General features: G+C 41.7%; 18 protein-coding genes across 28 annotated transcripts in view; 6 read left to right on the top strand and 12 right to left on the bottom strand.

Annotated features, from left to right (window-relative positions):
- The first annotated feature begins 3,880 nt into the window (after positions 1-3,880).
- Positions 3,881-11,922, top strand: LOC108883605 (relaxin-3 receptor 1). The gene is made up of 3 exons (XM_018676944.2): positions 3,881-4,374; positions 4,596-5,039; positions 5,122-11,922. The coding sequence occupies exons 1-3, from the start codon at positions 4,168-4,170 to the stop codon at positions 5,731-5,733; spliced, it is 1,263 nt and encodes a 420-aa protein (XP_018532460.1). The 5' UTR covers positions 3,881-4,167; the 3' UTR covers positions 5,734-11,922.
- Positions 11,923-12,073: 151 nt separating this feature from the next.
- Positions 12,074-22,886, bottom strand: sirt6 (sirtuin 6). Its single transcript, XM_018676946.2, has 8 exons — positions 22,695-22,886; positions 21,097-21,224; positions 17,387-17,569; positions 16,137-16,196; positions 14,941-15,036; positions 14,772-14,852; positions 13,445-13,568; positions 12,074-13,356 (listed from the first exon to the last, which is right to left on the bottom strand). The coding sequence occupies exons 1-8, from the start codon at positions 22,758-22,760 to the stop codon at positions 13,039-13,041; spliced, it is 1,056 nt and encodes a 351-aa protein (XP_018532462.1). The 5' UTR covers positions 22,761-22,886; the 3' UTR covers positions 12,074-13,038.
- A 5,077-nt stretch (positions 22,887-27,963) lies between these two features.
- LOC108883610 (ubiquitin-conjugating enzyme E2 R1) lies at positions 27,964-32,824 on the bottom strand. Its single transcript, XM_018676949.2, has 5 exons — positions 31,989-32,824; positions 31,397-31,483; positions 31,145-31,242; positions 29,905-30,039; positions 27,964-29,798 (listed from the first exon to the last, which is right to left on the bottom strand). Exons 1-5 carry the CDS (start codon positions 32,172-32,174, stop codon positions 29,588-29,590), a joined length of 717 nt encoding a protein of 238 aa, XP_018532465.1. The 5' UTR covers positions 32,175-32,824; the 3' UTR covers positions 27,964-29,587.
- Positions 32,825-33,353: 529 nt separating this feature from the next.
- Positions 33,354-38,518, top strand: cactin. The gene is made up of 10 exons (XM_018676947.2): positions 33,354-33,713; positions 34,137-34,758; positions 34,874-34,969; positions 35,064-35,209; positions 35,401-35,563; positions 36,336-36,450; positions 36,657-36,849; positions 37,032-37,154; positions 37,330-37,706; positions 37,815-38,518. The coding sequence occupies exons 1-10, from the start codon at positions 33,409-33,411 to the stop codon at positions 38,303-38,305; spliced, it is 2,631 nt and encodes an 876-aa protein (XP_018532463.1). The 5' UTR covers positions 33,354-33,408; the 3' UTR covers positions 38,306-38,518.
- A 181-nt stretch (positions 38,519-38,699) lies between these two features.
- Positions 38,700-45,379, bottom strand: sema4e (semaphorin 4e). The gene is made up of 16 exons (XM_018676948.2): positions 45,056-45,379; positions 44,875-44,930; positions 43,515-43,827; positions 43,229-43,374; positions 42,578-42,640; positions 42,397-42,495; positions 42,183-42,282; positions 41,970-42,080; positions 41,705-41,856; positions 41,364-41,542; positions 41,090-41,246; positions 40,695-40,917; positions 40,428-40,543; positions 40,186-40,343; positions 40,045-40,097; positions 38,700-39,908 (listed from the first exon to the last, which is right to left on the bottom strand). The coding sequence occupies exons 3-16, from the start codon at positions 43,621-43,623 to the stop codon at positions 39,250-39,252; spliced, it is 2,325 nt and encodes a 774-aa protein (XP_018532464.1). The 5' UTR covers positions 43,624-43,827; positions 44,875-44,930; positions 45,056-45,379; the 3' UTR covers positions 38,700-39,249.
- A 907-nt stretch (positions 45,380-46,286) lies between these two features.
- Positions 46,287-51,891, bottom strand: stap2a (signal transducing adaptor family member 2a). The gene is made up of 11 exons (XM_018676950.2): positions 51,586-51,891; positions 50,525-50,596; positions 50,306-50,425; positions 50,142-50,198; positions 49,894-50,045; positions 49,658-49,789; positions 49,478-49,547; positions 48,033-48,135; positions 47,853-47,948; positions 47,643-47,771; positions 46,287-47,557 (listed from the first exon to the last, which is right to left on the bottom strand). The coding sequence occupies exons 1-11, from the start codon at positions 51,691-51,693 to the stop codon at positions 47,502-47,504; spliced, it is 1,095 nt and encodes a 364-aa protein (XP_018532466.1). The 5' UTR covers positions 51,694-51,891; the 3' UTR covers positions 46,287-47,501.
- A 202-nt stretch (positions 51,892-52,093) lies between these two features.
- On the bottom strand, positions 52,094-62,566 carry LOC108883613 (endophilin-A2). Of its 2 annotated transcripts, XM_018676951.2 has the most exons (9): positions 62,336-62,566; positions 58,926-58,994; positions 58,536-58,752; positions 58,212-58,345; positions 57,786-57,944; positions 56,463-56,566; positions 55,932-56,065; positions 55,691-55,747; positions 52,094-54,880 (listed from the first exon to the last, which is right to left on the bottom strand). In XM_018676951.2, the coding sequence occupies exons 1-9, from the start codon at positions 62,378-62,380 to the stop codon at positions 54,693-54,695; spliced, it is 1,107 nt and encodes a 368-aa protein (XP_018532467.1). In that variant the 5' UTR covers positions 62,381-62,566; the 3' UTR covers positions 52,094-54,692. The 2 variants fall into 2 exon arrangements, with proteins under 2 accessions (XP_018532467.1, XP_018532468.1); XM_018676952.2 differs by lacking the exon at positions 55,691-55,747 and having other exon boundaries at positions 62,336-62,564.
- A 619-nt stretch (positions 62,567-63,185) lies between these two features.
- Positions 63,186-78,587, bottom strand: LOC108883614 (nuclear receptor ROR-beta). Its single transcript, XM_018676954.2, has 10 exons — positions 78,098-78,587; positions 71,162-71,247; positions 70,902-71,043; positions 69,778-70,317; positions 68,453-68,574; positions 68,072-68,204; positions 67,468-67,575; positions 66,670-66,780; positions 65,927-66,039; positions 63,186-65,834 (listed from the first exon to the last, which is right to left on the bottom strand). The coding sequence occupies exons 1-10, from the start codon at positions 78,102-78,104 to the stop codon at positions 65,673-65,675; spliced, it is 1,524 nt and encodes a 507-aa protein (XP_018532470.1). The 5' UTR covers positions 78,105-78,587; the 3' UTR covers positions 63,186-65,672.
- A 9,379-nt stretch (positions 78,588-87,966) lies between these two features.
- Positions 87,967-90,678, top strand: gpr35b (G-protein coupled receptor 35 b). Its single transcript, XM_018676956.2, has 2 exons — positions 87,967-88,062; positions 89,102-90,678. The coding sequence occupies exon 2, from the start codon at positions 89,108-89,110 to the stop codon at positions 89,957-89,959; it is 852 nt and encodes a 283-aa protein (XP_018532472.1). The 5' UTR covers positions 87,967-88,062; positions 89,102-89,107; the 3' UTR covers positions 89,960-90,678.
- A 1,772-nt stretch (positions 90,679-92,450) lies between these two features.
- On the bottom strand, positions 92,451-119,909 carry LOC108883616 (semaphorin-6B). Its single transcript, XM_018676957.2, has 17 exons — positions 119,245-119,909; positions 105,859-105,982; positions 104,784-104,895; positions 103,674-103,734; positions 103,506-103,568; positions 101,704-101,802; positions 101,526-101,616; positions 101,129-101,248; positions 100,379-100,467; positions 100,090-100,307; positions 99,872-100,003; positions 99,432-99,581; positions 99,137-99,313; positions 98,359-98,499; positions 97,440-97,517; positions 96,732-96,793; positions 92,451-95,325 (listed from the first exon to the last, which is right to left on the bottom strand). The coding sequence occupies exons 2-17, from the start codon at positions 105,977-105,979 to the stop codon at positions 94,340-94,342; spliced, it is 2,700 nt and encodes an 899-aa protein (XP_018532473.1). The 5' UTR covers positions 105,980-105,982; positions 119,245-119,909; the 3' UTR covers positions 92,451-94,339.
- A 1,440-nt stretch (positions 119,910-121,349) lies between these two features.
- On the top strand, positions 121,350-128,378 carry LOC108883618 (alpha/beta hydrolase domain-containing protein 17A). 2 transcript variants are annotated; one of them, XM_051070085.1, is made up of 6 exons: positions 121,350-121,534; positions 122,348-122,433; positions 122,851-123,398; positions 123,655-123,849; positions 125,770-125,949; positions 127,086-128,378. In XM_051070085.1, the coding sequence occupies exons 3-6, from the start codon at positions 122,854-122,856 to the stop codon at positions 127,309-127,311; spliced, it is 1,146 nt and encodes a 381-aa protein (XP_050926042.1). In that variant the 5' UTR covers positions 121,350-121,534; positions 122,348-122,433; positions 122,851-122,853; the 3' UTR covers positions 127,312-128,378. The 2 variants fall into 2 exon arrangements, with proteins under 2 accessions (XP_050926042.1, XP_050926043.1); XM_051070086.1 differs by lacking the exon at positions 123,655-123,849.
- Positions 128,379-130,929: 2,551 nt separating this feature from the next.
- LOC108883617 (GRAM domain-containing protein 2B) lies at positions 130,930-137,897 on the bottom strand. 2 transcript variants are annotated; one of them, XM_018676959.2, is made up of 13 exons: positions 137,686-137,897; positions 136,724-136,870; positions 136,558-136,615; positions 136,357-136,429; positions 135,963-136,066; positions 135,460-135,549; positions 134,635-134,706; positions 134,477-134,539; positions 134,290-134,389; positions 133,992-134,048; positions 133,791-133,884; positions 132,849-132,959; positions 130,930-132,271 (listed from the first exon to the last, which is right to left on the bottom strand). In XM_018676959.2, exons 1-13 carry the CDS (start codon positions 137,751-137,753, stop codon positions 132,256-132,258), a joined length of 1,053 nt encoding a protein of 350 aa, XP_018532475.1. In that variant the 5' UTR covers positions 137,754-137,897; the 3' UTR covers positions 130,930-132,255. The 2 variants fall into 2 exon arrangements, with proteins under 2 accessions (XP_018532475.1, XP_018532474.1); XM_018676958.2 differs by having other exon boundaries at positions 134,477-134,542.
- A 3,475-nt stretch (positions 137,898-141,372) lies between these two features.
- LOC108883619 (receptor-type tyrosine-protein phosphatase S) lies at positions 141,373-207,881 on the bottom strand. 5 transcript variants are annotated; one of them, XM_018676970.2, is made up of 36 exons: positions 207,471-207,881; positions 193,116-193,333; positions 188,764-188,909; positions 186,707-186,848; positions 179,908-180,096; positions 171,928-172,038; positions 167,722-167,736; positions 166,008-166,277; positions 165,097-165,476; positions 163,195-163,396; positions 161,574-161,710; positions 161,199-161,343; positions 158,726-159,043; positions 158,369-158,562; positions 158,191-158,217; positions 157,811-157,928; positions 156,959-157,621; positions 156,099-156,193; positions 154,854-155,107; positions 154,534-154,621; positions 154,080-154,298; positions 153,023-153,180; positions 152,133-152,144; positions 151,819-151,931; positions 149,987-150,084; positions 149,592-149,715; positions 148,967-149,142; positions 148,705-148,824; positions 147,822-147,976; positions 147,018-147,303; positions 146,690-146,868; positions 146,159-146,285; positions 145,928-146,053; positions 145,040-145,194; positions 144,767-144,902; positions 141,373-144,049 (listed from the first exon to the last, which is right to left on the bottom strand). In XM_018676970.2, the coding sequence occupies exons 2-36, from the start codon at positions 193,258-193,260 to the stop codon at positions 143,981-143,983; spliced, it is 5,892 nt and encodes a 1,963-aa protein (XP_018532486.1). In that variant the 5' UTR covers positions 193,261-193,333; positions 207,471-207,881; the 3' UTR covers positions 141,373-143,980. The 5 variants fall into 5 exon arrangements, with proteins under 5 accessions (XP_018532486.1, XP_050926045.1, XP_050926044.1 ...); XM_051070088.1 differs by lacking the exon at positions 152,133-152,144; XM_051070087.1 differs by lacking the exon at positions 152,133-152,144 and having other exon boundaries at positions 188,761-188,909.
- A 3,026-nt stretch (positions 207,882-210,907) lies between these two features.
- Positions 210,908-214,644, bottom strand: fem1a (fem-1 homolog a). Its single transcript, XM_018676973.2, has one exon. The coding sequence runs from the start codon at positions 214,450-214,452 to the stop codon at positions 212,599-212,601; it is 1,854 nt and encodes a 617-aa protein (XP_018532489.1). The 5' UTR covers positions 214,453-214,644; the 3' UTR covers positions 210,908-212,598.
- A 3,323-nt stretch (positions 214,645-217,967) lies between these two features.
- On the bottom strand, positions 217,968-220,696 carry LOC108883621 (C2 calcium-dependent domain-containing protein 4C). The gene is made up of 3 exons (XM_018676975.2): positions 220,277-220,696; positions 218,963-219,725; positions 217,968-218,805 (listed from the first exon to the last, which is right to left on the bottom strand). Exons 2-3 carry the CDS (start codon positions 219,692-219,694, stop codon positions 218,254-218,256), a joined length of 1,284 nt encoding a protein of 427 aa, XP_018532491.1. The 5' UTR covers positions 219,695-219,725; positions 220,277-220,696; the 3' UTR covers positions 217,968-218,253.
- Positions 220,697-245,902: 25,206 nt separating this feature from the next.
- Positions 245,903-249,812, top strand: LOC108883623 (phospholipid hydroperoxide glutathione peroxidase-like). Of its 2 annotated transcripts, XM_018676981.2 has the most exons (7): positions 245,903-246,034; positions 246,950-247,044; positions 247,254-247,398; positions 247,751-247,902; positions 248,757-248,781; positions 248,916-248,975; positions 249,294-249,812. In XM_018676981.2, the coding sequence occupies exons 1-7, from the start codon at positions 245,969-245,971 to the stop codon at positions 249,324-249,326; spliced, it is 576 nt and encodes a 191-aa protein (XP_018532497.1). In that variant the 5' UTR covers positions 245,903-245,968; the 3' UTR covers positions 249,327-249,812. The 2 variants fall into 2 exon arrangements, 1 of the variants encoding a protein (XP_018532497.1); XR_007813044.1 differs by lacking the exon at positions 248,757-248,781 and having other exon boundaries at positions 249,294-249,383.
- A 156-nt stretch (positions 249,813-249,968) lies between these two features.
- LOC108883622 (phosphatidylinositol 4-phosphate 5-kinase type-1 gamma) lies at positions 249,969-265,154 on the top strand. 3 transcript variants are annotated; one of them, XM_018676976.2, is made up of 18 exons: positions 249,969-251,241; positions 254,261-254,289; positions 254,471-254,560; positions 254,699-254,829; positions 254,933-255,050; positions 256,672-256,824; positions 257,403-257,702; positions 258,006-258,214; positions 258,299-258,382; positions 259,020-259,068; positions 259,258-259,342; positions 259,450-259,620; positions 260,599-260,755; positions 260,847-260,915; positions 261,004-261,556; positions 262,283-262,357; positions 263,459-263,545; positions 263,666-265,154. In XM_018676976.2, exons 1-18 carry the CDS (start codon positions 251,148-251,150, stop codon positions 263,666-263,668), a joined length of 2,457 nt encoding a protein of 818 aa, XP_018532492.1. In that variant the 5' UTR covers positions 249,969-251,147; the 3' UTR covers positions 263,669-265,154. The 3 variants fall into 3 exon arrangements, with proteins under 3 accessions (XP_018532492.1, XP_018532493.1, XP_018532495.1); XM_018676977.2 differs by lacking the exon at positions 262,283-262,357; XM_018676979.2 differs by lacking the exons at positions 262,283-262,357; positions 263,666-265,154 and adding an exon at positions 261,795-261,829 and having other exon boundaries at positions 263,459-263,534.
- Positions 265,155-273,199: 8,045 nt separating this feature from the next.
- The window catches only part of LOC108883624 (ephrin type-A receptor 4-A), a 24,498-nt gene continuing 11,892 nt past the window's right edge, over positions 273,200-285,805 (bottom strand). The window contains exons 6-19 of the mRNA XM_018676982.2: positions 283,871-284,026; positions 282,649-283,191; positions 281,000-281,124; positions 280,696-280,855; positions 280,482-280,593; positions 279,573-279,631; positions 279,246-279,359; positions 278,963-279,148; positions 278,821-278,882; positions 278,486-278,695; positions 277,985-278,161; positions 275,913-276,100; positions 275,530-275,715; positions 273,200-274,255 (exon numbers count right to left, since the gene is read on the bottom strand). Coding sequence (XP_018532498.1) covers positions 274,138-274,255; positions 275,530-275,715; positions 275,913-276,100; positions 277,985-278,161; positions 278,486-278,695; positions 278,821-278,882; positions 278,963-279,148; positions 279,246-279,359; positions 279,573-279,631; positions 280,482-280,593; positions 280,696-280,855; positions 281,000-281,124; positions 282,649-283,191; positions 283,871-284,026 — 2,396 coding nt within the window. The 3' untranslated portion in view covers positions 273,200-274,137. The remainder of the gene's footprint in view (positions 274,256-275,529; positions 275,716-275,912; positions 276,101-277,984; positions 278,162-278,485; positions 278,696-278,820; positions 278,883-278,962; positions 279,149-279,245; positions 279,360-279,572; positions 279,632-280,481; positions 280,594-280,695; positions 280,856-280,999; positions 281,125-282,648; positions 283,192-283,870; positions 284,027-285,805) is intronic.

Here is a 285,805-nt window from a genome sequence, read left to right on the forward strand (position 1 = left end):
CAGGCTTGTCTAATTCACAGGATCATCTTCACAGAAGCTCAGCTGTAAATCTCTAACAAAATCCGTATCTCAGAACACAAAGCAAAAAGGGAACAATGTGTAGTCTCTGCCCGTATTCACCAGTGCTCATACTGTACACACAGCGTACCATATTTTATTAGCTCAATGGCTTCCCAGCTGGAGGAACGAGGGCAACATTGAGGTCACATTTATTTTTAAATGGATGATGTTCAAGCAGCCTCTGTAATACAGTGAACTCAGCGCAGGCCAGTCCCACAAGATAATCTTTACATATTCTGTGTTGGCATTTCACTGGAATACAGGGAAAAGTTTGCAGATGAGGATATAACCAACACTGAGGACACTGAGGTCAATTTAGAGGATTTATAATATTATAATCATCTTTACTGATAGAGCACTTTTCAAAAACACAGCTAATTAAAAGCAAAATCAATATAATGACATGAAAAACACCTGTTGAGTTTTCAAAAGTTGATTCTGATGTTTGAGACAAAATCTGACAAGCCAACAAGACTAGGAGTCTGCAGCCATGCTAGCAGCTCTGTGACGCTCTATCTAGGCACAGGCAAAATGAGTGAGAGGGTGACATGCTAACATCAGCTAGCCAACATGCTAACCTGCTGACGATCAAGTATAATGTTTACCATGTTCGTCATCTTATTATTATTATCCTAACAGTGCTAATTGGCCTCAAAGTACAGCTAAAGCTGATGGGTATGTGATTAATTTGAGTCATGATCCAAAGTATTAAACACTAATTTAAATTTTGAACTGCCAGTGATGCTAGAAAAGTAAAGTGACAATTCATGCTGAGCAGGACATGAATATCTGTATCAGATTTGGCAATCCATCCAACGGCTGTCACAACATTTCAAGGTGTAAAGACAGTACACAGATTTTATTTATGTGAGGTAAAGATAATGGAAAGAACTACACCACTTCTGATGATAGCTTTTGTAAATTATTATGATTGCTCCTAATCCCTCTGAATCACTTAACTGTCAGCTTTGTAAGTCAGTCAGTAACTGAGATACAAATTCTTGGCTCACCAAGAATCTTTGGTGGGATCATATTGGCACCAAAGGAAAAATCAGGGGAATCAAAAGTCATCTGGATTCATCCTCTGGGGACCATGATTGTCTGTACCAAGTTTTATGACAATCCATCTGCTAGTTGTTGACATATATTAGTCTGGGCCATAGTGGTGGACTGACTGAACAAACTACATTGTATCCCTACAACAAGGATGTTAATGTGGCTAAAAACTAAAAAACTAAAATCAGAGGAATTTGTACTCTCCGCCAAGGTTCTATATCTGGCACCTGATTATAATGTGTATAATATGAATTAGTAAAATTAGTAGAAAATATGATTCCGCTATTTGAATGAACAGCATATACAAGTTTGTGTTTTGTTAAGTTTGGTTGGTGTCTAGACAGGTTTGGACTTAAAGCCTGAGTATTTTGCAAAACCAAGGTTGTACCATCCTGTCTGTAGAACAGATGGTGTCGTTTAATCTTTGCTGAGTGTTGTTTGTCCAAGCTGCTACATAAACTTAGGAGGTAGACAAAATTTTACAATTTAAGAAAACAGCATGATTTCAGTAAACCTGAACCAAAAATGCAAGTACATCATCCATAATGTGAAAGCGAAATGAATTATTGATCAGTCTGCTTTAAGCACCGGGTTAGGGTGGTGTGACAAAAGGTTATAGATGCAAGTAGGAGTTCAATCAGAATATCAATGATGTAAGAGTGGAGCAGAGACGTTGTGAACTGAGGGTGAAAACAGGTCACAGTGGAAGGCCCCTGTGGGCTTAGTTTGTGGTTTCATTAACTTTTGTCAGATTTTTTTTTTTTTTAACTCTGCAGTCATGAGCTGTGGAATTTACACATTTTCCTGCCTATATGATGATTTCTTTTTATTTTTAAGCTATTTTGTCCACACTTGATTTCTCACTTTGATCATTGTGAGGAGTTTTATTATAAAAACTAATTTGTTCGACTCCAGGTTGAGCTCACTGTGTCACCGCTCTGAGTCAAGGACACAGTGAGAGATAATGATTGGATCTTCGCCTGTCACTGCTGCTATATTCTAGGCATTGCGGCAATGCGGAGGGAAACATCCAAGAGTGTGAATTCACACCGCTTTGTCTGCAAGATGGTCCCTCACACCAAAGAATGATAAAGAGGGAGACCTTGCCCAGCCAAGGATCTGTATCTAATTAACTGACTGTGAGGTTTACAGAGTTAAGTGATTCTGTCTGATTTGAACCGACCATAATAAAACACAAAAGCTATTATCTGACGCGGTGTAGTTCATTCCAGGCCACTCACATTCATATTAATCTCAAACACAATTATCTTTACCTTCGTATGAATAAAATCTGATGAAATAAATAACTTGCTTTATCGAGACTAGGGGCAAAGGGGGGGGGGGGGGGGGGGGGGGGTGTCAGCATGTCAGCTCCTCCATACCCCAAAACAAACTGATAAAATTGAAATTAGACGTCTTTATGCATCTTGGAAAGAATCAGCAGAATTCAAATGAGCATCTTCACAGAGATGCTAAACATATCTGGATTTCCATCTATCTCAAAAAACTGTCAACAAATTAACATTGTTGGAGTCGGGATTCGCTCCTGACTACATATGAACTCAAAAAGAAAATCAGGAATGAGAATAAATTTTCTCCAACTGTCTTGACAGGACTTCAAATGACACCCTGGAGTAACATTTTAGAGGAGGCGATGACTTATTTAATGTCTCTGCAGGAAACTGGTGAGTTGTTTGTTCAGGGAGATGTCTGACAAATTTGTCAATAAATCCCGCATGCAGGTGATAGATTTGTGCAAATTGGTTGGTAAGTTACAGACTGTCCTAGAAAGTCCAGCCCGGCTCTGCCCGTTGAAGCTTGAAAAAAGTGACAGAATTTTTCTCTTTTGCTGGCACATTTCTCCCTCTCTTTCTCTGATGCCCACACAGACGGCCACAGTGGTGCATTATGTGAATACCAACAGTGACCTATAAGAAATGCAAATTAAAAATGCGTGCATCTCTCGCTCTCTTTTCTCTGGCTCCCTCCCAAAGATTGAAAGCTGTTTGAAATCTAATTTATCATTCTTCTGATGTGTATTTCTGATGCGCGTTAGCAAACCCTTGAAGGCTAAAGAAACCTTTCTCGAAATACCATCCTGTATAATTTATAATTTACCTTTACGTCATATGGAGGAATTTTAAAGGTGATATCTGGGCATGACATCTGAGGCTGTGATTAACAGGCTCCATCAAAAAGAAGAAAAAAAGGAAAAAACTACAAACAATGAAATTCAAGGTTATCGCCTAAATACTGCACAAGCAAGATGGTAAAAGACGGCCTACAAGTTTTCATTTCTACATTTCAGCAGTTCTAATTTGAATAAGGCAGAAACACTCCCTGAATACATGTGCTTCTGAGTAGTTATTAAGAACTCTACAAACCATTAATATAAAACAAGGACAACTCAGGAAACACTGAATGTGCAAATCATTTTTTCCCACCGTATAACATAGCACAAAATTTCCTCCCGTTTGTTTACCCATGAATCATCAGGTGCTGCTCACTAGAGAACCTTGAGCAACTGATGGTATCTTTTAATGGAAACAGAAAAGAGAAATGGCCTCATTTGAGTTTTAAACCTTAACTGTCGTGGAGCTTAATTTCTTCTCAGTGTAAAAATAATCACTGTAATAATCTGTAAAGGGTAGTAATATTGTATGTGGGAGCCGTGCATGTGCGCCACCTAGCGGCGGGGGAGAGCCTCGGCGAGTATAAAAGCCTCCAGTCTCCAGATGCTGTCAGCATCACTGAGACCAGGAGAGACGGCTGCATCAAGTCGCTCCAAACTAGGCTGCCACAGATTAATTCATTTTCCCGCTTGGATAATACAATAATATGCAGTTTTAGAAACCACCCGATTAAATTATGTAACTCTGATCTCCTGCTGAGACTTTGATCACTGAGTGCAGGTCGAGGACGATGGTGGATTTTTTACGTCCAGAACCTCGCACCCACACTCTGGAAGTTATTAGCCTGAAATGAAAGAGGACTGAAACCTGCGCTACTCGCTTTAAAAAAGTAACTCGCACCGTTTCTCTCTGCAGCATCATGCAGAGCAACAGCAGCTCCTCCGGACCCCTGACCTCCCTGAGTGTGTGCGGAGGAGAAGAGGACGAGCGCGAAATCTCCAAACTAGTCAGCCCCACGGGATCAGCCTCCAACCTGGCGGCTTTTAACCTTTCACTGAACTGTTGGCTTCACATCCTCTCCAAGGAGTCGTCGCTGGACCTGCACGGAGACAGCGCGAACCTGGCAGTAGGTTTATTTAAGGATTTCTCACAGAGCCACATGGGTAAAATCAATAAATGTAAATGTAAAAAAGGTAATTGCATGAAATGCCTCAGTACGTGCTGTGGGAAAGTGCTTACAGGTGTGTTTATCCTTTCATGCTTGTATTTTGACCATTTGGCAGGTCCAAGATGGATCCTGTTCACCAGAAAACACTAAATGGAGTTGTTATTATGTGCATCTGACAGGTGCGAGTTCTCATTGCAATGGTTTACCTGGTGGTGTGCGTCCTGGGGCTTGTGGGTAACTTTCTGGCACTCTTCCTACTCCACTCCCGCCGCAGAGGCCACCACCACTCCTCCATCGACTGCTTTGTGATGAGCCTGGCGCTGACAGACCTCCAGTTTGTTCTCACCCTGCCCTTCTGGGCTGTGGACACAGTGCTGGACTTCCGCTGGCCCTTCGGCCGGGTCATGTGTAAGATCGTGAGCTCGGTCACCACCCTCAACATGTACGCCAGCGTCTTCTTCCTCACTGCTATGAGCGTGACCCGCTACCGCTCCCTGGTTACCTCCCTGAAGATGGACAGCCCTAGGATCGCCACTGCTCGAGCCAAGTGGGCCAGTCTAGCCATTTGGGTGGTGTCACTGGTGGCTACACTACCTCATGCCCTCTACTCCACCACAGTCCAGGTTCGTAGAGTTGAACCTGAGCTATCAACCTGATTTGATTAGTTTACAGTACATATCTTCTGATGCAGTGTTTTGTTCACAGGTATCTGCTGATGATGAGCTGTGCTTAGTGCGGTTCTCCGACTATGACTCAGGTCACTGGGATCCCCAAGTCCTGCTTGGACTGTATCAAACACAAAAAGTCCTCTTGGGGTTTGTGGTCCCCTTGATTGTTATCAGCGTGTGCTACCTCCTCCTCCTGAGGTTCATCCTGAGCCGGCGCATCGTAGGCACCACAGTCACCGGGGATATCACAGAGAGGTCAGAGTATGAGAGGGGACGCCACCGCCGCCGCTCCAAAGTCACCCGCTCCGTCACCATCGTAGTTCTGTCCTTTTTCATCTGCTGGCTGCCCAACCAAGCCCTCACCCTGTGGGGGGTGTTGATAAAATTTGACATGGTGCCCTTCAGCAAAGCCTTCTACAATGCCCAGGCCTATGCCTTCCCCCTGACTGTGTGTCTGGCTCATGCAAACAGCTGCCTCAACCCTGTGCTCTACTGCCTGATCCGACAGGAGTACAGAGCTGGACTGAAGGAGCTCCTGCTGAGAGTGTCTCACTCTATCCAAAATATTCTCACTCTGGCTCTGAGAGGGAGACGAGTGGAAGAAGCTCCATCCAGACTGGTTATGATACACAAAGACATCAATATGTGATTTACTTTGTTCGAGGAAAAGTCTGACATTTTGGGAAATGTGCTTATCTACTAGCTGAGAGTTGTATGAGTAGATTGATACCACTCTCATGTCTGTACGTTAAAAATGATGCTACATGCAGCAGCTGATTAGCTTAGCTTAGCATCAAGACAGGAAACAGCTAGCCTAGCTTTGTCCTAAGCTCATAAAACCTCATTGGAGTCACTGGTTTTTGTGCGGATTGAACAAACAAGAACACATGAGCTTCAGAGGTACTGAGAGGTTAATTTTGTTATCTTTGGAAAGTGCACTAGCTATTCCCCTGTTTCCAGTCTTTGTGCTAAGCTAAGCTAACTGGCTGCTGGCTGTAGCTTCATATTTACCATACAGACAGGAGAGTGGTATCAATATTTCCAGCTTACTCTCACTGAGAAAGCCAGTAAGTATATTTCCCAAGATATCAAACTGTTCCTCTAATACTAGAGGAAAGGCTCTTTTATGAGTCAACTTGCCATATTTTATTTGGTGCCACTTTTCAACCACATTTCTGTCTGACACTGTCATCACCTCTATCTAAGTCTATTTCACTGTTGCAGATACACATGAACAACTATATTTTAGCTTTATCATGTACTTTCAAGAAAAACTCATCAAATATTCCACTGGAAGCAATCTCACAGGTACTTTCTTGAAAATGACCAAACCCTCCAATCAGTCGGCTCAGAGTTTCGCTATGAGCTGATTTATTCCCCACACAATCAAGGAAAACACAGTGTAAATGTTTTACTAGTTCAACCTGTAAAATGATTTTTGTAATTTTCACCTCAAACACCTAGACATGAAATCGTGAGGACTGTAAGATTGTAATATTTCCATTAGGATTGATGTGTTTACTATATATTTGTGTTATTGATGCTAACTCAGTCAGGACATCAGAGTCTGCCACACTTGTTATATGCAGTAAAACTTAACTCCAGGATATCTGTCTGTCAGCGTAGGCAGTATTTGATAGCTAGCATGAAACTGTTGGCCATTTCCATGTCTCTCTGTGCCTGCTGTGAATTGTTTTGTGAATACACGTATGTGTTGTGACATTAAATAAAACAAAAGGACAAAAGAGTTTAACAGCGTCTCTGGAAAATGAATCTCCCCTGCAGCCACAAAACTGTGAAGATGAGGAAAATGAGTCACCTGCACAAAAGCTGCTCCATGGTTTGCCCTTTTGCAACCTTTAAAGTCTGAACATGGATAACCAGCTTCAGCTGCCCACAGATAGGGGCTGATTTGAGCACACACTCCCACACCCTCCAATGTGTGCCACTGTTAGTAATTACTTCTACAATCAGAATCATGGATATATTCAGCAGGTCTCTGTGTGGGCGGCTCTGGTGCTGTTAAAAAGACAGTGGGTCACCAAGGGAACCTGCATCTTCGGGCTGTGAATGGAAAACAATCAGAAGTGTGATTTGATTTCAGAGCTAGCATTTATCTGAAATTTTGGGCCAGTTCTCCTGTTCAGATTACTGCCCTGCTCTTTGCAGTTCACTGTGTTATCAAAGAAAGCCCTCTGTCCCTGAGGCTGACATCTGTTATCATTTTCTCTGATTTACTGTGGCCCTTCATAATGTGACTGTTCTCATTAAGCTCAAAACAACGAACAGAGCGGCGATGGAGCATCTACTCACATCCTGATGGCATTTTCTATTTTTGGAGTCAGTGAAAAAAAAAAAAACAAGCAACATCTGACAGGTACAAGCATTGCAGTCTTGTGTGTGCCCAGCTATTCATTTTCAAGGACAGGGAGCAATTTCCCAGAGTCCCACTGATGAAAACCACTTGAGGAAATTCATAGCATGCTTTCAGAAAGTAGTCAGGACCCTTCCCTTTTGTCACATTTTATTTTGTTGTTGCATTATACTAGAATAAGTAACATATTTCCCTCATCTGCACTCAATGCCCCATGATGTCAAAGCAAAAACGGTTAAAAGCTTCAAACATTCAACCCTGGGCGGCACAGTGGTGCAGTGGTTAGCACTGTCACCTCACAGCAAGAAGGTTCTGGGTTTGAGACTCGGTTCACTGATTGAGCTGATTGAACAGATTCTCATACTTTTACAAAGAACCTCTATCTTCATCTGAAAGCTCAACTGAATCTCACGGTCAGTCTTAACTTGAGTAGTCCATAGCATGAAGACCAAGAGTTACAGCTGAAAGCTCTTTATTATTTCCATCATAAGGAAATTTCAGCTGCTTTGCACAGTCTTCAACATGAAGAGCTTCCAGATGCATCTTCACAACCATGAGTTTTAGCTGAACTCTCCTACTGAAAGCACAACCGCTTCTAATGGCCTTTAACTTAAAGAGCTTTAAACTGCATCTAACAGCCAATCATAACTAAAGATCAACTTACTAACTTTTTTTCTGGAACATTCAACTACATCTCACGGCTTGTCATGGCTCATCATGACAACTGTGAATTGCTTAAAGCTCTGGCTGAAAGCTCAATGCCTTATCATGGTCTTCACCATAAAGAGTTTTAAACTGCACCATCATGAAGTCCATCACAAAAGCTCTGGTTAAAAGCTTAACTGCACCTCATGAGCTCTCTTTTAGTTTGCACAATGAAGACATGATGAAGAGTTTTTAACCACTTCTCATGGTAGTCAAATTCTCTAGGTGTGTAACATTATATTAGCACCTATAACTTGACAATCAAACCCCTTCTTTCTCAGTTTAATGTGTTTTTTTAATCTTTAGTTTAGATCAGATAAATGTAATCTGAGAGCTGATCTCTGGCTAATAAAAATGGGTAAATTAAATGCACTGGCCTATGATCTTACCATTAAGTTTCAGACAAAAACATTCACCAGCAGCAATTTAAGGTAAACGTTTTGAGTATTTACGCTGCGTTAAAGTGCAAATTGTGCTGCAGCACAAGCAGGAAGAACAAAAACATGTCCCTCTCTGGAGAATAACCTCCGTCAAGAACTGTGGTGATGAATCTGAATGCAGTTGTTAGTGCTTTTTCAGAGCTAGTGAGACAAACGACTCATGGTCATACTAAAATTAAAATGCAACTGGACAAAAGGACATAGATGATGTCATGTTCCTTTTCAAAAAAGGCCAAAGAGGGTCTAAAACTTTAAAAACTAAACTAAAACTTTTGAGATAATTTTAAAAGTCATTGAAACTTTTCCCAAATGAGGATGAAAAGGCTCATCCAGTCTTAACTGACGGCTGCCAATTGTAATGTATTATCAACCACGACAAAGAACGAGCTTATGACAGCAGTAACAGCTCATTTTAGAGCATTGAACATTTTACTTCCCATTTACAAGTAAAATCACAGCTAATTATTTTCCTTTTCACCAGCACTCAATCTTCCCTAACTATAGAATTTGGGTTTCGAGCATAGGGGCTGACGCTCGCCAAAATTGTCCCTAATTGTCACACTAACCTTCTGAACTTTTGGCTATACTCTTTCTGATTTCACAGCAGTTCACCGTGTTTGATGTAAGAGTGAAAAATTATTTTATGAATCTGCTGCTGCCCCCATCTAATCCCTCAAGTTTGGACTTTAAGCGCTGGTTTTCTTCGAATCATCAGGTTATGACAATGTTTTTAGATTATAGAGTGTTTTTAAAGTGGACACTTGAAGTATCTCTTCCATCACTTGAGCTGTTCATGTTCTTATTTCAGCCTTTACTCTCCCTGCTCTACAGTTTCATCACATTACAACTTCAGTTTTCTTCCTCAGAGACTTGCTCAGACTTGCTTATGCTGAATGGAGAACATTTGTAAACAGACTGTAACCAGCCATCCCAATGTCATTTTAAATAGATTGAAGGGAGAGACTCTCTGCTGATTCACTCAATGATTCCCTTGAATGCTTTGGTGTGACAGCCTTGTTGGACCATTAACTCATCCCAGTCTAGGCGGTCTTTGATACAGTTGTTGTTTTCACTTTCCTTAAAAGCGTCCCAGAATCAGCTAGTGAAACACTCTAAAGCAGTGCGAAGCTGCCACCCCGTTGCTTCACAGCGGGGCTTGTGTTAAATGCTTAATGAGCTGCATCTGCTTCCCTGCAGACGTAGCACTTTGAATTACAACTGAGGAGTTTGATTCTGTCTTCATCAGGCCACGAAACCTTTGATGTACAGTCTTCTAGTCTCTTTGTGCCAACTCCAGGCATGCTCTCGTCGACTGGCTCCTTATGGCCATTCTTCCATGCAGCACAGAGTTATGAAGAGCTGCACCGACTGTTGTCCTTCCAGAGAGATCTGCCTCTTCAGCCAACAGGGCTCTGATGTTGATTCTCAGCTGCAGACAGAATCCGTCTGCTCCTATAAAGATGTCCCTTTTATAATGAGGGAGCCTGTACTGGACACTAACATCCCAGACATCATATGATGCTGTTCTTCAGTTCTATGCCTCCTGACTATTCTGACTGAATCTTACACAGAGTACATGGCTCTGAACTGCACCGTCATCTCCTGGACCTGAGAAACTTCCCATCATTTGAAGAGACCAGGATGACATGAATCAAGGAGCTGGATGCAGGTTGAGTGTAAAGCAGCATCTAATGGTTATTCTCGTTAATGATTAATCCACAGAACATTTGAAAACAATGAAAAAAATTAATTACTGCTTTAAGGAAATGGTCACAACCTTCCCTTCTGTTCCTGAGTTAGGGTGTTGAATAATGGCCAGAAAAATGTTGCTGCAGAACATCATGATGTCCCAGTGAAGCTGGCCTTTGACTTTTTGGAAATAAAATGTCATCACCTCATCATTTTATCCTATTAGACATTTGTGTGAAATTTTGCCATAATTAGCATATGAAGTCTTGAGTTATGGCAGCCAAAAAAAAAAGGTTTGTGAGGCCACAGTGACCTTGACCTTAGACCTTTTACCATTCTAATCAGTTCAGCCTTGAGTCCAAGTCGACGTTTGTGCTAAATTTGAAGAAATTCCCTGTGGTCATCCCTGATATATCACGTTCATGAGAATGGGACAGATGAACAGCCTGAATACATAATGCCCATCACAGTATTGTGGGCAAGGAGATCTCATCAAATGTCATGTTGTTTTTTTCAAATCAAATTCATTTACTTTGATGAAAGTGTAATGCAGTAAATGCTAGAAATAGTGAATCTTTGGCATTTTTCTTGAGAAATTAGCAACTGATAATAAGAGCAGTTGCAGATTTGCTGCCTAATCGTTGCAGATGTAGTTGAGTGTCACAGTGAGAGGGGAAATAGCTAACCCAAATCACTTACTGTATATTTTGTCATTTTTAATGTATGCACACATCAAGTATGAGAGGTTACTGTTTTAGACGATTAACAAAAAATGTGGTTATGGCTTTCAATTTAGGATCTGATTAGAGGGGGCAGATATGGATAAAATCCTATGTATGTTAGTAATTTTATGCAACATAGATATTTGAGTACTTCATCACACAAACATCATATAAAAATCCAGAACTGCCACAAATCAAAGAAAGCTTGTTGGGATAGAACAAACCCTACAATGATGCAGGCGGGGAACAGGACTCCCAAAATGGTTTCAAGACAAATGTGAGGGGTAATTAAAGAGAAAAATAAACTTACTTTGTTACTTTGCTTTTCTTCTTGTGAAAGAAGATTATAAAAAATCCCTCAAACAAGTATACTCTGGTTCATTTTAAGGCATCATAAACTATAAAATTTTGGGAAGGCCCAAGAGATAAAATATTTAAGAGATAACTGCCTGTGTATAAATGTTATGTCAAAATCTATGAGAAAGGTAGTTCTGGTATATCTCCAAACACTAGCTATAAAATATTGAAGGTAAGAGGCTGAGTACTTTCTACAGGTAAAGTGAGAACATTAAGCTCATTAGCACTTGAGACAAAGTTAATATATAGACAGAGACAGTAAGAGCAGTAATGAGGACTGTGTGATGACCCATTCACAGAACAGGAAGTTTGACTCTTTGCTTTTATGTCTGGGAAAGACAAAGTGCCTTAATCGGCTGAGGCATATTCAACATCAGACACGTGGCAACATGTTCGCCACAGTAATCATCTCTTTATACAAACACCTGTGGCCCACTTTACAGTCGTAGCAACTGCATGAATGTTCTTGTTTTAAAAAAGAAAACTGAGGAGCAATTTAGTCACAGGATTTAGTTTTTTCTTCCTGATATTTGGGTTAACAGAAGCAACAGGACGAGGCTCCTCTCTCCTCTTCACATTGACAAGGCTTCTTCAGTGAAAGCAGGCTGAATGACCATATTCATTCTTAAAGCAAATGAAATATTGGTTTTCAAATGCAACTCGGCCAGAACATGAATACAGCACATGTACACAAGAGCTATCTACAAGGAACTTATTATTTTTAATTCCAAAATGAATATATAAAAAAACAGTATGATGACTTTCTCTGTCAAAGTACAATGCTTATTTCCTGAGATAAAAACATTTTCCTAGAAACATACGCTGTGATTATGGTCCATTTACAGCCACTCTGCAGCAGGTGGAATTACACATTTCACCAGAGGAAGAGAAATTTTATATTTCTACACTTAGCACTTAGAGAAGCAGTTTGAGGTTTCTGGGGTAAAATTTGCAATTGTAATGGTTGGCAATAAAAAAAAAAAAAATCTCTGCTCTGAATTGAGATTTTTTAACATGATGACGCCTGAGAGAACTGTTTCTTTAGGTAACACACCATAAACATAAAAATCTGGTATAACCTAAATTTTCCCCAGCTGTATTTAGCTACATTAGTCAAGCAGGCTTAGAGATGCTCACTTGATATCCCCCCTTTTGTAAAGCATCGAACCAAGGCGTCTTTTAAGAGAAGGTCTGGGTCTAGGGATGAGATCTGGAGCACATGGTTATAAATAAAGCTGTTAATGAGGAGCAGCAACCTTACACACCTTATTAAAACTTTATTTATAACTGTGTGTTCCAGATCTTACTGTGTTGTCCTAAAGTAAAGGCGGATAATGCATGTCCTCACCACAGCAGGAAGAACATTTATATCACAGGCTGAGTCTTGGTAAAATCCCAGTCAAACACTCACCTCAAGTGGGGAGGTCAAATTGTAAGCCTTCAGCTGAGTTTCATATCACTGCTTATCATGGCTATAAGGGTTAGTGTGAAATCTGTGATTGACAAAACCACTACAGTACTGTAAAAGTCTTTGCTCCATAAGGTATTAACTGAGAAGAAGCGGCGTCGCCATTAAACTGATGGGACTGTGCACCCGCAGTTGTACAGTTTGTTTCTGGACAGGTTTGTGTTGTGAAGTTGTTGCAAGAAAAAAAAAATACCTGAGGCTATTTCTCTTCACTTATCACCTCTGGGGAGTCCACTCTCTCTCTCTTTACTGAAAGCGTCTCCTCCTTAATGCTCCCATCGCCCGTTAGTTCACTTGCCTCTCTTTTCCTCTCCTCCTTAACAAGGTCTTTTTTCACCTTCTCCTTTGCAGTAACTGCATGTGGCGGTTTGACGTCGTTGTTGGACTCGGATGTGGCGGTGGAGCTCTCGCAGACAGTCGGTCCCTCCCACTTTGGGATGTCCAGTCCCAGCAGCTCCATCAGCTGCTTCATGACGTCATCCACGTAACCGTGGATACGCAGGTGTGCATGCTTGTCCTACAAGGCAGAAAATTACAACTGTGAAATGTGCCGTTCCTCGCTTCTGTAAATATATGTGTGGCCGTGTTGCATGTATGAGACTCACGTGCTTGGTGGGCTGCAGGTTGACAATAACCAGTTTCCCTCCTCTGCGCTTGGTGAGGAGCGGAAGGTCTCCGCTGGGTTTGATCTGCATGGATGTGCCAAGTGTCAGTGCCAGGTCTGCTCGTCTGGGTGCCAACAGTAGAGACATAAGTCACATATGTGTTAAAGTGAGTTTATTGTGATGTGATAAGTGGTTAGCTGATGAGCTCCTCCTAACAAATGGAACTACATGTTACATGATTGGTCAGCTTGTGTTTTCTCCTACAAGTTTCCACTGCTGGTCTGAGGAAGCTAGAGCTTCAAAGCTTACTCGGTTTGTCCAATTTGAGATTTTTATGTTTGCCTTGTCATGACACTGTTGTAACCTAAATATCTTTGGGTTTTCTACTGTCAGCTGGAAAAAAAAATCTGACAGAGTCACATTAACCTCTTGCAGATTGTAAAGGGCATTTTTCAACATTGTCTGATGTTTTGTAGACAAAGCAATCGATCTTGAAAATAATTGGCAGATAAATCGATAATGACAACAATTGTTTGTCACTGGCCGAGAGGAAAACATCAGCAACAACCAAACAGTGGAGAGGCTCACAGGATGTCCACATTTTGTGCCTCTCATGTATTACCACAAAAGCACTGAGCATCTGTTTTTCTGAAAAATAATCACTTGGCAATCTTAGAAAAATCCAAAGAGACATTTTTAACCATCTGGATTAGCCAGACTATTAACACATTATCTTTAAGAGAAACATTAATATATACCGAAATAGTTGATAAAATAATGTTTTAATTCTCATGTTTCAAGGGCTATAAATGTCCATTTCATGTAATGTAATATGTAAACACATGTAACAGACATTATGTATCTACTATTATGGTTTACAGAGACGCATACATCCTTTTCATCTTGCTGTTTTACAGACAAATAAAAGCTTTTTGAGGCTGAAGGAGTGAATGGAAATACTGACACAAACAGATGCAAATGGAAATGTTAGAACAGACTGTGCTGCATACATAAAGCCTAAAAAGGTTTTCAAAAAAAGGGCTGATTTGCATGTTGGAATGCTGAATGCAAAAGCACACAGAACACTAAAGGAAATTTATTACATTATTACAACACATTACTTTATATTTTCATGTTTGCAGGACACTTTTGAACTATGACTTGTGCTGCTCTGTGAGAGGAAACAGAAATGCTAAAGGAAGTCAGGATAGACAGGAGTGTGTAGTGTGTGCTTCTAGGTTATCAAGACAGATACTGAACTGAAAGCAAAATGGCCAATAATCTAATGTAAAAAGGAAATAAACTGACGCACTTTCATCTATCTCACCTGCTGGCATCGTCAGCTTTGTTCAGGTCTCTGTCAGGGAGAGCGTCCTCCCAGTCCAGTATGGTGCTGATAAGCTTCCCTCTGTTGTGAGAAAAAAAATACACAAACACACTAAAAAGTTTCTGATGGAAAACTGGAATTTCAAAATGAACAGGTCCACTCTTGTTACCTGCAGGCTCTAAGTCCTCTGGAGCGAACAACATCACAGTAACGTCCTGTCGGTTTTAGCCCCATCACACCGATCACTTTTTCTCTGACATATTGCCTGAAAAACCATAAATCCTGCAGTTTAACCAGAGAAGCAAAACATGAGCAGAAGACAAAGCTGCTCAAAAGCATCCTAGCAAGACCAAGACACATACAAAAACATGATTATATAGACACAGTGGCCATTTCATTAGATAAACCAGAGACTGGCTGATTTTTTTCTAAACACGGACTCGGGAAGATTCTGGAAATGCTCTATAGGGATTTCAGGGACTTGACAGTGACATGTAACCCTCCTGTTCTACTTTATCCCAAAGGTAATATAGTGGGCTTGAGATCTGAAGACTGTGCAGGTCACTTGAACAAAATGAAGTCGCTGCCATGTTCCTGGAATCATTTTGAGATAATGAGCGCTCTGTGAAAGGGTACATTATCCTCCTGGAAGTTTCTATTTGAAAAGGTTGACTGTGGTGCAGCTGGTCAGAAATAAACAGAAGCCTCAGTTCGTATTAAGGCGCCTCACATGTGCAGAGAAAAAAACATCTGACATGCAATTACACCACCAGCTTTTACATTTGACATAAGGCTGACATAAGAATGGATCATGGATTCATCCTGTTGCTAAGCCCACATTTGGGAAAGAAATCAAGACTTACTGGCCTTCACATGCCCACTGCAGCTTCATGTGTGGATCCCAGCATAGTTTCTCTGCTGCTGCAGGGTGTTTGCTTAAGAGTTAAACAACTGTGTTTTTACAAATGCTCTTCTGCACATCTACACTCTTACCTGTGGCCTTGCTGAGGCTTTTCCTCTCTGAACTCTCTTGCTGACAAGATATTTTCAATCACAGAGCTGCCACTGACTGCATTTTTTTGTTGTAAATACCTGTGTAGCTACCTGCAATGTGTGAAAATCTCAGGAGGGCGCTGGTTTCTGAGATGTTAGAAAGAAAAAGAAAAATGAGCTACTGTGCATGCTAATGTGAGATGACCAGCAACTGAACCTCTTGCTGTTTCTATTACCAAACAGGTGTACCTGATAAAAAGGCCTCAAAGTGAAATTCAGTGAAAGACAGTAGGTTGTTGAGATGAGGATTATAAAAAGGGTTTCAAAATCAACACATGGGTGTTTGAAGCGTGTGTGTGTGTGCAAACATACCTGCCACACTTCTCACACTCCTCCACAAACATGTTTCCGTGAAGCTCTGATAACATATCCCTAATAGAGCGAGAGAGAGAAAAGTCCACAAAGGAAACAAGATCACAAAGACGATATTCACTTAGATCAGCTGAACAACTTTTACTCAGTCCTACTTTGCAACGCAGCTTTGCTCTGAAAAATACTCTCAACGCATGTATTCGCTTCTGAGTTCCACCTGGCACATGCGCATATCAGTGCCAGTTTACTTCGCCAGTGTGTCTGCAGTCCCAATGATTTCCTCAGAGAGCTACCACTTCGCTGTCTGGCCTGTTTTTTAAAAAAAAGAAACCTGTCTGATGGAGGGTAGAGGGAGAGCTAAGAAATGGCTTCTGGGGAAAGTAAGTCTTCAAATATGTGTAAAGGCTGGGTCTAAGTAATAAAATGAAAAATTGGATTCTTTGCCTTGGGTTGGTCCAGTGTGACTGGATAATCCAGGGACAGACCAAACATAATATAATCCAGGAACAGACCAAACATTACACTGAGCATTATTTGCTGTTATTCGAGCAATGTTTAAAGAGCAACTTATTTCTGGCACTGTTAAAGCTGTTATCAGGAAGCAACAGCCCTACATTCAAAACAATGAGTCACAACCGTAAAACACACTGGTGTGAAACTGGTTATCCTGCATAACTTACACTGCTGTATATATTTGTGTTTGTAAAATATTAGAAACGATGAACAATAAAACAAACTATGGCAAAGTTGTTTTCTCCACAATAAGGAATTCACTCCATTTTTTGAACAAGATGGGAACCTGTCTTCTGAATAATGACTAGATGTAATGTGAAACTAGTGACTTGTAGTTACAAATCCACATAAAATTTAGTTTTTGTCACCTATACCGAACATTTTAGTTTCTTTAAGCTAATTGTTTTGGGTTTAGATTGTGCAACTTAAATGTAACAGGAGAGAAAAAAAACTCTAAGCTGTGGCAGATGCACAAAGTTAGCTACTTCATGGTGGAGCATTCAGCAGCTAGACACTTCCCTCAGGAACAAAGACCAAAACAGAGCTAAATGAAGGGTGAATATTGGACCTAAAATCATCAGGTGGCCACAAACATGCATTGCTCCTATTGACAACTGGTCATCTGTGAATTAATGTACTGCTCCTACTGACAACTATGATTTGAATTAACCACTGAATGTATAAAATGCTTGATTTGTGTATATCACGCTAAAGGACAGGAAGCAGACCAGGGTTACCTGGGAAAGCCTGATCGGACATGCAGGCCGTCCACATTCTGACTGATGAGATACTTGAGGTATCCAGCCCTCTGCAGTCCCAGCAGGGCCATGTGGGTCAAACTGGGCCGGGCATCTTCAAATGTGGTGTCAAAGTGAGGTGACTCACCCTTTTCTTCTAACGTCCACACCCCCTTTGGACCCCTGAAACAGAATTTAGAGATGAATAGACGGAAAGACTGGATCAAGATTGGACATGCTGTAATGCAGTAAGTGGACTGCATGCATTATGTGTCTACAGCTGGTGTGTGGGTTTGTATTCATGGTTGAGTATTAACAACCTTGCACCAAATGGTTGCTGAAATCTACAAGTCCAACTCCACTGAAAATATTGAACATCAAAAAAATAAATAAGTAAAAAAAAAAAAAAAAAAAAAACACTGTGCAAAGATTCTACATAGAGTCTACATAGAAAATAGGAGCTACAAGTCCTCAGACTGAAATATGTTAAATCTATATGGAAATCATACATGTATCTTCTGGAGTTGCCCAAAGAAAGAGCCATTTTGGGATAAGGTCAACTCAGTAGTGATTTAGGTATTAGGATATACAATTTCCAAGATGTACCGCTTCTTATACCTGGGAAATGTCAATAAAGAGGTACTGAAGGACGATGATTATTTGGTCAGAATTCTACTTACAGATGGTAGGAAAGCAGTTACAAGAAACTGGTTCGATACGGACCCACCCAGACACAGTCAGTGCTTAGATATGGTACAGGAAATATCTGTGATGGTGAATATTACTTATTCTAAAAGGAATATGGAAAGTGGGAAAAATAGATTAAGTTTAGAAATTAAGACTTCAGCAATGTATGATTTTTATTGACAATAATGTAAATTATTGGATAAGGTTTTAATAAGCAAATAGCACTGTAAACTACATTACCAGCTGTAAAATGTAACCCCCATCTTTAGAGTTGTATGTTCTGATGTTATGTTTCTTTTCTTTGTGTATGTATAAAGGTAATAAAAATGAAAGTGATTTAAAAAATAAATACATTAAATGTGTTGTCCAATCTGCCATCATTCTTTTCATACCCACTCAGACAATATCACCAAGGTTTCAATGTAAACATCAGTCCTACTTCTTTAATTAACCCGTCAGTGTTTTGGTGTCCGAATGAAGGATGACCACAGTGCCGCTGTCAGCACTGGCACTGTCTAACACCCTGACAGTTGCCAAGTTACTTTGAGGACACACAAGTTATCTTTATGCATCAAACCAGGGAGTGCATCCTGTGAAACCTCAAACGCAGCTGCAGCAGTCTCATTTCTCTCTTTGTATGTGAACTTGAACAGCCCCATCTCTCACTGCCAATATGATTCACTGCCTGCTCAGCTGACACCAGTTCAAAGACGTACCAGCGTTAACAGAGAGGTGCGTACGTCATTTGTTACACGCTTATTGCCATGAGAAAGATGCTGCAAAACATGAAAGCCAAGAAGGATCTGTAAGGCTGGTAAATTCATTCAAGTTTGGGTGTTGTCAATAATATGAACCTGACGGGCTGAATTTATTACTAGCTGGAGAATGTGTGTGTGTGTGCACGTTTGTGTGTGTGTGTGATAGCAGTGGGAATAAAATCTGCATGAGTAGGACTGATGTTTACGTAGAAACCTTGGTTTTAATGATATTGCCATCCAAGGTTTATCTGACTGACAGGCAGACCAATCAAATATTAATTAGTCAAGTCTCTGCAGATAACATCTCCAGAGTTCACACAGGCGAGCACCTGTCATTCACATCAGATGAACTATGAAAACAATTAATTAATGTCTTACTGGGTAAAATAGTTTAAATTCTCTATTCTATGAGTCTTGGCTCAACCGTTAGAGGCAAAACTGTGTTTGCACAAAAAAAAAAAAAGGAATTCTTGCACAACAACGGAAAAAACAAGCAAAGGAGTCCTAATGTATTTCAGTGTGTGTAATAGTTTTACAAAGAGCTGGATCTGACAAATACTAAGCAAGTATCACCCTCATCTGCTCAAACAGTGGTACTACAAGAGAAACCAAGAGGTCCTTATCATTTTCACCCAAACAGTGGTAGAAAAAAAAATATTTTCAAGCAAAAATAATTGTCAGTTCTGGCCCAGGCTCACTGACAGCGCAGCTACTCTCAGTACAGTATCTCTGTGGTAGTTGTCTACAGAGTTGTCCCTCAGTCACAATTTCATAATAAAAAATAATAATAATTCACCAACAAACTGAGCTGCAATGTGAAATCTGTAAAATAATAACTAATCCTGACGTGACATAGATCAAAGAATAAGAGTTCATTGAACCAATTCAAGACTCCAACAAGCTCTGGTTCCGTTTTTTTTTTTTTTTTTTTTTTTTTGGTTATGTTTGTTAATGTTACAGTATACAGTTTTGGTTTGATCTAATTTCAATGTAATGATAACTACTTTAGGACCTTTAAAAGCATGAACAACAAAGGGACATGCAGCCCTGCATGTAAAGACAGGGCTTTGCAACAAATCTGCCAATATTTTAAGGCATAAGGAATTAGATTTTGCCACAAACCAAATCACTCTTAGACTTAGGCTTAGACTTAGACTTAGACTTGACTTTACTGATCCCTTTGGGATGATTCCCTCAGGGAAATTAAATAAAAAACTGGAGAGCTACTGGAGAGGCAGCTGTCTCCCACAGCGCCAGATAATGACTATTGTGATGACAGATGTATCAAAACTAATGTGACCACTGGAGATCAGGTACAAAGACATGATGTGGAAAGCAGATTAGTGCTCAGGACGGGCAGACACAGTAACTATTTGAGATTCAAGACAGCAAAAAAGAAAAAAGAAAAAAAGAGACGTCCACGTTGTTATTTACATGATTACCAAAAAATCTAAAATAGCACTTTGTAGTCACAGTTCTTTTCTTTTCTCATCTCCTCCTTCCAATTTCTGATAAACTGTTTGTTCTTCCTGCTCAGTGTTTATAGAACTACGGCAGTCTCCACAATGGCTGTAATAATCTAAATTTCCCTGCCTCTGACCTGTCACATTTTGGAGATTGTCCATTTCATCATATTGCCCTGTTGATCTACCAAAACAAAGACAATCAAACACATTTGAAATTTTAGATTCACAGAGAACAAAGAAATTCAATTGCATTATTAGTTTCCTGTGCAGCCAGCGGAGCCTGTGGTCTGACAATCACATCAGGAGATGTGATTATCAGCCTGCCAAGATAAGTGATAACATCCAATAATGGCAAATTCAGAGGCTCATTAGTTCTATTATCAAGCTGTGTCTCACAGTGGTGGCTCTGGGATGTGCTGGAACACGGTAACAAAGAACTGCAGGATGGAAGCTGCTGATGTTCACAGATATTGTTTGTCGTTGTTATTGTACTTGTCAGTGAGAGTGAGGTTCCATCAGTGTATGCAGTTCTGATATATGTCATTTTCTTACTACTTCTATAGGATGACAAGAAGTTTATGCTGTTTGTGAAAAAGGGTGATACAAAATAATAATAATTACTACTGCCTTATGGCTGTCTGGTTCTGCCAACCAGTCAAGCTGCAGGAAATCTCCCTCTGTTCGGAAAAAAACTAATCCAAATCCTGATTATGTCCTGTTCAAGAGAATGTGGTGGATGGACGAACACACAGGCCACCAAAAAACATAATGCCCTGTGGTGACTTTCTTTGTGCCTCACCTGAAGTCGGGGATTCCTGCTGAAGTGCTGATTCCTGCTCCAGAGTGGACAACCAAGTACTGAGACTCTTTAATCAACTGGGCGAGGGTCTCAACCTTCACCTTCAGTTCCTCTGGACTATTAAACGTCTGCCACAGAACAAAATACATGAAGTGTTTGGGAATTGACTAAAAGCTGAATGAGATGCTTTCACACAATGTTCAATCTACATTAGGGATGAGTTACATGGTATCTGAGAAGGAACAGTTACATGATTTTGCCCAAAAGAGTGGACACTGTACATTTCACACAACTTGAAAAATAAACTAAGATCAAAACATTGTATCTTATGACAGATATGAAGCCTGCAAATAAGAAAAGGGTGAATTTTTCAAAAATCCATTCATATGCATGAGGAAACATAATCTCAAAAGGGAATGTATGGTATAGACATTTCAAGAAGATTTAGATTCAAGAACTGGTGTAACTGGTTCAACTGTCCTGTGTGAACTGCTAGGAACTATTTCTGCTAAACACAACATCTTACTACACTACTGCACTACAACTGAAAACCCCATCACGTACAGAAGAGCTATATTAAAAGTCATCACGTCCAAACAAATGTGGAAAGTAAAAAGGTACATTCACTCAAGTGGTGTACAATTTTGATGTACTGGTACACTGCCTGCTACTTTCTATATTGTGCAACTGCATACCTCTGCTATTCAAAGTAAAATATTGTATATATGAGCACTCCAATCATAGTGTGTGTAGTTAGTGATGCAAGTTTATGATGTTTGAGATTAACTGTAATGTCTCTTGTTGTGTATGTATTTGTCTGACAGTCCCTGCAGATACAAAAAGAACCTGAGAAAGACTGATAAACAAAAACTTTTTAAATGACATTCGAAGCATAAACTGAGGGCACTGGTTACATTGCAGATCGTGACTTTATAAACATAAAATGTGTATTAAGCTTTTAATTACTTTAGAGTTTATAAAGCACTTAGACTTAGGGTCATCTGCTTATGTAAAAAAAAAACATTAATACTTACACTCTGGCTAATAAAAAAACTCTGAGATGAGCTACTTACATATTTTTCTGTGTCATGCATCTTCTGGTAGGACTTATTCAAAATACACAACAATAGCTACAGTTTAGCTTGATAAAGACCGTTTTTTCTCTCTCTCTTCCCAGGCTTATTTTGACTCGGTGTTTAAGCATCATCCACTGAGTCATTACCTGTTTTATATCACTGAACAAAATATTGAACAGTTCTCAGTGGAAAGGACAATAGATAACACAACTAATTTTACAGAGTGACAAACAGTTTCAGCAGTAAGTGGTTAAATACCAGACCTCAGCTGTGCACATGGAGATCTTTAGTTTCTCAGATAAATCGTTTACAATCAGACAGAAGAGCACATTTAATGCTTGAATACTCTCTGCTGCTAATACCCTGTTACTAGCTCTCTAGTAAAATCTGTAATAAAGGCCCTCTCTCTGTGAAAAGGTATATTTTAATCTAAAGACCGAGCATGAATCAGATACCCTCGGCTAACCTGCTAGCTAAGGTAGCTGTTAAAGAGCCGAGAACAGAGCAGTTTTTTTTTTTTACCTCGGGAAGTCCGCAGACACCTTTGTCTGCATACGGTGAGAGCCCCGCAGCATAATTCACAGACATGACTGTTGTTGGTCTCGTGTCTTTTTGTGTTTTTGTTTTGAAAGCTGTTCCCTTATTTTCTGTAAAGCGGGTTGTTGTGTTGTTAGGATGACGTCATCCCCGAGCGACGACTCCGTCTTCTTCTTCTTCGTTAGCGTTTAACAGCACTTGTCATCCACGATGTTGTATTACTGCCACCCTCAGTTTCTATTCTCCCTCAGCGTCAGTTCATTTCAAATCCTTTTCTCAAGTCCATCCACCCTTAGGAAAATAAATAACAGTTTCCTCCCTCGTGCACTGTCTCCTCATTCTAAAATGCTTTAAACATTGTTGTCCGCCTCTGGCTGTCATGGCCACCAGGGTACAAGTTTGTGATGACCCAATATCCAGTTTTGTTACATATTTATCAACACATACTGAATTTGATGCTTTTATCAGAAAATGAATGATTGTTGTGTTATGCTCAGCTATGCCACCCCGCTATAAGCACAACAATGCAGTGTGATTAAGCACAAGAACACTAGTTCACATACCAACATAATGACAGTAGAAACCTTACATTTAAAAGTAGTACAAAACGTGAATTTGTTTGTGAATTTTTAAAAATAATGTTAAGTCTTATTATCATTATTGCTTTATAGGTGTGTGTTGTTAACTTCATGTTAGTCCACCATTTCTGAGGGTAAAGGATCTGACAGAAGACAGAATTAGTTTGAATGACTGAGGTGTTTTTTTATTTTATAGAATTCAACATCAAATCAGTCAAGTGCAGAGGATCTGGTGTTGAAGGTTGTTCAGTGTGTTAAGTGGACAGCTGTGGTGCTGAGGCCTCCTCACATGAAAATGATGGTTGAATTGCCTCTCAGGGGCCAGAAATGCCAAAGACCCAGAAAAAGACAAAGGATTAAAGGATTAGTTCAACAGTTTTAGGAAAAACACTAATTTAATTCCTTGCTCGAGAAGATAAACATCTATATGCTACTAATATAAATCTACAACCACTAGCTTAGCTTAGAATAAAGACTTTATACATCTGAAGCTCATACTCATCTTTTTTGTCCACAGTGAACAGCAGCAGCTCAGATGGTGGCATGAAACAAGAGGAGAGGACAAGACATAATGGTTAATCAAGCAAGAAAAACTTTTATTTACAAAATAATTCATATTATATGTAAAGTCAGTGTTTGTCTTTTATTCTAAGTTAATTTCTTTATACATCTGAAGCTCATACTCACTTGTTTTGATCCACAGTGAATAGCAGCAGCTCAGGAGGTGGAGTCAGAGAAGAAAAAGATACATAACATTTAGTAAAACAGACATAATTAATTGGTTCACTGCACAATCCCATACATTAATATTCAAGTTTTTTCAGATATTTTAACATAATTAAAGTCACTTTTGCTGCAAGTCAGAGGCTCATACTCACTTTTTCTGTCCACAGTGAACAGCAGCAGCTCAGGAGGTTAAGAGGGGGGAAAAAAGAAAAACAATGGTTGGTAAAACAGACATAAAATAATTCAATCACTAAATAAGTAATATTGCATTGGTTTACTGTATAATACCATATATTAATATTCAAGTTTTTTCAGATATTTTAACATTATTAAAGTCACTTTTGTTGTAAGTCAGAGGCTCATACTCACTTTTTTTGTCCATAGTGAACAGCAGCAGCTCAGGAGGTGGAGTCAGAGGAGAAAAAGATACATAATATTTAGTAAAACAGACATAAAGTAATTAAATTACTAAATAAGTAATATTGCATTGGTTCACTGCACAATCCCATATATTAATATTCAAGTTTTTTCAGATATTTTAACATAACTAAAGTCACTTTTGCTGCAAGTCAGAGGCTCATACTCACTTTTTTTGTCCACAGTGAACAGCAGCAGCTCAGATGGTGGCATGAAACAAGAGGAGAGTACAAGACATAATGGTTAATCAAGCAAGAAAAACTTTTATTTACAAAATAATTCATATTATATGTAAAATCAGTGTTTGTCTTTTATTCTAAGTTAATTTCTTTATACATCTAAAGCTCATACTCACTTTTTTTGTCCACAGTGAACAGCAGCAGCTCAGGTGGTTAAGAGGGGGGAAAAAAGAAAAACAATGGTTGGTAAAACAGACATAAAATAATTCAATCACTAAATAATATTGCATTGGTTTACTGTATAATACCATACATTAATATTCAAGTTTTTTCAGATATTTTAACATAATTAAAGTCACTTTTGTTGTAAGTCAGAGGCTCATACTCACTTTTTTTGTCCACAGTGAACAGCAGCAGCTCAGATGGTGGCATGAAACAAGAGGAGAGTACAAGACGTAATGGTTAATCAAGCAATAAAAACTTTTATTTACAAAATAATTCATATTATATGTAAAGTCAGTGTTTGTCTTTTATTCTAAGTTAATTTCTTTATATATCTGAAGCTCATACGTACCTTTTTTGGTCCACAGCAGCTCAGGTGGTGAACAAGGACATTGAGTAAGTCCTAGCTGCTCCCATCAGACCTCATCCTCTTTGCAGGGGTCTCCTCCTCGTCCTCGTCGTCCTCCTTGCTCACTTCTCGGCCTCTCTTTGTGGGAGAGCTGGGTCCAGAAGATGGGAGATCATCATCTAACAAAGGAAGAAAATAGTCGATCAGTTCCTCTAATGTGTATGATAAAAATGTCTCCACCGTATCTTCCACCTCCCCAAAGATAGCAGACCAAGGATCTTCTTCAGTCTCCTGCTCAGGGACAACCTGGGAATCAGCAGGAGAAACAGTGGGAGCAAGAGGGGGAGTAACAGGAGGAGAAACAGGGGAAGCAACCGGGAGAGCAACAGCAGGAGTAACAGGAGGAGTAAAGGGAGGAATAACAGGTGGAGTAACAGGAGGAGTAACAGTAGGAGCAACAGGAGGAGTAAGAGGAGGAGTAGTGGGAGGTGTAACAGGGAGAGCAACAGGGGGAGGAACAGGGAGAGCAATGGGGAGAGCAACAGGGGGAGGAACAGGGAGAGCAATGGGGAGAGCAACAGGGGGAGGAACAGGGAGAGCAACAGGGAGAGCAACAGCAGGAGCAACGGCAAGAGGAAGAGGGTGGCCAAGAGCAAGAGGAGGAGCAAAAGCGGGAGCAACAGGGTGAAGAGCAGGGTAAGCAAAGTCATGAGGAGCAGCATAGGCAGGAAAATAAGGAGGAAGAAGAGGAGGGGCTAAAGGAGGAACAAAAAGAGGAATGTGAGGAGGAACATAGAGTGGAGTGTTGGCAGGAGCATAAAGAGGAGCATAGGGGAAATGGTAGGGATTAGGGTTAGGAACAGCGAAGCCAAAAGCAAAAGGGTCAACAACATGAACAGGCCCAGCAAAGACGGCGGCATCCTGTTGTCTCTGACGGGGCAGAGGACGGTCAAGGTAGATGATCTCGTCAACACCTGGAGGAGACAAAAAAAAAAAAAAAAAAGTCACATTCTGCATTTCCATAAAAAAGCTTAAACAGCAGGCTTAAAGGCCTTTCAACAAACTGAACCATGTAAACTGCATGTATACTCCCACACCTAGAAAAGCCTCCTACCACCTTTACATGTAATATCAAATGATACAAACCAAATTTACCTCATACTATATTAAATTATTCCTACTGATGCACTGACATGTAAGCAGCCTTTTAGTACAGCTGATACACACACGTATAGATACATACACATACACATATATATGTAAAGACTGCAGTACTGTATGTAAACTCTTAATCTGCACAGTAATAGCAAAAAAGTTATCAGCACTGCACATGACACAGGACCTGGAATATTTACATCTACGGGAGCTGACCTTGACGTCAGTTCCTGAAAGTTCCATCGTCTCCATGGTGCACAAGAAAAATATCTTTTTGAGCATTATTCGAAAAAAAAAAAATGGCCCAGTCTTTTAAATCTATCTTTTAGTACAAAAATGTGGAAAATGTGATTCCCTCAAACCAAAATAACACTGTTTTCAAATCATGACACCAATGTTAACACATTTCGCATCTGTCCCGGTAAAATCTCTATATTCCTATTATCTTAAACTTATTTTACACTGAGAAAACATCGGCTGTTTGTTTTCATTTTGTTTCCATCAAAATTGTTTCTCACACAGTTCGACCAAATGTCCATGTTTAAATTCAGCATATTACATGAATTCAATTGCAATTTTATACTAAAAAACATTTTTAAACATATTAGGAAGGCAAATGATTACATTTAGTGTGATATTAGAAGATGTCTTACCGTCCAGCAGGTCCCCGTCCCTGGGGGGTCCAGGGGAAGCCATGGTTTCCAACGACGGTTGTCCTCTCTCGGTCCTCAGTTGGTTTTATGCAGGTGTCTTCAGTAGTAGTAGTAGTAGGTGTTTTATGCAGGTGTTTTCAGTAGCAGAAGTTCTCCAGACGAAATTTCTTCAAGTAATGAAGCCTCCAACAGAAAGTGTTTGCGTACGGCCAAATATGAAACAGTCCGAGTGCAAATGGGAATTTTCAGTGTTCGTGCAACTCTTATATACCTCACCTGGGAACACGTCACAATTCTGTTTCCATAACTTTTACTGACGCACGTGCGTAAGATCGTGAGACACATGATATACAGTGAATAAATCAGAAAATGTCTGTGTGATCAGGAAAGTGTATCTTTCATTATCAGACTGTCACAAACCCTTGCAGCACCTGATAACGTCCATTTTTAAATAGAAAAATGAATGTTCAGGAGTTGACTGACAGATTTTCTCTGTGAGCGTCAGAATTGGTCCAGATGTGGAGGTAGCATCTGACAATCATGCTGTATATGGGCCACACTCGGGCCGTTTAATAAAGCAAGCATGTGCCCTAAGTCTGGGATTTATTTTGCTCTCTGTAATTCATGATGGGCTGCATGCAACTTGCAGAGGCAAACGCCTTCCTAAGATGATTAAATGTACATTATGTTTATGAGGTTCCATCTGCTCAGACAACAATATTTTTGGATACTTTTTGGCTGAGGCACACACTCAAGACCTCAACCTCAACAACCGTGTTTGTGGACTGTGTGATTTCATTTTTAGTAAGTGCCTGTAGAATCAGCAGCTGGAATGTGGCTCTGCAGTTTCCAGTCTTTTAGACAGCACTTAGACACTTACTACCTAAGTATTGTTGCTGACCATGTCCATCCCTTCATGGCCACAGTGTACCCATCTTCTGATGGCTGCACTTTGAGACACTTAAAGACAGCGCATCTTTTGTCCAATAAATCTTTATTTTTCAGTTTTAAATAGCCGAAAATAAAAAATAACCACAGGTGAATAAAACAATATGGTGATCATCCATACAGCTACATGTGCATATCAGTTATGGTTCCTGCTGAAGCTGTAAACCAACGCTGAAGACCACCTGCAGAGGAAAATATTTGCTTGTTTGAGTTGTTTCATCATGTGTAATTCATTATCCTGAGAAATTCAGTATGAAGTCCCAATTTAAGTAAATCAAACAATCAATATTGCTGATGCAACAATACACACAGAGGACACCCATACACTCTAAAAATTATATCAAAACCCGTCCACTCTCAGTGAACACAAAGAGATGTAAATAAAACATGATGGCCTCCTTCTTCTTCTTCACTTCACTTTGATAATCCTGACTGATACTGCAACAACACCTTAAGACAGACACTTTTCCTACAGGAGAACTTTTTTTTGCCAATTAAACCTAATAATCTCATCACAAAAAATCATTCTCAAGCAGAGGCTGCAGGCATAATGTCTACCCTAAGAAAGAGACGAAAATAAGAAAGCTTGCAAGAGAGCAAACAAAGACAAAAATACAACAAACAGTCATAAAATATTTTGGGCTTTCTTTTACACTGGTTTCTTTGGCTCCTTCAGGACACTCTGAGAGTAAACCTGTGGAGGAAATACAGATCTGATCAGTAATTAGTTCCGCCCGACCACCCCACCCCCCACCTCCCGAAAAACTCGGTCATCCTACACGACTCTTACGTCTGAGCTACTTCAAATAACATAACCCCACACTCAAAATGACAGAGAAAACACATCCAACAGTAAACTAGAAGAAACACAGCAAAGATCAATTTCATGTTAGCAAAAGTGTTCACATGAGGATTTCGATCCGCTGACTCGGCTCGCCACACGATCCCCTCAGACAAGAGAGTGCTCCATTGTCGCAAGTGCTTGTTATCGCCGAGCTGAGATCAGATCACGGTGTGGGGTAAACTGTCCACCAGTAAAAAGAGACACAAAGCTTTCAAAGTTGTTCTGGCATGCACAGGAACTTTGAAAAACACCGTCCCGTGTCAATTCATGTCCTGCCCTTTTGAAGCGAGACAGACTGTGAAAATGTCAGATTCTATATGTTTGCAGCGCGCTGCTCAACAACAAACAACAGGCTGCTTGAAGTCCTCTTCATTCGTCGGTCACTCAGACCAACTACTGGTGAGCAACATCCAGTTACAATTAGGGAAATAAAGATATGCAAGAGAGAGGCTGAGTAAAGTTTGGAAGCGTTTGCACCAGTGCAAATGTTGCTATTGTTGACAGTGGTATAACTCCAACAATACCTTACACTGTACAGGGGACTGAACAACTCAATAAGGTTACGCGACAGTTGAAGTTATTCTCTCAAAGTAAGGTTTTAGGTGATGATGGAAACTGTTTGCAAAACTGGTGACTTTTGTGCTGGTGCAAATCTTACCAGGACTGACCCTTCCACAACGATGCATCAATTTAAACCTCCGAGAATAATTCAGAGATTTAGGGAAAAACTGCTCTTTTCATTGGTTTGAAAGTGGGAAGCTTCAAAGCATATGTCAGCTAGATTGGAGGCGCCGTCGAAAAACCATGTCACGACTCCTCATTGCCCGAGTCGTCCTCGTCGTAGCAGCAGTCGCCATCTTCACCCTCCACATCGTCATCATCGTAGTAATAGTCATAGAAGAGGTCAGAGCCCTCGTCGGGAGCCGGGACACGCGTACGGACGCAGTACTCGGCCAGCGTGGTGGGGACTTTCACACCGTCGCGCTCAGCTTCCGCTTTGGTGGCCATAACCTGTTTCCTGAGGGAAATATAAAGAACATATACAGTTAGTGACACAACAGTGGTTCTTCAGATAGGGCTTCTTCAGATTTGGTGTACCATCATAATAGTGTTTGACATTTTACCTGATGATTTCTACATATTCCCGGTCCTTGCCCTTGCTGTCCCTCCATTTACGGTACATGACGGAGGCGTCCACATTAGCAGGAGAGAAGGTGTTGGGTTCATTCAGCAGTGAGATCACACTCAGTAAAATGGTGCTGGAGGAAAACACAAAGGTGAGCAGCAAGTGTTAAACACTGTAAAACACTGCCCACTGCCCACAAGAGTTACAGCTCTTTACAATACATTAATAAATACTTATATCTGCTTACAGCTACATAGTGTGTTATAAACAATTCATTACATGCTTATATACTACTTATGGATATCATTTTGCTGTAGTGCAAATACTGAAGCCAAAGCAGAACATACACTCCCTGGCCATTCTATTAGATACACCCATACAATCTAATGCAATCCAGTACAACAGCTCTGCCTATATTCTATGTTTAATACTGAGGTTGTGGTGGTGGTGTTGCACTGGACTGTATTATACTGAAATGTGTTTAAAATATTCTTCCCCCCTCGTGTTTGAACACAGGGTAGATGTAGAATTTAATAATATCTCAGGCAACATTAGGAACTGTTGCACAGTGTTGATGGACAGTGTAACTACGATGGAAAAAGACATTTTTCCCACAGCAGACATTTTGACTGAATGAAATGCAGCCATTGTTAATGTCATTAATCACACCTGTGCTACACCCACAACTACAAGAACTGGAAAAAAATAACTTCACTTGTGTGTTGTTTCTTTCTTTTCAATATAAACTGAAAATTAAATTTCCAATTATTTCTGTGCTTATCTATAAATGAAACAACAAAGCCTCCAATATTAAACTAAACAAGCTTTAAAACAAGACTCCTGCTCTAAACATGACTGCAGCCTAAATCTAATTATTTTCTTCACTATTATAATTAACTGTTTGTGACTGCACATGGTATAAAAGTGGGTTCAGTTATGTCGCAGTTTTGATTGCTATTTTTGTTGTGGTGGCCGCTTCAAGGAAGGAATTAAAAATATTTTACAGTTTAAATTGAGCTGTAATAACTAAATATTATGCAGTCCTACAAATAATGGACAACAATCAAACAACAGAAATGGATTCGGTGTTGGTTTCTGAAGAGACACTGCTGAAGACAAATGTCATGTGATAAGGGTATGGGTCAAGTTAATTATTAAGGCAGCCAAGAGAATACAAAGCAGGGAGGTACCCAGAAAGGAGAGACATGTGAGGAGAGATAATGAGGGAGAGTGCTAACCGGACATTCTGGGTGGGATTCCATCTCTCTGAAGGCAGCTCTCCGCTCTGAGGGTCGTCCACTGGAGGGTGCAATATAGAAATACACACATCTCCATTCTAAAACAGAGGAAATCAACTCCTTTTACTATCTAATGCATCATGCGATCGCTGGAGGATGGCTATTTAAGTTATAGACAATGATAAGAGAACACACAAGCATGGCAAAACTGTTAGATTGAAAGTAAAAATGAGCTAGGCTGTGATACCACACCTCATAGATGTTGGGGTGCCACATCTTGGTGAGGAACCGGAAGGCAGGTGGGGAGTACGGATAGTCTATGGGGAACTTGATCCGTGCCTAGGACACAAAACAGACCTTTACATGTAGCTGTGTACTGTATTGCTACTATCTGATTGTTTTTGATGGTGCCAGCATATGAGTGGTGCCCTTAAGAGTTAACTTTGTGAATGTGAATTATGTTTTTCAGAAATGTATGTATTCTGTCTGCTCAAACCACTGCTTTGGAGCAAGTAAATAAAGCTGTTATGTCACTGCATGGTACAGTATGGCAACTAGACAGTGGAGAAAGGTTCAGCTCAGGTGGCAACAGAGCCAGATGTGGCCTTTTTTGGACTGGATGGTAAACAGGAAGGCTCTGTGTATCCTAGGAGAGTTTATATACCTACCCACAGGATTGCACAATTCCGAGAAACTTTTTCCCTTGAGTTTCTCGTGTTCTCTTAAATTAGCATATTGTGTTTTACTACTTGAAGGCACCACACTGACACTGCTGTCACTGTGTGCTGTATGTTTTAATGCACTGCCAAAGACAGTTTTCAATAAAGTGGTATTCTGTTCTTACCTTAAAATAACCCCCTTCATAATGAGTGTTTGGGGGTCCGAAAATGGCCACTTCCCAATTGTACAGATCAGCCTCATCCACCAGTGTTATTTTGAATCCCTCGACAGGCTCCTCCTGAAGGCTCTTCATCTCCAACATGAGTGCTTTCTGTGAACTGGCTACATGAGAGGGGTCGTGTTGCGCCATACTGCACTAGGTAGCTTTCAAGATTATCTGGAGTCGACAGCTGACGGGGTTTTGTTTACACGAACGCGGCTAGTGTTAGCCTAACTAGCCAAACAACCTACCGACACTGAAAAACAACTTGTGTGTTCTCGATGTTCGGAGACAATGAAACAGGCCAAACCAGCCAGGCTGCGCACAAGCCGAACAAAGGTTGCGTTGATTTGTTCCCAAAACAGATGAATTATTTGCCAATGTCAACAACCAGAAATTGGTGAATTGACCAAACCATTGTGGCTGACCGGCGCCTCCAGCTTTAGTTGATCTACCTGGTAGGGCAGTCACGGATATAAGCCGTAAATCTACTGGTCGCGGTCGGCTAATGTAAGCTAGCTAACAAACTGTACCTGACCGAGCAGCTAAAGACGAGTTTACCGTGTCACCAACAGTTTCTAACTCCTTACGAGAGCCGGAATAGAAGAGAAAGCACAACTAATGGTGTGGTCTAATCAGAAATGTAGTAAATAACGTCCTAACACTAGACTGGGTGAAGAATAATGTTGCTGAAAGGAGTCTCCTCTCCCCTCAAAACAGGCAATGGCGCCCTGTGCCGCTTGGTTTTTGTAGTTCAATTAAACTTGTAAACATTACCTCTTCCCCTGAAAGCAACCAAGAAGCCACACGATGTCGTATACATCGGCTCGGTTGCATTACATCTTATGTAACCAGGGGGGATTAGTTTAGTTGTGACCTTTATATCTTAAATACTTTATTTAAAAGTGAATTCAGAGAACTACATTTGCCAATTAACTGACGTCACGAAGACACGAATGTTTGTGTTTCTGAAAAGCTGCTCTGACCTATTTTCACTATCAAATTATTTTAACACGGGATCACATATAAGCGATCGTAAGTTGATATTGAATGTCTAACATGCTGTAAAAACTGAGGTTAAATTTAAGAGGTATTTATATGTTTTTTTAATCTTCTCAATCTATGCGCTTGGAATATGCGCCACATTGGAAAAAGGTCCTTTAAGGTGGCTTTCTCCTGCCTGTGTACCTATTTTCGAAACCAGACAACCTTTCGTATTTTTTATTAAACGTGTTAGAGGCCGAAGTAGACGTTCACTTGCTTCATTTAACGTTCTGCGAACACATACGTTATATTTATATTGTGAAGACAGCAATCCGTTTTTATCTGTTACCTCTTATTTACGCGACAGAGTGCCGTAAGGACCCCGCGCAGAAAGTTCGTGATGGGTTCGAAATCACGACGTCGGTCCTGCTCTAAGTCCAGAAGCCGGAGCCGGGGTCGGCGGAACAGGTCCAGAGTAAGCAGGTCTCGTTCCCCGGAAGACAGGAGAGGCCGCAGTCGGTCTACGGACGCGAAAAGAACCGCCCGCGGTCGAGCACGGTCCGATAGCAGGGACTCCAGCGATGGCTCCCCTGCCAGACGTCGGCCTCAACACAGGGACCATCCAGGTTCCCGAAGCGGCTCTGAGAGCGACAGAGGACGAGGACCACACCGCCCCAGGAGCAAGTCGAGGAGTGGGTCGTCCAGGTAACTGTTCTCGCTGTCTGGTGCCAGCTGGTTAGTATTGGTGTGCAATGATTTATACGTTTTCCGGCTCTAGTTACGCAGCGATTCATTATTATCATCTGGCTACTATACCAGGTACTTTGAGAATCTACTTGTATGTAATCACCTCCTCATACACACCATACCATTACGCAATCCAGTCAAAGTTATTTTATTTACCTCGGATAATCCACTCACTATCAGTTCTGCTGTTCAGTGAGTCCCTGGTACCTGTGTTTCAAAGGACCAATCGAACAATTAAAACATATATAATAGTGTTATCAGTCGCAGCCAGTCGATAAAGTGTTCTGTTTTCAGTTTACACTTGACAGCCTGTATGTAGTCTCCAATACATGGATGCTCATCAGTGAGCAAAAATGTACTAATTACTATTTTTTGTCTCAGTTCTGATTCAGATGATCCCAAAATGAGGAGGAGGAGAAAGGAAATGGAGAACCAGAGAAGAACATCTCAAGAGAGGAGAAGGGGGAGATCCCAGTCCAACTCTGACTCCCGCAGTGGAAGCAGCGATAGAGAAAGAAGAAGACGGAGAAGTCCCGACAGAAGGAGTCCAGCCAGAGACAGACAGAGAAGGGAGCGGGACAGAGATAGAGAGAGGCGGAAGAGCAGCAGCAGAGAAAGGGAAAGAAAAAGAGCGAGAGACAAAAGCCGAGAGCGGAGGAAGAGGAGTGAAGACAAGGAGCGAGGGAGGAGTGAAAGAAGCAGAGAGAGGGCTGGCAGAGATCGGGGGAGGCAGCGCTCCAGTTCACCTGAGTCGTCTGATAGCTCAGGGTCTGATCACAGGGGCCACGCAGTGAAAGAAAAGGAGGAGAGGAAAAAACAGAGAGAAATGATGAAAGCTCTGGAGACGCCAGAAGAGAAGAGGGCCAGAAGACTGGCCAAGAAGGAAGCAAAGGAGAAGAAAAGGAGAGAGAAGATGGGCTGGAGTGAGGAGTACATGGGGTACACCAATGCAGACAATCCCTTTGGTGACAACAACTTGTTAGGCACATTCAAATGGCAGAAGGTGAGTTGAAGAGCAGTAGCTGTTGATTAACTCAGACACATAAGTGTCCTGTCATAACTTGGCTTAAATATTATATCTCATTCTAGATATTTTTTTGGTGTGTGCGTTTTTTCAGGCGTTGGATAAGAAAGGTATCGGCCATCTTGGAGAAAAGGAGCTTAAAGAAAGGAATAAACGTATCCAGGAGGAGAATCGCAGGGAGCTGCAGAAGGTATGAGCAGAAGGGTAGTTTTTCATTTGGCAGTATAATGTCACAGTTGTGAGGACCAGTCCTTTCATTAATCATTATAACTGCATCTATCTAGGTGAAACAGCTTCGTCTGGAGAGGGAGCGAGAGAAAGCCATGAGAGAGACAGAGCTGGAGATGCTGCAGAGAGAGAAAGAGGCAGAGCATTTCAAAACCTGGGCTGAGCAGGAAGACAACTTCCATTTGCATCAGGCCAAACTCAGGTTAGTTTGCAGCAACAGTTACTGTATTTCCACATAAGCAGCCTCCACTTTTTATGTCAGAGGATTTCTGTAGTGATATCATTTACCGTGTGTGATCAGTTTGTTTGCACAGTTTCAGTTAAGTTCCAGGCTTCTACAATAGTTCCCGAATACATACACTGTCTTAACATCCTTGTGTGCCATGTGTTTAGGTCTAAGATCCGAATTCGTGATGGTCGTGCCAAGCCCATTGACCTTTTGGCAAAGTACATCAGTGCAGAGGATGACGATCTTGCTGTGGAGATGCATGAACCTTACACCTTCCTCAACGGGCTCACAGTCACTGACATGGATGATCTGCTGGAGGACATTAAGGTGTGTTGCTGTGTTACATTCAAGAGTCAATGTTGTGTAGCTGTAGCTTAGAATAGCTCTAATAACAGAGCATTGCTTTCACAGGGGAGATGTAATAACGGAAGTGCATTATAAATATTGCAGTGTCTTTTAACTCTTATATAATACATAATGAATATGAACCTGCAAAAAAGCATCATGTTGAAATGAACAAACTCGACTCGTGATTAGTTTTGAATCACTTCCTTAGCAATTCCTCTGAAATTGTATGAGTTTGGTAATCGCCTCACAATCTGGTCAAGTTGAGGTTTGAAAGAACTTTTCAACATCATTACAGCATCTTTCAAATTATTCTGATGGTACAAGTTTTTATTTGTAAAAAAATGACACTATTTCCACCCATAATCAGCCTGTTTCTTTCAACACAAGCATTTCTGGGTCCCTGAATCAGATCGATCTTTTTTCGTTTAAAGTGCCACTGGGCGGCGCCAAATCTCCAAATTTTCCAAAAATATTGCTTCTGGCATATTTGAGGTGTCACACTGATAGATTTTGTTTAAATTTACTTATTCATTTGGACATGAAATCAATGTTATGTCACTATAAAACAATACAGTAATATACAAACACAATATTGACCTTGAGTGATAACTCCGCTCTAAGTATAAACTCATGAGAGATGTTATGACTCTACCCATAACAGAGGCCATGTTATTAGTTGCTTTACACCATTGTTGTGTAAATGAACTCCATCTGTACGTGATTCACTGTAAGAGCGCTGTTACACTGGTAGGTTTATATGGAATTGGAGCAAGGCAAGAACGTGGACTTCTGGAGAGACATGACGACCATCACTGAGGACGAGATCAGCAAACTGAGAAAACTGGAGGCTTCTGGGAAAGGACCAGGTATGTAATTTTCCCATAATATCATCAAACAGAGGTTTTATACTCAGGTTGTCTTTATCTTCTGCTGTGTTGTTAAATTTGAAGTTGCATGTGTTGTCATGTGGAAACTTCTGTCCTATTTAGCTTCTGTGATGAGTGTAGCAGGAAGCTACGTGCAACCTCATTTATATTTTTTTCTCTTTGATTCAACCACTTTGAAACCTCAGGAGATCGTCGTGAGGGCATCAACACAGCTGTGAGCACTGACGTACAGACTGTGTTCAAAGGAAAAACATACAGCCAGTTGCAGGCGCTGCACCTGAACATTGAGTCAAAGATCCGAGCTGGAGGATCCAATCTTGATATCGGCTACTGGGAGAGTCTGCTGCAGCAAGTCAGGGTCTACATGGCCAGAGCCAGGTACGCATATGGGAACACCTGTTCTTCCTCTGCTCTTGAAGTAGTTTAAATGCGTAATTTGAGAACAACTTTTGCACTTTACCAAATGTAAATCTGTAGCAAGATGGTACAATATACGGATGGTTGAATGCCCAGTAACCCAGCAGTGGACACGAGAGTAAAACTACAATTTTATGTCCCAGGTTGAGAGAGCGACATCAAGATGTGCTGCGTCAGAAGCTGTTCAAGTTGAAACAGGAACAGGGAGTGGAGAGTGAACCTTTGTTCCCCATCATCAAAGAGGAGCCGCAAGATGACGAAGATGAGTAAGTTACCTGGAGACCACACACTGCACACATCCAGAAACTGTATAGACCAGGTGGCCCGGTCAGTTACTGTGACCTGAAGTTCAGATTTCACTTCACACCATGTTAATTCTCACTTCTGCAATTCTTTTGAGGATGTATGAAAGGAAAATAACCCCAAATGTTTTTGTAACAGCAGGGAGAGAGCAGGAGAGCGGACTAAGGAGACCGCAACAGAAGAACCTGGACAGTCATCATCATCATCGTCCTCCACAAAAAGAAAGAACAAAGCAATGGAAGATGAAGAAGAAGAGGCAGGCCCGTCCACAGCAGGAAACCAAGATGAGGATGGCGGAGAAGACGGTGACGGGAAGGACGAGGAGAAGGGTGAGGCGGTGGAGGCTGTGCTGACGGAGGAGGACCTGATCCAGCAGAGCCAGGCGGAGTACGACTCAGGGCGCTACAGTCCTACGCTGCTCATGCCTTCTGAGCTGCCTCTGGACACACACACGATTACCCCAGAGGAGGACATACACAGGCTGCAGCTGGCACGCAGACAGCTACAGGTTACAGGTATGAGACCATGCAAGCAGTAGAACTGTTGAGGAAACCAATTCTTGATGTATAAAATATGTGATGTAGATGTTTCACTGACTGTTGCTTGTTTGACTTCTCTCTCAGGCGACGCTAATGAGAGTGCAGAGGATGCCTTCGTACGTCGAGCCAGAGAGGGCATGGGCAACGACGAGGCGCAGTTCAGCGTGGAGTTCCCAGTCACGGGGAAGATGTACCTGTGGGCAGACAAATATCGTCCCAGGAAACCCCGCTTCTTCAACCGGGTCCACACGGGCTTCGAGTGGAACAAATACAACCAGACGCATTATGACTTCGACAACCCTCCGCCCAAGATAGTTCAGGGATACAAGTTCAACATCTTCTACCCGGACCTGATTGACAAGCGCTCCACCCCGCAGTACTTCCTTGAGCCCAGTCCCGACAACAAGGACTTTGGTATTTTAAGGTTCCACGCAGGTCCGCCGTACGAGGACATTGCCTTCAAGATTGTGAACAGGGAGTGGGAGTACTCGCACCGACACGGCTTCCGCTGTCAGTTCGCCAACGGGATCTTCCAGCTGTGGTTCCACTTCAAGAGGTACCGCTACAGGAGATAGACACCACGCACCAGGATGGACCAAGACCAATCACTGAGTTTTTACTATTCACAGTGTATAGTTTAGGCTGTACAGTCAGTGAGCATTGTTGTATTGCTTCAGCTGCTCTTTCAGAAAATCAGTTTGTTCTGTTCTCTACTGTTGTCTGAAAAAGTAAATTGTAATGTCGTTTGAAAAATACATATTAAAGATTTTCCCCCTTTTTTTACTCTATGCAAGCTGTCACTGGGTAAAACTCACATCTATATCTTCAAAACTGAACTGTCATAATACCTAACAAAAAAAGAACTGCAAGTAACTTCCACATCTGTTCTTCACATTCTTCTCAAGACCAGTCTTGCAGAAAACTAGTAAATCCTGCTGGCTATATTTATGTACACTGAAACAGCAGGCGGACCAAGTAGAAAAGGTTTAATACAACAAAGCAAAATCTAGAGGTTAGACATGAAAATGGCTCAATTTCAGTTATTGTAAATTCCCTGTGAAAATCATACCAGTCTTTACAAGACAGGATTTGCAACAATTAGTAAGAAGCTAAAAACATACTTTTAAATGGACACAATTGTATTAAAACAAAACAAAAGGTAAAGCAGAAATTCCAGCATGTCTCAGTCTTTTGGTGTGTTCAGTCTCAACAGTTTATAGTCTCTGAAAACACAATTTTGATCACTTGGGACGCTCTTATGCTCCTGAGACACTTAAGTTTTCTGTAATTCCATATGGGCTGGGCACCAGAAAGGTGCAGGACACTCAAATCAATTAATCAAATGTACTCCCAACTTTCTGTTTAGGCTGTGAAAGTTGACATTTCAGTTCTCAAATATCACATCTGAACTGCTGACTCCAGTCATTGTGCTTAGAAACAAGAGGGTTTGTGGCATTCCCTTTAATCTTTTTAACTTGAACTGTGCTCAGGGGTAAACTGAGTAATCTGCTTGTCATTTTCAAATTTCTGAGTCATCATCAATGTACTGCAGAGATGGTAGGTTCACAGTCTCCTCCCCTGCAGCACTGATTTCTGCTGCCCTTCCAGAGTGGTTGTTATTACTACCACTGTCTCTTCCAGACACCAGGGGCTTGTCCTCTACTGGTACAGGCCTCTGTACCTCTTGAAAGGTCACACTAGAATTCAGACCCCTCTCCTCATGGGACTCTTGAGATTGTTCACTATTCTTCTTTCCACAGTTCCAGGGAAGAGGTATGTGGCCTTTATAAAAGTTCCAGGCCAGAAGGATGAGAAGAGCAACAACTAAGAGCGCGACTACAGCCTGAAGTCCAGCTACAGAGGGGCCATCCTTCTGGGCTTCTGGGAACAATATATGACGATCCTTGTCTGAGGTTATACTGACCTGGTACTCAGCCACAGTGGTTGTGTACTCTTCAGTTTTGGAGCGCTCCACAGACTGGCAGCGGTACCGACCACCATCGCTGTCTGAAGCGTTGAGTATAAGCAGTCCGTCTTGTAGTAGCTGAAGCCGAGCTGAAGGGTTAAGAGGCTGGTTGTCCCGCTCCCATGTGGTTTTTGCCAAGTTGGAAGGTGCAGGGCAACTGAGCTTCATGTTACCACCGGTCCAGATGGACCGATCAATGGGTTTAACAGGATCTGAAAACAAAACAGAATCTTCACGTTTGCATTTTCAACCCACAGTCAACCTAAATGTCAACCTAAATTCTGATTCTTTTAAGTGAAGGTGGAAGCACTGGTCATACTGCGCTGGCTAAAGTGTTCACTAACTCACCAGCAGCTGGGCAAATTGAGGCATTTCCTTCTTTCACACTTTGGATAAGCTCTCTGAAGCAGAAGAAACAACAACTGAAATTTAGTTTGGACAGACCTGACATCAACACTGCTTGCGCTACATGTTGAGACAGCCGCCTACCTTTGTGAGTCAGAAACAGCAATGCATTTTTTATCAACTTTGTCCCAGCCACAGTATGGGTCTCGGGCTAGAACACAGTCCATACAGGATGAGGACCTGTAACAGCTGGCCAGTGGTATCTGTACTGCTCCGTAGTCTGAGCCTGCATAGATCTGACCCTGTACACATTGAACACACATACATTGAATAATGATTTCAAAGTAATATGCCATTAACTTGACTATGGCAGGGTTTTAAATTACCGTGACATTAGAAGATTTCAGTATCTTGATTTCCTCTGGCAGCTGGAAAAGTTGCATTTCCTCTATGATGAACATCTCTCCATCGTAGTTCACCGCTTTCAGCATGGTGCCTTCCTCTTTTTGTAGAAAACAACAGAGACATGCTATATTTATAAGCTGACACATATGGCTGTATGCATAACACTTACGTTGCTGGGTTATCAAAAGCAGCACAGTTAAATATAGGAAGTTGCAGAGTGCTGCACTGTTGCAACCCTGAACACGCACCTGTGCCTATGAACATCACTTTGTACTTGTTGCCATCTGCAGCCTGCACTTCGTTGACTATGATGCGTGTAAATGCAGATCCCCTTTGCACCAGCAGAGGCTTGTTGTCTATTGGCTGGATAGCCTGGTCCATGAGGGGCTTATCTTTGATAAATTGAAGGGTACGGTCTGGGAGGTCCAGGGTCTTAGTTATACCCGCTTTACGAGCCTCATTGTTTATGCACTGGCGAGAGAAGAGGGGAAGGAAAGAGAGGGAGAACAACGGAGTCAAAGTACAAAAGGAATCAGTTTCCTGCTGAGCCACTCGTAAAAAGAGTTGCTTTCTGAGATTTTGTTTTGTTTCTAACACACACAGACACACACAGACACACACGCTGAATAGTGGGCAGACTCACAGCTCCAGGCCGGGGGACTGGGACATCTCCGCTATACATCACCCACTTAACAAAAGAGGTTTCTACGGGGACTGGAGTCTTGTACTTCCCCTCTGCAAACACTCTGCTGATGTCGGATACCCGGTACGCACACACTGCAGACAGGTCTGATGTGTCCCTGAAACACACAAACACACACAGAAAATGTGAGCCAAGTGTTGTGCCAAAGACCATTAAAGAAAAAGCACCCCCCCCGACACAAACACATTTGTACATTTGTTAATTCACAACGTACGCCTGTGGTGTGAAGATAGCGTAGAACAAACACTCCTTCCAGTGCTGCTGGGGGTCACACCAGAGGTAAGTGTCCTGGATAATGTATGGCAGCTGGGAATCCAGCACTGGGCAGTCCAGTCTGGCCTTCAGGAAGGATGTCCACTTCTTCTGCAAAGTCCTCTGACCTCCAAGATCCCCCTGTGAGCACAGATGGACACCGTAACGCCAGAAAAAACGGGATGCCCCATCAAGGCCAGCCAACAACAGAAAGGGCGGAATAAGAACACGTGAGGAAGTGTTGTTTATATACTTCTGTTGTGTTGGGAAACAGAGCAGCGTGCATGGTAAAGTCTTTATCACCTTGCAGACGCGAGCCACACGGGAGACCACCAGTTTGTTGTAGCAGTCGCACTCCACAGCTGTTTCACTGAAGAACAGGTAAACCTTGTCATCATCTCCCTCCTCACTTTTATCACTCTCTGGCATCTGAACCATGGAAACAAAGCTGGGCTCTGGCATAGAAATAAGAAAAAACATTAACTTTGACTCAGCTACAAACCAAGCCAAGCTGAGAGAGTTCAGTTCAGAGACAGAGACAATCCTAAATAATACTATCACATCTTACCGTTAAGCCAGGAACTCTTGAACTCAGTGCGTATGGAGACAGGAGAGCTGCGCATCAGGACGGGTTCAGAGCCCAGGAAGTTCATTGAAGTGGCTGAGTACAGGTTGTTATCTTATAAAATGAGACAGTGAACATAGAGACGTAAATGAAAAACATTTTGCTTCATTAAACCATCTCTGAAAATGTCTTATCTGTTATTTGACAGCTACTCACCAACCATGATGGAGGCATATCTCTGGAAAGGATCAAATGGACACTTCCCTTTGCCATCATCTTGTTTCTTCTGAAGAGTCAGCTTTCCATCTGTATAGGTCTGCACAGATAGACACACCATTTAATCCTGTGAACGATCTGATGGAAAAATTACAAAGCATTTTTTCCCCATTCAGTTTGTACAGTACGACATGTGGCTCTGAATTCATCTCACCATGTAATCACACTCTGGATCGAATGCATTGGTTCCACACACATACATCCTGTCATCCTCCATCTTATGCAGGATCCTTATATAGTTAAGGCACTCCGTCTGCAAAGGCAATTTAAAAAGCAATGACTACATCTGCTCAACACACAGTCAGTTCTAATTAGCAAAAGTTAAAAGGACCCACCTCAGGATCTTTGCCTTTGTTTTTACATTCATCTTTCTGTTGTTGTGTCACTTCCCATTTCACCTAAAAGAGTGGCAACAGTTTTAGTTACACAATTCTCCACAATTTTTTTTTCTTTTTTTAAGTGTTTTTCTATGGCAGAGATGGTGAATGCGACACTAAAATGTGATGAGGGTCCTTGTTGCCCTGAGCAGAGCCTGTCAGGCAGCACTTTTTCCAGAGCACAGAGCTTCTTGGGATCAGATTAAAACCTGAGGGCAACTGCTGCCTGAGAGGCTTGGTTCAGGGCAAAGAGTCTTGCACGATAAGGATTCAAGGATTCAAGGAGCTTTATTGTCATTCCAACACATGTGAATATGAGGTGAAATGAAATAGGATATTCTGGTCCCGGTGCAAGCCAATTACAGAATAAATAACAAACTAAGTATAAAATAGAATATGCAAATATAAGCTAAGAAGTAATAAATATAGAAAATTCACAGTATAGGAAATAATTCACAGTATAAGCAAGTCTGTCCTTACAAACTTTGCCACTCTCGTCCAAGAAATCTTTGATAAGGAACTTCTAAAGTTGACAAATGATAACAATTAATGGGCGCTGCTCCAAGACAGAACTGGCCTTAGCGGCAGTGTTAACAAAGGCGTTCTTACCGAAGCAAGTTTCTTGGAGATGTCTTTGAGGTCAAGAGCATACACCGCCTCCCTGGCGCCCAGCACTAGCAGATCCAGGTCTTCTCTCAACAACATGGTGGAGTAGTTGGACACACCCTTCTCATGAAACTGGTGAACGTTGACCACTAGAGACAGGATGTGACTGATTCATTTAACAATCACCAGGTATTAAACCTTGTTTCACAATGAGTCTGTCCCAACTCAGACAGAGTGTGAGCTGGCACGCTGTAAGCCAAGGTTACACAAGACAGATAGCCGTACTCACTGTTATAGGGCACAGATCTGCGGGGAACAGAATCCAGTGGTGAGTCTTCTTCCAGCATCAAGGCCAGGGGGAGCAGCCAGAAGACACTGAGGGACAGCAGCGGATGCATGGCTCCTTTGTTCAAGTTAAGAGGAATTTAAGCTTTATTGTTTCCCTAACAGTCAGTCATACAGGGGTAACGACAGCGAGTGGCATCTATGACGTGATGAGGTCTGTGCTGACTGAAGAACCCCGGCCCCTTTACTGGCCCCGCTCAGCAGGCCGTCCATGGTGAGATAGATGGCACAGACCAAAGAAACAAAGACGAGGAGGGCTGAAAGAGACAAGGTTGGACGGATATCACAATCAATTCACCAAACACGTGAGACCTGACAGAGAAAAAGCAAAACACCAAATAAAAAGGGAGGATGGGAGATGTGAGGAGAAATATTAAAGCCGCGTTACAAAACAAAGTGAAAGAAACAACAACAACACCAGAAAGAAAAAAAAAACAGTAGAGGAATGGCCAGAAAGGACAGAGTGAGCTAAAGTCAGCACGGCAGTAATTCTGTCAGTGCCATAGTGATGTTAATGCAGGGCCATGAAAGGCATTCAGCAGGGTGCAGGGATGTCAACCTCAGCTCTCCTGCAGCACCAAACACAAGCACACAATGAGAGATTCACTGAGCGTGCCAAGAGAGAGCAGTGTGGATGAGTGAGGAGACGAGCACCAACCAAGTCTGTTGCTAAAACTCCTACACACTCTGACAGGAAACATGTTGGTTTCAGTCACTGTTACCCCACAACAAAACGTCTGGACTTGCTTCCCGTGTAATTACAGTGCTCTAATAGAATGACAGCTGTTGTTTTAAGTGGTCCTGTCCGGCGGTGTTAGTTACTACAACCTGCTGGGTGGGTGTGTACTGAAGGTGCCTCATTACCAAATAGAGGTGTGCTCTGTTTTACTGATGAGCTGCGGCATGTCAGAGAATGCAGCCCCGATAAGATGGTTCACATATTTGGCCCTGGGGCCGTAGCCAGCTTCACTCAACACCAGTCTACACTCTCACACACACAACACACAACACACACACTGCACCTTGGCTTTCGTATTAATGCGCCAAATGCCTCCTGTAGCAATAACAAGCAAGTTTGGCTTGAAGCTTTAGAGTTGTTAAAGTTAATAACGCGACACTGAGCAAAGTAAGAGTAAGCTAGTGAGTTGTTTTAGTTTATTTACAGGCGAATTTGTTATTTTACTGCATTTAATTAAGGTTTAAGCTCAAATTTACCCCCAAAAAGTTGAGATAAACGTGCTAGCAAAGAGCACAAAGAGCAGCAGATTAACCGTCGACAAACACTATCAAAGTTAATCACTTACCTGTGCACAGACACGCCCAAGACTGCGGAGACCTCCATTAGAAATAGTCCCAACACCTGTTTAACCGCAATTTCTAAATCATCACCACTTCATTAACTCACACGTTGGTAGTAAAACTAAGTCACAGTATATATAAATCTGTGAGGCAGAGCAATAAACCCGACACAGGCGCAGCTAGTACCTGCTAATACATGTGAAACTTGGACTCGCGCTAGCTTGCAACTTCCTTCAGAAACTCTGTAGGTTCATTTCTCTGAACCACAGACCACAGTGGAAAAAAACTCCTCTCTAAAGGCTCAGCAGTCAGTCTGTCTGTGTCGGTCCTCTCAAAGACACAGCGGTCACCCGTTATTGTACAGAGACCCTCAGCACTCACACCCCGCGGTGAAAAGGATCTGAATGGCTGCTGCTGCTGCTCTGGTTGGCTCCGCACGTTTTTTTTTAACCTCCCTCAAACTGCTGCTGAGACGGCGGAGGGCGCTGATCTCTGGTCTGATTGAGTTTTCATTGTGCCCGCATGCTTTTATGTTTCGGCAGAGGGCACAGCTGATAAAAGATGGGCGAGGGAAATGATGAAAGCAGATGGCTGGTGTACAGGGCGTATGTTTTGGTTTTGTACTAGAATAAACATGTTCAAACAGGAGTGATGGAGCAACGTTACTCACTGGTGTGTTGAATAGGACGGATTATTTAACCTATTCTGATATTATCATCATAGCTGTTATAATCATATTGCACCTGCAAACGAATAGCCTATCATATGCATAATATATATTAACCTACTTATTTGCATATAGTGGAGTCAACTTTTCAGATGTTGTAGGTGATTGCAACATAACGTCATGCAAAATGTCTGGTATTTTGCCCTCAGGACAGACTTATGGCACTAAAACAGTCAAATACAATAACACCAAAGCTTGCTTCATCAAAAGTAACCTACTAATAAGGTCGAAATTCAACACTTCAGTTTAACAAAGGGGATGCATTTTGGTCATTTTGCTAACAAGGGCAAAAGCATCTCCCACTCATCCCCCCTCCTATCGTTTACTGACTTTAACCTTTTTTTCTGAGATCATGGAAACTTATTTAAACTGAAGGAATACGGAAAACTAAAAAATACACTCCCCTCCATGCTAAACTGGGGAAAAAAAATAATTTGGACTTAGGTAAACACAGTTTATCTCCTCTATCTGTGGTAAAAATTTAATGGATTATCTTTTTAAAAAAAAAAAAAACATCCACTCATGGTATCGATTTATTCTGATATAATCTAATTTCCTCATTCTCCTGCTGTCACAGGAAGTCATGTTTTCAACTGAAGACTTATTCCTAAGAATTTGTCACACACGCACACAAAAAAGGTCCATTTTTGAGAAAGAAAAAGTTCATGACCAGGAACAATGAAGACCCATGCAAAACAATTTAATGCCCTCAATATCTAACAAACACTATTCTTTGATAGTGATCAATTAGACACATCACATATTGTACAAACATACAAGAAGCTGTTCATTGTAAAAAAAAAACACTTCACGAGTCAGTTGATCACATTTTGACACTAGTACTCAGACACAACAAATCTGCAAGGACTGACTACTTGACAGAAATGTCAGAAGTTACCCATGTAGAAATACAAGTTGTTATTGTTGAAACACCCTCAGATCTGTAACAAATGCTAATTTTGCTATTGAAGGTAAAGAGGTAGGGCGTGGTGTAATACTGTGATAAAGCCAAACGCCTTTGCCAGGTTCAGTCTGCAACATAAAAGGGTTTGTCTATGCCAAAGGTCTGGCACTAGTGTTAATACCCAAGGACTGCAGTGTGCTGATAACAAGGGTTCAGTCGACAGCCATTCCACTAGAGGGCACCCTCACATACAGTAGATTGATTTTCTTGAAGAGGAACAGAAATCGCCTGGAGTTTCCAAGCACTGTTGAGTCATAGCACCGTACAATAGCACATACACAGTAGCAGAGAATAAGGAAACACTTTTAAAATAAGCACCAATGATACAGTTCAAGTTGGCTTTTAAACGAACCACAGCTGTGTCTTTGAATCAACAACATATTCATGGTTGCTTATCAATCACAAATAGCACTCAGAGCAGCAGGCAGAGGTTGTGCGGGTTTCAGCCTCTGGCCAGCTCAACTATGTTCAGATGATTTTTTTTTTCCTCAGTCATGTCACAAGGTGGATGAGGAGAATTACCAAGCTGAAACCTAAGCACGCCTGCTTTATTTTACTTTCAGAGCAGATAAATTGTCTCAGGCGCAGCGGTAACATAAGCAGGTCAGCACACAGACACAGGGCTCAGACAGGAAAACATCAGGCTCAGTTGGTGGTCCAGAATGTGTCAGTGCTTCTCCAGTAGGTTTTAGCTGCCAGTAATACTTATTGTGGTTTGTACTCTGGGCAAAAATAATTTTTTGTAGTATTTTTTTGTTGCTCTGAGGCAGTCTGTAAACAGTTTCATGCATGTGGACAAAGCACTGAAAGAAAGTGGCGGTATTTGTAGTCCCTTGTCTTCCACCTAGAAGGCACAGGATGAGTACATAGCTGCGGTGAGAAGGGGTCTGGCACTGAAGAGTGAGTACGCTGTGACAGGACGTTGTTCCTCTTGAGTTGAGTCACTCCTGACTGGCTCGTCTCTTCTCCAGTTTCATTTTGAGCTCCTCGTTGAGCGCTGCGGAGGGACACAAGACACACTTTGAACTGAAAGAATTGCGGAGGAACTGCTGTAGGTGAGGTCAGCTCCATTATCTACTCACTCTGTGCAAGAGGTGAAGGGGAGAGAATGAGTCGTCTCATTGGGTTGGTAGGCGAGGCCGGCACTGGTGAGGTCAGGATACGACGGTCTGGGGCGGGGGACCTGGACAGGGGACTACTGGACCAACGATCTGCGCCAGAATGAAAGCAGTGGCCATTGTTGTTGGTCTGTCTGTGACTGCCTGTATGTGCTTTGTGTTAAAGAGACAAACCTTGTTTTGGAGGCAGGGCAGGAGCCTTTGGCAGGGGGCTGGTGGGGGCAGTGTGGAGGATCCTTTCTCCATTTTCATCATTGGCAGAAACATATGCTGATGATGACACAAAAAAAACATGGTTGGACTCAGATTAATTATAAGAGAAAAAAAGGGAAGGATAGAAAAAGTCTTTCTCACTGATATTCTCCTCATACGGCTCCTCCAGTAGGAAAGGTTGTAGAGTTCCTGCTGTCTTCTCCACCAGGGCATCGATGACCTCATGAAGTGTAGCACAGGGAATCTGTAAGAGGACATCTGTTGTATTATTGATACATTTACATACAGACATTACTGAGTGTTGTAATCTCAAAATATTCTCGAATTATGTGACTTTTTCAGTCATTGTTCACAAGATCTTCTGTGCTGAATTGTTGCCATGTCCTCACACACCCTGAAAACACTTAGAAAACATAAGAAAATATGAATTTATGTGAGGATACAGCCATATTTAGTTAGTTAGTAAATTTTAATCTGACAGCAAACAAGACAGAGAAATGAGAGATTTGCAGCATCAAATATTTTACTACCCCCATCTGCTCCAGTGTGTGATTTCTGTCTCTTCAAATATTTAACTAATGGTAGGGAGCCATCAATCCAACATACACCAGACTGGTGTCGCGGTCCTGTACTATTAAACACTGATTCTGATGAGTTACACACAGTGTGGTATACAGATTTAAAAAATGTAGAAAGAGCACTGACATCTCATCATCCTGAATTAAAATATTGTAACTGGTGTCAGATGTTACACCCCACCTTTGTGCAGCCCTGTAACACTAAAATACTACTATTAGAATCAAATCCATTGTCACAAAGTTAAAACACACAACGTTTTAACTTTGTGACCCCAGGCTGAGAGGCACCAAGACCAACAATCCTCATGCTAGAAGCCTCTCCCTTCTGATGTTGACCCAGGAGCTTTTAAGAACTTCATTCACAGCACAGGTGCACCTCACTGATGACTGAGGAAAAGGTGAAAAACAACACCTGTATTTACAGCACATCATAATTGGGACAGCTGCTGAAAAAATGTAAGTCACTGCCACTGGCTTTAAGAAAGAGCAGCCAACACACAAGTAGCCATACCAGTGGGTGCCACTCCCACCAGACGCAAAATGGCTACCACCATGAGGTGAACACATACCACAGAACTAAACAAAACAAATGTTACTGTGTGTTTCTACAACAAAAACAGTAACACAGGTGACCAAGTGCAACAGCCACAATCTGAAAAGGGTCTAAACAAGTAGGCCAACTATAACGTTGCTGCCATTCACTGACAGCAACACACAAAGACCCAACAAAAGTGAACTGCCAGTATTTCTGACTGGCACAAAGTTTGTGTTGACAGGAGCTTTGCTTAGGTAAGCATCTTAGAGGGAATACACAGTTGTTTGAAGTTTTGCTTTAATAAAAGTTGTTGTCACATATTTTTGGAGAGGTTTGTTCTTTGGGCCTACTCATTTGCAGTGTTAAAGGTTAACCCAATGTTCCTCCAATAAAAACATCATTTTGTTATTAAATTATAAACTGGGAATAACATAATTATGTTGTAAAATGTAAACTGTATCTGCTATACTTACAGGATTCTCTACATCAATTACATATCCACCTTGGTCCCTCTGAGTCACACGGTAATGTCTGAACACCGACCTGAGCAAAAAAACAAAACAAACAGAGAGTATATACATCTTGCAGTGAAGATGGCATCTGTCTACGATGCTTGCAGCTGTGGTGTCCAGATGTTCAGCAGGTGTTTTTACCCGTTGAGGTCTTGTCGAGTTGTGACAGCCAGCGAGCATCCGTCTCTTCCTGGACGGAGCAACATGTTGCCGCAGTCTGGGTGTCTCTCTAGAAGGACCTCAGCCTCTGTTCGGGACACGGGTCGAAAACACCTGCATGATGCGCGCACACACACAAACACACGTTAGAAATGATAACACATACGTTCACACAGTAAAACAGCTACAGTTCTCTCAACACAGAGGACAACACTCACGGTGGAATCTCTCCTACTAAAGGCACGGAGAGCGGGGAGGGAGGAGCGCGTGTGGGAGTGCGAGTTCGTCGCCTGGACCTTTCTTTGTCCACCACCTCCTTCAGCATCTGCAGCTGGCCCGGCAGCAACGTGAGACAGGACGGTACATTGAGCTGCGATTGGACAGGAGGGCGAAATTTCTTATTAAACAGCACAGGAGAGAAACAGTGGTGGAGGGATGCGGGTGTGCAAAAAAGATGAATACTTACATCTACGACAGAGTAGAGGAAACCTTTCCACAGCTCCCTTGATTCTAAGTTAGGTGCCTGGAAAAGACAACAGCACATTTACACCTTGCAAAACAGAGTTCATTTAAGTGTGTGTGTGTGTGTGTGTGTGTGTGTGTGTGTGTGTGTGTGTGTGTCAGCATTACTGTAAGTTTGGTTTCCCCATCCTTCATGCGCAGGATGAGTCTGGCCGCCTCCAGGTTTCTGTCCCGGCTGCAGTCGTCTTTCAGGGACACAAATCCACTGAGGTCCAGCTTCTCCACATACTGTAACACACACACACACACACACACACACACAAATATGTTTCAGTGTCAACCCACTATGATGCAAAACAAACAGCACGTACACAATCTAAGACTTACATGAGTGTCCTTGGCGTTATTGAAGAAATACAAAGAATTCCCGCAGAGGCAGGTCCACAGTCGCCTGGATGCCTGTCACACATGGAGATAAGCAGATGTGGGTGTGGGTGGAGGGGTTGGGGTGAGGGGGTGTAAAAAGGGGGAGAAAGCTGTGACAACAACTGCGCTGTTTGTCACATCTGTGTAATGGACATTTCCGCTTTTATCACCCTCGCATTTCCTGTCCCAAGAGACTGGCTGAGGGAGTGAGCCTCAGCTGCTGTCAGTCTGAGACCATGGATCACTGAAATATCCTGCACCTGAGCCGCGCTCACATTACATGTCTGAATTGCTTTTAAATGAGCCTAATGAGAGGGGGGGGCTGTGTGGGTGGGGAGGTGTCCCATTCTTCATTTATCACCTTACATATGACTAAAAAACACTGCTCAAAAAAACAAAAACAAAAAGGAAACCCTTGAGTGATATTGTCAGTTTGAATGAGAGTAACTTTGTATTTGAGATATTGGAAATGTACCTCGGAGACCTGGCTGTCAGAACAATATGCCAGAAGAGGAGTGTTTGTACAGAGTCAGCATTGAATCCTGGATGATGAGAATGCTTGGCAGACATACTGTTTGTGACATGCAGTAGACGACTTGTTATAAAGATACACAGGCAGAAACTGCCCATGTGATGTTATTTGAAATGAAATGCAACGCTTTGACAGCAATAAGGTTTCCACGATTTTTACATCGTGGTTCGTTCATAAACTGTTGCAATCGCTCCCTGTCAGTATCTTGGAAGAGCAGACTGAACTGCTCAAAGAAAAAAAAAAAAAGAAGACAAATCTGTGATTCCGCTATGTGGAAAAAATCCCCACCAGCAGTGTAGTCTCGCCTCGCCCATTCTGCCACAATAAGGAAGTTGACAGCTCTCTGGGAATGGACGGGGCGGAGGGGGGGGGGGATCAGCCGGTGTACGGTCCGTATATGCACATACATATAACACGCACACCGACCGCTACTATCTACAACATGCACTGATGACAATCATAGCACTTGATCCGCACCGGGCGAACCTACCTTTTCTTTCGGTCCTCGCTTCTCCAGGTATCCTTCGTAGTAGCAGGGCGGGAGCTGCGCCCGGGGTCCCCCTGGCCCGGAGCGCTGTCTGACGGGTGCAGCCGCCATGAGTGTCGCTGGCTGGGCACCGAGGACAAAGGGGATCTGAGTAATTCGGGGGAGTGACACGCCTTCCCCCCGATGAGATAGTGCTGTGGCTGTAATCCAACAGCTGGCTGGTGTAGCCTGCTGTGTCTGGGGGTTCCTGCAGACGGGTGGTTGTGCAGATTTAAAAAATTGTGTGGTTGGGGGATAAATGTCCAAAAATATCGAGATGTTTACTGAGAAAAAAAGAGCAATTGTGCAAATGTAAATAGATGGGTTTAAATAAGAATCAGGTTGTAAAAAGAGATAATCCTATGCCTCAGACACGTTTTCTGCTTCAGTGTATGTACCTTATGATTAAATTCTTTGAATATAAAAAGATTCAGTGGCAGGGCTGTAATTTTCTGTAGAGACACACTGGGAGCCAAATTACTTTATCATTTATTTTGAAGAAGCAAACATCCACTCCCCTTTACAAAATAACAAAAATATACAATACATATAAGATTACACTTAGTACAGAGGTAAGACATATATCCTAAAGATAATCCAGGATAATCCCACTCTTAGTCTCCCCACAGTGTCACAGTTACAAAAATAAGGCAGCGCCTAAGGACAGAGAAGCTGTAATGACGACACATGCAAAGCGGTTATATTTTAAGACTTAATTTCATTAAGATTGTACAAAATAAAATAAAGCTTTAAAGGCTGATAATACTTCATTTATTAATATTACTGAGTTGGGACATATCTGGGTATGGGTGCAAAGCCAACCATCACAGGATGTAGTGCTTCAATAAATGTCAAATGCCGCAGTCAGACAACTATTTCAGCTGTGACAGCAGCAGCACACAAAAATTGATCTTAGTCCTTTGTTCCACGACATTATTCATCATCAATATTATACAAGCTGCATAATAGCTCAACCTGAGCCCCTGACCCTCCTTTCCCCTCTCAAACTCTGGGCTTTTTGATTTAGTGTAATGAGGCATGAAAACACACACCTGAACCACACAGTTATCATTCAGCACAGCCAAAACCCCTCAGCCCTATACATAACATGAATAACATAGGAGACATGCAAACATAACATTAAGAGGCGCGTACTATGACAACAATGAGATTATTCTATGGCTGGACCAGGAGACTGAGCTCCAGAGGCACCATGGGACTGGGATGGCGCAGATAATGAGGAAGGGGGGTGGGTAGGGGTACTGGGGCAGGTGGTGAATAAAAACTAGTAGGGGGAGGGAGGGTATAATCCACTGCTGTGTGCCCTTCCCTGCTGAAAAGACCTGTCTGTTCCGCTCCCAGTTTAAATAGAGATGGGAGAGATGAGCGGGGTGGGGGCGGTCTAACAAGGGGATCATGACAAGAGGAGAAAGTTGGCATTTTAGTGAACAGCACAAACCCTCACAGTTCATAGTCTGCTTGTAACAGGCTTAAATGAAACCGAAAGCAGCCATTGTAGAAAGACCTTCCTCATTATTAGTAAATTCTGAACACAATAGTTGGGAGCTAGCATTTTCTGTCAGGTCTGGTGCACAGTTTCAGCCTGAAATCTGAGGCAGGTACAAAAACACCCAATACACATCAGATTAATTTCCATGCTCCAAATTATAGGTTAGAGTACTAAAGCCAAGCTTACCCCAGCGCTGGGGGGGAAAACATATCACAGACTGAAAATTCATTGATAAACAGTTAGGTAAAAGCCCACAAAACATTGTGAGTGACACTGCCAGCAGTATCAATAGAGCCTGAGAAAATAGAGGGGCTGAAGGATGTATGCTTATGGCTTTGGTGTAATGCTGCAAATGATCTGGGGTGGGGGAAAATCATGTTTCATTAGTGTGAGCTGAACTTTAATGGAAACAAATGTCTGCTTCTGTCAAGTAAATAAAAGGGAAAACTACATGTTCACAAATAATCATCTCAATTATTAAATCATATTAATTCTTTACACTTTATAGGCTGCATGAAACATACATCTTAAAGCCAAACAGCAGCCTCAGGCAATTTGGGAATTTGTGCAACCTTTCTTTGGCATCAACTCTACAAGACAGGCAGGTGGTGCGCATTGAAAAGCATTTGTAGACAACAATTAGTGTGATACGTGTAGTGTATGTATCAAACCCTACAACCCTTTAGATATAAACTCTTTAACAACTTTCTGGTCTAGAATAAACTTAGTTAATGTTTGTAAAACTGCAATTACAGTTACAAATAGCAGTCTGTCTCTTTATCTACTGACTGGCTCCAAATATCTATTTCAAACCATATCTACCTAAAACCTACAACAGCCTACCCAATATGGATTGGTAAGAGCTTACAGCAGCCATATGACAGTGCCACTCAAACAAATACCTAAGAATCATCTGTAGCACCACCAGATGGCAGCAGAGGATAGATTTAAACATCAGCAAAAGGCAGCCAGCCCTCCATGTTGACTCCGATGAGCCCATGATGACAACAGTACTGAAGCCTGAAGGCACAGAGGTGAAAAGTGGGAGTGTAGTAAACAGTGCTTAGAAAAATGCATGTGTATACATGCATGTGTGCAGTACCAATATGAACAATACATAGCATAAGAAATGTCATATTGTGAATATGAAACAGAATAACATGATAAAGTAGTTGCACTTCTTAGTGTTTGTGGATACTGCCGGGCCTGACAGATGTCTTTCTCTCAATCTTTCTTCATCAGCCTAGGTGATGGAGGTGTAGTGTACAAAGTGCACAGGTGCATAGAGAATGAATATAAAGATATGGTAAATGCACCCCAATGTTACGCCATTGTTTTTCTGATTGAACATCCGTCCATCCTGTTTTTAAAAAAATCCATCAAATCTTGATATAATGAAAAAGCTTTTCTCAAATAACTCCTGCATACAAAAATTAGGTCCCTGTCTTGAGATGTTAACCCTTTAATTACAATTAAAAGATATTTTTTGGTTACTGAAAGATGACAATCCTCTATTGTACCCCCTCTCATCCTCTGCTGTCTCCCCCTTGCCTTGCTGTTTTCAGTGTGGTAGAGGCACCATCACTTCAACATAGTTGTTGGGGAAGTAGCCTGATTTTCCGCGAAGAGCTCCCTCAAACCAGTTCTCATCGATCTGACTGACCAAGGTGATGATGTCACCCTCGTGGAAGCCCAGCTCTCCATCATTCTCTGGCTCAAAGTCATACAGGGCTTTACAGCATGGCTCAGCTGCAGAGAGACAGACAGTGTAGAGAGAGGCAAGGAGAGAGAAAGAACAAATACAGTTATTTTGTAAAGAGAAGACGTGCCAGTTTCCCTTTAACAAGATTAGTATATTTCATTAGAAGCAGCGTGTCACCAGTACGTTTTCCAACAGGACTCTGGAAAAGACCATAAAACCAAAGTCATTAAAACAGGAGAGGTTTATATGTTAGTCATCAGTGTGATAAGGGAGAATGCCTCTGAAGCTCAAGCTCAAAATCAAGGCACTGACATGTCGCACAGCAAAATTATTTCATTCCAATTATAATGACGATGTTAACGTTTTAGGCCTAAAGCTTTTCAAATTTACTTTCTTGTTTTCGACTGGAGATGATATTAGAAAATAAACCATGCAGCATACAATGATTTTTCTTGAGGTTCAGAAGTTTCAGTCAGGGAACAACAGACTGTCAGATACATACAATCCAGCAAAACCATGACTGCAGGTAAAAAAAGTTTTGATTTGGTTGACAACTTTTATCAAAACACTGGTCATTTAAAACAAAAATAGAGGATGGTTTTTGTGGCTGTTTGCATGTGTCTGCAGCCTTGGCCAGACAGAGTACTGTTCACACTCTGACATGCCCCACTATGTTCTAGGAACAGATGGGATTCAGTGGACCCAACAAACACCATTCAGCAGTGTTAGTGAAACAGCTGACCGTCACACAAACATGCATCAACCACTCTGCCACACATCTGTGTAACAGAGTGAGTGAAAATAAAGAAACTTTGTCATTCTGTGTTAAGTGACATGATCTTCATCTGTCCACTCACGCGGCCTGCTCTTGATGGAGCTTCTTTGGAAGGATGGACCTCGATTTTGTACTGGGGCTGGTTAATGTCGCAAAGGGAAAAGACACATCAGTCTTAAGGATGAGGCTGACTTGCACTTTATGCCTTCTTGGGGGTACATACAGTCACACAAGGAGATTCAAGCACACTCACACAGCTCTCACAAAATATACAAAGGTAAATTTACCAGGAGAGTAAGTAAAATATACAAAGGTAAATTTACCAGGAGAGTAAGCTGGAGGGCTTGTTGCTGCAGGTGAGTATCCTCCGTTAGACTGTTCTACTTCTCCAAAGTCAAAGGCTGGTCTGGGTTTGGGTGTGTATTCACGCCTTGGACGGTTCTGAGCATCATTCACCCTGCATACAAAAGAAGAAAAACATCACCTCCAAGCTTACAATTACAAATACCAACAGGTTAAACAAAGAGATATCAATCTGGTTTCTTGTAGGCTATAATCCAATTAGTACATCTACAAGTAAATGCTTGAAAGCAAAACAAATCCACTTATTTTCTGTAACTGAGGATAAACAATTCATAACGAAATTATCTGTTCCTACAAAAACAAAGATAGTTATCTAAATGATAAAACGTTTTGAGCTCTGCATCATTGCAATGATGCTTCACATTCATTACAGTAATCAGCAGGGTAAAGGAAAAGATGGTAAGGCTGAATCATCCCTCGTCACGAACCAGAGGACACAGCCTCAACATACAAAAGGCATGCCATCTTCCACAAATAGTCAAGGCGCTGACCTTTCTCTCAGTTTGTCAGAAAGCTCCTCCAGGATCTGCGTGGCCTGTCTGTGGTACTGCAGCATAGACTCCACAAAAGAAGACAGCTGACTCACCTGCTCCACCTACATGCACACGCACACAAAAACAATTTTAGAATGAGACACAACAACACAGAAACAGTGCATTCCTCAGTGGTTCACCGTTTGCATTCTAATCTCTAATCATTCCTGTTTTGTTTATCATTGTCAGTATTGTTTACCACAATAATCTCAGTGAAAAGTTGAACACACGCGTTATGACATGAAAATGGAAAATACCAAACAAAACAGGTTTAACTGGCTCGCATGGCTGCAAGTCACTATGGACAAAAACCACAAGGCATGTCAGCTGACACCTTCTGTCCTTAAAGACATGGCATGTGTTGTGCTAACTGAGAAGCTGGGGGCAACATGCACGTCAAATTGATACAGTCAGATGCACAACCCAGATCTCAAACACTCACAATAAAGGCAAATTGACAAGAATTTGTGAGTTACTTTGGCCACCACTTTTTACACAGCTCTTACACTGTTCTTGTTTCTTGAGGACATAAAACTCATTCACTGCATCAATGCAACCTTATGGAATATGCCAATTCAACCATCTGCTTCAGCCACAAATGCCTTTAATTAAATCTCAGTAATTGCATCAGATTGTATTAAATGCACTTCTTCTGTCACCAGACTGAAAACATTATGTCACCCGACTCGCAGTCTTGGCACACAGGCGATGGTTTGGCAACCATAAGATTTTCACAGCTCCCCCAAAATCTAAAAAGACTGAAGCTTAGATACATTTTAGTTCCCCAAAGAAAACTAGACAGACTTATCAAACTTCTGCCTTGTGTGAACTCTACTCATCTATCCAACCACCTGTTTAAGTGATGCAGTGTTTCCACTGGCACTGATTGTATCAGATGGCTTATTTATTACTTTAAGCCTATTATGATGTGATTATATTGTACTTAGGAAATGTTTAGGATTAATTGTAGGAAACAAAAGGTTGCTAGATTAATCAGTCGTTAAAATGACAAGTTATTGCACCTCTATTTGAGTGTGTCACAAGCACGCACATCCCAAACAGATTATGTCTCTGTTGTTCAACATACTGCTGTCTGTGTATTTTTCACCTTGTTTTAGTTAGTTCAGTCTCATTACTAACAATCACAGCTTTATCAACAGTTGTCAGTCCAATGAGGGTAAACGTGCATGTTTTTATTAACATTGCAAAATTACAAAAACAAGTCCAGCAGGTTTCATCTGCAATGCAAAGTGAATCAAGTTTAGTCTGCAGGCTACTCACATCTGTTTCCAGCAAGTTGTGCATGGAGCTCTCAGCCATCTCTTTGGACTCGTGGAACTTCTCCAGAGCCTGTCGGATCTCTTCATCTGGGATTTTACCTTGACGTTTCTTTTTATAATCATAGTCCAGACGGCGGCCCTCAAGCTTCTTCAGGTGGTGCTGAGGGGGTTAAAAAGTTTGGAGTGGGATGAGGTGTTGCAGATTATATGGTATTGCATGAATATGAATCAGTACTTTCACTTGTTTAAGATCATTTTGAGAAATTTGCTATGCTGTTGGTGTGATTCCAACATTTGCATGCAGTTCAGCTGTTATGCAACTGGACTGTTAATACTTCAAACTTTTGCAGCAGACACACAGACTGTGGAGCTCATTAGTCAATGTCTGGCCTGTACATGCAGAAGCATACTACCTCTTTGATTCTACCTGAATGTCTTTGATATCCTTCTCGGCGACTGCCTGCAGTGGGTCAATAAAGTTCTGCTTCACATCAATATCCAGAGAGTCCTTGACCTCGGCCATCCTCTTCATTGTATCCCCTATGTCTATTAGAGCCCCACCTGCAGTACACACATGCAAAACATCAGCATTAGGGATGTGTAGGACATTGTAAGGCATGTTATTGATAATTACTGGCTATATAAAGAAGGTGAAAACATGAAAAAATAAGTCACTATGCTATAACTCTCCTCTCTTTCAACTCTTTCAAAACATACACTATTACATACATATCTGTTCCCCCCTTCTTACCAAAGTTGGTGTCCTCGCCCATGTCCCGTCCATACTTAGTCATGCACTCTCCCAGGAGGCCCTCAGGTTGAGGGTAACCCGGACTATTCACCTGTCCTCGGATTTTGGACACAGTGTTGAGCATGGAAAGCTTAGCTCTTGTTGCTGGGTTGGGCTGGAGGTACTCTGATGTTTTATTGATGACCTCCACTACTGCTTTGCTGGTGGTATCTGCTCTCTGGTGATACAAGTTAGGGAGAGGCATTAATTGATACCTGATCCCACACACTGAGTTGTACGCCTTTGACACTATTTATATGACTGAAAGAAACCTAGGTGGTATAATTTCACAGCAGAATATTGTTTCTGAACACATAAGCTAGGGGTATAATCTTAAAATGTCTGACGTACCCTTTCGAGGTCCCTGAAGTCTTCATCCAGCTTGGTTCCCTCTGCTCCTCCAACCTTCTCACTCATCAGCTGTGACCAGAGAACAAACAGAACAGCTGTTTACTGGTCCTCATGGAGGATTATTTATAAGATTACACACATTTGCACCCCATTATGACAAACATGACATTCTATACTTGGTCCATTTGTATTAATAACATTGTGAATATTTTTATCTGTCTCCGTTTTTCCACTGATCCACCTCCAGAGTGAGGTCAACTACAGAACTTAATTTCTGGAGGCTTGCTCATGGACACCTGTGCAGGGCAGGATCTTGTTGTTAAACTTGTTGAACTGAACCATTAAAACCTCCCAGTTGTCTGTCTCCAAACTTGAATGGACATTTAACATTTTCCACCATTTTCTTTTTTCCAGGCATGACTAACACAAGTCTAAGACATGCCCATGTTTTCCAGCAGAGGAGGAACCTACTCAGCTCTGCATGAGGGAATGAGTTCTGCAAACTAGACTTTCCTCTGTGCTGAGAGCCTCAGTGCACAAGGAATTATACTGAAGGGTTTTCCTTTTTTCCACCAGCTCAGCACACACTCTGCAGTTTCCTATGATACAACCACATCCATGGATACTTTTACTAAACACACATGCTAACTTCATCTTGGCCTCACTCACCAATTCATATCCTCACTCACACATGGCACATACATTCTCCATTTCTCATCGAGAGAAACAAACTCTAAAATCCTGCGCAGTTGGCTGGCAGGCCAAACAGAGACTCATTGTCTGTGTGTGTGTGTGTGTGTGTTTTCTCATTTGGTGCAGCTGTCAGAACCACACGGCACATAAAACTCTATGAACAGATGGATCAATCAATCTCTCTAGTTTATATAATACACAGGCCTAGCAAAGTTCTGAAAATGCCTTGAGCACCCACTGCCAACTGGTTCATGGGGTGTGATTCAGCACCCACACATTCCCTAATGATGAAGTCTAATACAGCATTTTAATTGCAGTTAATGAATCTCTTAGTACCAGATGTGAAGTTGTGGTATGTGGATATGTGAAGTCCAAACACAAACATATTTTCAGTGCCCCATCTGGCTTCATAATTGCCAACACAGGTTTTTTTGTCCTACACAACTAAAAAACCTGTCCATTTCAGTCAGACTAGGGTAAGTAAGTTTGGTTCCAGCAATATATCATTTAACTCTAAATTATTTATGCCTTTTGTTACTTAAAATTGTTGAAAGCCATATCTACATGAGGGGTTAAAGATACAGATTCAATACATGATTTGGTACAGGATTCAGATTTGGTAAAAGGTTGTTATGAAGGTGGAGTGAGGGACTTGCCTTTGTGAGCAATACAGATATATAGAGATGATCTGGACTGAAACAAAGACATGCATTGATAAACACTAGGTGAATAATGCAGGCTTTATAGGCATGTGTAGCAACTTAGCTAACCACAGTTTTTCTGTTTAATCATTGATTAAATAAAGTGCATTTTTATGGTGTATGATGTGAGCCCTGGTGAGCAACTAACTACCTGATGATCCTCCTCCACCCTGTTTTCTTTCTTTTAGTAGCCTGAATGACAAGGTGCCACACTTGTTGACCAGGTTTGTGCTAATAGAGTTCAGAATGTTCAGTGTAGGTCCTATATGTTTACAGCTCTACTGTATGTCCCAATAGTTGAGGGATTCACAGTGGGAGTTGTCCAGCCCAGTACCACTGTACCTTCACCCTGTGAAGAGGAATCTAGTTTGGGCAGAGTATTCACATAAGTAGGATTCCATTACCCACAGTAAGGTACACACCCACTGATGCATGTCACTAATGTTAAGCCGAAGCGAGGACCTGCTGCAGTGCAGGTGTCATCAGAACACAGGCCAACAGTTCTGCAGGCCTCATCTTGTTGTGTTTCACATTTGTTGTGGTTAGTTTAACTTTTTACTGCCTGAAGAGCCAACAGATTCATTTCTTTCCTAACAGGTATGAATCTACTTGAAATTTGGAAGCACACAACAAACCTGTCTCAATAAATCCTAATTTTTCAAAATCAACAGATGCAGGGCTGTGATACTGATGCAGTGTGTGTCTGTATATAATCTGGCAGTCAGACATTTGACTGACATGGCATTAAATCACTTCCATTTGTGTAAATATTTTTAATCTCCTATATCCATCTGGTGTCAGTATTAAACATGCTCTGTCTGTCACACTAAAATGATTGAAAGAAAATTGAAGTTAGATTACAAAATAAAAGGAAACACAGAACTTAAAAACAAGAACCACTCTGTTGTAGTTGTTATGATGGTAGGTAACCACCACGCCTGACTGACCTTTTATATATATATATATATATATATACACATACACATATACATATATACATATATACAGTATATTGTGTGTGTGTGTGTGTGTGTGTGTGTGTAAAACACACTTCAGGTAGTGACTTTTCTTTCATAGACTGATATGTAAAGATGTGGAAATATACAAATTTACCTACAAACATTTTGAACATGTTTGTCACGGCATTATCCAGCTAGAGATTATCACAGATACGTTCATTTCATCATTTGGAATCACAGGTGTTACTTACACCATGGAGATAAATCTCGCAATCGTGTGTTGTGTGATATGAACTGTGAACATATTGGCCAATTCGTCTTCAGACAAGTGTTTTGAAACGTTGGGTAATCCTAGAGATAACTAACACGAACACCACTTCAGATCGAAAGTATCAACGCTACCACCTGAATGATGCCTCTAACTTCTGTTACACTAACAGGAAGAAAACAAGACAAAACCAAACTCCTATCATCACATTTAGTACCTCCATTAAAACATGAACACATCCTGTCGATGTCTGACTTCTGCAACTGCAGAAACATCAGCAGGTTACCGTCGATCTTGTACATTAATGTCATTCCCATGTAAGTTATTCAGGGCTGTGCGGTTGGAGAAAAACCTAGAAGCAAACTAAGGACAACTACCATACCTACGACTAACTTAAATTAACCTGAGGGAAATAAGTGCTTAAACACATAAGGACAACACCCTACACTGGAAGCTAGCGGTAAACAGCCAAATTTGACATTAGTTTGGTTGAGGTAAACTGTCTTGCTAACTGTCTAGATTAGCATTAGCTATTCACGCTAAGGGTTAACGTTGACGTTACCTGTTAGCAACAACACATTTGACAGTTGTTGGCGAGTTTAATAACATCATAGTTAGTTGTGTGCGTCCCAACAAGTTTAAGCGTTTCATAGTGTTTAACCAAGAAACGTGTTTTGTCGTTGTTCAGGCATTTTCCAGCTAGCTTGAAGCTAGTGCAATAAAAGTACCGATAACGTTAGCTAGCTAGCTGAGCTACGGGCTAACGTTAAAAAAAAGTAGCGCGTTTACCTGGCTTGCTTTGTAAAATTGCTTCTTAAATCCTGCGACGGACATCTTGCACCGTCAGCGTTACCACCTGGACCTCGACGGAGAAATAGTGTGTGTTTTGAAATAGTTGGTGTGAGTTTGTAGTTTACAACACAAACAGCAGCCGAACAACACGTCTCCAAACTTTGCACCGTGGATGTGAAACTTGCTAGGCAACCACAATTTCCTGGCTTCAGCTTCATGTGGGAGGCTCCATCCTGGTGGATAAAGTGGGTCAAAACACATTCACACACACACACACACATACACACATAAATCATGCATCCAAACATCCTTTTCCTTGGAGACTTACAAAACTGCTGACTCTGTATTGTGAAATGCATCCTTTCACCTCCACACTTAAGTATTTCACTGTATATTGCTATCACAAATTCATTATTATCAACTTATATCTATTATTTTCTCAGTTAAATGTCAGAATGTGCCTGGTAAAAATGGCACACACAATTTCCTGAAGCCAAAGGTGAGGTCCTCAATCTGAGCAAACTCCATCCACTGAGAAAGACTGAGAAGAAGCCAGAAAAAGCTTTTAAATACACCTTAAGACTTCTTGTTTGTTTGTTAAACGTCTGTTTTTATGAAGATGAAGAAAGTTCTTGAAAGCTTTTGATTGATAAATAACTTATTTTCTTATTAATTGTTGCAGATTAATGTTTTTCTTAATAGATTAATAGACTAACTGGGAGTTAAGTCAGTGGCATGAAATGAATACTGTATATACAGTATAATATTAGGGAACACGCAAAAACACATTATGCATATTCATTGACATGACAGCAAAATTCAAGTTTAAATAAGACTCAGTGAAACATTTCAAAAGAAAAAGAAACAATTTATTACATTCTTAAAACCACATATAAGGTATCCCATTGGACAACAATATATATCGAGCTGTGTGACTCAGTTACTCTTGGACTAGTAATATACCTCTTGTACATTTTGTCATACAGGGAAAGAGAAGGGTGACAAACTATTCTTTTTTTGTTTGTACTTTTCCTAGTCTTTCGTCAATTAAAAAAAAATAGATCACCGACTTTACAAGACAAAGGTGGAGACACATAAAGAAAAAGGTGGATAAAAGACTGACAAATAAATGAAAATCACAGCAAAAGAAACATTAAACCCCAATAATGAAATCCTTTTTTTTTTTTTAACTCTAACTGATTTATTTATTTTTTTAAATTCCTATGTCTCATAAATTTAATGTTACAATATTAGGACAAACGGGAAGGGCTTTGACACTTTGTGAGTAACATTCACAAAAATAGAACTTACATCCACAGTGATTATGGTTATGGGTCTCATCTTAGGTGCAAAGGTGTGAGGAGTACAAGGCTAAAAGACGTCACTGGCAATTAAAGGGACGAGAGATCACAGCTAGCTCCCTGAGCGGCAAAAGCAGCAGGTACTCGGACCCTGCTCAAGAACTTCACAGCACCCCAAGTAAGACATTATCATCATCTCAATGCTATTATGACCTTCAGAAAGCGTGTTATTTATGTACATGAAAAATGTAAACAGTTATGTGTGACCTTGTGTGACAGATGTGGTAAAAACAAAACATAAACAAAACAAAAACAATAAAACAGACTGACTGAAAACTACTTAGTCTTACTGGCGATGTGGTCAAACTCAGGGGGGCAGCTGGTAGCTCTGTCTGGCCTTAGACTAGTGTCCAGTGAGAAAGAGGAAAGTATAAGTGCTTGGGTTTGGGACTAGAGGAAAGGGGAACAGCAAATGTACAAAATAATACAGTTGCTCCAACCAGCAGGGAGGGTTTATGATACATATTATGGACCCTGTCGTCATCACGGCCTAAAACCAACTGAAACATTATGAGTGAAAGACAATTCTACTACACATACTCTTCTGACTGCTGGTTAGGAACGGGGCGGGGGGGAGAGACCCTGTGTGTCCCCTTTTATTTTACAGTTCTTGAAGTTATCTTTTGCCTTGCTTTCTCTTTTCTGTAGTGTCCAGTTTGTCCTCTTGTCTCTTAGGCAGGGGGGGTGGGTGGGGGCAGCAACAACACAGACTGAACGCTTTCAGTTTAAATGCAAGAAGACCGGCAATGTTTTTTTTTTCTTTCTCGCCTTTGTTTTGGTGCACTGCCACCCCCTGCCGTGTGTCGCTTCTGCAACATGTGTCCGCCCCATCGCTTGCGTGATAACCGCGCCTAACCCAGCTGAGCTTTTGCTGTTGTGGGCAAGAGGGGGGTTGTTGCCACGGAAACCTGAGAGTACTGTCAAAAAGAGGAAAAATAGTCCAGAAAAAGATTTGAGTCCAAACATCAGCTATCCCCACGCATCCATCCATCTTTTTCTTTTCCACCTCTACATCTTACTGTCCACTTTTCTCTCCCTTTCTCTCTGAACTGAACTGAACACACATTCTAACTCTCTCCATATACTTATATAGTCATCTATTTACATTCTTATTTAAAATATTTGTTTATAAATGTGTATATAAATTAAAGATAATTTCATCTTGTCCTGTCTCTAAGTGGCATTTACAAGGAAAGGGGTGTGTGGGACTGAGGTTTCTCATTGCATTACAAGAGCCTACAAAAAGGCAGCACCGAACACCGTCTAAATGTGTGTGAAACTGGTACTCAGCTGATGAGGGAGGTCAGCCGAAGCCATGAGTCATATCGTATCTGTGTGTTTCTTTATATATCAGAGAAAATGACTCATGATCTTGGTCCCTACGTGATGGTCAGTACAAAGGTATTGTCTTGTATGGATACGAATGTGTTGTACCATACTGAGATGTAATAACATAGAGAGAAATACTGACTGAGAGCTGTATTAATAGTGAGACCTGTTGATCAATACAACTTCATCCTAATACTATATGTAAAACTCTGTCTCATAGTGGCAGGGTTGTACATTCACTGTTGTTGGGTTCTGGCTTGTGCACTGGTGCTTATCGATGAGGTACATTCATAACTGGTTGGGTGATCCACAGTGGATCTGATCTTAAACAAGTGTTAGAGCTTGGAGTTGTTACATGCTAAGTGGGCTGCTGTGCTATTATTTCAGTGCCCATCCGCTTGCTGTTAATGCTACAATATGCAGAGGACCATGCGCATGTGTGGTCTGTAGTGTAAGGTGCTTTGCCTGCTGGGAAAGTGGAGGACTACTTTGGGATCGTGGGAGACGGAGTATTACAAGTCCTGGATTGTCTCTTTAACTGCTGGTTGTTGAGCTTCAACATCTCTATCCTTCTTTGTCTCTCCTTTTTACTTCCCTACCTCTTAATACACTCTCCATCTCTCTTGTTTTGTCTATTTCTCTGTCTAGCTGTCGGTGGAGTCCGGCAGAGACATCTCGCTGCCAAACACTTCCCGGTACAGTGGTGGGAAACTGTAGGCGGTCTCTGGGTGGACCAAACGGAAAAACTCCAGTTTATCGATGTGGAGGTTACAGATTGACTTCATTATGGGCAGCTTGGACACCATCTGTGGAGACAGAGGAGACAGAAAGGTGAATTTATGTGTTTGTGTGCACAGTTGTAATGTGTTTAAGAGTAGCTGTGACTTCTTGTCTTTACTTTGTCCAGTTTCTCCTCAGGAGCACCGCTCTTCTGTAGACTATGCTGCAGAGCCAGGTAGACTTTCTCTTGGAGTTTCTGAACCTTTTGGCCTTCTGTCAGCCAAGGTCGATCTGCAGGAGAGAAAATAACAACTTGTTAACATACAGTTTCCCCGGTTTATTCTCCTTAAGTGGCCTTAGGGTTGGTAAAATCGCCTTACTCCATGCTGTCTGACAGAATTTGTTCTTTTAACAAATTACTGAGGCTCACACCGAGTGAAAATCAAGCCAAAGGTATCATTAAATCAAACAAATATATCAGACGTCTTATGCATCATTTCAACACATTTAGCCTGACATATTTGGTATGTTTGTAAACTTTGTGATCAAAATTTTTAAATTCACATTCTGTGACTATGAAAAATGTATGGCCGCACAGAATGTACTTTACCACTCTAAACCAAGCGATTCAGAAGTGTGAACAAACAAAGGCTGATATGTACTGCTGCTGAAATGACACATGGGGATAAATGACCAATTTTATAATGCAAAATGTTGTTGAACAATCTCCAGTGATAAACAAAAAACTACAAAAAAAAAAAAAAAAAAAATGTTTGTGTAGATTGTTTATGTTGAAAACAGATATCTTGCAGTCGCTCTTGAAATGTCAGCATGGCTTTCTTCACCAAGGACAGAACAGCACTGAGTAAATGAATGTGTGAGCAGATCAAAGCAAATAAATATTGGAAGAAGAATAATCACCAGGGGATAGTAGGACGGCAGCGCTAAACAGAGCCATTTCTTCGTCAGACAGCTGTAGACGGCAGAGTCCTTTTCCAAGATCAAACACTGCGCTAACCAGGTCATCACAACCTGCGCAAACACAAACACAGGACACTGTTTAGTTAATTGTCAAAAACAGCAGCTTAATAGTCCAGTTTAATTAGACAAACCGATGCAGGAAACACCCAAGAGATGATGGTGTGAAAAGCCTGATCCACAGTGACCTACAGATTCCTCAATTAAATGTGCCATTAACGTCTGTCTGTTTTAAGAAATCTGTTGAGAACAGCTCATGGAGAAACACTGCTGTACTGACTGACATAATCCATCATTTAAAATTAACAACTTGGCTCATTTTCACACTGCTTGCTGTTGTGTTTAATAGTGTTTGTTTTCACTTCCTCCATTAGGGTGTATTGTTACACAGCTGGTGGTACTAAAGAGGCAAGACAGTGCTTCAGAAATTGAAAAGCAAGCTGGAGACTTTCAATAATTTCTCCTCAAAGTCAGTTCTAGCTTTAATGAACTGCTGCTGACAAGAATGAGCCAAAATGACTGTCTTATAGAATCATTTTAAGAAGAATTACCACGCTTATGTTATTTAAAATCACGAACTATGTTAGTGAGAGCAGAGGCATCTCTATAAGCTGTCAGTAATTTCATTTCCTACACAGTGATGGTAATGATTACACATTTTCCAGCTTACATAAGGTGTAAGAAACATAATTATCTGAATGTTTCAGAGCTTACACAACTACATTCCCATCTGATCCTCACCAAGTGCTTTGAAGAAGTGGGCCGGAGCAAACTTCCCATTGAAGAAAATGGTGCTGTTGTTGACGTTGAAAGCTCGGCACATACGAATCAGCAGGACCTCCAGACAGCCTGAAAGGGCAGCCACAGATAGAGGCAAAGACATGGAGAGATGGAGAGATGGAGAGATGGAGAAAGAAGAGGAGGGAGGAGGGAGGAACAGACAAGGCCCAAGATACTCCAACATGCACAAAACAAACAACGAAATGTAAATAATTTTGACCCAGATTGGTGCACAGCATATATAAGACATTTTTTGAACCATTTAAAAAAAATTTAAACGTTCAAAACATTTACAAATATATGCATTTTATATCACAGATATATGTTGAGAAGATATGGAAAGTAATTGAAAATTTTGTTTCCAGAATAGTACAGTTTTCCCAGGTGTGTGTAGTTCATTAAAACAAATAAATAGATGATTTTTTTAAAAAAAAGGCAAAGGTAGAAGGTTGGAGACAAAAAAAACAGGAAGGAACTAAAGTTAGTTTCAGACTCTGTTTACTTCGGAAGAATTAACTCTGTTGATGAAGTATTTGAGATTTGAGCTTTTTTTTAAGACACTGACCTGCTTTCAGCAATATAATCTGATCATTCTGGCATAGGTCCATGAAGCCAGCAATGCGCTTGGCAAACTCCACCACATACTGGATGGCGTTGGTAATATGGTGTGCACACTGCTGCCACATCCACTCAGCTGACTGATGAAAGAGTGACACAAAAAAGACATGCGAGTATGACAAGCCCATTCACATCACTAAGCAAACTAAGTTTTTTTTAATTAATATCTGATCATTTTAGTTCTGATAAAATTATCAAATCAAAACAGACCACCTTGTTTAAGCCAGACACCGAGCTTATAAATTATTCTGATCTAATTTGCCAGTGGCAATGCTATAAAAGTTTGTGAACGACAGAGGACTTAACACCTGGGGGGTTCATTATGTACCTTGTTCTGAAAAGCCCGTGTTTCCTCAGGTGCGTACTGTGCCCAGGTGAATCTCTTCATGTCCTCAGCGCTGTACTGGCACGTCTCCAGGTGAGACTTGACAATACTCTGAGTGATGCGCTCTGTGAAAACAAAATAAGCATACACATCACAACACAAACATCAGTGTTGTCTCACTCAGATTATTTGTACTGGTAGCAGGTTTTGTGCTTCGGAGAGACAGAGAGAGAGCAGCAGAGTGTAACAGCAGTGTTGTTTACATATCCACAGATCGTGGTGGTGTGACCTTGAATTAGAAACTAGATGCTTTGTGACATTCTGCTGTTATGTTGAGTGCTACTGGCTCCTCTGCTCATCTCATTTCCACAGCTGTTAGGATCTTCTCCACCTCCTGCACTTATTACATCCAGCAGCCACAATATTTATTCACTGCTTCTTTTAACAGTCCCCTGAGCCTCATTGAAAGCCTCCCTGCAGTTTGCTGCTGCCAGCAACCATAAAGATGTAAAATAAAATACAGATGCATTCTTCCTCAAGGTCTCTAGAGATGCTATCTTTAAAAATGCCATTGCTTCTTTAACTATATAAATACCACTACACCCTCACCCCTTTATCTGCCCCTGTTTTTTTGGGTGAGCTGGGGCTTGTGTGCATCTTCTGCCTGTTTCTTATTGCTTTCTTCCTTCTTCATTTGCACATTTAATCTTATCCTTGTTTTGCTGTTCTATCTGCCACGTATCTGCTATGAAATCTAACTCTTCACTAACTTGTTTATGAAATGATGAGATGTCCTTGTGAAAATGGTATTTGCGCTTATTCCATTTCCTTTAAGCCATCAATGGATAATAGATGGTGGTCAGGTGAAAAAAAAAAAAAATACCACTACCTGTTTTACATTTTTATAGCTATAACTAACAGTATAACATCCTCATGCTGTATTCTCTTTACCAGAAATACTGTTATTTACTCACTGATTTATTAATTATGACCTATTCTGCTTTGTCTTGTTCTCTTGATGTAAACTGCTGTTATAAAAACTCAGCACTTCCACTAAATGTTTCAGTAAAAGGTTCAGTAAAAGGTTTTATGGTTCCTGAGCTGCTCAGACTGAAGTCTAATGTGAATCATTTTAAAGAACAGCTAAGTTTAGAGCTTGTAGCAGGTAATGCAAAACAGGAGCACTATGAAAAAATGTATACAAATAAATGCCTGTCTCTAATAATATCCTGCACCATGTAAAGGCCTTGTTCTCACTGTAGTTGCTAAAGGTACAAAGTGTGAATAAAAAAATGACTTATTTGTGATACTAAATTGTTAGTACTCACCAAGGTCTGTTATTGAGCAGTCATCAGGCAGATGGTCCAGCAGTGCATGTGTGTGTCCCAGCAGTGGATGTGTGTGAGAGTGTGTGTGCAGGAGCTGTATCCCATTGCTGTCACCCCCGTCCAGTATAGTCTGCTGCGGGGAATTCTGATTGGACATGGATGAGGAAGAGGAAGAGGAAGAAGAGGATGATGAGTTGGAGGTATTGCCGGTGCTGGCTCCTCCGCCACCTCCGAGCAGCTCCAGGCTGCAGTACTCGCTGGCCTCCTCGGGGGTCAGAGGCAGGTCGAACAGGTCGGGCAGCGCCGCAATGTCGTCCAGGTCGCTGAGGGTGGAGCTGGAGCCCCCGCTGCTGTAGGACCGGCTCAGACCCTCTTCGCCATCCTCTCCGCTGCCGCTGCAGACTCCATCATCCCTGGGTAAGGATAGAGCTGTGGAACCCCCGCCTCCGGAGCCCACACACTCCTGGGACTTCTGGTGCTTCTGAACTTCAGCGTAGAGGCTGTCACGCTGCTTCTTTGACATACGACCGAACTTCACTGCTGCAGAGAGAAAATATTATATTTCATTATAGTAAACAGACAGACTCATCTTACAAGTAACTACTAGCGGTATGGCTGGGGCATGTTGACACATTTACCTTGAACAAATTAAAATATTCTGTTTTTTGCATGTGTGCAGAGATAATACAGTTCTTCTGTTGCACATCTATAACTGTTACCTCAATCTAATTGTAAGATATTTCTGGCTTATAAAGATTCCTTCTGCCACATTATCCATAAGTACTGTTACTCTCCAGTCCCTGATGACAGTTCGTCATCTCTCCAGTCTACATACTGTATTTGTTTTCTTGCTGCAGCCTACAGAAGAGTGGCAAACCCTGTTGACGACAGCTGGTGTGAAACATTACTGCTGGGGGCTTCAAATTCTCCTGGCATCAGCTTTTAATTAAAGGGACACATGCACTGGGCTGCACTGGAGAAACACATCTACTAAACCTGCCTTATGTAAGTGAAAGGCCCACGTTAAACTAAACTCAGCTGTGGTATGTTTTTAGGTTTACCGCTGAATGTCACGCTTGAAGGAAGTGAGTAGAGAGAGTACAGTGCGTTCTTTGTGTGTTTACCGTCTCTGCTCATGCCCAAAGCCAGACACTTCTGTAGGCGGCAGTGCTGGCAGCGGTTGCGGTTAGTTCGGTCGATCAGGCAGTTCCTCTGGCGGGAACAAGAGTACATGGCATTGTTCTGCTGGCTGCGGCGAAAGAAACCCTAAACACGCACAAACACACACATAAGAAACACTGTAAATGTCTGCACATTTTAAATAACACAGGTTACTTAAAGTGAAGTTTGGTGGCCTTTTTGACTCTCTGTGATTCCTCCTCACCTTGCAGCCTTCGCAGGTAATGACGCCATAGTGGATTCCTGAGGACTTGTCCCCACAGATCTTACAGGGGATGACCTCGATCTGAGCTGCAGGACCAAAGACAACAGTGAAGAAAGAGGTCAGAAAGCTGCTGCCTCGTGTGTCTCAAATTAACATAGAAAGCTGCACTTCAGAACAGAAAGTCAGTGGTCAACATCTGCTCAGTGGTGTTTGACAGCACTGAGTCATACTGTGGACTGTTTCCCAAAATAGTAAACACTGACATAACATTAAATAACATGATGCATTCATTCAGACAGAAGCATTTTTGGTATATTATTACTTGTCTGGCTACTGATTTTATCCAAATAAAACTTTGATTTTCTTTATGAAAAACATTCAGACGTACTGTTCACTGCTAATAGTGGAGGTTAAAATCCTCCTCGATCTGAGACCTGCTCTGAAAAAGCTGATTGTTTTATATTTATCAGTCTTGTTCAGTAAAGAGAAATAGGGACTCTTCTTCTGTTGAATTTGGCAGGGCTGCTTCCACCTCTTTCTCTTGTGGTGTTGCCCGGTAGTCCAATTTGTAACCCTTAATACTTTCATTTATTTGTATTCCTTTGGACATATTGTCAATAAACACATTATCCATTTCCAATAGTATGCTAATGATACATAGCTATACTGTAAGTACCACTTAAACCTGACAAAACAACCAAGTTCCAGGCATAAAAAAATCTGAGATCCCTGGTGAAATACAATCTGCTTTTTTACAGTTAAATCTTGGCAGCTTCTCCATTACTGTAACACAAACCAACCATATTTCAGGCCTGGGTTTTGGCTCTCTCTCTTTTGCTGGCCATTTACGTTGCGCTATGATGTTACCAGCTCTAAACCTTGGCCAGATTTAGGTCCTTTGTATCTTCTGTAGTCCTTGAAAAACCTGACCATGCTTTTATCTTGTCACAGTCAGACTGCTGTATCTGTGTGTACTCAGGATTCAGTAAGAAGGCCATCTCCTGCCTCCAGCTGATACAAAATGCAGCTGCAAGGCTTCTGGCCGACTCTATTTCAGTGAGTTGTTATGTTACACCTATCCCTGCTCCCTTCTCTGGGAGCCCTTGAGCTTCAGATTAATTTAACATTTTACTGATAATGTTATAGGCTTTAGACAACTAGTTACATTTCATGTCAGCCCCCTTTCAGTCTTAGTGCAGTCTGTGATCCTGAGGTCAGTCCTTCTGGTTAAAACAGGTCTCATTATCAGGTCTCTGTAAATCCCATGCTTTAAAAAAGCTCTCTGATCTTAAGCTATTTCTTAGTGTATTTTGTCCTTCCTTTGTATTTTATGATGCTTCATGACCCTTTGGTAAAATATGTAATTAATTGAAAAGCAGCATATTTTATTGTTACTATTATCATTAGAAAGATATTAACACCTTTTAGAAACATTAACAGATTACTACATGAGTCAAATCTGGTACTTTGCACCCGAGTGTGGTATCAAAGAAAACAAAAAACACAGCAAGTGATGTACAGGATGGAACAATGTAGCATCAATTAAGTCATATATATATATACATATATATTCTATTGATGTCAACAACCTTGCAGACAAACTGTCCCACAGTAAGCACACACAGTACAAGAGAAGATAACTTGCCATAAACGGTTTGTACCCTGTGTGTGGCCCCCACGAGGGAACAGAGTACACAAACAGATAGGGAATCACATGACACTCGCACATATGACACATACACAAAGACTCCTTCTTTTGTGACAGAGAAAAATAACAACAGCTATATCATAAGATACTGCTCAGCCTTGGTGTCAGTGCAATCTTTGGACTGAGTTACAGAATCAGAATTTGTACCGCTTGTGTTGGGGCGACATATGGAAAACCACCTAGTGACTGAGGAGGAATTGTTGCACTCTTAGATACTGGAAAACACAACTTTCCACCCCCTTTTCCCTTTTAATGACACAGTCATTAAAGGCTGTCTCTCCTCTTAAACTGTTACTAAAATACTCCAACTGATCAGGGCAGCTGCAGGCATGCAACGGAAAAATATCTCCCTCTTTCCCCCTCCCTTCCTCTCTTTCTCTCAGGTTCCCCTCCACCCCTCCCTCATCTCTCAATTATATAACTCTTGTCTGTGAGCATTCCTCACAACACTCATTCAGCGGGCTCACTCTAGCAACACCGAGACCCCGCCCTCCTCCTGCTCGCTCTTTCCCACTGGCCGATCAGCACCCCAGCCTCCTTGGTATTGGCTGAGTCATCCGTCACTCAGGCGCTGTAGCCTGTCAGCCCATGTGGACATTCTGTCCTACTGACACACTTTCCCACTGCAGGGGGAGAGGGAGGAGGGAGGCAGGCGCGATCCCGTCTCTCCGCAGACCAGTTTTAAGGTGGAGCTGAACAATACTCAGACTTCCCCATAAAACATTTCCCTATGGGCTCGGAACTTGCATTTGAAAATTGGCTGTGTTACATAACAGCAAAATTAACCAAGAGAGGCAATGATAATAAGCCTAGAAAAACCGCACTCACCAGTTCACTTAATATGCAACACAGATCTTGACTGATTTCCCATAAGTCTATTTCTGTATGGAGTGATGTCTACACAACTATCAAGCACTGTGCTGTGTTACTGGTGAGAAAAAAAAACAAAAAAACATTTGATTTGACCGTAACAGCTCCTACTGTACCTGGCTACAGTCCACTCAAAGCAGACTAACTCTGAACTTGAATGTCAGCTATTCAGCCCCCTACCCCTCTGCCCCATCTTTGACATTGAGCTGCTGCTTCAACCCGTTCTATTCTCGTCCTGTGCTGAGAGCCAGAATTACACAGATGCCCAGCCACCCACCCCTGTTGCTACAACCACACATACAGAACATGCCTTCACTCCTCTTCTCTGACTCTCCTTGCAGATATCCAGACACAACCTAGAGACAGTAAACCTAGACTCATCTCCCTAAAGTCCCCTTGTTTAATGTGATTAGCTCATTTATAGCATGGTAAATGAAAAATTACCACAAAGTTAAACCAATTACCTCAATGAAAAGAATTAATAAGTACAGAAGATTAATAGGGATACTATAGATGCCTCAGTGAACCAAAGGAGACAAAAACTAGGGCTGCATCTAACAATTATTACACTTATTGAACACTCTCATCCATTATTCTCTTGACTAATTAATTGTTCGATTAGAAAACAGTAAAAGATGACCAGCTGTCTCCAACCCAAAAGTATTCTGTTTACTACCATAGAAGAAGAAAATCCCTTATGTGTATGTTTGAGAGGCAGAAACCAGTGTATTTTCTGTATTTTTGCCTCTTAAGTGACTTAAATGATTATCAAAAAAATTTTTCTCATTATGTAAGAGGTCAAATGTGCAGGGTGCTAACTGCCCTTGAGCAAGAGATTGACTCTGGGCTCTGTGGTGTCTTTTAATTATTTTTTCATTCAATCACCTAATCAATTAATTGACCAACTGACAAAAAACACCAACGTCACCAATCAACAATGAAAAAAAGCTCACTAACGATGAATTCAACTAACAATGCTGGAGGCAGCAGTAGCCATACTGACGTTAAAAGCAACATTTACCTTTGACCCTGAATATCACTGCTGACCTGTGCTAAAACACCAGTCTGAGGTACCTGACCTTTAGCTCTCTAGGGAGAGACGACATTCCAAGAAGACTGATACCAATACTGCTTTTTGTGAACATGAAGTCTACATGCATCGCTTTCCATTTATCACTCACTGACACACTGACTAGAGGGAGAGACAATAAATGAGGTGAAGTTACGCAAATGACAAACAAAGAAAGGTGTTTGAGTGGTAGGACAGCTACTTTGTGTGGCACACCCATGCCTTCTCACAAAATAAACTGTGAACAGACACTTAAACAGCTCAGCTACAAAACATGTTGGCCCCAGTGTGTTTATCAGCCAGCTAAATGTGTAACTGTCTTATCTCTACCAAAGCCTAATTCAGTAGGGGTGGAGCGGGTAGAGGCAGAAAAAAAAAATCACTGACTTTGTGCTTCCAACAGTTCAGTTCTCTGTATCTAACGTGGAACAAACAGTCAGTACTTCTCCAGCAGGAGCCTGATTGTCAGACAATCAGTGTGTCAGGAGTGTGACGAAGAGAAAAACTTGAATTTTGACCTTCCACATGTTGTTCACAGTCACATACGTTCAGAAATCATCCATGCACGCACACACACACACACACATACACGCACACACGCACACACACACACACACACACACACACACACACGCCACTTCTCCATTTTATAATTGTACAGGTAGTTTTCATACAAGTACAGGTTGTCCATGTTTGCTTGTTATGCAAGAGGTCTCAACATGCAGACTGCTAACTGCCCTCAAGCGACAGATTGACTTGTTTTTTTCATTACCTGCTCATAAGAATGACTGACAGCATGAGAAGACACACTCAATAGGAGGTGGCAGCCCTGTGCTTGAGCTCTATACACAATAGCAATGCTGAAGCACATGTTGTGTCATGCCTCACAGTGGGGTGTAGGCTTACAGTGAGCACCACAGCTATATCACAACAATCTACTGTGGCTGTCTCTGTCGCCTCTTCCTCTTTAGAAATCATGTTCAAGAATGGGAATATTTTTCCATATTATTTGAATTATTTGAATTTACATATTATTTGATTAACTCTATTGTTACCTTATGTGTTTTCACACCCTCTGGTTGAATCCAGGAAGGCAGCTGTCTTACTGTGAATACCTTGTGAAACACTATCCCACTCTGTGACATACACAGCTCTCAGAAAATATTTTCATGTATTCGATAAGGATGGTCCTTCACAGTCCTGACACAGAGCAACAGTACTGAGACTCAACATACACTCAATGCATATAGCTATACAATCTGGCTGTCAGGCTGCTGGTGCATTCAAATCAACAGGCTCTATTTTAAAAGATGCTAATACCAGTGGAAGCCAAGCTGAGGCCCACAGAGGGGGCATTAGAGGAGAGCTAAGAATTTCACAGGGCTCTTCTGACGGGTGTCAGTGCATGACAAGACTGTCATGGTCTTTCGCTGTGTTTACATGTAATCATGTTCACTATCCAGAGCAGCAAAACCAGAGGAAGTGTCAGAGGTCGAGACATTACGTCATGACAGGCCTCTAAAAGTCTGTCCATGTGCCAAAACCACTGAAGTGTCTCAACAATTTGGGTTAAAGTGACTTTAATTGTAAATATGCATGAGCATGTTCAAGCTGGGATAAAAAGTGCTGACATGCTTTTCTAGTGAGGAAACCACAAGCTGGGTGACTAACCTACATTTTCAGTGCGGCAGGCTAAGAAAGGTTTGTTTACATTTGGATATCCTGCCAGAAAGGGAACCTCCCTCCACCAGAGGCCCCCTCTGCTTCTCTCTCCCCTCCCCTCCCCTGTTTAGTGCAAAAATTCATCTAAAAAAAACACAACTACTTGCACCTAATCTCCTGTCCTGCACAGTAAATGCATTGTAATGTTGACCTTGCTCAGACCAAAAACACAGAAATGTAACAGAACAGAACCAAAATGCTGTTAAAATGATAAAGAGCTTGTTTAAAAATCTGTATAAGACAGGCAGAAATCGCTGCAGGTAGATTAGAATCAGTTCATATTTTGAGAGGTTACAGTAGCTGCTGCAGGCTAAGTATTGGGGCGAGATACATGCACAAGAAAAAAGGTCTCTCCAGAATTGAAAAATATATTTTAAATGAATGTAATTTGCATGTTGGCTACATTAGTTTTGAAACTTATTTTTATCATTAAAATGTGAAATTATCCATATTTTGGATTTCACAGGCTGTACACAAACAGCCTGCCTTGTCAATAACATTCATTCACTGCCCAAGTTCAAGCTCAATCTGTGTTTTGGCGGCGACACGTTGTAGGGACCGTCACCGAGCGCCTGTAACCGCACATGGCATTGCACATAAGGCGGCACGACGCTTCCCAGAGCCGCTCCCCCTCCCTCTGCTGCGAATGCTGTATAATGTTGGGTGACATAACTAGGTCAGTGGAACAGCCAGGTCCCTCTCCCTCTGTACACTCACGCAGTCGGCCATGCTGGCACAGTCATCACATCACAACACAACACCACCACTACTACACCAGCACCGCTCAGATTTATCTTATATAACCACTGGTGCGAAGAAGAAGTTTGCAAGCATCTTCAGGATTTAAAAAAAAACTATTATAGAAACTATTATAAAGTTAGATTTACATATATACCAATATAAAGCAGAAAAATAACTACACATTATTCTTTTAAGCGAATGTTGCAAAACGTTTACTGTTGTGGTTTAATTCACCTGATCAGAGACCTGATAAGCTCGGATAACATCTCGATTACATAATTCTAGTTTTGGTTAACAACAACCTCCTCTCACGCCCCTCCCTCTCCTCATTGCATAACTCCAACATGGACCCCTCTAGCAAAAACAAAAAAAATGTACAGAAGCACTCCCAGGTGAGATGTGACTCACATTTCTTCACACACAGACAGATTTGGCTCTGCAGTGAATCATAAAGCAAAATTACGCATGTGCACAGTTGGGATTTTGGACTGATTTCACTGAGCTATAAACAGACTTGAAAGATGAGGAAAAACAAAAAAATATCCGGTAAGATTACCATTACCATGAGCACCATGCCTCTTGCTCTTTACCATTGCACTGTTGAACTTCAGAGTGGAGCATGCAGCCCGGAGGCTCTGTGCAGCGATAATCCAGTCATGAGGGATTAATGCGCACAGGGAGGAAAACAGGCGCACTCAAGCTCCCTGTGCGCACACATGTGGCCGTTCCAGCCCCGTTCAAAAAACCACGACGTGATGTTTCCCCCGTCAAGTTCAACTAAACATGCACGGATGTATTGTGTGAAAAGAAAACAACAACAACTTACCTCTCATTTTGATGTTTTCTTCTTTTATGCGAGGGCGATTGGAAACTCGACTACATGTGGTTACTGTAGGTGACAGGATAGAGGAGAATAAAGCGCTGGAGCCAGAGTACACACTGGCTCTGTCAATATTAACTTCGTCCCGGCTGTAGACAGCTCTCGTAAAGCACGACCAAAAAAAGGAGGAAAAAAAAACTACCCGAAACTCCTCTCCCTTTATCGCTCGGTCAAGTCCGAGCAAAATAAAAGAGTGAAAAAAGTCGCTTTGGATCGCATCGTAGCCGTCCCAGGCGCACTGGCGAATAGATTTGGCTCAACTTTTTTTTTTTTGACAGGATAGTTCCCCCACGGTGTGGACGAGCGGTGTTCGGCAAACCCCCCCTTCTCTGCGCTGTGACTCTCTCCGCCTGCTTTCCTCTCAGTCTACCCTGCTAACCTACTTTCTCCAAGCGTGGACTCTCACATGATCTCACTGCCGACAGCTCCTCTCGCAGCACTCGCGGGCGCGCGCCCGTCGAGAGCGAGTTTAAGGTGGCCGGATAAATGATTGACTGCTGCTCTTACTCCTACTGTGATGATCAGTAATGAGAAATAGCGATTATCGCTTCCAGGAGGTGACAGGAAGGGAATTAGACCCACAACCACTTCTTTAAAACATGCATTAATGCATACTGTTCTCTCTCATTTCCCTTACTTGATAACAGCTTCTGTAACAGTGCAGAATGTGCCTTATAAACCTGAACTGATTCACACTTGTCTGATTAGGTGTTGCCAAAATTAAAACAAGAAGCTATCTAACAGTTTCTGTCTTTACTAGAGAGCTGACACCTTATTCACTTATTGTTCCCCCAATTAAGAGTGCATATTTATGACACTTTTAATAGTCCTTGTGCTGCTAACAAAGAGAAACACCTGCTTTCAAAAAGAAATGAGACAAGAAAAAAGGAAGTTTAATTTTATAGGCAATAAACATTCTATAATACAGAGCTGCTGCAGTGACTTTGTGGACTTGTAAAATATTTATTTGCACTCAAACGAGCTTTGTTCCTCAGTAATGCTCCTCTGTGCTAAGGAGAATAGGCCAGAAAAAATATCCCTGGCTGCTCTCCCAATGATTGCTCACCATCTTTCAATTTATTCTCTGTGGAGCAGAGTTGTTCCAGAGTTTACACCCAGTAACCTCGCAAAGGTTTGATTCACAGCAGTCTGGTTCCTGTTTCGTGTTCACATTTCTGTGCTGGACATGCAGGAACATATCACAGGAACACTGCTGTAATATCTGCAGCTTGTTATATTTAACTTATTGGTATGCATGTACAGTATTAGCATGTTATCCTCAGTGTTTGGCATTTTTTCCCAGCAAATGTATGGTGTTATTATTTATTTAATTTTTTTTTTTTTTTTTTTGCTGATATGAATCATCAATGTCTTTGGATATTTTGTGCTTTTTTTCTAAAGCAAATTCACAGCTCATCTTCTCTGGTTTAATCTATGAATAATAAAAGATTCAGATTCTGATCTAAATGTATGCTTGGGACAGTGTGTGACAGTTGGTGCTTATGAGGAGGTGGTGGTAGGGGTGCTGTAGCGGGTGGCCTTATGATGCAATGTTCTGGCAGCGATGTTATGAAACAGCATGAAGGCAGAGATTACTCAAACTAGGTTAGTGGAGCAGCCGAGCACAGAGCACCTACAGTCACAGATTCTTTTTCTGTTTCTCTCACACACACGTTCACCCACACAGAAAACACACAGGCGCTTGCATTCTTCTGTTTTTTTTCCTCTCCAAACCCTTTTTCCTTTGCCTCTTCCTTGTTTTTAACATGCAATCTTTTTTTGTTTGTTGTCCTTTATGTCAGCCAAAATTAACTCTGTCCTAACACTTTAATGTTTTTGTTCATGCACACATGTTCAAATCATCATTTTTTCTGGCCTTTCCTGTACATTTTTTTTTGTTCCTTGCCGTTTGTGTTCGCTGTTTTCCCCCCTCTCTCTCTCTCACCCTGTACACATCTCCTCTAAAGCCCCTCTGTTCTATGTCTCCCTTGACAACGGCAGTGACATTTTGACCTTAGCTCTTACGTAACCGCTGTGCAACTCGGTTAGGCGGCAGAGGAAGGAGAGAGAGGGAGTGGGAGGAGGAGGAGGTCGTCAGCATGGCTTCGTATATGGCAGACATTTTGTTGCCCGATGATAAAGTAAGAGGTGAAAGAAGAGGCGAGGAAGAGGGGGAGAGCTTAGGGAAGCTGGAAGGCTGCCAGCAGCAGCATAACAGGATGAGGGAGCAGACGGGGGAGGCCAACAGAAACAGTACATAAATGGACGGATATTTACATCACAGGCTGTGTGACAGCAAGCAGAGCTGCAGTACACACAGTCAGGTGAAATAACCAATGTCCACTTTGCCTTGAATCCTCTCAAGTATAGAAAAAGGTTGCCAAAGCAACACAGACATTTAAAGTGACAGATCTGTTGAGCCAGTGATGGACAGAAATTATCTCTCTGCAGAGAGGTGTTATGATTCTTCTAATGATCAGTGTTACATTGTGCGAATGCATCAGCATCATCTAGATGTACAGAACCACTCACGTGCAGTGCATTAGGTTTTAGTACAGTGCAAAGCTGCTTCTCAGCTCATTTTTCCCATCCAACAATGAATCTGCACTTGTCTCTGTCTCTTTTAATGTCAAACAAGCAGGCATTTTGTTGTTGTGCAGGACGTCTTGTTGTTAGGAATAGCATAAGGTTTCTCCTGACTCAGATCAAAGCCAGTGTAGCCTTGTGACTCCCCGGGGTTGAATTTAAAGGCCTCGCTCACATCAAAGAGTCTTTGTAGGGATGAGGGACCGACTGTAACTGATTGGCCGCACATGGTTTCAGTGGGGCCCCATGGCCAATCTCTGTGCCTCAGTAGCATCAACTCCTTACATTCCAGCCTAGCCTCTCACACGGCATGTTGTAAAAATGTTTGCATTCATTCATATGAGAGCAGGGGTGATCTAAAGTACATCTATCACATTCACCGCTTCATGTCCTTTTGTACCCTAACGTTATGTGCATCGCATCCACAAAAAGGCAGAAAGGTGAACCTCCACACATGCACATACGCACACTCATGCACTGGATTATGCCAGTCAGTTTGCTGAGATTATTTCAGGCTCCTTCCATCCACAGAGCTGTAATCCCCCGCTCCCTATTCCCTCGTTCAGTTAATCTCCCTGTTTTCTCCTCTCTGGAGGAACCATTAATCCCTCTCGCCCCCTCCCACCAGCCACGGCTCTGTAATCTGGAGCTGTGAGCTTTGCTGCGTCACTAGGTCAGTGTGTCATATAGAGTACAAACAGTGCTCCCTCCTGTTTCAATCTGCTTACTCTCCTCCACTCAATTCCACTTTACATCCATGTACTATCTCCATATTTTCTATATTTCACTCCCTGTTCTCTTTATCTTCTCAGCTCCTTTTACCTCCCCACACTGTAACACATCTGTTTCTTTTTCGCTCTCAGTTTCTCCTTATCAGTTTAGTGTTTCACAGACTCTACAGCTCTTGAGTTTGATAATTCTGCAGAATAAATAATATATGAGTTCAATCACAGGTCATTAGGTACAGATTGGTCTCAGTGAGTGAATGCAGCTCACATGCCCAGCACAAAAAGCACAAACATGTTCTCTTGCAGTGTCCTTGGCTTAGCTTACACTGAGCTATACAGGTGAAAATGAGATATTGTGAAACTCTAGTGCCATTTATCATATAACATTCGAACATCCTCTGCACAGCCTCTGAATGTGGAACATTTCAAGCAAAACCTGATTGTGATGTATGGAGGAAGAAATATTTGAGAGTCAAAACCTGACCTTTGACCAAAAATGTAAATCATTTTCCTATCATAATATGATATATTTTTAACCTCAACCCAAGCCCTGACCACTGCTTGGTAATGAAATAAGAATTTTCTGGGCATTAAAGTCCCTGACAAGTTATTTTCTCAATGAGTGATGCATGAACTCCTACATAAACGGTTTTCTGCCAAATTAAGAACAGTTTCATGTTTATTCCTTTTTTCCTCTTAGCTCTTCTCACTGGTTTGAAGTGCGTGGGACTCGGTGATGAGTGATGTTGCGTACCTCCTTGCATCAATCAGGACTTAAAAACATTTGAATCAGAAGCTAATGACAGTCTGTGTTTATTTGGTCACTGCCAATCAAATGTGGAAAAAAAACACCTACACAGATGTGACGAAACAGATTAGTTGAAGTTTTTGAGTGTTAAACTGAACAAAAATGTTTATGATAAATAGAAATACTTAATATTTGAAGCTAAGTTTTCAAGTTTGACTCTGAATAAACAAAGCCAAACTAATTGCATATAGACTATGTCAGCTTAAGTGAAATTTGTCTAGTATTTGTGCCTGCTCTCTGCAAACACATTTTACTGACATTGACTCCTCAGAGTTGTACAGTGGAAGCACAGCATTACACATTACACAGACTGTTAATGCACCTGAACATTTAGTGCCTGTTCAAGAACACTCTACAGCAAGTGCTGAACAGCGGAAGATTGGTTCTTCTCTATTTCCCCCCTGAGCACATAGTCACATGATTCAAACTGGCAACCCTCTAATCAAAATCCCACTTCTCTAAATATTCACCACACACACTGTAGTGTGTCTTCTAAACAGGTTGTGTTGCTAAATTCAGGTAGCGTGCCTTCATGGAAATGTTCGTCATGGCTGTTTGAGTTAGTAAGAGATGTGCTGACACACACACACACACACACACACACACACACACACACACACACACACGTATGCACAGAGTTACACCTATGTTTAAATTTCTGCAGTATGTCCAGACTTGTCTTGGCACACAATCAGCAGTGAATCTCTCTGTGTCACTCACTGTCTCCCTTTCCCTTTCCCCCACCCTTCCACATCTCTCCTCCTTTGTTCCTTGCATAGCAGGTTTCAACATCCACACCCACAAACGCTTGAATAGAAGGAGGACTCTGTGGCGCTGACGCATTCGCAAACTTTAATTTAGGTAATACATTTTCAAAACAAAGGACAGTCGTGATTGATTGAAGTGCAAACCTGTTCATGATCATGACAGCACTGGACTTTAAAATGCATCTTCGTCTCGGTGTGGAGAGACAGTGCAGCTTATGGCTGTGTCAACATTAACATAGAAATGCAAATACAAATATGTACAATGCAAAAATGTGGTAAGAATAAAAGGGAGGTTGTCACGGCAACTGGGTTGTGTTTATCTCCGGCGTGAACCAACGTGCTTTGCCATGTGAACCTGACCCAATTACAGGGAGTGTGAATGCGCACACATACGCATGGGGATACATGTGCCACACACACATGGGCGCTGACGATGCCATGATATTTCTATCCGCAGCAAATAAGGCCAGCGAACACAGCCAGGTGGAAAGAGTTATTCCAGTATCCTGCACATTTTCCTCAACTGTGACTCCTCTTCCCTTCCGCCTCGCATGTCTTGGTTCCCTTATCTTTGGCCTGATGACCTACATTTTGTTGTGTGCAGGGCGTCACTGGACCCCTTTACACTCCTTATCTCACCCCTCTTTCATCCACCCATTTTCTTTTATCCTCTGAGAACCCCTCAGATCCTCTATTCTCTTTCATTTGCATGCAACACACAAAGCTTTTTTTGGGGGGGGGTTTAATCCTCTAACTGCCTCAAATGATCTATTAAGTGACAAATGGATTAACAAAATCATATTTGTGAGGAGACATGATGCATCAGCTAAAAATCATTTGCACATTTATCTGTTGTGGTGCACTTCTAATGTAGTTTCCAACCACGTTTATCATATTCACCACCAGATTTTTGGCCTCTTGCTCCCGTGTGGATGCACACAACACAGTGCATCCAAATATCTCACTTCAGATCAGCATTTACTGAGATCAACACTCCACATTTGAGGTTCAAGCATGGGTGAGATTTGGTAACTCTGAATTCAGCTCATATACAGTACCCCCGCCTGGATGACTCATCGCGGCACAGCCAACAGAAACAGAGACATCTAGTGCTGGGGCTGTGGCATGACATGCTGGGCTTATGTAATACTTGGAGTTTGCTCTTTAGCATGCATATTTCATGATTTCCAGTCCATACTGTCAAAAGGCAGCAAGAGCACATGATAAGTCACAAGTTAAGTATCTGATAGGGTTTAAAACTGCAGATGAATGCAGTGATTGTTCTTTATCATCTCTGACACATGCACACACACACACACACACACACACACATAGGTGCACTGGATGAGTTTCTTTCAAAGTGTGTTGCCAAAGCAGTCACACAGTAACAGTGACACACTTTGTGATGGCTGCAATTGACCTGTCCCTCCAAATGCGAAAAGTGCCCTGATCACAGATTGACAACCCCCACAAAACATTATGCAACGCCAAAGCGTTATGTAATCCATCACCACAACAAAAAGCTGGATCACTGAAACTCCGGATGATTAGCAGATCCATATGGCGCAGCTGATTCATCTCATTTGACTGGCAAATTGAGTCAAAGTGCAAGTTGTCTTTGTTCCTCTGATGCGTGTTTTTGCAGATTTTTTTGAAGGGTGCATCACTGTCATCAGGAGTGAGTGAGTGGAAGACCGTGGTTGCTGTGTTTTTCAGATTTCAGGAGTTAATAATAAAAAAGGAGAAGCAGGAGGCCTGTGCAGAAAGTCTGCATTGCGTCACAGTGGGGAGCAAGGGGGAGGAAAAAAAAGGGAGAGAAAAGAAGACAGGAGGGGGAGAGCAGGGGCACAGCGAGGGGAGAGAGGGGTGTGTCTTCACTGACCTAGTTAGAGCGATGGAAACCCCCCCTCCCCTCTTCTCCTCTCCTCTCCTCTCCTCTCTCCTCTCTCTTTCCCTCCCTTCCCATCCCTCCCTCCCTCACCCACCCACCTCCCCGCCTCACTACTGACGTGTAAAGGGCACTTTCAAACAGTACCAGACAGACAGGAATGAATGCGGGTAGGCAGGAAGGAGAGATGGCCAAGCGGTTGGAGAGACAGGCAGTGGGGGGGTGGGAGAGGCTGGGGGGCAGACCAGCAGACAGGCAGACTTCAGTCAAGAAAAATTAGATCAACTTTTACTAGCAGACAAATATATCCACGATGATATACCAGATCTGGGTAGATCTGGGAAATATCTCTGTGAAAACAGGATAAGCCTAAAGGGATTTAAAACAAATTAACGATAACAACAGACTGCATCCGAAATATTGAACCTCTTCATATCCTGTGCAATATTAGATTTATGCCTTTTATTTTCAAGGAATAATGTCTTTGAAGCATAAAGCAGCTTTTAATAAAATCGGAGTGTCTCTAAAAAATGCAATAACTGCAAAAATATGAGCTGTAATTACTAATAAACAGGATCTAATCCAACATTTCCAGTGCTTCTCAGGATTCTTGTTATAGAAATCTCAATTGTGAAGGTCACTGCAGTGCAAGATGTGTCAGGATTAACATGTACACAGACATCAATGAATTAATTACAAGTAATTTACAAGCCACCGCATCTCCAGGATCGCTCAGCTACACCTAACCTTTAGTCTCTCCTCTAATAGGATGATTGTTTCCCCCCTCTGGCTTCAAAGTCCACATTACAGTTCAGGGGTCACGGACTAATGGAGCGAGCTGACTCTTTTTGTCTCGAAAGGGCACGCCAAAACCTTCCTGAAACCAAAGCATATCGACTAAAAATAGATTTAACTCCATAAAACAACAAGTAAAAGGGCAACTTCATACTCCAAACCTTTCTGCTCTGTCATCTGTTTTTTGTGTCGTGTATCTCAACTGTTACGTTTAGCCCGTCCAAAACTTTTTTTCCAGATCAGGTTTTCAGATTTCCATTCTCTCGCTCTCTTTTTTTAAAAATTCTTTAAAGGCCCTCACTTGGTTTCTTTCCTTCCATTCCTTTCCTTCTCTTGCTGGATGAACTCAGAGACCCGCGCTTTGACGTTGAGGCAGCACTTGATGCTTTCTCGTTTGTCTCTTTTACTCCAGCTTTAACCACGATCGCTGATGAAGCACACACAGAGAGGATCATCTCTAAACCTATGGTGTGCATCTTTGTCTCCCCTCAACAAAATGAATCTTTTTGTGCCTCTCAAACAAAACTGTCCCTCTGTCTTAAATATTTAAGGCCAGTGATACAGAGACAACCATTATATGCTCTGTTGCCATGAGCCAGAATCAGTAATGCTTTTTCATTTTCTCAACAACTCAAGTTTTCTTTTCTTTTGTAACCATGACCTCATCTCCCTTAGCTGAAGGCCTGTGTGCTACACACTAGCACTCCTTTGCTTTTTATTGTCAGCACTTGAGTACAATGCAGGACCAATGCTGTACAGGAGATTATGATGCAGACAATAATTCATCTGTGGACTCTCATCAAAATCTGGCCATGGTTCATGATTAGGTGGACAGGCAAGTCCAGTGTTTCATGATCATTTTTTGTGCTTTACTCCAGTAGTAATGTCCTCTGCCCCTGACTCATTCAGATGTTGTCAATCACAATAACCCATTAACTGTAAAAATAGCACAAACTAAATATTACCATCTACTGATTCTGGCATTTTGTTCAATCAATATGCAGGGTTAGTGTCGTGAAACACTCAGAAGCTTAGTCAGCCCAGTGAATACACACCCTTTGTGGCAAACAAATGAATCAGACCCCAGAAGACAAACAAGCGCATAGTTACTGTAAGACATAGTTGCTGTGAGCAAAAACAAAGCAAAACAGGACAACAAGAGAAATGAGAGAAATGCACGCACAAACAGTGTTTCACCAAGTCACCGTGTGGCTCCATCATTGGGCAGCGTCTGGTTTGTGTGTGTGGCAGCCAGACCGGCTTGTGTCCACCCCCCCACCACACACACACACACACACACACACACACACACACACACACCCCACCTCACCCGTCTGTCCGATTGGATAGATCCACTTTGATGAGGACATGTTGACAAAATTGCTCACGAATGTGGAACAGGTTTGGCCAGAGCTGCATGAAGGTAGAGACAGGCCTGCAGATGTCTTAATGACTTCTCAATCTGTTTCAATTATCTGTGTCTTATTGAATCCAGAAACTTATTTACAAAGGTTCTTTCATAAACAGCAGTTTAATCCAGCCGCCTGTGGCTGCTCCACTGTGTCTGTCAAGCTTAGGAGAAATTACAGGCTATTTTCTGCTCGTCAGTTGATGTATGACAATGGAAAATAATGTGTGAGACAAACATTTTCCCAATCAGTGCTGACACACTGACACACATTTTCCAAGCAAAAGCCCATTACCTTCATGTTAGTTTTTGCTAAAATTTGTTGTCTCCACTTTTCAGCCAATAGAGCAAAAACACTGACCCATTTCTCTTCACCAGTTGTCGAAGAGTTGAGAGGTTGTGTTCAAAATCGTGCCTCTTGCACAAGGACAAGATGTATTTTGTAATTTCTTTTTTCTAGCCTGGCATTATCTGTGCAGAGCTCTTGACATTGTGCTTTCACCTCAGTTGAAGTGTGACCATATGTAGTTCTTCTCCCTTGCATTGTTCTTGGAAATTGTCACTTGGTATGTAAATATGTAACTACAATATCACTGAGTAAAAATGGCAAACAAGAAGCCACCTTGCAAGTAGTGCAAAGACAGGTCTGCATCAGTTTCATATAATCCACATGTATATGCAATTATTTCCATCCTATGAATACTGTCACACTATTTGTTAAACAATCTGTTTCGGTGGGTAGAACAGTTAGTGCCACTTGTCTACTGTCCCTGATGACATGTGCAACCACTGAAACTGAAAAAAACAAGGGGACAGGAAATGATGCAAAAATGGTAAAATTTACAAAGTGGCTGGTGTGACATTTAGATGCAGGAACAGGTGTCTTTAAATTAGTTCAGCAAGGTTTACGCACCGGAGTACAGGTCACTAGGTAAGTTTTGGTTTTTATTGGTTCATTTTGACCAGCAACACAAGTGCTTTTCTGCCATCCACTAGTGTGAACTGTTTACATGCATACCTTATCAGGAATTGAAACTTGTTGCATTGTTACCTTTTCTTATTTTACTGTTTTTTAAATGTGTGTGTTGAGAATTGTGTTATTTCCTGTTGTGCAATAACATGACATAGACAAGTATTATCAGTTGTAGTATGATGAATAAACACTTTTTTGCAATCTTGCATGCAGTAATAAAATTACAGAAGTAGTAGACTTTGAACATATAGAAAATAACAAGAGAAGTTCCCATAGTTGTGATCATTGATCTTGATCTCGATCCCCTCATAACAACAATGTCATTTTAAGACATGGGGGAGAAAATCCACCATTCATTAGCTTGTGTGAGGTCTCTAAATTAGCAAACTGAAGGTTTATCTCTGAAGCTACAGTTTGGTTTTAAAGCAACAAATTTCCCCTTTGCATTTCCTCTCTAGACAGTTTCTTGCTGAGCTGCAGAGAGGGTGGGGTGGTAAGGGGGGCTCGAGCTAAATTTGAAAGAGAACGAGGACACTGGATTTTTTCTCCTGTCTCTCACGCTGGAATTGTAGAAATCTCCTCAGGGCAGGTATTAAAGGTCTGCTTAGAGGTCTTGGGGATCACTGCAGCACATGTGAGAAAAACTTGAACTCAGTCTTTTGTGGTTACAGAGGAAGCTGTGTTAACTCCTCGAGTACTTTAGGTAACATGAACTGAATCCATGCCTGTTGGGTCTGATGACTACAAGTTTAAAAGTGTAAATCTGGGGTTCGAGGCTGCATTAGCCGCTACTAGTATTACACACCTTAATCTCCAACTGCACTGTGGGTGGTCAAGTTACATAGCGGGAAATTTGGTGCCGGTTTTGAATGTGGGGAATGATGAAGATGATATCTTTGCTTCTTTTGCATCAATTTTGATACTTTTCAAACTGTCCATCATGAGACAGTCATTTCTGTACTAACATACTTTTCACTCACATGGCCACTTCTTACAGATAAGTATGTGCAACAACATCACCAATGCCAACTGCACAGTGGAAATCAGTCTGGGTCTGGCCTACAGTTCTTTGTTTGTCGTGGGTTTCATTGTCAACTCTGCAGCTTTGTGGGCCTTCATTGCACAACGAGCCTCCTGGACGGACACCCACATCTACATGTTCAACCTGGTGATAGCCGATTCTGCCTTTATCCTCTTCCTCCCCCTTAGGGCCTATGATGCCTTCTTCTGCCTGCCTAAGACTACCTTTTGTACTTTCCTCCTTTACATACATTTCATCAACATGTATGCCAGCATCATGACCACAACAGCCATCAGTGTCCACCGCTACCTGGTTATAAGGTTCCCTCTGCAGGCAAGGTCATGGAGGAAGAAGAAAGAGGCAGCTTTTGCTGTTTGTTTGGTTATTTGGATTCTTCTGGTGACAGTATGTGTCATGTTCCGAAAGGAGAACTACCCTGACAAACTCTGGACGTGTTATGAAAGATGTAAAGATCGCCCACTGAAACCACTTGTTATGGGGATTATGGTCTCCCTCGGCTTCACCACTCCACTGGTGGTCATTGTGTTTTGTTCCAGTCAGATCATCTGTATTCTGTCAAAAGTGGATAACATATCAGAGGAAAAGAAAAGCATTGTTGATATGGTAACAGCAAACATGGTTGTGTTCATTGTCTGCTACACACCAATCAATGTTGGCTTTCTTGTCAACTACTTCAATGTTTTACCTTTAAACTGGCAGTTTGAACAAATACCTGAACATATATATTTACGTATAGCTGAATGGATCGCTGCCACTAACTGCTGCTTTGATTCCATCAGCTATTATTTCTTATTGAAACAGTTTTATTCATAGATCGATGACAAAAAAATCCATTGTGTATCATTTTTTTAGACTTTACAAAATAAAATAAATGATATTGTTAAAGGGGCACTCCACCGATTTTGCAAATGAGGTTCAAATGCCATCAAGTTAATCTCAGAGACTTTCTTTCTGTCACAAACTGGAGATATGTGGTTCAAAAAAAGTGGGCATTTATACTGTGAAGGTCTGATGAAAAATGCAACTGAGTTGAATTATGGGAGTTGTAGGATCCAGTGTTTTTGTAATTTGATACATGCTAAGGACTAAAATTCAGGATATCTCAACCTCTGCTGCTTTTATTTTGGCCAGTTAAAAAAAAGGTAATTATTCCTCCTTTTGTGAGATGCTCAACTTTATGGAAGTGCAACACAAACATGCTGGAGTGCCCCTTTAGATTAGCAGCATGCTACAAGTATCTGGCTGACCGATGCAATGATTATTATTGTGTGTAGGCCTTGTATGATGCTAATGTAAAAATGAAGTTTTCTGCTAGTTCCATGTAACTCCTCAGCACCCAGTTGGTTGACTGTACAGTTAATTTGTTAATGTAGGTATTTATTGTTACTTATGTGAGTATTTGCAGAATGTAGAAATGCCCATCTGGCTCAGCCTAAATCATCAAGTTGCTGTATGAGCTCTTAGGCTGCTTAAGGAAAGTGCATGAATATATCTATGTGTGCTTGGGATATAAATACCTGTTATCTAACTCACTCAACCTTTTGTTGACCTTATTGCTCTCTGTATGATGTTCAAAGCGTTTTATCAAAGCAGAGAACAAGGGGTATTCTCAACTCTGCTCCAGACCTCTCAACAAAACAACAGTCTGTGTCGAGCTTAACTGCACAGACAGACGATGTCCAGTCGATGCACAGGCACCCATGGGAGCCCACTCCCTCACAGAGGCCAGATGAATGAACGCCAGTATCCAGCTCCCTCTTGTGGTGAGAAAAGTAAACGCTTGAAAGATTTTCCTCTGTCTTCCTGCTCTGAAGCTTCCTGTCTGTGAAGCTTCACCCTGCCAATCTGAGGAAAAATATTTCTCATTTACAGAAAATAAACTGCAGTAATGATATACACATTACCTCATGACTACTGGGAAGCATCAGAGTTGCATTTTCCAAATGTGTGTATATGCGTGGGCACGTGTATAATGATATGCATTTATTTCAATGAGTGCATTCAGAACCACACACGACGACATTAGCAGTCAATTGTATAATGCCATTTAATAGCAGTACTCCAAAGATTGATGGTTATTATAACAGCAGTATCTTAGCAACTGCAAAAAAAGAAAGAAAGAAAAAAAAAATCAGCAGGCATCAGTCAAATGAGACGGCTCAGTTCTGGCTGAGATCAGGCCTGCGACTCTACTCTAATAACAGGAAGAAAACAGCTGAACTCAGCAGTCAGCCAAAGTCACGTAAATACTGTACATACATCTTATTCACAGCATCGTCACCGAAAGAAAAAAATAAAACTCACTTTGAACACAGTCCTGTCTCAGAAGAGACTGAACACCCCCCCCCAAACCCCTCTCCCCTCCCAAAAAAACTGATACACTATACCATCAGCATGATTATTTACACTATTCACAAATGATACAGGACAGCTCCTTTTCAGAATGCAAAAAATGTGCTTTTCCTTATTACTGCACAGTAGAATGACAATACACAAACAAACAAAAAAGAATGAGTACATTCATTCACTCAGGATGCTGACAAGTATTTTCAAGGTCCTCCAGTATGGCAGTTGGTTGGCAATGACAGACAAAGAGTCACTAGACTACAGAAGACAAAAATGAGACACACAGTGTTCCCTCACAGCATGTCAGTCCATTTGAAGGTTTGCTTATGAACTACTCATGAATCATTATATTATTACATATCAGCTTTTCTGGAATAAACACAGTTCATTATCATTGTTTAAGTGAATACATTGCAGTATAATCATAAAGGGCATGACAAAGTGTCTGTATTCATTCTTACATATTTACAGTATATAAGTATGGCATGATATATCACAGTAGTTTATAAACAGACCCTCAGACACTGTCTGTAGCATTCGGCATCAGCAGCATCTGACAGAGGGAGCTGGAAAAAAATGATTTCAACAGTACAAGCCAACATCAAAATGATCTTAAAAAAAGTAAAACATTCAGCACGTAAGGTCAAAGGCATACATATCACAAGTGTACCGCAATAACTGAGTTCTCCGACACCACAGTACATGAAACAGGTGCACTGCTGACTGAACTGGTCGTCTTCATGGCACTTTAAAACAAGTTTGTCTCAGTTTTTTTGCTTCAGTAATCAGGCATCAGTAAATCATTCATAAGTTGGGTTTGGCATACAGATGTAATTTTAAGAAAAGACACTGGTAATAATTAGTGTCTCTGTGATTTCAATCTTGGAGCAGGTTCGATATGAAACTTACATGAAAACAGATTTTCCATACATTAATAGTTATAATGACATGACAAATGTTTATTTTTGTTTGCAAGCTAATGCCTGATATTTTTTATTTTTATTTTTTGGAGTTACTGTTTGTCTTACATTATCATTTTTATCTAAATTAAAGTTTACTATGTACAGATAAACCATATATTGCTGCTCACTACAAGATCAGCCACAAACAAGCGTTCACTCTACTGACTTTGACTCAGAGTGAAAATCAGGTCCTCTGGTCGGCTACAACAAACCATATTCTCATTGTTTTCCGCGGTTGTTGTTGTTGCGCTTCATTTCATTTCATTAAGTCGCCTTTCATTTCTGCTTTTGTCTTCTTTATCTTCTCTCTCTCTTTTTATGACTCCCATCTCCTCGCTAACACACTCAAACCATGTTGTGTTGATCTAAATGCCGACCATTTCATAGAACTGGACACTTTGATGTGCTGAATATATGGTCCCATTTGCCTGCAGGGAACATTTCCATTACCCCCGTTGCCTCTGAGTTGAGCCAGAGGTTTCAATCATCACCGCTGTAACTGTCACTTTATTCTGTATCATGTCTGTGGGACCTTGACCCACTGTGGGCTTAAGGGGGAATTTTGCCCAATAAAACCAGACTGTGTTCTGTAATGCAGCATTAATGAATGTGTGTGTGTGTGTGTGTGTGTGGAAAAACCTTAAGGTGACAGTGAAGGACAAGGTGTTCATATATTGCTGTACATTTACTCAAACCTATCTAAAACTCCTCTCTCTCTCTTCCCTCCTTTCTTTCTGTCCTTCAGTCCAGTGTTGTGGTGAAACTCCTCCCGGCATGCTCATGGAATTATTAGTCATTAAAGAGTACATGGTGAGGAGGGAGGCAAACAAACATAGCGATGGACAGCCGAGATGCCGTCATTACAGAGAGCATGCGGTTGGCAGAAATACTGCTGACATTTCAGTCCTGCACTCCTGCCCTCCAAAGATGTGAGTTATGGTCCCATATCCCTGTGAGACAGGTTAGAGGCATTTGGCGCACGCGTCTTTCCTTTCATATACACGGAATACTAAATACCCACCTGTACAAATGCTGTACATGTATGCACCTGCTGTAAGTGTGAAGCAGGGAGAAAGAGAGAGAAATAGAGTCGGAGAGAGGGAGCTGGTGTCGCCTCATCATCCATTAGATTCGTGTTTACAGTCAGAATGACTTCAGTTTCTGTCTGACGAGTCATCTAGAGCTTCATATATTCAGAAAGGTATCCATTTACGGTGCTCAAAATTTGCAATTTCACTTCAAGTACCTAGTTGGCAATCAGACCAACAGGTACTATAGTCGGGAACAGATGGGTGGCAGGCTTGTTAATGTTATCCAAGAGGGAGAAAGCATCCCGCTCCTGCAGCACAGTGCTTGACTGGCTCTGCAGCCTCAGTTAATCTGTACAGAGAAGGCAGCCTCTAAGTGCTGTGTCCATCTCTGTCCACATCCTCTCTGCCCCCCATTCTGCTTTCTTTCTTTCTTTCCTCTCCATCCTCTCTCCTCTCTCTTCCTGATGCTGCTCAGTGGCAGGGGAGAGAGAGAGAGAGAGAGAGAGAGAGGCAACTCTGCAATGCAGACACAGCAACAACCTCAGTCCATCGGACCAATTAGTGCGAGCCAGGATATGAGTGGCAGACCCAGCAGCCAGTCATAAGGGGAGACTCATCAGGGGGTGGAATGGGGAGGGGGGGTGGGTGTGTGTTTGTGTGTGTGGAGGAGAGGGGGGACGGGGGGGCTGCCTGAGAGACTGACAGAGGAGATCAGAGGGACTGAATGACAACGGAAAAAAGATTTAGAGAAGAGAGAGAGGGATAGGCAGAATGAGAGGAAAGAGAGATCTAAGTAAATGAAACAGAGAGCTCCAAACATGGAGAAACTCCCGTCCCCTTCATTTCCTCAACAGTCACTGGCCAGTCTGAGTCCTATCACTGCAGTTCTTCTTACTCATCAGTTGGCTGAGATCCACCAGCTCGCCCAGCTCCCCTCGCTCCAGGGCCCCTCTCAGCAGAGCCCTGCTCAGCCCGGGGGTATGCTGCTGGGACACATATGCCTGGCTGCTGGGAGCAGGGATGGAGGGGGGAGGCAGGGGGACAGGTACCATGCCGTGGCTGCTGAGGATGTATCCTTCCTGGGCCGGCCAACGCAAAGGCAGCGGCTCGCCATACTCAACGGGGGCGCTGGGTGCCGAGACCACCCTCCGACGCTCGGGCGAGTCCTGGGGGGTCATGGGGTATACATATTCTCCTGCAGACTTCCTGAGCGGGGCTTTGGGTGTCCCTTTCCCTCCTTTTTCTTGCTTGCTCAGGCAGACGTAGTGCTGGCGTGGCGTGTCGTTCCCGCGGCCCTCGCCCCCGTGTCTCCCGCCGCCCCCCTGCTGGAACAGTCTGGTGGTCAGGTAGACAGAGGGGGGCATGCGGCAGGGTGAACCCAGACCCACGGAGCCTCCCCCCAGGTACGTCTGGCTGGTGTCCCAACCTCCGGAATTGGAGTCAGACAGTCGCAGGCCTCTGCGTTTCTGCTGGGGCGTGTGCTCCGGGGTGGGGAGGAAACCTGGGTCGAGCTCTCCTGATTTCACCCAGCCATTGGGCATGACGAAGAGGGTCTCCCCGCCCTGAGAGCAGGGGCGCTCCCCGCCTCCCTGCCGTGTTACGCTCAGCACGGAGCCTCCCATCCCGCCGCCGTTACTCAGCAGGCCTCTTTCGCGTCGCTGGATAGAGGACTGGGTGGTGCTGGCGTGGCGGCGGTTGGCGGGCTTGTGGGCCATGATCCAGCACACGGCGAGGCCGGAGAGCGCCGCCCCGATGGTGAACGCAGAGACTGCAGACGCCACAAGCAGGTTAAGAGAGACGAGGCTCTCCGGTTCAATCAGCAAACTCTGCTGCAGAATTCCTGAAGAATAAGAGACACAATTATGAAGATGACATCTAGTAGAACAGTGCAATGGACATCCTCTCTCAATGTCTGTCCACAGGGTACAGTTTAAAATTACTATTATTATTACATATAGTGCTATTCTGCTACTTCTACTCAGTTCTTTTCCCCTCACAAGATATAATATATCATAATAAATCAATAACTACAATAACACTCATAAGTGGTGATCATCATGTTCAGCTGTACACGATTATTTTCTCAGGTGATTATGTTTTAAAGCAGCTTCTCTCCAGCCTGGCCTTGAGGCTCCACAGGCTCCAGGTTCAGAGAGGCCTGCACTTGTCATCAGCACAGCTCAGACCACAGCAGCTGACTCTCCTCTCCTCACACTTTCCATCCCTGCAGCCTGGTCGGAGAGTCTCCCTCCCATTCACAGCATACCATTACCTCAGTGTTTCCACCCAGCTCTAATCACTCCCATCTGCAGACACAGCAGCACATGCCCGTCTCTCTCTGGCCTCTCCTACGCTTTCACCGCTCGGATTAGAGTCTGTCAGGTCCGCAGCCTGGCATCTCTGACTTTCTGCTGTTATCGCTTTCTAAGAGCAGGATGAAAAATCTAGACCTAAACCCGTATATCAGTTTGAAACAAACGAGCACGATGGAGGCTCGGAACTCTTTTCTTTTTGGAAATTCAGATCCGGCTAAATGGATTTTATGACTTTGAAACTGGGCTAAAACAGGCAGGACAGTTCCGAAAGAATCTGCTGGAGAGGAAATGACTCTTTTTTTTTTTGGTTTCCGTTGACTTTGTGAATTTCAGAGGGAGGTTCAAAGAGGCCCTCTGTGTTGCGCTGCCGCAGTGACATCTGAGCCTCTCAACAGAAGTGACATCAGTATTTTCTGCTAAGCTATTTCCAGCTTGCTTACCGGCTACCCTCAGTCATTCCTCTCTCAGATGTTCGGAGAACAAAGCCATCATGCAGGGGGATGCTATATTTCCCATCCTGTTGTATTGTCTACCAGCAGTTACTCCTCTTTCACATCCTCCCTAATTAAACTGTCTCACACAGGGAGCATTTTGACCTGTAGGAAGTGCAGCTGAAACCAAAATCCCACTTCAACTCCCACCTGATTTGGCTCTCACAAAGATGCCAAAACACTTCATATTGATAATATAAGGGTTGAATGGATCTACCTGAGCTGGGGAGGGGAGGATCAAATTCACCTCAGATAATTAAAATGTGCTAGATTACAGAAATGATCACAAATATTCTCCCACTTGGTAGTATTTTTTTTCCAGAACAAAATGTTCAGTGACAAGTAGACAGGTGTAATGAGGGATTGAGCCACTAGGCGGAGCCTCGCCTCAGTCCACTGTACACAGCCAGAAGCATCCATGTCATAGTGCTGCAACCTACCATCACAGTCTCCTAGATGGGAGGTGGTGTTTCCATATTCCACATCTTGTTGAAAAGGCAGCCTGCAGCCACAAAGAGATCACACATTGACACATCAGAGACTTTAGTATGTCACCTCATATAAAAATAGTAGTAAACAAATCATTATGGTGCTCGTAAATCACTATGCACACTCAGCCTGATTGAAAATAACTCATCAGTGCAAAAATAGTTTTCTTAGAATGCTCACTTTTGCTCATGAATACAGACATTTGTTGGTATCGATCAATTAAATTGATATGACACATATTGATGTGTCATCCAGTGTAATGGGATACACTATTGATTTTCTCTCTCTGCTTCATTGCTGGTCAGAGGTCAGGGTCAGCTATACAGGTTGTGATAGGAGCTGGAAGTATGGATACGATACCAAACATTAATGTTTACATTTGATGCAGATGCTGAACACAGACTGACTTCATTTACTGTCTAACTGTGTCATTGTCCACTTACTAGAAAAGTCTGACGTTTAAAAGATGTGTGACTCTGCCACCGTTTTATGGAATCCATTCTCTGCATTTTATGTGATACGATGAAATTCTGATTCCACATTAGTTTAGCTCCCAGACATTTCCATGTACAACATACAGGACTGCGTCTCCACAGAACCAGTGACTTTGCAGACAGCAGGTCTGCAGAGGTAGAAAATAGTATGTGTGTTGTCATCACCTTGTGCCTGGTCTCAGGAAGGAGCAGGTGCTGCCTCTGGTCCAGCCACAGTAAGGATCCCTGGAGGCTAGACAGCTCCTGGACACACACACACACACACACCAATGAAAACAAAAAGTTAAGAATCGCTGAGTTCTGCCCTTATTCTCACAGCAGACATTTTGACCACTTTGACAGGAAACATTCCCTGGGAAACTTTGGAGAAAGTTACCTTTCAAACAAGGGAGCAAAGGGGAAGGAATCTTACTGGCTTGTTGGCTAACAAGGCACATTGCTGAGTATAGTGGACTATTATAATCCTAAAGTATGAATTACTGTTTGTTCCTGTGGACTAATGAGATATATTAGTCATATGCTCTGTAATATTATACTTGTCTTATGCTGAGAATCAGTGAACTGATAAATCTTCATCTGGTATTCATTGTCAAACACAGCAGTCACACATATTGTATAAAGTTGCTACTTGCAAACAGTTTCCTGCGTCTTAGTGTGATATATGGCGGCTCATAATCAGGTTCACAGCGCGGTGTCCTACTTCAGCACATCCTCCCCATGTGTGCAGTAATAAACAAAATTCCTGTTTGGTATTTAGAATGAATCACAGTCTTGAAGTTTCTTGCGTTAAGTTATTTCAGAGAAAAACAAACTCTCCCAAAATAAATATTAAACCAAATGTGTTAGCTACAGTTTGACAAACACACATGTCATCCATCTCCTGCTGACTGAAACTAAAACAGAACTGCAGATTTTATTGGGATGACTACAGTGAAGGGGAGCGAGAAAGCAGAGACAAAACTAAAGTTGGCCGGTAACTACTACCTTGGCTAATGGCCACTGCTAGATTTGAACTGACTTAATTATCTGCAGAAGACACCTTGAGGGAATGGAAATACTCTTAAAGACAAAACATGTCACTCACTTCATGCAGCGAGAGTGCAGGTGGCAGCGAGACGTGGGCACTCGGACCAGGCAGGAGGGGAAGGCCAGCAGCAGAGTGTGGCTGATGCGGTCCAAAGAGAGAGACAAGAGCTGACGGGCCTGAGGAGAGTCCTCGCCACACCTGGAGAGGGGAAGACATGGTGGTGTGAGGATGGGAGGCAGAGGGTAAAGAGCCGGCGGGAGGAGGTCAGTGTTCTCTTTTTGGCCTCAAATAAATCTGCGACAGGGTCAAAGGCCTCATCTGTTGGTACTCCAAGACAGACAGCCCTGCGCCCTAACCCTCACACAACAGTCACAACATCAGCAGACTCGAGCTTTATCCAGTTGAAAAAAAAAAAAAACACTCTTCTGAGTTATCTGCCAGTGGATAAAGCCACTACCACACTACGTGCCACCATTTTACTGTAATACACAGGACAATAATTAAGCAGCAGATAGTGAAATTACTTTGAGATGCAACCTTAAAATCAATCCCTTTAATTATATATGTGAGTATACCTGTTAGAGATATGGTAAAAACAAAAACACAGAATAATCTTGTACTAGAAGCTGCACTTTAAAAAATGTAAAAATCAATTATTTAAAATCGTTATCATAAAAGCTTAATTGAAGACAGTTCCAGGGTGAAAAGTACTGCTGATCTCCAGTTATCAAGTGGAGGCGTGCAACATGAGACCTGATCCACCTGAAGCAATATGCCAAAATGTATAATTCATAAACTGAAGATCAAGGACGAGGATCTCTTGGCTCCTACTCACTTCTCTGGGTTAAATCCCTCCACCTCCTCCAGAAACACACTGCTGTGAGACACAGAATCTCCTGTGGGAACCATTAGGAACTTGAGGATGGTTCCTCTGGTGGAGCCCAGGAACAAGACAGTACGGTTCTTATGGGGACCAGCCTCTGTGTCCACCACCATGGCTGTCAGCTGGTACCTAGATGTAAAGATCAACAGAGTAGGTCAGTAAAGTATATTTCCTATCCTCCCTGTAGGATAGGATTCATGTTCATGCTTGCTATTTTCAAAAAGTTCTACATAGTCGCTCTGCGTACCGCCCCATGGTCTTGACCACCCAGGGTCTGTGTCCCAGTAGTGGAACGGTCTCGTCCATCAGCGGGTGGGTTTTCACGAAGTTCAGCACCTCGTCTGGCAGCGTGGTAGAGGAGCTAAATCTGGATCCCTGCACTGCACATCCCCCTGGTCTGCAGACAGAGAAAGAAACAAAAAGAAAGAGTGAGCGCTGATGAATAGATAGATAGGAAAGAGAGAGATAGAATTCCAGAGAGAGCAAGAAGAAAAGAGCCGGAGGAGTTGTTTTTTTTCTCAGCTGCTGAAGGCTGTATTAGAATATTTGCTGAATAGCAGCGATGTTGAGGTGTGATTGACAGTGGGAGCTTATAGCAGGGGAGTAAGTAGACTATATGTGAGACAGATGCTCAGGATAGCAGCACTGCAGTATTCTCCTGAAGTTCTGCGCTTTGCATTACAGTACCTCGGTTTAGGCACCGCTTCATCCGGTACAGGAGTCCAAATAGACTCCGGGGATTTCTGCTCTTTAAACCGGCCCTCAAACACATGAGCGAGCTGCTGCATGTCGAACACACACACTGCAGAGCCGGGGATGCTACGGGAGACAAGGGAAAGGAGACAGTGATGAGGAATAAATAGCATTTTGGCTTGTGTGTGTGGACGCCGTGCCAGTCTCTGTACCTGTTTGGTGGCGTGGAGAAGAGACCGAGGATGACGTCTCGTCCCTGCATGTGGATGATTTCGCTTGTGGCGTGCAGGAGGTTGAAGTAGAAGTGAGAGTCTCCCGGGACGGAGCAGTTGAGCCGTGCCTTTAGAAACGTGGTCCACTGTTTCTCAAGGACACGCTGAGAGCCCCCCAGGTCTGCCTTACACACACGAGCCACACGGGACACCATCACCTAGAATAAAGCGAGAGAGGTTTAGTAAAACGGAGGGATAGAAGAAGATAGGGGAGGAAGTAAGAGAGCACCTTCTCAAGATGATGAAACTCCATGGCCATCTCTCTGAAGAAGAAATAAATATGAGGCCCCCACTCCATGGCGCTCACAAAGTAAGGCTCTGAAAAACAACATGAGAGAAACAGTGTGAGACAAACACACACACTGTCACGCTACGGAACAGCAGCGACGCAGTGCCCGACGCCAAACGTAATGCTCCGTGGTCCCTGACACAGCTCTGTAATAACAGTCACATCAACATGGACCACCGCTGTCCACCAGCCTCACTCATTAAATATTCATGTCCTGTTTAATATATCATCACGGACAAGAGGATACATATTATTTATCATTTATTCATCCGGCACTGTTCCAGCTTTGACCTGCCCCGGCTTGTTTTCTCCTCCATGGAAAAACAGGCTCTGCTGTTCAGTTGGAGGCTTGTTAAAACCGTGAATCTGTGGAGTCTAACTAACCTCAATACATCACTCTGTCTGAGGGTACTCCACTTAATAACATAAATCTATGAAATATGGGCCCAATCATGTCTGGTTTGGCTGAATGTAGCTTATTATTAAGCCCCCCCCCCCCCAAAAAAAAGATAATCTTATTCACCATCTTCAGCCACTCATGAGAAGACAGCCACCGAGGATCAATTTTCTTTTAGTTAACTATACTGAAGGTAATGGTGATGGTTTTTCTGTTATTTGCTTTCTGATTGTCTGTTGAAAGGTGTCTGGCTCTAGAGGGACATTTTTAATACGTCTTGTTTCTAAAAGTACCTCTGAACCATTTGGAATCGTGTTTCACTGTGCGGAGGGCGGGGCTGTCTCCGAGGCTTCGATAGATCACCGCATCGATGGCCAGGAAGTCTGTCACAGTACCGGTAAAGAGACTTCCATCTGAGAGAGAGAGAGATGTACACAGGGAGAGAGAGAGAGAGAGAGAAAGAAAGAGAGGAAAGAAGAGATTAAGAAGAAGAAGAAGGGTGAGATACAGACGAAGAGATAGCACAAGGTCAGGAAGATTAAAACCAAACAAGCAACGCAGTGAGAGGTCTGACTATAAATCATTTGTAAAGGTAAACACAAGGGCACAGACGTTTCAATGTCTGGAGTCTGATGTCTGCTAGAAAAGTCTGAATTCCTCAGCTTCAGTGTGAAAACTTAAGACCGCTACCTGCAAATAAAGCCACATTGGCATGTCGTGGGTCATATGGGCACCGTGCCATCCCACTGACAGGTTCTCCCACCATTTCTAGAGTGTCTCTCTGCAACAGGAAAAAAACAAATTACATAGATAAACAGGCTGGCAGACACACAGAGAATGACCAGCTGACAGAGAGATAGATACTAACAGTGTAGTTGGCACACAGTGGGTTGAAGGCGTTTGTTCCACATACAAACAGGCCACCATGCTGGCTGAGCAGAACCTTGATGAAATTACGGCACTCTCCCTGTAGAAAAAACAAAAAACACACACACACACTCACTAAAGGAAACTATTAAAGAGGAGGAGATAATCACAAGGTGCAGGGCGTGGTGAAAAAGACGGTTTTGAACTGAAGCTAAGCTCAAAACTACTAGTGAGAGCGAGGAGAAGTATGAAGAATGCAGCTTGAAACAATCCTCCGAGGCAATAACACCCTCAACTGCACTCCATCTGGAAGAACAATGGGACGGGAGCTTTGTAGCAGCCCTCAAAGTGAAAACTGCTGATTGAACTCAAGTTTAAAGCTGCTACCAGTGAATCTGAAACCTGATGACACTGGTATCCCTTTGGTCCCTTTGTGATAGTGTCTTAAAATGCTATCAGATGAAGGTAAAACCAATAAAATCTACCTGTATTAAATTGTTAAGTTATGACTGAGACAGCAGAGTCGTTAGCATAAAACTCTCTTTGTACATTATTTTCTTGTTTGCCAAAATGCTAACAAACAGTGCTCTCACTTGGCATTGGACTGCACACACTAATCCACTATAGTGCTAATAGTATTTCAGTGTGTGTTTGAAGTGCAGAGGCTAATGAGTACTGCCATTACTTCTGTCCAAAATTTTAGTTTAAATGAGACTGAACAGATTTGCCTTTCAAATGTGGATTTTTTTTTCTTGATAATACTGGTAAATAATTTCTTGCTATAATAAGTGAAAAGGTCTACCGTGCTGTGAAAAGGTCTATTCTTAGATTGTCAGAACAGAACAGGATTGGTCTAATAACTGCAGCACTGTATGCCAAATGAATCACGGTGACATCAATAGTCGTTTGCCACAAGCTTTATGATTTGATCTCTTCATCTGAGTTAGAGGACTTGAGCTAATATTGTTCACCTTTCAGTCTTTTGTCCTCCTCCTCTCACTCTCTCATAGCTTCAATCCCCTTTTCTCATTCCAAAATCTCTTCCTCCTTCATCCGCGTTCTTTGCAGCAACACATCTTTTCCTTTTGTTGTCTCGCCGCCTCTTTCTTACAACCTGGTAGCTGTCTTATCCTTCTTATGTGTCTCTTCCCCCATTTTTTCCTACACACATCCCATCCCTACCTTTACCTCCCTTCCTCAAATGATTTCAATTACTGCTTCCTCCCTGAGGCTGTGTCACTCTCTCTGCTCAGTTTGCTCTATAATGTTTCCCATTGCCTCTTTTTCTTTCTCCACCCCTTTTTTTTCATCCCAAATTGGATTTTGCTGGTGGCACTGCTACAGCTATACAATAAAGCTTATATTTTAGGTTTCACCCTGTCAACCAGGCTACCATCCCTTCAAATCTTTCTCTTTTGTAGATTTGATCACATGCCCTTCATATCTCAGAACACTGTCAGCCATCACTTTATATACAAACATAATTGTCGGCTTACCCACAGGCTATGAATGAGATATGTGAGGAAAATTGGCACATTGCAGGTGTGCAGGAAAATGGCTTTTCAAGCTTCGCGGACAGCTTCTGGCCTGGGTAACGTTTCACTGAGCTAGCATGATTACGTGATGTGCTGATTCTGTATCAACAAGATCAAATTTGTGTAAATACCGTACGCAGGTGCACCCACAGGAAATAAGGTTTCTCCAACAGCTGTTGTGTCTGTCCATGCATGTGATAGTCTACATAGCGTTGAAGCATGTATGAGTGGATCTCAAAGTAAGCGTGTAGCGAGCATGCACTTATACCTCATGTTTGCCCTTCATCCGGCACACTCGAATGTCATTCTTATTGGATTCCCATGTCCGTTTCTGGAACAAAAAGAAGGAATAAACCACAGTCAGGAAAGGCTTGCCATGTGTGTCAGTTAACAGTGTGTGTTCGGTTTTGTGTGTGTGCCAGAAAATGAGTCTTACCTTGCTGTAGAACATCTCATCACCTGCCATGTTATCCAGCTCCACTCTGTACAAATCATCTCTAAAAAAGCATGAAAGCACACATCACATCTGTCCCAATATAATACTAAAATATTAGTGAGATATTTAACATCAACAACAACAATACAAACAGTGCATAAGGTGCCAATAATAAGCCATTGCTTTTTCAAGATTGCTCAAAGGGGATGTGGTGAAAAAGCAGACCCTCATGTTTTAAATATATCTTCTTTGTTTATTTCTTTTAACTCATTTCAGAATAAAACTGATTTACAAACTCTTTGTTTTAGGATTTTATCCAACAGCAGATGTCATTTCTCTCATTAGTAATTGAGGACTAACAGAGAAGAGGTTTATTTTAATACTCTTTTGGCAAAAAAAATTACCCATATATGTGAATGTATCATCTGTGTTGGACTAAACAGTGGCCTGCTTCATTTTATGGCTGAATAAAAGTACCGCTGTTGTTGCCTTAAAATTTCTTTTTTTTATTAGCATGCCTGTTAGAATGCCACCTGTTTGTGTTTTTTTGTGACATAAATATGTTCTGGTCAAAGCCACAGCATTAAAACAGTGTCTACATTGTGAAATGTTTCATTCGATTGAGGCGGATTATTGTGAAATATTTATTTGTGTTGTTCATTTAGTAAGTTTATTAGTGCACCAGGCACTGTGGTCTAGGTTTGCAAGCTTCTCTCCTCATGTTTGGGCAGTACCATTAAATGTTACAAGGTCATATTTATTGGGATTTGGATGAGCGTTGTATTTACATCGTTATCTGAAGGAGATTTCATGTAAGCTATAAAAGTGAAAATGTTCCAGATATTTTTGCTGGAAGGCCAGATTTGGCCCACAAACAGTGATTTGCCCAACACTGGTATGAGGCTATTTTTATTTTCCATGTAATGTGAACAAACAGCTTTCACTTGACATTTAGCAAACAAAGATTGAATACAACCTCACTCTAGAACAAACTGAAAATGTCCTCTGCAGAGTGACAGCAGATGGAAGCTGTGGCATCAAATGAAACCGAAAGGATATTAATGTGAACACGTCAGTAACGCACAGTTGGAGGCGGTTGCCGTTGGTTACCTGGCTCCTATGTAGAGCGTGCGGTTGACTTGGAGGACCGTCTGGATGTGCAGCTCCTGTCTCTGAGCTGAACGGTGAGCTCTGCCCAGGAACACCGGATACCTCCTCACCACTGACGTGAATGCACAGACAGACACGAGAGATGAAGTGCTCACTAAAACATCTAGAAATTAAGTCTCTTGCTCAAGGATACTTTGACAGCTGAGGACAGAGGGAACACTTTTTCCATCTATATTTACCCAAAGAACCCTGGCAGGCCATAAAATGGCCTCTGTAACCTTCTCTTTAATAGTGTCTTCACTCATTCTTGATGCTTTTGTTAAGGAAAACAAAGATAATAGGCAGAGACGAATGGTGCGGCAGTTGCAGCAGACTGAAACACTTTTACCCTCTTAGTGTTTTTGCTGCTCTTGATGCATTCAGCTCCGTAATGAGAAAACTGTGTGTAATTATTACTGTTATTATTTCATTGTGGAAAAAAAGGGCATTTCCTGCATCTCCTCCCTACATTTCAGTTAAATGGGAGAGTACGAGGTGAGGAGAGAAAGTGTCAGTATCAGACTATGAGAAAGTTTTGAAGAGGAGGACAACATTCTCCACAGGGAGCCCTCATCATCAGGAGACAGATTGGGAAAATGTCTCATTGTCCTTGACTGCAGGGGAGGGAGAGAGGACGTAGCGATCCATCTCCACCTGTCTCCTCCCCTTCTCTCTTCTACCCCTCAGCCTTCTCACTTGTCTTCTGTATCACCCCATCCAAACTGTCTCTCATTTTTTCAGCTCCCAGCAGCTCTTAACATCTATAACAATCTTTCTTTCTTTATATCTTTCTCTCTCATATTTATTAATGTACTATACTGCCGAAGAGAGATGGAGTGAAGTCTCTCTGAGGCAGAGAACCACACTGCTAGCATGGCTAAAAACCCAGGAAAGCAGCTCCACACCAAGGCTCTGACCCTTGACCTCCAAATTTCCCCATCTACCATGGAGCCATTCATCAATGCTACGCCTACACTCATGCACACACATGCATACACTCATACGCACACACACGTACAGCGGGAAGGACACATACCCTCCACGGGGACATAGCTGAGAGGACTGGGCTCCTCTGGGAATGAGCCATCAGCCAGTTGAAGCAGCAGGAGAAGAAATGTGAGGGGAGGAGCCACGGTCGCCATGGCAGCAGCACACATGCACTGTTAACAAAGAGAGATGGGAGAGAAAATTTTCATTGTTGTGCACTGTATATGTCTATGTGTGTGTTTGTGCACAGGTGAGGGTGCATGTAAGTGTGTGTTGACATTTTGATAGGTTTCTCAGAATAGAGGAATTCCAACAGGTTCCTGTGTGTGTGTGTGTGTGTGTGTGTGTGTGTGTGTGTGTGTGTGTGTGTGTGCATGTGCATGTGAGGACAGGGTCAGCAGTGCAGCAGGGTGACTGCTGCCACCAACCTGGCTTCAGCAGGGAGCTAATGTGTTTCTATTGTCTGCTTTAGTGGTGTAATGGGGATCTATTGTCAGAAATGTCACTCCATTGTCAAACAGTTTGAATTGAAGGGGATTCTCACAGCCATATAACACAACGAGAGACAAAACAGTCACAGGATTACAAAGCCACGTTGGGTGATAATGTTCCTTTCACTAATTGTGTTTCTATACAGACATATGGAGGCTATATTACTGGTAATTAGACACAAAAGAGGAAGGAGCTGGTCTTTATAGATCAGAGTGAGAGCAGAAAAAGGAGAGATGAAGGGAGTGACTCGGGTAAGCTGGACAATGTCTGTCTAAAGGTCAAAAGTCAAAAATGCCCTAAATCATGAGCAAGGAAAAAGGGAGGAAACTGATTTTGGCCTTTAAAAAGCTAAGAGGCCACGAAAGGGTCATAGTGTGTGAGATATGCATACTCACACACACACACAAACAAAACAAGAGTCCACAGTTACTCTAGTAGATCTGTGAAGCTATACTTAGGCAGAGCTAAATGCAAACACCAGTATGTTAATATGCGCACAATGCCAGTGCATGCTGATGTTTAGCAGGTATCATGCTGACCATATTTATGATCTTAGTTTGGGTTAGCATGCTAACATTTGCTAATTAGTGCTAAACACAAACTACAGCTACGGCTGATGGGAACGTTATTCATTTTGAGAGTATTTGGTCATAAACCAAAGAAACAGAAAATTTTGATCTGATGGTAAAGTAAGCAACAAAAAAACTAAGTCACAAGGATTCATCATCTGGGGACAGTGAATGTATACAATTCAATAGAAATTCATCCAGTACCTGTTGAGATATTTGGACTGAAGTGGTGGACCAACCAACAGTCATTGCCATCCACAGGAGCCATATTGCTAGTGGGGCCAAAAACCAACGTAAAGGGGTCAAAATGTCAAAAAAAAGGCCTTATTCTATACAACAGCATCTCTTTCACCTATAAAACCAAAGCAGTGGAATAATACTGCTGCACATAAGTTACTGCCACACATAAGTTGCGGCAGCTGCGCGATCAAACACATGTTTAAATGTTGAAACTTTTCCATGCGTTTACTCAAAACGCCTGTGGCTCAGCTACACAGCTTGCGTGGCCAAATGAACTGTCTTTGATGTGAGAATACTTTGAAAGGGAAGAGGAGATATAAAGTGAAGAAAAGAGAAGACAGGACAAATTAGGAGAGCAAAAGGAGGTGGAGTATTCAGGTTTTTGTGGAACACAAATGAAAAGAATGGTTAGAAATAGAAGAAAAAGATGTGAGCAATATGAATGCTGTTCCCATCAAAGCAGCCTGAGTGCCATGTTTCAGATTTCCCCCCCACCCCCGCTTATTTCTTTTCATCACCGATCTCTCTACCCTCATCATCTACCTCCTCCCTTCATTTCTCTTTCTTTCTATCTCTCAGCTTGTCTGTTCCAGGATAAAAACCCTACGACTGTTGTCAGAGATAGAACACCAGGTTGAAATGTAGATGTTTTTGTTGCTAAGGTGATGACATCTGTTTTTTTGAAGCACACATATGCAACCAGATGTAACACACACACTCATATAAATAACCACATTCACCTGTGTTGCCAACACTTCAGACTGTGTATGAGTTTGAGTGACAAGCTGTTTGAAGACATCAGTGAGGCAATGTGGGTTGCAGACTATTCACTGGGGGCCACTTCAAATGAAATTCTAGCCCAGAGATTGCAGGTTTGACATCTCTAAGCTTTCTCCTCATCAGACACATTGGAAGAGCCTGGAAAGGGGGGGTGGAAGGTTTGTTTCATCTGACTCTCTGTTGGGATTCCCTAGAGTAGAACTGATTGAGTCAGGTTTAGGGTCAACCTCATTTCATTATGGCCATTTCATGAGGAGGATCCAAATTTGATGCTTAAACCTAAAATGAAATTCTGCTTCCTTGTCTGGACTGAGAGGATAGATGGAATTAAATAAAGTGTGTTTATAGTGAGATTAGCCATCATTTGGTTACAGACTAGCTTTGTCACATTAATTGCTTGTCACTGAGTGATGCGGTTTGCTAAAGAATTTAGCTGAGTTTTAACTCAGTCGAATCTGAACACACAGATATGATACTCATATTTTTACATTCAGTGTGACAGACACTTTTTGAGGATATCAGTATCTATATGTGATAAATGGCTATAAAAATCTGCTTAGAAATCAGTGAAAAACTATATGATTAACTATATGAAATTGCATGAGAATTTTTTTTTTCAGTTTCGAAGTAATGTGGCGAGGGTTTTCTGTACATTAATGGGTGTACAACAAAAAAGAACAGCTAATAGCTAATTCAGCATATGTTTAATGTTGCCAAGTATACTACAGCCAAAACAGAAATAAATATAGGCTAAAAAAGGGGGGTTCCAAGTTGTAGCCCACAGCATATCTCTCTCACTATCAAAAAGTTATATAGATACTTAAGTACAACAAAAATAATACCAGGAGCATCAAATACATTAATGTGAACTCTTTAAAAATTATATAAACCATTAACATATTTTTTATATTCCTAAAACACTGATATTTTATCTCTTCATTTACAGATATCTGTGATGAAAACCTGTGTGCAAACAGAAAAATACATTTATATAAAATTGCAACTGTGTAACTTATGCTGAAAATAACAGTATATGACATATGTCTGGTGAATCTGCTGAATGCCTATGAATAAGGACAGAAAAAACAGAGCAATAAAAAAAGGCTGGCTGGACCCCCCCCCCCCCCAAACACACACACACACACACACACACACACACCCCACACACCCCCCCACACCCCACACCCCACACACACACACACAAACTAGAGATGAAACATACTAAAACCCTACGGCCAATCATTGATGAAGCCTCCTCATTAGAGTGCATATTGATTAAGGTTATTGATCCATAAGATAAACCATCAGATCTGGGCCAAGGCCAGCATATTAGAGCTGTGCTACTGGACAGTGCCCTGACAAAGGCAGTATTTTTAACGCTCTGGGCTATAAAAAGAGGTTCAGGGCAGCGCTTTGACGTTTGGTTATCAAGCATTCTAAGTTTTCCCTGCTGAGCCGAGACAGAAGGGAGAGGATGAAAGATAAAAGACACAGATAGCTTGAGTAAAAGACAAAAAAACAGGCAGAGAGATACCGCCTGCTGCAGACTTCTAGCTCATCAAACTATAAAAAAAAACACAGACTGCTGGTGACAGAATGAGCATCAGGAAATCAAGGGATGAAAGACGAGCGAGTGGAGGGAAGAAAGGGTGTTATGCTAGTTGTGTCAGATCATGTTGGTGAAATGGGATTAAATGGTGTGACACTGACACAATTATCATGGGATGCATGTAATGACGACGACAGCCACGCAGTGTAATCTGGCCTCATCAGGCAGCCCATTAGCAAATCACCTGCTAACACTCACATCATTAACCAATCAGCAGGTCATCTGAAGAAGCATAATCACCTGCTCTCACCTCTTATCAGTTTGTCCATATGTTTTATCCTCATTGCCCAAGACTGAGCTCCATTTCATGCAGTCATTTTCTCCATTGGGGTGTTGTTCACCTGCCAAAGCTGATCTGACAGGAATGACAGGGGGTGAGCAGCATGCTGGGAATTTCCAAAAAAACCCCAGTAGGTCAGCAAACAATGTGAATGATTATCTATTTAATATTTACCAATGATATGACATATTTTAATATTTGCATTAAGCATTTCAACGATTAACGCTGCTCAGCAAGATCAATACACTCTCATCCTGCAAAACAGAGACAGAATAAAGAGCACCATCCCTATTCACACTGAGGAGCATTTACTGACCATGAGGAAACACTGAGGCATAAATACAAACGGCCTCAGCAGTCTGTCTGAAGGCACGAACACACAGCCAACCAAACCCTACGCCACCGCTGCGCCACGCAAGCTGCCATTGTCAAAATGCCTGAGCCTTGACCTGTGTTGCACCCAGTTAATTAATCCTTTGATACATTAGTGTGTATGCATGTGTGTGACAGAAAATGGTGCGAGTAAAAATCTAAACCCATCTCTCTGTGGCGTTGACATTTCACTTGTCACTGTATCTGAACTGTGTTTTCTGATGCGTTGCAATGAATCTGTCGTTGTGATTAGGTCTACAGGCGAAATCTCTCTCCCTCTCTCTCTGTCTTTCCCTGTGTCTCTCGCTCTCTGTTTAGCTGCTGCAGCCACTCCACTCTGTGCCTTTGTTACCGTAGCAACCAATAGCAAAGCCAGGCAGAGATGTTCTATTGCAGTAGATGTAAAAGCGAGGAGGGCGGGTTCGCCCTCTAATACATACATACGTGTGAGCATACATGCACACGTACACACACAGACTCACACAGTGATGCATACACTTAGGCAGTAACCCAGATGCGTGTACATTCATTTGAGCGTTCATGAACACATACATGGCCACAGATATAAGGAGGTGGGGGTCCCCTCTCTCTCGGCAAAGAGGGGGATGGGGGATCTGCAAGCATTTTGTCTCCACATTATCCACACCCTGGCAAGACAGTATAGCTCAATTGAAATCAATAGGTCAACAGTGGAAAATATTCTTTGAAAACACAACAATGCGTTTATTGCACATTGACTTGGAAAAGATGCTTACTGCTGAGCCTATTTTCATGGGATTTCCACTTCATCAGTGTAATGTTTCAGCTGAATCCACCAGTCTGAGTGAGCTAGCTGTGTGATCATTGTTCTGTGTTTGTGTAAAACCATTCAGACTCATCACTGGACAGACAAGGTAGGATGTGATGACACAAACTTGATTTTGAACGAAGAGAAGTACACGACAAGATAACTTTCTTTTTGTTAAAATGCTTTTTCCTAATGCAGCACTCAGACTTCCTCTGCTGGATTATTATGACAAGTTGATTTACAACAGAAAAAAAGACGGATCAGGAAAGTCAAAGCGGGATTTAAAAAAAAGATATATATCATCATGAAGACTCGGCTGAAACAAGATCCTTTACACCCTCTTCTCATTTGTAACACGCTTGCTCCTTGAGGACAGTATGCAGGTTAAAGCCCGGAATAAAGCAAGATGGCCTGAGGGTAGAGACAGAGACACAGGCTAAACTGGGAGAAGTGGGTCACCTTCACACTTCAGTACTCCACCCTGCGAGCACTACAGCTTCATTAATAGACTTAAAACTGATTTTCACTGAAAATGGAAAAAAGCGTGAACAAAATGTAACCCTGAGAGATTTCAGAATGTTTTTCATTCCAGATAACATTAATACGGTTGTAAAAGTTCAGATAAACTTTGTATGACTCCACAAAATATATCTCTTGTAGCTTTTCCATCAACACCTCCAAGTTGTTACTCTCAGGTGTCTCAGGCTTTACAACAAAGTTGCCAAGAGTTCCCAAATTAAAGTACTGAATCGATGTGATGCCCAGCTATAGTCTTTGATGTACCACGATGCATTTCACACAAAATAACTGGATATAGAACTAATATTGCCACTTATTTCACCGACTCTACACTAAAAACACAGAAAACATAAAAGGAGCATCACTAACTTCAACCAGAGGTATCTCAGAGATGTTTAAAGCTTGGATTTGGGATTGCTGCCGGAACTTCTTTCTCAGAGAAAAGAAAAGAAAAAGCAACTGAGACTGAAATGTTATTAATAATTGTGCTGACTTTCATTTTATTTCAAGATAGAAGTTGAGAATTCTCTTATTCACTTTGATAAAGTCTGAGTTTTTAGAAAACAGTATTTAACAACTTTACAAATAATATGATAAACACGTAGATCTAAAGAATCCGGAAGGGCACAGTTTTTAACGAACATGTTTAAGATGGCTTGCCAGCCTACCACTATTTAGCCATGACAGTGTAGGTAGCTCATAACTCATATTTATCTTCCCTCTTATACAAATAGTTTGACATTTAGGGAAATGAACTTATTTGCTTTCTGGTGGAGAGTTAGATGAAAAGACTGATACCACTCTCACATCTGTGCATTAAATATAAAGCTTCAGCTAGCAGCCAGTTAGCTTAGCTTAGCACAGAGAAAGTTAAAAAAAAATCTTCCCACCAGCACTTCTAAAGAAAACCAGTTATATGCTGGGTTATGTGCTGGACTGTTTCTTGGCTGGGAGCAGTGACTTGGTGGAGTCGCTGTCTGGAAATGGTTCCAGCCAAGAAATAGTCTGGCACATATGCTAACCCCACATTAAACTGTTGTTTTTTGAATGGACTGAAAAAAAAAACAAGATATAATGTGTGAAGTGCTGGCTAGCCTAGTTTAGTTTAGTTTAGTTTAGCCTAGTTTAGTGTCATTTTTTGAGGGGTCGATCCAGGGACCAGCTGCTTAGGGCCCTAAGGCCCATGTGGTACACACTCCAAATATTCAACTATGGGGGTGCCTGCTCTGTCAATGTTTTGTCAGAGCTAAGCTAGCTGTTTCCCTTGTTTTCAGTTATTGTGCTCAGCTAAGTTAACAGACTGTTGGCTGTAGCTTCATGTTAATGCACAGGTATGAGAGTGGTATCAATCCTCTCATCTAACTCTCAGAAAGAAAGCAAATTAATATATTTCCCATAATGTCAACCTGTCCTTTTAATTTCACACAGTCATGTTATGGTGCTTTTTAAAGATTACCAGCTCAGTTGGTAAATGTTGGTTAATTCCACACACTGGGGTTTCAGATTTTGACCAGAGTTCAATATGGCTGCAGTGGGAATGATTACTTATGTTATTACAACTCTCCCATGACGGGTGGCAACACTGGTAGAACCACATAGTGTTAAAGCTGGAGTGAAGAGAAATGAATTGGTGGACATTTATTCAGATTCACAGACCTGTTCACATGCATTCATATACAAACACAGGGAGAAGAAAAATGTGCACACAGACGCGCACGATCCCGCTCTCTTCAACAGCCGAATCACTGTGTCAAGTCTTTATCTTATCGAGGTGGAGGCGATATTCCCTCAAGAGGCTGCCTGTCTCTTCAGCGCAGGTCTAATCAGAGTTAAGGGAATCTGTCTTTTGCTGTTAAATATCCTAAAATACTATTCAATCTACAGGGTCATTTATATGCTAATGCAAAGGTTACCTCTGCAAAGGCCTTTGACGCAGCTGTGTGTTGTTAGGTTATGTGCGAGAACGAAAAAAGACAGAGTGAAGAGAGCGATAGTGAGAATGAATGAGTAATGAAAGAGGGAGATGAAAAGAGGAGATGGTAGAGAAGTGAGATGAAGGAAAAGAGAAGAGAGAAGACACAGAGACAGAGAGGAAGAGAGAGATATTCCCCTGGGTGAGTGCCATAGGTAATTAAAATAGGATGGACAGAGCTGGAGTCCAGCCAGAGAGAGCTCCATCTCCCCTCAGACTTCTTCCCCAATCAGGCCTTCTGCCCAAAGCCAAATTGCTGCTAGTGTCTGACACACAGTAGTCTATGGATGCAGTAAGTTATCAGCTTATGGGTAATGGACGTGTACATACTGTGGGATAAACACACAGTTCAGAAATGTAGGCACAAAGCATTCAAACCCTTTGCTCACAAACAGCTCATTTAAAGCGACAGAACAGGTAATGTGTGTATTTCTGGTGCTGCACTGAGACAGAAATGCACAGAAATGCACGTGAAAACAACACAGACACACACAAACACACACACACACACAAACACACACACACACACACACACATTTATGGTGTTGTACAAAGCTGCAGCAAGGGCAAACGTTACTAACCAGAGTTTGACTGCAGTAAGCACATATACATTCACTGCACAGCTCTGAGCTAGAGGCGAGCACATGAGTATGCAGTGCACACACTCAGACACACACGATGGGCACACACACACACACACACACACACACACACACACACAGTTGAACACATGCACAATCTGGGTACGTACGATGGCAATGAAGACGCAGTCTAATTACACAACAATGACAAGGGATCTATGATATCACCTGTTTTAAAACAGTTATTATTCTGTTTTGTCACAGTGTTAATGGTGCACTTTGTACTGTACAAGGTAGTCCATGACATCTGTCTCTAGGGAGCATCTTTTCTTCTTCTTAACCATGTCTTAAGCTCACATTTGTGATTTTTCTAAAATGCAGTACAAAGGGGAATCAGCTTATTGCTTGAAAATTGGTGTCCTTTTAATGAAAACAAACTGTGAAACCAGCCATAAATATCTTTTTTTTTTTAAATATATTTTTGGTTTGTCAGCCTTCAATGTGTCACTGACCACAGTCCATCATTTCCCTGCCTTTTATTTTTCCACTTCAACAAAGACTATGCTAAATAGGCTGTGCTAATGCCTAAACATGGCAGCCATTACCATTTATCTCATACCTTGTTAGCACCTTCTCTTATGCTGGTGTAGAAGGAGGCACGAGCTGAAAGGTAGCTCATATTCTCGTCATGTTGTTCTGCGCGCTGTGATCACCAGTAAGGGTAAATATAGCTCTTTTGGCAGAGGCCTGCTAAGAGGATCACAGCTCACAATAGGTGGTCCGCACACAACAGATATCAAAATGCCAAAGAACCTGCGTGTGGATTGACATGTGTGCGTAGGCATGCGACACATGCATGCATGCACACACCTACGGTGCGCACACACACACACACCCCGTACGTGGAGACGACACCTCCCCTGAGAGGCCTACTCTCCACCTCACAGGTATAATTGTGTTTCTGCTATGCTTTGCTCCTCTCCTCTCAGTTGTGACTGGGCCCCAGATGAAAAGCCATAATTAAAAGAGAAAAGTTGTGTTTGTTGCAAAGAAGGGATGGGTGTGGGAGAGGACAGGATGAAGGGGAGAGAAAGATTAGCCACAACAAAGCTTCATCAGGCTACAAAACCATCTCGAGTAGCTGGGAGACAAAGGACTTGGATGCGCCTTTATCTCCCAATAAAAAAGTCTTCCAAATCCCTCTGGCTAAGCTGCCATAACTAAAGCCTGCCTTTGGCTAAGGTGCTTGCTGAATTTGTTGGACAACAAAAGCGGCAAAATATGTGAAGATAAACCAGGCTCCTGAGAAATATATATACTTCCATTCATTTTGTGCAAAGAAGTAAAAAGTCAAGTGCCTCAGAGGTGGCATTTGAGAAAAGGTTACTTGGTTATTTGCTTATTTTGTTTGAGCGTGCGCAGATGTGTGCGAGTGCTTCAGCCAAAACATGAAGTGGATGGTCATTTTTTTCACTTTGCAATTTTGTGATGTAAATGAGATCACAGATGGTGAGAGATTAGACTACCTCTATCTTTCTACGTTGAAACCGCTGTGGTATCACTCACAAGCGAAATGCCAGGCAGTTAAACGGGAGGACCAGCTGCATGCAAAGAGATGACTTCATTTGACAGACAGACTGGCTGATACTCCCCATAACCATTACACAAGCAAACTACTGCACACACAAATAAAACATGAATATGTGTACCCTGAACCTTTCTACCTTAACCCATCATGCATATGCTATTACATACTTGATCCCTGGGTGTGAGATTATTGGAGACATTGTTAAGTTGATACATTGGGTAGAACAATAAATTGCAAAATGAACACACATGTCAGCATGTTACAGTGTGTGCAGGGACCACACAATGTGCATAAAAAGAGCCTCCACCTCAGGGGAGGAATCAGTGAAGACAGAAAGTCATAAAACTGAAGATGCATTGCTACTTTAAAGCATATGAGGGATTTTTACATCAAAAACAACTGCAAGGCATTATTACATGGTATATGTGGCTGATACAGCAATGAAATCCACATGGTGCAGCCACCTTGGCCTCCTGAACATCATTTATCTCGTGGTGCAAAGTTTATGGCACCATGGACAATTTACAGCAGAGTTTTTGACAGGTAAAGCTCCTCTGCTTGTGTGGCACCCATCATGTTCGCCCTCTCCTTTTCAAACATCTGGAAGAACTTGTCCAAAAGGCGCAGTTAGGCTCCTGAAAGCCTCTCACATCAACACTGGGGGAATGTTTTGCATGAGGGGAGTTTATTTTAAATACCTGTCACAGGATAAGAGCTGGTCTCTGACAAGTAAAGAAAGTAGAGCCTGCATGACTCCTGACCCTCTGGCTCCCTTAATCCTGCACAATGACTCCCTAAGGTCTGTGCTCTGAGGACCCCACTGGAATAGGTCACCTGGCAGATGCCTGCCCAGCCAGGCCCTTCTGATCTTCTTACCCTGGGGTCTGTGGACTTGAACTCCCCCTTTCAAGTGTTGATTTTGCTCTAAAGAATCTCACCAAACCCTACCACCAGATAAACGCCACGCTCTGTGTGAAACTTGAACCTCAAAATATACTGTATCTGGCGGCTTTTGAGGAAAATAAGCATTCCATCAAATCTCTTGACACTAGTCATAACTTTGCTTTATTTTTATGATCAGATTAGAGAATAATCCTGTCTACTTTCTGGTGCAGACAGGGGTGGTTACTGTTGTTGCAGATGGGAGTTGATACAGCAAGTTTTAGAAGTTAATTAAAGTTAATATAAACACCATAGACTAAGAGTGTAAACTGATCCTCCCTTATGTATCAGCAGTGCAGTGTTTGGCAGGTATATCTCCAGACTAAGTGAAAACATGGAGATCTACAGTGAGTATAGGTTAAAAATTTACAATAAACATTTTGTTATTTGGATAAAAATCTTTAGGTGTCTCTGAAACAGTGTCCTGGATTTGAAAACAGCTCAGGTTGGGGCGAAGAGAAACAAGTCATTTCCATTGTCTGCTACAAAGCAGAAACAGAAAAACGGCAGGTTTACTGGCAGCTTAGAGCCCAGCAGAGTTAGAACCAGGAGTGTTTGAGTCAGTCAATGTTCCTCTCTGTGTACCAGAGGTAAAGAGAGGCAATTTGTCGCCGATTGCTTGACGTATTCTCTTGGCGATAGTAACAGAGAAGCTGTTAGGTAACATCTCTCTCCTTCCAACATCTTCTGTCTGTTTCATCTCACTCTGTTTAACACACACACACACACACAAGCTCTCAGACTGTCATTCTACACATTTCTAGAAACATGCTCCTTAGCAACCCCAACACACTAATCTGCTGTTGATTTACTCTCTTTGTGGGTAGGCTGTATTATGCTGCAATCCAGTCTCATTTTTTTTCTTTTTCGTGCTTGAGATGCTCTGTTTGCGGCTTAGCATGTGTGATTGAATACGGTCCTATGTGATCAATAGAGCTCATTAAATGTCCCTGTGGGCAGTTGTTACACCCTGAGGCGCTCTCTGAGATTACTTCTACCTGCAGCCTGCTCTGCCCTTAGTGCTTCAAGAGGCTCCAACTTTGTTTGCAGCGTAATTAATTTTATAATTGAATTACTCAAGCCTGAGCTTTGCATGCTATTTGCCCTAAATGTAGATTGAAGTATCTATTTGGTTGCCTTTAGAGTGTGAGCTGTGGGTGTTTTCGGTTGTTAGGGGGCTTTGGTGTTAGCTGTATGTTTGGGATGGGCGGGTGTTGAAGACTGCCTTCCAAAAGGGAGGGCTGGAAGAAACAGTGGCTGCACCTGTTGTTCCCTGCGGTTGCTGTGTGGTGGGGTTAGCACCTGCTCGCACGGCTGCTGTGTGGCTGTCTGTGTGGGGCAGCGGGGGATAACAGGGAGACCATTCACACCCAGCTCAGACTGCTGTCTGCAGCCCCTCTCCCTCAATGCTCATTCGCTCTTTCTGCTCTCTGCTCCATCATTTCTTTTTCTGTCGTTTACATCCTCTGCCTATCCCCCTGTAGCCTACATGCCAGATTACTATCTGCCACACTTCATCCTTTGTATCCCCCAATTTGTCTGTCTGTACTGTCTCTCACTCTCCTCCTTCTCTTTTTTTTTTTTTTTTTTAAATCTTTTTGTGTGTCCAGCCATCTCTTTTTGCATTTCAACTCACACAGAGACACAAACATAAACAGCAGCAGCTGGGAGCCGTTATAGTCCTTCTGTGGAACTCGATAGCTTTTAGTGTGAAGGATGAAGTTGTAAACAATAAATTACATATAACTACTAAATCACCTCAGTAAGAGCTGGGACGGCAGTGAGTGAGCATTTAACTTGGGCTGTAGAGGTGTTGAGTGTGTACTGTGGTTATGGGCAATTTAGGTGGGAAGTTACTGTAAATGTAAAGGACACATTCTGGACAAAAGGTATATTTTAGAATATTCATTTCAGTAGTCTGCAGTTTTCTAAGGTCGACTAGTCTTCTGAATTACTAATAGCTGTCTGTTTCTTTTTCTTTATTTGGACTTTTCTTTGTGTACCAATAACAGCCTGCTCTGTTCATGTATCATGCCACTCCTAATACTCTGCTGTGAGTGAGTAATGACATAATCAATTGACTTTATAGCTTCCAAATCATCACATCTGACCTTTACTCTTGTTAACACGAAACCTTAAGGAAATATCTAAGAACACGTTATTAATTCACACCAGGGGGCCATTAAACATAGCATCTGAAAGCAATAATCCTCATTTAGACCACGACCTGGATCATAGGTCGTGATCTAAATGAGGAATTTCAATCAGGCTTTGTGCTTGTCCTTGGAATGCAGTGTTGTAATGTGTAAGTATTGTGAGCTCCGTTTTTTTTTTTTTTTTAATTCTGCTGAGGCATCACTTCAAGTCTACGTGACATAATAAAGCACTGTAAGATCAAATGCAACACGTGAAAGAGCGATGATAAGCAGTGATATGCAGCACAGATGTATGCACATGATTATTCAAATAAAAACACCAAACTTGCAGCAGACACAAAGAGCGGTTCATGTCCACAAAAGGTCCAGACGATGCCAAACAGACCATCTACTGGCGAACCCGGAGGAGTAATAATGCAGCATCGCGTTTGGTGGCAGTAATAAAAATGCGCACATGCCGTATATACCTGTTCACCCCATCACACCCACCCCAGCCTCATCTCCCTCACACATATCCATCACTCAATCCCACCATTTGGCACACTCACCGCACCAGATGGCCAGGTAGGGAAGCTGAGGCAGGTGCCAGTCGCCAACTCGCCCTCTCCGGTCGCTTTTCTTCTTCTCCGCGGAGACAAGGGTGATGGATGGATACGGCGGCTCTCGGTATCCAAAGCCTCACTGAAAGAACAGCAGCTCCTCAGCCGCACCTCACCTGTCTCTTCCCCTCTACGGTTCCTGCGCGTCGCCGTAGCATCACCGTTTACCGAGCGCGTCCAAAACGCCCAGTCAACTACAAGACGGTTCCCCCCACCTCCCCTGGAGAGAAAGAGTCCGTAGCGTAAATGTGCAAACAGAGACCTATAAGGGTTTTCTGTGATCCAGATTACGTTTTCTTTCCCGACAGCCTCGTTCAGACCTTTGCAAAATCCCACATCCTGCAATTGCGGACTGTATTAAGTCTTCTGCCGGGTGGGGTGGGGTGCGGGGGGGACCGGCCAGTTGTCTGCACTTGGTCAAGCTACTGCCTTGAAATCAGTAGTCAGCAAAATGTAATCCCGTTTTTGAATTTACAGTGGCGAGGTGAAATGTCCAACGCAGAGCAGGCACAGTGACAGCAGGGGCCCATAATTCACACCCCCTGAAACACAGTCCTGCAGTGGATCAATGATGAATGGAGGACCTCTCTCTCTCTCTCTCTGTCCCTCTCTCTCTCTCTCTCTCTCTCTCTTTCTCTCTCTCTCTCTCACACACACACACACTCACATTTTGTTTTAAGCCATTACTGAAATACGTGTTTGATGGTGTTCAGGAAAGTTGTGACTTTAAGAGCCTGAAACATAAAGCTTTACCTGAGAGTAATACGTTTATTTATAATATTGTAGTCTGTAGTATATGTGAGGCAATACACTTAATTATCTAACAGCAGAATATAAAGATCGAGATAATAAGATAAAGAAATGCACCCATTTAAGAAAATGATCAAATATCGAATGGAAAAAAAGTTTTGTCCCAAAAATATTGTGTCACCAGTGTGTGGTGTATTTTGGAAACTAGGCGAAAAATATATAGACACAAATCTAAACCTGCCATTTATTACATGTGTATTTAATGGCAAATCATTCTGAAATGTAGAGAAAAGTAACATCCCCTAAGTATAATTTTGCGATAGCGTAAAATAGTACTTATTTTTTTTCTTTTTGATGCAAATTACTTCACACTTGAAACTTTATAATCAGTACATTACTTATTATTAAGAGATATTATTCTTTTTACTCCTCTACATTTATTTGATTTCATAGTTACAGTCAAAAACATAGTGTTCATCTTAAAGGCCTGTCCATATCCCACACAGACACAGACAGAAACATGCTGATTTGAACCACACACACACACACACACACACACACACACACACACACACACACAAAAACAGAATCAGTAAGGCACTTTTTATTTGTGGCTGCAGCAGCTGAGGAGACAAAACTCCTGCCAAAGGAAGCTCCTCTCCATTTTAAAGTCTTGTATCTACAGCCAGACAGCAGTAATGGGATGAGTGGATTGAGGGGGTGAACAGTGTCATTTGCTATTATGAGTGCATATCTGAGAGAGAAGGGGTGGGCAGGCAGATGATTTTAGGGGCAGTAAATAAAGATATGGTTCTGCTTTGAAATTCCAGACAGTTTCTAAACTTTTTATGCATTATTATAGAATGAAGTGTCTGACAGTAAAGCTGTTAAAACGGGCTTCCAATGAACCAGCTACAACAACAAAATGCAGTTTAAATGTTAATACATTAGTTGTATTGATCCCATAATATTATTCCTTAACATTTCATACAAGCGTATTTTGCTGATAATGTTTCTGCATTTTAAGTTTCGTTCAAATTTGAAGAAGTAGCCTATGTTATGTTTTATGTATGATGCTTTATGACAGGATCATATCAAGTGGATTTACTATTACCATCCTCACTACTATCAGAGAAATAACTGTGAAATGTTGTGAAGCCTAAAATGGTTTAAATTAAATCATACATAATCCTTTATCGCTTTCCTCTCATTATTTTGTGCAAATGTGATTATGATAAATTATTCTCTGGCACATTTTTTAAAGTTTCGAATAAAGGAATACGCGCTTACGTCACTTCCGGCTTTAGTCGGACAGTAGTAGAAAAAAAATCTGGTTGCCATGAATTTCAGCTAGCTAGCCACCGACAACTGAGAGTACACTTGAGTAAAACCATCCATGTCAAGACACAAGAAGGATTTTCGAAGTCTTGCGCTGCTTCTGTGTACATATAGGGGTACACCAGCCTGCCTGCCGTCCTACTGTGAATCGGTAAGTAGCTAGCTTTGAGGCTACCGTGCTAGGGAGCTAGCTGCCGCCGCTAGCTGATTGCCTTGCTAACGATAAGTGATGATATTTTGACTGTAAGCTGCCATTAAGCAGCACAGTGGCTGTGAACAGCGGTAATATATCGTTAATTTACATTTCCAGTTGTCGGTATGCTGTGCCAATGTGCCGCCCCCGTCATATGCCCAGCATTACTGCCTAACGTTAGAGGTTAATATCGTTGTTAACCATATAGCCACATATGCACATCAGTCGCTCTCTGTGTTGAGGGGGTGTTGTAATTAGTCACCAGTGTCCATGATCACATCAGGGCATCTGAATCACTTTAATCCCCCAGTGAGATTGTATCGACCTCAGTTCATGGATACTGTACATATCCTTTACCATAATAATTGCTAATTGTTTTACGGGAGCTGTACACTGATGACAGCAGGAACTCCTTCAATGAGCCAGTGTTGTTTATAATCTTTGAATCAATGTTATCTCTTCCTCATAGCTGTGACGCTAGGTTACCATTTACCTTTGGCACAGTGTCTGTGTAATTTTGTTTGGTTCCACATGCCATATGTTACAAAGCAAGACAAGAATGTTAGTATGCTCTTCTTAATATTTATCATCTGCCACTTCATATCAGAACACCAAAGCTCTAAAAGAGCAACACTGAAACACCAGGCCAACTAAGTGATCATGCCATTGTGATTATACGTTGTTGTGTACAATTTCTTTTTGTGTTATGATAAGTCATTTTAATGTGTCATTCTTTCTGGGTTTTTTTTGTTTTGTTTTTTTAAAACTAAGATCCAGCTGGCTCAGTGACGAGACCAGACGACCTTGGCACCATTGTGTGCCAGTTCATTTCAAGACCCAGGGATTTCTGAATCCAGGTATGTTTACAATGGTGTTTCTCTGCAGGATTTTCCTCAGGAAACTGGTTAGGAGAGGTGGTTAGAGCTGTTTATCCCTAATTGTAATTGATTATTTTTCATGATTTCACAACTGATGAGCTGAGCCTGCAGATCCTGATGCTTATTTCTTTTTCAGTGTAGTTATTAGATAACTGTTTAAATGTTTGCATTATGCATTAAATATGTGGTCTTTAATGCGTGATGTAGTGTCACTGCTCATTTCCTCTTAAGCATAATAAGCCTCATATTATATTTCATTAAAATGTCAAATTTCTTCTGACTAGAGTACAAAAACACAGTGGGAAACCCTTCTGTGAATTAAAGGTGAAAGTCTTGTTCTTACTCTGTTTTTCTGCCACCTAATTACTCCCTCTCCGTTGTTTATTTTTTTACCAGAAGATGAACGGTCTGTCCATACGAGAGCTATGCTGCCTGTTCTGCTGCCCCCCGTGCCCGAGTCGCATTGCAGCCAAACTGGCTTTCCTCCCTCCAGAGCCCACCTATGCCCTTCTCCCTGACCCAGATCCAGGTTCTGGAGCTGGAACTGCTTCTGGGTCTGCCTCTGGAGCTGCTCTGCCATCTCTTGGAGCCCCAGGGCTGCGTTCCCGGCTGAGCACTGGTAGTGGCGGTGACAGGGGAGGTGGAGGCAGCGGTGGTGGTGGTGGAGGAGGGGTAGGAGGAGGTGGTGGTGTCGGTGGTGGTGGAGGTGGAGGAGGAGGAGGAGGAGGAGGTGGTGGTGGTGGTGGTGGAGGTGGAGGTGGAGGTGGAGGAGGAGGAGGAGGAGGTGGTGGTGGGGGTGAAGGCAGGTGGAAGCTGCACCTCACTGAGAGAGCAGAGTTCCAGTATTCGCAGAGGGAGCTGGATGTGACAGATGTATTTCTGACCAGGTCCAGCCGAGGAAATAGGGTTGGATGCATGTACATTCGCTGTGCCCCCAATGCAAGGTGAGACACGCACCACCCCTGAATACACTGAGACTGAATGTGCCTCCATACACACACAACACTGTATGACTGTGTTTGCTTGTGCTTTGAATAGGGCAGCTTGCCTTTCTATAGATACATTACTGTAAGTCATGCAGTTATATCCCATGATTTTCCATCAACTCGGGGCTTTCCACTTCATCATTGTTCCTGCTTGACCTCAGCCTGCTTCTCAACTTCCTTCTTGTTTCTTCTGTCTTCCTCCTTTGTCTCTCAGGTTTACAGTGTTGTTTTCCCATGGTAATGCAGTAGACCTGGGCCAGATGAGCAGCTTCTACATTGGCTTAGGCACGCGCATCAACTGCAACATCTTCTCCTATGATTACTCAGGCTACGGTGTTAGCACTGGCAAACCATCTGAGAAGAACCTTTATGCTGACATTGATGCTGCCTGGCATGCGCTGCGCTCCCGGTAAGCTGGCAGAAACTCCCTGTTTCCGTCCACCCAGGGTCTGAAATTAACAGCCAACTAGCGCCAAATGCCAGTTAAAGTGTCTTCAGTAGATAAATCAGTAAGGTCACTCACATCACTGGCCAGTAACTTTTTGTGAAAATAACACTTGGTTAAGTTTTATTCAGTTTTCCTCCCGACCATTCGCCAGTCAAATCAAAGTTTGACAGTGGCTCTGTATCAAAGAGAGTGATGGTTGGGTGTTGCATGCTGAGCTCTACATGAAGCAGCAGCATCTAAAATTCTGAAAACTATTCCTCTTGTTAATCTGTTGCCAGTCTGGTTAATGAGCCTTATGTTAGGAGAAACTTAATACTCCCAGGTGGCAACATAGAGGAAGTTTGAGGCCACTGTAAAAGAAGTAAAGGTCTTAAGAAAATAACCATTTATGCCATAATAATAATAATATCTTAAATTTATATAGTGCCTTTCACGAGACCCAAGGACACTTTACATAGACAATGTCCACACAAAAAACAAACAAAAAAGACTAAGTGCAGAAGGCCTGGGTGAATAAGTGACTTTTCAGAGCAGACTTAAAAGTAACCAAAGAAGTAGCATGGCGAATCTCCATTGGGAGAGAGTTCCAGAAGGTGGGGGCTGCCACACTGAAGGCTCTATCCCCAAAGGATCGCGTTTTGGTGCGGGGGAATAGATAGAAGGCCTGAGTCAGAGGACTGCAGGTTCCGTGAAGGGGATATGCTGGTGGAGGAGGTCCAAAAGGTACTGTGGAGCGATTTATAGACAAGCAGGAGGAGTTTGTAGATGATGCGGTACTTAACTGGAAGCCAGTGTAGGTGAGAGAGGGTGGGTGTGATGTGCTGTCAAGGCTTAGTGCGGGTTAGAACCCTGGCAGCTGAGTTTTGCATGTACTGGAGCCTGTCAAAGGCTTTCTTGGGGACCCCAGACAGGATTCCATTACAGTAGTCCAACCGGGAGGTGATGAAGGCATGAATGAGAGTCTGAGAGTGAGGGATGGCGTCGGGAGATATTTTTCAGGTGATGGAAGGCAGATTTAGTGACAGATTTAATGTGTGACTCAAAGGACAGGGTAGAGTCAAGGACGACGCTCAGGCTACGATCCTCTGAGCCTAAGAAAGTCAGAATTTACTCACACAGTCCCTGACTCTGTATTTGAAATAGTATTTAAATAGGTAGAGTAATATTTTGTTTTTTGTCAAAAATGGCTGATAATAATGATTACATTTCATGCTTTGCAGCCCTTGGCAAGTGAGCCTTGCCACTCTTTGCTTATGATGTTGTCTTTCAAAATATTTGTATTATTATCAACTGTATGGAAATGCGCACACTTCATTTTCATTTATTTATTTATAAAGACAGCACACATTAATCAGAATTTCTGTGGATGTGCCAGTGTTAGCCAGCTGGCTAATTTTCAACAAAGTCCTTTGGCAAGATGTTCTGAGAACCATCAACGCCATAAAATTTGCAGAGATGCCACAGAAGACAGCAGAGGCAACAAATGAGAGTGCAAACAGCACAAAGCAACAAAACACAGACCACAACCATCTTTTGTTATATGCTGACATTTCTGAGCAGCATAAAACCTAGTTTGAGATAGTGTAATCAATATTTTGACCTTGATAAGATATTAAAGTTAGTAAAATGGTGATATATATGTCTGACATATATGTCATGCAACAGAAAATGTTCACGTCTGCTCAAAAGCCAGACCCTGAAACATTGAGTAAAGGTGTGGTCAGAGGTACTGTAGATTCCTTTTTCAGTTCATATGGTTACACATCAGTCCTTTTGCACTTGACATACAGGTATTTACAAAGTAAAAGTGACTCTGTTCTGACATTTATACTGAAATCTATGTGTGTGTGTGTGTGTGTGTGCGCGTGTGTGTGACCTCAGGTATGGCATCAGCCCCGAGAATATCATCCTGTATGGACAGAGCATCGGCACAGTGCCCACAGTAGACTTGGCATCGCGGTTTGAGTGTGCTGCTGTGGTCCTCCACTCTCCTCTCACCTCTGGTATGAGAGTGGCCTTCCCCGACACCAAGAAGACATACTGCTTTGATGCTTTCCCTAAGTAAGTTTCTAGACTGAGAACATATTTTACTTTAATGTTTTAAATATAATAAAGTTACATTTCATAACAATCTTTTTATTGTCAAATCCTCATTAGTTATTTACAGGAAACTCAAATGGTGACAATTGTAGCTGTAACTGTAGATACAGACACATAAAAATGTCCATTAAAACCTCTCAAACCACTCCTGTTGTATAATCAGCTGCTCTGCTGTTGCCCAGTATGTTCCAGAGCCAGAATATTATATTTGTAAACAGCCTCTGATAAAATTCTGATAATCGTATGATTATTATAGCGCAACATGGAAGCAGTGTGACACATTACTCTAATGGAGGCTATATACACTTATCACTTATCACAAGTCACTTTAAACAAAAGTGTAATGTGAATGAATGGGGTTGGGCAACAATATATAACAATAAGATACAGTAGAACTTTATCTACCATCAGAGATCTTTCCATGCATCCATATCAATTTATTTCCTTCTTTAATATCTCTGGTTATATTAGACCACTGTGGGCAGCGTTGCATATCATTGAGCAGGACTACATTAATTTGTTTATTTTTTTTATTTGGATCCCCGTTGGCTGTTACCTTGGCAACAACTAGTCTTCCTGGGGTCCATATTGTTTTGCTGAAAATGTGATGAAGTACCTTGATTTCTCAGGTATTACAGTCACTGGATCAGTCAAAAACATAACTCCCCCATCTGGTTATTTTATCTTTAAGCAGATTCTCAGGAAAAATGTACTTATCACCACACAATCTTACAATGTAATGTAGTATATTTAGCAATATTTTGATTTAACAGTGATTGCTGGTAACATAATTAGCATTTTTAGGACAGTAATGAAAACCTGTCATTACTGGAATCTATTGTAACTAAACAAAGCAGACTGCATCTGCTGTTTTCTTTCTTTGTTGAAGAAGAAACCGTCTTCAACAGGAGTGAATGTTTGATACTCTAACGAAATTTTAGGTGTAATGTCGCTTTAATGTATCTCAGACATGTTGACTGAAATGCACTTTGTTATTATTTGTCATTGTTCAATATTATAATGGAAAGTCGAATCCGTTGCCTGAATTCTATAAAGTCCTGTGTTAATTGCCTCCGTTATTTCGATTTTTCCACCAGCATCGAGAAGGTGTCAAAGATCCCGTCTCCAGTGCTCATCATCCACGGTACAGAGGACGAGGTGATCGACTTCTCTCACGGCCTCGCCCTGTTTGAGCGCTGTCCCAAGGCCGTGGAGCCCCTCTGGGTGGAGGGAGCTGGTCACAACGACATTGAGCTTTACAGTCAGTATCTGGAGAGGCTACGGCGCTTCATCAACCAGGACCTGGCTGCACAACACACCTGAGAAACAAACAACAGCCTCTCAGTGTTTGTATGAATGAGAGTTGTGTGTGTGTGTGTGTGTGTGTGTGTGTGTGTGTGTGAGAGAGTGAGAGTGTGTGCGTGTGTGAGAGAAGATGTCAGCATGTTTGCAAAGTATGAGTGAGAATTAAACCTAAAAAGGATGTGTGACTTTTGCCACATCTGTGTGTCTTTGAAGCAGCACACCTTAAGGTTAATTTACAACTATCATTTGTTTCCTATTTTAAAGGTTAGAACGTTTTTTGATCTTAATCAAAAGCCTTGTCCATCTGTATGGTGCAGTGTGATGAAAATGCTAAAAACAAGTACTGAGATGAAAAAAATGTGTTTTTCAGTGTGGGAAAAATTATGAGTTGCAGCTTTAAAATGTGTTTACTCACATGAATTAAGAAGGAAGAAAAATGTGCTTTGTCCAAAAAGGCACACAGATGTAATTTGTAAGTGTGACATGTTAGTGATATGTATGTCGAGTGTATATTCATATCTCCATGGACCTGTGACACCTGAAGAATGCGTGCATGTGAATGAGTGCATTCGTGTGTTTGTGTGTGTGTGTGTGTGTCTGTGTGTGTGTGTGTGCGTGTGCGCGAGTGTGAGGCAGTGCTGAAAGAATTGGACATCCTGATAACTTGGACAGCTGCAAGTGGAGGAGGCTTATGGAGACTTATCAATATTGATTTTTTTTTTTTTTGCAAGTGTATGTATGAAGAATACCTCCACAGCTTGACCAGTTCTCTCTCCAGTGGACAAACACTGGTCAAGCTCGTTCCCCCCCGACCCCCTCCCTCCCTCCTCTTCCTCCTCCACTCCCTGTTTACCTGTTAATGGACATCCATCTGACTGCCAGGGCATTTCCCAAGTTGTTGTCCAGCTAACACTAATCTACTCTTATTGTGTGGTTTTGGGGGTCCATCTTCTTTCCTTTGGTGTCAGTTAATGGCGGATGCACAAGGACTAGTCTGGAATACTGTCATAGCTTCTTGGGTGTCTCATAGTTTCCTCTCCCTCATTTCTGACTTGCTGAAAAAAAAATATATCACAGAACAGCCAGCTTCCATTTAATTTCCTGGCCGTGCTGTAGCTTTAGCCTTTTTACTGTCGACAGAATTTCAGCAGCAACTTACAGGGAATCATTTTGATTTCCCTGTATTGCTGTTTCTCACCGAGTCCTACATATTCTGAACAGTGTGGCTGAAATGGAAACAGGTCTTTGAAAGCCACACTGAGGATATCTGGGGTTATGTGGATTTTACATTCTTAGGCATTGGTGAAGCAGCTCTGGAAGTGAAGGTTTACTCAGTAATTTTCATGTCACATTAGATCAGCTTGGTCTAAACAGAAGGCTGTAGCACTTCAGTGCTTACTAATGTGTGACGTTCAAAGGCTGGGCAGATTCTGCTGACTCAGTAGCAGCAGGAGTAAGTCCGATTTAGAGAAATAGGTTGACATTTTGGGAAATGCACCTATTGGCTTTCTTGTTAAGAGTTAGTTGAGAAGATTTATACCACTCTCATGCGGGAAGTGACTGTGCACATAACCTGCCATACAACCACAGAGGTGCTTGTAGGCTGGTGTTTTGTTACCTTTTGAAACAGCCAGGTTTGCTGTTTCCCCATTTCCAGTCTTAATGCTAAGCTAACTGGCTGCTGGCTGTATCTTATTTACTGTACAGACATGATCTGTACAGGCCTTGTCTTATCTATCTTTTCACCTCACCCTCTGCAAGAAAGCGAATACACATATTTCCCAAATGTCGCACTATTCCTTCAAGTTTGAAGTGTGGTTGTCAAGGATGTCTGTGAATAATTTGTAGAATAATTTGGTGAACAGATCCTTTTGGAGCTTGATGTTCTGGCTGGATTTGGAGGTTTTAACGGTATAAAGAGACCAAGTAGCTGCTCAGTTCACCAAACTAATGAGGCCTGTGTCCGCTCAGAATAATCATGCTTCATCAGAATCATACTGATTATCTTGTGGTCTTACAGCACAGTTTGTTTTCCAAGTCTTGTCCCAGTAGCACTCATCACCAGAGTTAGACAGCCCTCCTGTTCATATTCACCCTCTGCACATTTTCTTCTAATGTTTTTTGTCTTGATGTAAGTAATCCAAACGTGTTTGTCGTAGTGTAGGGCCATGGACTGTTTGTTTCAGAACCATGTGTTTGTTGATGTTATGACTAACAATGTGATTCAGATCGGGGTGGCCAGGACGGGACATCATGCCTACTTATAGCTCTGTTTTTAACCTCTGTGGCCCTAAATGTAGGAGCTCTCTTATGGGTGGCAGCACGCTTCACGTCTGACACAAGCCATATTTGAGCCTCTCACTGTTGGTGTGGTGCAGGTTCCACCACACACACCTTTGCACATCATTACACACATGCACCGATACACACATTCAAACACGACATGCATACACACATAAACACACATACTGTAGTATACAGTATATTTACACATTTATATATATCAGATCAAGCATGACAAAAGCAGGTCTTAAGTTCAGCACTATTGTACAAAGCATCCAAAGTGTAATAAGGGTATAAATTGTAAATTTGTGTGTCTTCTTCATTATTATTGACTGTCTTCTACAGGCCAGCATTAAGGATACTATCAACCCGTTTGAATAAGAACTAACAGGCCCTGTGTGTAGACCTGTACAAGATTTGGTTTTATAGTGGTAGGCTAGCACCACATTTCAGATCTACACAAGGTGTCTTCTGCACCAGAGACCCATCAGTTTCAGTGATAGTAGCTGCGTTTTGTTAAAGGGAACATGTACTGAACTAGCACTGATCTGATTACTCCATTTTGGGAGTACAAGTGGGTCTTAGTAAGTGGTGGAAAGGTTACCAAACACCACTCGCTCGCTGTCATCGTTTTCGAACAGGGAATTTCTCCATTCTCATACTGCGCTTTGTCTCTCTGATTTGTAAATAATGGAAATCTGTTACCATCTTGAACCAGGGATCTGAGCTGTCAGAAGAATCAAGAGAGAGTTGTCACTTTTCTCAGAAAATAGAAGTAGGCTTCAGTTTCTTCCTGGACAGGTCGTTTTTATCAGGGAAACCACTGGATCCACTTTTCATTCATGGGGTTTGGTTCAAGAAAAGGGTTGGAAATTTGCTGTTTTATTGATGCACCACTACGGTTGACATACATTGTATCCTCTGGCCCTGAATGTTTATTGATGGGGGGTGGGTGGGGGTGGAACAGTGAAAACTGTATGCATGTCTATTGTGTTTTGCCGAGCAAATGACAGGGTGGGACGTTATCTCTATTATGTATTCTGTGTGAGGGTAAAGCTGAACTCATGGCATCGGAACATTGAAGCGCTTAAAAAACAAAAAAACAAAAAAACATGGGACGTTTATTTGAATTTTTTAAATTGCTGATACTAACTGACGTATTGTTATGAGTTTTGTGCTAGAGTTTGAGTGGGGCAGTGGTGGGTGGGTGGTTGGGGGCTGGGTTTAGACCATATTAGTGGGCTGTTTATATGGTTACTGTACTTACCTATTCTATTCTTTGTATTATGATTTGTAATTTTATGTTGCTTTTTTGAACTGAGAATATGATGTAATGAAATTAATTCATGGGACTGAATCTTGACCTTTTTATGGACAACAAAATAATAAAAAGTCACTTATGTACAAAAATATGAAACTGATATTATTGGTTTTAAAACAGTCATTATATTTTTGTACAGTGCATAAGTTAATAAGACTAAAACATAAGTGAATACAAAAAATACAATATTATTAATTACAGTATAATGACTTGAAAACATTTAGCATCTGGGTGACATGATTTGTACACAAAGTCTCTTTCCATTGGCTGGAATCAGTGCAGATACTGTACAGGCTTCAAACAGTTGTAAAAATCTTGGATACTTGATGGAAAATTGGGTTTTCCAGGTCAGGAATAATTTCATAATGTTAATATATCCTTTACAGGTATTTTGACATGAACTTTTCATGTGCACACAGAATTAACAAAAAGCTTAAAAATTGATTTAAAGGCATGGGAATCAATTTGGCAAAATGTGTATGAATCGATTTCTCCAGTATTTATCAAAAGGATTGATATGCAAAAAGGTCAGTAGCAAAAATATATAAAAGTAACATTTATATTCCAAATAAATTTCAGTGCCTGAACATGAGGTGCAGGTAAAATCCTGTCTTGGTATCTCATGTACCAGTCAAGTTTATTGGAAGTGACTGCCCTCTCCTGGCCGACTGCTGTCATTAACAGTCTTTGTCTTAAACACCAAACACCAGCAGTTAAAATTACACAGTGTGAACCCTCAAATTCAAAATTACAATTAATTTAAAAATCAACAAAGTGCTTCTTTCATCCTCCTGTTTTGATGGACTCTGCTGTGCTCTCACTGTTGTGCAGGTAGTGCTGATCCAAGAAAATGACGGTCAAGACTCCAGCAACCTCTTCAAGCTGAGCTCAGCTGTTCACCGGCCAGGAAATAAACATGGCTTCAGCAGGATGCCTCCATATGGCTCAGCACAGGGGGAAGCTCACTTCAGTTTTTGGTCTGTCAGCAAAGAATCGGTGCATGCCTAACAGAAAATATTGTCCTGAAGCTCCTTTGCCAGCACGCTCAGTCATCCATGTAGTTCACCACGTGTGGCCTGGTTCAGACATCCCAAAAGCATCGTACTGCTGAGTTGCATTGCAGGCATGACATGGCACTAATACAGGAGTTTAATAACTAATTTGAGGGAACTAATACGTGTAAAATATTGTACATTTCTTTGGATTAGATGTAGTGCATATCAAATGGACAGAGTCTCCCAGAATGTTAAGATGCTTTTGGGAGTCTGTCTAGACAGGGCTCAGAGTAGGATCTTAACAGAGTGGGACATTGCATGAGTTCCTGGAGGGATCCGTTTGGCACAGTCCTTTGCCGCTGGCTACGTTTCCTGGTACCTGCAAACGAGGAAGAAGACGCAGGCATGAGGAGAGGACAGTGATGATCCCTTACTCGATTAAAAGAAGCAGCGCCACAAAGTAAAAATATAAGTCCTGCATTCAAACTTTCACGTGAAGTGGTGAACCTATAAACAATTATGTAACTGTGTATTCAAATATTTAAACTTGTAGATTTCTTACTACTTTACATACTGCAGGGTAGTTTGGTTGGTTTAGTTGCTTTTAAACACTGGGAGAAGAGGACATTATTTAATTCATTACACACTAAATTGTTTCTGATAAAGACATTAAACTTTAATGAAAGTTGAGGTTGTGAAAGCTCATGTTACAGTTTTAGACACATACTTCCTGGTGCATGTGACTGCTGGAATGTAATCAGTTATCTTTTGTCCACACGGCTGTTGTGAACCTGCTCAGCTACTCTATTCAAGTCTAATCTGATCCGGAAGTAATAGTTTTAAAAGTGGTCAAAACCAGTTTAAGCCATTTCACTTTTTTCCCCCACAACAGACTTCCTTTTGCTTCTCTCTCTTTCTCTTGCTTCCTTTTTCTTTATGTTTCTGTGTCTACTCACTCTCTGTGGTGTAAAGACAGCTCAGTCAGGGCGCCCAAAGTGTTCAGCTGCTCCTCCAGCGCTATGATCCTCAGCCCGATGTACCCGGACGCCATCAGCAGCAACACAAGTCTGTAAACACAGTAATGTCCTGAGTGCCTGGGATTTTACAGCCCTCCACTACAATGCACTAAAGTAAAAGTGCATTGTGCAGAGTGGATCAAAAGCTGAACGCACGGGCTACGATGGGTACATACCGTTCAACTCTAACAATGAGATATCAGGAAATTGTATCTGTGTGGAGCCTGAGAGAACATTTTGCGATAACATTTCTATAACTGAGTTAAACCATATCTCCAGGATTAATAATCTTTCCTTGAGAGCTGCCAGCCAATCCAGAAAGGCAACATACCAAAATGTGTGTCTAGGTCTGTGTTTTGCAGACATTTCAAGAAAGTGTGTGTTGGGCCTTCAAAGAATCCTACATAACACATTCCTGCAGGGTCCTCTTTCACCCATTCTCTCGACAGGTTTAACAGCAGCGGTAGTAGTCAAATATTTGCTTATGTACCAAACAACAGAGAGATGGGCCATGGTGGAAGAAGTCATCAGATTACATTGCATTCAAAATTTAAAGTATTAAAAGTAAAACAACTTCTTATGCACAAAAATATATAAATTGTTATCTGATCACATATTACATTACTTCAACATCATCACTGATGCATAAACATGTAAGCAGCACTTAAATGTTGTGGCTGGTTCAGTTGGAGTTAATTTTAGCTTCTTTACAATCAATAGCGATGCATTATGTTCTATAGAATGAGCATTTGCTTTAAACATCAAATTAAAATAGTGAAGTGCCTTAAGTATAGTACTTGCATTAGTATGTTTATGTTACATATGTAAAACCACTGGAGATGGAGCACCACCTGTGAGAAATAACATCATAATAATACTCACAGCATCATGTAGATGTAGAAGAGAATGCCGAGATTCCTTATTTCTCTGAAGAACGGTGCAACTGACTCGATGAACTTCCAAACCCATGATGTAGCTGGTTCGAGACAAAAATCATCAGCTCATTATCCCACACTATGGCTTATGGGTAAGTTGAGTGTGTGTTACAGTACTCGTGTCTGTTTGTGAGGGCTTTACACACACCTGAGTCATCTTCATCTGTTAAGCTGCTTTCATAAGTGGAATTGCTTCTCATGGGAGCTGAAAAACAAACAAACAAAATAAACAAATGTACACAGCCTTCAGTTGTATTGCTGAGACATTTCGGCTTGGCAATAAAATTCTCAATATCATTATCTCACATGGGAAAGTGCAATTTAAAAGCTTAAGCATTGAAAAAAGATAAACATTATTCCTCTTGTGCACAAACTGACGAGCACGTGAAACAGCAGTGATTGCTCAGCTCCACACTTTTCTCTGTCTCTTCCATCTTTCCTCTCACCTTCACTGGACATCTGAGAAAAACCGTTGTCAAGATTGATGCTGTTTTGCCTGCTCAGATCATGATCTATGCTGTCGTCCAAACTGGAATAACTGGAGACCTGTGGACAAAGACAGTTAAATCGTCTGATGTTATGTATCATCATCATGCGAGATACCTAGACGTAGGTGATGAGTAGCAATCCTACCACGTCATGCTCAGCTTCATTCTCTGCAGAAGACAGATGAGGACTGCTGTTTTGACTCTCTCCCTGCTTTAGACAAAGACATAAACTGAATTAAAAAAAAGAGACATTTGTTTGAGAAATGATGACTTTATTGTGCATGCAGATGTTATATACAGTACCTGTGCCTGTGAGCAGACACTGTGGAGTAGTTTGTAGCAAACCTCACGATTCCTCAAAGACACAAATGAGTACTGAGAGAGGGAAAAAAGAGGCAGGAGAAAGAGTTAAATCTGGAACAAAAGCAAACTATGTGCACACTCAGAGTTAAGGGTGTTAATGTGAAGTCTTGATGAGCTGTCAGTTTCACTGCAGGAATTTTCCCTTCTTTTCAAGCCAGTTTAAGCTACATTTCACTGCCTGTCTATACACGAGGTGTTGTACAAATATGCAAATACAGAAAAAAAAAAAAAAAAAAACTAAACGGACACAAACGCAAAATGAAAAGCACCTGGTTATTCATGCCCACATGTCTTATCACTCTTCAAAACTGTTTCTCTTGAGCTTAAAAGGACCCCATTAATAATCTATTTTGAGCTCTGTGGGTGGGGAGTTCAACAGCAGAGAAGGAAGTATGTTTAAAAGGAAGTTTTACAATTAGAATTCCCTATGCGGTTCCCTGTGCGGTGGTGTTTGTGAGCCAGAAACCCAGAGAGGTTTCACAATGTCACTGTGCACCTACAGAGCCTGATTATTATGTCGGCATTCAAGTTTAATGACAGCAAATTCAGTTTTTGTTGGCCTCATTTTAACTGCATGATTACAGTGTACATCTGTAATGCAATGATGGCGTCAAATCAGTGCATGTATTTACTGCATACAGCTCAAAATCACCAGTTTTTCTCACAGGATTTCACAGTCTGTACAACTTAATGTATGGCCCAAAGTGCTCTGCATTAAAAGTGAAATAAAAATAATGTAAAAAAAAAAAAAAGGTGCAGTCTGACCTTCTCTCCATCAGCAGTTTGGATTGACAACATGGACAAAGCTGAGTTATGTTTCTTCACCCCCCTGACACTGGACGTGGGAATCACCACCTGTAATGTGTTGAGAAAAAAAAATCCTTTACATATGAACATGGACTGAAACACACATGACCAAGCTTATGTTACTTTGTCCTGGATCAAGGTTACTAGGTTAAAATAATTTCCCCTTTATGAAGTGGGCATTTGATATTAAGGTAAAAAGCATGAATGCTGGTGTTGAAAGGTGAACTCCCAGCACAGCTAATGTTACGGTCGTCAGCTTCTTTTACAGCTTAGGTCACATGTGACCTCAGAAAGCTGCTCTGCTGAACCAAACTGCTACTGGAGCATTAAAACCAAATTAGTTTCATGATTTTGAATCCGAGAAGGCCCGAGTAGTGCCACGGCTGTCGTGACAATTTCCGTGTTAATTAATTTCACCAGTGTGGATTGGGCTTCACCTCCAGTGCGTCTGAGTGCGTTACCTTGGTGTCTTTGAGCAGCACGGAGGAGTGGAAACACACGTAGTTCTCAGAAACAAACAGTTTTCCATGATATAACACCTCCTTCTGCAAGGCACAGATGAACACTACAACAAAGAGATGCACGCGCACGCACACACACACACACACACAAGACATACAATATGAAGTTATTAGTAGATGTTTCTCTAATGGAAAACCCTTGCAGTGTCACCTAGACGACAAAGGCATGTCTGCAGAATCATTTACAAAAGTGTTCTCAGCTCCTCATTCACTGCGGGCCACTTGGCAAACAAAGACATCAAGGACAAAGTGAAGAAAAGGACACAATGTGATGTCATTTCCATAATCAATATCAACAAATAAGTAACAGACTCTGGACCTCAGCTCAACTCACTGTGTGTCAGGTTTTCTGCCTCAGGAATCTCTGGAAACAGCTTGTGGAAGCTTTTCTTGTGCTTCAGGATGCTCTGTGGGGGGTTGATAGGGCTGTGTTAATGAGTGAACATTTTCACATTGTAATTCTCCCTGTGTTGCAGAGAAAATTTCATAAAATACACATCCAGGAAGGAGCAAGAACGAGGTGAAGCCGGCTTACATGATTGTTGATGAGTTCATTTGATCGCTCAAGACTCTCCTCTGCTATGGTCTGTTCCCTGAGGACACAAATAGGGTCAAATGAGATAAGGGGCATTATCATCGTCTGGGTGCAAGTTCAGAATTTTAAGCCATCTCCTGCTTCCTGTAACGCGTTTGCTGTCTACCTGAAGGATGTGTTGGAAGTGAGGCTGTGATTAAGCTCCTGGATCTCCAGCCGGGCATCATCCAGGCTCTGGCTTTGTCTGGATTTCTTACTGCTAAACCTGCTGCTGCCTCTTCTTACGCCAAGCATTCCGACTCCGTCCAGACAGCTGCCCCCAAGAGACAATTAGATAAATGTCAACGCTGATGATCCAGCTTTTATATGACACACACACACACACACACACACGCAGAGCACACAGGTGAGACAGATATAGAACAACATAAAGTAAAGAAATCATACAAAACACACACACTTAAATAAACAGAGTTCTCCTTGATAGGAACATTTCAGAGTTCACAGAGTGGCTCAAAACAACTCCTGCTAGCTCATGGTAAACATTTCATTATCTTCGCTTTCATTGTTCGAATCAAGTGAAGGCTGATTTTCCCACACAGATGAATGTAGGTCATTCACAGACACAAAGAATCAACAAAAAACAGCCTCTCGACAGCGTGTCAACAAGGTTGTCGACTGAAGAGTAAAAAGGTAAAAGAAGTGGATGTGCTGCTTGTGTTTGTTTGTGACTCCATTCTAATATCTCTGTCAGTTTGAATAGTTCCTTTGTGTGAAAACAAAAGTTAGACTATGGCTTGCAAAGTCCTTGAAAAGCTCTTTAAACACCGGCTCTGTTGGCTTTCTCTCTCTGTGCGTGGGCTCGCTGTCAGCCCATTAGACCTGTAGTTAGTCTGCAGCCTCTGGGCAACAGCAGACATCTCTGGAGAATAGTTTCACTTTTAGAAGCCAGCAGCCACAAGCACTGACAAAACAAGAGTACACTGCACACCTGGTGCTTGGAGAGAGGCTTATTTAGATTATTACTCAGCTGTATAAGATGAGTATAGATAGAGTATGGATGTCTGATTTCAACAACATTTTGTAAGGATGTGAAAGAGACAGACACAGTGAAATATTCATACTCACACAGAGCTGTCCAATGAGAATCTCCTGCTTTTGACACTCATGGTGCAAAATAAACACTTCCAACTCATTCACATGCACACACGTTCATTCATGCAGCGCAACTCTGTATCTCAATCTGTTTAGCTCCCTCCAGTTTAAAAAGTCATTGAAACAGCTTGTGTGTGTGACTCTTGGTTTCCTTTCCTAGAAGTATCTCTAAAGTAGCAAGTGGTAGGTAAGGAACAAAGGCTGTCACATCCCACTTTTAGGATTGGCTCCTTATTGACAGGTCGACCAATCAAGCGGAGAGGTGGGAGAGTTCACTCAAACTAAACCAATCAGCAACAGCAGGTGTTAAAGCCACACCACCGCATAGCTTCTTCTCCTTCAGGCAACAGTTGCTATGGGTGGCACTACCCACCCTGACCTTTTGACAGGCACACACACACACGCACAAGGTATTTAGAAACAACTGTCATGTGCTTGAGACATGACAGTCACACCATGTTCTCCTGCCATGCAACACACCCAGCCTGCACAGATAGACATCAGTGAGCGGCTGACAGATACATAAAATGACATGACACTGTTGTGTAAAAAAAAAAAAAAAAAAAAATTACACAGGTGTTTCATCATTGTTTCTAATTGTGTGAAAAATGTTCCAGCATTTTCCGAGACATGTTTTGACAATATTTTGGGGTCAGATGATCGAGATTTTAAATGGATGTTCAATTTTGAGTTTGCTAACTTTGTCTTTGTGTTACTGTATGTTGTGAATGTTTTTGTCAGTGACTTATGAATTTTGTTGTCAGTGATGGTTCGAAGATCTGAAGATCTGTGAAAACCTTTTTTATTGCTTGAAAATGTAAATGCAGCACTCTGGTTCTGGTGTACTCAGCTGTATTTTAGTTGATCTATGGAATTCAGTTACTGTTTACAGTCGCTGTATGTGGATATAGAATAGCAGCGTGTCAGAGGTTATTGAGACAGAGGGTTACTTTCATCATGAAGTGTGTAGACATATGTCAGGTCGGAGCAGTTTAATGTGTCCAGATGCCTGCACTGTCAAACTGCAGGTGATTAGGATCACATGGTGTCGTTCCAGATGTTGACTCTCTTCACTCACACCCTGCTCCTCTAACTCTCACCCTTCCTCCACCTTTGCCTGTGTTTGCAGTGTGACCTTTGTCCTTGCATTATTATTGAAAATTTAATAATTCAGCAACAAGTGTTAGCAATTGAGTTATTTTTATATTGTTATTTTCCACAGTAACAGTAGTTTTAGTTCAAACTTTGTGACAACATTATGTGTTATTTCTTCTCAGAATTATGATTCACATACATAGTCTACATGGGAAACAGAAATGTGCTGTTCTACTGCCAGTGTGTAACGATGTGAATCTACTCAGAGGAACTGTATATTACTCAGAGACATTTTTAGTATATGGTTTTATAGTCTTCATAATTTTCTAATTTCTCCTTGCTGCATTTGCGTTTCTGAACATTTAGAGGCACATGTGCCATTTACCATTTCTTCTAATTCACATACAGTCACTTAATGTGGGTTTCATGAAGATAGACAAGTTTTTAAGGAGCTCCGGGTGATGAATGTAAGATGTAAACCATAACCTTACCAGATAAAATAATGAAACCATTCCTGCAGAATTATTGTCAGTTCTCCAGTGTTGAGTGACTTAATATAATGCACATATTATTCAGCACAACTGCAGTGGTGCAGCCTTTTCAGATGAACATGCAGATAAACGTGATCTATTGTGCTCAGGAGGCATTTGTCTGGAGCGAGGTCACGTTGACCTTCGTGACTTGAGTGTGTGTGGTATGAACTGTCACCATGTGAGGCTGAGGGAGAGCAAAGACAGCTGCCTGCATTTAACTAAAGCTTCCTTTTTTAATGAATAGCTCCCTAATTACAGCTGAAGGTGTAAAGTTACCAGGCTTGTCTCAGCACATCTCAAGGGAGGGAAATAGTATAGGCTAGAGTCATGAAAGTGTTCGAATAAGCATTCATGACTTGTCTTGTAATGGACAAAACAATACGTTACTCAAGTTGTCTTTTTTTTGCCCTTTTATCACTTGAAAACACCAAGTGAGTGGTTGGCTCTCTAAGATACTTTGAGGAGGTAAAAGGGTTTTGCCAGTCAACCATGAGTCCACACTGATAAGGAACCCATAATACTTTTCAGGTGCAGCAGCTTTTCGTATCAACACACAGATCACAGACATAAACCATGAGGATGTAGTTGGCGTATATGAACTTTAGACGTGCAAAGGACTTCTCTATATCGTGCATGTGGCTATGAAAAGTCCAAAAAAAAAAAAAAAAGTGTAGGACACTGCTGAAATCAGATGAGTCCAGTTTCACTATTACACAGCCGATTGCATCTATGCATGAGTGTGTGCCCTGCTGTACTGAAGAATGTTACTGATTCCAAGAAACAGAAGAGGAATACAAAATATAAGATGTTTAGATTTGTTTTTCATCATTCAGATAGATTTCAAAATCTGCCAAAAAACTGAAACCTGCTGAGAAAGATAACAAAGTGCGGGACATAGGCTAAGCTCTTGTAAAAACACTGGTACATATGACTCTAAGGAGTGGTTTGACATTACGGAAAAAAAGCTAATTTCGTTTCTTGTCAAGAGTTAGATAAGATTTGTTCCAATCTGAATGTCTATTTACTAAATATGAAACTTCTGCCAGCAGCCCGCTAGCTTAGCCTGGCACAGATTGGAAACAGGGGAACCAGCTAGCTTGGCTCTTTCCAGGGGCAACAAAATCTGCCCACAGCACCTTTAAAGCTCACTGAGTAACATGTAATATTTTATATTTTCAATCTGTACAAAAACCAGTGTGCCAAAATGACATGTTGTGGTTTCAAAGGGGCAAATTGTGACAGATATTGTTAACCTTGGACAAACCCAGGCAGCTGTGTCGCCTTGTTTCCTGTCTTTGTTCTAAGCTAAGCTAACTGGCTGCAAGTGGTTGCTGACCATACAGATATGAGAGTGGTGTCTGTTCTCTCATTGACAAATGTCAAACTATTTCTTACTCAACTATTGTAATTATTTTTGTCAGACTACTACATGTAAAAGTTTAAAGCTCAAGATTACATTGTGTTTTTCCCCAAGTTACGTCCTGTATGTGCAAGTGTAAATTATGTTTAATTGCAGAGTTTGTGTCACGTTGGTGTTATCATAGTCATGACGTATGTTATAAATAGCACTTAGATGTCAACATCTAAGTCATAATTAACTAAATAATTAAAAGTCCAATATATATCCAACTTGCCTAAATGCCTAAATACCAAACAAATATGCAGCCTTACGTCAGCCAGATATCACTGTTAAATAACATTAAACCCTAATTTGATGGATATGGTCTTATGATGTCAATCCACAGTATTTCATCTTGAATTACTGTTATGCAGCAGCTGAAGTTGCAGAAGAACTGAATGCCACATAATACTGTGGCTCCACATCAGCTTAGAAACATAACATTTAAAATGGCTGCAGGAAAGAGGGCAGAAGTTGAATGAAATTGTCAAAGATTTTCTAGGTGTAATTGTGCGTGCGAGCATTTAGTAAAAGCTGGGTGCAGTGCCAGGAGCACATTTTACTTTGGTCCCATCTAGTGGACGAGGAGTAAATAACACGAAAGGACAAAAAGACTGACAGAAACAGAGCAGCTCATTGTGCTGTATATCCAATCATCCTGCTTTTAATACAAAGTCAAGATACAATATCTACATCCATGGTTTGAAAGGAAAGAACAGGTACATAAGTGAGGGGGATGGCGTCATCAGAGCTGGCCCTCAACACATCTCATATTATGTTTCATGTGTGTGCCTTTTATATTTCTCTTGACACAATAATCATCAGAAATCGAATAACATATTTCATATATGTCACACATCGTCAAGACTTCTGGACCACACATAAAGTTCATATCAGAATAATTTGAGATTTAAACAATAACTTTGAGGGAGTGTGCGTAGCTGGGCGACTCGTACCCATTCTCTGTCAAAAATACACTTGCTACCATGTGCTTTCCAGCAAACTAAATACCAGCAGCTTGTCAGAGGTTTTCACCAACAAATCTGCTCTATAAATCTAATTTCTCTGAGTGGGGGGAGGGGGCATTAAAAGGGCATCACTGTAAACTTAAACTATGTCTGCCTCTAATGTACATCTCTAGCTAACTAGTCGGACATCAGTAATCAGTATCAAATAGCACCCTACACAGAGGGCATACTTTATAATAATAAAGCAAATAAAAAAGCACCAAAACGGACCATTAAAAATAAAAAACAAACAGTGACAATATCATAACATTGGCTCGCCAAAGAAACAAGTAAACAACATCTTATTGGTTATAGTTGCTAGATATTTCAAATAAATAAATAAAAACAAACGTAAAAAGTAACAAAATAGAATCATAAATATTTTTAAAAATCATATGAAATAAATATGACAAAGTGAACAATAACAATAAGGCTTTTTTTTGCGACGATAAGAACTACATCACATCCAATCCCACGTTATATCTTGTGCTCAGACGTATGTAACTGTACTGTATAGGACTCCAATGATTAGACTGTATGTACAAAACTGTGAAATCGCCCGAGATGTCTGATACTCTGGAACATCGCTGTGCTCTTCAATCACCACGTGGGACCAATTATGATTATATGTCAAATCAAGAAAAGATATATATCAATATCAAGGACTTGTGCAGTTGTACTGGAGTTAGACGGAGGGGAGAACATCAATTGGTTAAGTTGGGTTGTTCTGTACAGTGTGATTAAGGGACAGAGAGAGATTTAATGGAGCTTATATGGAGGTGGGAAAGGGGAGAGGACTGTTGAAAGTGAGCAAATCACCACTTGCAATGTTTTTTTTTCTTGGGGAGGGTTCTCTCATCATCTGTCATTTGTCTTAAATAGTAAAATATCAGAGCGATTTAACTGCAAAGTGGTGCAATTCAAGTAGGTAAGCTTCAGAGGAGAAAGATGATCAGGAAACAACTTTCATCCTCAAGTTATGATACTGTATGACAATAAAAGTTTAGCACACAACGCATGAGCGGTAGGCAGCATGTTAAAACACAAGAAATAAGTCAGCATAAGGCAAAGACGTACAGTAAAAACACAGACAGAGATCTGGCAGAAATGGGCTGAGAACTGTTTTCAGTTCAAGAAGAAGAAAGGGACTGAAGCTCAATTCTTTCATTAGCATCTCCTTCAGTAAGCCACTGTTGAACTGACACAATGAGACTGACATCAAGAGGATCTGAGCTGGAGGATGAACAAGGACTACAGCAAATAGCAAGCAAGCTTTGTTGAATGAAGAACGCGCTGGACTACAAATCTCAGCCCAGTTGAGGCTATGATGGACTCTAATCGCTGTTCTGAGGCCAGCTGTTACGCTGTGAGGACGCGACTGGGGGTGTGGGAGTGTGAACTGAATCCTTGGCCGGTGTTTAAGAGTGGGTCTCTAGTCTGACGTCGTGTTATGCTGGATGAAAGACGGAGCCACCTCTCCTCATGTGGCCACAGTTCATGTTCACGCTGTGTGGTTTCTCTTGGCACTGTGCGTCGGGTAAATGAGCATCCACATGCTTCTCCAACAGTCCTCAGGGTGGTGAGTCCGGACTGTAGACTTCTGCTGAGGCATAACCTAAGTCACCTGCTATAAACAATAATCAGAACTACCTGTGGTAGCGGTAGACACCTTTGACTTACAGACACATAGAAATGTTCACCTTTGCACTTTGTAACCCCTTAGTACACCAAACCAATAGATACAAAGTTGAGGATAAAAAGCCCATTTAGGGTGCAGCAAATATCCAGGCTCTTTGTGTTTTTTTTTTTTTTTTTTTTTTTTAAATCTTTTTGTATTTTATACACATATAGTATCATAATTCCTGTTCAGAAGCCATTTGTATTTCACTGGTTCATATTGGAGATAGCTGACCACAACACACATGTATTATACGTCCTTCACACTGGAACACTGAGGTAAGTATATGGATTACACATGGATAGTCTCCACACCCACCAGCTCCTCGGAGAGGGGGAGGTCCTGATGAGTGTGGGTTGCTGTTAGACACAGATTTCTTGTTGCTGTTTTTGTTGTCGCTTTTTGTCCTTGTTGGTGTAGATTTCATCTTCGAATCGCTCTCCCGGAAAAAAGGTTCAATGTTCGCGTTATTTCAGGCCATCTTTCTCTTGTTTCACTTGGTTGGTTTGTTTGTGGACCTCGAAGCAGAAAGATGGATGGATAGTTGTTTCTTCACTTACGTTGCATAGTGGTCAAAGCTACCCAGGTACTCCAGAGCAGCCTGGTAGCAGAACTGGTACTCGTCCTGTGTCAGACACAGACAGAAAAATTTCAAATTGTTATAAACACAGCATTTAGCTGGCTGCTCACAGCAACTATCCAGTTTAATTTTGTAGCTAATATCATCACAATGGAAACAGAACTGTTGCAACTTCACTGTATGTTGGGAATGCTATTATATCTAAAAAAATATATAATTATGAACATATATTTTTTGCCTTTTAAATTAGTTATGTCTTATTAAAAGGTTATGTCAAAAGAAACATTTATTTCCAAATTTGGACGATACTGAATTTTTCAGATAACCTTTAAGAATGAAGTGTTCCTTTGTGAGTTGATAAAAATCTTTTAACACAGTTAAATAAAATAAATACATATACGTAAATACAAACTAAGGTTAATACACAATTAAAAAAAACACTGGATTATCTGAAAATTGCATTGTCACTTTTTATTAACTCATGAACAGCTGATGTTTTAGAGACCCATAAAGGGATGTTTATAGACTTGAGTCATACTTCCAAAAATAATAAGTAAAAAAAGTAATAATTATATCCAGGAATGCGTGATAAAATTGGTACACCTACAATATTTCTAGTATTTTTATTTTCTAGTATTACATTACAGTACATGCAACTGGAAAAAAGTGATTGATAGTAACATTTCTATAACCAAAACTAATAGTGTGCAGTGGCAGTGCTTTCAGTGCTGTCTCTGCCATAATTATGGAATCAGTGTTTACCTCAGTCTGCACCATGGCTGGTCTCTGTGTCCGCAGCATTTTGACAGTCTGGAAGATGTCCACCGCCCCTTCGTAACGCATCCTCTCCAGGACAATACTCAGAGTGATGAAGACACCTGTCCGCCCCACGCCAGCACTACAGACATAGAGGAAAACATTTTACTGTGGTTTACAGTTCAGAACAGTGACATCAATGTACTACATCCTGACAGGCCTAGTGCAGTAATTAAAACTGTTTCACCATGAGCTGCTGCCACAAACTTCGCTGCTTACCTGCAGTGAACGCTGATTGGTCCATCCTGACCAAACTGCTCCTTGGTTTTGTGAACTTGGCCAATGAAATCAATGAAGCCCTCTCCAGATTTGGGCACACCTTGCTCTGGCCAGTCGGTGAACTGGAACTGACGCACTGTCCGCGATTGGCCGTCCTGACGGAGTGAGGAGGTGAAAAAAACAACGGCACATAAATAGGCTTCAGGCTGAGTTGATCTGAAGGTGTATCTGTTGTCTTTTCAACACAATCAAGATGTTTATTTTGAGGACTGAGACTCTGCCAGGCAATATCTCTTTTTCCTTCTAATGATTACTGTTATCTGACCCTGAATCAGTGGCCACGGTTAACTTCAAGCTGTAACGTCAGTATGTCTGCTATTGTCAGCCACTCAGTACGCAATTACATCTTTTCTCTTCTGCTCAGCCTTTCTGACTCCCCTTTAATGGAGATCAATAGAGCATCTGTCGATGTGGCGTCAGCGCAGGACAGGCTTAACTGGAGTTATCTATGACTGGCACATGTGTGCACAGGCGGATGTGCACACACACACACAGACACGGCCTCGCACACACAGATGGTCTCTCACTCACACACACACACACACACACACACACACAGGCTGTCAAGATAATCTGGAGACAGCGTGGTTGAGTAATCTAGGGCAGCTTGTCAATAGTGTTAACCTGTTGGGTTACACACATTCACATACAAAACACACAGTAACCAACACACACTACAGGTCGATAGGACATACTTTGCACCACTGCCTTCTAACAGCACTGATGGATTGGGAATAGAGCAGAAAAGTCAAGGAGTGTAATGTTACGCTGCTACTGTCCATATACAACACACAACAAGTCTTTAAACAAACACAGACATGAACCAACCCTGGCATCCGTAACTTTGAACTCCCGCAGGATGTACTGTGGCATGTTGTACTCTGCCATGGGATCCACCACGAAGTACTGGTACCTGGCTGAGCGCTCTGCGGGCCAGTACTGGTGACACTTCTCCTGAGAGAGCAGAACAGGGTAAAAAAAGTACTGATGAGGCGCTGTACATGGCTGTACTTTGCTGTACTTTGCTGTAATTCGTATGTATTGATATTTTGTCCATACCCGCCCCATTTCTCTCAGTTTAGTGAGCATGACCACTATGGTGGAGTTGTGCTCCCACAGCATCCTCCAGAAGTCCTCCGTAGTCTCAGCCAGTGGACCCTGGGTGGCGATGTAGCCTTTCTGCTGCCTACAAACACACATGCACAAAAACACACACACACATTATGAGGCCATCTCCTTCCTTCATTCTCCCTCTCCCTTCCTCTGTCAAGCGTCAGACTGCAAAGGGGGTCAGGCTTCAGGCAAGAAAGAGGAACAGTCAAAACATGTGTGTATGACCACTCTGAATGCCTGAATCATCAGGAGCTCTTCAGCGTCCACCCCCCCACCCCCACCCCTTCACTGGGACTGGAGCGAGTGCCACGCAGCGAGACAAATAGCTGGAACATGTATACAGTAATGACAGATCTGACAGGAAGTGACAGGTGAGAGCGCTGTGGTGAAAACCTCTCCACTCCATTCACTCATCAAGCCATCATATGAGGACGAGGGGGTCGGGTCATATTAGTGTTTCGCGGGAGGAAAACACACCTGTATCCGTCTATGTAGCTGGCGTTGATGTAGTCGGAGCCCTCCAGGCCTCTGATTGGCTGGAGGCAGACGCGGGTGGTTTCGTAGGGCATGATGTTGACCAGTCGGTTCTTGAATTTGTTGCAAGGCAGGTTGGCTGTGACAAACCGGGACGTGTGGGCTTTGGTGTTAGCCAGTCGCTGGAAAGAGAGAGAGTGAAGGTGCACTATGACTGCAAAGGTTTTTAAAGTTTACACTATAATCCGGGGCAGGAATACTTGCCCGGTGAACTAACATACAATGTTTTCAGCCCTTTCATTTAAACAGCTCCCCCTGGGCTCTCCCTTACCTTAAACTCCAGCTCCATGCCGGTGACGTGCTCTCCACTCTCCACCTTGGACAGCTTCTGCATGTAGGAGTACAGACTCCTGGCGGCCACCTCGGTGTTCCCGCAGGCCACAGCCTCCAGCAGGGCCTCGTGGATAAAGCTGTACTGGTCCTCCGTCTGCACCATGTAGTTCCTCTGTGAGCGCATCAGGGTCACGTGACCATAGATGTCCACGGTGCGCTCGTGTCGAATACGCTCCAGCATGGCGTCGATGACAATGAAGCAGCCGGTGCGACCGACTCCGGCACTGATATGGAGGGGGGGAAAGATAAGTTGGATGATGAGGAAGATATTGTTTTATTTAAAGAAACAGACTAGTTATTTTGGGAAATGCACTTACCTGCTTTCTAGATCTAGATGAGAAACTTCATAACAGAGATTGAATTTATTTGAGTGTCTGAAATCTCTGTGTGTAAATTTATTTACTCTATAGTGCCCTCAAAAATTCCAGCTCACAGCAGGTACACTTCTCTCTGCTAACAATTGCACAAAGTCATACATCACATCTTATAGATGCAAAAATGATCGTCTTGTGACCTGATTGGATTAACCTCCCTTGGGAAAAATTTGCTGTAGGGCACCTGATGACCCTTTGTCGACAGAAAAATCACTGGCAACTCTGATCATTGATTAATCTTTAAGCCTTTTTTAAAAGCATCATTCACTTAACATCTCGTCTATCTTGGAAAGAATCAAATACGTGTATTTCTCAATGTCAAATTATTTCTCTATAATACAGATGTGAGAATGCTTGAGTGTGTGTACCTGCAGTGAGCGATGATGGGTCCGGCATCAGGAGGGTTGCAGGCTTTCACCCTGCGGAGGAAGTTGAGGAAGGGGGTGGGATACTCTGGCACGCCGTGATCTGGCCAAGCTGTAAACTGGAACTGACGAACCTCTCTCCGCTCGCTGCTGCCACTCTGATATGGCAAAAACAGGCAGAGAACACTGTCTTTATTATCTCTGAACTCATAACCGTCTGTCTGTGCACACGTGTAAGCTCCATCTTCAATGCATTATTGAACATTATTACTATATTCTCAGAAAAACATCTCCTGCTTCCTTTTTACAGTACATTCAAGAAGCTTTTAAAATATATCACTGTATCTTTATCCCAAATATTCCAACATTAAACGTCACCTACAAAAATACAGGAATAATACTAGCACTGCTGAATATTTCATGCGCATTATTATCTACTGTAAGATGCATCCTAACTTGACGTTTCACATGATATCAACAAAAATTTAGAGAAGCAGTGCAACACTTGGAAGCTACAGTTGGCCTAGTTTCTGTGTTTGTAAGTAGGCCACCGAGACACGCCAGTCTGACGGTCCTAGATTAGCCCTGTGCTGTAAGAAAGTGCTCTGCCTCCAACAGCGATCAAATCTCAGTGCCTGACACTGGGAGGCTGGCCTGGTTTGAACACTCTGCGAAGCCCAGACTAATCTATTATCCTCCCAGCGTCCGTGCGCACACCACTCGTTCGGTGGCGGCGGAAATTCGTGATTACTCCAGTTGCTCCTGGTTCCTAACTGTAAACCCAAGAGATCAAAGCAGTTTTCAGTGGATGTGGCAGCAAATTTTGATGGAGGAGAGGGCTGAGTGGTGAGAGCGGACATGGGAGGAAAAGAACAAAATAATTTACCTTATGCAGGGAAAAGGTGCGAACGCAGAAAGTGGCCAGTTCCATTGTGTCCAGCAGGGAGACCTGGATCATACCGTATGTCTCTGTTCCACGGCTCGGCCAGTACTGATCACACTTTATCTGCACAGACACAGGAAAAATACTCTTTTCAGACTGGACTGAATATACTGTAACTGCAGCTGAACATATACTGGTATGTTACAGTAGTCTAGATAATGAATATTGTGTATGTAGGTCAGTAGGTAAAGGCTTGGTTTCGTACCCGTGACTTCTCCTCCAGGCGTGTCATCATGACGACAGAGGCGGCCCGCTGCTCCCATACCATCCTCCAGAAGTCCCCAAACGTCTCCGCTAGGGGCCCCTGGGTAGCAATGTAGGCATTCTGCTTCCTGTAGCCATCAATGTAGTTGGCGTTGATATAGTCACTCCCCAGGATACCTGCAAATGAGACACTTGCTAAGCTGCGATCTGCATAGGCGACATAATAAATTAACCTCCATGTATGACATCAAACAGCCTAATAAACTGTTTGTTTCTGGCTTCCAACAGACGGCTGCTGGATGACTAGCAGACGACAACAAACAAACAAGCCTCCGTCGGTGTAAATTCATGAGCTCCAGATCAAATCCATTCTCCCCCTTCTTGTTCTGGAGGAGTGCTGGCTGCACTTGAATGCACTCGTGCTGTTTGTCAGTCTCATGCCACTGCACACAGCCGGTCTTGAGCACTGTTTGCAATTTCAGATTTCATCCATCACGCGCCACCCCCCACCCCCCCCTTTCTCTCCTCTTCCCTCTGTTCTTTGTGTTCACCCCCCTGAACACAAATACGCTCCGACTCTCCCATTAGAATCTATAAACATCTTCTTTAACTTGCTCTCCTCTTACCTTCTATGGGAGCCAAGATGACTCTGGTGTGGTCGTACGCGATGACGTTAGCGTAGCGGTTTTTGGGCTTGTTGACCTCCAGGTTCGAATGTTCCCAGGTGAACTGCTGACTGGGGTCGATGGACTGGGAAGAAGCAGTGAATGCACACACACATTATCAGGCATATTTATGTAGCAGTGTATTTGAGGATAATGGAAAGAGAGTGCACTGTAATGTTGATGAGTTAAGGCAATAAATTGCATTGCTGAATAAATCATGAACATATAGTCTGCACACAGAGATACACATGTTAAATAAGCTTTGTTTTATGAAGCGGAGACTTAACAGGCTTAACGTCTCTAAACAACGAGGATGCGATCTGTTTATTCACATGGAATAATAACTTATCTCTCACCTCGTACTCCTGCGAGAGCCTCAGGTTGTCGTTGGCTTTCAGCAGCTCTATGTGCTCAGCCAGCTCGCTGATAGGGATGGGAGGATGGCTCATCATTCCTGCGTGACAACAAGGGTCAGAGGTGAGGCAGACTTCCGCTGTATAACTGAAATTATTGCAGGCTGACATCACTCATATGCAAAGATGTGAAGATAATTATACAATCAGAGAACATCACATATCATTAAGGAACACGCTGAGGCAGAAAATCAATTTTGATCCATGTACGAGGACAAAGTGAGGCGAGTCTTGTTTGTTTGTAAATTGTTTTTCTTTGATAAATTGCTTTCTATGTGATCAGAGGAGCAACGACTCAGAGAAAACAAACACAGACAGAACACTAATTAGGAGGGCTGGGCGCACGCACGCTCGCACGCACACAAAAGGAAGCAACCTATGCCTCCCGCAGTCGTTTCTTTTCACAGCTGGAGCGAGAAAGGCGAAGCCGTAACGATCCGTTCTCCATTCAAAAGGCAAATAGCTACAACAATAAATCAGAGTAACAGTGCTGTGCATACAATGAACACAATCCATTTAACGCCAGTGTCAGAATACATTCTCGATGTCTCTTGGATTGTAATGCATCTAGATGCACTATGAAAAGCATTTAAAGCCATTGTGCTGCTACAGCCATCACAAACAGGCTCATATCAACGGTTATTTTCTCCAGCAGCCCGGCACTGCAGCACCCACAGGTAATCACGACAAAATGCTCCTGTCACGACCAAAATGACCTCAGATAGCATCAGCCGGTTTTGTTGGAAACAAATTTCATCTTTGCCGAGCATCTCAAAGGCACAAATCTCAGGGGAGGAGAAGTGGGTGAGGAGGGAGCCTGAATGTAGCTGCCACAAGAGAGTAAAAAAGAAAAATCTTATGATAGAAGTGAAGAGCTGAGGTGCTTTATTCTGTGGGTTTTACTTTGCTTCCTAGGAACATGTAAAGAAAAAAAAAGACCTTCATCTATGGATTAAATAAAATAACATCATTTGACTTAATATGTCCTGGCAAGTAAAGTCTGAATCTTTTCACTGCGGCACATCTTGACACAGTGTTAAATAGGTGACACATCTTGCCACCTTTTCATCAAGGAGCCTTCTATAAACTGCAACCACAAAAATATAGTGAGAACAGTGATTAAATTCCCTTAAGGCCGTCTGTTTTTTGGATGCTGTTAATTGAATGGAAGAAGTGAATAGCAAAGCATTGTTGGCCTGATGCCACAACCAAAGCAGCTGTGTTGTCAGATCTTACTCGGCAGGGGGTTAGGGAGCGGCAAAATCCATGTAGTTATTTCACAGTGGGGTTTTTACTTGGTAGTGCTGGCGAGAACAGAGTCAGTTCCTTTACAAATGATCACGGTTAACCCACAACACATCTTCTGATATATGACCCTGACCATTCAACTTGACTCAGAGACCTTCAAGAGCGATACGACTGATTTCTGTAATTTCTGTCTGTTCTGATGCGCTTATCTGCAGCCTGGCATGTGGAATGTGGGCGAGCGAAGATGATCAAATTTTGTCACACCGTTATGACTCAGCCGTGACTAAGCACTGACTGTACTACCTGGGCAGCGGCCATTTTGATCTCAGAAACGACTGGAAGCTGCCAGGTACATGTTGGTTGTGATGCGGAGGAGTACTTTCACAATCTTGTCTGCATAATCTTAACCGAGGTTAAAATTAGCTGCATGAATATTTCATTATCAAATGATGAGCAATCGGAAGTATACTTTATTATGCAGATACAAAGTGTGTGTTTGGGTGTCTGTGTGGGTACACGCTTCGTACCGGGAGTCTGGAAGTTGATGCGTCTCATCTCCACAGGGTCTGTTGGGTGATGGGCCATCATCTCTGCGTTACTCAAAAGGCTCTTGGTTCCGGGTTCAGAGTCCTTGCGCTTGCTGTTCAGACACCATGAGTAAACAAAAAACAAGGGAGAGAAAGCCAGACTCAGTACTGATGCGTCATTAGCATGGCTACTTGATTTGAGTAAATAGTGCACTAAGAGATATGGTGTTTTACTGCTTTGTAAGAGCTCCCTGGTATCATGTAATTGCTAGGGGTTAAAATGAACAAAGAGCTTGACATTGGTTTAATCTTACCTGTCAGGTTTGCTGCTTCCAGTGAAACAAGAGCGAAGAAAGGAATAATTAGGGGGAGAAAGGGAAGGAAACAGACACATTGTTAGAGAGGGAAATCAATATTTTGCATTAGTATTCAAAAGCTTGATGGCTTGCAGCAGATATCACAGGGCTACAACAGGGTTAGGCTGTTTGATAGCTGTCTGAGAGGAGAACAAACTTCTAAATTGGAACAAATCTGATGAATATCAGATTGAAAGTTGAGCGTTGGTGGGAGGATTGCCGGACATTAAACAATTCTGGTACAAGAAATATCATCAGGAGCTGCTAGCAGAGTGTAAACACAGAGCATGACAGACACATACTTAATGTATCCTTAAAGAATAAGGCTGGTGAAGTGTTTCTTACAGTCAACAAATCCCAAAAGACCAAAACCAAGAATAAATTGGTCTTTCTAACAAGTATTGCTTGTGTAGCTTAAGTCTGATGTGCCATTGACGTCCACTGTTAACAAAATCTATTAAAAACACATCAGTCCCACATACACCATTCTGCTGTTAAACACTCACTAAAAATAGTCCCCCACAATTTACTCCAGTTTGATTAATGTTTGCTAAAAACCACAGTGCCTTTTAAAGAATGATACTATACATTTACGAGGCATTATTCAGCAATAATAAAATATGTGGCTCTCAGTCCCAAACACACTTGCTGAAATATATTGGAAGACACACTGGTGCTTTTGATGGAATTATCTGACATTCAGAAAAATATAGAGCAAATCCAGCCTTATCCTTTGAGAACAACAATCAAAGCTGCTTTGGCATTTTCCTGGTCTGACCAACGGTCTGAGTTTGTCTCATGGTAGTAACTGTGACATTTTGTTTTTATGAAGTTCATCCCACACTCACTTTTTGTAAAGGAGGATGGCAATGACGATGCAGATGATGAAGACCACGGCCAGGACCGGTCCCACCACCCAGATCAGACCGTCGCCTGCGTCGAGGGGCTGAGGGTCTGAATCTGGAGCAATTACTGGATCTGTGTAGGGGCTGGCCACGTACATTTTCTGAAAACAAATATAAACATAGTTAGGAAAACTGTGAAAGACACTGGAAGTGTTTGCATGTTTATTTTAGAGATAAACTGTTTTAGTAGGATGAAAAAGAAAAGAAGATTTTAAAAAAGTGTTTCTCAGTATTTTACCTTCACTTTGGCATTTTTTTTCTTAGTGGATTCACTACAATAATTCTACAAACTGTGAGCCTAAAAATAAGAGGAGAATCCACTGGTCTCTTAAAAAAAAAAAGAAAGAAAAAAAAGCCGTCCAAGCACAAAGGTAGTATTTATAGTATTGCAGTGCTGTTGCACCAGACTTCATTAGACTGAACGGGCATTTCTGAAACTGTACCCAAGCCACACATGACTGTTTTTACTATATGTGCATGTGTGCATGAGATTAAATTTGATCTTGATTTGATTTGTCTTTGCATTTCAAACAACATATAAAGAAAGTACCTTATTGATGTCCATATTGTTTTTCTAATTAGTGAACTTAAAGTGAACTGAAGTGCCTTTTTATTAGTTCTGAAAGACTTTTGAAGAGCATCCCCAGGGCCAAAAGTGCTCCTAATAAAAAAACATCTATAAAATAAAATCTATCCTAATTCAAACTGTATATTTACGTCTATTCCAATCCAGATACACATATATACCAGCAGCACACAAGGCAATATCTCTGCTACTGCCACAGTAGGTACACTCACTCTTTATTAGCAGTGGTGATGGAAGTGCGTGAAGGTTATTGCCTTTTGCTTACAACACTTTGACTGACGTGAATTTTATTGTTTTAGCAGCGAGGCCATATTGATTACAATGTATAGTGACAGCCTGCAGGAGAGAAACGCAGGCAGAGGGAGTGGTTATAAACGCAATAAGAAAAGAGATGTGACACGCTGACTTTCATACCCCGGTAGTGGAGTTGAGCTCAGCTAGGATGAAGAAGACATACTCCTGCCCCGGCTCTAGAGCTCGGTTCTCAAAGCCTCCGTAGTCCAGCTGGTCCCCCAGGGTGAAGAAGGCCGGTAGGGTGGCAGGTGTGAAACGGGCTGTGATGTAAGCCCGGCGCAAGTCCACCTGCTTCTGCTGCCGAGAATCCCTCTGTCTTTGACTGATGTCTTTTAACAGCTGAGAGATCGAGAGAGGAGAAAAATAAAGAAAGAGAGAGAGGGAAGACACACAGACAAGAAAATGAGACATTCCAGTATCTATGACTAATGTTTAAACGCTGATATTGAATTAAAAAGGGTAAGTGTTGCCAGGAGTTCTTGGTGACAGGATTGTGTGTGTGTGTGTGTTTATAGGTCCTTTCCTCCTTCCAGGCACAGACATCAGTGGGTGCTGTCATTGTTGTGGTTCTCACCTCCTCTAGGTCCATTTCATCTGGGCTCTTGAGGTGTCTGATGACGCCGCGGGCTCTCCTCAGTGGAACCACAACAACATAAACATTCCTGTGGGAACAGAAGAGGACAAACAACATAACACCAGCTGCACTCGTACAATAGCAAACATGTCTCAAACTATTTTCATGTTTCCTTGCCAACTTGTTGACTGCATCTCAGACATCTTGTTAGTCAGCTAATGCTACCATGCCACACACCTTTAGCAACTTTAATTATCTGACCTGAGTCCCACTGCCTATGAAAGACATACAGTGTCTACAGCTGCATCTTTCAATCTTACTTGATAGGAGTGCGAGTCTCCAGCGATGGCAGGATTATGGTGACAGTGGTCTCAGTTTCACGGGTGTGGTCAATCTCAGGGCGGCGGATGGTGATTGGTGGGGAGGTCTTGGCGGTGATGCGGTGGCGAAGGCCTCCCATGTTGCCCTCGGGAGCAGTGATCTTGAAGTCGTAGCTGGTGTCGGGCTGAAGGTTTGGGATGACTGCCTTTCTCAAACGAGCATCCACCTCCATCTTCTGGCGATTATACTCCACCTGGAGGATGGGACAGGGCGAAGTTAGAAAGACAGGTCAAAGACAAGAGGCTTATTAATGTACTGTATGCTGATGATATCCTATTGTACTTTAACGCTTTAATACCAAACTTGTTTTTGTGGGGCAGTCTACATTAAAACAAAAAGTCTATTTGAAATTCATTTGGTAATAAAGTTCTCAAGGCTTTATTAAACTGTTGGACTGCTGCACTACCCCAACTTACATCTTATTTATTTAAATGTTCAAGATTTTGGGAGATCCTTATTTGCTTTCTTGCTAAGACTCAAATGAGAACATTTATATCGCTCTTAAGTCTGTACGTTAAATGAGAAACTACCACTACCAGTTGGCTAATTTAGCTTAGCATAAAGACTGGAAGCAGGGGGAAACAACTAGCCTGGCTCTGACCAATGACAAAATCCGCCTACCAGCGCCTCCAAAGCTCACCAATTAACACAATATACTGTATGTCCTTTGTTAGATCCATGCCAAAAACCGAAGAGTAAAAGCTACAATTTGTTCATTTAGCAGAGCTTATGTGTAAAACTATTTCTTGGCCAGGACCAGTTGCCAAGCAACGAGTGGAGACTCCAGGCCAGGAAGTATCGGGGTAGATAGCCCCCTGTAAAACGGTTTTGTCTGCAATAAACAAACTAGATAAAACATGTTAATTAGTGGGCTTTAGAGGTGCCAGTAGGCAGATTTTATAATATGTACTAAATATTTTTTTTTTTTTTTCATGTAACTTTTCATAATACTAGTTCATGTAATTCTGCATGATGCTAACATCCCAGAGGAGGAACAGCAGGTCCTCAAAGGTAAACTCTTAAATTGGTATTATAATTCAGTTTGGGGCCATACAGAGATCTATGGTGATGTAAAATCTAAAATATAAAACAACCAATAAATATGTATGCTATACATTATTGCAATTATTGACTGAATAGGCATATGCCACCACACATGTAAATGCACCAGCTGATGGACATACTGTGAAGCGATAGGGATTGCTGCTTTCTGGAAACTCCCAGGTCAGGAGAACACTGGTCTTAGTGGCCAGATTGACTGAAAAATTCCTTGGCACATCTGAGAAGCAAACAAGCAGAACAAAAAACAGAGTCACTCGTGCTGAAACATTTTATTCACATCACAGGCTCCTCTGCTTTCCAACTGCAAACCTGTAAAAATGGAGGACACGTCAGTCAGATCTGTTACGGGGGAAGAATATATGACGGTTAGGAGGATGAGCAGGTGATGAGGAGAGTGGATGGCAAGAGTAATAAGTACAAATAACAGACAGACCAGCTGCAGGAATGTGACATGCCACATTCTCAGAGTGTGAGGTTGTGTTTGTTAGACTCAGAATTCAACATGTCAGCAAAGGCTTTGGAAAAGGTGGCAGTGGAGGTCTATCAGATAAAAAAGCTTACCTGCAGATACAGCACCAGATGCCCATTTTCACTTGAATTCAGACTGAACACTTACCTTCTGTATTAGATACTGTATACCCAAGCCCTGTATTGACTTTTACCTGAGGGTTTGTGATAAGCAGTGCTCTTGAAGCAAACATCCATTAACATTCAGCCTGCTTCCACTGGTGGTGAAGGGTGGGTGATGAAGGTATAAGTGAGTGAGTGGAGGAGATTAGGGGGAGTAGTCGTGGTCCCCTGGACTTTGCGGTTCTCAGCTTCTCTGAGGTGCGGGAGTGAAAGGCTGACCTGCAAGAACTGGCCCAGACTTCATTTAATTCAGTGTTTTGGAGTGAAATCCACAGTAAGGGGAGCGGAGATGTGAAGCTGAACCAGTGCTTGGTAGGTGAGGGGTGTTCCCGAGGCCTGAGGCCAGCCCTACCTGTTTCAAAGGCCAGGGTCTGGCACACCAGAGGTGGGCTGAAGGGGCCCGGCCCTGCCTTGTTGTGGGCTCTGAGCTGCAACTCGTAGGCTGTGCTGTGATTGAGGCCCAGGATGGTGTAGCTGGAATCACTCGCTGGTAGCGTGATCAGCCACGGGGGAGCAGGGAGGGCTGGTGAGGCTGAGGGGCCAGGGTCAGCAGAGGGTTTGAGGCCTGCAGCCTCTTTGTAAGCTATGGTGTACTCTGTAATGACACCATTGGACTCCTCTGGGGCAAGAGGCAGCCAGGAGAACTGGAGGGAGCAGCAAGTGGCATTGACAAAGTCAGATATTTTGGGGTATCCCAAGGGTGGGAACATGGGAACTGTTATTTCTTGCTGCACTACATCACCATAGCCTGCTCGGCTCTTTGCGGAGAGGACAAAGACGTAGGAGGAGCCCGGGGAGAGGTCTCTGACAGTGAAGTTTTTCTCCCGATTCGTGAAATCCACAATGGTGTCTAAAGTGGTATTCTTCAGGCCAAACTGTAGGCGGTAGCCCTGGATTTCCACTGGTGCCCCACGGCTATCAGAGCCTGACTCAGAGCACTCTAGAGGAGCAGCCCACCGCACCACCACTGATGGACCCGATCCCGGACGCACCCAAAGGGAGGGGGGGCCGGGCACTGCAAACGACAGAGTAGGCAGCAGAAAATCAATCGTAATATATAAATAAAAACATATATCATGTAAATCTTGTAGAAGAATTAGAATTGATTTGGCGGTTTATTTACTGCTGGCTCCTAGTGCAGCTTACTGTAAGATCAATGCTTGAGTATGTTACTAAATCCAGTGTATACTTGGCATATGCTTACCAATCCCTGGGGTCTGCACCAGTTTGGCTTTGCTGTGTGCTCCATCCCCTTTGGTGGTGTATGCTGCCACTGAGACAGAGTACATAGTCTCTGCTTTCAGACCTCCCAAAATCAGCTCCTGTGGGGGAGACACATAACACCACCAAATACTGCTAACTCATTCCTTCCAGTTTTAAACAATACACCGATTTCTTCATTCTCTTTCTTTACCATTATACATCAGTAAGAAGTTACATAACAGCAGCTAATCAAAGCTCTGGTGGTCAGATTAAATGAGGATTCCATAACTGTCTCTGTGTAATGTATTGGCTGCTTTGTACTGTATGTATTAATAGTGGTTTCATTTATAATGAGATAGGGGATGGGTAGTCTGCCCTCACATATTGAGTCGAGTCATCCTCCTCCATCTTATCCCACAGACATGACACACCCCGCAGGCAGCCGAGACAGACGAGAGAGGGAGTGAGTCAAAGCACCACAAAGAGAGAGAGGGAGGATGTTTAATGATAAAATAAATGAGCATCATTTAATCATTTAAATATTCAGTTATGATGTCACCTGAGACTCGTCCAATAAGAGGTCTTTAATGCGAGGAAGGTTGCGAGATTCACTGCTCTCCGCGGGGTTGAAATGCACCTGGTAGCCACGGATCTGGCCTTGCCGTAGCCGTGGCAACACTGACCGCCAGGTCACTCGAAGTGCCGAGGAGTTGAGCGGCTGGACATCCACCTGACGAGGGGCTGCGCCGGGGACTAGATACACACACACACACACACACACACACACACACACAAGCGGATAGACGGAGACACACACACAAATCCAGAATTAATTAAGTGACCAGCCGTCTCGCCAGTAAATAATCAACTAAACAATCAATACTGTTTAGGTCTGATGTATGGCTCTCATTCTTACCATCCTCATCAGTTCTGCAAAGCACAGCCGGGCTGCTGGGTCCAGTCCCTTCTGTAGTGGAGGCTGCCATGGTGATGTTGTACCAGCTCCATTTCTCCAGCCCCTCTACCACTGTCTGACCCTTCTGGGCCGGGATAGGAAGCCCCTTCACCTCCTGGCCCTGACCCCCGCCTCCTGCCCCAGAAACTCTCTGGTATCTGAGCTCATAACCTGCCAACTCGCCATTCTGGCCCTCCATTGGAGGCGGCCTCCAACTTACTCTCAGCGAGGTGGAGCTGGCACTCTCGCAGGACACACCCTCGGGTGCAGCTGAGGGCTCTGATTGGACAAGGGGCAAGGAGGGCAATTGGCAAAGAGTTTAGGAGGAGACCCAAGAGAATGGGTTTGAAAATAGCAAAGAGAGGGGGAAAAATACAAGTGAAAGGATAAGAGATAAGGATAAAAAAAGAGGAAACAATAAGAGACTGAGGTAAACTGAAGAGAAAGAGATAAGACCAGGACAAATATGACTCCACATAATGTAAAAGCATAATGTTAGGCTTAAAGTCTAATGAAATAAACCAGAGACAAGAGTATCGACCCTGAGTGGACAACTTAATTATACCCAAGGAGAATGTGCATCCGATACCCAATGATTATATTTTATCCTTTGGCCGTAGCTAGTGACATGGGAAGATCCAGATTTATAAATGAAAAACAGAAAAAGTCTTCTCAAAGCCGGGATGCACAGCTCACTGCACAGGAGCACGGACAAATATACACATTTCACAACACCAGCCCCCATAGTGGCATAATCCTTGAGTCCTCGGGATAATAGAGTGGTCTGAGACTTTCCACTGCTGACTAGGAGAAGGTCTTGTGCTTTACAGAGGGAAGAAAAAAAAACTAAAACAGATCTCACACAGTGGCAAAAGGATTTAGGAAGCAAGTAAAAAAGTAAAAAAAAACAAAAAACAAAAACACGGAGCCTGGGCGAGAAAGGCACTCAGACGGATATTGAAAGTCAGGCTAGAATGATGAACTGTGGACAAGGATTGAATCAGAAGTAGGCTGGGATATTTATTATAATAAACATGAAAACAGACACAGACTCAAAATCACGCACCTTCACCACCACAGATTTCTGAACCTCAGGTATAACTCACCCTATATAATGTTCCTTAAATGTCCCACACACACACACACAATGGCAAGCGCGGGCCGAGGCGTCTGGGCTTGTGTGCAAGTTCAGGAGTGTATTGCATGTGTGTATGTGTGGGAGTGTAATAGTCATAGCTGACAGGTTCAAGTATCTATCCACTCAGCCGTACAGCCACTGTTCTGTTGGCCTCGGGGGACAATCTAGATGTGCACCAAAGCTTGGCGATAACAAAGCGCACATAACCTCCCTGGGAAATGAATTCTGCTGCATGAAATAGTCTGCTTATCTGGCACCTTCCCTTTCCTGAAACCCTCCCTCCCTCCCCCTTGCCACCTCCTTCAATGAACCACCTTGGTCTCTCTTTCGTTTTGGAAGTAAAGACCAGCTAAGAGCGTTTAGCACCTTTCTTTTCTCAGTTCTAAATATGATTTAATTGTGGATACACAGAATTAATCTTTGTGTCTGTTGAGTGATTGTAAATACTTGACAAAAACTTACCACTGAAGGAATACAGCGCCACGAACCACAGGGCTTGAGACTTTTTTTTCTAGACCACAACTACTTTATTAATTCTTTTCCTTGACCCATTTTCTCTGTTATCTCTGCATTTTCTTCTCTTTTTTCTTCTTCTTCTTGAGAGCAGATATGAAATGACTTGATATGTCAAAGTAAAATAGTGGAACTTATTTCACTCTTATCGGCTATCGGTGATTGTGCAGAAAGAAAAAGAGAGAAAAAAGTAGACAAGGAAGAGAATTCAAATCAGTGTGGATAAAATACAGACTGGCCGGCACTTACCTGTCAACATAGCGGGCCAGCCACCATCCTTTAATGCTCCTCAACACTGGCTGCTAGCCAATAAGTGGCAGACAGTTTCGCCCTTTCAAAGACATTAGACACTGATAGAGTGGAAAAAGTGAAAGGAGGGTGAAGAAAAGGAAGAGTGAAACATTAATCGGTGCTCCATCTCCATCTGTCATGATGTTTTGGCTGTGTAAGAAAGCGAGAGGCTGAGCGGAGGAAGAAAGGCACAGTCAAACCTAGATGGATGGGTGGGAGGAGGGGTTGGACAGATGGGTTGATAAACGAGATAGATGGAGAGATGCAAAGATGGTTCCCAGGTTTCACCAGGTCAGGAGCTGAGGACAATGCACTTTGAGCTCTGTGTGTGTGTGTGTGTGTGTGTGTGTGTGTGTAGAGGACAAAATATTTGCATGAGATTTGTGTACAAGACTGAAACATGATACAATTAAAATTTGTAGGAAGTGTGTGTGCGTGTGTGTGTGTGTGCCTGTAGGTACAATATGTGAACCCAGTCAAATTGAGACGTACTGGCTTGTGACGTCCTCTGGACCAGTTCATTAGTGAAAGCGCCGATGCCTTTGTTTGAGATGGCGGCCAGGGAGAAGGAGTACTCTGTGTTCGCTTTCAGGCCCTCCACGGTGTAAGAATTCCTTGGCCCGAAGGTCAGCTTCTCCTGCGAGAAGGAGAGTGGAGCAGAGGACAGGATCAAAGGGGGGGAGAGGGGGGGACATTAAAAGAGAGTTGGAGAGAGGAAGAGACAAGACTGTCACCACCAGAGACAGTGGTGCAGGACGCTGAAGTTCATCTTTTAAACTTCTTCTTTTATCTGTCCTCTTATCCTTCTTTCTTGTTAAGAAATCCACTTGGCAGACAGATTTAAAGAAAGAGTATGAGAGGTCTTACCAAACTGCCAAACTTGACAGGTTTGTAGAGCAGCTCATAGTTGACAATTCCCTCCTTGGTGTAAGCGGGTTCCCAGGTCAGCTCTATGCTGGTGTCTGTCACCTTTCCAACTTTAAACTTCCCTGGCTGGCCTGGGACTGAAAGGGACAGAACAACACACAGTCAGACTTTGTCTTATCCATAAAAATATTCTACAATATTTCGCTAACATAAAAAATGTTCTTTCTGTTTTGCTTTGTGCTACTGTAAAGCACTTTCTGTGTTTAGAAAATACATAAGCACATTATTACTGTTAGAAAAATTGGAATAATGTTGTAATAAAGTCAGATAAAGTCAAATACTCAATATCAGAGAAATCAAGGTTTCACACCAGGTTTTACCTATAACTTTTAATCTAGCTTAATTTTTCAGGTTCCTTAAAGGTGCTACATAAAAGTATTTAAACTTCAAACATTCAAAAATGAACTAAAATTATCAACAGAATGTGAGGAAATAACAGTTTTGACATTATGTCGATGACGTCTATGTATTGTGTGCTACCCCCATCCTGTCTCGTAATACTACTTTGCACTACAAGAGGCAGTGATGAGTCACTGTAGCGTCCAGGCTGCCCCAAGGTCCAAAATGAGAGGATGTAGAAGCAGTGCTGCCCAGAGGGTGTATGCAAACCTCTTGTTAATCACACTGAAGATACTGCCCCCTGGTTAGACCATTTAAGGACAGGCAGTCAGTGAATGGAACAGTAAAGGCAACGATGGCTGCAGCTCTTGGCAAGCAACAGTTATCACTACCACTATCACCACCAGACACTCCCAGCAAGAAACCATATTCACTGGCAAAAAAGAAGATGATAAAAATAGAAGGGAAAAAAAGATTTGTGTTGCTTTCCGCCACCGGAGACAGCTGTTGGCGACTAGAATGAAGCTGTTAACGCTGCTATGTAGCAACAGCAAAAACGTACATATAGCACCTTTAAGGTGATACTGGAATCACAAATGCCTTTTCCTGCCTAATTCTCAGCCTCATCATGTACATATTGACCCATAAATCCCCCAAAGCCTTGTATTTGCTAGTATTTTATATATACTATGATCTCATCCCTTTATGTGCTGGAAAATGGCAGACATTTTAGAGACATCTTATGGTGTAGCAGTAGCTCAACCTACACAGAAATTTAAAACACTAATACCATCACAGATTTTTGGAATAATCATCTCTTTGTACTCCCCATTACATAAAACCTGCAACATCACAGCAGCTGTCACAGCAACCAGAGCCGCACTGAGGTACGAAGGACATTTCTGGCTGTTAATCCCTGTTTCCTTTGCTTAAGTCTCCACAGCTCTGTCCCAGCAGGTAGATTTTATTCATTCTGAAGATGTCATATTTTCTGACAGGTCAAGCTTATTTGCAAAGCATTCCACAGTGGACTACTTCTCAAATTTTACATAAGTCACTCGAATAAGCTACTTAACGGTTTGTATATGCACACACACACGAATAATGACTCCCAAAAACAACCATTACTCTCTTAGCTGTTGTCTATTCACTGGCACGCAAGAGAAATTTACATGATTATGTGTCTACACACAAAAATATTCACAGTCACACACACACTGACCTCCAGGCATGACTTTAACATGGACGGGGTCTGAAAAGGGTCCGTCCCCTACGGAGGTGAAGGCTAAGACTTGGATAGTGTATGTTTCTGAGGTCACAAGGTTCTGGATGGTGGTGATCACACTGTCCTGGACGTTATGAATCTGCCACTCATTCATAGGCCGAGAGGGGTCCATGGTGTAGTACACACGGTAGCCTTTCACCTACCGGGAAACAGAGAGTGAGGGAAAGGCTGTTAAATGGAGAGAGATGGAGAGATTTCTGGACTGGGACTGCATTATAAGGTCATCTGTGACTGGGCTCTACTAAGTGAGCTTCCATCTAATCTCACTGTCCTGCATGCATGGTAAGGCATAGATTTTATGACAGCCAAGGTCATCAGCAATGAATTGTTGTCGTAGTTTAGTCCAGATGGTCCTGTGGCTCTGATGGTTCAGTGTTTGTTAGAGGTCACTGTCACAAATTTGTCTCTGGAGCTATAATGTACTTGACCCAGACAGACAAACGTCTCTTTAAGGTTGATAAAAACTAGTTCTAATACAAGCTGAGTGTAGAACATACAATATAATCACTACAGCCCCTCCTATGGGATTTGTTTATGGGACGTTCAGAGAGTATGTAATCCTGCTGCCACACCATTGCCCTTACCTTCCACCTCTACCACCTCTCCTGTTATTACTCTGTAATATCTATAATCCCCATATGCTCCCAATTCAGTCTTGCACTTTTATGAACCTACTGTACAGTTAGGTAGGCTGGAAAAAGGAAAATAAGCCTCAAGAGGGAGTGCTCTTAACTTAGAGCGAACAGTCCAATTACCTTTTCTTTCTTTAGAGAGAGGGAAAGTAGCAAGGCAGTTACAGCACAGAAATCTCTGGCAAGACACAATCCCTGCAAAGGACATGAACCTGCTGGAATAAAGCTCCCAGTGGAGAATTTTATTAACGCTTTATCGTTTTAACTTTGTGTGGGGTCTTTTGAGCAATTTTGAAATGTTGTCAGTCTGTAGTGTAGTGAGGGTAAATGGAGTTTCAGTCACATTTTACTTAAAGTCTCCCTATTTTTCATTAATAAGCAACACATTTAATGGTGTGTAACACATGATGTAGTTGTAAACTCACATAAAGATGTTTTAAGTGTGTGTTAATTATTAATTAATTAATTATTTACAGTATTTGTAAACAATTGTAACTCTTCCTATGAAGACATATTTTATATTAATACAACTGTGTTTTACTAAAATTCATTATACATCACTTATGAGTGCTGGCAAATACATAAATAAACATTTATCTGCTTGTATTATCATGGATTATAAACCATTCATTATATGTATATCGTGTTTCTAAATGATGACTGAAGTGGAAAATTTCAAATGTGGGGAATATGAATGCTCTGTTTTGTTTATTTTAAATATTTAGTTATGATTGACCAATGACAAAGCACATGAACACATATAAATAGAAAACGGAGGAAACAGTGTAAAAACAATTTTAAATAATTTAATTGAACAATAAGTTGATGAACAATAAGTTAAATTGTAGGTAAAAATTTCAAATAAGATATTCAGTATTTGGATGGTGAATGGGTATATGTGCTCATCTTGCCTTTTCCCCACAGAGTTAAGTTGAGAGAGTTTTTATAACTGCTAGTTTGGGCTGAAACTAAATCAGAAGGCAAAATCTGAAACATTGGATTCAGGGGATGGAAGCTGTCGCACAGAATAGACTCTTATTTATCAGTTGTTTGTTAAAAAGAGTTTTCTGTTGAGCACAAGTGATGTTTATTGTAGGTATTGGCACCCTTTACAAAGGGAAATACCAACAGATAAAAGAAAATGTAAGGAAATGTGTATTTACTTCTTTTACTAACGCATAAAGAACCGTTTCTGTCCTCATCCCACCTGTCCGTTGGGTTCCTCCGGCTCCTCCCAGCGGACCATCACAGTGTTCTGAGAGATAATGTGAGCCTGGACATTTCGGGGAGGGCTGGCCGGGGCCTGCTCTCCCGTCCGAGCCTCCACACGCGTGGAGGGGGGCCCCTGGCCGATGCTGTTGAAGGCTGACACTCTGATTTCATACTCGGTGTTGGGATACAGTCCCCCGATGCTGTAGCGGGTGGTGGTGATGCTGTCCACCGTCTCATACTTGCTGTCCGGCCCTTTGGCTCGGTACTGGATGATGTAGTAGGAGACTGGGTCGGGGTTGCCAGAATCCCAGGTGATGGTCACGCTAGTGGCAGTGGTCTCCGTGACGATGGGTGTACCGGGAGGCTTTGGCAAAGCTTGGAATTAGAGAGAGGAGAGATGTGGCGGTTTATACTTTCTGTGCATATTGTACATACTACGGTTAGATTAATGACACAGGAGCTGTATTTAATCTTTTGTATCATTTTGTTTGCAATCACTATCTCACTTTTCATCATGTATATTTGTTTATTTCAATATAAATCTTTGTTCAGTTTTACTACTGTTTGCACCACCTGCTTAGATGCTAACCTGCATTTTGTTGTACTTGTACTCACTGCATGCAAGTACAATAAAGTTGACTTTAATCTAATTTAATTAAATATTTGAGGGTAAATTATTGGCATCACAGTCCAGAACAAATTTGCTTCACAGAAGTCAAATGTAATTTTACAATCCTGGCAATTTGAATGTGCAATTCTCCTGACATGCACCCATTTAGAAATACAGAAGCGAGCCAATAAAACTGGATCTATTCATTAATAAAGCAACAACTACAGCACTTTTCCACATCCTTTTCTCCCTCTAAGAGGCAAAATAATTAATCATGTTATTAGAGCGTTCCTTACTCTTGACTAAGACCTGAGCGGTGGCCTCGATGATGCCCAGGCTGCTCATGGCCACGCAGGTGTAGTTCGCAGACTCACGCACGCTGTTGAGCTCCAGCACGTTCCGGCCGATCGGCATTTCGTCCTCGGGGGTCAGGTCCTCGCTGCCCAGCATCCACTTGACGTAGGGCATGGGCGAACCCACGGCCACGCAGGTGATGTTGACGCTCCCTCCGGGCATGATCTCGTGGTTGGAGGGGAGGATGGAGAAACGAGGGGGCACGCGGCGCACTGGGAAAGGAGGAGAGTTGGGGGGGAGGGGGGGAGTAAGAAAAGGAGGGGGTGGGAGTTGGGGGGTGGGTCGAGGGGCAAGGTTGGAGGGGAGGAGAAAAGTGGGGAAGGGAGCGAGGAGAAGAAAGGTGGAGAGAGAGAAGGAGGAGGGGAGGGAGTAAAGGGGGAGAGAATCAGAGAGAAAGAGAGAGAGAGAGCAAGGCAGAAAGAAAGATAGAGATTGAGAGAGAGAGAGAGAAAGTGAGGGCAAGAAAGACAAATAGAAAGAAAGAGAGAGAGAGAGAGGAGAGGTAACAGGAAGGGGGAGAATGAACTTCAGGGTTTTTACAGAAAATTACAAAGGGATATTTCAAGTTTAGTCCCAATTACTTTATGGTACTGATGATTCCAACAAAAAGACACAAATCTTGTGTTGAGCTCAACCAATCAGAGTGAGCTGCCTACTCAAAATAATATAGTGACAAACTCTTGAGTATCATTTCAACCAGGACATGACACCTATTGTCAGTTTCTCTTCTTAAAATAACATTTTTCTTATTGATTGTCATCCATTTAAGCAGAAAAATAAGACTTTGTGATTCAAATTTTGGATAACAATTATATTATTATCACATTTCCCCCTCTATGCAATGACTAAACATGCTAAACTTTACCAGAGACTTTGGTGAGACACTTTATTTCATTGAGATTTCTGTGCCTTGAGGCGTTTCTGCAGTAGATGGGATTTTTTTTTTTTTTTTTTTTTTTTTTTTTTTTTTTTTTTTTTTTAGAGAGAGTGTATGCATCATAGGGGCCGATCAATAGGCCCAGCCTGCTATTTGTGTCCCCATGAGAAGAACAAGTAAAGTGGCAAGTTATATCCAATTCCGCATCTGTCTGAACTTGGTCGACTATATGTTAGGGAGAGATGCATCGAGAGACTGAACTCATAGGTCATTTGCATGCCTGGGCGACTCAAGAGGAGATAAAATGGTGGAGAAAACACAAAGAAGAGAACGAAGAACTGAAGACTGAGAGGGAGACAGAGAGAAGTGAGACCAGAGTGGAGACACTGAAGAGACAGATAGAGGGGACAGAGGAAGAGTCAAAGAGAGAAAGACGGAGACAGAGAGAAAGAGAGAGAGAGAGAGAGGCAGCTCTGCTTCTCTTCCAGACAATGACAGGCAATGTAGCAAAGGACAGCCACATTGTACAACAAGATACTGTACAATACATAGGATTCATAACTGATACAGTGTGTAGTCAAATGAATTGGAAATGTGGACAGGAGTGGATCGAGGGTTCTAATAAGGTGTTGTGGCAATTACAGAGTGATCATAGGACACATTAAGTAAAGAACACCAAGACAGCATGAAAGAGGCAGAACGGGAAAGAACGAGTGCGAGCAAAAAGAGAGATATGTGAGGTAGTATGTGCATGTTTATAAGTTAATAAACTTATGTACATGTGTCTGTCGCTCCTACACATCAGGGTGCAGACAGAATGCAGAAGAAGAAGAGAAAAAAGGGGGCAGGGACAGGAGGGGAAAAGACAGGGAAGTGGAGATAAAGAGAGGATTAGAAGAGGGTTTTGGGGAAGGAGGGAAAAAGGGGGAAGAAAAGAGGAGCGAGGAAGAAGAAAACACATGGATCTATTTAAAAACACGGCTATATACCAGAGTCAGGCCCATTCAGAAAGTAGGTGCTTCAAAAGTAAGGAAAGAAAAGAAAAATAAAGACTAGTAGAGATTGTATGTAGAGAGGAACAGAGAAGAAGAGGATACCCCAGGGTCACGACACAGGAAACAGAGACAGAGAGAGTAACGGACAAACATCTCTGGATGAAAGGAGAGAATGAAAGGGAAGGCAAACAGAGAGCAGAAACATTGTCGAAAAAACTCAACTAAACTCAACACTAGGAAGCTCATATGTGTAATATATAACAAATGTTCGGAAAGTAAAAATAGATTCAAATAAAAAGTTACTGTAAAACCCTACAGTAGCAAAACACTGAAAGTTCAAGGCTTATTTAGATGATTTGCAAATCCTGCAGTAATTCTAATATATAATATGAAATAAAAAGTAAAATGAAATCAAATAAATAAAATCAAAATATTTAGAAATTTGCTGTATAACCTCCACTCCTTAATGTGTAACATCAATACTTGGAATCTTCATGGGCCACATCCCCCTACTCAAAGAATCTAGAGACAGTTGGATAGAAGTTAACATTTTTGCATGAATTTCAACAAATAAAAAAAATAAAAAAAAGTTGCCGTGATGTCACTATCATTTCACGAATAACAGATAAAGTGCAAAGCATTTGGAATACTTGAAGAAAAAAAAAAGCCGGAAGATACCCAGAATTGGATACAGAAGTTGAAGACAAGAAAGAGACAAAGAGACAAAAACAGGTAGATCTGTTAGAAACAGACATGATTATGCAGGCATCTCCTCATCTGAGCATGCTGGAGGCAGACAGACAGACAGACTGCATCCATGACAGCTACATGCATAAGACAGACAGCAGGTGCAATGCAGCATGACAAAAGTATCAGTTTAATTCAGTCAGTTATTAGTTATGTTAGACTTATCAATACAACAAAACAAACTAAAAAAGACAGTTAATTAAGCGTATGGATAAGTTTGATAATATGAGCAACAACAGGATGAAAGTGAAGCCTCAAGATGATGGTTACGTGATCTGAAACATGAAGTCAGCAGTGTGAGTATTTCTAAAAAATATCAGTCAGGACTGGAGACAAAGGATTGTAGAATCCACCACTGAGACAAAGCCAAGTCCTTAAAATAAAGTGAGCTCATAACAAGGGATAATCCTTCACATGCTCACAGAGCCTCTAGCTTAAAGTTAATCGAGCCAGGCCACATGATTCCCCTCCATTTTCTATACAGTTTGTGAGATCCACGAGCTTCAATCTTTATTAGCGTAGCTATCATTAGTCCCGTCCTCTGCAGGGAGTCTGGAAGCTACAGACTGGGGGAACCTTGGCACAGCCACAAGGATTACCGCTGTATCTCAGCACTGCTCTATACCCACTCAGGCCTGTCGCTGAGGTGACATTTACGTAGCACCGTCCTGTCTGTCTCAAGGACATGCCTTTCATTAACCAATGTAATAAGACGGATTCATTAATATCACCTCGATATCTAAAAATGTGAATGGTTATGATTAATTTTGAATGTCAGTCAATACAGGCGTATCGGTGTGTTTGGAGGAGATAGCAACAGCCATGAAAAAAAAGACACAGCACAAGCTATATTACAGTAGAGTTAGCATAGTGCTATACTCTCAAATATACTGATAGTGTAAGTCTGAATATAGGGAATGTGCAGTGCTGAAACAATTGTTTAGATCCTTTACTCAACAATATCACAATGCAAAAAATAAATCAAATACCTGCACTGATAATATTACTTAAGTGAAAGTACTTATTAGCATTTTACTGATGTATTTAAAGTACTTAAAGTGAGATTAATCTAAAAGTGGCGGTAACTTGGATAATGCTAAACGCCAAAATATTGTGTAACATTAGCAGTAGATTAGATTTGGCTGTGAAAAGAGTCATAAAATCATTGATCTGACTTGTATATATATATTCATATATATAGCTAAAGTGTGCTAACACTTGCTAACATTAGCTACATCACTATAAGCTATTAACCGTACCAGAACAAGTAAGACTGTGGCAGTAAAATCTGCGAGAGTATTGAATTAAGCAAGGGTGAATATTATTGCTTATCAATAAAACTTATCAATAAAAGGAAGAATGTTTCATATCCCAAAAAGATATGATATATATATTTCAAAAGTTACGTTGTGTAGCTTTAAAGTATCATGAGTAAAAGCATTAAAGGCAGCAAAAATGGATGCTGTGAGTGTTCTACTGTAATGTGTTATGTAATCTGGATAATTATTTATTGTTGAGGTGGATTATTTTCTAGACAGAGAGTTCTTCATATGCTTTGTAGGTAAAATCCTAATTTGAAAAGTAACTAGATGTAGCGGAGTAAAAATATTTCCTCTGAATCGCAGTGAGGTACAGGATATGTATAAATGAACTAGAGTGTATGGACTTAGGTACTTAATAAATGTACTTTACATGGTGGGTGATGTGATGGTTCTCTTGCCATCTTGAGTTTATGTCATGAATTCGGCCGAATAACTGATGCCTCTCCTACAGACCTTAACAGCACATGTAACTTCAGAACAGAGGGGCATGTACAAGCGTGACCGCGAGTGCAAGATTTCCACTCAGTGCAACAAGTGCAGAATTGGAGCAGAAGTAATGACATGGGAGCTGGGGAACAACGCTACATGTGATGATACAAAAGAAAAAAAAAAAAGAAAAAGAGAGCGAGACAATAGCAAGACATGACAAGACAGCAAGTTCAATAATATCACAATCCGAGCATATCAATAGGCGTGAACACACACTGTGCCATGCTCTTGTGTCAGTCCGTCAGTCAACAGACATGCAAGCGGTGCTCCTTTCTCTTTCTCTCTCACTCCTTCCATGCAAACATCGCCTCTTTTTAATCTTCCAATTCTTGGGTCTCCATGACAACAAGATCATACCATGCAGAAAACATTGATCGGGGAGTGAAGGCAATACCAAGGGTTCTGCACACAAGGCCTCACAATGCAGTCAATGCACTCTGCTGCGTAGGCAGACCACTTCATCATCGTAGCAGCTTTAGAGAAATCAACTCTCTTCATTTTGGAGACAAAACCATTTCACTTCAAATCTACTCCGGTGTCCTTTAAATTTTTTTTTTTTTTTTTCCTTTTTTGTTTCTCTCTGTTTCAATAAGTGAAGCTTTCTGAAACAAAGGAGTAACAAAAGAAAAGAAAGAGCACACCAACCTTCTCGAAGCTCTGAGGGATGGAAGGGGGTTGATGCAGAACACAATGACGTGAGGGGGGGGGAAGAGAGAGAACGGGGAAACACAGAGAGAATAAAAACGGCCAGCGCAAAGCCACTCGCTCCACTGCAACACACACACACACACACACACACACACACACACACACACACAACCTCACACCCAACATCTGCACAAAACCCTCACACATCACATTCACACTTCTCCGATATCCCACTTAACATAGAAACTAGAACTAGTAAATCTGAACATTAGTCGTGGTCTTTCAGCCATAAGTTGGCGACGCACCTGCACCCACAGTCCCAGAGGCTAGAATCAGTTAAACAGGGATCATGTGGGCGCACAGATGCCATTAATGTAAACATATTTAAGAATGAATTCAATCCTGATTCTGATTGTTTAACTTCCAATTTCATTCAAATTTTCCTCTCAATCTGCCTCTAGTACAGAAACCATTGTAGTGATGTTTCCATGCAGTTAAACCAAGGTGTGTTCCCAGCTTTATGTTCAATTTGATTCTACTGTAGGGGCTCGCACCAAGGTTTAAGGTGGACTTGTTAAAGGTGGTTGTGAGAAATACCAAACAGGGTCAACATATATTGTAGACAATGGATGGGTTAGTAATACTTGTTTTAAGAGCACATTTACAGAAAAGAAATAACTTCATTAATAATACCAAAAGCACCTTAGCAGTAGTGATTTTTGTGTGTTGTCTCTGTGCATGTGTGTGTGCGCACGTGCATGTGTGTTGTGTGTTCGGGTCCTACCTCGCACATATAGGTTTGCGGGGGAGGAGTAGCGCACGCCTTGAGAGTTGGTGGCCACGCACTCGTACTTCCCTTGGTCGGTTTCCTCGCTGTTCTCGATCTGTAACGCTCCTGCAGAAGAAAGAGGGAGAACAAACGGAGAAAGATGTTCAGTGGAGTTTGTAGAAAATGTTTAAGCATCCTCTGCTTTTCATCCTGAGATATTTGTCTGTTGGTCCTTTTTCTGTTTATGTTACATTCTGACCCTGAGGTATCCTCTCCTCTATTGCGTTCAACATCTAATAAAGTCGGCTTTGTTGTTATTTCTGCGAGGCACCCTCTGAATGGGCTGTGATTTCATATACCAGTGGTTGTATTGTTGTTAAAAAGAACTGTGTTTCCTCCACTCCCCTCCCTCTGCCCACCTTCTCCTAAAAAGGGAATAGAAACAGCAGCACAAGTTAACATTCAGAAATTCCTTCTAAAAAGTTTGGAAGTCAAAAACAAGTCTTAAAATGACTTTTTACAAACTTAGATGACACTTAAGAGGCCTTTTGTTGTATACGGCTTCACAAGCTTGTGATTCCTCTCCTACAGCAGGCTCGCTGCTGCCATGAAGAAAGCCTGTTTCTATCTTGGCAGTTAACTGGCAGCAGGCACACAGCTTTACCCCACAGGCAACGACCCGACGATGCTCTTTAACTCCTCAACTTGTTTCTTTTACTTCCTCAATTTTTATCCTCCTACCCTGATCCCACTGTGATAAACAGTGTCTCCCTAAACGTGCTATAATTACACACAGCACTCGTCAGGTATTCTTTTGTTTCTTTTGTTTCACAGGTTGCTATTCTTACTCCCCCCACCCCCCCAACCCTAACAGCCTTTTGAATTACCAGCAGTGATTTTTTTTCTTTTTCTTTATTTCTCTCTTTTTTTCTTTTGGTCTTTCAGCCTGCTCTGTCACATTCATCTCATCTGAAACTGACTTTGACATGGAGCCTGAGGAGGAAGCACAAAACCATGGATTACACTCTGCTGTACTGCACGGGGAGGAAAAAGACACAACTCAAAACGCACACAAGACACATTTTGAAGATGACACGCACACAAACACACACGCAGCTAGTTTAAGTCTGATACAAAGCACCATGTTTTGTATCAGATCTTCTGTGAGACTGATAAGAGGCATCTGGCTTGTAGGAGATGTATGGAGATATATAGAGAAACAGAAGATATAGTGTTCTTTGCACTCATATCTTACACATACACACAGAGGTGGAAAAGATTTTCAGAATGTTTACACAAGCACAAACAGAAATACACAGCTACAAGATCTATATTTAAAACTACATCGGAAATTTCTGGTTAAACGTATGTTACATAATTATGCAGAATGCCCCTTTAAAATTTTTTATATTATATATTATATTATATAACTACATTATTATTAATGATTCATTAATGTACTAATAGCATTTTAATGTTGTAGCTGGTTGATGTAGGTGCAAAATTTAAAGGGTCATTTCACCCAAATTACACATGAAACATATTTTCTCATTATATCACTACTGTAAGCACCACCAACAAAATTCAATTTGTGTACACTTGGTTGGAGGATGTAGATTGTGGTGAGGCTGAATTATACTACATTACAGTGACTGGTATTTCTATCATTTTTTCCACCCCAATGCAATGCAGTCAACATTATCACAAATTATATCCTCCAAAATGATGAAAAAAATGAACATTTTGACAGTATAATTTGTAAGATGACTGATGTATTCGTGTCTGTTAGGAAGGTGTGCTGTATTAAGGTGGCAGAAGAAATCTTATGAACACCTATCTCAAAATGTCAGCAAATGAAACCATAAAACTGTCTGAATGGATCAAGGACAGCACTAGAAATAAGAGAGAAAATATGGTTGTTGATGCTATTAGGTGGTTAAATGTATAACTATGCATCATTAAAATAATTATATGATTTGTATGTGCAATCAGTTGACTATTTTGATAAGTGATTTGATTTTAATTGATAAATTTAGTCACTGTTTCGAGAAAAAAATGCCAAATATTCTTTGTTCCCAGCTTCTAAAATGTGAAGATTTGTTGCTTATCTCTGTTTCATGTCACTGTAAATTGAATATCTTTGGGTTCTGGACTATTTTTAAGGCAAAATGAGACGTATGAAAATATCACCCTGAAGACCAAACAATTATGTGATTAATCAACAAAATATTAGCCTGAATAATCAAAAATGACAATAACCACTAGTTGCAACCTTCCATTCAAGGAAGTAGCAGAAGTACCTCAAAATGAATACTTGAGTTAATGTACTCACAAATGACTCTCCACCGCTGCATGGAAACACACACACGGTGTATTATCCTAATGGAGAAGAAAGCTTTTGCTTATTAAATCTTAAAAACGTGGCCAGTTAAACTCTAAAAGGCTCCACAGAGACAGACAGTTTGTGGGTCTGTGTATGTGTGTGATTCTCCAAATTCTACAATAGCTGATCAGTAAATGCAAAAGTTTGAACACCATGTTTCTACAGGCTCAGAGGAGGGAAAGTTTGACTTGTTACAACGAGCTGGGGCACGAGTGTGTGTTTTGTGTGTTTGAGTGTGTTTAGTGAGCCGAGGCTCTGCTAGCTGGAGCTGTCATCCATTTGCTTCTGTCTTCTGCAGTTACATGAAAGGAAAACAGCGCGAGCCCTCCTCTTTCTCTCCATTTCTCCATCTCTCGTTTCCCTGCGGTACAGGGCAGAGTTGGGAGATAAACAGGAATAAATTATCTGCTCTACAAGCCTCTCCTCTCCTCCACGAGGAGGTGGAGGCAGAAGGAGAAGCGGGAGAAAGACAGAGCTGAGCAGAGATGGAGCTGGACAGGTGGAGCTCTGCAAACAAGAACTCATCTGACAGCTGGAAGCAGCTCATATGGCTAACCATCAGCACAAATTTTAAATCAGCAACTGAAATCTTCTTTTATGCAAAATATGTCATTACCATACATGGAGAGAGACAGCTGTTCTGTATATAGGCACATAGAAAGGTCACGACACACACACATAAACACGTGTGGTAAACAGATAGCTGGGAATGAACAAACATAATGAAAGTCAGTGTTGGAAAGCAGGACGAAAAGCACCAAGAAGGGAAAGTGAAAGATAACAGAGAAGAAGAGGGAGAGGCAGAGCAGTTTGTTAGTGAGCCTGGAAGCTGCTGACAGACCCAGAATGAGATGTGACTTCAGTAAATTGAACCGCTGTGAAATCGCGGATGGTGTATTATGTCTGCTGGGCTGAGTCTTGGCCGATCAGATGACAACAGATACTGCTAACCCGATAGCTCTGCCAGAACTTCTAGGTCAAACAGATCACCTGGACTCCAGTCTCTCAGGTGAGAGACTGAGGTGAGACATTGACTTGTAATTGGGACCGGACACGAACAACAATCAAGACAGATGGTCTCTATTTTTATCTCAACACATTCACAAGTTTCAAAATAGACTGTTGAGATCAAACAAACTCTAAATTTGAAACTTCCTCATTTGCACCCTGGTTATAATTCAACCACTTATTTCTAAATTTTCCCCAAATGTGAAAACCTTGAAAGGCATGACAAGACAGGAATTTAAAAGCAAGTTACTTACTGAGTATAAAACGTGATGATTGCATATTGATGTTGACCTGAGGCAATTAGTCTGTTATTCACTTGTCAGAAAATGAATTATCATTTAAGTCATTTTTTAAAACAAAAATGCTCACTGATTCTCACCTCTTAAATGTGAATATTTGCTGGCTTTCTACCCTTCAAAGATAACAACTTGTATATATCTGAGATTTGGACTATTGGTTTAATGAATTAAGTAATTTAAAGATGCCACATTGGGCTAAGAAAAGGTGAGATGCATTTCTCACATTTTTTGAACCAAAATGAAATTGCTTAAATAAAATTATTACTTTGGACAGATTCATCAATAATAAAAAATAATTACCAGCCTATATTGGTTCTTTGCGGATTTATTTATGCCACAGAAAAGTTCCACATTTTCTGTCAGTCTAAAAACATGATCTGTTTTTCTCACCATTTTGAGAAATCCTTTTTAAAAGCAAAACCTGGATCTTCATCAAAAACCTATCAATTGTTTTTTTGGCAGTGTCCTAATTTTCACATCAGCTTTAACTCAAATCTGTTTTTGAGATATCCTGCTGTCTAACAGACAGAAACAAAAAATCAAAAACAACATCAGGGCCAAAAATGGTGGCAGAGGCAACACTTTGAGTCAGTCCTGATCAGAGAACCTGCACTCAGTTTTTTTTAAAGTATCCTAACTAATTTTGAGGGATGACTCAAAAAAGTCAAGTAAAAAAAATTAAAATAAATAAAATAAAATAAATTGGCCTGTCATAGATTTTGGCAGAACTCGTCTGTATTTGTGTTTGTGTCATTTGTGTCAAAATATTCTTGGTGTCTTTACAGCTGATTTTTCTTTAAATAACAGTGACCTGGGCTGTGAGTGTTACCATAACCACAACCTTTGATCACATCACAGTTCTTAGGCAAGACAGGTCCATCCATTACCCAGTAACCAACCTCGGGGTCCATATTGCATGCCATCTGTTAGACTGTAGGTCTACGAAGGCTGTTAAGTGCTTAGGTAAACTCTCTAGATCTCAGTCCCAAATGTCAGAGATAGACAGATAGCTTGTCATGGTTCTCCTCACGTACATCTTAACTGGTGCAGCAGATGGTGTGGAAAAATAGATAGATGCTTTGGTGGAAGTATAAAGATGTCAGGAAAAGTTCAGCTCTATACTGCACCATATGTTTCTACCCTGAGGAAACCGCTGGTGTGTGTGCAGGTTTTATGTAGGTGTATACACACAGAGTCCACAACTGTCGATGGCCACCGTTTGGACAGTTACCTGCGGTGGGAAGACACCTCAGATGATGGATACTTATGGGCTGTGAAATGGCTAAGAGTCCTCTTTTGTGGGATTTGAGCTCAGTCATTCTCAATATCATTTTTCATTCTGACTAATATGGGCCATAAAAATGTTTCCAAGACCCAACAGAGAAAGAAAAGAAGAGACGGAGAGAAAAGAGTGTTTGTGGCCCAAAACAGATCCCTGGCTATGGTCCAACGAGAGCTGGCAGACATCCACTAAATCAGAGGCATTGCTTGGAAGGTGCCCCCATTAAATAGATCTTAAAGGGGTGTATCATCCATAACGCATCTCTCTGCTATTTTGTGCCTAGCTCACTTGTAATTGATTTCCTCCAAGTCATTTCACTGCAGTGTTTGGTTCATTATACAGTGCATTTTGTTGTACAGATTTGTGACGCTTTTGGTGATTCGAAATCCTATTAAACCCCGCGGTGAATCTCACTGAGCCATTTGTCTTGCTACTGTTTCATTGGTGTGATATGTGGACAAACTGTGCCCGGTGAGTCTGTGTGAGACACCCCACAGAGTAAAACTATGTCATTTACAATTTTAGGGCTAGAAAAATTAAGTATTAACCATATTGTGTATCAATGAAAATATGGTTACTAAAATAGTAAAATAAATAAATAAATACATTGTTTCAACATCCATGCAGAGGTCTGATAGAAGCTCTTTGTTACTCTGTAGCTCCAAGGCAACCAACTCTTTTTCATGAATTATGAGTAGAGAATGGGAAAATATTTGCATAGTGTTAATAGTAATTATGCGTGTACAGTCACTACACTGTTCCCTCTGTCATATTTGTGATGCTTCCGAGGAGCTTTCTAATTTTTATAAGATACAGGTAGCTTTTTTCTTTTTTGAGAGTTTATCTATTGTTTCACCTGCATCCATGCAGCAGCAAAGTAGGTCCAACACCAAGTTCCACCCACAACCACTGGAGAGTATTTTACACAGAGGCTATTACACATTAGGTATTCTCTATATATCATAGTGGTAAGTATCCATTTTTACACACCAGTAGGTTATTGGAAATTATACCAGGAATGGGTGTGGGATCTGAAACTAGTCTCTGCAGAGCAAGAGGGCTACAGCTACATGCACACAGCAGGCCTGTCAAGCACTGAAATTTTACACACTGAAGTGTTGTGTATGTGGCTGGAGTAGGAGTGCTATCCAAGATCAAAGAGAGAGTTTGAAGGGTTTTGTGTTCCACAACTAAAACACAAAAATGTAATGGATGGATTAAACTGTGTGTTTATCTGCCCCTAATTTTAAGGCGCTTTCACATGAGAGAAAAGAACCCGGATCTGAGGATACTTGATTCTAAAGTCCAGTTTGTTTGATTAGTGTAAACACTGTGTACCGTGCCTGGGGCATGGCGCCCGGTGCCCTAAGACACAGTACAACGAAATTATACCTCATATGAAAACACTTCAAACTGCTAATGTTGTCTGGCTAATTAACTAGCTAACAAGTTACAGTAACACTAATGCAGTGTTATTTCTTAAGTTACAAAGTACATTAGCATATGGATTTGGGCAACACTGGCCAAACCTCTTACGTGAAACAGCATCGTGGCTGCCAAACTTATCACTTAAGCCTCATCCTAAAATCTTTATCTCTTGGAAATGTGAATGTAGCTTTTGCATAATTCATGGTATGAAGCCATCAGTTGTATATTTAATTTGTTTCTGGTTGTGAGTCTGCTAAAGACAGTGTTTGCATCAATTAGCAAGCTAGCTAGTTGTTAAAATGCTGCCATAGTTGTCATGGTCATTTCAGCTTGGCTAGAAAGGAGAAGCTGTTTTTGTCTGCCTCTGTGCCCGTTCTTTCAGAAATGGCCAAGAATTTCATGTGATAAATCTGCCACTGTTCCCACTGCAAACTGCATATGTGCCGTGCAAGAATGGAAAGCCTGACAGACACAACAATTATAACTGAGGCTCAGTTGACTGTCAGTTCTTAAAGATCTTCAAATTTGAAAGAGCAGAAATCATAAATGTGTTTAAACAGCATAATGGCAAACTGTGCAGATGGAGACGCAGTCACAAGGTTGACAGAGGGCACTAGTGATCAGTGAAGGATATTGGCTGACAGCGGGGAGATATCAGAGCTGGCAGGATGGTGGAGCACAGAGAATATGGATGAAGCAACAACAAAATGGTTTCGCTTCACCATCACTTTCATTCCCCCCGAGGACGGCTGAGTGAGAATGGCTGAGAAAATACGTGTCTGCCTACTTCAGGAGACACTGTATCATCTATACAGAAGAGCATAAACAGAGCTGAACAAACTGTCTTAAGCACAAGATGTGATTCCTCTGTATTCATCCCTCGATCTGTCTGTATGCATAGACACACTTTTTTCCCCTTGCAGCGAAAAAGCTTCCCTCCCCCATCACCTCTTACCGTCTCTGGCAAAGTGATCTTACATTCACATTTTAAGACACTGAGCTCATTTCATACAATTTCAGGCTGGGCGGGTCAAAAGATAAGAGGAGCATCAGTTAAATGCCTAATGGGAAGAAACTCCTATCTGCTTCTATTGATTTTGAGATCTGACAAAAGAGAACTATGGTTCCTTTGAGGTAGATTGATTATCATTATTTATTTCAAAAAGGATTTACTTTATGACGGTGTGCAAACTTTTTCAAATCACTTTTAATGAGCCTATATGAGACTTTTTTTTTTCAATTGCATACTGCCATGCTTTGTAATATTTATCAACAATAATGGAAAGAGATTTGTGCCTTCAAAGTGTCATCTTTTTATAATCTTTTCTCCCAAATGATGATAAAAAACTGCATGTTTTTTTTACTCTTGGCTTAAGGACGGCACAATTATCCTTTTATGAAATTGGCTTTAAAAAGGTTTTACACCCCCAAAGGATGTAGATAAACTCAGAGAGGAGCATGTAATCCCTCAATCATAATTAAAACATGATAATCACCAAATTTAGAGCAACAGAGATTTTACCTGATAGCGATGCTAAGCTTCTGATGCACCGGTTGTTTACTTGTCAGCAAATGACAAAAAAAATGTGTCTCACCTGATCGGAGCTGTTTGATGCGACCCTGGCTGGTGGTGGGGTCGACAGGCAGGAAGTCTTTGAACCAGGAGATCTCTGGGTCGGGGATGCCACTGGCGGCGCACAGCATGGTGGCCGTCCTCGTCCGCTCCACCACCTTCAGCTGGGGACCCATGTCTATACTAGGGAAGCCAAATGGCAACAGGTCCTCTGGAAAGATGAAGACAAGAGATAGATACTGAAAGGGATTGCTCATGCTTTATTTTGGAGCAAATCCACAAAGACAACGATGAACAAATGTGTTCACTCCTTATTTTTGGGACACTTTCTCTCAATGCAAACGACTGCCTTATCTTGTGCACAGAGCCAGAGTCAGCCTTGCCATGCACTGACTACTCCCTTTCCTTCTTCTGTGGTGAAACATAAGACTCGCTCACACTCACAGTGATGTGAGAGCCACTGTTCCCCCTCCTTTAGCATCTGCAGGCCCTTGAAAGTGGAGATACCGGCGAAGACATTGGAGCCACTATAGCCTTCTGCATCAAAGCTGCGTGCCCTTCCTACAGCTAGCTAGTCATTAGGTGATATCGTAGGCAGGCAGCAACAGAGTTAGGTCTTAGTGTGTGTGTGTGTGTATATGTGTGTGTGACAGGCCGTTTCTACAGAAGTATAAACGTACCGCCCAATCAGCTGGAGTTAACTTAAGTGCTGACACATGCACACACACGCACATATAAATGCAGCCACACACAGTATATTCCTAACCCAGAAACACAGGTGTTTGGTGACAGTGGCAGTGAACTGTGAGTTTTCTTCCGTGGTGTGGCTCCGTGTTACGTGCTCGTAATGATTCCTGTCTAATAACTATGCAGAGAGCTACTCAGAAACAGCAGCAGCAATTAGAAGCTGGGATCAAGAGGAGGGGCAGGGCACTGGGGGTAATAAGGACTTGTTAGCAGTAATTGTTAAAATGTACCAACGATTAGAGAGGCCGATCTGGGATGTGTCTGCATGCGTCTGGATATGTCTGATTATGTTGTATGTGGGGCGGGGGTGAGTGTGAGAGTGTGTTTGTGTGTGTGCGTGAGTGTTTCCTGTGCATGCACATATTTGTTTCTATAGCTGTATTCTTATTAGCATCCTCACAGATTTCGTGCAATGTGTGGAATAATGTACGGAGACACGTCCACACATATCCAGGAGGGAAAAAAAATGGAGGTGAGTGCATGCTGAAAAGCAGTTGCTTTCTATTTCACACACACACACACACACAAACACTTTCACATGCACTTTCTCTGGTGAATGGGATTAAGCATCTCGGTGACAACAGTCCAGATGGCCAGACACGTAATCAAGCATCCATCAGCCCTCCTGCTTCCTGCTCTCCTTACCCTTTTAACCACTCTATCTCTCTCTACATACACACAGACACCTCCCCCATACCTGGGACTATAATTATATATTCCACTTTCCTACAGCAGCGAAGCAATTACCAAGATGGCATTTTGCTTGGCTAATAAATCAAACCCACAGGAGCCTCTTGATTGTCAAGCACAACAGAACCCGCTAAAAGTTTGCTATAGCTCGAGCCCCGCATCGCTGATAAATGCGGAGCCAAACATGGTCCGAGATGTAGACCGCGGCCGCATCAACTGTCTGTGTGTTTTTCTCCTCTCCTCCTCCGAGCCCCCTGCTACCTAACCACATGACAGACGCGTACCATCTGTTTCCACACACTCTGCGACGGGGATGAGAGGCTGAGTGGAGATAGGATCTATCGCTCTCTTTCTCTCTTTCCACAGTCATCAGCTCTGGAGAGACCCCCGTCAGATAGGAATGTCAAGTTGCTCCTTGTCAGTGTGGCTGAGAGGAGGAAGGAGAGGGGGAAATGCCACATTTAGTCTCAGAGCTGTGGTTAGAGCTCAGGTGGTGGTGGATCAGGCCTCATACCATCCTTCTGACAATGGCCAACAGAGATGGCCAATGACCAGATTGCTTGTCGACCATTTTGAGCCCTTGCTTCCACTCCCCGCACCAACCCTACCCGATCAATGCTAATGATCCACTTGAATGGAGGCCAGTGGTACGGCCATTGACGAAAACAAGGAGAAAGAGAAAGGAGATGGGGTGGTGGTGGTGGGGATCGATAGGCAGGTCAGGAGGGCGAGCTCCCCTGGGGTGAGGAATATGCTAGTCCTACATCTGCTCCCCTGTGCCCTCCCTTCCTCCCCCACAACCCCACCTCTCTCCTGAGAGGGTTCAGATGGTCTTTTTATCAACCCGCTGGCTACCACTACATGGACTCACTGGCTGTTAATTAGAGCACGCCACTGCAGCGGGCTCGGGGGTGTGTGCACGCATGTGTGTGTGTGCCTGCGTGGGTGTGTGTGTTTGCTGGGGGTATGGCTCTGTATTCCAGTCAGGTCTTTATCAATGCTGCAAATATAGTGTAGGTGGACCTTAGACTGAATCACAAGGGAGAGGCAGGAGAAACAAGGAGAGATGTAGATTGGTAGGTAGGTAGGTAGAAAAATAGATTTGATTAGATAGATAGATAAATAGATAGATAGATAGATAGATAATCCAGACTTATACATGTGTGTACCTGCAGAGAGATAATGATACTGGACAGTGAAGTACAGTTCACTGGAGAGGAGAATAGAGGGCTACAGGTATTCAGCCAAGCTCGTGGATGAGTCAGCGGCTGCTTGAAATAGATACTGCGGGCATGGCCTTGATCACACTTTTCACCAAATGAATCATTTATCAAAAACAAACACTGCTGCTCAAGAGTCCCGCTTATTTTTCATCTCCTGGTTAAATTGATAAGACAGCCTATGGAAAAATGCACAATGCGTATATAAACACAGTGTGTGTCAACAGCGTTTCGGGGGACATTGGCAAGGACCGACCAGCATTGTTTCCCCCCGGAGCTTTGTGTCTGTGTGTATTTGTGTGTATCAAGAGGTTGAGAGCTTACATTTTGGCCTGGTTATGTTTGCAGAAGGGCAATCAGGCCTGGTGCCCAAAACCAGTCGGCGGAGCCAACCAGATCTGGGCAAATATGCAATTCATACGTCCACGTGCACACACACACACACACACACACACATACTAGTGCAAGAAGGCATACACACAGAGTCAAACACATAATGCATATGATGCAAACAAACAAACATGAATCCAGGTTTTCTTTCCGTGCCTCTTTTTGTATTTCCCTCTCACACATACGCAGTTACCCAAATACAGGTGCACTCACGCACTATACTCAAACACTCCCTTCCACACAGAAAGTCATCATTTGTCCTGGTTAAGAGACAGGTTGCCTATTCATCTTTCAGTTCATTTCACTGGGGAATGGCCATGCACATGAAAGAAGCCTGAATAAAAGGCGATCTCAGGGAGCCTGATTCAGGATTAATCTGCCAGCGCTCAGCAGTCTTCAGAGGCTGTAATGCTTTGACTCCTATAGACTGCAGGAGGGCTGAAGGGGAGCACTTTAAATGCTAATGGAGCTTTATGATAATAGATCACAATACAATGCAGAATCAGACTTTGCATCGTAGATCAGTCCCACCAAAAACCCATGAGTCTCCACCATCCTGATCCCTACTTTGCCTCTCCTCACAGATCCTGCAGCTGGGGACTAAACACACAAAACACGATGATCCCACATATAACACTCTATTACATACAAACATGCATGAAGAATAGACTGTAAGGAAGAGAAAAAAAGAATGAAGGAAAATGAGGGGGTATATGTGATGAAAGAGCCCGTTCTCCACTCAAGGAGTGTAATCCTCTTGCAGGCTGAGTTGATACTCTCAGTTGTTTCCAGACCGAAATGCTGCCTGAGCTGCCGGCTTGCCAATGCAGCAGACGCCTGGGGGGAATCACTGATCTGACTTCGTTGTTCATATGAAGGGTGTTTGCCATGGTGGCAGAACATCTCTCCTCCTCTTTCTCTCTCTTACCCCTCTTCCTCCCCCATCCCTCACCTCCCTTTCTCCTAAAATGGGACACTGGGAGGTGAGTATAATCAGGATTACTCTGCACAAACCAGCCACATACACACACAGATACGCACACACACGCACACACCAATAAACGAAGAAATCCACGTGCATGCATTTGCACACAGCCATGAAGGTTGTGCACACACGCACGCTACTGCAGAGATGAGAATCTCTCGCCCACCAGAGGTTTTCAAACATGCAGAACTGCAGATATTCACGTCTCCTGAAGGCGGAACAACACAACTGCAGTGTCCATAGAGGAGAGCGGGTTTGGGTGAAAAGAGGATGGGGTGGGTTATTAAGGTGGGGTGGAGCAGCAGAGAGCCTGTAAAAATGCAAAGGGAGGAGAGGAGAGAGAGTGAGACAGTCCGGATAGACAGTGAGGGTCAGGCAGAATAGATGGCTGAGAAAATGAAAGAATGAATAAAACAAGAGGGAAGAAATTAGAAATAGACATCGCTGTGGGCAAAAGAAGTGGCTGCTGGAGTCAAAGGCAGAAAGATATAGTGAGGAAAGGCAAAGTAGGTAATGGGATGGGAAGGGTGATGTGTGATGATGATGATGAAGGTGAAGGCACAAAAAAGAAAGATCTCCCTGACCATAACCTACCACAGCTCCGTCCATTAGGCAGCTTCTGGAGCAGCAGCCCAATATCCTGTGGCCAACCACAAGCCCCTCACACGGTACAACGCTGCTATTAGCGTCGGTCAACCATTATACAAAATGATGAGATGAAACACATCAGGGTATGAAAAGACTTTTCAGTAGAGGGGTTTGGTCAGTAATGGAAAGCTTTCTCTCTGCTTCAGTGGTTGGTGGACCTTTTCTCAGACGAACCATGTCTTGAAAAGACTGACCCAATCACAATTTTTGCAGACTTTTGTGCACTTAACAGCATTCTCAGATGACATGATCCATCATAGCGTATATCACTAAGCCTATAGGAGATTGCAGGGGTGTATGGCTTTGGGAGAGTACTGTCAAATAGAGGCATTCTATATCTATATTTTTCTACGTGGGTGAAGATGTAAATGTTCTGGGGGTTTTTTTCTGCATACATGTTAAAATCTGTATTTCTGTGAGCCTTATAAAACTTATTTTATAGAACTCTGATAATGCATTCAGCAGTTTAAATCTGCTTCCTTCCAGATTCTGGATCAATTTCTGAAAAAAAGTGTTTTTTTTTTGTTCCCAATTGCAATGATAATATATTCTGAATTTGGCACAACTCTGACTGTTTTCCTCTCCATAGACATCACTGCTGAGGCTTATTGGTATTGTAATATTTAGAACTATTTATCTCATTATGATTTCTCAGAAACAAAGTTGAAACTATTAAAACATATGTATCATTATATGATCATGGAGACTCCTGATTCTATGGCGATATGCCTAAAATGCTCTATCATGGCAAATAAAATGGTGTCTGAATTACTGTGTAAAAATCATATAAAAATCACAAAAAATAGCCTTGCCGCTTTATTTTTGCAACCCTGCCCATGATGGCATAATGTGCCCAGAGATATTAATGGGACAGCTAACACCATATGGCAAAATCTGACAGTTGACAAGTTTATATAATCTAATCAGTATACATGAGTGGGGAAAATACTTCCAGAACCATTGCCTCTACTGCTAACTGTCTGCAATCCGCCTGTGCATCCTTATCCAGCATCTGAAACATTTTACTATTATGGCTAGCAATGCTCTGAATGTGGTTGGTACTTTGGGTCAAATATTGCTGTCATTCATTGCTATCCAATAATCTGTTTACTGCACAGAATACATCAGGCGATTAGGAAGAATCAAAGACAGCTGATTCTATTGTCACTGAGGGAACAGAGGGCGTCACGGTACACAGATCTCAGTAGGAGAAAAGTTTACACAAACAGGAACAGACACACATGGCCACACACACTGAGAGGCTCGCCCTCGAGGTGTAGTTTATGTGGTAATGTGCTTTAGATTGGGGCTGTGTGTGCAGAGATGATGGGCCGGGTAACAGATGGACAGGAGTCTATTCCCTGGGCTACCAGCCTTCTGCTTACCACACAGCCCTGCCAACTCCACAATCCTCATCCATCTCCTGCACTTCTACACCCCCTCCACCACTCCTCTGACATCCCATTTCATCTCTATTGTTTCACACTATCCTGTTGTGTTACTCAACTTACCCCCACCTCCTTGCTCTCCATCATACCCCTTCTCACCTCTCCTCGACCTTTTCCTCCCTCTCTTCTTCTCCTCCTCAATTTCCCCTGGCAGAAATGGGTTGTCTGCCAAACCCAGGCCTAATCCCCTGATTTTTCTTCATGTAGTAACAGCCCGAACAGCCAATCCCTCTATTCCTTCGTCCTTTCCTGCTGTGCTGGGCAAATGGCCAGCGCTCAGATCCCAGGCTCGCAGCCATGAGCTGCAACTTTAGTTCATAGCATGTTGGAGCGCCACATTAGATACGTTTCCCTCCGAGGAGACAGCGTACATTAGATTAACACCCTCACTCTGGCCAGGAAGTGCAGTGATTACAGCAAGCTGGGATGCTGAAATACCCGTTAGCTAGCACGCTAGCTCGCCCTCTCTGTGGCCAGATCACGCTCTGTTGCACTCAGAGGGACTATAAAAAGAACAGTTCGCTGCAGCCTGCTGTGGAGGCAGGGTGTGGCATGGCTCTATTGTCACATCTACAACTGACAGCCCAGGGAACCAGGGACGACATCTGAAGCCAGGTGAGTGTGCAAGGGAAGAGAAAGCACCACTCAAGTGGAAAAGGATGGAGATAGGGTGTGTATGTGTGTGCGCCTCACCTCTGATAATGGCCAGCTTTGCAGTGACAGACACCTCTCCTTCACTGTTGCGTGCCACACACTCGTAGATGTTCTCATCTCGGGGTGCTCTGAGCGGTTGGATCCTCAGCACAGCGCCTGCACCCTCATCAAACTCTATGGTCTGGACAGCCACAAAAACCACAAGAAATATCACATCAGTCACAGCGGAGGAAACACATGGATCACTATTAGAGCAGTAAACTATAATGCTACATGTCAGTACTTTAGCATACTTTGCTTTTACTGTAATTACATGACAATAATTATAGTGAAATACTTCATCGACCTCTTTAAGAAAATGCCTGATTCACTTGCTCTCCTCTACAAAAATGTTAGAGGTCAGGCACAGATACAGAACATGTACCTGTACACACGATCCTGGAGCTGGCGGGGAGTCAGTGTCGTTCACAAAGACACTTCCGCAGGGTAGAGACTTACCAACATTGGGGATTGGATCTGGGTCCTCAGCTTGAATCTCTAAGCATTAGGTCACATTACTGCATCAATATACAGTCATGCTTCCACTGAGCTGTGGGAATTAACAGCTCTCTGGAATAGCATTTAGCTTTTAGACAGTGATATGTGCTTTCAGTGGAAAGTAAAATATAATGCAATCATATTTTTCAGTGTGTCAAATTTGAAAAATGCTGTAAAATTCTGCTATCTTGAGTGATTACATTTTAACTAAACCTTGCAGCCTGGAAAGCAGACCAAACAGCAAGCTCATATTTGTTCGTTCTCGTAGATGGGTCTGGCCCCCAACCGTTCAGACAGATTTCCATCCAATCACAACCAGTGGGACAGTATTAAACAAAATGGAAGGTATATTTTCTTTAAAAGAAGAACAAACAACCACGCTTACAGCGTTGGTTGATAAGAGAGATGTGTTTGCTGTACTACCAACAAGATTTAGTGAAATTTTAATTTAGGAACTGGCCTCGCTGGTCGCCAAAAAGAAAACCCAGTGGCTACTGATCTTTATCTGCTGGTCATGCTCATGGGGGAACAGATCCAGGAGGCAACCAAACTGAGAATCACTGCCTTTCTGCTCTGGGTCCATGATGAGGCAGAAATATGCAGTGGACGTTGCCAACTTATATTTGGTAGCCTGGAGTCCTGGCTGCTGAACAGCAATTGGCGAGACGTGTTGGAGTCCATGGTTTTCCAAGAAAACATTATGCAAATTGTCGTGGATGAAGTTCAGCTCACGTACGAACAGTTAAGCGTTGGCTACTGAATCATGTCATGTCAAACGTCTGTTATATTGAACTAAAAGTAGTGTACTAGTCTGTTTACATTTTTCTGTCGCTTGGTGCTACGTCACATATTTTGTTGCTCTGGTTGTACGTCCACCCAGTTGCCTCCAGAGGCATTTTGGTCTGCAAATACAAATTGGCGATGATGATGATGTCAGGCTACAAACGTTTGAAACGTGTGCTGTTGTCAAATCAATATTTTAAAGACATTTGTGGGGAATGCAGAGCTGAGAAGATTGATACCTTTCATTTCTCCAATTTATGGAACTAGTTCTGTCCAAAATGTTTAAAAATCCACAAAGAATTTTTAATGCTAAATTGCTAAGTTATACCTCTTTTATCTAACTAGAGTTAATTACTGATCTTTAGAGGCAGGATTTTTTTTGTTTACCTTTGGGCAGAGCCAGGCTAGTTGTTTCCCCCTGCTGCTAATGGATCAAGCTTCATATTTAGCATATAGACATAAAAGTGGTATCACTCTTTTCAGTTAATTTTCATGTGTCATGCATTTTGCATATTGTAAAATCAGTCCTTAAAGAAACAAGGTTGTAGTGTATCTAGAATACGGAACATAACTTCAACAATTCAAAACGATACCTAATGTAGCAAGATTCAATACTATAAGATCTGTCTACGTAGCAATATATAGCATAGACATAGTAATTACTATTGTATACAATAATAATGAATATATTAATATATCTGTATTCCTGGATATATATTTTCATATTTGACATGCAGCTACAGTAGGATTTGACCATTGTGCACTGTGACAACCACCTCGATACGCTGGGAGTTGACCTTCTTGCCCTTCTTGTTCCAGTAGACGGTAGGCTTGGGATTGCCAGTAGCCTGGCACACAAATGATGCCACGCCCCCTGACACTCCGATCTGGTCTGTGGGAATCTTGGTGAACTTGGGGGGAGCTGAGGGACAGAGAGAGGGAGGAGGGGAGGGATGGAGGGAAAAAAAAGGAAAAAAATATCAAAACACAAGCATGAGAATTGACACCCTTGCACCCAGAGGACATCAAATTGACTCCACAACCAGCAACAACCCCCCCCCCCCCCCTCGCGGACCACACCCCATTTTACTGTCAGTGACTGGTCAGGCTGACTTGTGTTCTGATGGTTGTGTGTTGTGCTTACTTCCTGGGTATCATCTAGAGGACATGCTGAAGGACTTCCTGTGGGTCATAAATAAAAGATGGGGTTGGGCTTCAGAGGAACATCTCTCTCTCTCTCTCTCTCTCTCTCTCTCTCTCTCTCTCTCTCTCTCTGTCCGTCTCTCTCTCTCTCTCTCTTTCTCTGCTTCCTCCAGGGCAGGCTACCCTTGTGCTGCATGCAGCACAATCTGTCATGACACGTAAGTGTTTCACAGGTAGGAGAAGTGTTGGCTGCAAATTCACAGCATATAATTGGTTTAAATGTATTAATAACAGAGGTGCCATTTCCGGCCTGCTCACTATAACACATATTTGAAATTTGCACTTGCAGATCCTGGCGATCTTAACATTGAGTACAATGAATATACCAACATTAGCCGTGTTAATTTCCGTCTTTGCCTCAGGAGACAATCTGAGGAGAACAATTTAGACTGTTATGATGCATCTGATGCGGGATGTATAAGTGCAGCAATTGCCCTTTGTAAGAAAATAGTAATTTCCAAGTCCGATACTGAGCCAACAGCACTGAACCTATATTTTTCACAGCGGCTGAGTCAGATCAATCAAACAACTTCATGCACCCACCCCTTGCTATCTGTCTGTGGCCTGTTGCCATGGCACCTAGCTTAACTCCTCCTCAGCTACAGAATCACTGCTATCCATCAGGGTGAAGTCAGGATGACCCTTACCATAGCAACCTGGATCCCTCCTCCCACTTCCCCTATGTCTGGGTGAGTGAGGTCCTGCTGTGTTGATTCACTTCTGCTCTGATGACAGGAAAAAAAAAACGCCTATCAAATAATCACTAGCAGATTCTAAAGCCTGTTTGCACATCTTCCTATTCCTGCTCACTTCACTGGCTAACAGCTACACAGACCACTTTCTTGTCTCGCTACCATGCCTTCACAAGAACGGGAATGATACCATGTCAAATGAATGCCCCTGTGCCTGCTGCACTACGGTGTGCCTCTTAAAGACTCACTCTGAATGTCAGAAATAAAGTGGTTTCATTTTATGCTTGTCATAATCTGCAACAGGAAGAAGCAAAAAGCTGGTACAGTATAGTCAATCAGAGCAAATTGTGCCCACCATTTTAGGGCTCAAGAGCAGCATATTTCCTGCCTGGTAGACTCTTAGAAAGGCATAAAGAGTATTGAGCAAATTTCCCTTTCCTCTCGCCAACAATATGAGAATGTGAACCATCAAAAATCCCCCGAAAAATGTCATGGCTGAAAACTCACTTCTCCTGGCTATAGGATTATGAATGAATTTCATGTGCTTCTTAAGGCTTGAACATGGGGTTCAGTGGCTTTATATTGAGTCCAAAATCATTTCTGTGTTCTCTTAAATGCGCTTCAACACCAATCCTCGTGCAAAACTGACCCCACTGGCAATGTTACCAGTTAAGCCTCTTCTGAAAGCCAGGGAAAAGCCCTGCAAGGCTCCGACTCTGGACTCTGGATTTGCGCTGAACAGAAATCAGAAGGTTTCTTGAAAGCTGCCTAGAGAATGAAGGACTAATGAGGAGCACCGTGTCTTTAATAACAGGTTTCACTCTGCTTCACTGGACCAGCCAGGTCTACCACCGATCTACCACTGTTCTGTTTTTAATTAAACACCTTTGTAACCTATAATCATCTGACTGACTGACTACTGCTGCGCTCGGATATGACTGATACAATAATGTGAAAAAATTGTGAGCGTGCCATGTGCCATGTAACTCTGAGCTTGCTTCTGGTCAGACTAAAGAAATACAAGTTTCATTTTAACATTTTAGAAAAGCTCTTTTGGGGAAATTAGTGTAACTCCTGGTGAAAAGTTGCATTTCATTCTGCCTTAAAAGACTTGAGTTATGGCCAAGGTATTAAGTGCAACCAGCTGTCGTCTGACAAGCCTTTAAGCCACTTTTAATAATGCATCTCTTCCTGTTTATGTGTCTTTGCTGTCAAATCTGTTTACATCTCACAGTCAAATGTGTGCAACGGAAGAAATTTGGTGACACAAATATAATGGAGATGGTTGGGGTTTGCTGTGTAGTTGCAGAAAGAAAAATGGTAGTGTGAGGATGATTTGTGGGCCCATCTCAAACTAAAATGCGAAATCTGGATACATAAGCAGAAACAAACAAACAAATTAACAAACAAAATAAATAATTCCTAACTTTATTTCCATGGTTCAACCATTGTTTGTGCTTGAACGTTAAATGTAGAGCTCACCTTAAAGGAGTATTTGTAGTTTGTTACAATGCCCCTATATAACTAATTTACTCACCTTTTTTGCTTTACTAATAAAGCAATTTAAAAATGATTTGCGTCTGATGTGAGGTATTTATTGTGATGACATTTGATCACAAGTGAATAAGAATCTAAAATCTGCCAAAAAGACATTAAGTACACAGGTCTACCATTAAGGATTTTGTGGCAACTAAGTCAAGTATGGAGCAGTTTTTAATAATAACTGGTATTCCAATGTGCAGACAATTATTCACAAATAAGTAATACCTTTGGGTAATTATGAATTCTGTTGCTGTGTGACTTTGCAGTCAACTTCATTTCTGTACAACAGCCAAACAGTGTTGTATATACACACCTGCAACCCAGGATGTTCCTGTTTGCTGTGTGATTAAGCGCTTTCAGGTTTGGAGGAGAAACAGTGAGGAATATGGTGATGGTTTGAAAAAAAATATCAAAATGACAGAGCCAATATGAGGGCAGAAATTACAATAATGTATTCATCTTGAGTGAGGGAAAATTTAGATTCCAAGCACTGCATTTCAGTAACATCTTGACCAAAGCTGAAGTTCCCTGTAGAAAATGAGTAGTTTTTGGAAAAGGCAGTAATTCAGTTTGATATTTTTCTTACTTTTGTGTCTGTTTTACTTTTACTGAGGAAGCTAGAGAGACATTGGAGAGGAAGCACTATCTGTTCTGCAGAGATACACTGTAGGCGGTCCAAAGGCAGAGATCCTCAATCCCACAACGTTTCATCTGAAAGTTGTTGTGTAATTCTACCTCTTTGCTGAATATAAAAATATTTCAAATATGACATCAGTCTTCTCAAAGGATCACGGCCTCAAATTGGTTACATAAATGGAAAATGAAAAATACATTAAACGATTCCCCATTCCTAACAGTGAGAAGTGCTATGTCCATCTTTAGACTGTATCGGCTTTCAGAAATATTTTCAGAGAAGTGACAGCTGAGTGTGTCTGAGCATGTGTGCGTGTGGGTGTCTGTGTGTGTGGATCGCTGAGGCAGGAAATCTGTGGAAATGTTGTAATCAAGGAGATGATGAGGAACATGCTGATGGGACCTCCCGGCTTATCAAAACACATTAACAACACCACAGTCCAGAGCTGATGTGGTGACAGGCCTGGATTCATTCCTCTGACACACACACACACACACACACACACTCACACTCACACTCTTAAACACAAAAGACATGCACACACATTTACATACATTCACACCTTGTGCATCTCATTTACTGCTGACAATAAACCAGCTGTCATTCAACTGAGACAGAATGAAAGAGAAACAAATGTATAGCTAGCTGGGTAGATAGCTGGATGGATGGAGAGGCAGATACTGTGCTGTATGTGGTGCAAATACATTGAAGAATATATTATTACTGTACAAAATGTGAAAATAAGTTTTCGCACTTTGCTAGCAGCTAAACAGCTGGCTAGCTAGCAGAGTCATTCCTATGTTATCAGGGTCCTATGTTCCAAGCTCTTGACCTAAACACAATAAGAGGGTTAGGGTGTTACAGTGGGAACATCAGACCCTGGGAATATAGTTACATTAGCTATCGCTAGCTAGCTAGATGGCTAGCTAGCTAGATGGCTAGCTAGATAGCTAGCGATAGATAAATAGATAGATAGATAGATAGATAGATAGATAGATAGATATATAGATAGATAGATAGATAGATGGGTAGATGGGTAGACTACTGATGGTCATACCTAGTGCTCCACACACGCTGCTCAAAGGGCTGGTTAGCAGGATAATCAACGGCAGCAGCATACACAGGTGAGAGGGGCTAAGGCAGAGCCCCAGGATAGGCCTCCTGGACTGGGCTTGAACTCCACCTGTCCTGGGCAGAGGCATGGCAGGCACCACCGTGAGCTGGTTACAGATGATGGAGATACGGGTAGGACTTCACTCAACAGGGATAGGCACTCTGCGGACACATAGAAAAAAGTCCAAAAAAAAAAAAAAAAAAAACATGAAGGTCAGCTGACGTGAGAGAAAGGCCTATTTCCTCCACCTCTGATTCATCCTTCTGCTTTTAGAATGGCAGCTGAAATGTCAATGCACCATGAGGAGAGACAGAAACCGTACAATAATTCATACAGATGTGGAGAAAACATCCTCATGAAGAAAATTAAAGACAAATTCATGCTAATGCAGGATTAGGTCTTTTGATTTAGCCAGAGCACTTCTGACTTGGGATTAACAGCTCAAGCAGGCCAGCTCTGACTGAATTAATACCAGAACAATAGAGCCACTGCTCAACAACTAAGACAAGAAACAGACCGAAATAGTTTTCAGTGCAAGTGCTTCTGTATTAATAAGTCTCCTTTTCTAGTGAGCCGTGAAATGAGCTGCAATGATACATTTTAAGGTTTTTTTTTTCTTCAGACATCCTAATAATTTCATTTTAGCTCTGGCCTAATTCCTTCTTAGCGTTCAGTATTTTACTGCTCTGGTGGCACATAAAAGTGTTAATGCAATAATAAATCCAGAGTGTGCCATAGTAATGAAAAACACTAAAACAAAGAGGATTGAGGGGTCAGTAGGAATGCAGCAAAATTCAATAACGGCAAATGTATCAGAAACTGCTGCTTTAATAGATATTCCCCCTCTAGTTAATCCCTCACATTGGGGGTGGGGGGAAGGGGTCTCCATCAGTATTTTGCACTCTTTCAGTAGCGTAAACACATGCAGTCGCACACATCTGGAAGTCTGTTAACATAATTCAGTCTGCTTACAGAGATTTAGACAAGCTGTGCAGAAGCTCCCTGTCTGGGAGTCAATAACTCCTCAGTCCTATCAAGCTCTCCTGACCCCCACCCTTCTCCCCGATGTGTCAGAACGCAGGTGGGGAGGCCAAATGAGAAAGGGGCCTTTGTTAACCTGTCATATATCACGCACATAACACATCTCCCTTCAAGTACCGGTACAGGATAACGTATATGCTTTCAGGGAGACACAGTATGTATTCACAGGTGACAGGCCACATTGTGATCGGCACATAAATATGTGCAATCACCCATAAGCACACCATCACCCTGACATCCCCAACACACTGGCAGAAATGGAGTAGCGGAGATTAGGACGACCCCTTCCTCGCCTTTACTAAATGAAAGAGGCATTTCTGGTGAGTTACATATTCAAAGACTCCTCCAACCACTTATTGAGCTAATGACCTGCTCAAACACATTACTGTCTGCCAGTTCCTAAACTAAAAATAGCTCATCTGAAAACATGGCTGTCTATCTGATCCAGGCTCTTTTTCTTGCCGCTCTGCCCTCGTCTTATCTAACGCTGCATAATAGACGTTGAATAGAAAAGCTTTCAGCGTCCCCTTTTCAATTGAACAATGTGATAAGAAAAATCAGATCAGGGCTCATTCGAGCACCATTGGCAGCATGTTAAGTAAATTCTCCTCTTACGGAAACTCAATTTGCCACCGTTAATCTAACTAGGACTACTGCTCTGCGTGGAGCCACACAGCCACTGAAACATTAGGTACTCCTCATATGTTGCAGTGTCTGCTTCCTCCGTCCTGTGAGCCGGCTTTGTTGAGGCCTTTATATCTCTCTGTGACCTCAGTCTAACCCTATCTATCATTCTCAGTTTATCCAGCCCTCCCCGTTGTTTTTCACCTGCTGACAAAGCCCTCTCTGCTCTACCTCCACTATAGTCCCTCGCCCTCTACCTAATCCCTAATCTTACCCTCATCTCACTCCTGTATTAGTCTCCGTATTCCCTGAAATCTCCTCTTCTCCTTTCTCCTCTCATCTCCTTCCTCCACTCTCCTCTCCGCTTTCCTCCTCGCCTCCCTTGTTAACCTCTCCTCTCTCTATGCCACTTCCTCCGTGGCACCCTATCATTCATACTCCCTCTCTTTCTACACGCACTCTAAACCCTGCTTGTATCCAAATCCTCTTCCTCTCCCCCAGCTGCCCTGCACCGGCTGCTCCAGCTGTTGCTGGTCCATTGACACAGTTCAAACAAAAGGGCTTAGAGCATCCTACAGCTGTGAATGTTGAGGGAGCGGGCCAAAACAGATACACAGGCGCAGCGGTGCACCAGGGCCAGTCTGGGCATGCCTGCGCTTATGCTATAATGGCATTTAACGCTCTCTTGACATGTAGATTGAGACCAGCCGTGCAGTTTTGCATATCAGAGAGAGGCAGAATTAAAAGGTGCCAGCGTTGTGAGCGTGAATATTCTCATGACTCAGGCCTACCTACGGTCTCCGCAGCCCCCTCACAGATAACACAACCTGCTCTCCCTCATCATCTGGCTCAGCATCCAGAGAGAAGACAGCAGGGAGTCGGTCTTATTACCTTTTCAGCGTGACAACACAGATGGTCAGCCAGACAGATAGATTGATGGGGATACATGTGCTATTTATTGTGGGGAAAGCAGATAATGACACCATAGCTCAGGTGGTGAAATGTACACCGGTTATTGTGCTCCATCAGGCTGATGAAATAACACTGTTTAGGTGGCATCCAACCTGCCCCTGTTCCGCTGGGCCCCTTCGGAAGATGACATGTTTTGTTTTTCTCACCTAGTCTCCACCCCTGCCACCACCCCACCCCCACCACCCCCCTCATTTTCACCCATGAGCCACAAGTGGCTTGAGATGGTCTCCCAAGGCCTGTCTCCATGACAACGAGCTAGGAGCGCTCATAGAAGGACCAGATCTGTTTCCTGCGGCACCATGCTAACTGTGAGATAGCAACACCTGATAGGAAGCTTGTGTTCTTCTTTCTTTCTTTCTTTTTTTTATTCCTTTCTCTTTTTTTTTAGCTTCAATTTGGAGCCAGTGCTGGGAGCAATCATCACATGTGTGTTGTGAAGCTTGGAGCAGAATAAAATAGCACTTTTGTTTTTCTTTTTTTATATTTCAATCTACAGACATGCAATGCACCACAAAACTTTTTAGGGTTGAATGATAAGGTTACATCCACTTTCATTTGTCCTCATTTACATTCTTGCCAGTGATTCTGAACCTATGGTGTACATGTATATTTTTTCAGCACAAAAATAACCTTATCTTGAATTATGCATGGCTTTGTGTGGCAGCTTGCAGTGGAAAAGTTTGGAGTGGGAACTGTGTATTAGTCAGACACAAGGAGGGGATGGGGGCTGATATTACCTCATGTTTCCTATGACCCTGGACCCTGTAGGCAAACCACACACACAAACGCACGCACACCCACAGGGGCATACACACACAAAAGCGCAGAGACCCACACATACAAACACACATAAAAAATGACAGATGGCAAAGCATCATGGGGGAGATTGGCACTCACTCTCTCACACTTCCCTTCTCTCTCACTCTTAAACACACAGCCCACAGACACACAAATATACAGGCACACACACACACACACAGGCATGAACACACGTACACACAAACACTAAGGATCAGAGGCACAGGATGAAGCACGGCTTACTGCAGGCATGAGCTGCACCGCCCTGGTTACATTTTTAGCAGTGGAAATAAAATATCTGAGGCTCTTCTCTAACAAGAAAACACACCTGTCACTCAAACACTGCGATTCTTCGCCCTGAATATAAATTAATCTGGAGACTTGGGTGCCTCAACAAAAATCTCTACAAGACTTATTGCTGCAGGACGCAGAAATTAGGACAGTGGATGCCCCATGGTACACGCAACCAAACAGTGGGAAACGATGGGAATTATTGACAAATAGCAGTAACGTTTCCAACCACACACACTTTTCATCATTGCTATAAGGGCATAAACAAGGTCTCCACTGGAGTTTTGTTTTGTGCTGCTGAGAGCAAATATAAGTCATGGAAACGGAACAATCGCACCAAACCTGTTGGCACAGGAGGAAAACCCATATATGTAATTATTTATTATGTGTTGTTTTCTTCAAGCAGTGTACTGCTGAAATGACCTCTCCTTCATCCAATAACTGATAAGAAATGTAGTCACTAACATGGATTCTGACTGTTATATCAGTTAATCCATTAAATTATTTATCCTGACTATTACAATTTTTTTCAGCTCCTGTCACTTTAAATTCAATATTTTGGGGGGTTTGACTGTTTGTTAGGCAAAAAAGGCGATTATAAGAATCACTCTGAGCTCTGACTGATTCTGATCTGCATTTTCTATTATTAAATTATTTATTATGAAACTAAATTATGGGTGAAGTTACTAATTGCACACTAAATTATTGATCAAGCTCCAAAAAATAGTTTAACTGATAATGAAATTATTTTCACAGTGTTTTCTAATGAAATCATGAATCACTCCATTGCATTTGTTTTTAGTGTTTTGCATAGTGTTTTTTTTTTTTTCACGCTGGCCCGGTCTCTAATGCAAAAGAGCTTTAAAGCCTCAGTTGGACTCACCTGTTTTAATAAAAGTTAAATGAATAAATAAGAATCACATGGAAATGATCCAAGTGATATTTTTTCTATTCATTAAAGAAAAATAGGTTTTTATCTTCATGTTTGGAATAGTCGCGATAAAATACTTAAATATTCTTTCTTCCAGTCTCTATGTTATAGGCTACAGTGAGTGGTGGATGACATTTGTGTGTATTTGTGTATCTGTGTGTTGAAACTGAGGATTTTTAATTTTCAGATTAATTTCATTTCCTGTCTCTTCCTGGTGGGAGTGTATGCACAGGAGGTATTCAGCTGTGGAGAGTGTGTTCTCTGTGTGAGTGCTTTCAAATCTCTCTTACACGTGTCTCCTGTGGTAAGTTTCCTTTTACACCCATTTGTCATGTGAACTTCAGAAAACCAGCATGATCTTCTTGTTATCATGAAATAATGATATCTGAATCTTAATAACAGCTTTCCTGGGATGATGAAAAAACAGAACTTAAAAAATGTATCCACCCACATCCTCTCTCTGGCTTTCTTTGGCAGGGAGCATGAGTTTTGCTTGAGGTCACAATTTAATTAACTGATCACCTGCAGCTAACAGGGTAGAAGACATATGCACAAAGCATTAAAGATACTAGCACGATACTAGAAACTTCTGCTTATGTAAGAGTGTATCATTTTCTCAATTCCACACTTTCCTTCATTTTAGTTACATTTACAGCAACACACATGCTCTCTGACCCCTAATCCTTGCAGGAGGTGAAGAAGCTAAGCTGTTTACCCTGCACAAATTCAGCTGTTAAGTCACTGTTCCCCATTTTAAAATTCTGGATGTGCCTCAGTTTTTGTTCATCACAACTCCATTTCATAGCCAAGACAACACATGGATTCGTGATGAGGAACAAAGGGAGGGGTGGAGAGAGAAGCGTGACTGAAACCTTCTCCCGCCCCAGTCCTAGTCTGCTAAAATAACCAAACTAAGTTTCCCTTTGACCTCAATCTCTGCGTGTCTAGGACATAGCAAAGCTGCAGCAGCCCAACAATAGTGCGGCAAATGTACACCCACGCATCTTAAAGGGGCTCCAAGGTCAGACAAACCAGCGCAGCTAGAAAGCAGCATCCAGTAATGGATGCATCAGCCTAAGAGGAGCCCAGCAACAGATGGACTGGCTCCCGCTAAGCAGGAAGTGTATCACCAAATGGTATAAAAGTACATATAGGGCAGATTATCAGAGGGGGTCAGAACAGGGGGAATCACAGTAAAAGTGTTTATAGGCTAAATGAGGCTGGTCTGGTCGCAGGAAGTGAAGAGTTAGTGCTGTTGGGATGAAAAGTCAGCCACGGCAAATCCAACATTTCCTTTCAATGAGATAAAGAGTCTATCATAATATTATGAATCTGCTAAATATAAGCATGTTGTTCAATATTAGTTTTAATTACATTAACTAACAGAACATTATTCTTTAACCTTTATTTCAGCAACTAATGGTCTTTTAATCAGTCTCTAATGTAGTGCCACCTGTTTTCTGAGGTGCTACTTTCGCCCACCAACTGCTTACACTCACTATAATAAAATGAAGTTTCTTTGCATTCTGTTAGTGTGTAAAAAAAGTGATGAATATTTGAGGAATATATTAAGTTAGGATAGAAAAATACTACAATGTTGTAATGGCTTTAAAATCTTTGATATATTACTTTGAAAACACAGGGCCAAATAAACCAGTTTCTAAGCTACAATAACAGCTGAATGAGCCCACAGTCTATATGCTTTAACATGTCCCCAATTTGGTTTAAAAAGGGACCTATGCATAACACTGTTGGGTGAAAACCTTGCAGCTTCAATTTCAACAATTTTCATGCTTTCAAATAAGTTGAAGGATTACTTGCTCCTTCATGAGCTGAGTCAATTTTTCAACCCCTTAGGCTCATAAACCTCTTTCAAAACCCTGAGGGTAATGCCAGAAATGCTTTGTCATCCAGCTAAAACATGGCTGTTCCAATTTGACATTTTGCAGATAGAGCTGCGCCCGACAGGTGAAGGTTCTCACCTGACAACAGCAGAGGAACAAGACGCGTGCATGTCCGCTCTCAACTGAAACGACAAAACACGGAGCACGCAAAAACACCCAAACATATTTCGTAATTTCCTCACAGTGACACCCCAACCCTCCCTCACTGTTTCTTGTTCTTCAGAGGCAGCCGATCTTCTGTGCAGCGGCTCATTACGCAGGCTGATGGTTGAGTCCTTGTCAACTCACTGTCCAATTAGCATATCCAAGGCTGGCACAGACTCTTATCCTAGCAGGGGAGAGAACTGTATATACATACTGATGGCCAAATAGTTATGCACTTGCATGTACATCCCTAATTGTTAAACAGCTCTGACATACGAGGGAAGATGCATCGTGTAAATCATCCAATTACAGGGCCAATCCCTAATCAAAATCTAAGACACACTGTTGCTTCTTTACATAAAACAAAAACACTGTTAATACCTGTATTTTTAATTATCACTGGTTTAGTTTTGTTAATGCCTGCATTGTTTATGGTGCTGTACGTAGTGATAATAAGGGCATGAGAATTTGTCAATGAAATAAATGATTAAAAGTCCTGCACACACACACTCACACCACACATATGCAAGAAAGACACCGCCAGCCAAGACACACTGCAGCCAATTAGTGAGCTTCTCCTGGAGCAGGACTAAGGCTCCCTGACAACAGAGAACACCTTTATCTTCCTGGACGTCATTGTCATCATCCCAGCCATCATCATATTTCAATTGTGCTCCATTAATGAGACATGCCAGCCATTTTTCCCTCCCTGTTTCAGCTGTTTAGCAAAACCTACACATCAGTCAGCAGACAAAGTCAGGTTGTGTAAAGCAGATTGGAAGGGCTTGTTGATAATCTTATCTTGGGAGTGATAACAGCAGCCTGAAGAAACACAGTGCCCTGTTTTAATAACCTCATATTGATTGATCATTCATATACAATTATCCAGTGGGGATGTCATTAATGTAAGCTCTACAGAGGGCCTTTAAATGGATTCATCTTTTCATTGATTTATAAAATTAATATCATCCTTTGCAAACACACAACATACATCACAAACTGATCTGCGCTGCTTGTTCACCGTTACAAAACTCCTGTGCTGTAATCTTGAAGTAACCACTTTATTCATTCTTTACTTATGTAAAACATCCTCCGGTCCCTCTGGGAGGTGCTTGTGAATTTTCTGGAGACACACTGTTGTGTTTACCCAGGATCCAAACCTCTCCTGTGTATTTGCGCTGCCATAGTATCACCTGTCTAGCTTGGTCACATGATATGTTGTCCACTGAGAGCTCATTATCTCACAACTGCAACACTGCTCTGCCACAACAGTGAGATCATCTATAGAAAATTAACGCACATTTCACACTCTTTCACACTCACACTCTTACTGTTTGGTTTTTTGTTAAGGTCAATTTGCATAGTGCAGAGTGCATTGCCCAACTTGTTGTTATGTTTATGAAATGTTCCATTTGTTTTGCAAGACACTCAAGGGGTAATGTCATTAAATATTTAGAAAGCAGAGAGATCTGGCTTGTGTTGTTGTGACTTTGTCTTTGACTGGGTCAAGATGTCCTTGTTCATTTGGTCATTAATGAGGTGAAACATTCATTTCTGGGAAAAGTTTTGATAAAGAGGTTCCAGGAAATGGGATTTAGTTTGTCTATTGGATGACTGTTTTGTTTGGGGTTCTGTATCTCAGCCAAAAGGCATTGACTGAGCTGTTACAAAAGAGACCATCTGTGTTATAGTTGGAATGCCATTTGCACACTGACCTGAAAGGTTGTGTGTATTCTCAGTGATCACATAAAAAGATATTAAAGAGCATCTTCACCTGACTTCACCCTTGGGTTCAGACTCTTTCCTGGAGTAAGGTGAATAAGAGAAGAGAGGGTTTTTCCTTACAAAACTTAAAGAATTCACTGTTCAATAGCAGGGCTGATTTCTGAGGCTCTGTATGCTGGTGAACAAATCCTATTTGTGTGCTACACAGGCGACCAGCCTTCGCAGTTCTGTCACTAACCAGCCATTGCATGACTTCCTGATGGAGATGAGATTTGTGACGCCAAATGAATTTCTCCTTGAGGGACGATAAAGTTGTGAATAGAATTGAAAAGCGGAGTAATGGGGTAGAAAAACTGCATTTGTCCTCTGTCTCATTGCAGAAATCAGACGGCGAGTGTGTCTCGGTAAGTGAAGAGATGAAATGCTTGTCAAGGGTAACAGACTTGCGCACGGATGCTTTCCACCGGTGACTAGCCATTACTCTCACCTCCGTCAAACAAATACTTCATCTAACCTGGCATCCTGCTCGCTTTGGAGACAGAGTAATCATGAAATGCCACAAACAAATGTGGGGCTGTATTCGAGAGACATGTCAACCACTCCCAATACCTGCATCTACACACTCACACACACACACACACACACACACAAACATATCACAGACTGCAGAAGGATCCTGCTGACCCCAGAGGGACTCCAATCTTCTAGCTTTTACGTTGTCTATCTGTGAATTGTGATGATGAAACAGAGCTGTAAGTTTCCTGGACATTGTTCCTTTTCCATCCTGCACAGTAAAGGTCTATTGGTGGAGCAGAGCTGTTTCACTGATGCAATAAAGACACTCTTTCACTAACTGGCATATGGAGGCACGCCAAAACCTTTTCTTTTCTTGGATCTGTAAAGCTGACTACAGCAGGGCACAGTTGTTTTAACGCTGTGTCTCATTTTGGATACTTTCAAGTACACTCCGATGTAGTGCAGTGTGTACACTATGTACTTAATTATGTAGTGTGTGAATTTTGACAGGGTAGCATTGTTTAAAATCAAACATGGCCGTTGTGCACTTACAGGAAATGACAATCACAAAATGCGAAGCTCTCAGAGCCTGTACCTGGTCGCAACGTTTTGAGCTACATGCTAATGTCAGTATGCTAACATGCTAAAAATGACAATGCTCAAGCAGGTATAATATTATGTTCATCTTAGTTTACCACCTTACTTTAGTGGCGTGCTAGCATGTTATCATTTACTAATTAGCATTAAACACAAGTGCAGTTGATGCTAGTTGGAATGTCATTAGTTTTGTAGGTATTTAGCCATATTTTTATATTAGACTAATTGAAACTGTGACGTGATGATGGTGTTAAATGAGAAGTCAGTGAATCGCCAAAGTCATTAGGATTCATCAATTCAAAAGCTGCTGAGACATATCAATCCTGACCAAAGAGGTGACCAACCAGCCATCCCTACAGCCATGCAGTTAGCAGAGCTAAAAAGTAAGATATAGTCACACACACAGGGCTATGGAACCTTAGTTGAGCTAATCTTATTCTTTCCTTTGGCACACAATGAATAACACAGTGATAAAATGTCCCTGCACTGATAATAAAAGTTAGTAAGAAAAGGTATGCGACAGGCACATGGATACAATTTCTAGCATTCATATGGCTTCATCTCACAAATAAAGCAATTCCAAATAAAAATCTTTTTATTTCATGTTTTGCAAGGTCTCAATGCTAGTTTGGCCTCCAACCCTCTATGTATGTAACAAGGAGAGGTTTTGCACTCCAAGAATTGAAAATAGCTACTCTTGAAGACTTGTCAAGTGCTTGAAGCAAGATGCATGGAATATTCTGATGTTTGACCATTTATTGACAGATAAGTGTACACTTCAAAGTGGATGGTGGCTACTCTTCCTCCCAAATTCTGATTAGGTAGTTTGTCTTCTGCTTTGTCAGCCATCTTGTCAGTCAACCCTACCCTCCTAATGACTCCTGTCAGTCAGGGATGTAACTGTCAAACTCAGTCAATAGCTGCGCTTCCTCCTCCCATGATTGGATAATGAGCTGTGTACATCAACACATTTAGCCAATTTCAGTGCAAATGTCAGCAGAAGGAAAATCTCGAGAAACATGTTCCTGGTCATGCAATGTGCAGAAAGCACCTCTGCAGAGCATTGACTGAAAAAGACAAATCTCATTCAAGAGGAGAAGAATGAGTTAGCTGTTGAAGCAGAGAGGAGGGTTGACCAGAGGACAGCAAGGCAGCAGCAGCAGCAATGGGGTAATGATGCCCTCTTTTGCATAAGGGGAGAGAGGGAGAGGGGGGAGGGGTGAGAGGGAAGGTGAAGATGGCTTCAGATGTGGCAGTTGTGATGAAAAGAGAGGCAGACGACTGAAGACAAGAGGTGGAGAAGAGAGGAAGAGAGGTAGTGGAGGAGTGTGCATTATTCATCCCTGCTGACACATCAGAATCTCTGATTCATCTGGAGAAGGGCATCAGTCAAGTCACAACCCATCTCTTAGCCTTCACTCATATCCACACACGAAAACACAGACACATGATGAGCACACACACATAATTGCAGATGACCTCCTGGCTGAAAAAAGGATAATTATGGGTCTGGCTCACTGTAGAGATCCTCAGCAACAGACTGTAGTAGAGTGTCTATCAGGTACAGGTAATTTCCACTACTTATTTATGTACATATAAATTACCTGTCTACATTTTGTAATGTAACTAATATAGTTCACCTACAGCTAAGGAGAACAGCAGTGATCAGACACTAAAATACCATGTGAAACAGCTGAAATAAGGCTAAAATATAGGCAAACCATAACCACAGGTGCTAGAGCTGAATGATAATTCAATATGAGAATCCTTAAATAATTTTACACGTGACATTTTAAGGTATTTTATTTTAGCAATTGGCATCATTTTAAAATGATAAGACTATATTTTGTTGTCTAAAAGTTGCATTGGATTTAACTGGTTGATCAATTACTGATAATCAGAAATGACCATATAATGTTCTTTTTAAAAAAAAAAACAAAAAAACAAAAACAAATTTCTGTTGTCTACATTGTTAATTTCAAACAAAGTGTGATTCAATGGCAAGAAAATTAAGAAGGTTTGCAAAAGATTCACATATTCATCAGAATCATTACATCACTACACAATCGTGAAAAAGGACAAGACAACTGTGCTCTGCATTACATCAGACAAAATGTTCCAGAGACATAAAACTTAAGTTCCTAATTTTTTTTAACTTTCATAAGGAAATATTTGCTCAGAATTATGCACTGGCTACCAGATTTTTGTAAAACAATAAAATGGTATGATCATATATCATAATAAAATTCCACCAAGAGCCCATAAACAATGATGTTGATCTAATGCCCAGCCAAACTAAAGATAATACATATCAAGAGATTCCCTGGTTAAACAAAGGTTAAATGAATGAATAGAAAATGATCATTTTACTGTGCTTCCAGAAAGTCCTGGAAGAGAAATCCCATCTCTGTTGCTCCTCTGAGGTTTCTTCCATTTTTTGCCTGTTAAACGGTTTCTTTTGGAGGAGTCCTTATCCCAGAGTGTCTATGGATAGAGGGCATCATATGCTGTGCAGATTTTAAAGCCCTTTGAGAACAATTAGGGAGTTATGTCTATATATAACACTGCCTTACTTGACATTAGTTTTAATATTTAAATTGTTGTGAAGAAATATATATTTACCAACCTTCCATTGTTACAATAATTATAACCATGCCCAGCTCTTATGGCTTCATTCTGCATGCTGTATGCACTGTTTTCAGCAGCCTCAGAATAAACAAGAAGCGAAGCGGAGCAGACAAAAGCTCAGTGTTTGGACGGCTTTGAAAAGGTCAATTAATATCAGTGCCTAGACAACAACAAAGTTTCTGTCGGCTTGTAATACAGGTGGCTACGCTCCCAGCATCAAAGTTGCATGCCTTGATGTTCTCTCTCCTTCCGGGCAGACTGGTGCAGCAAAGCTGATGCAGAGTGTACACAGAGATTCTGACAAAAATCCATGGACGGGCATTAAATGTTACACAAAGACTGAAAGCAGTGAATGGAGCAGTTAGGGTAATGCTGCTGTGAGGATCTGGGAATAAGACTTCAATGAGGCCTTTGACGTGAAACCAAAGCTGCACCACTGGGAGCACACGTCATCTGGCATATTCAAGTCTGGATGGATCTTAGAGTGGTATCTGCTTGGAACGAGGAAGGAAACCATTGAGGCCCATGGTTGAACCCTGTGAAATGCTATTTAAGGAAATACATGCCATCACTGATTTCATAAGCTGCTGCTCTGAACAGTGCCTAGATGAATACCTGTGGGGCCGAGCATCTCTTGGCTTGTGGAGGAGAATATTTGATCTGTTTCCCAGAGACAGACAGAGGAAATTTGCCAGTTGAATTATTCTGCTTCCACATAATGATTTTTCCCTGTCACAATAAAGCAAATATCTAGATCCCTGCCCCCTTTCACGAAGGTGGAGTGCCTTGTGTATTCCTCTGTTAGGCAGGGAGTGGACCTGCACGAAAAAAAAAAAAAAATGGGGGTCCACTAAAGAGAGGAATCCATGTGTAAAAATGACTGATTAAAATAATTAGGGATGTGGAAATGGTCTGGAACAATAACCAGCAAACGCACGGTGCCCCGGGGGAAAATTTCCCATCTGTGTGTGATGAGGAAGACCTCCCTCGGATTCACCACGACAGTACGATTTTCCAGTTTACACAGGCCACAGAGCGGAAATACAGAAAACCTAAACAGGCATTTGGAGTGTACATGATTAAATCCCAAACAAGCAATAGCCCTCGGAAAATGTGTCAGGATGAATCGATGTATCATCAAATTACACTCTGCCTGCACGCGTGAGTGCCTGCGTTAACAGCAAATCCTACTGCGTATAATTATAGACATAAGAAAGGTCTGTGGACTACAAAACACTGCCTATATGTACAGATGGGCTTGTTTTAAGTAAAGCTTGAGAGTAGCAGATGCAGCCGCCACTCTATTGTCTACAAAACAGTCTTGCTAAATAAGTCCATCCGTCTTGCCACCTGGTGCCTTCCACACCAAAAAAAAAAAAAAAAAAAAACTCTAATATTTGTATAATAGCCCCTATGAATTTATAATGTGCCTGTGATCGCTTCCTCAAAAGTGTTCAGAATGACATTAGCATAATGGGATTTGTACTTTGCTGTGGCATCATTGAAACATCACTTAGACTCCAAGCTTCCTCTGACTCTTCTTCTTTGACCAGTCTACAGGATGCATGTGCTCTATTCATTTTTGTCATGAGGGCTGGCATTTTATTCATTAATATATATGTAACTGTCTATATTTTTCACCCCTCTATGTGAGACTTAAAAAAATCTGACTTCACACAGGACTCGTTTTACCTTGAGAGTGCTTTAAAGGGCCATCAGTAAATGCCACTTTAAATGGAGAGTGGATGAGGAACAAAGGCTTTGCCAGTCTGCCCGGGTCCCTCATGCTGCCCAGCCAACAATAAGGAGGAGGGGGTGAAGGGGGACGCGCACTCGCAGCGCTGTTGCCAACCAGCCTGGTCTGCACAACCCCGCGGTCTGCTCTCCACCCGAACGTTTGAAACAAACTCTCAAGTGATGCTGAGATGAAAGAAGAAAAAAAAAACGCAAAGAAGACACGCGTACGGCCCTTGAGGAAAGACTAAACGGTGAAATTTCACCCGGGCTGGGATATACTCTTACCTCATTAGTTTCCAAAAAGGCTATTCGACAAGTGAAAATAACCCGTCTGGGTGGGGTGCACGGCTGCAAATATTAAGTGTAGAAGGATGAAAGATGCTGTCTTACCTTGGTAGGAAGTGCTCCGTCTTGTTTTCTGTCTGGTAGATTCATGTGGGTGGATTTGCAGCTGGAAGCTTCCTCGGAGACAGCAAGGATAAATGTAATCCAGTGGCAGCAGAGCTCCACTCAGAGAAAGGTCTGTCTTTGTGGGGGATGCATGCACACATCGCCGGCGTTTCTCTCCCTCTCCACACACCACCACCACCACAAGCGCGCGCGCTCACACACACATACACACACGCACACACACCGTCCTGTGCTGTCGACCGACCTCTCGGGAGCGCAGCGGGTCACGGCTGCTCCTCAGCCCTTTTGTCGGGAGAGCATTGCTGGTCGGGCGGCCCTCAGATACTGCTGGTTGATGTCATTGATACTCCCTGCCTTCTTCCTCAATGCCCTCCTCCTTCCCTCCCTCTTCTCTCCTTTCCTCTCCTGTCCTCTCCTCCCCCTCCCCGCTCTCTCTCTCTCTCTCTCTCTCGCTCAACACCCACCGGAGCGCTCTCTCCACTCCCCCCCCACCGTCCCCCTCCCCCCACACACATGACGTGATGCAGGCGAGATCTCCAATAGCAACCGTATCCCCCATCACCCCCTATTACCCCCATTACCCCACCATCTCCTCCAGCTCTGGCTGGATCGCTGACTGGTGCAAAAGAGGTGGCTGCTGAGGCAGGTTGCTCTTGTGTATTGGTGACTGGTTTTTTTTTTTTTTTCCACTGTTCTCCCCAGGGGCTAAAATGAAGATAAGCACCTTGAAACCCCGTAGATTCCTATAATATAGTGTCTAATCATAGCTGTTGGCAGGACTACAGAGTCTGAGGCCCGTATCAGCTCCTACAGAGCAGAACTCCCTCACTAAATTATGCCTGGACACTGTAAAATATTGCAGGATAGACACAACTCACTGTGGGACATTATGAGGATATATTAACAACACCTCAAGAGGTAAATAACACAATAACATAGAATAAAGTATCTACATACTTACTGTTGAGAACAATAGATGCTATCTGTTAATAACCCTACTGTCATTTGTTCTATGGGAGACGTACACTCAGTTTATTATGTTCACCTATTAAAGCTAATGCAGTCTAATTCAACAGCCCTGCAATAAAACCTGCCTTAATGAAGGTTATAATTTCCAGTTTTTATTGAAACTGGTCTAAAGAGCTGCTGATACAACTTAATGGTCATTTTTGGCTGGAGTTAGTGCTGTTGAATTGTACTGTGTTATATAAGAGGTGTTTTTCTAATATTTTGTCCACCTTGTAAACTGAATGTGTCACCCCAAATGCACCACTGTGTCAAGCTGTTTTTTTTAATCTGTTTGAAAAAAAAATCTGGGTTTGTCCTTTAATTTTAATCCATTATAGCAGGACAAAATCACTGATGAAGCATGAATATCTATTTAAAATATTTTGGAGGTTAGTAAGAAAACATTAAATAGAAATGGCTGCAGGCAAACCAATAAAAAACAAGTGGGCTGTAATTATCAACCTAAATTATAGGTATCTGACTTAACCTTATAATATGAACAATGAATAAAGTCGTGGGGAAAATTGACCGAACCTATGTATAATAAAAACAAATAAAAACAAAAGTGAAAATAAATCTGTGCAAATTACAGCAAAGCCTCACACTTTTGATCCTAAAAGACGCCACAGCGACTAACACGGGCCTTTGTTTTTTAAAGATTTGGTCATATTTAGGTCACGCAACATGACAAAAACAACCGCCACAAGGGCAAAATCTGAGGTGTTGGGAGTGTGGTGTTTGAGGATAGCGTGACTCTTCAGGACTGTATGAAGGAAGCTTTGTTCTCATTTCTCTGCTGACCCTCACGCAGCTCCCTGCAAACAAGATTCAGCGTCAGCAACTCTGTCTACCAAGATTTTTTTTTTTTTTTTGATCATCCAGATACATTACAAATGCATATTCAGCTCTGCCTAATGGCTTGGTAAAAGTCATTCTTAACAGCTCATTCTCTGTTTCTCTACAGCTCCCTGACACAAAGACTGCTTGACAGAGTGCGAGAAAGAGACAGGAAAATTAACTAACTGCCATCACTTCTGACGGTAATTGGAAGCTACAGTTTTTGAGTCTATCACATGCTCCTAAGGGGACAAAGGCTACGGCTCTGATTGATTTTCTTTGTTGCTAGTGACATCTAGTGGGAAGTTACTATTATGTGATTTTGGATTTACTTAAAGTGGGAAACACTAACACAAAAGGTTCATGAATCGAGTATAAAGTGTTTAATGTACGTCTCTTGTTGGTGCTCAAAAACTAACCTAGCTTTAGAACATTGAAAATATGCACTGAAATAACTATAAAGAACATTTTTACAAATGAAGGGATGCACTTCCTATATGTATATATGAGACATGTTCTTTGTCCCAACAGCAGTAATTGTAGTTCCTTTTGATATCTCAACATAATTGGGCCTGCTTCCAATGTTAACCTTACTATAACCACTAGGTGCCTCCTCCAGAGACATCAGAGGTGAAGTCAGCTGTAGAAGACCTCCTGAATGTAGTCACTGTTTTATTTAATGACACTTAAGCAGGGTGGATACATGTTGTCACAGGCACTTGAACCACCACATTTACCACCTGGAGTTTCTCAACTAACTCTGCCAACACGACTCCTGTCACACTCACCGAACAGCAACAAAAAAACTGATAATTATTATTTTACATAAGGCTAACATTCCAGCAATTGTCATCCTTAAAATTAATTGGCTCATATTGCTTCTGTTTCCTGTCTGAATAATGCAGTCTCTGTTGTCTTGTGTACTGTCTCTGACAGTCACCCTGTGACCTGCCTGACTGTATAGCATTACAGTATTCCCATTTTCAGAGTTGAAGCTAGGGCAAAAGACCCCTAAAATTAGCAGGGTAAGTGCCCTGTCTCTACCACTGCCCTGCAGCAGTGACGTTAATTGCACTCTATTTATACTTGAAGCGTGCACGACTCAGAAAGATCAAGTTTCTGTTATGCTTTATTTCGGTGGGCTCAAGTTTATATGAGCGCTGCAGTAGAAAGCCCATGTTTGGTATAAAGAGTTGAATTAAGTGGGCACTGATTATTTTTTATATTGTGCTAATGTAACACTTATGCAGTCAAAATTAATGTGCCTTCCACTCCCTAAATAAGATCATTTTATAGATCTCGCTGCTCTGATGGGGTGGTGGGTTTTTTTTACTACAACCATTTCAATCCATATAAATATGTGTAATGATGCTTTTAATGCAAAAGGCTGCAATTGTAAGAAACAGCACTCAAGCTAAAGAACTAGTGACAAGTCAGAGCACAGAAAAGAGATTCAGATTCAGTTTTCACACACTTCAAGCTTATTGTTTAAAATCAAAATCAACTCCCAGTAATAATCTGCTCACGTAGAAAGGACACAACAAAACTGAGATCACCCACACACAAGCAGATCCTGTTGTGATACTGAATTTTATTCAAGTATCTCCAACACACTTTTGTTCTTGAGTTATCATCAGTTAAAACGAATCAGTTGAGAAAGACAAAGGCAGCAACAGTCCATAGCCTGAATGTAAGTTGTCTATTTAGGATTTATAGAGCCTCTCAGTGTGCATTCGACTTGGTGGTGCTTAGCACAGACAGACAAATAAAACATTCATGATAACACAAGATAAACAAAAGAGAGAGCATTAAAAATAAGACTAAGATGCAGGGATGGCCGGAGAGCCATCTGCTCCATTTCTGTGAACTGCATCTGAGGTTAAAGGGAAAATTCATTCCAAAACAGAATTAAAACATGATTGTGGACAGTTCCCCTGTGACTGTTCCCCATAGGAACAAACAGGAGGGTGTAAGCCACTTAAGTCCCACTTCTGAAGCTGCTTTTCTGACACCAAATTAAATATCTCTGTTAATGGTGACATTACCCAGAAGTATAGGGATGTAGGCACAGTTCAGGCTCTAGTCTGGCATTGTTCATTTGGACACAGGCAGAAATTTTGAGAAAACATTCTTAGTTCATAAGTTTAGAGAGATACCAATTCATTGTCAGTGAAGTAGCCCCAGATTCAACTCATGTTAAAATTAAATGGAAGAATAATCCCATGTAAAATCTGTTTATGCAGTGAATTTTTGCTTTAAAAACGTTGTGTCTGATTGGAATATCACAAACTGCATAGGTTATAAACGTCTGTGTGGAGACCAGGGAGTGTGAGCCACAACAGGGGTACCAGCTCTTTAAACCACTCGTCCTCAATCTCATAAAAGTCTTTCAAATGATGGCTCTGCAGGCTGTCAAATCACATCACAGCCTGAAATATCAAACAACTCGAGTTGCTGATCTTCTGGAACTAGGAGTTTCACGAATGTCCCCACTTAAGGTTATTATCTGCTTAGAATTTGGAAGATAAGTTAGTTGCTTTTCATTTTGCCACCGGTTTACAGTCTGTAACAGTACATTGCTCCATGGCTGACATTTGGCACAGTAAATTCAACACCTTCTCATATCAAAGAAGCATAGCAGATGGTACATGTGAACACGTAGAACCAGGGAAAAATTACCAGCAAGCAAGTTTGGGTTGTGAGTTTGTTCAAACGTGTTCATTTCTGAATTAATTTGCAAAACAACACGTGACCTATCATATTCACTCTTCATTTTCATGCATGTTATCTGGCTAGTTTGATCAGATGCTTACTATCAGTAACTCTAAAAACCCATCTCTCATTCAATCCAGCCGCCATCAAAAACACACAAGCACCGTCATACTGTAACTCTCCTTTTTAGTGGGAGAAACAAAGGGGAAAATGAATTCAAGCCTCTGTCAAGCTGATATCTCACTCAGCTTTAAACAGCAGTAGAAACCAACAATCACTTTTAAAAGTCTATGTGACTTATTAACGTTAGAATAAAGCGATAACTGACCAGATCTCAGCCAGAGATTTAAGCCCAGAGGCTGGATGTTTATTGCTATGGTTTGGTCTGACACAAGGTTTGGGCTGAGAGCAAAGCAGGAGTTGAAAAGAGACAAAGATGAAGAGAATGGCATGGAGGATGAAGTCTGTGGCTCTCATAGTAAAGTATGGGGGGGGGGGGACAACAGGAAGAGTAGTGCATGGGTTCCTCGTCAGGGGAGAGTAGTGGAAGTCAGTGCAGCTCAATGAAAGCCTCCATCTCCTCAGAGATGAGGCCCCTGTAGGGCAGTCTGTGCTTTTCAATCGCACGCGCCGCCAGGCACTGAAGTGTGATGTAGTTCAGCGGGTAAAGGGCCGGGTGCCCGCTGCTCTGCTCATCCAACAGCTCGTAGGCTGTCTTCCTCTGTGCATTTGTGGCATCAAAGTGAGCCCCAGCCTTCATAAGTAGTGCCATAATCTCTGGGCAACCATTGCTAGCAGCAATGTGCAGCGGCGTGTTGTTCTCACAGTCACGTGAATCGACATCTGCTCCACACTCGAGGAGCAGTGCTGCCACCGCCTGGGAGGGGAAGCGGCCAACCGGGTAGCGGCCCACGGACGTGGTTTCTTTGTCTACAGCCATGTGGAGAGGAGTGAAGCTGCTCCGACCCCGAGGGTTCAGCTTCAGCAGACGGTACACCGTGTGCTTCTTCTGGTGCTCCTGCTCAGGGCTGCACTCCAGCTTCTCCAACAGAAAGATGAGGTGGAGGATGATGGAGAGGGCCTTGGTGAACTGAGGAGCTTCTGGGGGGTTTTCCCTCTGTGCCACAGCTCTCTCCACCTCCCTCACGCTTTTCCCCAGCACGGTCATCAGATCATGGAAGGTGATGCGTGTTGACAGGGTACCTTTGGCCCGGTCTTGTAGAACAAAAGAGAAGAGCTCTGCAAAGGACAGGAAACTGGAGGCTGTCATGGGACTGAGCGGGTCCAGGTTGCTCTGCTGCATGTCTAAAGCATACTTCCACAGGCTGATGCAGCGCTCAAAGTTGCCTGAGTCAGCATACACAGCTCCTCTGTAGCGGATGTAATAAGAGGTGTCTGGGTGGGATGGCCCCAGGATGCGCTCTCGAACCAACAGAGCCTGCATCCTCATTTCATCTGGGTCTGTGATCAAAGCTTCCAGTTCCTCCGCCGTGCTCACCTCCTGCGCACAGCCGTAAGCAGGGATTGGGGGACCGGGTGGAGGCTTGGCCAGGGATCCAGCTTTGTCCCCTGGCTGCCTCAGCTCCATAGCCCTCCTCCAGTACCTCATTGCCCCCAAGAGATCCCGCTTTTTGTCCACAAAAGTGGCCCCAAGGAGTTCAAGCGCATCGATGCGCTCCTCTCTGGAGGTGCGAGGCTGGTGGGCGAGATACTCCACAATGTTGGTGTGACCTGTTACACTCGCAGCGAGGAGTGGGGTCATTCCGTAACCGTCTCTCTCCATGCGGGCATTGCACTTAAGTAGCATCTTCATGATGTCCAGACTACCTGACTCGGCGCAGTCGTGGAGGGCGGTGTTTCCTTTCACGCTCTTGCGGTTGACATCTGCTCCGCGGTCCAGGAGGAACTTTGCTATCTCCTTGTGGCCCTTATAGCAGGAGATCATGAGGCAGGTGTGGCCGTGGCGGTTGGCGACCTCCATGTCGGCTCTGTGCTCCACCAGGTAGCGGACGATCTCCAGGTGACCGTCGAAACAGGCGGCTCGGAGCGGCGTTGAGTTAGTTAGTGTTGCATTGTTCACTGAGGCACCGTGTTTCAGTAGCGTCTTAACCACAGGGAGGTGACCGGCTGCCGAAGCCGCCCACAGCGGCGGAGCACCCTCGATGGTCTCGCCGTCAAAATTAACCGAACCCCCGAGTTCAACATTTGCTTTACAGTGTTCAAGGAGGTAATCTACTACCTCTAAATGTCCATATCGAGAGGCTATCAACAGGGGGGTGCCTCCCTGTGTTTTCTCCTCGGCTAAAGCCTCAAGCTCCTCAGGAGTTTTGTTGCTCAGCAACTTCTGGATAAGTTTTAGCTTACCATCTCTGGCCGCGTTGAAAACCGCCGTCGTTATGTCCATTTTACAGGCTCTGTGCTGCCTCGCTGGACACCAGCCCCATAACCACTCGTTTCTGTCAAAACTGTCGTGTCTGGTTTTAAATAACAGAGAGCAGGGGTCTTAGTCTGGACTCGGTTTCTAGCTTACATCTTTCTGCCATTTTGAGGGTGCTGTCAAGATGGCGTGTGTTGTTTGACAGGTCTATGTTTACGATTTCAGCGGGGCATTGTGGGTGGCGTAGTTTTGACGGAATTCCCAGTTCCAAGAGCGTAATACTTCTCTCTATACAAAGAACAGCATTTCCCACAATGCATGTGACTTACATGGCATACCAGCTGATGGGTTCGTTTGTTATGATTTTTCGGACCACCACAGATGGGGGAGAAAGCCAGTCGGTGCCCGGTTCACAAACCAAATACACCCTTTTGAAGAGTGCGCAGTTTAAATGGTAAGTTTATTCCCATGATTAGAAAGGTGAATGGTCAAGGACATCCCCATAAGAGCTTCTCAAATCATCATTCTATATACTTTATAAACAGTTACATTATCCCAGTGATGGCAAACACATTATTTATTATTTTGCAGGACAAACTCAAAAACAGTTAGTAATCACTGCAGACAAAAATAAGATGCTGAAGTCTCCTCCTGCAATTGTGTTTTACGCGGTGATATTAATGATAAAGGTATAGATTTAGATGTATGCTCATTTTACCATTTGTGTATACAATTTATTCACGTTACCACAGAAATGTGTGTTTGTAATACATTTAAAGTCAGATTTTAAAAATAACAAACCCTGCCAGCTCTTATTTCAGAACATTAGTTTCACTCAGTTTAATAACACATTCAAATGACAGTAACCTGAATCTCACACACAGCGAGGTCTCCTGTATTGCATGTAAACATCGCAGCATCAGTAAGCGGTTAAGGCGTCTGCAGTTTGTTGAATAAATAGGGTAGTGAATAAGAAGGTGGCTGAAGAATGCACCACAATTATAGCAGCACTGTTAATATTATTTGGTAGCATTGTCTGTGGTAGATTAACTGTAAATGTCAGGATGATAACAGCATCTAGGTGATCCTGCTTTTGTTACAGAATATTTTTGCAACTAGGAATCAAGCTGAAAACACATTTGATTGATCTGAATATAGAGAACAGAATATATAGAAGAATCTGAGTCTTGAGGAGATTACATGGCAGTGTCGTCCTACACAAGGGCAGAGGTCAGGATATTGACTTGAATGTATTATGCTGTACATGAACACCAGGACCTTACATTCACTGGACTATAGTGACCTCACCTTCTGCATCTTTGCATGATGTGAAAAATCACCTACCTGCTTTTATATGCATAAATTCAGTGTGGTGCACAGTATGTTGAAGCTGTTGATGAGGGCGCAGCAGTGAAGGATTAGAATATCTTAAAAATTCATAGACTGGGTTCACTTCTGGGGATTTGAAGACTGGTGTAATGACATGACACCTCTGCTTCCCAGCAGAATCATAAAGATCATGATGGCAGTCATCTAAAGCAAAAAAAAAAAAAAAAGTCATTCCTCTCTTTAGAAAAAATATAGTGGAAACAAAAATGAACTTCGAATAATTTTACATTTTTTGTAATGTTCAATTTTATCCATGAATATACATTACATTCTGAATATACAGTATCAATTGAAAGGTGTAGCAGTGGTCATGCACAAGGGAAATAAAGGACTTTTCAGTGCATGATGTAATTGTTCCTTATAATGATGATTACTGAATTTGGTAATACTTAGGATCACTAGTGTATCTATATTATGAAACATTCATGACTAAATATGCAACAATTAAAGTTTAGAAAAGCAAAAAAAACAAACAAAAAAATCCATCTAATTTTCCTCATCAGTCCTGTGAGGGTGTGGCTTTATCATATTTGATTGACCAACCTACGGTGCCCGCTTCAAAACGCTGAGAGGAGTGCAGATAAAACAGTGCTGACAGAAACTTCTCATGTGAAATAACCAAAACTCTTCTAACTGGCAGAAAATGTAGGATGCTGATTAAGAAAGTATGTGTTCATGGCCTTTAAGCATCTATGGGAGCCAAAAATGAATAAATAAAATCACTTTCACATTTATTTGCATTTGAGTCTTGTGATGATTCCTTTAGGCTGCTGTTTTGCCTAATGGTTTGCTTAATTCAAAGATTATTAGACAGTCACTTTTCAATAATAGTCTACAGAGGCAAAAATAATTACCCAATTTTCCTTCACCAGTTTTATCTCTTGCTCTCAAGTTTGTGGGAAATTAATCTTCTGTAAGCTCACAGATGAATATGTCCCACTTGGACGCTTGTTGTGACTTATCTCAGTACTTCATAAGCAAATTGAACTGGCTGCAGATCAGCGTGGGGCTTATACGCTCAGTGTTGTGGTTGCATTTTTGAATTAAATGTATTTTTCTTTCCTTTTCAGGGTCATCAGAGCATCTGTCCTGCTGTATGTGGGCAGAACTAAGACTGGAGACACCCAGGGCAGGTCACCAGTCAATTAAAATTACCCACAAAGAGGTTGCAGTGACTAATTCCTAGGATTTAGTGACATGTCATTCTGATATTTCACCAGTAGAGGAGGCATAAGATCCATACTTGGATGTTACTCTGTATTAATCAGTGGTACCATGCCTGCATGCCTGACAAATGCATTACTGTGCCCTAGGGTATGTTTTCTATTTCTTGTACATCTCCCTGTTACTCACTCTGCGCAAATACCCATTTATCAACTCAAATATTGAACACATAAATCAAGATATAGCCTCACTGTACAGATAAATTGTATCTAGAGCGGGAGAGTGTGTGCCAACACTAGTTTCGGTAGAGCAACTTAGCCATAATTCTACCTCCTGCCATCCTTAATAACTATTTGAAACTCACTGGAGGACAGCCGGAATAGGAAAGCGTGTTTTTAAAATTAAACAGGGAGTTTGAATGCACACAGAGACAATATTGCGTGCAGAGAACCAGGATTAAAAGCCTCACAAATGACACCCAGCCTGTGCCGGTCTCAGAGGACCCTGCCTCAGAACTTGTTTGCAGAAAAAAAAAGGAGCTTGGAGGAGCAAAGGAGGATTTATAATCATTTCCCAGGGCTTGCTCTTGATCCTGTGGAATCATTAGAAGACAAAATCAGTGAGACAAAGCTGCAGATTAGTGCTTTTATTCATAAGTTGGAAAGCATATCACATAACAGCAGTCATATTAACATTATATCTACTGGCAAATCAAATCTAATTCTCAAATATAAATTCTTTCAATACACAGAGGCATTATTCATTTCCACAGGAACGTGCAAAAACTCACATGTAATATCACTGCTTTATTACAAAAATACAGCTCCAGCTTTAACAGGCTCATCATTGCATCACAGCTGATATGATATTGTGCCACATCACAATGCTCATCTGAGAAGGCAACACCTTTTGTAATTCAACACTATAAGAGAAATGCACAAACATGGACCACAGATCCACTGTTCACATTATTAATTTGCCAGTAAGCGGTTTGTTTGTTTGTTTGTTTGTTTGACCTGGACTGACTTCTGCAAAAAGCCAGTGATGGAGACTTGATGAAGTGGGACTTTTCCACTTTACAGACACCTCGGTTTTGTGTCCATTTATGTACATAACACAGTGTGCGAGATGTGACATCCCTTGTCATCACCATGCTTCTCACCTGTCCGGTATTTATCGGATCTGTGAGGAAGGATAAAAAGGCAGCCAGAGAAGAAAGGGCCTTGAAGATGGGGAGCTGCTCATTGACGTGGGGGTGGGGAGGAGGAGGGCTCCCTAGAGGCCTTCCAGCAGCTCGCTGAGCAGCACCTCCCTTTCTCCTAAAAGCACGTCTCTCTTCAGACTGGTTCCTTTGTTCACTACCTTTATCTTCATGGCCAGGCTCTTTACTTGCGCCTGGGTCAGCGCGTCAAAGAAAAAGTCCTCATTGAATACCGGGTTCCTGCTGTTCTTGATGATGGTGCTCCTCTGTTTCTGCTGCTTGCCGGGGTTCAGGTAGAGCGCCACGCAGCAGTTGATGCTTTTAAGATCCGTCTGCCTGTCGTACAGGGCCTCGGCCGCGAGCACGCGCACCCTCAGCCGGGCCGCCTCCGGATCGTAGTGAGTGCTCAGCCTCAGCGTCCCCCCCTTGTGGAGATTGACGGTGTGCTCGCGCTGCAGGAGGTGCGCCGAGGCGCTCCTCGGGCCGCCGCTTTTGCGTCCGCGGAAGGCGGGAGAGGGAGGGCAGCGCGTGCGGCGGCGCTGCATGTTGGGGCTGTTGTCTGCTGAGCTGCATTCATCAGTGGAGAGGGAGCTGTGGCGCGCCAGGGAGCGCTTGGCACGAGACATCTAGAGGGAGAGAGAGAGAGAGAGAGAGAGAGAGAGAGAGAGAGAAAGGCAGCTGGTAAACACACAGAAAGGAGCCTCATGGTAAATCAAACAAGAAAAAAAAAAACACATTCGTTAACAACTTTCCAACAGCTAACCCAGAAACAGAAATCCTCACCTTGGCTTGCGTCTCCTGGGTGATGGAGCGTAGGAGAGAGGCAGAGCGGGACAGGAGAGGGGAGTTAAAAGGGGACGACTCTGCCGAGGAGCAGGTGTCACTCTCTCCACCGCTGAAGTAGCGGTAGGGGTTGGGGTCAGCCGGGGCCAATAGAGTCCCTCCCTGCGAGCGCCTCTGTGAGTTCGGGGAGGTGAGCGGGCTGCTGGGGTCGCTGTGGAACAGGCTCTCCTTGCGTCTTGTGTGAGGAGACTCCACCAGGGTGGAAAAGCCGTAGGAGGTCTGGGCCTTGGGGACGTACGGCAGAGACATTGCAGTCTGTGACTGGGGGTCTGCGTTAGTATTGACTTCGACACTGGCCTTGTCCGCAGATCCGGCACCCGGTTCGTCAGCGCTCTCTATTTGGATGATGTGACGGTTGGCTGACTTCTGGAGGTTGCGACAAAAGAGGCGAGGGCTGCAGGGGTTCTTGCTGCTCCGAGCTCTGGGGCTCTGGCTGCAGATGGCATGGTCAGAGGAGGAGGGTCGCAGGGTGGAGCAGAGCTGGGGCTCTGAGGTGAGAGACTCCTCCGGGGGGCAACAGATGAGTTTAGGGGGGATGAAGAAATCGGGGATCTTGTCTGGGGTGAGGACGTTGGCGTAAACAGAGACGGGAATGGCCTCTGTCGTCTGCGTCGGCTGGGATTGGGTCCCACTACTCTCCACAGAGCTACGGAGCTTCTCCAGTAGCCACATGTCCACTCAGACGCCTCAGCTCACAGCTTCTCTGTCAACAGGAAAGTGATGCATGAAGAGGAGACATCACATCACATGAAAACAAACAGACAAAATCAACAGAAATATCTACTCGTTGAGATTTACCAAATAATATAAGACACAAACCTCAGTCTAACTGTGCTTTTTACACCCCAGCAGCTAAAACGTTCTCTTGAACCAGTTCAGTGAAGTAAAGGAATGGAGAGTTGACATTTAAGTTGCAGCCAAGACGCGTACATTTCTCTAAGAACTCAGATATCGAAGGTGTCTCAGCACCTCCACAGAGTACTTTAATTTTATCAAAGACTATTAAGATTAAGGCTTAAAATGACCCTGTAATTCCCCTCTAAGCGGTTTAAACAAGCGCTATTGAAATCAGCTTTTTAATAAATCAAACCATTTTCTACCATTTCCCCCCAAATTAAAATCACTTTAACTCGCTGGGAATTTAATAAATCAATAAAAATCTGTAAAATAAATGAGCCAAACGAGTCCAAATAACTTTTGTCCTCATACAAAGCCACATTAATTCCCGGCGCATCTATCATGAAATATGCCTACCTGTTGGCTGTATAACTCTTCTCCTTGTCAAAATTGATCGCCGGCGTGCGCTCCTCTCCAGCCTCTCCAAGCACTCGGCGCGTAAAAAAAAAAAGAAGGTATTTTCCCTTTAGATGAAGTCCAAGTGTGATCCAAAGCGCGCTTGCCAGCGGGAAAAGGCTGCTAGATGAGGCACACTCCCTTTATATGATGGGGGGTCTCTGACTTCTGAGCCAATGAGAAGGTTGTGAAACCTTCCCATGATATTTACCATAAAACTATTCCCTGAGCGTTCACGAGAGAGAGGGGAGGGGGAGGGGAGGGGGGAAGACGAAGAAAAAGCAATCTAATTTAAAGGCTGTTGTTTCATCACCCGCAAAGTGCCTCAAATTATGTGGGCTTCATATCTCACGCCTCATTGATTTTTTTTTTTTTTTTTTTTTTTTTTTTTTTAAAGGGAACGTCACTGTGATTTCATTTGGCGCTCACGTGAGATCTGTTCTCTTATGTGTTGTTGCCAGATAGTACATCTCTCCCTGTAACACGCCGTGTAAACACACATGCACCTTAATAGGACTTCCTGGTGGCAAACTGATGATGATGTGAAGTGACAATATGTTGTGTTCACATCCACCATCTGAACTTACTTAGCAGTAATAATGAAGGAGAAAGCTTTCGTATTTACACAGCACATAAAGTGGACAGAATAAAAATAAACACAGCATGATAAATGATCTGCAGAAGCACTTTCATTACAATCCAAAATCAATCATGTTAAGTTGAACTAGCATCATGCATCTGCTTTTAAACTTTTCCATGCTGCAGGACATTGTTGTCAGCTCTCCTAAATAAGTCTATAAATCATCACAGCCTGCACTAAGTGGAACAAACAAAAGAGCTCACATCACGCCTGTTCTGAAGTCCCTAGACTTTCTTCAAGTTGTTTTTGGATAGTCTGTTAAAATCCTAGTGTTTGTCCATAAATCTTCTCATGAGCATTCCACTGACTTTGATGTACTGCCAGGACGTGTCTCTGGTAGAGCCCTTCTGATCCACAGACTCTCTGCTGTTGCTCACTGCACCACATAAAAAAAAAAAAACCCAAAACACTCTGACAAAGGACCTGCGCTGAAGCTGCCGTCTGTAGTTTTGGACTCACACTCAGGAACAGCCTCCCCTGCTGATCTGAGGACAGCAACATCAAATGAGATGTTTAAGACCCCACATTTAAAAAAAAAAAAAAAAAAAGATTCTCCTTTTATCTTTTAATGCGCTGAAACAACTTGTCGCCTAACCAATGAGTTGATCTAGAGAACTTTTGTGATAATGGATTCACCATTCAAGCCATTTCTCAGACAAAAATCTCAACATTTCTTTGTTCCAGCCTTTGAACTGTGAGGATGTCTTTGCTTTGCTTTGCCTTACATGACATCAAACTGAATATCTCTGAGATTTGGACTGTTGGTCAGACAAAACAAACAAGTTGAAGATGTAACCCAGGATTTAGAAAATTGCACTGAATATTGTTTTCAATATTTCTTATATTTTATAGACCAAATGATTAATTATGAATCAAGAAAATAATCTCCAGTGCATTTTGATTCCCCACATTCTCTCTATGATTATTTCAATTTCCAGAATTATTTAATTCATTATAATATAGTTGTAAGCAGATATAAATGTTAATTCATTCATTTGTCAACTATTATAAATCCTCCTGTTTGCACCCGTCAGTGGAAGTTGGTATATAAACAGATGATGAATGACAATACTGTAAAACACAGTTGTAACAATGTAAAATGTGACATTAGAATTGTTGACAAGTACTGCACATTAATAAACACTTAAAATGTCCTGAAGCTGGGTGCAACTACTTTATAGTGAATCATAAACCTCTTGTTAGATGTTTATTTACTACATATGAATGCTACAGTAAAGTGCTACCAATTAAACTAAGTGGTTTGTCTTGTTATTAATTACACTGAGCTGCATCTCTTGTGTAGAAGACGGCCTGACAGTCACTATTTATTTGATTTTTTAAACAGAACAACATAAGGCAGTCCAAATATGCCATGCCTGGACAAAAACTGTTAAATTACATAATGTGGTAATGGGGGAAGTAAAAAAAAAAAAAAGATAACACGCTGAAAAACAGAACAAATTTATGATGCCTTCCCAAAAACAAAAGACTTTCCATTAATTTCTGTATAAAGCCTGCTTCAGGAGATGCACAAGGTAGTGTAAGGACAAAAAAAAAAAAAAAAAAAAAAAACCCTGAGCAAAGTAAAAGTAATATGGACAATGAATTGTCTTTGTTTTCTATCTGGACCAGTTTCTGTTTTTGAGAAAAGCCAAAAAAATGCATTCAACCCACAGTGTCTTTTGCCAGGTGTTAAACATGGAGGTGGATCTGTCATGGTATGAGCAGCCATCTCGTAGGAGTCATTTGGACCAGTCAGTGTTCTGCAGGGTTTTTTAAAACGGCCAGCGAATATGAGGCCAGTTTACTGGACCAGTTGGAAACGTGATCCCTCCACGGTCTAAATATTCCAAGTTTACAATCTCCCACACCTTGCTGAATATTACTAACATTTGTATTTGATGTTTTTATATTTTTCCCCAACATATCTGTGTTTACTTAACTCTCCACATATTTGTATATGTGAGCAAACGCAGAAACTATTTACTTGCTTCTGCTTTTTATTTTGCATTGTATGACAGGATCATTAAAACACTGTTGTTTATTTTCACACTTGTTACAAAGACCTGAGGGCTGGCTCCTTTTTGTTTGGCTCTAACCTCTATTATTTTCCTGCTTATTTCTCCTTGTGGTTAAAGGCTGATGTGCTTGGCTTGGTACATACCACCTTCCCAAGTGGTAGCACCAACCCAGAGTGCGAATGTGTACAATTCTTCTGCCTATAACAGCAGCAGTTTTACACCATGCAGTATCTTGGTTTTTGAAAAAGCAATATGTATCTTACGCTCCCTTTTATTTATTTCCATTTTTCACCTTTTTGTTAAATGGGTTTTATCCCATTTTCAGTACAGTGGCAAGGCATCTGATCAAGTCATTTTTCTTTAAACCAGGGTAATTTCACTGAGAGCACTGATCTGTCTTACACTGCACTTTAGTGAATTAATCATAGCTGGCACATGCCCAGTACAACTGCAGTCTGATCTGTTGCTCAAAGAGCAGCTCCACTGTAGCTGGAGGTTAAACGAGGAAGAAAATATTGGTTGGAAATATTAGCAGCTAATCATTGGGTTCCTATGTCAACAAACATCACATCAACATCTAAAAAACATTTATCCAGAGTACTGAGGGGAATGTTGCTGCAAAAAATAGCAGAAGTGGGCTGACTTCATTGCAAACAAAGACAGCACTCTACTTGTGTCAAATATAATCATATGATTAATATTTTACTATTAAAAATCGCTTTCTACCACAATTGTGACCAAAAAATATGCACATTATTCAATAAACCTGAGAATACGAGTACACCACCGTCAACCTAATTGAGCCAGAGTGGCTCAATTGTAGCTGTGTGAGCCTGCAAGACGAACACTCAAGACTCTCAGCTGTGAGTACTGCTGCCAGTGGCTGTGGCTCCACAAAAAACTAAATAAAGGTACAAAATACTTATGCAAATGTGATTCATTTTTCTGAAAATAGATTGTAGTCAATTATAGATTAGTGATGAACCATTACATTTGTACATCAGTGGTATGATTCATCCACTGGTCTAAAGCCCCATTTAGACATTCAGCCAGACTCGGCCCGTACAGACAAATGCCAACTGGGTAAAATCATGGTGACAACAATTAAAGTCTATGAGGAGAGGAAAAGACTGTGGCTTCTAAATTGAAAGAGTGCATCCCCTGCATGAGGCCACATTTCAGACTCAGCTCCTCAGAGATGCAGCTTTGTCAGCCTTAGCTGTATTTAGGTTCAGCTGGCATTAATATGATTATTTTTATTATAACCATGGAAATTCAGAGAAACAAGTGTCAGGAAAGAAAGAAAAGGCCTGAAAAGGAATTCATTTAGAAAGAATGGTCATAATATGCCACCCTGAACATGCATACATACATTTTTTTCACTCCCTAAAACCATAAAAACATTAAAACTCTGTCACAACTAGTCGCATTATATAGAAAATAAAGTAGACTCAATATACTGTATAATGTGGTATGGTTAAGCTCCAACCAGAACAATGTCACATGGTCAGTCTCTATCGGACTGTTCAGTGCCACACAGTATGAATCTCACTTTATTCTATGATTGTATAAATGTGTAAAATTGATGATTCTAATATACCGGGCTGAAATAATGATTACATAATAACAATGTACTTCTGTGTCCTGATTTATTCTTGTAATATTCTCTAAAACATCTCTAACACATAAACAGAAAAAACCCACCACATGTACTGTGTGAACATGTGTTTCTATGCAAGCCCAGACATGCATGCAAGCAACGTAATGTGACTCTGTCAGATTTAATTGGACTAAGGCTGGTGTGCTTCTGCTTATAATGAGGCCTTCCACACTTATCTGATTCTTCCTACAACCTCTCCAGTCCAGCCTATGGGATCGAATACACTGTTTCTCGCTCCAATTAAGTCTCTGCTGTAGGCTATCTTCAGGACCTACGGTACCTATCTATATCGACACACATAACCATGCGCGTCACTTCAGCTGACCAACCACTGATCCAAATAATCACCAATCATATCTGACAGTGGGAAAAGTGTGGGCTATTTTCTGCCTCAAATTTGTCATTCTTCTCTGCCGCTCCCACGTGTCCCTGCTGACTGCTTTTGCCTTTTAGTTCTACCTGCTGCAACCTGTTGCCGACCGGTTTTATGTAAAAGATGTCACTGACTATGTGCAGTCACCTTGTACAAAGATTATTTTCAGCCACAATCCATAACCTTGAACTATCTTGATTGAACTATCCTAACAGCAACACCAGTGGTGAACAGAGGATGACTCCTATTGACTTTGGTGACCCTCTGACTTTTCCTCTAGCGCCACCATGGGGTTAAACATTTGTGTTTTTACATTTTTTAATTAAACATCTCAAGAAATTTTTGTTTACAGTTTAAAGATACCTGTGAAACTAATGACATTCTCATCGCCCTCAGCTCTGCTTTTTGTTTAACACAGCCTCACAGAGCTGTTAGCATGGCTGTAAAAGCCTAATTTAAATCTACAGTTGGAGGTTGATGGTCGCAATGCTGCAGCTGCTGTTCTTGGAGCCCTTTGACTTGAAAGGTTCCTAATTGAGCAAACTGATCCAGAGAAGTCAATGGATTGTACTATATAAGTCAGCTGAAGAACAATTTTCCTCCCACTTCATACCTCAGGAAAGCCGCAGCATTCAACATGTTTATGGCCACAATCTGAGAAAAATTAAAAGTTGCTGAAGGCAAAGGATGTCCATATTCTGGTCCTTCATTCTGATATTATAAATATCAGTATGAACTGTTATGAGGTGGGGTCACTAACTCACTAACTAAGTTAGGTTGATTTAAAGATGTCATTGTGTTTGTCATATCTCATTTCCTCCACATGGTAGATTCAAATTAAAATCTCAGTCTCCATGTTTTTTATGGTATTACATCTGACTTACACACACAGCTGTGTTGCTATGATCGCTGATTCGTTCCACATCTAAAAATACACATTGACTCAATAAGCAGCACTGTGACTTTAGTACCTTAAAGTGAATGACTTCCATACCCGTCATCATCTGACTTTCCTGGCGGAAATATGAAAACCAAGAAAAGAAATTTGAGGAACCAGCCACGTGATCTGTAAAGTCAAACAGCAGTTATTTTCTCAGCTATGTCATATTCAAGAACAAGAGCAGCCTAAAAACAGGACACAGGGAACAATAGGCAGAAATAGTAAAGTCCACCCACACATTTCGGCAGCATTTGCCTTAATTGAAGTGCATTCACCGCTGGATGTTCTTTGGCTGTCATTATTGTGGGCCTTATAGGTAAAAATTGATCCCACATCACAGATTACAATGGGAGTGAAAGAACCTATTGATTTTGGTTCTTGTCACTTGCATAGTCAGTGTTGGTGGCTGAATTCTTCTCTGAGAAACAGAACTGAAAACTTAAAGTAACTGTTGATATAATACCACAACATGACTATTCCCCTGTCAGATATGTCCTTTTACGATTTATATAAGCCAATGAAATAAACTTTCCAAGAACAACTGATTGACCAGCTAAAAGAAATTCACTGGGTTCATTAATTCTGCAGTTTTAATGAGTCTCTTTTAAAAGGGAGCACAATGTCACACATTTAAGTCTAAAGCATTTTGCATGTAATCTAATACACGTCCTTAAGTAATGTCACCCGAGTCTGAAAAAAAAAGAGAATGTGTGGAGCTAGAAAGAAGTTAGCTTACCAGACCTCTGCAACCCAGCCCGCTTCTCTGATTAAGGACAGTGGCTCAAGGCTACATTAGCCGCTACTAGCATAACGCACCTGAATCTCTGACCAAGAAGTGTTGGTTGTTGTTCTTGGCTGTGGCCAGTAATTCTGTCAGTTTCTGTGCTGGTTTTTGCCCATTTTCTGTATTTCTTCAATTAATCTTTATCTGACCCTGTATAGGAGCTGAGCTTATATGAGCCCTTTTGACAAGCTATTTTTATCATCATATTAAGCAATAATTATTCAAGGTATTTCAATATTTAATATTTAATAAGTCTGCATCTGTGTTTTAGAGGTTTCTGCAACCTAAAATTGACCACATTTTCCTCCCTGGTTGGATGGAAACTAGGAATGTTACATTGCCAGACTACAGTAATTATGGCCTATAATGTAGAATATGTTATATATAATAAGAGCAGATGCGATAATAGCCCATAATAAAGTCAAAAGCTTTCAGTGTGAGTAATGGCCCCCACTAAGGCTGAGATGAGAGGATGGTAGTGAGTTGAGTCATGTTGATACAGGAGGATCAGACTGAGTTTGGAAAGAATCCAAGCACTTCCCATTGCTGCAGTACATGTTTGTAGAAATGAAGACTACCATGATGGATATTATTTCACACTAAATATATACAAACTGCATTTCACAGAAAGAATGAATTATGCTTAAACTATGAGCTGTTTCAAGTGTACGCCCATACACTGTTGACTGCATGAGTGTCTGTAAGACTACAATGATATTAACATAAAACCTTTTTTTAATCGCAGCATTAGTGGACCCAGTATATGATATATATTAATGTTGTGTTATAAAATGAACATTAATGTGTAATGTGCTTTTTTTATTTCAGCCTCAGTTAATGTGATATTACTTAGTGCTGCACACGTGGAGGCTCTCCCTTGTACTCGTATTTGTACGTGTGTCAGTGAGCAGAGAATACACACTGTCAGATAACTGTGTGTTGGTTGGCACAAGGCTCATTCTGCTGCTGCACTGATATCCTCTTTATGGCTCTGAGACAACCGACCCATCTGGTTAGGGGCCACTGGGCACCAAGGCAAACAAACACCGAAGCACACACAGTTAAGGAGAGAGTGGGCTCCTTCTCTGCTCGGCATTGATTTTCAGAGTTATGATGATAAATTTGTTTGAGCATTATCACATATACAGACCAACAGACCAGAAACCATGAGTGTACATAGAACAAGTAAACATGACAAACAGAAAAAAAGCGGAGACAGATGGAGAGGGGGTGAAGACAGTACAAGATGAAGTATGTACAAAGTGAAGAGTGGACCTGGACCATCTGTAAAACAGTTGGGAGAAATAGCCTGCAGGAGTGCAAAAACCACGAAAAGGAGTAAGTCATTTCATTTTATGTGTCACTTGAGCACAGTTAACACATAAAGCAGATGTTTTCAGTCCTCTGTACAGCAATGAATTCAAAAGCATCTCTGTTTAAAATAATTAAAATCATCTGAAGGCACAGCTTCCAGCAACAGCTTATTTCTCTAATTGTAATGAAACTGCTCATAAAATGTGGAAAAACAGACTGCCGCAAGTGCACATTTTCTATCCCGATAGGTTATGCAAGGCTGTACATGGAAGAGAACGGGAGCAACGCTTCTAAAACTTTCAATACATTTACCTGGCATGGCTGCAGACAATCAATCAACATGATAAAGCAGAAATACGGATGCATTTATGCAAGGAAATAAATGACAAATTCACATAACTAGTACAATCCCCATAAAGATTAAAAATGGTAAAATGGTTTAAAATTTCCATTCATTTTCCAGATAAGGGTTCTGGCTGCTTAATAAACTTTAATGGCAATTATTGAAGACCTTAATCGTGAATGTCAGAACTGACTGAAGAACATCTTTAGTCTTCAGTCTTAAGTATGTCTTAAGTAATTTCTTCCATGCAGATTTTACCAAAATTTGGAAAAGTTTTATATTATAAAACTAAGGGTAAGTGCCTGATGCTGATTTGTTATACCTAAGATACATGTGCAAACTGCTTCTTGCACCTGGGAAAATGACCCATACAGCAGATGTATAATGTAGCCTACAGGTTAGAGAAGGACCTCTGGGCGCATACTACATCCTGTGTGTGGGACAACTTCATACGTAGTGTTTGCGCCACACTCACCCACATCCACATCTCTGACTGTGCACAGTAAACAGTCATCATGAACACAAAGTTTGCACATCTAAGATGCATTAACTTCCCTCCTTTCCTTTCACTAATTCTTATCATAATTGTTCAGTCACAGCACAATAAAGCTGCTGACAAACAGAAGTTAAATTTAACAACCACTCAACCAATGTGCAGGAAATAACCAAACATGCCAGCAAATATATTACGCTCATACAGTACTGCATGCCTGGACTCTATATGTAGCATTTCATTTTACTACTCTCTCGCATAGGAACCTCTTAAAATGTGGAGGAAATCTGAATATATTGTGGCTTAACACATAAATATCCCATGTATCTGATTTGAGGCTGTAATTTCTCTTTATTAAAATAAATGTCAGTTTCATTATTTATTAAGAGCCTTGAAAAAGATTACTGTATGAACCGACTGGTTCCCAAAATGACCCACTCACCAAGTAAGAGATATTGACAGATTGAGTTGACAGGAAGTCAGGGGGAAAAGATGCACAGTAAAACTGTAAGCATCCACGAAACTAAATGCATAATGCAGGGTAAAATAAATGTATATTAGTCTGTCAAACTACCAGTAACACCATCATAACTAAACAAAAATGCATACGTAATTTCAAGTCAATCAAAGCCATCTATTTTATACAGAAAACAATGTATATTTTAAATGAGCTACTAAAATCTCACTGATTTTCCTCAACTGTGACTCAATTATCTTTTAAAATACCTTTTAAATGTCAGAAATGATTTTAATTTGATTTTTACTGCTTTCCATCAAGAACCTCTGTTTGACAGACAAGATGAAATCCCTCAGTTACTTGGCCACTTTAGATCTTCTCCCCCTGCATTTATACTCGTGTGTGCATTTGCAAGTGTGTTCCCTCCATCCCTTGAGACTGCCTGGCATTTTGACAAGTGTGTGACAGTCAAATCTGTCAACAATGGCAGCATGATGAATCCTTACACAATATGCTGGCAATGAACAGTGTCTCTCAAACAGACAGAGAAAAAAGAAGGAGCGACCAAATGGCACGTTGTGTATTTTTGACGAGAAGATAAACTCAGCAGCCTGGGGTTCATCACCAATACAAATAAATCGATGAATGAATCATGAGAGGTGCTGATTGGCTCAGGGACAAGAGAACGTTAATTGGCTCCACAATCACCAGATGCCAATACTTGTTGAAACTGTTCAACGATGTCCACTCTCATTCTTTCCTCCTGGAGTCATATCATCTCCTGTTAGTAGCAAAATGACACTTTGACTTCTCTTTCTATTGAGTTAGAAGAGTAAGTAAAAAACATGCGAGTGTAGTCAGGACATTAAAGATTTTGGTAGAGGCAAATAAAAACGGTGGTACTGTATGATTGCAACTTGATTCTTACACCTGTGGTAACACACTGCCTTTGAACAGCAGGGCGTCTACAGTTCTGCACAGTTTCTTTGCTGTTGTTTTTCACTGGAAAATATTTTGTTGTGTATATAGCCTATTTTTAATTCTCGCTCTGCAGCAGGAAAAACATCCTGCTGTTTCTGCAGTGGTTGCTCAGTGTCAACACGAAGCCCAAGGCGCAGAAAGAAGGAAATGGCAGGAGCAAAGTACTCAGCTAATAGGAAGAATTAAATGAAACGAGGACCCTTTAGGCTCTCTCGTATAGTCTCTTTGGACTAACTACACCCTCAACAATGCTTTCACCAGCCTTTTATAAGAGCAACATGTGGATGACTCATTGCCCTGCTTCACCATGAATGATTGCTGGTATTTATTGTGAAGCACAGAAGTAGTGAAAGGTAAAAGGTAGCAGCAGGTTGGGTGATGTACAGTGCTGCTCTCCTGAACACTTGCAAGGTGGTTGAGAAAGGAGTTGTGACCATGGCTGCTGTTTGGTTAAAGTGACACTGATGCTGTTCATATTCTGAGTTTTAATTTCAGGCATTTAAACACATGTAGTAATTACCTACCCTGTATAATTCATAATTGTTCGTGGTCCATGAATACTAGATCATTTGAACTGTGCTGCTCTTTGTGTGGGCGGCACAGTGGTTAGCTCTGTCACCTCTGGTTCCAGGTTCAAACTCCAGTTGGCCCGGGGTTTGCATGTTCTCCTTGTGCCTGCATAGTTTCTCTCCTGGTATACTGGCTTCCTCCCACAGTCTAACAGTAGTTAATTATGTTATAAATGATAAGTGACTCTGTGAATGTGAGTGTGAATGGTTGTTTGTCTATATGCATTGGCCCTGCGATGGACTGGAAATGTATCCAGGGTGGACTCTCGTCCAGTGTAGATGGAATAATCTCAACCTCCCCTGCAACTCCCAAGAATAAGTGATATAGATACTGCATGGATGGATGGATGCTTTTTGTGTTAGGAATTTCAAGTTCAAATTCATAGCTCATCAGATTCTAAGCTGCTGTCAGTGACTCTATTAGTTTAGTTATTATATACATTTGTATGGTGGAATATTATAAAATATAAAAAAGTCGTTTCACTTTTTTATCCCTGAAAGTGTCTTCCCTGAGAAGTGACTGTTCAGTCATTCGCTTAGAAACCATAACTAGGCACAGCTTTATGTGACGAGGGGCCCCACCTGCTTCTTTTGTAAGGGCTCACAAACAAGCTGGGAGCTACAGGTTTAATCTTACAGTGCATATCCAATGTTTTTGTGGAGTGAAAAGTATAGTATAGTATGTAATATTTTTCCCCTGATATGTGCAGTATAGGTATGAAATAGCAGGGAATGGAAATACTTGAGTAAAGTACCCCACAAGTGCATTTGTAAGTACAAGAAATGAATAAAGGTACTCTCCACCACTGCTTTTCATTTAGCCTTAAATACCCCCAAAAATGGAGCTAAAGTGTAATGAATGAATTAAACAGTAGTTTTATCTGCTCCAACATCAGCTACAGTCATTAGCATACCGGGCAAAGTAGCTCACTACCTACAGTTGTAACAAAGTGTTACCAAATCCAAGAAGCACATTATTAGTCAAATGTTAACTGTAGAAAACTGTTTTACAACTAGCATATCTACTGTGTACTGTTTTCTCACTGTGTGTTCCCCAGTCCTGGGAGCTATCAGACTTCTGCCCTACTCTCTTTTGGATTTAAGGAAGTTTACACTCCAGTGACCCCAGCAGCTGTTCCCCAACACATCTTAAGAGCTTTTTTTCCCCCTGTAACATTAAAAGTGAAACAAACAGTTGCTAACAAAAACACAGAAATTTAAATTGTGTTTTGCTCATCCATCCAACTAAGCAACCAAATGGGGTTATGAATGAAATAACAGTCTTATTTTTTTTCATAATTTCCTTATAATTTGGTGGACTCTGTTGGTGGTTTCCATAAACAGGTATCCACGCAATGTCATCAGTGAGACACAGAACAAGTGACTAAGGGTGGAGATCAACAAAAATAAGTTAAGTGTTTTAAATTAAGTGAAAATTTTTCATCATCCCAAGGAAGAAAACTTTTTTTTTCCTAAAGTCAGTTGATGGTTTTACAATGAAACTGCAGGAATAAACATTAGTTTTAAAGTATGACACCTCACACTGTTAAGGTTGATAAATTAATATTTCCCAGGCTCTGAGTTTGATATATGTTTACAGTTTCAGTTTGGGAATTGGTGACAGGTGATAGAGGAACACACTGATGGCTTTGGAAATTGTGTCACAATGTTGTATTTATACTTTTCCAGAAAATTATAAACAGATGTACAGTCTCTTTTCATGATCCTGTGTGACAGTTTGTCAGCAGTGACGCTCTGCCTGCTCACACTCCAATATGAGATTTAGCATTAATCAGCTGGCATATATCCAGTGCCTGCACTTTTGAGGAAAGAACAGGATTTTCATACATGCTAATGTTACAAATATAATAACCACAGTGGGAGCACCAGTGCTCTTGACTCATGCAGCAGGAAAACAGCACGACAACATTAGTTTATTTATGCTAACGCTGTGCTTTTAGGTTTAACCCATGCCGTTGTTTAAAGTTTTTGGACACACAGGTCACATCTCTTTACCTGTAGAGCTAATGTTGTGATCAGCCTCATGTAGCATTATCACTGCTACTATGCTGTTTCTCACAGGATATGCGTCATGTTAGCAGCCAGAGTTGTGGTTAAAAAAATCTGAGGATGTGTATCTCATACAAATTCACCTCCAAACAGTATTTTCATGGGTTCCAGTGAGCTGCTTTATTTCTTAATAATAATAATAATAATAATAATTAGAAGCTATTATGACATAGCAGAAATGTGTGATGTGTAAGTCAGCTGGAAACATTACAATGTCATCCAGAGACAGTGTTTCAACCTGTTCACAGGGCTAACGTTAGCAAGCTACAGCTATCGAATTAACAGTCGCTAGCTAGAAAAGAGAAGCTTATTTTGTCTACCTCTACATGAAATCATTGAACCCTTGTTTCTGAACATTTCTATGAGTTTGGAGAGGTAAATCTTTTACTGTTAATACTGTAAACTAACTTGGCTTCTCCATCTAGCAAAACCTCAGTCATATTTTTTTTGTTAGGTGGTTTACTTTCTAGTTTCCTCTTCCCATCGGGAAACACTGCACAGAAAGTTAGAGTTATGTTTGATGTGGGAAGACCTGAGTTAAAACCTTCTGAACTGTCTCACTTGACAGGTCACGTCAAAACACAAGTGGTCGTCTTGTTACAGGGAACATGATGTAACTATGAGCAATGTGACACCTGTCTTATTATAAGATAAGCACAGAGTCAACAGAGGTAAAAGGCTCTGGAGTACAGTGGTGTCAAGAAAAGCCTACATATACTTGATAAATCTTAACCAACCGTCTGGCTTTGATTGTCATACTGTATTTCTGTTCTCTGGCTTGTTATATGCACTGACTCATTCAAATTAAATTTGTTCTCAGTTGTACATGAATCACAATTGCAAGAACCTTTTATTTGTAACTTAAAACAAGCCTACACACTTGGTAAATCTGACCAACGTGACCCTTGCTATCCCGTTAATAGTCTTTCACATGAAAGTTCAGCGTTCCTGTTGTCTTTGCCAATTATATTTCTTGGCCCACCCAAAGTTGCTCACAATGGCAACCTCGTGGTGAGGGTGTTTGAGATGGAGGAGGACCCAAGGTGGTGAGACAATAACAGGCCACACTTAACACCACAGACCCTGCGTTTATTTATATTGTTAACACTCCCACAAGCTACAGTTGGAGACTTAACAGCCTCCAGTTAGCTGGATACAGGTGCCAGCAAATTTGGATGTCATCAGAAAGCCATTGTTGTGACTTTAATGGATTATACTTGAACCATGCACAATCAGAAAAATGGACACAGTCTGTGCTTTTCTATGTGTTCTTTGATGTGAGTAAAAACTATAAGGAAGTCTTTGTTACAGACTGAAAGTATGGAAAAAAGCTCTAAAATGGACCTGTTGTTGCCTCATTCTTACTGTTATACAAATGATCGGTGCTATAAGCCAATAAAGGATGGACTTAAATGGTGACAACCACCCACATAGCTTCCTCAGCACTGACCGCAAAAAGAAACCCAATCAAATACTCATGTTCATATATGCTGTATATAGTACAAGTTGTTTTTCACACATGCCTTCATGTACGTAGAGTGTAACCAAAAAGGGAAACATAGGAAGATTTAACCCAGAGAGGAAGGGTGGGAGACACTTTCTTTCTCTGTTGCTAAAGCAACAAGGAAATGTCATGCCCATATACAGCCTATTGAACTGAAACTGAGGGAAAAAGACAGGAAGAGCACATTCCTTCAACCATGTCTGCTGTTCTTGTGCATATCTGAAATCTGCACCTGTCAAAGAGCTCCATCTGTACACACAGTGTCTTTAATATAATGTCAGTTGTGGGCAGTTATAGAAAGAGAAAGAGGATGTATTTGATTAGCGCTCCTCTTCAAACATTTCAGAGTTTGAAAATACAGTGGAAGGCCTGTTTTAATGCATGTGCTTGTATTTCTATTTGTTCGCTCCCTGTCAAACAATTATCCCTTCAATCAAATTTTATTTATAGCACAAATATATGCCTCCTCACTTGGTTATGCTTCATAGCCGCAGGAGTGTGTAATTACTCATGTCTCAGGGTGTTATTGGTCCAAGAGCTTTCACAGGAGTCTTCATTTAAGTCTAGCCTAAGCTGTTAACAAGTCTAAGAAACATGCATCTCATTTGATACATAAAGGTGTGACAACATATATATTGTCTTATTATGATCACACTGAGGTGGAGAACTAAGATTGTGTGTTACATTTGAATAACTAGAGTTCATGCATTTCTTCAGTCTCTTACATATCAGAGACTTTTAGAGGACCATGAGGCCATAACAGCAAAGGTGGAATAAAGGAAAACAGATACTGTTTACTCAACTAGAGGCACATGTAGTGTAGTTATGTTATTTTCTAATCTGCAGAGAAGAAAATGTGTAAATAATGTACCATATATGCAGAACTCACAGGTAATGAATAATTGTTTAGTCCACATTTGACCCACAAAGTGATCCCCTGCCTTGTCTCCAGTTTAGTTCAACACACAGCAAAAAGATTTAAAAAGCCGAACGCTGTACTAGTGTATTTTGTTAATGTACAGCAAATTGATTTTGTAATTAGCTACCCTCATAATTATGCAGTCCACCACTGCATTACAAACACTGCTACATAGTGCTATTATACTGTACTGTTGCTATAAGGTTTGTTGCTTTTTTTTCTGTCCTCCCATGACAGTGGAGAAAGATTTCCTGCATAAAGGAGCTTGAGACCCTTTAAACCACAAAATGATGAAAGTCACGGCTTCTTGTGTGCTGAAAGGGCCTCATGGGTTATTTTGATATTTACTTAGTTAATTCCTGTAGATATAAATAGAAAGGTCTTGGAGGTTTGCAGAAAGGTTGAGCAGAGGTGGAATTTACTGATACTTATTTTCCTCTACTATCCCAATATGTCAGTATCTACTCATCTAAATAAGACTAGGGATCGTCTGTACCTATAAGATTAGTCACCTATATTGTCTGAATCCCATATTAACGCTTTGTTATATATGTCTGCAGGCTTGGGAGAAGGAAGCAATGAAAAAACAGGAAGCACTGAGTCAGATAAATGTCACATACACTGCTATAAACATCCATATCATATCTAAAGGTTTTTTTTTTTTAAGGGATGGAAAAATAAGAAAATATCATAGGGTTATACCACATTCTTACAGAGTGATATAAGCTGATGAAACACAACACACACACACACACACACACACACACACACACACACACACACACACACACACACATTCAGACATCAGGGACATGGCGGCAGTACCTTGCACAAAGGCTAATTAAGCTATTCTCTGTGCATGTATTTTGGCACTTGCACGTGCGACATGTGCGCAGGTGAGGAGGAACCAGTACAGAGAGAAATCAACTAATTTGTTTGAGGGAAAGACAGGAAACACAGCAGGGTGTGAACTGCAAAGAGAAAGAGCGGGAAGGGGGAGGGAGATGAAAAGACAGATGCAGAGGAGAAGATGAAAAAAGACAAGTGGCTATAATGCAGAAAGCAAAGGAAAAATAACAGATGGAGTGGAAAGAAGAGGAGAGAAAGGCCTTTTTTAAAGGTGGCTTCAGAGGTCAGTCTTGCTGTGAGGCAGCAGGTGAACACAGGCCTATTACTCTCCCCTTTGTGATATTGCTGATACACTCATCCCACTTTTGAAAGCACATCTAGAGCAGAGGTGTGGTGCTGCGATAGCCAGCAGCACATCACGCGTCTTAATAGTCTAAAATGACATGAATCCTAACAAGTACATTTCCAACTGAGGCACTTTCTCCATTGTTTATCTGACATGACTCATGCCCTCTTTCTCTTTTTGAACCACTAATACTGTAGCTCTTCAGAGAACCTTTGTTGAATAGCCATGTTTATCTGTTCATTGACTTTTAGGAAATGGATGCAGCCTCTGTTCCTTGAAGTCAATTTTCTATAACAAGCTGTAGCAGAGCCTGTGGAGCCTGTGGAGCCTGTGGACCGTGGAGCGCATAGACTGATCTGCCAAATAGGTGAGATCCAAAATTAGTGTCAAGCCTGCCTTCACCTTTGCCAAAGCTAATAATGAAAATCAAGGCAAAAGTTTTTTCTCCATAATAATGAGAGTGAAACCTCACTCTTTCAGTTCCAAAAGTGTTGTGCAGTGTTGGTGCCTGCTTGAAATACTTCCAAAAACCTCATCAGAATCAGGAACAAGAACCTTTTATGTTGGTAAAGAAAAGGAAAATACTTTGGTAAAATCTTAAAAAGGTGTGTATTTGACATTACTGTCCTGTTACATGGGTCTGAGTCATTACATAATAGTTAACAAGTGGCTATGGCCATTGTGAAATGTTATCTGTTTCACCATGGCCTTCTAGAAATGCCATTCCTGTCACTCAGGTCCAAGCAGAGTACCTCCTGGAGTATTCAAACATCTTGACTTTTCTATTTGTCATGGACATTTCCTGAAATTCAAACAGATCAGCATCACTAACCCCCAAACACTATTACACCCATGTCAAAATCCACATTTCCCTATAACCAATACTGCATTTTCACTAAATTTCAAGGTTTTTCAAAAAAAGTGTTGAACATTGTGAAAAAATAAGCTGTTCAATTTCTTGCTGAGAGTCAGACAAAAGGATCAATACCACTCTAATATTTGTCTGGTAATGATGCCATTAGCCTAGCTTAGCATTATAAGTGGAAGCAGGGAGGAAACAACTCACCTGACTTTCTCACAACTTCTGCAAAATGCCTTTCAACACGTTTAACATTTTCTAATCAACATGCCACATTTCATTTCATGAATCTATTCAAAAATCTGGAACTCTTGTGTGGATGGGAACTCACTGCAACTGGTGAGTGGTGGCCAGGAAGAAGTTCAGTACTGCACAACTCACCAATCTCAACTTTTTGTTTTTGCATCTCGGGTTTTGTGCATGAACTAAACAAGCAATTATCTGGTAAATGATGATTTTTAGCTGTGTTAATAGGCAGTATTTTTTTTTTTTTTTTTTTAACTCTGGAGAGAGTCAGGCTAACTGTTCATACCTGCATCCAGTCTTTATGCTAAGCTAAGCCAATCACCTAATAATAATAATGTTTCCATTATTATTCGTTATGTTAAGTCGGGGCCCTAGTTTGGTCATTTAAAGGACTATACCACTGACCTGCCATTTTGGTAGGCTACAACAATCAACAGGAAAGCTGAGCTATCACACAGTAACAATGGAACTATGAAATTCATTAATGCTACATTGAGTTGGCTGTTCTCAGGATCAAGTCCTGTCAGACAACAAAATGCAGTACCAGTAAAATCTTTTTCCCTCCAAATCAGATTCTCCTTAAGATTTTTCTCATATTCCATTTGTTTTTTTGTTTTTTTTTTACCTCTTATTCAGTGTCCCAGTCCCTGCCGTTCAACACCAGCTCCTTCCCAGCGCGATGCTGTCACCTCATTGCCTCTCAGCGGGGATCATGTTAAATGGTTAATGAGCTGTGCCTGCTTTCTTCCAGACATAGCACTTTCAATTACAGCTGAGAGTTCAGTTCTTGTCTCATCAGACCACAAAATCTTTTGTCTGCCGCTTAAGAGTTTTTTCACTGTCTTTGTGCCAACTCCAGGCAGGCTGTTGCTGAGTGTCTTTTATCATTGCCATTCTGCCATGTAGCACAGATTCACAAAGTTCTTCAGTGACTTATGTTCTTCTATGGATCTGCCATCACAACCAAGCAAATCTGTAGAACATTTTGTAGCTTTTTGACTTTTCTAACCTGTTTGTTCCAATAATTACCCCAAGAAAAGACCTAGCAGTTTCATATTTTTTGAATTTTCTATCCTGTTTGTGACTTAAAAAGCTGATGGTTATGTCCACCACCTACTGTGGTTAAGACAAATAGGGCTGATCTGAACTGATTTGATATCTTCCCATGATATCAATACATTACACAGTGTCTTAGGCTGAATTAAAATTTTAATTTCTGTGACATTTCTTAAGTTTGGGTTACACTGGCAGCACAATAAATGCATAATGTCACAGTACTGTGGAAACATGTATCTGCAAAAACATATTTTTTTCATGAGCTTATTAAGCAGTTTTCAGCTTTATAACAATACATTTTTTAGGCAATCCAATTTAGTTTTAAGTAAGAGCATTTTCCCAAGCCATTAAGAAATACTTAATCCTTGCCTTATTTGAAAAAATCTGAATCACCTATGATATATGATGGCACTTTCAAACATTTCTTGTGTTAAAGAACTTCACAATAAATGTATTTTCACTCCAATGTTTATTTCAAATAAGGGTTTTGGAAACGACATCTTTGGAATGTTTATGTTTGAGGAGTATATGAACTTAACACTTTGAAAGAAGGGTCAGGTTTCTGACTAATCTCAAATCAAAGATTTTATTTATTTGAGGCTCAGATGGTTACCAGCAGGTTCAGCAGTGGCAGCTACAACTGTAGCTAATAAATTGAGCCCTGGGAATGGATTTCAAGAGGAATGGGTGTAGGATGTAGTTAGCGGGCTGCCAGCCACCTGTCAGCATAACACTGAAGGTTTCAATGTGTGCCTGGTCCTACTTGTGTTCTCTCATGGAAGATGGAGGGATAAGGAGGCTGATCTGGACTATTGAGATTCAGTCATGGGAAACAGACTGCAGAATCTGTTGCCTTGCCAACCAAAGCCCCTCAGAGTGTGAGGGTTAAATGTAAAAGATTCTCTGCCAATGCAAATATAGGTTGCCATCTGTTTTCATTACACTCCTTTTGTTACATGTTTTAAAATATGCAGGAATGTGGTGTGGAGTATGTGTAAGTCTTCAGATCAGTGGTCCTTTACAGCTTGATCCTGATTGAAGTGCAATATGCATACCTTGATAGTAATCACAAGACCATGCATTCGCCTCTCAAGACGCAGAGAAATGCTAGCAAGCATGTGTAGGCTCCTCCTATAGGATAACTTTAATTGACATTACCACACATATAACATTAAAATGTGTGTTAACAATTTATTAAATGTATTGAATTTGTGGTGGTTCTAAGTCAGTTTCAACAACCTTACAACAAATATCTTCCCATTTAATATCAAATGAATGATCTGTATACAAGTACTCATCAGTTCAAATAATGTGCTTCTCTAATGTAACCAAGAGAATGTAGAATATGTCACAAAAGCATAGTTATGTTGAAATGAAAGAGAAAAAAAAATCCTCTCACTCTCCTGCCATCCAGCCCAGGCGATGCCAATTTAAACTCCGTTATGAAATATAAAGGCAACTTCTATGAAACTGCTGAAGTTTTGTGATCAACTTAATTTCTGTCTATGACTATTAATCTCCAGTGGAGCCGACAGAGATATGGCAAAGGCAGGAAAACAGAAAACTTGTTGCTTAGGAACAGCGAGAAATAACCCTAACTTTTCTTGTTGCATCTGATCTTATCTCCCATGGTGCGGCATAGCTCTGTCTATGTGTGCATGTGTGTGTGTGTGTGTTGTGGGGAGGTGGTGGTAGGGGAGTCAGGTTTAGTAGAGGTTGTTTCTAGGCAACTGTTTTCCTTTTTTTTAATATGAAACTTGTTTGTTTTTCTGTGTTTTCCGTCTCTTCCTATTCATTATGGCCCGCTTTTCCACAAATGCGATATCTCATCATGTAGACAGGGTTAACTGGCTCTTTGGTGTATGACCCGGCATAACTCTGTGATGAAAAAGAAAATGACAACGATAAAGATGCTTTGTGCTGTTCGGAAAAGATCCCAAACACTCATTACAGTGTGATATATGTGCAGTTGTTTTTCAGTAATATAGATCAGGGCCATGCCCTATGCAGGATGGATGAAATAAAAATATACATCCTCTCAACCGTACATTTTTACATGACTGTGTCTGTTTGTTTGCTCAGTTACTCAACGCAGGGAAGATTGTACTAGCTTAACATTCCCTAATTATGCTCACTCACATCCAGCTTTTCCATGCACATCTCTGCAGCTTGCAATGAGATGTTTGAGTATTTGACCTATAACAGCTGTTGGCGTGATGCCTGGTTATGCTTCAGATAAGAACAGTTCATCACACTGCAGCCAGTCAGCTGTGGTAAAGTAAACAAACAAAGAAATAGACCTATTCCAATAAGTTTTCGAGTGATATTAAGCCTGTTGTTAGGATGGCATATGTATGTCATGCAGCAGTTTGAAATGTCATCTTGTGACCTTATTATCCTCATCAATTTAATTAGCTGAATCAGTGAGTTGTGCATGTGTGTTTGTATGTGTGTGTGTGTGTGTGTGTGTGTGTGTGCAAACGGTGCAGATACATTTAACATTTGTTTCGTCTCACTTGATGCATTTTACATACATGGTTTCAATTACACAATGTATAATTAATAAGAGAGGAATTGCTCTGTACAGTTCATCTGGGGTAATTACAGTACAATTCATTTTAGTACGCCAAACCTACAGTGTTATTTCATACGAATACATTTTGGCAGCACAGCCAGTACAGCAACTAATTACAGCATCTGCCCCCTACTCCTCCACATGCACACACATACACACACACACACACTGCGCTGACTGTACTGATGTGTTGTACAGTAAAAGCTCTTTGCTGTGAATTTTAATTGGGTATATGTGAGGTGTTTAATTAGTGGCTTTGAACTTGATGTTTCAGGTGGAAACCTGCGGCGGATCCTGTGTTTTGTCATACCCTAATTAAAAAGCTCTTCCTCAGAAGACATGACCTCCACATCACCCAAACTGTGCATGCCACTGTGCATGTGTGCGCGTCGGAGGGCAGACAACCCGCTGCTACCACTAACAGCGACTTCAGCATGCAGAATCCCTTTAATTATCCCAGGCGGTCGTTTGCCCCCGTGATCCAGACAGTGCAGTGCAGTGCGGCATGTCACTTTGGTCAGAACACTTACTTTTTTCTAAACCTCAGTCAGTGATGACAGTGATGAAGTCTAATGACATGTAAAACTGTGCTGAAAAAATGATTCATAACTCTCACATTATCTCATCCTCTAAAAAACGAATTACTGTAGGTCCTTTAAAGTAATGTATAATCAGAAGTGTAGGCAGACATTCATAGAGAGATGATGTGTCGGACTGGCACATCAAATTTGTTTGTCTAGACACTAGCAATTAATAAAATGCCATATTTAGAATAGTTTTAGGATGGTGATGCTGCTACATTGCATTGTCTAATATCACATTGTGTTTTTTTGTATGTTTTACTTTGACATTGATATTTGCACCTTGAGCTATGTCACTGACTTGTAATAGGGAGAATGGTGCCTCTGTTGTTCCCACCCTGTGCCTATAATGCCTGTTCTTTCCCTGTATAACTTTTCTGAATGAATGCAATCTCCCACTACAAGTACATAACCAAGTGTTAGTCAGTGACTTAAGCTGCTGGAACCTTGCCCAGCAAGTTTAAGAGAAATGCCGAAACTATAGATTAGTTAAAAAGACATGGAAGTAATTAAAAATCACGTTCATGTCTGATATCCAGTGAGGAAAATTTGAAAATACCAAGAATTACAAACAGACTTTGGTGTGTTTGTTACAGTGACTGCACCTCTGGTTCAGTTCAGTGAGTGGAACAACACTGTCGGAGCTCCGGTCAAGCGACTCGTTTTGATTTCTGTACATGAAAACATTAATTGCTCAGACTTGGAGCCCATCAGAATACATTACCACTCGTGGCTGCAGAGGGCGCTGGTGCTCAGCAAAAGTTACACTGTGTTGCTTTAAATCCTGTCTCAGTCATGAACAAGTTTCTTTAACTGTGTAAACACCAGAGACAACAATGGGAAGTTTAGGAGTTTTAGTTAGTGTTAGTTCTATCCTTCACAAAATCTGATGTGTAAATATAATGTTGTCAGTGTAAAAGTAGCTGTAATAAGTGTTGACAGAAACGTGTATTTAACTTTGAGTGGTAAATTTAAGACATTCGTCCAGGTACACAAACACTTAACCTTGCTTTAACTGAGGATGTACCAGTATTGTAAAGTAAAAGTCACAACCAATAAATGAATCGTCAACTTTTCTCTTTCACTGATGACCTGTTGGTTTACACTTTGGAGTAATTCCATTGTGTGTTATGTCCCACTCTAGTATCAAGTTTCAGCAGGGAATATATCCAATTAAAGAAGCAAATGCTGTTTCAGAGGGACTTTAATTGTGGCACCAGTCTGGCGTCAGACCACTGGGGTTTATCTCAAAGCAACGTCCCAGAAAAGGGAAATGAAAAAGAATAAGTCCTTGGCCTAATTTAAGTACGATCATCTCTTCAAAGGTCAGATCTCTGCAAAAACTCAACCATTACACAGACCTTGGCAAATATGAGCCAGACAAGATGCAGTGATCAGCTAATCCCTCTTGGCATTTACATATTTGTGTATTAAGTTAGAATTATAAGTGCAGTAAACTGAATATCTAACATAGTATCAATAAAGCTGCCTTTAGACTTCAGTGAATCTCGGTGAATTGCATCTTTCTGTAATCCCAATCTCATCACTCTTTCCCTTTCTCAAGTTTTCCATTACAGCCAAAGATATGCAGGTTAGCAATTTTTCCTACAGTTGGATACTGCCCTCTGTTGGAAAAACACTGAAACTACAGCTTTGACAACTGATTTTCAGCTGATGATGAACTGGCCACTCACATACAGTTACATACAATTGGGTTTTGTTCATTTTTGCATGGATGCACCTGCTGTGTTGTCTATAGAGATCACCTACACCTCTCACCTAGAGATGAGATGTTTTATTTTTACATGTTTATGCAAAGTATGTGTGTCATATGAACCAAAAATTTCTCCAACTATTCTGTTATGTTGGTCCCTTTTTGGATATTACTATTTGCACTGTTCTTATTTCCACTTCTATCTCAAGTATGTATGGAACTGTATCTATGTCCATTGTTGTATCACTTGTGTGGTAATACTGCACATACTGTACATATTGTCTCTGTGAGTATAATATAGTTTCTTTTTCTCTCCTTGATTTATACATTTTGTGTGTGTGTGTGTGTGTGTAGTGAGAATATATATTGTTACTGTACCTGGTCAATAAAAAGCCCTACTCACAGCCTCCCTCTCTTTTTCCTATAGGCTCCATGCCTCCATGTTTGTTCATTTTTTTATGTGTTTTGCTGCCTTCAGCACATTTGCACACATTTCATTCATTATCCTATATAAATAGTTGTGTTTACTTATTCAAAATACGACACTCATTGTAACTTTAACGTATCTTGACTTACCTCCCTGTCACACTCTTTTTGCTGGTGTGTGTCAGCAATCAATGAAGTCATCATCATCCTTTTAATTAAATCTTAGATCAATTATCTTATCAGCTGTACTGAGCAGGTAAGTGCACATCATTAGCCTCTCACTAAAGATGAGTGTGTAAACACCTGCTCTCTGTTGGTATCCAGTGTTTCCAAGGTAGCGGACACTTTCCCATTGCAAAAACATGTTTGGACAAGAAGTCCATTGCCATATTCCCCAAGTGACTTTACCTTATGGTTCCTCCCAAGTGAGCGAGTGAGCACAAATCTCACCTCACCAGGCTGTTATAAAAAGGTCTGTCATTGTCATAGGTCTTTCAGTACCAGTATGATATTCCTCTTGTGCAGGTTGGTACCTGCTTTACTTCCTCTTTCTTTTTTGATGCCAGTTCAGAGTTTCAGGCTTTTGGTGCAGTTTTGTTTTGAAGAATACAAAAACCAGTTAGCTTGATTGAAAAATGACATTTTCATCCACTGATAAGATGTCACTGTGGGAGCTACGAATAGATTTCTAGGTATGTTTTTTTTTCTATATTAAATATGAGTCATCGCTAAGATTTTCAGCTATGGAGAAAATTGCTTCTACCTTGAGTTCAGGATGACCAGCAGCCAAAACTCTTCTTACTTTTGGCCATGTTAGTAAGATAACTTTGGCCTTGCCTGAGAAATGCAATTTATCCTCTTTTCATTACATACAATGTATATTTTAATGTATATTATCATGTCCTATTCTTACTCTACTTCAGCAGCTTTATAAAGTTATGTCAGTGATGTGCTTCTTGTGCTGCTTCCAAGCACAGAGGACCATATATTTAAGTGACATAAGTGCTCTTGGAAGTTTGACCTCACCTGTGGAGACTGTTTTATGTGCAGACTTTAACACTAGAAGGTTGGCTTATTATTTCTCTATTGAAGGAAGAACATTTCTCTGTGCTCTCCTGAAATCTGAGTGAGATTTTGTGACATTGCAGCTAGTTTGGTAGCCAGTCACGGTCCTATATGCAGTTTTGATGCGGAAATTGAAAGATTCAGTGCACACACACTGAGATGGAGTTTTCAGTTTAAGGAAATACCTTGTGTCCATTGGTTAAACTTATGAAATGAAAGACATTTACAACGAGGGAGAGGAAACTGATATAGTTTAAGAATTTTAGCAGAGCAATTGAACTTTTAGAGGGAAAACAATACCAGACACAAATTGCTTTTCAAACCAGGGTTTTGTATACTGTATGTCACAGAAACATGCCTGGATGGATCTTTTAAGTGGCTATAATCAGTAGTTTATAATTGCATTTTATCAAACGACAACCTAACCATTTGAACCTGAGTTTTATGGTGAGGTTAAGTTACTCTCGCCACTCTCATTTTCAGCCACAAAAAGCAACAAATACGCTATAAAGCCTCACTGTGCACCTGGTCAGCACCTAGACAAGGTTAGTGACCATGTTGAAATATTGAATACTGGACTCACACGCGGGGACATAAACACAGCTCAAAAGAATGATAATGTGGCTCTGTGTAAATCTTGGCCATATTAACTCGAGTGGTGATGAAATGCCAACAACTTGTTTCCTGCCTGTTTCATGGCCTTTTTTTGACAGGTTTAAATAAATGTAAGAGTTTAAATAAAGAGCTCGACTGCAAAAGCTCAAACTGCTTTGTGCGGTAAAAAAAAAGAAAAAAAAAGAAAAGATATTTAATTTTCTCAGTGGGCGGTTATATAAGTCATGTGACAGCAGGCGTCAGTAAAGCCGCCATGCGGCTTCTGAGAGGGGCAGTGTTGTTAGGTGTGGTGGGGAGCAGAGGAGTACTGAGAAGCATGGTAAGTATGGAAGCCACTACTATAGACGTTTTACAGTTTATGTTTGTTGTGGTCTAAACATTAATGTGTCTGCTGTTGTCTGTATGCTGAGCGGCATGTAACGCTAGGGCAGATTTAGGGCATCTATTTTTAAATGCGGTGCAACGGACAAATGGGTCCGACGTAGATGCAGCCACTAACGCTAGCTTTTTGTAAAACACCCGAGGCATAATGTCACCATTTGGCCGTTATTTAGCGGTCCAGAGACGGTTTTTGTAACGGTTCAAGCCTTTAGCTAGACTCAGCTGCCGAGCCTCACATTGAATTCACTGTTGAATTCAAATGTATCTTGTTTCCTGTTAAGATAGTTTTACTGGTGTTGTTAGCTTGTTACCGTGACGCACCATACGAGTAAAAGATGCAGGTAAAAAAATCCTCATAATACGTGATGGTAATCTGCAAGCAAGGTGGTGTAACTTTTGGTGGTGGTGTAACACTTTTGTGTAATCCCGTTATTTCCTCATTTTCCTCAGCCTTCAGCCTCAAATGCAGCGGTTAACCGTGATTTAATGTAAACGCCGTGACATCTGTCACATCTTCGTATTTAATCTGCCGTTATTTCTTAAGACCAACAGATATGCATGCATGCATGCAAGCCATTTTACTGGGTTTTCCAGCATGAACATGCTCTGTATGCAAGTTTAAGGGTAACAGGCATGAGTCATGACTTAAATGGGCCAAAGTGCACTAAGTATTAAGAGCAGTGCCTCACTTCCTTGCTTTTCCTCCCACTTACCTGATTCATCTTGTGTATGTCTTAGGCCTGAGATTACTGTTGCCCTTTGGTTTGTTTTCATGGGCTTCGACAGACCTTTGTCATCAGCCGTCTTTCTCAATCACACATATTCAAATACAATGTCCATTCTTCACCTCTAGTGTGCTCAGGTGGGGGACTGGCAGAGTGCCAAGACCATCTACGAGTTCTCTGCCAAGGATATTGATGGCAATGAGGTGTCTCTTGAGAAATATAGGTAAAAAAAAATATCCATAAACATGTATATAACATTATCATGTGTCCTTGTCCTAACACAGCCAAACACAGGCTAAGGAAGTAATGATTTGTATAGAGTTGAATATTTCTTGCCGTTGTCATGCATAGCCTTTACAAATATGACAGTAGTATGCAGTATGAGTTGTTTTCTCAGTTAAATGTCTTGTGTGTTCTGTTTCTTCCTGCCAGAGGGTATGTGTGCATCATTGTAAATGTAGCCTCTAAATGAGGCAAGACCAGAGTAAACTACACTCAGCTAGCGGGAATGCACGCCTCCTATGCTGAGAAAGGTTTACGCATCCTGGGTTTCCCATGCAACCAGTTTGGAGGGCAGGTAATGAGCAAATCCTGATGACAGTGCTGCTCTTTTGTTTTACTTTCTTCATGCTGTGGTTTATAACAAGAATGTTGCAATGTTGCTGTTAATACAACACATGACCCTTGATCTGTTAACTTACTGGCTGTTCATATGTTCATCTTAAATCTTTCCTCCATCTCACTTTCATTTTTGAATTCAGTTATCTGGTAGGATGGAAGTCATTTAAATAATTATTTGTCTTGCTGGATTCTTGGATATTTTACATATGTTCCAAGATGGCTGGATTCATACTATTTAATAGCAAAATTTTAATACCAATTTTCTTACTTGTATTTTGTGTCTGTGTGTATGTATGTGTGTTGTCCAGGAGCCTGGGACTGAGGCAGAAATTAAAGAGTTTGCTAAAGGGTACAATGCTGAGTTTGACCTCTTCAGTAAGATTGAGGTGAATGGAGACAACGCTCACCCTCTGTGGAAGTGGATGAAGGCACAGCCTAAAGGCAAAGGAACTTTTGGAAAGTGAGTTATTGTCCCACTTTCCTGTCTACTTAACAAAAAGTATGATAACACTGTGCACACAAAATGAGTAACAGCATTCAGTGGCACATGAATTAAACTCTGAGAGATGATTTTCCTTTGAGCTGTCATGAATAACTGCTTAGACTATACGCTCTTTGACATGAATCAGGTTTGTTTCAGTGCATCATTGTTACTGATGAGCTTTTTATATTGAGCCCCATTTCTGTCATTCTTTCTCAGTGTTAGGTATAGGTTTCTGTAAATTTTCTGTTACTTAACGTTTCACAGTGTTTTTCATAGCACCGAACATGGTGCCGTTATCCATCTCATAAAAACAGCTGATAGTGAGCTAGTGTTGAAATTGTATTTATAACCTCTACATTTCATGCTGCCCAGAGAATACTCTTAATCACCTACATGTCAACTATGTCAAGAGGAAAAGGCAAACCTCCATTTGTGATGACATCTTGTCAACTTGATACAGTCTGAATATCACAGTCCATATAGGCTTGAAGGGTGGTGTTTATGTAAGTCAGGTGGCAGTAAACCAACATGCATTTTATGACTGAGCCTGAAGCTGTGCATCAAGCCATACTGTGGTTGAAGTTAGTGTTTTATACTGAGAAAACAAATGGATAGTGCAAGAATGGGTTGTTAGTTATTCTATGAAAGTTATTCTATGAATGATTTAATAATTTTCTCCAGTATATACTGCTCACTGTTGTAATCCATTGTGATCAACTTGATGATGCTGACTACACACTCTGCTCTATGAAGGATGAAATGGCAGTTTCTGTGTTAATGGCTGCAGTTTTTGTTGGAATAACTTTTTTCCTCTCCCCCTCTGTTCACAGTAACATCAAATGGAACTTCACAAAGGTAATTGCTAATATAGTTTCCACTACCTCTTTATATAAAAGCATCTTCAGTAAAAAAAATTGTTTAATTTCCTTGCTACAATCGCATGAAAATCCATCTTTGTGCTAATATTTTGATGTCTTATTCCTCTACAGTTTCTTATAAACAGAGAGGGAGAAGTGGTGAAGCGATACGGCCCAACAGATGACCCCAGTGTAAGTGGCACCCACTGTGGTTTTAATAATATTTCTGAGCATGTTGTGAAATCCAATGTAGGTGCATATAATACTTTCCTGCTGTTTTGATTTAGTTAAAACTTTGTTAATCTCAACCTGTTAAAGTTTATTTAGGCAATTTGTTGCATGAGGTTTATCATAGTTTATTATTTATATATGCTAAAACACAACTGAAATAAACTGATAATAATTCATCGATCAAACATGTATCCATATTGTTTTCAGCTTTTTTAATGAATAATTAATCTCCGTCACCATATCTGTCATAGTGAAATTTCTACTCCTCTCTCTTTGCAGGTGGTGGAGAAGGACCTGCCCACATACCTCTAATATGACATGTCTCCAATGTGTTTCTTTGACCCCTTACCTCTCCCATGGACTTCAGGGTGTCTGTGTGTGTTTGTGTGTTTCTGGACCAGTGACGGCCTGTCTGTAAACCCAACCCTGGGGAAGGCAGGCCCGATGACCCCCAGCGTGCAACTAAAGCTCCAGAGCCCACCCACACCAAACCCTATCAGACCATGTGAGAGGCCATTCACTAGCAATACAAAGTAGAGACACATCACATCTTACTTCACCCTCAGAACAGCCATTCCTTTTTCTAATACAAATACCATCCTGTCCTTTCTGAATGTTAAGTGACAAGTTTGTGCATGTGTCAGTGTCATTGTTATTTAAGGACATAAGATGCCATAAATTTCACAGATTTCTGTAATGCTACTGATAATATTGTTTGCACTTAACTTATCGAAGGGCCCATTATTGTACCATGACTTATCATGTGTTGAAACTGGGAAATAAATGCTGTCTATGACACCAATTTGTCAACTTAGATATATTAGTTAAAGTAATCTATGCCAAGTCATGCTTGTTCAACTCCTGGCTTTGTGACTGGTAACTATAGTGGTCTGTTATTTGAATATTGTGTTGTTTATTGTAATTGCCTTTTTGTTTAGGTTTTTTTAATATAATTAATTATGCAAAGTTTTAAACTACATCAAGATTAGTTTTAGTTAGTGAGTAATGCTTTACAATAGTTACCTATTTGTTATGCTCTAAATTATTACCCCACAAGTTCCACTTCATCTCCATTTTTAGTTTGACCAGTATAATTATCCAAAAGTATAATTTAGTCAGTGTTTTAATGATTTATTTACATTATGTCCTAAAGCTTTATTTACAGGTTGTAATGTCATAATCTCTCTGGAAACTTCCCAGAAAACTATATAGTAGTTGTATGGGAAACATAAATTTTTGCTGAAGAACTGGTACATTAAAACCCAAGTAAATATTAATATATTATTAATCTATAATTGGAAAATCTATTTTCTATATATGTTTGTCTGTAGACAAACCTCATATTTTGACAAATCAGTTTGTTATTTTCACATATATTTGAGCAGTATCAATATCAGCGATATGAAATCTTGTTTTGAGTATTACCAGATACCAGTTTCAGTGCGTTCTCTCACATGTTAGATCACATCCTGGGCATGACCTGTTTCTCCCCCTTATGATAGTACACCGTTGTAAACACTGATTGGAGCCAAGTCCACCAGGCAAAGTAAAAGAAGCATGAAAAACTGTATCATAATTTTGACTGGATTGGTTATTTTCGCTTATCTAACATTGTGCTAGTGGTGGCATTTTTTCCCATATTTACATTTTATTTTCATTATGTAAACGGTTAAGTTAGATATCTTTATTTTTCTGGGGCATTCTTATCTGTAGTGTGGGGTCCAACAGTAAACTGGAGATAACCCTGGCAACTATTAAAATGTCAAAAACAGCCTCTCTCATAATATACAGCCTACAGTTACCCTGTGCTCACGCTCTAACGGTTTAAACGGTCACTTCAAGCTGAGCAGGATGATGCTGTAGCGGCACGCGCATCAGCCGTTGCGTGAGGCTGATGACGCAGAGCAGCGGCAGAGATGATCGGCACCGCTGGCTTTGAACGTGTCGCTGCGTTTGGCAACATACGGCGACAAATATACATTCTTAGAGTTATGTAGTCTGTAATTGTAGCGGTATATATCGAAGAAGGTGAAATGACAGGATTCGTTGATTGTTTGGAAACGCATACCGCCGCATCTGGCTCTCTTTGAGGAAGGACACGGCTGCGCGTCGTCGTCAGGAACCGTCCGGGAGATGGACGGGAGGACTGCGGAAACCGGGGATGACGAGACTACGAGCGAGGCAGCGGCCGCCGGCCTCTGTCTGCAGCTTGACCTGGGGGACAGTGGTTCGTATGTCTTTCAGTTAGCGTTAGCGCTACAAATTGTCAAATATTCCCATCGTTGTGGTGAGCTTATGCTACCCCAGCTGCCGTTGACATCAGGTGCACAGGGAACAGGAATTTAAGTGGATAGCTTCCTGCCATGCAGTTATATGTGATTGTAGGCAGGCACACTGACTTAAAAGACTAAACTACAGAAAAAAAAATATTTTTTCCATTAAGTTAGATACAGGAACCTAAGCTGTGGAAATGAATAATAAATTGCTTGGTTAGATAATAGTGTCAAGATTCAAGTCACTGCTTCTCAGTTGTAAATGGACCATAGTGTCAGCAGATCGCTGCAAGCTGGCACAAACACAAGGTGTGCAATGAGATGTATACTCACAGTCCCACAAGACCTGATAAATACAAGCTGCTGTGTGATGAGTTACATTTGACTGGCATGAGTCTGTAAACTCACCACACATATAGTTATTTGTATATACAGTATCTACAGGGGCTATATCTTTTTATGACACCTAGACATGATGGGCTGTTCAACATCCACTACAGTGAAGACATTCTGTGCTCTCCTCTCCTCAGCCTCTGTCTGTACTCATAATTCTTACCATCCCTCTCTCTTCCTGGATAAATCTGAAGAGTGCCTTACATAATCCGATATGGAATTATAACATAAACCACTCCCTAATCTCTCGGGTATCAATTCCAAGCATCGCTGTGGATGTCATTGCGACAGGATATACATGACAGGATTATTGATATTTATGTGCAAATACTATGTACTGAAAGAAAGCAGATGTAGTCCTCATCAGTTTAGCAGGCCCAACAAGTTGCCTATGCATGTGCAATGCTCATGTATACAGGGTAACACTGGATGTTTGTGTACAGATGATTATTATTAAGTCCACCAGATTATACTTGTGTGCACTGAGCCTCAAGGCATCAACATTTACTCCTGTGTTTAGTGCCACATTAATGTCACAGCAACAGGCCGCCATTTTCTCAGCTGATAAGAGAGATCTAATCCTCTTTACTATGACACACACATGCCTTAAGGCATACTTCTCATAACATTGACACAAAATATTTCATTACAAGAATATCCATTTCAAGTCAGTAAATGTGCATTTCTTTAGTGTTTTAATTACAGCCAAAACACGTAATCTCACAAGTAGTCTGTTTTAAACAGAAATGCTGAGTTTGTCGTGTATGTTGCTTGCAGCTCAGTGGCACATTATTCTGCCATGACCCTAATCCCACAGAGACTCTTTGTGTGTGCGCCTGCCCCTGGATACTACCTTCTCATTGTTCTGCCTTACAGGCAGCGTTAATCTGGTTACAGGTATGGGCAGCCGTGCCCATTCTATCACTGCACAAAAGGGCCCAAAGGAAGATATCAATGAAATTGTATGAGGATCCACTAATTTTTGTTTGTACAGTTAAATGCTGAATTTTGATTTTACATGATGTATTTTAGCACAATTTCTAAGTTTGTTTCACGTGTCAAAAATATTCTTCTACTTTTTCCCTTTCAACTTTTAGCCATGCTAGTGGCATGTGGTTCTTGAGATGGCAGTTTCTGTTCATCTGTTGTTCAGTCACCCAACACTTTGGTCCAGACTGAGATTTTAACATGCTAAAATGGCTAAGCTAAGATGGTGAACATGGCGAACATTATATCCGCTTAACATCAGCATGTTAATGTTGTTATTGTGAGCATGTTAGCCTTAGCATTGCTACAGACACTAGAGAGAGACTGTAGACTTGTAGTCTTGTTATTAATGCAGATCCAATGTAAAACAGCTAAAGAGTGCTCATACATGTGGCTCCAGAGGACCTCAATGATGTCAGGATTTTAAATCAAATATGCTGCATGCAAATTTGAATTTTGACAGTTCAGATTGTATGAGTCTTGCAATTTGTTTGCATCTACTGACCAATGAGAAGATTATTATGGTTTATTATATATTTTTTTGTATATGAACAATTATTGTACTTTATCATGCCTTAGTGATAGCATCATATCCTACAGTGTGTACTGTGTGCTTTAACATGGCTTAAAGATTCATTATCCCTGCTCTGCCAGCAGCAATTCACTTAATCTTCACCCTCACATGACCTGAGATTCAGCATTGTGATGTAAACCAAGTAGTTTGTTGTACTGTGGAGTCCTGCAACTGCTTCTTTCTCCATTCACTTCCTTCCATCCCGCTCACTCATCCCCTTCGACACACAGACACATACAGACACATACAGACACAGTCCAGTTGCGTCTTTCGTGTCAGTTTGGAAAGATTCTTCCTAATCCTTGTATGTGATTGGTCAGTGACGTGATCTGGAGACCTCAGCCAATGGCAGCACTCAGATTAGGGAGGAAGTCAATCCAATAGAGTTTTTACCTTCTCAGTACAAATGTCACTGATCCAGGAATAGAAAAAAACAACTGCACACTGCAGTGGTCTGACTGTTGAATGTCAGATTTTGATTCAGCATTTCTGCATGTCTTTTTTTCCTGTCTGGATTATCAAACATTTGGTAACCTGTACCTGTACCGGCATTGAACTCTTCTGCTGGTGAGTTAACCACCATTACATTTGGATCAAGGTTGTTGAGGTTACATTTGTATCAAAGTTGCAGAATTAGCTTTAGTTGTATCTGGTGCAGTGAATGTACTCCATTTAAATAAACAATAAAATAAATGGGATGTGGATCTGGATGTTGATAAATTAATGTCACCACAAGGTCCATTAGTAGTTGCTCTGGAGTTTTCATTTGTATCATAAAATCTTGATCATCAGATTACGTTTTTCCAGTCGCCATTGAACCATAAGGAATCTGTCTGTAGCCTCTATGTTTATCTTGAGGCTGGTAGGTATCTCTTAAACTTGTAACAATCATAAGCCCCAGTGTGAGTCTTAAAGTATTAAAGTTGGCTAAATCATTAATTGCGAAATCACGCTAAATAATATACTGCTGTGGTCACTTCTCAACCCATTTCTCCTGTTCTTTCTGTTTCTGTTCACAGACTCAGCCAGGAAGGCTCAGATAACAGAGGTGAGAGGATGCTTTACCCTATACACCCGTCTGTCTTACCCATCTCTGTCACCTTATTCTTCTCTTTCCCTTCTTTCATCTGTACTGGTTTGCTGCGTATGACCTCTGACTGGATAATGTACAATATGCAGTACCTATATCACACATACATTTGCACCTCCTGTTTCTTTCCTTGTGACAGATGCCGTCCCCATTCGGAGCAGGCCCAACCCATGAGAAAAAGATCGGCCACAGGAGGGTAGATGCCTCTGGAGAGACAACATACAAGAAGGTAGACCCTTTGCTCTTCATCTGTCTCTCTGTTTGTCTTTGTATTTTATCTTAAATTGTGTTGGTAGGTTTGCTTGGTGTCACTGTTTTTCCACCCCCACTTTACTCAGTTGTTGTTTTCACTGTTCTCCACCTCCAGACCACCTCCTCTGCCTTGAAAGGGGCCATTCAGCTGGGCATTGGTTATACTGTTGGCAACCTCAGCTCCAAGCCTGAGAGAGATGTGCTGATGCAGGACTTCTATGTGGTCGAAAGCATCTTCTTCCCCAGGTGCACTTGAGTGTATTTTGTATCTATGTGCATATGTGTGTGGGAAGTATCTTATATAATCTTTCATCTTCCTAATGGTCCCACTTCACCTTGCTTCACACAGTGAAGGCAGCAACCTCACACCAGCCCACCACTTCCCAGACTTCAGGTTCAAAACCTACGCTCCCGTTGCTTTCCGCTACTTCCGAGAACTGTTTGGGATCCGACCAGATGACTACCTGGTGAGATATTTATTTTCTCTGATGACTCATGACACATTGACAGAATCTTACAACGTGCTGTGCAAGTGAAATGTTTGGTGTTATATACAGCATCAGCAATAATGCATATGCTCACCACCAATAATTATTTGCTTCAGAACACCCAGTGGTTGCTGGTGCTCTGTTCTTTTGTTACACAACTGACCAACATAAAGAAAAAGGAAGACAGAAAAAATGTGAACATAAATCACAACACACTTCTGATTGATAAACACTACTTAAGTAATTATTAAATATAACAAAGCCATAATAAAAGCAACATACCCATTTACCTTGCCAAAATTTGTAATTTGGCAAGGGCTGAAAAAAATGTGTTTTGTTTCTGTTGCTTGTTACATTTCATTTGAAAGCAGTGGAATAGCTCACACTGTATAATACAAGACAAACATAAACTAAATATAGATTCATGCGAGGATCCCTCTGACAGTATCTGACTGATGATCAGTAGAGTTATGAAATAAAAACATGCTCCCTGTCACATCAGACTTCTGTTGACGTGAAGATGATCATTAAACGCCCACACACATAAGAAAGAAGGACAACTGTGCACACACAAATACACACACGCAAACACCAGAAAGGTTGCACATGTCCCTGCATATTTTGTATGTCACGGTGCACACCCACACACCCACCCACCCACCCCTCCCATACACATGCAGTGACATACCATGTACTCAGCCACATGCTAAAGCTCACAGCCTACCTGTGCCAGAGGGAGATTAGCAGACTAAAGCTGTCTTTTTTAAACTCCCAAGTAGTGGCAGCAGACAGTCAGATAGTAGTTTGTGTTTGTGTAGGTGGGAGAAGTACCAGTATAATTGCATTATGTTAACTAAGCCATCGAAAATTGAATTATTTTGTTAGACAGATTAACAAAAAGCATGGGCACTTTCGCATACGTTTCATCTCAATGGCTGTAAGATATCCTGTGGTAATCTGAAGCTATTGGACTCTTAATGTTGAGCTGCTACATGTGCAGTTTAATATTGTTCGCATTAGTTAAATTCTGTAATTCCTGATAATCCACACCATCTTCAGCACCAGCATGGAGTGAGTGAAATCAGCATCACCACGGTGAATTTAGTACTTTCACTCTGGTTACTGATACTATCTCAGGGCATAAATGTCACACTGTAGTGGAGTTTATACTCCTAGTAGTCTAGATCTGTAATTCTTCCCACCAGCGTCTTTTTGTAGTCAGCAGTGTGTATGCCCTTGCACTTTTAAAACAAAGTTCCCTTTTTGCTGCTGATGAGCAATACCATGTGTGTGGGTAGATATATTAGTCTTTTGGTTGGCTGTTTGAAAGCTCCATTGGATCCAACATTAACAGAACAGCTCTGCAGCACCCAAGTGTTAAACCTTTTCAGTGCTCTCCTTTGCCAGAGGTACAGATTATTATTATAGAACAAGGCAAGCAAGCTTTAATAATATATCAAGTCTGTTTTTATGGCTGTTATATGTTCAAAGGGTCTTTTGAAAGATTTTAGGCCAAATTGTCTGACTTAAAGCAAGACAGTAGTTTAAATTCTAACCTATGTTTGTTCCTCTGTGCCTCTGTCCTCCTCTGTCTGTCTAGTATTCTCTATGTAATGAGCCGCTGATTGAGTTGACAAATCCAGGAGCTAGTGGCTCCATATTCTACGTAACCCGTGATGATGAGTTTATCATAAAAACTGTCCAACACAAGGAGGCTGAGTTTCTACAGAAGCTGCTTCCTGGATACTATATGGTAAGTCAAACAGAGCCTCTCACTCATTAGAATTAGTTAATTGCATACTGTTATATTTAGTATAAAGAGTTCAAACACAGCTAATAAGTTTGTATTACATGTCTATTAAATTAGCATTCTGCACTTGGGAAGAATTGGAAAATTAAAGCCCTTGCCATAGGCTTTGTAATTGTAAGTCTATTCAAAGATATCAATGTGTAGGCGCAGGGTGGGGTGGGGGGTGGGGGTTGTGTACATGAGCGCATGCTTAAGAGCAAGGCTGCAGCTGAAACTTTTACTCGTCTTTATCCTCTTTACCCTATCCTTGGTGTTGGCCCCAGTCAGCAGTGACGCCAAGAGGTGATTTTGTAATAGATAAGAGCAGAGAGGTTGTACCTGACAAAGACCTGGGCTAAGTACTTCTTAACAGGTTAAGCATGCACACAGGTATGGGCTGAGGCCTGGGGATGAATCACGCTGTGTGGCAGGTGCACGGTACTCCTGCCAAACCACATAGACTACATGTCTTAATACCTTATAACATTTCTTTATTTGTCCCCGTCTCTTTTCATATGTGCGCTGCACCAACACCTCTCCAGAACTTGAATCAGAACCCCCGGACTTTGCTGCCAAAGTTTTTCGGCCTCTACTGTGTCCAGTGTGGGGGGAAGAACATCAGAGTGGTTGTGATGAACAATATTTTACCACGCTCTGTCCGCATGCACCTCAAGTTCGACCTGAAGGGCTCCACGTACAAGAGGCGAGCTTCCAAGAAGGAAAGAGAGAAGTCCAAACCCACTTTCAAAGACCTGGACTTTCTGAATGACGTTTCTGACGGCCTCACTCTGGACCAAGACACATACAGTGCTCTGGTCAAAACGCTGCAAAGAGACTGTCTGGTGAGAGAGAGAAGAGGGAGGAGTCAGATGAACAGTGTTTTGTATACATAGATTAACAGTGTGCATTTCATTTTATTTTAACAGATCAGCACAACCAACCACTCTATTTCACTGTTTTCATCAATTAGTCGATGAATAATGGAGCAATTAAAAGGCATAATAGAAGAGTAGATTACATGGCTCATGTATTTTTAATGTACATGTTAATTTTCATGCCTCTGGCTGTAAAATGAAATCTATATATGTAAATGTCTGGGAAGCTTGGGAAATGTTTTTATTGTGTTCCTGCATGTTTTATTTTAGGTTCTGGAGAGTTTTAAGATTATGGACTACAGTTTGCTGCTTGGGATCCACAACAAGACCCAAGCAGAGAGGGAGTCTCAGTCCCAGGGCTCACCTGCAGGTGGTGGGGATGAAAAGAGGCCTGCAGCACAGAGAGCCTTGTATTCCACTGCAATGGAGTCTATACAGGGAGGCTCCACGTGCAGGGATACTCTGGACCACGATGACACGTAAGTCGCTATTTCATAATTTTTGATCTTCATCATCACATTAAATTATTGAAACGATGGTAATGCTCTCCTCTCCATCTGTAGTATGGGTGGTATTCCAGCTGTTGGTGGTAAAGGAGAGCGCCTCCTGCTGTTCATTGGGATCATTGATATTCTACAGTCTTACAGGTAGGCAACCAAAAAAACAAAAAATCAAAGGTTAAAGATGCTTTACAGTTGTACTATGTAATATGTCTTCTACACACTTCCAGCATTGTATGTTCTTAAGTTAACTAAAAAGGAAAAATGAAGGACTGGGTAAGGGCACAAGCTGCAACATCCTCCTTATGGCTACTGGGTTTAAACTAGGTTTAATTTAAAAAGACACACAAACCAAGTGACCAGTTCTCTGACCAGGGTTTGATTTTTCATGGTAATAAATCCAAATATTATGATTTATTTCTGATTAATATATTAATGCTTAAAGTGCTGTACACATGACTTTATAGCTGTGCTGCCTTCTCAGTCTGAGGTACTCTGTAAGGTTATGCTGATTTCAGGCAGGACATGTTAAATTGGATTTCTGTCTGGCTTCAAAATTCAGGAAGTGGTTAGGATTAGGCTAAATGGAGGAGAAACAGAACTGTGAACTGTGAAGTGCGGACATACAGAGGTGTGAGTGGCTTATCCAGTCTTTTGAAACAGCTCTTAAAAAGCACATCAACATTGCAAGTGGAACTGTAGCCTGTGATTCAGCCCTGAGTTGCCAGGTAACCACAGTAAGTCACTGAATGAGCTAAATAATTGAATTGTCTTTGTCTGACAGACTGATTAAGAAACTGGAGCACTCCTGGAAGTCCCTCATCCATGACGGGGTGAGTAGCTTTCACACAACTGTTGTGTAACAGTCTGTTGTGTAACTATATCAAAATTTTTGACTTATTTTGTCACTATGTCTGTCTTTTGTGTATTAGATAAAGTACTTTGACTGCGGTTGTCAATGACAAGTACAACATGAATAAAACTGCTGTGTCTTTTTCATGGCTTCCTCTGTCCTTCCATAGGACACAGTGTCAGTTCACAGACCAAGTTTCTATGCTGAGAGGTTCTACAAATTCTGTAGCACCATTGTCTTCAAGAAGAGCTGCTGTGAGTCTACAAATGTGCATGAACCATATACCCCCCTTCTTTGTTATGTTTGATGACAACAATTCTAATAAGTGTAAGTATACGTAAAGTATCCCATGCTTTTACAGCACTGCGATCCTCTCCATCTAAGAGGGGCAGAGGGGCTCTCACGTCCAAGTCCAGTGCCGGAACTGGTTCAGCTGGGCAGCGTCCCTCATTGAGTGATGAGAGGCAGGAAAACCTGGACAACTTGGAGAACCTTCGAGGAGCTCGCAGCTTCCCTGTGCTGGAGGACAATGGTAGGACTTCTTGTAAACTCTGTGAGTCCACAGTGATATAAAGTAATGACATGAAATGAGGTGATATAAGCAAAAACATGTTACCCACAAGTCATATTTCATGCCAAGTGAAAACGGGATGTTTAACAAACATCACCTGAACTCATTAGTCTGGGATTGTTTGGATCGGATGGTTCTCACTTTTCAGTTTTTTATCAGAGGCTAGCTGCCTTCATCAAGGTAGTGTGGAAATGTCTAAGCCACATGCTAATGCTGCTTGAATAAAATAGTAGAAAATAGAGTAAACTGGTGAGCGCTGGTTCTCCCTCATCACCTTTTGTCTTTCTGGAGTTGGCACGCTATTAACTTCAATTGTCTGCAGCTGAGCGCTCCATTTTCTCTTTAAATGAAATGAAGTGAACCTTTATTGATCCCTGTGGAGAAATAGAAGTTCAGCAGCAAAAAAATGCAACAGAAAAAAGTCAAAGTTACACAAATTAGACTAGATATGCACAGAGAAACACTTTAGAAAACCATAATGGGAGATGTACACAGCAACACCATAAATGATAGCACTAAAGTAACTACAGAAAGAGTAGTGGGTAGTATCCTTACCTTGCTACTTTGAATATGTGTGTAAAAGTAATCATGAAATATTTGTCCACATTCACAGTAATGGAGGTGAGAGAGGCTGAAAAAAAGCATCCTGATCACATATAACAATATAAAATGTGTAGAGTTGCCCAGCAGAGTGTCAAACAAAACATCTCTGAGGGCAGTACTCATCTACAGTAATTGTCTGTTATACAACAAGATGGCAGTTTGAATAAATGGTTGAGGCACTCTTGTATGAAAACATACTTCTGCTTCCTTAGATGTTTAATTTTAGTTTGCAGGTTTTTGTTACGGCAATTAAGTTCTGTTAATCATTTCCTTTTCCGTATATTTTCATTTCTCGTCCACATGGCTCGTAAACTCTTACTTAATTATGCCACTCAGGGAGAGAGCCACCCTACACACCTCCTTCATTTGAAGATGCTACCACGGCGTCTATAGCTACCACGCTTTCCTCCAACAACTCCTTACCCACCACCCCCTTCGATACCCCAGAGCACCCACGCTATAGGAGACAAATGCATTCACCAAATGTGGTCAGGTGAGAATATCTATATTAATAAGCCATGGCCTATCTGATTAGTACAATGAGAATATTCTGACAAGAAAATTAATACTACATGTACTTTCAGGTCACAAAAAGAGATAGTTGAAGTTCATGGGGAAAAGCAGGACACCATAACAGTGGAGGTGGAGCTGAGGTGCACACATATATGTGATGAAAATATTAAAATAACTCGGTAGCTGCCTGTGTGACAGTATTTTAACAGTTTTCTTTGTCTCATGCAGTAAAATCCCAAAGAGCACGGAGCTCACACAGATGACAGAAATGACCTCTCCCAGCCACCTGTCACCTGACCATAAGCCATGTGGCTTTGCTTCATCCACCCCTCCCTCTGTCAGTCCATCCTCAGCATATTCCTCCTTAACCCTTCCTCCTTCCTTCGTTTCCTCCTCCTCCACCGCTCAGTCAGCCGGGCACTCATCCTCCACGCTGTCTTCATCCATCTGTCCATCCACCAAACCACTCACCTCTCCCACAGCTGCTCAGTCTTCCACTCTTTCTTCTCGAGTCTCTCACTCAGCCACGCAGTCCACACCTTGCACCTCAGCAAACGCCTCCATGCTCCCTCCTGCCTCGGCGTTTACTCCCATCTGCCCGGCCTCTCCTCACTCCCCCTCCCAGAGCTCCTCTCACCACCTCCCCTCGACGCCTCCCTCCTCCGTCCCCCCGAGCCCCCAGGTGCCTCAGCAGGCACCACGTACACCATGCAATCAACTGTCTGTGTCCAGCAGCCACAACTCACTGGATGGGGAGGTGCAAGTGTCCGACATCTACTTTGTAAGTTTCCATTATCGTGTTCCTGTGCTTTTGTTTTTTTGCTGAGGATGTTCAGAGTCAGATTATGAACCAGTTTCAAAGAAGTGAAACAAACTAAAGTGAGATGAAAGGTGAAATGCCATTAGCTTACCAGACAGACAGAATAAGAGATAAACCATTAATGGATGACTCCACTTCCAGACAGTAAAGATATTTTTTCCTTCCTCTGTTTTTCTTTGATCCACTGGGTCTCTTGCAGTGGCCCAGTCAGGACAGCGTGGTAGAGTTATGATGGTGAGGTGGGAGGGAGTGTGTGTTGCAGTATGCATGTACTATGGGGTTGCTCTCGTTGTCCAAAATGCTGTTTCTTCCGAAGCACGAGGCTGCCACCAGTCATAGCTCATGCTTTTGAATGTACCAGCAAAACACTGGGGTTGTCTTTCCTGCACAGCATGATGTATTTATATCTGTCAATCTGCATTCATGAGCCTGTCAATGTCATGCACAGCTCTCCACAATTTTGTCTTTTGTGTGAATTGTTTCTTATGGATCTACATTATTGCATTCATACTCCATTTTCACTTTCTTTTCTTTCTAGCCTCTGTAATAACTACTTCACATCATTCCTTCTATTTCTCCTTTGTTGTATAATAATTCATTCAATTCCCCTTATTTTCCTGTTGACACATCATATGCATCTGTGTGTTCATCCGTGTGTGTGTGTGTGTGTGTGTGTCCCTCCATCAGTATGCAGATGGCAGATATTGGGTGTACTCTCCAGTTCTTGGTCGTCGTAAGCTAAACTCTAGCTCAAGTTACAATGTAAGTTACCACCAAGGTAGTTAGTCATTTGTAATACTAGGAGATGTTCCCACATACAGAGCCATTGCTGTCAACCGTTCCACTGAGACTGTCACGAACACAGCTGTTTATGCAACTTCAGAAGTACTTAAGATAAAGCTATAGTGCATTTCACGTGACTTAAGAAATACATGTAAAAACTGCCGCTTCTGAAAGGCCATTTTATACATTTAAAGGAAGCATGCAGCTGTATGTAACACATTCCTAGTATACAGCAAAGTAAAAGTTTGAGGACCTGTCTTGGACCTGCAGTTAGTTAACCATCCCTTGGACTAGCTTTGGACTTTTAGCGATCCCTCAAGCTTCTGCCCACTAGTACCCATGTTGCTTAGTGTTGTCAGTGTTATAGGCTAGAACGAAAATCACCTGTTTATTAAAGCTGCACTTGGCACATTTTTAAGTGCCCAATAACCTGGTATTTCCGTAACATTTATTTATTTTTTTTACTGTCAAAAATTGAGCTAATCTGTTTCATCTGGAATATGCAGCTATAGTTTAATCAGATGCAGATGCACTATCTTCAGGTGTAGATTCAAATGTTGCTGAATTCTGATTGATGCACAAGAACATTGCATCACATATGTCTAACTGGGTCTCACCATTTTGGAAAAGCAGAAATAAAATCAAAATAAAGACATTTCTAATGGAAAAAACTACAACACTTCTGACTTTGGCAGACAATTATGTGTGTGCGTGAAATATGATTTCAAGGTCTTTAAATTAAAATTACACCCATCATGTCACCCCTTCTGAGACCCTGTAGAGTTTTATTTTTTTCTCTAAATTAAATTTAAAGTTTAGACATCCAGACACATCCCTACTTACAAAAAGGGATCATTTAAAGCATTGCAAACAAAAAGCAAATCGTTCCCAAACAGTAATAAGCATACATACTGACTATGAGCACACTGTGGGGGTCCTTTGGAGCCCCTGACATGTAAAATTGCACTTTTCAACTCTGCCCGGGGCATGTCTTAATTATCTTTTTTACAATTCAATTCTCATCCCTCTTGTCTCATCTTCTTTTCTCTTCTACCCTCTGCTGGTTGAATTCACCAACAGCAGACTCAGGAGGATCGGAGCTGGGTGTACTCTCCTTTGCACTACGGCTCAGAGTCCAGAGGGGGCTCAGATGGGGAGAGTGAGACAGTGAGTGTGCAGTTCATTCACAATGTACAGTTAATGTACACAGAGCAGAGATGAGTAGGTGTATTTGTTTGCTGTGTTCCTTTCAACCTCTCTGGTATTAATCCTCTCTTTCTCTCTCAGTAACTCACAGTGGAGACAGCAGTGACGGATGATGCCAGAGGCCGTCTCCACACACACAGGCTGTGAGCTTGTAATAATAGAGCCACCAGGACACTATGAAGATTTAATGCTGGTTGCCCAAGCTGCATGTGGAAGCTTGCTTTGCCAACTGTGACAGACTAAATGAATGAATTTAGAACCACTGAAGTAAGAATGCAAACACACACATACTCTCAAACGAATGCACAGAGAAACAATTAACAAAATTTTATGCAAAAAAATAAAAAATCTAAATATATATATAATAAATCTTAAATCATCAAATCATGGACACTCTGAAGAAATGAACTAACTGTGAATGATTCTGGTGGCTGTGAAGTCAGGTATTGTTGCGGTTCTGCTGCCTGCTGTGGATGTTTTTAGTGCTCATGAGTCACACTGTACTGTGCCAGCTCTGGCTATGCAATATGGACATACAGTACACGATATCAATCCCTCTTTTTGACTGAGTTTGAGTTCATTCATGCGTTTATTTTTCACTAGGGGCATGTCAAAGCTGTATATAATTTTATTTTTAGCACTTTATCAGTGTACATGTGGCTGAGGTCCTCTGAAATTGTATATGTTTTGTTATTTTGTCATCAGTCAAACACAGTTAATGTTTTGTGAGCTCTGTATGCACAGCGTCCTGTTTTTTTCTGCTGGTGTTTGGTGGTCCACACGAGAAACTTTGATCTGACAATGAATGGTTGTGTTCAAAATGCCTTATCGACAAACTCATTTTCATAACTTTTTGATATTTCGGTCACATGTAATCATTTTATGAAAAAACTTATAAACATGCCGAGAATTTTATTGTACATAAATACCAGATCTTTGAAGCAGAGTTCAAACAATGTAGTGGCCATGCATTTACACCTTTTGAGGATTAGAACAGAGATATCAAGAGAGTGTAAAGGGAAAAAAAGATCAATCAATCAACAATTTTGTAAATTGTAGAAAAACTGTGTGTGCTTAAGCACATGCATGTAAGTTTGTCCGTGCCCTTATGTCTCTGTGTGCATGCATATGATGTGTGACTGGGAGACATGTCAGTGTAAGTTATTCTGTCCTGCCTATTTGTCACATCGTCAAAAGGTGTAACTTCCATTTTTTATTATAAGCCATGAAAAGTCGGAACCAGCCATAAGCATGTTGGCTGTGTGAGAAATATGAAGTATAGATACCCTGGTCTTTAATGACGGTCGATTAACCATGAATTACCAAATTAAACAAACTGAGCTTTTCTATACAGTTTAGTGAGAAAAGACAGACACAATCCTCCCTCTTCCATACATGGTGAAACACGATTGACCATACTTAAACTTCCCGTCTGTGTCGGTAAGCACTGCTGTAACTTATCATTGTATCATTTGCGTCTGCTGAAGTTAACCTGCCTGTTTGTAGGCAACAGTGTTTGTAGCTGATCACTGTGTAAAAGAAAATAAACATTATATTGTGTAAAAAATCATTTTTATTGGATTGTAGTGTTTTTCCATGATGATGTAATTCACAAACCAGCTGCGAGGAGAGTATATTTTTGTTTTAAAATGTTATTTGCATAATTAGCCCACTAGATGGCACCACAATGTCTCAGAAAATCCAGTTCTCCTCTTGACTGGAATTCCATACAGTATTTAGAGCCACTTGAAAATTCAAAACTCTTAGTTGCACTGTAAAATTAAATTGCACCAAGACATATGCCAGTATATGAGCTGCCTATAGGCCGTAATTCATTTTATTGTGTTCTTGATGGATCATAAAAGAGAGGCTCTTATTTAAAGCCTCATACCTCAGCCCTCCACATCACACTGACATTTTAACACACACAAATATAATGATATGAAAGCTTGATTGCCCCACCCCCACCCCCCACCCCCTTGTCTGCAGAGGCTTTGCTGCTAAAATGACACTGAAATAAAACAGGGATCAATAGGGTTTCAACCACATCAGCTCACTGGGATCTTACCTGGCTATCTATCTGCACACACTCACACATTAGCTACATGGGCTATGGTCAAAGGTCCACCCAACAAGACATTAGCAGCGAGTGGGGTGTGTTCATTGTATTGTTTTGTTTGTGCACATGCTTTGCCGTGTGTATGTGTGTATTCTATGTGTAAGCCAGAGTTGTGAATGTCACTCAGGGTGACAAGTCAGCCATGTCGGCCCATGATGGAATGTGTGATGGACAAGGATCAGCAGCCACCTGCCCAATTGTCCTGAAATGAAATTGTCCCTCTCCTTGCTTTTCCCCTTTCTTTTTGTCCTTCTGTGTCTGGATACACACACACACACCCACACGCACACATGTAATCCTTTTGCTCCTTCTCCTGCCTCCTCAATTCCCTCTCCTTGATTTTCAGCCAGGAGGATATTCCTTCTTCAGTCCAGTGGTGCAACCCACTGACTACAGTAAAGAAGTAAAGAAGCTTCTTCCTCTGTGCTTCAGACCTCTAATGTCTAAAACTCTTACAAACACATTAATGAGCCACACAGTTACACAGACTGAATCCTTTCTTTATTACAGCTTACACTGTCCTGCTGCTATTTTATTAATCCACAGGTAAAAATAGTCCCCAACAAATATTCTATTTATTCATCTTAAAATGATGTTTGCTAAAAACTACAGCACCTCCCCACAAAAAAAGTACCCACTTTGTTGAAGCAATTAGTCCTCACATCTTTTTAAAGATGTACATAGAGTAGATACAAAAGGCTTGTGGCTGAGAGCTATAGACTGGATGAATAAGTAAAACAAAAAGACTAACACACTGTTGTTGTTGTTTTCTTTCCGTAGGATTTGTTGAGAATAACCAAAATATAAATTATCATCAGAATTATTCTTTGAGCTCTGATGGGAAATAAGGGTGTTTTGGTGTCACCAGACCTGCAATGGTCTGAGTGGAATTTGTATGTTCTACCAGTGTCCACCTGAGGCTGCTCTGCTTCACAGTCTCCACAGTCCAAACTCATGCATGTCTGATGGATTAGAGACTATAACAGATATGAATGTCTTTCCCTGTCTCTCCTCCCCCTGCTCTCTGCCACGTGCAGGTCGGTGTAGGCATCATCAGACACCTGTGACCTTTGAATAGGAACAATATCATCGTGATTATCATAAGCTCAATAGAGCAGGGAGGTATTAAATACAAATGACTATGAAGACAGAGTTTTAACGTTCTCTTTTGAAAAAGATTTCATGCATCTGTAGAAAAAATTATGAAGCGTCTGTACCTGGGGTGAAATGGGCCGTCACAAAGCTGTGCTTTCATCTGTATGAAACATAAACAAATGCCTTTGTTCTTTCAAAGGAGAGAGGGGCGAAAGCCACAACAAACAGGGCGAATGTGTAGCATGTGTGTGTGTGTGAAAAGAAAAGCAACGTAAGAGGCGAGAGAGAGAGAGAGAGAGAGAGAGAGAGAAAGAGAAAGTATAGAGAGATCAAAGCAGGGGGTATGTTTTTGAATCTCTGTGTGGGAGGTGAAGCCTCACCTACCCAGAATGCCTTGCCTCACTTCTTCCAGCCCACTCAGGTTTTTAGGAGCAACACTTCTCTTTGCAGTGAGCCATATTACTCTATCGTCTCTTCATCAGTCATCTCCAGCTATTCTCAGAGAGAGTCTTGAAAACAGTGACTTGGTGTGAACTAGCAGTCGATCTCTGATCTGACAAACATAACCTGCACCTCCCACACGCAGTTCAACGTGTGTTTCAGCAGCCCTGCCACTGTAGTGTACTGAGCAAAAAGTCTTGGTTGCGTCTCACTGTGGAAGACTACTACTAAGTTGGATCAGAGCCCACCCCACCCCTTTTCCCAATCTCGCGAAAGGATTGAATCGTCTCCTTTTAACTCAGCATGAGAAGCTGCAAACAGATGTCTGTCTGTCCACACACAGGGAATGTCGTGCCCTCTCACACACACATGAAAAGCTGTGAAAGTCTCTGTGTTGTGTTGTCAGTGTCTTAAGGCAGTGTTTATCTTTGGCAGGCTGAAGAAAACAAAGCCATTGATTTCTAATCCTAATCCCCTTCTACTGCTTCTCTCCTATTGATCACCTATCCATCCTTAATGAGATGGAGGGATAGAGGAATGGAGGGTTGATGAAGGACAAAACTTTCCCTGCCGGTGTGCTGCCGTCTTTCGCCTCTAACCATGTCTTTTCTCAATCTGTCTCTCTCTCTCTCTCTCTCTCTTTTGCTTGTAGGGCTCTCACTGACTCGACGTTCTGGTGGAATGGAAAATAAATACAGCCCGGTGCTTTTGAGGAGGTTTATCAAACCTGGAGGCTCGCAGAGCTGTGGAGGTTCGCCTAAATATTGAAATTGGATGATATGGATGAGTGCACCAAACACACAGAAGCACATGCATGCCTACACAGTGAGAGCGGTTTGAGTTTCACTACCACAACACCAGTAATGACATTTCTCTGTGTGGTACCGTGTCTCTGAGTCTGTGATGTGCATGTGATAATGACCCATTTCTCCTTCTTACTGCTAACTGTCGCATATTGTTTGTGTCTGCTTCTCCTTCAACTCAGTGGAGTTGGTTTGATGTTCATTGGGTTAGGTTTAAAAGCTTGGTTAGTCATCTTCATCACCACTAACTCATTATCTTTACTGGTCTATCAGTGACTGTTATTGGCTCAATGTGTATGTAACCCTGGAGTGTATGTGTTGCAGCAGGTTTTACAGGTTAAGCAGATACTAGATGTCTGTGGTTTGTCTTATCTTTGGCTCATACGACATCATCAGAAACTAGGATGGCACTCAGTGGAGCGCATACCTCCACCAAGGCCAAACAATCCTACACAATAGAAAGATAAAGGGAAGAGGACATAGTCTGATAACATAAATGATTTATTTGTCATATCCGCCCGTTTATCCAGATCTGCCACAATATTTAATGGGTTCCTTCCTGTCCCCCCCCCGCCCCAATCCCTCCACCAAGTTTGGTGTAAATTAGCTCAGGGCTTTTTGCATACTCCTGCTGACAAACAAATAAACAAACAAACAGACAGAGCTGAAAACATAACCTCCTTGGCGAAGGTTACTAACCAATGAGCAGAGGTCGAAAGATCAATTTGTACAGAGGAGGCGTAAGCTCCAGCGAATTGTGAGTCATCTTTGTGTCCAGTTTGAACACTGGACACAAAGACGACTGGGTGTATTCCATTAAAACAGAAACTACAGACAGTTTATTTGTAAGTTTAGGGTTATCACCAGAATCCGGAAAGTTACTGGACGAGGAAAACACAAAGGGCAGGACAGGAAAAGGAGCATCTGTGATTTTTTTTTAATTTGGGAAAGAGTATGCTGTGTTAAAATGCAGACGTTGCAAAAAAACAGAAAAAAGTACCTCCCAAAGTACTATTCAAACCATTCATTTATGTTTAAAACTACTCTAATCAATGTTTTTACATTTAGAGCAGGTAAAATTACTACCTATAATAGGAAAGGTGTCTCCTGTAGTGACAATTATCACTCAACTCGAACGTTTTTGCATCTTTGAAGTCATTATTTACAGCTCGCAACTAAATTGTTTTGGTTCAGTCCCACAGCTCTCATCAACTTTGTTTTCAGCTGTTGCTGACACATGTTTTTAGCATTAAAAATTCTGATAAATCACCTACCACACTACTTTCCTTACTTTTTTTCCCCTTACTTACTTTAATCAGGTGAACATGATGAATGCTAATGTTATTCTGAATAGACAACTGTTTGCTAACATGTTCTCTTTATCAGTTTTTTAAGGTGTGTTTACAGGTTGTTCTGCTGCCTCAAGTAGGGAAAAGAAATCAGTGACTATTGCTTTGAGTTAATTTTATTTATTTCAGAAAAGCCCAAAGTTTTATGATTAGGCAGCTTCTTGAAGAATGTTTTACATTTGCTTAAGTAATTTATGCTACTTCATTCCTGCAGAGCGTTATTTAATATATTATATTATATATTATATATTTTTTCTACTTGATACCATGGCATTTAGAGCAAAAACATTTTCAGCAATTAATTAGGATTCCATGTTTTAATCAAGGACACCTTGACAGCATACATTATCTGGCACAGAGTCTCTGCAGTCTTTCAGACCACCACAGTAAACCAAATGTGACTTTTTTACTTAAATCTGATAGGTAAAGTTTCTATTGAGGAAAATGTGTCATTTAAACCTTCTTATTCTCATATTTCCTTATTGGACTTGTTTACATGGCTATGGAAGACTAGTTTGTTGTCCTAATCTTCTTAGTGTGCCTGATTTGTGTCTAATGAAGACAAGTTACTAACTGGAATAATCTGTAAAGTAAGATAACAACACTCTAAGACTGATTTTAGTTATGACAGTAAGAGATTCATGTGCACTCACAGATTTTCACGAATCACGACTAATGCTCGACACCCTGTGATCGTCTGTGTGCTGTGTCATACGCTTCAACCACAGCATGATTTAAGGGAAGAGAAAAACTGAGGAGAAGATGTCAGCTGACCCTGACCTTTGTAAACAATATTTTTCTGTGGACCTTCTCAAGCCTTAATCTGGACAAACACTGAACTAGATAGTGAGGAGGAGAGAAAGGCCCGTGAACACCTGCTGCTGATGCTGGAGATCTTGAGATGGTATTTGGGTTGTTTGTGCACAGACTTGTAGGATTAATGTTAATCACAGCGGTGGGTAAATAATCGTGGGTAAATAATCAGTCTGATGTGGGAGGTCCATGGGCCACACCCACCCACATTCCTCCAGAGTCACCTCTGAGAGCAACTCACGGAAATCCTGGACTTAACCAGTGGTACCAACACAGACAAATGACAAAGAAAGAGAGGAGCAGGAGGAATGCAACCCCGAAAGAGCTTTCAGTGAAATGAAACCAAATCTTGTTTTACGAGAACATCGCTTTGCTTGCAGAACTTTGGAGAAAATTGGATGGTTTTGAATATATAATGCATGTCACTGCAAAAATGGCACCCTGGGGATGTTTCTCCCTAAGTGTGTGATAATGGCTGCAGCAGAAGTCATTAATAGCAGGCTAATGTGTGTCAGATGCTACCTGTCCAGCAGCAGCAGCAGGGGAGAGAGAGCCGGGACACGAGTGACTGGCCAGCATAATGAGAGGGACATGGCCTGCCAAGTTGGGCAGCTGGTCCTCCAGTGGGAGTGAGTGGTGTGTGTGTGTGTGTGTATATGTGTGTGTGTGTGTACGGATCTGTCTTTTCTCATTTTCCTGTGCTCATTCTGCTTCTTTTCTCTATATATTTCTCATCAGCAGCATCTAGACATACAGCAACACACACACACACACACACACACACATACTGGCCTCCAATACACACTCACACAGACAAGCTCATCAGGGTTACCGTGGGAATGCCTGTGGCATTATGTCAGGCACTGAGGTGATGCCTTTAATCCTGAAACAAATCTAGACTTGGTGTTGTGTGTCTACGGCTGTGTGTGTGTGAGTGAGCGTGCCCGTGTATAAAGCCCAATCTCACACCCATTAGATTACGGCTGGCCGCGCAGCAAAGACACCCCACTGCCACTCCCACATGGAAGAGCGGGCAGGATTAGCCGTCTCTATGCCCACCCTAATCTGGGGACAAAAACCCACAATCGCCTCCCACTGAGACACAGAGACAGAGAGATTCAATTTGATCTGCCCTCCTCAATATAACAAGAGTGTCTTTTAAGGTTAAAATTACTACTGCTCAGTCTACCATCCGTCAATGTGGATTCAGCCCTAAACTGTGTCCTTTTTATCCCCATGATCGATCCCTTTTGTCACAATTTGGAACACCTACGGGCCTCGGTCTGTGGCAGTGAATGCAAATGGAAAAGCTTTTCCATTTGTGACACTAAGTCGAGTTTTATATCACAAGTCTGTGAATGTGAAAATATGCTGCTGCTGTCTGCTGAGAGGATTGTAAAAGGGAGGGCATCAGAGAGAGGAGCTCTTAGCTATTACAGAATCGAACATATTAAAGCCTGGCATGGAATATTCCTTGTTAAACATTCCTCTGATACACCATGAGGTGAATATTTGTGTTTATATTTGTTTAGAACGTTTCAAGATTCCAGGAGCTCTTTGAGGCTACGGGCAGTGGTGATTAAGCTAAATGCTAATGTCATCATGCTAACTGTCACGGTGACAATGCTAACATGTTTAGCAGCTATAGTCTTTGCAATAGTCGCCATCTTAGCTTTGCATGCTAACATTTGCTAATTAGCACTACAAAGTACTGATGGAAACATCTGCAAATCAAACCAAATAAGTGCAGTTTTTGACCTATTGCTTGGTGTCCTGTTCAACAGTTTCAAGACATTACATGAAAAAACAACCTCAAACCTCATGGCAGCGCTAAATGCACAGTGGGATAGCCAAAGTCAGTAGGAGTCTTCCTCTGGGCACCAAATGTCAACTCATCCAATAGCTGTTAAGATATTTCAGCGTGGGCCACAGTGGTGGACTGACCAATGTCGTCATCCACAGCATCATGCTGCTCGCGGGGCTAAAAACCGTGTAGCTAAGTCTGAAACAGTCAATATTTCGTTTATCCACTGTTTGCACAAAGTTATTTTCAACAGGAACAGATGTCATTCTATCACCTTTCAAGTCGGGTTTAGCGCATGATGCATCATCACAAAAGGCTACCTGCTAAATGTGGTGTCAGTGTCTCATTATTTGACAGAAGCTGCCTGTTTCATTGCCCCGAGCCAAGCCGGCTCTTTCCCCCTGTCTCTCTTTCTCTTTCTGTCTCTTACTCAGAGGCATCTGCCTCATTAACCACCATCAGCATTTTGTTTGCTGTGTGTGATTTGGATGTATTGGGAGTGAAGCAGGGGGGTGGTATGTGAGTGCTTCAGTGTGTGTGTGTGTATTACGCGTTCTCACTTGTTGTGTGTCTGTGTGTGTGTGTGTGAAGGCAACTCTCATTAGGCTGGAAAAACATTGACATTTTTTGCCAGAAACCAGATCATCTCTTCTCTTCCTTTATGTATCAAAGGCTTCCTCCAATCAACTCCCCAGTGTGTGTGTGTGTGTGTGTGTGTGTGTGTGTGTGTGTATATACTGTATGTAGTGGTGTAGTGGGAGACAGATGTTTGCTGATTCGACAAGTTTGCGCTGCAAACTCAGCCCAATTTAGCCGACAAAAAACATGATGCCACACAGACGCTCACGGTGACAGCCCACTCTTAATATTCTCTCCTTTTAATATAAGCTTTCTTTCTCCCCTCAGTTTTTCTTCTCCTACTCTTTCTTCTCTCTGTGTATGTCTGTCCTCTCTCCTTCACACACACATAAACCCAACACTGCGTGTGATTACACCAGCAGCATTTCAGCTGGGTGTTCTTCTGGAGTTGTTTTCCTTGTTAAAGCCACCTCTGACTAAGTCTCAACTTTCTCAGAGGACACTTTCTTCTGCCAAACTCAGAAATAATAAACATAAAGCGCTTGAGGCTCCACTTGATACTCGGTCTAATTACAATATATAGTGTCCATTAAATACATTACAATGGAAATGTTTTGTTCAAACAAGATTAAACCCTACATAAATAGATGGGTTTTGGCATTTATTGCAATGCAATATGGCATCATTACAATGTCTCCTCAGTGTTTCTATTTTACAATGTACAAACTAGATTTAAAAAAAAGACCATAAATAAAGGAAATGCTTCATGTAGCTAATCCTTAGCATCAAACAAGAGACATATACACAGACAGATGGTTGACATACTAATCTAAATGTCTATTTCAACAGAAACAATAATTCATACAAGTAAAAAAAATAAAATAAAAAAAATTAAAAACATAGGCAAGTCACATAGTTTGTTAGTATGATCTTCCAGTATTAAACTAGTAAGAGCTTGTAATGGTACATTCTGTCTGGCTCCTCCCACTCTCTCTGGTAACTTTGCATATTCAGAGTATTCAAAGATAGTTGATGCCTTGACATGGGACTTTCCATGTTGTGTGGATTCACGCTATGCACATCACCACACACACACACACACACACACTCTCACACACATTCGTGCAGACATACAGGCAAACACGAAACACATTTTATTCAAGTCAAGCCCAAAGCAGCGAAAGGGAAAAAAAAAAAAAGCTGGAAGCCATTCTGCTTATGCACAGCCTTTACATGTCAGCCTTCACAAAACAGATAATAAAATAATGAAAAATAAAGTTGGCTAAGAGGATGAGGCTTCAGTCTAAGCTCTCAGTAGCTTAATGCTATCTGTGGCCACGTCCAGATCATGTTTTTAATTTTTTTTTTTTAGAAAACTCCGCCGAATGGAAGTTCACAAAAGTGCTGCTTTTCTCTCTTTCTCTTCTTCTCACTTCGTATTTTCACTTTAATCCACTCCTTGTATTTTCCACTGGTGAAAAGTCCCTCTAAAGTGCATGAATGAGGTAAATGAAATTCTTCTCAAAACAGGTTTGTATCCATTCTGCAGTTCAGACGGGAACCATTGTGTGTTGCATGTGTTGCATTTGAGACAACATTTCTTGCTGCACACTAGCAATTAGTATGTCCTGGTGTGATGGTGTGATTATTCCAAGTCTGTCCATCTCCCTGTGGGTGAAGAGACAAAGATATATGTTCAGACACATGGAGCTAACAGAGGCAGTGTTTAAAGGATAAGGTATGTGGGATTTTTCTTTTAGTCATCACCAACCAAAACCAATATTACACTGATTTAGCAGACACTTTCATCCAAAGCAACTTGAATTCTTTCCCAGGCATGCACAGACTTCAGGAGCTGGGGGGTTCAGATTCTGCTCAGTGACACATCTGAATCATTGCTTAACCACCAACCTCACCATTAATGGCCAACCCAGTCTACCACTTAAGCTATAACCATAATATCAAGTTGTCTGTGCAGCCACAGCCTGATATAGTTTATGCGTCGGACTGCCATTTAGAACTATTCAAACACATCAAAGGGTATAACACCAAAGGAAAGCAACATTAACAAGAAACCACATCCCTGAGCATGCTCAGTAACATGGAAATACAGTTGCAGAGTTGTTTCACATACAACTTTAAGGGCCATATTCATGCACTGGTATGGTTCTTTTATGTATTTTAATTGTTTTTACTTGCATATACAACTTGCAACAGAGTTATATGAAACAGAAGAATAAACTACATAACATATTACCATTTAGATGGATACATTCACTGTTGGTTTTGATCTCTGCAGCAGAATTATTGATTAAAATGAAAGATTTAAATAAAAGTTTAAAAAATATATAATAAATATAAGATTGCAAGTGCTATAACATCTTGATAAACTGTAAAGGAGTCAGTATGCTTGCTGGATCATCAAACAGTATCTGAAACCTCCTCCCCTGCACACCTTTCTGACATTAGAAATTTTTAAAACTTTCTCATGCCAACAATCCGACAAGCATTCCAACTTACGCAGCTACTGGCCAGGTGTGCAGAGATAAGAAAAGTGTGCAGAAGATCTGTTCAGAGCACATATAATCAGCTTTTCCCTTAAATAACATTTTAAAGCATACTGAAGCCTTTAGAGAGCTGGATCCCAAACACAGTGTATCTCTTATCCTTTTGTCACAAACAGCTTATGTGTTTATGAGTCTACTGCTACAAAATGAAGGCAGTTAATGTTAAATAAGTAAGATTTGTTCCTTTCTATGTCAGATTTTCATGATCACAGAGGGAAATTTTATCACCTGTTTTGATTTTGAGTATGATTGTTGCATAACAATACAAGTAAAATTCTGTTTTTCTGCTGCTGCTGGTTTTGCACTAAGAAATGTGATGAGCAAATGCCAAGATGACTCTCACTTTAATCCATTTTCACATGAGAGTACACTTACTGGTGTGTGAGAGCCAGTAGGCTGTCAAGGCTGGTGTATCCTGCTGCTGCCAGAGTGTCTCTGTACCTCTCCAACCCGATGGACTGCAGCCACTCGCACACCGACCACTCGGGCACACACACCTCTGGTACGACTGACACACACACCTCTGAGCCCACCCCTGACTCCAGCATGGTGGGTGTGGGTCTGTTAACACAGGAGAAGGAGAGAAAATGGGTTGGTGGAGAAAATGTTCATAAACAGAAGTGTGAAATCTAGCTACCTAGCCACCTAACAATGGAGTTGAAAACATATACTGCGCTGGGTGTGAGTACAGTATGAGTGTGGCTATATGGGGATTTGCATGCATTTTTTTCTTTATGTGCACAGTGTACAGTATGTACCTGTCCCCTCCTGTCCGGCGCAGAGTCCCAGGGTTACGGATGAGTTTATCCAGCATGTTGAGTATCTGGCTGAAGGTGGGTCTCTCCGCTCGCTCTCGCTCCCAACAATCCAACATGAGCTGGTGCAAAACCACAGGACAGTCCATAGGAGCAGGTAGGCGGTAGCCCTCTTCTATTGCTTTAATCACCTAGGTTGGATGGAAAGAAGAGGAGGTTTTATATTTTTATCAGTGTGCAGCCAAAGGTAGGAATTTACACAAGTATCACAAAACAAGAAGCAAGTCTAAAGCCCCTTCTACAAGCAGATGGGGACATACTGAAGTTAAGAAGACTGTTATTTATATTTATTATTTACTGTGCTCATCATCTTAGTTTAGCACGTTGCCAATAAAACCTCAACTTTGCAAAGCTCATAAAGAACCTTTTTTCTCGTAGTTGCTTGTCTAGCTGACATGGCAGTTTTCCCCAGTTCCATACTACTAACACTGCACACTATATACTGATTGTCACAGTATACTGTTGTTGCATTGAATAAATCTATGCACTCTGTGGTTTTGTACAGGGAATGATGAAAATAATTTGCCAAAGGACGTCAATCAAACTGCCACTTTAAAGCACAACTGCCAGTTGTACAAAAAGAAAGCAAAAACCTTTTTCCAAAGATTTATTACTTTCTTGTTGTTTTCCAAGATCTCTCCAGAGCTGTCTCACCGCCATATGCAATTTATTTTAATTTTTTGCAGCTGTGAGCAGTTCCTCTGTTTCCTGTGTGCATTGCATTATGGGCCTATACTGTACATCAGTAACACACTTTAAACTTATTTAACATGAACTCGAAACTTGCCCGTCACTGGATCACACCTGAGGAATTACATGTAAATATATGCTTTTCATGCTTTATTTGCAGTTAGTCGTGAGATAAGTCAATACCCCAGAGTTTCTCTAAAACAAATAAGATTAAATTAAAGAAGAAGAGCAGCTCAGTCTGCACTAATTTGTGTTGGCAAAAAGAATAAATAAAATGGCTAAAATGTTTTGAGAATCAGGGAAGTTTTGTTAGGCAACACAAGTGTGGCAGATGAAATCAATCATGCTTGGAAATTTCCACATGCCAGATTGGCTCTTTGACCTACTCAAACTTAAGGAGTTTTGATAGCAAAGTGACTGCAAATTTGTTCTGAAACAGGATTTTTGTCTCAGATCTCAGAATCTTATCAGAACTAAATGACTCCTAAATTTACAAAATGCACATGCATGGCGGAAGGATAACTCTCAGCAGCACTTTCTTGTCATTTTTTATAATGTCTAAATATTTATCTTCAAAATATTTCAATGTAATATTTAGACTGTGCCAAAAAATAAAAATCTTGGCTTCCCGCCCTTTCTGTGGATGAAGACACTGGGTCAGAATGCAGTACGCCACACAGAGGACAAGTTATTTTTCTCCAGAAGTCCTCTCTCAAAATATCCTAAAGATGTGCTGCCTTGGTTCATTTGAGTCCAATTTGTGAACTGTACAGAAGTAAAAGATAAATTTGACTCCTCAGAGCACACAAATTATACTTAAACTGTAATTGATGTTAATGTTGCGGCTCGTCAGTGTGTCCAGAGACTGTGCTATTAACTGTTATTTATCTTTCAGTTCTGATAACATTTTACTCATCAGCTTCACTGCCAATATTTCATAGACATATCTCCACAACAGAGTGCATGGGGGCGACCACATGAGTAATCACACAGACAGCTTTAAGCAAATCCCCACTCCAGTCATTTTGTGTAAACCACATATCTGGAAATGAAAATGAAGGTGAAAGTGTAAACATTCATTAGATCTTACATAGCTTCTTCCTGCTTCAACTTTGACTTACTCCCACTTAAAGTATCATACTTGTGTGCATAACTTATTCAAAGCGGTGGACCATTTTGGGTGTGGTCACGTCCTTGATCCTTCATTAAATGATAATAATGTAGATGGTCCAGTAGTTTGACATTTATGCACAGAATTTCAGGAAATAGTTGACTCCTTTCACTGTGAGGCATCTAATAGGTTAGATAATATAGAAATTACTCACATCCTGGTTGTTCATGTCCCAGTAGGGTCTCTCTCCGTATGAAACCACCTCCCACATGACGATACCATAACTCCACACATCGCTGGCTGTGGTGAACTTCCTGTAGGCTATAGCCTCTGGGGCCGTCCATCTGATGGGGATCTTCCCTCCAGGGGAAAGATAAGTCCCAGTGGCCTCCTTTGAACAGCAATAAAAGTCATACAGGTTCAGTGACTAATGGAATTTGTTGATTTCATCCATTGATTGACTGGTTCATTTATCCAATTGGAGAAAATGACTTCAGCTTACGCTTTGACTGATGACTTTGTCTCCATTTGGCAAATTCTATAATAAATATGTTTTTCAATAAGTCAAAGATGTATGGCACCATTTAATAAATAATGTGTGAACTGAAGGCGTGATGGCACATAAACAGCATGTAAATAGAAGAATATTAAATTTGCAATCAGGAGATTTGTCCTAAAAACAGCAGATTGCACGTGCACGCTCAGTGTGTCTTACCCTTGTAGTGTAGGCAGCCTCCGGGTCGTCCTCCAGAACCCGACTCAGGCCAAAGTCCGACACCTTACACACCAGGTTGCTGTTGACCAGGATGTTCCGAGCCGCCAGGTCTCTGTGAACGTAGCTCATATCTGACAGGTACTTCATACCTGAGGCGATGCCGCGCAGCATGCCGACCAGCTGGATCACCGTGAACTGGCCGTCATGCTTCTGAAATTTTGAAACAACAGAGACAAGAACAGGTCAACACGGACGCCGCTGGAGAAATGCCACTCAGAAACAAAATTTATGTTTGTTTCATAACAGAAGAAGACAACATAATAAACTGCACATACACGAAGAAAAGCATCCAGGGATCCATTTTCCATGTATTCTGTGATGATCATCAGTGGCTTACCTAAACAGGTAGAATTAAAATCATTAGGCTGAATTACAACCTGCACATCAACTCATAATCCAAATACTGCTGTTGCTCACATCTCGTGACAACACCCTCCAGCCTGATGATGTTCGGATGGTCAAACTGCCCCATGATGGACGCCTCAGACAGGAAGTCCCTCCTCTGTTTGTCAGAGTATCCCGCCTTCAGACTCTTGATGGCCACGTAGATCTCCCTCTTCCCCTGCACACGCAGCCGACCACTGCACACCTCCCCAAACTCTCCTACACGCATAGAGCGAACAGCGAAGTCAGCGCCAAGTAAGCATGTGTGTGTGGGTTTGTGTGTGTGTGTATGTGCAAGAACTAATGCCAGGCTTACCCATGCCAATAACCCTCTCGATGTGAATACTGCTAACATCAATCTCCTTGGCAAACTCGTGGATGGCCTGATCAGGGTCTTCGTAGGTGAACGGATCCACATAGATTTTGACCCCTGGTGGGAGAGGAAAGGAGGCGATGGGGGATAAAGAGGGATGCAGAGGAGGGTGAGAAATATGAGTTGTATAACTGCTTGCATATGTTATGTAAATGTCTTTGGCAGTATGCGTATAAGATGTGTGCAGGTGGATCGGAGAGAAGAAGATGAAAAAGAGCATCCATCTGTCATCTCTGTCTTTTTTGCAGTGTATGTGTGCGTGCAGTCTACCTGGGTTAAGATGTTTCTCCTCCTCTGAGTCCTGCTTTGTTTTACTGTACTTGCTCCTCCTGATGAGACATAAGAAATGATAGACGTTTAACACACAGACACAGCAGACGAGCGAGTGCGTCAGAGCCTTCCTGTAACTGTTTCTTTTCGCTTCTCGCGTGTTTCTGTTGTGATTTTTACAGTTGAGCAAACTGACAAAAGGCCACATGTGTCACATTGTTTTCAACTTTGTGTGTTTCTTTTCCAGTGGCGCCGTGCATTCATTGGGTTTTTCAGGATTTGCCGCAATAGAAAGCGGAGACAATGAGAACAGAGAGCAACGGGCTGCGGGAAAGACACAGAGCGAGCAGATGAAAGCATTTAAGGGAGAGAGGGAGGAGGGGCGACGCCTCAGGTAGCGCAAGATAAAAGGTGTTTTCCATTAAACAAAGAAACTGTCAAAAACACCTTTGTGGGTGAGCAGGTGTGTGTGCGAGAGAGAGACTGTGTGTGTCTATCAGTGCTCGCGCAAGTTTGTGTGAGTGTGTGTGTGAGTGTGTGAGTGTGCACGCCGGCGGAAGCTGACACACAAGCTGTGCTGGTGAAGAGACAGTAATGACAAGTCAGGGACAAAGGGATTATCACTGTCTCCACTCTAATCCCCTTTAAAAGCTCCAGGTAACACACACACATTATTTAGCCACACAATAGCAGGGGGACTCTGTGTGTGTGTGTGTGTGTTGTTTGTGTGCATTGTGGCAGTTTGGTCAAAAGCAGTAGTTAAGGCGGAGGCAGCACACAGGTTGACGTTAGTGGAGCAGCGATGGGAAACATCAAGCGGACCTAACAAGCATATAGGAGAGCACACCTGCCTGTATGGATGCCTTTATATATGTGTATGTGTGTGTTTGTGTGTGTGTGTGTGTATACCTGCGGCTAATGATGAAGACAGCTGCAGATATCAGCAGTAAAATTCCAACCCCGCTGACAGACAGCAGCAGGAAGGCTGAGTTAACTCCTTCTCCAATCAGAGGGAAGGGATCTAACAGGGAAGGACACAGAAGTCACCAATCAGAAAGTTCTAACTTCCTCGTAGAAACTTTCACGTATCTTTTAAAACTAGTCGACATTATTGTCAGAATACCTGAATTGGTGGAGAATTCAAATGGAGCACTGAACTCTCCGTATCCGGCAGCCGTGCGAGCACGTACATGAAACACGTACACAGTGAGGGGGTTGAGACCCGTGACATCGACGCTGCGAGAGAAGGTCCTCATTATGCGGTAGGACCTCTCTCTCTGATCCTGATTAGACGGGACACAAAGAGGGGTCTCTTTTCAGTGCCTGACTGCAAATCCATCTCCGCCATCAGTGAAATACAAACAGCGTGCCCACATATTGACATTCCAGACAGCTGCCTGAGCTGCATTAACCTGCGGGCGACTCACCTTTTCATAGAACTTGACCTCGTATTCCAATATGACCCCGTTGGGTCGATCCGGCTGTTGCCATGACAACGACAAACTGTGCCTGGTGACATCTGTGGCTTGGATGGACGACACCGGGGATGGAGCTGAGAGGGAAGGGGAGATGGTGAGAGATAATTCAGTCACAATAATAACTTTGTAGAATGACACACTGTTTAGTCGGTGATTCTGTTTATGAGATCAAATCATTCCACATGCATATACTTCCATAGGTATGTATGGTGCCTCTTTGTCAACAATCCCATTGACCCAGTGCACCTGAGAACTGACCCAAATCTCATTCCTGCCTATTCCACAGAGACAAGACCCATTCTCCACTCTCTCTCTCCTCTTACATGCCTCAATTTTCGATTTGTCCTTCTTTGTGGCTGTTCACATGATATCCAGCCATATGGTGGTGCAGGTTGGACGTGACACATCCCAGACACACTCTCATGCTGTGCACACACAGCGAAGTTATTTCCCCTGGGGGGAGGGAGGGGGGCGGCACCTGGAACTAAGCAGGTGTGCCGGTTTCTAAATGCCACCAAAGAGTCTTAGAGCAATGACAGTTGAGATGTAAAAGTACGCAAAAAAACAGAAAAGCACATGCTGGAAAAACTAATGGAGAGCATGTGTGGGTAAAGCGCCACACACCAGCTGACACCTTCACAACTAAAATGAAACACGCCATAAAATCGGGGTGATTTTTCAAACATTTTCGTGGTCACGAACCGACACAAAGAAAATCCCACACTTGGATACACTAAGGCTGTTATGTGTCAACGATTTTGCTATGTAGTGTTGTAAATGACTCTTTCATTGCATCTACTTTCCCTTCAAGCAGCTCTGTCTATTTGTATTTAAGTCAGTGATTTACATTTCCAAGAATGCTTTCTGACATCCTCTTGAAAACACCCCTATAATTAATTCAGCTGTTGTTAGGTGTAGGAGGACAGAGTAATAACTATGGCAACTATGACAGCGATAGTAAGAGCAAAGAGTTTCCAGTTAAGACAGAGCGAGAAAAGTGTCTTGTAGCTGCGTTACGTTTTGTTGTTTATGGAGACAGTGGAATCTCTGCCTGTTCTACGATGGATGTGTCCTCGCGTGTTTGTTCAACTTTAGTCTTCTTCTACCACAGTCCATTGCAGCATTATATAATGAATGCAAATAGAAAGTTAATCTATAGCAAATATATTTAAATGCAGAGCTGCTTTTCAGAGCCAAGTCAGTTCATTTTTCTTCATCAAATGTATGTGAAACTCATCAAAAATATATTAAAGAGGCATTATAGTAAAATATATGCATTCCTAATACATTTACTTGCTATTTTTAATGCAGAAAATGCATCAGCAGTGGCTGTTTTGAAGCTTTGAGGCGTTCTAGATCGGATACTCCCTTTATCATTCACATATATAACTACATGCAGAGCTTGTTCATATTATGCTTCCACAGTTTTGATCATTACTCGTGGGGCCTTCCTTCCCAGTGGACACATGCATTGAGCAGCAGTTTGTATTGTGCTGACCCACTTACGGACAACATCTATAAGCAGATTTTGTGTTACTGCAACAGTCAACAATCTGACAAACATATTTATCACACACAAACACCTCCCCACTTCTCACCAGCTTGGTTGGTGGTAACGGTGACAGACACGCTCTGGGCTGCCCCTGCACCGCTGGACTGGGAGACCCCGTTGCGTGCGTGGACGATGAAGGTGTAGTGGGTGTGGGCCCTCAGCTCGCTCACCACAACCCTGGTGGTCTTCAGGCCGGTCTGTCCGGGAGAGAAGAGCACGTCGGAGCCGCAGGGCAGGCAGAGCTGAGCGCTAGAGGCGGAGGAGCCGGGGACGGGCCTCGGGTAATCTTCAGGGACCGGTCCGCTCTGGAAGACGCCCCTCCCCCGATCAGATCCTACAATCCCCTGGTCGGATTGCATCCCAAGGCCACTGTGCTGAGCCTCGGGATGGGAGACGCTGCGATTCCTGGGGAGGGCTTTACCGCCGGTCTGACTGTGGCTGCTGGTCTGACTCCCTGTTTGACAGATGAGACACTCCAGGCTGTAGCTGGTGTCACTTCGTCCTCCCAGCCGGCGAGGTGGGGTCCACTCCAAGACCACCGAGGTCTCATTCACAACTGAGATGAGCTGTTGCGGGGCTGAAGGTGGCTCTGAGGAGGAGATGGCGATAAATATGAGTGTGAACACAACCAACCACATATACCGTACATTATATACTACACATGAGGGAAGCAGAAGTAGACGAGAGGGAGGTGGGGGGAGTTGTTGGCACAGGCTGAAATGTAGACATCTGGCATCAGGCTGAAAACCATACTGCTCAGAGATGTTTTTGATGGGTTGGATGTTTTCTTCTGTGGCATTTCTGTTTGGTTGTGCGTCTGGGAGACTGCATGTGTGTATGTGCGTGTGTGTGTTTTCGTTTTTCCCAAGCCAAGGAAACCATGTGCTGTATATAGGCATAATTAAGTTTATGACACACAGGCCAAGGTCTCCAACTCTGTCACACAGAACCTACTCACAGACTTAGAGAGACACAGAGAGAGCAAGCGCAAGAGAGGGGGAGAGAGAGGACATTTATTCACTTCTCATTTTCTTTAGTTATCACTCCCAGACAGGATGTAGATGGTGGCTTAGTCATAAGTAATGGGATCATGAAACAGGGGTGGCATTCAGACAAGTTTGTGTCTCCCTCTGTTTGGTAGAGATAGAGAGGTTGGGGAAACAATGAGTGTGCTTTTTGCTTTTATTTACAAGCAATGCACACACATCTTGTCTGCGTTTTCACTTGTGCATTGGCTTGCATGAATGTATGTGTGTGTGTTTTCTTACGGGTGCAGGCCATGGATGGAGGGTCGCCGTCAGCACGGAAGAATCCAGTGTGGCAGTCACAAACAGTTGCCCCGTCTCTAAGCGAGTGGCTGTGCGGGGGACACTTGGAGCATCCCGCATCTGAGGACTTGGCCTTATAGAAACCAACAGAGCAGGCTACGGAGAGAGACAGAGACATTGAGAGCGACACTTTAATGCTTATCCAAACACACCTGCATGAATAAAAGTCAATAAAAAAAACAGGTCACATTGCCTCAAATTTTATGAAAGACACTAAAAAGAACTTTTAAAATGAAGTGACAGTACATTAGGTTGAAAGGACACACAACTTGTTTAAAGGTGCACTGTGCAGTTTTCAACCACTAGTGGTGCTGTGGAGCAAGGTTTTGATGAGCCGGCCCCCATTTTGTTTGTATTTTGTGCTACTACTACTAGTTTTGCGAAACCTGAAACTATTAGTTGATTGGTCGATTAGTATATATTTTTAAATCATTTTTATTAAGCAAAAATGCCAGAAGTTTGTTGGTTACATCTTTAAAAATGTAAACATTTGCTAACAATTTTCTTATTAACTGGACTATCTTTCATAGCTACTTGACTGTCTTAGATATGGGAAAGTGTGATCTGCATTTTTTTTAAAAGTGTTTTCTAAAATCTTTATAGAACAATCATTTAATCATGAAAATAATGAGCATATGAGGTGACATGATGCAGATTTCTCATTTAATGTTTCATGTTGCATCCCACTGATGAAACGCTAAGAAGTGTGGGCTTCAAAATTACTTTGCTAGAATTATATGAGGAGGGAAATACAGTCAACACATGTATTAGGCCCCCAAAAATACACACAGTGTGTTTTGGTGAGAAATACTGCACAAGGTACCTTTAAGAAGTCCCCATTATTAGTGAGTCCCTCGCAATTAAAGTCCACTCCGATGTTGGCTGCAAACAGTGCAGTGAACATTGACTTTAGGTCTGCTCACCCCTGACCCTTGATACAGTCTTTGTTGTCTCCTGTATTGACTGCTTAGAAAGCCCACACGTCAAGTTAATCAACACATGGAGTTTTTTTTTTTTCCCTTTGGACAGCGTTTTGAGCCAAAGACAAACAAGTATGAAGAAAAATGTAGGGAGAGAAATGGATATAGCGGGAGGAGGAGGGGCACTTTGACTTCTTTTATCTCTGATTTTGATGAGCAAAGAAAGAAAAACCTAAAAGAACACTTACTGATCAGCTCCCACTCACACACACAGAGACCAGAGACACTAGAACTGAATACATCAAAACTCCACAGTGCCGACAGCCCACACAAATATAATTGACATTTAAATATATGAAAGAGGAGAAACAGAGAAAGAGAGAGGGTGAGGGAGAGACGGGGGGGTGGGGGGTGGGGGGGGGTGGAGGGAGGGAAATCTTCTCTCTGTATACCAAGGAGTTCATACATTGACAGAGCAACAATACAATAAATGAGTGCATAATTATACCGCTTGACATCCACTGGTGAAGCAGAAGAGATGGCAAAGCGCGGCTGGTTAGAGACATTTTTTCCTCTCTCTTTAATTTCAGTAGGAAATCCTTCATTTGTTTCAACTGCAATCAATTTTTTCAACACCTTCTTTTTCATCATCACACCCTATTCAATCTCCTTCCTCAATCCCACCATCTTTCCCAGCTCTCTCCTTCTTTTTTTCCCAACCCTTTCACATTTCCAAGGGAGATGAAGACATCCCAGTGGGAGTGGATAGGAATGTGGGAATGGTGTGTGTGCCTGAATGTGTGTGTGTGTGTGTTCAAGTGTGTCAGTATGCTTTATGACATGCTCATCAGTAGATGAGAGAGAGGAAGTCTCCTCTGTAATCTACTCACACCGACCATCCTGCCCCATCTGCGTGAGCCCCCATAGATTTGCTCTTTCACACACTCGCTTGCCC

The sequence above is a fragment of the Lates calcarifer genome, linkage group LG4 (assembly GCF_001640805.2).
Source record: "Lates calcarifer isolate ASB-BC8 linkage group LG4, TLL_Latcal_v3, whole genome shotgun sequence".
Classification (NCBI taxonomy): domain Eukaryota; kingdom Metazoa; phylum Chordata; class Actinopteri; family Centropomidae; genus Lates; species Lates calcarifer.

Excerpts from the sequence above, each read along its gene's own strand:
- LOC108883605 (XM_018676944.2), top strand. The coding sequence starts at position 4,168 with ATGCAGAGCAACAGCAGCTCCTCCGGACCCCTGACCTCCCTGAGTGTG. Across the intron at positions 4,375-4,595 it reads GAGACAGCGCGAACCTGGCA|GTGCGAGTTCTCATTGCAAT; the intron begins GTAGGTTTATTT and ends TGCATCTGACAG. Across the intron at positions 5,040-5,121 it reads TCTACTCCACCACAGTCCAG|GTATCTGCTGATGATGAGCT; the intron begins GTTCGTAGAGTT and ends TTTTGTTCACAG.
- sirt6 (XM_018676946.2), bottom strand. The coding sequence starts at position 22,760 with ATGTCTGTGAATTATGCTGCGGGGCTCTCACCGTATGCAGACAAAGGT. Across the intron at positions 21,225-22,694 it reads GTGTCTGCGGACTTCCCGAG|ACGTTTAATAGTCCAGAGGA; the intron begins GTAAAAAAAAAA and ends GTTCTGTGGCAG. Across the intron at positions 17,570-21,096 it reads GCAGGAATCCCCGACTTCAG|GGGTCCAAAGGGGGTGTGGA; the intron begins GTGAGGCACAAA and ends ATTCTGTTTCAG.
- LOC108883610 (XM_018676949.2), bottom strand. The coding sequence starts at position 32,174 with ATGGCGCAACACGACCCCTCTCATGTAGCCAGTTCACAGAAAGCACTC. Across the intron at positions 30,040-31,144 it reads AATCCCACCCAGAATGTCCG|CACCATTTTACTGAGTGTGA; the intron begins GTTAGCACTCTC and ends GTTTTCCTCCAG. Across the intron at positions 29,799-29,904 it reads GAATATGTAGAAATCATCAG|GAAACAGGTTATGGCCACCA; the intron begins GTAAAATGTCAA and ends TATTTCCCTCAG.
- cactin (XM_018676947.2), top strand. The coding sequence starts at position 33,409 with ATGGGTTCGAAATCACGACGTCGGTCCTGCTCTAAGTCCAGAAGCCGG. Across the intron at positions 34,759-34,873 it reads GCACATTCAAATGGCAGAAG|GCGTTGGATAAGAAAGGTAT; the intron begins GTGAGTTGAAGA and ends GCGTTTTTTCAG. Across the intron at positions 34,970-35,063 it reads ATCGCAGGGAGCTGCAGAAG|GTGAAACAGCTTCGTCTGGA; the intron begins GTATGAGCAGAA and ends GCATCTATCTAG.
- sema4e (XM_018676948.2), bottom strand. The coding sequence starts at position 43,623 with ATGCATCCGCTGCTGTCCCTCAGTGTCTTCTGGCTGCTCCCCCTGGCC. Across the intron at positions 41,247-41,363 it reads GCTATCTTCACACCACAGGC|GGACACATCAGACCTGTCTG; the intron begins GTACGTTGTGAA and ends TGTGTGTTTCAG. Across the intron at positions 40,344-40,427 it reads TGAAATCTTCTAATGTCACG|GGTCAGATCTATGCAGGCTC; the intron begins GTAATTTAAAAC and ends CAATGTGTACAG.
- stap2a (XM_018676950.2), bottom strand. The coding sequence starts at position 51,693 with ATGGCGGCTGCACCCGTCAGACAGCGCTCCGGGCCAGGGGGACCCCGG. Across the intron at positions 50,046-50,141 it reads TCCTCTACTCTGTCGTAGAT|CTCAATGTACCGTCCTGTCT; the intron begins GTAAGTATTCAT and ends GTCCAATCGCAG. Across the intron at positions 48,136-49,477 it reads TAATTGATGTAGAGAATCCT|ATTCCCTGTGCTACACTTCA; the intron begins GTAAGTATAGCA and ends GTCCTCTTACAG.
- LOC108883613 (XM_018676951.2), bottom strand. The coding sequence starts at position 62,380 with ATGTCCGTCGCAGGATTTAAGAAGCAATTTTACAAAGCAAGCCAG. Across the intron at positions 58,995-62,335 it reads AATTTTACAAAGCAAGCCAG|CTGATGAGTGAGAAGGTTGG; the intron begins GTAAACGCGCTA and ends CTCTGGTCACAG. Across the intron at positions 58,346-58,535 it reads GGGCGAGGACACCAACTTTG|GTGGGGCTCTAATAGACATA; the intron begins GTAAGAAGGGGG and ends TGTGTACTGCAG.
- LOC108883614 (XM_018676954.2), bottom strand. Across the intron at positions 67,576-68,071 it reads GATTATATTGCTGAAAGCAG|GCTGTCTGGAGGTCCTGCTG; the intron begins GTCAGTGTCTTA and ends CTGCCCTTTCAG. Across the intron at positions 65,835-65,926 it reads CTGAGGAGAAACTGGACAAA|ATGGTGTCCAAGCTGCCCAT; the intron begins GTAAAGACAAGA and ends CTGTCTCCACAG.
- gpr35b (XM_018676956.2), top strand. The coding sequence starts at position 89,108 with ATGTGCAACAACATCACCAATGCCAACTGCACAGTGGAAATCAGTCTG.
- LOC108883616 (XM_018676957.2), bottom strand. The coding sequence starts at position 105,979 with ATGTGTGCTGCTGCCATGGCGACCGTGGCTCCTCCCCTCACATTTCTT. Across the intron at positions 103,569-103,673 it reads ATGAGATGTTCTACAGCAAG|AAACGGACATGGGAATCCAA; the intron begins GTAAGACTCATT and ends TTTTTGTTCCAG. Across the intron at positions 96,794-97,439 it reads TTCCTGAGACCAGGCACAAG|GCTGCCTTTTCAACAAGATG; the intron begins GTGATGACAACA and ends TTGTGGCTGCAG.
- LOC108883618 (XM_051070085.1), top strand. The coding sequence starts at position 122,854 with ATGAACGGTCTGTCCATACGAGAGCTATGCTGCCTGTTCTGCTGCCCC. Across the intron at positions 123,399-123,654 it reads CGCTGTGCCCCCAATGCAAG|GTTTACAGTGTTGTTTTCCC; the intron begins GTGAGACACGCA and ends TTTGTCTCTCAG. Across the intron at positions 125,950-127,085 it reads TGCTTTGATGCTTTCCCTAA|CATCGAGAAGGTGTCAAAGA; the intron begins GTAAGTTTCTAG and ends TTTTTCCACCAG.
- LOC108883617 (XM_018676958.2), bottom strand. The coding sequence starts at position 137,753 with ATGAGTTGGAAGTGTTTATTTTGCACCATGAGTGTCAAAAGCAGGAGA. Across the intron at positions 136,430-136,557 it reads ATGAACTCATCAACAATCAT|AGCATCCTGAAGCACAAGAA; the intron begins GTAAGCCGGCTT and ends AACCCCCCACAG. Across the intron at positions 134,049-134,289 it reads TTCTCAGATGTCCAGTGAAG|CTCCCATGAGAAGCAATTCC; the intron begins GTGAGAGGAAAG and ends TTTGTTTTTCAG.
- LOC108883619 (XM_018676970.2), bottom strand. The coding sequence starts at position 193,260 with ATGCCTCTGCCCAGGACAGGTGGAGTTCAAGCCCAGTCCAGGAGGCCT. Across the intron at positions 155,108-156,098 it reads GCAATCCCTATCGCTTCACA|GTGGAGTATAATCGCCAGAA; the intron begins GTATGTCCATCA and ends CCCATCCTCCAG. Across the intron at positions 145,195-145,927 it reads TCAAAGTTACGGATGCCAGG|GACGGCCAATCGCGGACAGT; the intron begins GTTGGTTCATGT and ends TCACTCCGTCAG.
- fem1a (XM_018676973.2), bottom strand. The coding sequence starts at position 214,452 with ATGGACATAACGACGGCGGTTTTCAACGCGGCCAGAGATGGTAAGCTA.
- LOC108883621 (XM_018676975.2), bottom strand. The coding sequence starts at position 219,694 with ATGTGGCTACTGGAGAAGCTCCGTAGCTCTGTGGAGAGTAGTGGGACC. Across the intron at positions 218,806-218,962 it reads CCCAGGAGACGCAAGCCAAG|ATGTCTCGTGCCAAGCGCTC; the intron begins GTGAGGATTTCT and ends CTCTCCCTCTAG.
- LOC108883622 (XM_018676976.2), top strand. The coding sequence starts at position 251,148 with ATGGACGGGAGGACTGCGGAAACCGGGGATGACGAGACTACGAGCGAG. Across the intron at positions 255,051-256,671 it reads TCCGACCAGATGACTACCTG|TATTCTCTATGTAATGAGCC; the intron begins GTGAGATATTTA and ends CTGTCTGTCTAG. Across the intron at positions 258,383-259,019 it reads GATATTCTACAGTCTTACAG|ACTGATTAAGAAACTGGAGC; the intron begins GTAGGCAACCAA and ends TTTGTCTGACAG.